This window comes from Panthera leo, chromosome A3 (assembly GCF_018350215.1).
Source record: "Panthera leo isolate Ple1 chromosome A3, P.leo_Ple1_pat1.1, whole genome shotgun sequence".
In the NCBI taxonomy this organism is placed as follows: domain Eukaryota; kingdom Metazoa; phylum Chordata; class Mammalia; order Carnivora; family Felidae; genus Panthera; species Panthera leo.
The window spans coordinates 90,411,039-90,690,274 of NC_056681.1; the positions used below are offsets into that span (position 1 = coordinate 90,411,039).

The 279,236-nt window shown below is 45.4% G+C and overlaps 16 protein-coding genes and 1 non-coding gene across 41 annotated transcripts; 7 read left to right on the plus strand and 10 right to left on the minus strand.

The window, feature by feature from the left end:
- The first annotated feature begins 357 nt into the window (after positions 1-357).
- Positions 358-11,358, plus strand: INO80B (INO80 complex subunit B). Its single transcript, XM_042932764.1, has 6 exons — positions 358-376; positions 8,570-8,649; positions 8,882-9,074; positions 9,291-9,409; positions 9,580-9,749; positions 10,738-11,358. Exons 2-6 carry the CDS (start codon positions 8,592-8,594, stop codon positions 11,266-11,268), a joined length of 1,071 nt encoding a protein of 356 aa, XP_042788698.1. The 5' UTR covers positions 358-376; positions 8,570-8,591; the 3' UTR covers positions 11,269-11,358.
- A 95-nt stretch (positions 11,359-11,453) lies between these two features.
- On the plus strand, positions 11,454-14,284 carry WBP1 (WW domain binding protein 1). Of its 2 annotated transcripts, XM_042932771.1 has the most exons (5): positions 11,454-12,088; positions 12,415-12,516; positions 13,043-13,145; positions 13,270-13,446; positions 13,620-14,284. In XM_042932771.1, exons 1-5 carry the CDS (start codon positions 12,020-12,022, stop codon positions 14,072-14,074), a joined length of 906 nt encoding a protein of 301 aa, XP_042788705.1. In that variant the 5' UTR covers positions 11,454-12,019; the 3' UTR covers positions 14,075-14,284. The 2 variants fall into 2 exon arrangements, with proteins under 2 accessions (XP_042788705.1, XP_042788706.1); XM_042932772.1 differs by lacking the exon at positions 12,415-12,516.
- Positions 14,285-14,355: 71 nt separating this feature from the next.
- MOGS (mannosyl-oligosaccharide glucosidase) lies at positions 14,356-21,425 on the minus strand. Its single transcript, XM_042932760.1, has 5 exons — positions 21,340-21,425; positions 17,728-18,346; positions 17,313-17,539; positions 16,649-16,845; positions 14,356-16,411 (listed from the first exon to the last, which is right to left on the minus strand). The coding sequence occupies exons 2-5, from the start codon at positions 18,068-18,070 to the stop codon at positions 14,668-14,670; spliced, it is 2,511 nt and encodes an 836-aa protein (XP_042788694.1). The 5' UTR covers positions 18,071-18,346; positions 21,340-21,425; the 3' UTR covers positions 14,356-14,667.
- A 73-nt stretch (positions 21,426-21,498) lies between these two features.
- On the minus strand, positions 21,499-22,208 carry MRPL53 (mitochondrial ribosomal protein L53). The gene is made up of 3 exons (XM_042932773.1): positions 22,072-22,208; positions 21,857-21,969; positions 21,499-21,749 (listed from the first exon to the last, which is right to left on the minus strand). Exons 1-3 carry the CDS (start codon positions 22,161-22,163, stop codon positions 21,616-21,618), a joined length of 339 nt encoding a protein of 112 aa, XP_042788707.1. The 5' UTR covers positions 22,164-22,208; the 3' UTR covers positions 21,499-21,615.
- A 639-nt stretch (positions 22,209-22,847) lies between these two features.
- CCDC142 (coiled-coil domain containing 142) lies at positions 22,848-30,798 on the minus strand. 3 transcript variants are annotated; one of them, XM_042932775.1, is made up of 9 exons: positions 29,263-30,798; positions 28,883-28,969; positions 28,656-28,805; positions 28,391-28,521; positions 28,205-28,318; positions 24,533-24,647; positions 24,145-24,322; positions 23,820-24,019; positions 22,848-23,663 (listed from the first exon to the last, which is right to left on the minus strand). In XM_042932775.1, the coding sequence occupies exons 1-9, from the start codon at positions 30,335-30,337 to the stop codon at positions 23,407-23,409; spliced, it is 2,307 nt and encodes a 768-aa protein (XP_042788709.1). In that variant the 5' UTR covers positions 30,338-30,798; the 3' UTR covers positions 22,848-23,406. The 3 variants fall into 3 exon arrangements, with proteins under 3 accessions (XP_042788709.1, XP_042788708.1, XP_042788710.1); XM_042932774.1 differs by having other exon boundaries at positions 28,205-28,521; XM_042932776.1 differs by lacking the exon at positions 28,883-28,969 and having other exon boundaries at positions 28,205-28,521.
- Positions 30,551-38,675, plus strand: TTC31 (tetratricopeptide repeat domain 31). 4 transcript variants are annotated; one of them, XM_042932780.1, is made up of 13 exons: positions 30,551-30,637; positions 30,795-30,883; positions 33,823-33,925; positions 34,046-34,284; positions 34,457-34,540; positions 35,263-35,319; positions 35,420-35,500; positions 35,614-35,808; positions 36,056-36,107; positions 36,197-36,287; positions 36,376-36,517; positions 36,733-36,834; positions 37,101-38,675. In XM_042932780.1, the coding sequence occupies exons 1-13, from the start codon at positions 30,598-30,600 to the stop codon at positions 37,392-37,394; spliced, it is 1,569 nt and encodes a 522-aa protein (XP_042788714.1). In that variant the 5' UTR covers positions 30,551-30,597; the 3' UTR covers positions 37,395-38,675. The 4 variants fall into 4 exon arrangements, with proteins under 4 accessions (XP_042788714.1, XP_042788715.1, XP_042788711.1 ...); XM_042932781.1 differs by having other exon boundaries at positions 37,104-38,675; XM_042932777.1 differs by having other exon boundaries at positions 33,823-34,284.
- Positions 38,676-41,843: 3,168 nt separating this feature from the next.
- LBX2 (ladybird homeobox 2) lies at positions 41,844-43,694 on the minus strand. Its single transcript, XM_042930235.1, has 2 exons — positions 43,490-43,694; positions 41,844-42,231 (listed from the first exon to the last, which is right to left on the minus strand). The coding sequence occupies exons 1-2, from the start codon at positions 43,692-43,694 to the stop codon at positions 41,855-41,857; spliced, it is 582 nt and encodes a 193-aa protein (XP_042786169.1). The 3' UTR covers positions 41,844-41,854.
- A 6,101-nt stretch (positions 43,695-49,795) lies between these two features.
- On the minus strand, positions 49,796-53,481 carry PCGF1 (polycomb group ring finger 1). 3 transcript variants are annotated; one of them, XM_042932782.1, is made up of 10 exons: positions 53,391-53,481; positions 51,979-52,056; positions 51,446-51,551; positions 51,137-51,289; positions 50,889-50,960; positions 50,661-50,766; positions 50,445-50,478; positions 50,261-50,347; positions 50,045-50,125; positions 49,796-49,941 (listed from the first exon to the last, which is right to left on the minus strand). In XM_042932782.1, exons 1-10 carry the CDS (start codon positions 53,475-53,477, stop codon positions 49,894-49,896), a joined length of 852 nt encoding a protein of 283 aa, XP_042788716.1. In that variant the 5' UTR covers positions 53,478-53,481; the 3' UTR covers positions 49,796-49,893. The 3 variants fall into 3 exon arrangements, with proteins under 3 accessions (XP_042788716.1, XP_042788718.1, XP_042788717.1); XM_042932784.1 differs by lacking the exon at positions 53,391-53,481 and adding an exon at positions 52,504-52,644; XM_042932783.1 differs by lacking the exon at positions 53,391-53,481 and having other exon boundaries at positions 51,979-52,397.
- Positions 53,482-57,702: 4,221 nt separating this feature from the next.
- On the plus strand, positions 57,703-60,451 carry TLX2 (T cell leukemia homeobox 2). Its single transcript, XM_042932789.1, has 3 exons — positions 57,703-58,404; positions 58,798-59,035; positions 59,180-60,451. The coding sequence occupies exons 1-3, from the start codon at positions 58,005-58,007 to the stop codon at positions 59,394-59,396; spliced, it is 855 nt and encodes a 284-aa protein (XP_042788723.1). The 5' UTR covers positions 57,703-58,004; the 3' UTR covers positions 59,397-60,451.
- A 500-nt stretch (positions 60,452-60,951) lies between these two features.
- Positions 60,952-67,364, minus strand: DQX1 (DEAQ-box RNA dependent ATPase 1). Of its 3 annotated transcripts, XM_042932786.1 has the most exons (11): positions 66,946-67,281; positions 66,507-66,700; positions 65,736-66,120; positions 65,167-65,400; positions 64,977-65,076; positions 64,716-64,874; positions 64,422-64,613; positions 62,685-62,804; positions 62,322-62,512; positions 61,808-61,998; positions 60,952-61,555 (listed from the first exon to the last, which is right to left on the minus strand). In XM_042932786.1, exons 1-11 carry the CDS (start codon positions 67,180-67,182, stop codon positions 61,399-61,401), a joined length of 2,160 nt encoding a protein of 719 aa, XP_042788720.1. In that variant the 5' UTR covers positions 67,183-67,281; the 3' UTR covers positions 60,952-61,398. The 3 variants fall into 3 exon arrangements, with proteins under 3 accessions (XP_042788720.1, XP_042788721.1, XP_042788719.1); XM_042932787.1 differs by having other exon boundaries at positions 64,716-65,076; positions 66,946-67,364; XM_042932785.1 differs by lacking the exon at positions 60,952-61,555 and having other exon boundaries at positions 61,863-62,512.
- Positions 67,365-68,083: 719 nt separating this feature from the next.
- On the minus strand, positions 68,084-71,143 carry AUP1 (AUP1 lipid droplet regulating VLDL assembly factor). The gene is given in 13 exon segments (XM_042932800.1): positions 68,084-68,265; positions 68,375-68,493; positions 68,679-68,794; positions 68,907-69,026; positions 69,158-69,260; positions 69,362-69,428; positions 69,682-69,755; positions 69,851-69,923; positions 70,161-70,345; positions 70,544-70,694; positions 70,774-70,911; positions 70,993-71,087; positions 71,090-71,143. Coding segments are annotated over 13 exon segments (1,317 nt in total). The 5' UTR covers positions 71,129-71,143; the 3' UTR covers positions 68,084-68,228.
- A 206-nt stretch (positions 71,144-71,349) lies between these two features.
- HTRA2 (HtrA serine peptidase 2) lies at positions 71,350-74,614 on the plus strand. The gene is given in 9 exon segments (XM_042932799.1): positions 71,350-71,921; positions 72,022-72,226; positions 72,316-72,463; positions 72,466-72,509; positions 72,750-72,782; positions 73,017-73,122; positions 73,302-73,371; positions 74,053-74,148; positions 74,256-74,614. Coding segments are annotated over 9 exon segments (1,374 nt in total). The 5' UTR covers positions 71,350-71,415; the 3' UTR covers positions 74,422-74,614.
- Positions 74,570-93,107, minus strand: LOXL3 (lysyl oxidase like 3). Of its 6 annotated transcripts, none has more exons than XM_042932790.1 (16): positions 91,283-93,107; positions 89,313-89,476; positions 88,441-88,655; positions 80,899-80,955; positions 80,207-80,266; positions 77,819-78,038; positions 77,396-77,576; positions 77,097-77,251; positions 76,688-76,855; positions 76,388-76,550; positions 75,939-76,182; positions 75,731-75,846; positions 75,515-75,651; positions 75,307-75,418; positions 75,048-75,122; positions 74,570-74,945 (listed from the first exon to the last, which is right to left on the minus strand). In XM_042932790.1, exons 1-15 carry the CDS (start codon positions 92,256-92,258, stop codon positions 75,049-75,051), a joined length of 3,042 nt encoding a protein of 1,013 aa, XP_042788724.1. In that variant the 5' UTR covers positions 92,259-93,107; the 3' UTR covers positions 74,570-74,945; position 75,048. The 6 variants fall into 6 exon arrangements, with proteins under 6 accessions (XP_042788724.1, XP_042788726.1, XP_042788725.1 ...); XM_042932792.1 differs by having other exon boundaries at positions 74,570-75,122; positions 91,283-91,607; positions 93,006-93,096; XM_042932791.1 differs by lacking the exons at positions 80,207-80,266; positions 80,899-80,955 and having other exon boundaries at positions 74,570-75,122.
- A 601-nt stretch (positions 93,108-93,708) lies between these two features.
- On the plus strand, positions 93,709-96,906 carry DOK1 (docking protein 1). 3 transcript variants are annotated; one of them, XM_042932796.1, is made up of 5 exons: positions 93,887-94,007; positions 94,369-94,668; positions 94,819-94,912; positions 95,126-95,310; positions 95,549-96,906. In XM_042932796.1, the coding sequence occupies exons 1-5, from the start codon at positions 93,948-93,950 to the stop codon at positions 96,383-96,385; spliced, it is 1,476 nt and encodes a 491-aa protein (XP_042788730.1). In that variant the 5' UTR covers positions 93,887-93,947; the 3' UTR covers positions 96,386-96,906. The 3 variants fall into 3 exon arrangements, with proteins under 3 accessions (XP_042788732.1, XP_042788730.1, XP_042788731.1); XM_042932798.1 differs by lacking the exon at positions 95,126-95,310 and having other exon boundaries at positions 93,709-94,007; positions 95,549-95,657; XM_042932797.1 differs by lacking the exons at positions 93,887-94,007; positions 95,126-95,310 and having other exon boundaries at positions 94,586-94,912.
- Positions 96,907-97,774: 868 nt separating this feature from the next.
- On the minus strand, positions 97,775-168,015 carry LOC122216240 (meiosis 1 associated protein). 5 transcript variants are annotated; one of them, XM_042932802.1, is made up of 12 exons: positions 167,788-168,015; positions 161,827-162,118; positions 151,095-151,154; positions 146,025-146,210; positions 144,119-144,287; positions 120,408-120,581; positions 116,283-116,445; positions 115,160-115,301; positions 100,491-100,697; positions 99,227-99,367; positions 98,748-98,759; positions 97,775-98,241 (listed from the first exon to the last, which is right to left on the minus strand). In XM_042932802.1, the coding sequence occupies exons 2-12, from the start codon at positions 162,064-162,066 to the stop codon at positions 98,059-98,061; spliced, it is 1,677 nt and encodes a 558-aa protein (XP_042788736.1). In that variant the 5' UTR covers positions 162,067-162,118; positions 167,788-168,015; the 3' UTR covers positions 97,775-98,058. The 5 variants fall into 5 exon arrangements, with proteins under 5 accessions (XP_042788736.1, XP_042788738.1, XP_042788737.1 ...); XM_042932804.1 differs by lacking the exon at positions 151,095-151,154; XM_042932803.1 differs by lacking the exon at positions 98,748-98,759.
- A 3,382-nt stretch (positions 168,016-171,397) lies between these two features.
- On the minus strand, positions 171,398-171,500 carry LOC122216706. Its single transcript, XR_006201060.1, has one exon. It is a non-coding gene; the product is annotated as a U6 spliceosomal RNA (small nuclear RNA).
- A 1,510-nt stretch (positions 171,501-173,010) lies between these two features.
- SEMA4F (ssemaphorin 4F) lies at positions 173,011-200,216 on the plus strand. Of its 4 annotated transcripts, XM_042932809.1 has the most exons (14): positions 173,011-173,276; positions 175,550-175,701; positions 176,363-176,422; positions 176,656-176,754; positions 181,649-181,742; positions 191,794-191,913; positions 192,009-192,160; positions 192,832-193,010; positions 193,221-193,368; positions 193,494-193,716; positions 193,855-193,964; positions 194,079-194,239; positions 197,588-197,646; positions 197,875-200,216. In XM_042932809.1, exons 1-14 carry the CDS (start codon positions 173,132-173,134, stop codon positions 198,483-198,485), a joined length of 2,313 nt encoding a protein of 770 aa, XP_042788743.1. In that variant the 5' UTR covers positions 173,011-173,131; the 3' UTR covers positions 198,486-200,216. The 4 variants fall into 4 exon arrangements, with proteins under 4 accessions (XP_042788743.1, XP_042788741.1, XP_042788744.1 ...); XM_042932807.1 differs by having other exon boundaries at positions 193,494-193,964; XM_042932810.1 differs by lacking the exon at positions 176,656-176,754.
- Positions 200,217-279,236: the final 79,020 nt, after the last annotated feature.

Below are 279,236 nucleotides of genomic sequence, written 5' to 3' on the forward strand. Positions count from 1 at the left end.
GTCTCTTCGTCCCCCTCCCGCTTTAGGTCCTCCATTCGCTACCTGCCCATCCACCCAATCTGGGGGCCATGCTTAAGCATGCTTTGGAATCCTGTTCTGTCAATTACTAACTGTGGAGCCTTGACTCAGTCTTGAACTGAGCTTCAGTTTTCTCATCTGTTCAATGGGGGTATAGTAATTATCTCCATTCCTCCGGTTGCTATGAGGATTCCATATGAGAATGGGTGTAAGATGCCCAGCATAGTGTCTGACATAAAGCAATTGCCCCAAAAGTGGAGCTATGAAGACAAAGGAGCAGGTGCAGCACTCTTGTGTCCCTGGATGGGGCACAGGTGACCTCAGCGCTCTGGACCCAGATCATAAGTGCGTTACGAGGGTGAGTTGATCATTGACCTCAATGTTGACTATTTTTCAGCTGCTTTGCTGGATGGGCAAGACAGGATTAACACTCTCAGTCTGTGCAGAAGAGGGGGCCCTCCTCACCCCACAGAGCCTAGTGAGAGAGAAAGAAATGGCAGAGTATTAGCTTGCTGACCACACTGATTAGTCTTTTGGGGATTCTAGAACTTACTGGAGAGAACTTGATAGATTAATAAAATTAAATAAATAAGTGAATAAATCTTGAGAGTAAATCTCCTTCATAGCAGATGGGCTGGAGTCGGAGAAATAGTAGCCTTTAACTTTAGAGAGGACAGAATTGCTGTGCTATGGCAAATTACTCAAATGTTTTTCTAGAAAACCTGACTTAAGATTACTTCAGCAAAAGGGGAAATTTATTGTCTTAAGGAACTAAAATATCCAGAGGCCAGGCTTTAGATGTGGCTTGACCCGGCATCCAGTGTCCCAAGGATCCTGCCTCTTCCCATCATCTACCTCTACTTTGCTCCACATTGGCTTCACCCTCCACAGCATGAGATTGTTTCCAAAAATTCTGGGTCTATAACTTTTCAGGCTTAAATTCAGGGAAAAAGACAGCATCTATTTCCTGAACATCCTACCCGTGTCTTGGATTCACTATGGGCCATCTGGGATCATTTGTCCAACCTCTGTAGCCAGAGGGGTCGACCGACCTGAACCAATCACTGTGGCTAAGGGGGGATTCTACACGCCAGTCAACCAGGCCTGGGTCAATTGCCCACTCCCAGAGACCAGTTGGAACCTATTGACCGAGGAAAGGAGGGAAGGGAGAGGTGGTTTCCCAAAGACTGTTTCAGTACTACCACCAGAAGGTGAGGGAATGGATGCTGGAGAGGAAAACAGCAAACAGCCTTGATATACAGTTACATGGAGAAGGGAATTCTTCTGGTCAGTAGGAAAGTCCGATCAAAAGATTTTATAAAATCCATGGCCTCTGAGATAAACCTCAAAGGGTGGGTGAAGAGAGGGAAGGGGAAAGGCTTTGGGTTTTTTGTTTTGTTTTTTTAGTGTTGTTATTTCATTTTTGTTTTTTTAGTAAACTCTACCCCCAATGTGGGGCTGAAACTCACGACCTCATGATTAAGAGTCACCATCATACGCTCTACTGACTGAACCAGCCAGGCACCCCAGAATTGTTTATTTCTTCAAATATCTATTGTCATTCTTTTTTTTTTAATTTTTAAATGTTTATTTATTTTTGAGAAACAGGGGAAGAGTGCCGGCAGGGGAGGCACAGAGAGAGAGGGAGACAGAGGATCGGAAGCAGGCTCTGCGCTGACAGCAGTGAGCCCAATGTGGGGCTTGAACTCATGAACAATGAGATCATAACCTGAGCTGAAGTCAGATGCTTAATAGACTGAGCCACCCAGGCGCCCCTGTATTGTCATTCTCCTTAACTGCAAGTTCCCCAGGGAGGAACAATCTGTCTTGTCAACTGCTTTATGCCCTGTGCCTGGCACAAAGGAAGTACTCTAAATCAACCATCATTGAAGTAAATGAATACAGGAAATGCCTCAAGTCAACATGCAGATTTGAGAGTACCTGACTGGGATGAGCCATGCTGTTGGACTAAAAGGGTTCATTTCAAACACTGGTTTTTGGTTTTTTTTTAGCAACAGAATGAAATCTTACCTGGAATATGTGAAATAGAAGCAAGCAGCTGCTGTGATGGAAGCAGGGCTGGAGCCTCAAGCACTGTCCTCTCCACAGGCCCTCAGCTGCCCTGTACCCCACCCCAGGGAGCTTGTGCTCTCCCTCTCTGGAAGGGTTTGAAAACCCCTGCAAGAGGTGGAGGAATGGAAGACGTCTGGAAAGGAAGTGGAGCTCACATCCTGCCTGAGAATCTGAATTCCATGTGACTGAAGATTTTATAAAAGGAGTGGGATAGCTAGAGTTGTATTTTAGAGATCATAATCCGGCAGCCTCTTTCATAAATCAGTTGGAGGAGGTTGTGACAGGTCAGGGAAGCCAGTTGACACTGTGCGTGAATAGGAGTGGAGAAACAAGGGCCAACAGTTTTGTGGATTGATTTATTTTTTAAATTAAATTCTTATTTGAAAACACACATACAGTTAGAAAAAAAAAACTAATGTACTCCTAATTTGACATTTAAAAATAATACAAAATATGGGGTGCCTGGATGTTCCAGTTGGTTAAGGGTCTGACTCTTGATCTCAGCTCAGGTCTTGATCTCATAGCCGTGAGTTGAAGCCCTGAATTAGGCTCCCCACTGGGTGTGAGGCCTACTTAAAAATAAAATAAAATAAAGTAAAATAGAATAGAATACAATAGAATAAAATATAAAATAAAAATAATATAAAGTAAAAAATAAATGAATAAAAGCATCTCAGCATCAGAGAAAAACATTGAGACATTTAGTGCCATGGCGTACTGAGGCCTCACACTAGCTCATAAGAGACAACTGCTAAATTGCCTAGAATTGTGCATTTCAGGTGTTAAACACAGCTTTGATTAAAAATTAAATCTAAAACCTCACAAATAAATTCTATTAAAGCAAAGGTGACAAATACTCAAAATTCATCACTTCCTCATTTCACTATTTTTCTATTATCTGTTGAGGTTATTTGTATCAATAATACACACACACACACACACACACACACACACACACAGTGGAAATGCTATGTCTCTTCCTAAATTCCTGTGTTCCATCATGTCACATTTGAAATTAGGCATGGTGAGAGTAGTTACACAACAGAAACAGGTGAACACCATAAATCAGGGCTGGTTTTTTTTCCTTTTCTCTCGGGGAGCTTTTGTTAAAAATTTACCAGTGTACTACTGGTTGGGTGCATAATCTTTCCAACTTTTTACTTTACTTATGTCTGTGTCTCTGTCTCTCCAACTATGAAGTAGATATCTGGAGAAGGGGTTGTCAGTCACCTGGTGTTCAAATCATCCTCCTATTTCTGCATGGTCCCCTACTGTGGACAATATTGGTAGGCTGAGGCTCTACCCTCATTATGGCATCTGGAGAAGGTTATTCATCCTCTCTCACACTTCTTCACAGCTCAGGGATAAGCGCTTGGCCTAAGCCAACCAACTGGAATGCTCCCAACTGGACTTTGAATCTTGAACAAGTGAAAACAAGACCCAGGGAGAGTTCATGATATAATCATTGCACCTGCAGCCCATGGGGAGCAGGTGGCTGTGCCAACAGGGAAATCCTCATCAGCAGGTTCCGGTGTCATTGGTGTAGCTCAGTGCCACCTCAGCCACATGTTCCTACTTCCTGGCCTCTCTTGGTTCCCACCCTTTTCAAAGGAAAGGACAAGATGAGCCCAAAACATTTTGTAGTGTTAGGAAGTAAAAAAGTGCTCAAAGAACGATGGAGACATGTCAAAAGGACCCTGAAATCATCTTAAAGAAATGCCCACTGACCAAACCTGGGACATGTTTCAGCATCAAAATGAATAATGAGGGGCGCCTGGGTGGCTCAGTCGGTTAAGTGGCCGACTTCGGCTCAGGTCATGATCTCGCAGTCTGTGAGTTCAAGCCCCACATCGGGCTCTGTGCTGACAGCTCAGAGCCTGGAGCCTGTTTCAAATTCTGTGTCTCCCTCTCTCTCTGACCCTCCCCCGTTCATGCTGTCTCTCCCTGTCTCAAAATAAATAAACGTTAAAAAAAATTGTTTAAAAAAATAAAAAATAATAAAAAAATAAAATCTTGATACTCTTAAAAAAAATGAATAATGATACTAATGGATTACAACCCACTGACTGAAACAGAAAATGATATAAATAATTCATATGTAAAGGAATGTAAGAAAAGAAAGCACCCCTTCACAGTAGCATGCTCACTAATAATACATGTAGATGCAATAATGGAAGTAGAAAGATTACGTTGGCAATTATTACAGTATTGTTGATTCATAGAGTATTTGTCAATGAATACTAAGCCTGGTAGATGGAGGTTTGATGGGGAACAGGATTATCAGAGTAGTTTCAAAGTATATCCCCAGAAAATAACTCATTAATTACAAAAGTGAACAATGGAGACTTTACAGTGGAGAACACTGACAGACACCACTGTCTGACCAGGTGATCAGACACTGTGACCAGGTGATCAAGGTTAGCGTCATCAATAGCGAGACAGGCTGATACCATGTGCCTCCTGATGCGATACACTGAGAAGAACACAGCACAGTCTTCTTTGTGTAGTATTCCGGCCAACAATTATGAATCGAGACATGAGGAAACACCAGACGCATCCAGGTTGAGGGGCATCCTAAGGAACCAAAGGCCTGTTCCCCCCTTTTTTAAAGATTTCATTTTGGGGGTGCCCGAGTGACTCAGTTGGTTAAGCATCTGACTCTTGGTTTTGGCTCAGGTCATGATCTCATGGTTTGTGGGTTCAACCCCTGCGTTAGCCTCCATACTGACAATGCCGGAGCCTCCTTGGGATTCTCTCTTTCCCTCCCCTACCTCTCTCTCTGCCCTTCCCCCACTTGCACATGCGTGCTCTCTCTTTCTCAAAAATAAATACACTTGTGGCACCTGGTGGCTCAGTTGGTTAAGCAACTAACTCTTGATTTTAGCTCAGGTCATGATCTTGTGGTTCATGAGTTTGAGCCCCACGGTGGTCTCCATGCTAATGGCACGGAGCATGCTTGGGATTTTCTCTCTCTGCCCCTCTCCTACTCTCTCTTTCTTAAAGTAAATAAATAAATAAGCATTTTTAAAAATTTTGTTTTTAAGTAATCTCTACACTCAATGTGGGGCTCAAATTTACAACCCTGAGGTCAAGAGTTGCATGCTCTACCAAATGAGCCTGAGCCAGTCAAGAGCCACCAAAGGTCTGTACTCTTTATCTATTTTTTATTTATTTAATGTTTATTTATTTTTGAGAGAGACAGAGTGCAAGCTGGGGAGGGGCAGAGAGAGGGAGACACAGAATCTGAAACAGGCTCCAGGCTCTGAGCTGTCAGCACAGAGCCTCACGTGGGGCTTGAACCCACGAACCATGAGATCATGACCTGAGCTGAAGTCGGAAGTTTACCTGACTGAGCCACCCAAGTGTCCCAGGTCTGTACTCTTTAAAATTGTCAAGGTCATGAAATATATGGAAAGAGTGCAGAAATGTTCCAGATTAAAGTAAATCAAAGAGATACAATAAGAAAATGTAATGCATGATTCCAGATTTGGATTCTGGGCTAGAAAGGAAAAGAAAACATTGGGCAGCTGGTCAAACTTGAATGCCCTCTGTGGATTGGATGGTTACGTTCTATCAATGTTAATTTCCTGATTGGGAGGGTTGCATAAAGGTTATAGAACAGAGTACTTGTTTGGTGATATATTTAAGGGGGAAATGGCATCATGTCTGCAACTTTGTCTGAGATCAGAAAACAAGTAATGATAATGAGGGGGAGGGGTAATGACAAATGTTAACAATTGCAGAATCTGATTTTAGGAAGTAAGAGAGTCCTTTGTACTCTTCCTGCAACTTTTCTGTATGTTTGCGATTATTACAAAATAAATTATATTTTTAAAATAAGGCCAAGAACTCTTTCAGAAGAACAAAGTTCTTCCTTTTAGCCTACAAACATGCTTAAATCTCTTCTGAACAAAGCAAAACCAAACCAAAACAAAATAACGAAGCTAGCAGCTACTTGCTGTTGCCACTGCTCCCTGCTGGGCATCAGGATGTTGAGGAAACACCACTGAGCCTGGTGTCAGGAAGCCTCTGTTGGAGGCTGGCTCAACACTCCCTAACTATGTGACTTTGACTAAATCATTTAACCTCTCTGAGCCTCAGTTTCTTCATGAGGTAACAATAGTAGCTCTTACAGAGCTGCCATGGAGATCAAGGGAGAGAAGGGATATGAAAGCAGGTTATAAACTATACTGTGTTTGACAAATACTAACTGTAGGTGGTCCCTCACTTTAACCCCTGGTGATACAGGACTATTGCCTTCACACCTGCTAGAATGCATCTCCTTCTAGGAGCTCAGCCTGCCCTCTGCAGGACTACACATAACTGATCACAGCCTTTGTCTGTTGAAGTATGACTTTCTTGCCCTCTTTTGACCTCTTCTTCTCAACTCTGCCTGGCCACTCTGCCTGCCTATCCAGGACAGGTGATCACTCAAATCTGTTCCTGGTCTTTTCCTCTTCATCTGCTTGTTCATTCTGGAATGTCTCATCTATTCCCATGCTTTTGGGGGCACCTCTGTTTCTATGCTGATGACACCCATACTCACACCTTTTGCACTGGCTTCTCCTGTCAGTATTCCATCTCTATCTGGGCATTCACTCAGGCATTTCAAATTCACCTTGGGCAACACTAACTGATTCTCATACTTTCTTCTCTTCCTATGTTCACTTTCTTATTTAAAACACTACGCTCCCTCTAAATACTTGGGCCAGAAATGCAGAAGTCAAGTATTGTTGTTGTCATTTGCTTATTGAATATCTACTATTTTCCAGGTACAAAGTACTTTGCATTCTTGATTCACTTTTTTTCCTTGAAAGAGCCCTCTAAAGTAAATCCTACTTCATTCCATCTTACAAAGCTGAAATCTAGGGTTCAGAAAGCTTAAATAACTTTTTAGTTCAAGATTATACAGCTAATAAATAGTGGAACTATTTTTTTTATAATAGGATAGTCTGACTCCAAAGTCCATTCTGTTAATCTTAATCATTATACATTGACTTCTTCCTGAATTCTCATATATAATTTCATTGATTCCTTTTAATTTTGTCACTGAAATGTCTCTTGAATCAGTTCTTTCTTTGTTCCCTGATGCTATCTAGTTCAGACACACATCTTGTACATACTTAAACATTTGTATATAGGTGGTACATTTTTCTATTTATAAATATGATATGTACTGGCTGTAAGAAAATTCATCACAGATCTAGGTAGTAGAAGTTCCCCAACCCCAACTTCTAAAGACAACCACAATTAAGGTGTAGTATGCATTCCTCATTTTTTTCTATGTATATAAAAGCATATTATAGTTTTTAAATGCAATCACATCATATTGAAACTCACCTTTCTTATTTCATATATCAGCACATACAGATCTACTTTGTTGTTCTTTTTAAAAACTATTTTTTATTAAAAAAAAATAATGTTTACTTATTTTTGAGAGGGGGGAGGAAGGGGCAGAGAGAGGGAGACAGAGGATCTGAAGCAGACTCTGCACTGACAGCAGAGAGCCTGATATGAGGCTCAAACTCATGAACCATACAATCATGACCTTAGTTAGCTGAAGTCTGTCGCTTAACCGACTGAGCCAGCCAGGCACCCCATGTTCTTCTTTTTTTATTAGGTAAAATAGACACATATTTTATACAAAGTTAAAAAGGCACAAAAGTGTATATTTTGAAAAATAAGTCTCCCTTCACCCTTGTTCCTCTTAGTCACCTATCAGAATTGATGTCACTAGTTTCTTGGGAGCATTCGGAGGCCTCATTCCTTTGAATAGCAGCATAGCTGTCCATTGTATGGATGTGCCAAGTCCATACACCAAATTACTTTGGTGTTTCGTTAGAGGGACACTTAGATCGTCTCCAGTGCTATTACCCATTAGGATCTAAATTCCATGTCAATGTTATCAGTTACTTATCACTCTTAACTTTTGTTGGCAATAAAGTGTTCCAGATTGTATAGGTGCACCATAATTCATTCATCATTTCTCTACTGATGAGAATGTAGGCTTAAATACAGTTTGCTCTGTTCCTAGGGTACCTGTCCTATTAAATACTTCTGCCATTTACCGGCAATATAGTTTCTTACGTATTCCTCCAGTGCGCTGTGAGCTCCTCAAAAGCAGGGGAAATTGTTCATGTTCATCTTTGTATCCTCATAGCCTAAGCCCCGAATTTGGTCCAGAGTACGCGCTTTCCACGTTTAGGTACAATAATAATTGCATCGCCCGCCCTGAGTTCTGGAACCGAGTGTGAGGAGGCGAAGCGAAGGCAAAGCCGTGCCCTTTTAAGCAGTCCCAGCCTCAGAGGTCCGGAACTTTCGTTAGAAGTTTCATTGTTTCTCAGGGAGGATTTTAGCCTCCGAGCGTGCCCCGCACAAGCATGGTTGTTACGCACCGGAAGTAGCTTGTTATTTTGCGGGAGTCAGTTCTTCCGCGGGGCGGAAAAGGCAATTAAGCATGTGTTCCTATCTTTTCCAGTCCCCTTTCCTTGCAGGACCCTATGAGCAAGCTGTGGCGGCGCGGGAGCACCTCTGGGGCTATGGAAGCCCCTGAACCGGGTAGGCGCGGGTCGGTGAAGCAAGTTAGGCGTTCTCAGAAAAGGAGTCCCTTTTTTTGCTCTTCCGAGCCTCCGGGGTACTTAGCCACAGGTGGGGAGGAGAAAGGCGGAGGTGTTGTTATGGTAACAGCGTGTACCGCGGGCAGAGTGGGCCCCTTCGGGGGTATTGGGTTCTTCAAGGCTTTCCCTGCCCGGCTGTTGTGGCCCACTGTTGACAGGCTTTCCTTACGCAGGGGAAGCACTGGAATTGAGTCTGGCGGGTGCCCACGGCCATGGAGTGCACAAGAAAAAGCACAAGAAGCACAAGAAAAAACACAAGAAGAAACACCATCAGGAAGAGGAGGCTGGGCCGACGCAGCCGTCACCTGCCAAGCCCCAGCTTAAACTCAAAATCAAGCTGGGTGGGCAGGTCCTGGGCACCAAGAGGTGAGGCCAAGAAAGCCAAGGTTTTACTTGAGGAACTTTAGGAGCAAGCAGAGGTAGAAGAAGCTCTCTGGGCTTTCCAATAGAAGAGAATGGACACTGATTTCAGGGCTGAGGTTAAGGTAGCGAGAACCCAAGAGGGTGCAGGGGAGGACTGGAAAAAGCTACCAAGCAGGAGGAGACAACTGCTCAGCTTACACAGTGGTTGCTTTTCTGCAGTGTTCCTACTTTCACTGTGATACCTGAAGGTCCTCGATCACCCTCTCCCCTTATGGTTGTGGACAATGAAGAGGAACCTATGGAAGGAGTCCCCCTTGAGCAGTACCGTGCCTGGCTGGGTGAGAAGGATCTGGAGGTGGGAAAACTGGGTTTCTCATTATACCTGATTAAAGGAGGAGGGTTGGTTCTGAGGATGGTGAGAATTTTGAGTGTCCCAGTATTAACTTGGCTAAATTAGGGTTCCCCATCTGAACAGTTTTACTTTTAGCTTTCCAACTTTGCTTTCCAGATGAAGACAGTAATCTATCCCCCTCCCCACTTCGGGACCTGTCGGGGGGCTTAGGGGGTCAAGAGGAAGAGGAGGAACAGAGGTGGCTGGATGCCCTGGAAAAGGGAGAGCTGGATGACAATGGAGATCTCAAGAAGGAGATCAACGAAAGGCTGCTCACTGCTCGACAGGTAAGTCAGTTCATTCTTTATTCACTTGGTAAACATATATTGAGAATTTCTCATGTCCCAAGAATGTTACTAGGCAGTGGGGATATCGATGGTGAAAAAAAGAAAAGGTTTCTGTTCTCATGGAGTGGTATTCGTGTGTGTGCGCGTGTGTGTGTGTGTTGGGGGGAGAGGGGTAAGTAAATAAATAATTTTGAAGAGCACGGTTTATAACAAAGATAGGGTGATGAAATAGAAAGTGGTGGAAAAGAAATGTTAGATAGTGTAGTCAGGGAAGACCTCTCTGAAGAAATTACATTTCCAATACCAGGGGAGCTTTTCAGGCAGAGACCAGCAGGTGCAAAGACCCTGAGAGTGGAACATGCCTAGTACTGGTCAAGGAGAAAAATAAGTGTGACTAAGCCATGAAAGTATTGTTTGCAGGAAAGTGATACATTTGATTTATATTTTGGTAGATTACTTTGGCTTCTTCGTGGAGGTAAGGAGTAGAAGCAACATCTGGCAGGAAGCTGTAGGAATCAGGTGAAAGATGGGGTGGTGGCTTGAACCAAGGCGAAATTGTGGAGAAGGAGGAAATCAGATAGATTCTGGATCTATTTTGGAAATAGACACCTGTTAGGAGTCAGGGAAGGGGTAGCAAAGGAGTCAAGGGTAACCCTGAGTTTTGGGCTTGAGCAGTTATCCAATTGATGCTCTCCACTGAGATGAAAAGATTTAAAACAGCAACAAAACAAAACAAAAACACCCTGGAGAGGTGGTAAACAAAGTTTGGGGCCAGGCAGGAAATACTACTAATGCTTTTCTTCTTGAGAGTCAAGGGTCGAAAGACGAAAGTCTGGGATCTGGGAGGAGGCAGTATTAAAAGGCACCTGGAGAGGTGCTCATTCCACTTCTTCTCTCAAGTCCAGCACTCCTCAAAGACCCTGCTGTCCCCTTCCTTCGTTTGTTCAGAACTCCTCTCTCTGACACCCCTCGGTCTGTCTCTCCCCAGCGAGCTCTGCTCCAGAAGGCGCGGAGTCAGCCTTCTCCGATGCTGCCACTGCCCGTGGCTGGGGGCTGCCCTGCCCCGGCACTCACCGAGGAGATGCTGCTGAAGCGCGAGGAGAGGGCGAGGAAGAGACGGCTGCAGGCGGCTCGGCGGGCGGAGGAGCACAAGAACCAGACTATTGAGCGCCTCACTAAGACTGCGGCGCCCAGCGGACGGGGAGGCCGAGGGGCAGCGAGGGGCGAGCGGCGGGGCGGGCGGGCCGTGGCCCCAGCCCCCATGGTGCGCTACAGCAGCGGGGCACAGGGTTCCACCCTTTCCTTCCCACCCGGCGTTCCCGCCCCCGCGCCAGTGTCTCAGCGGCCATCCCCATCTGGCCCTCCTCCTCGATGCTCTGTCCCGGGCTGCCCGCACCCGCGCCGTTACGCCTGCTCCCGCACGGGCCAGGCGCTCTGCAGCCTTCAGTGCTACCGTATCAACCTGCAGATGCGGCTTGGAGGGCCCGAGGGCCCCGGATCTCCCCTTTTGGCTACTTAAGGTCCTTACTTAACCCGGACTCTGCGCCCTCTCCCCTGCCCCCATTTTCATTATTTTCCCCACCCTATTAAATTTCATCCGGTGCCTCAACTTGTACAGAATTGGGGGAATGGGGTATGGGCAGGTCAATTCCCCGCACACACGATGCCCTCACGGGAGCTTGCATCAAGCCCCGGGAAACGATCACTAGGCTTAAAGAAGACTGACCGATCTGCCCCCCAAACTTGGGCGGACTTTTGGGACCCCCCCCACCCCCCCTCCGCCTCTTCCATCAGAGTTACCTGGCTTGGTCGGGCCTTCGGCGTCATCCCGAAAATAGCGCTCAAGCCAATCAGCATAAACTTTGCTTTTCTGGACGGCCGTTCATTGGTTGATAACGCAGAGCCCGTTCTGTTGTCCATATTGGCTATTGTCGCTGTCAGTCAGGGCCGTGGGTCGAACCTTACCCCACTCTTTGTCTGTGTGAGCTCTTGTTGTCTGGGAGAGTGGCAGAGGCACTGCTGTAGATTGGTCACTGGGAGAAACCTCTGGTCCGTTGCTATTGGCTCGCCCGCCGGCGGGCTTTGCTGATTGGTAGGACCGAGCAATCTGGGTTCTAGTTGGCAGCGCTCTCCCCGGATGGAAGCTCCGGCCGCGGAGTGATGGTGGCGGCAGAGAAGATGGGCCGGGCAGGGACCATGGCAGAGGTGGCAGGGGCGGGGCGCCTGGCAATAGAGGAGGCTGTGGTCTACAGGGGGCTGTAGGTGGAGGCATGGCTCAGGCCAGCAGCGGGAACGGCAGCGAGGAAGCCTGGGGGGCACTTCGGGTGCCGCAACAGCAGGTATCCCAACTGCTCCAAAAGCCTATCACGACAGCCATTTATTTCTTTTCCCTTTCCTTGTCCCTTCCTTTTGCGGGGTTGGGGAGGAACTCACGTAGCCAAAGGTACTGTGAAGTTCCTAAATATGTCCCTTCTACTCTTTGTCTAAACTTTGTAACGTAGATGCAGTTGACTTTGCCTGCAGCTTCTTAGACCCCATCCCATGGCTGCAGTGGAAGCTTGTAGTGGCTCTCCAGTGACCAGAGGCATAGTGAGGCCCAGGGAAGCTCCCTCTGTCTTGCAACAGTTATTTGTGATGTTTTTCTGTGTGCCTGTTGTCACAACAGAGTCGGGCAGCGTCTTCTCTTGAGGGACCAATTTGGAGAAGAGCTGGAACCCAGACTCACGCCCTGGATGCCATCGTTTATCATCCACAGCAGTCCCATCTGGTTGGGAGCATTGCTCTGGGTCTCATATGGCCCTTCCTATACCCTAGGAAGCCTGAGACCCAAGGGTGGAAAGACCCAGCTTGGGGGTGGGGAGGCAGGCCCCGGGAGGATAATGAAAGCATCTTAACATTGGAAATTACCTTAAACCCCTTACCTATTGTCTGAGACTTTGAGATGGCTCAGACTGCCCTCTGGCTTCTGCCCACTCTGTTAACAGAAAACACCCTGGGGAGCCAGCCTGAGTGTGAGAGGTCTCCTATATGCAGAACTGAAATTTGCCTCTTTGTATGTCCACACTGTGCATTTAGTTCTCTAGATAGATACTTGCTATTCCAAATGCCTTCACGTCGACAGCCCTTCTGACGTTTGAACACTCCTCTCTCCATCACTCTTCCCCTCCCCATAGGTCTCTCTGAGCTCAGCTTGGTTCACAGGGTGGGACTGTGTCCGTGCATGCAGCGGGGTGGGGGTGGACAGTGTCTGGGGCTGGAATCTCCCTTGGTTCTAAGTGCCTCCTTGCTCCCAGCTTCGAGAGCTGTGCCCAGGAGTGAACAACCAGCCCTACCTCTGTGAGAGTGGTCACTGCTGCGGGGAGACAGGCTGCTGCACCTACTACTATGAGCTCTGGTGTGAGTCTCCAAGGGGGCTATTCTCGGGTCCTTCTGCCCACCTGCCCTTGGGCCTCAAAATTCCAGTCTTCATGGACCTTTCTCTGCGTGGGAGGTATCTAAGACCCTCCCTCACCCCTTGCAGGGTTCTGGCTGCTCTGGACTGTCCTCATCCTCTTTAGCTGCTGTTGCGCCTTCCGTCATCGACGAGCTAAACTCCGGCTGCAGCAACAGCAGCGGCAGCGTGAGATCAACTTGTTGGCCTACCATGGGGCATGCCATGGGGCTGGCCCTGTCCCTTCCGGTTCACTGCTTGACCTTCGTGAGTGGCTTGAGGCTCTGGGCTCACTACCAGTGGCCCCTCCCAACCCAGAACCCTGAATCATCCCCACATTCCCTTTTCAGACATTTCAAAGCACACTTTACCTAATAGCAAAGATACTACTACTACCCCACTGCTGGTTGCCCCACCGACCATACCATTCTTTCCTGCAGGCCTTCTCAGCGCCTTCAAACCCCCTGCCTACGAGGATGTGGTTCACCGCCCTGGCACACCACCGCCTCCTTACACTGCAGCCTCAGGCTGCCCCTTGACTGCTTCCAGTGAACGTACCTGCTGCTCCTCTGCTTCTAGCTGCCCTACCCACAGCGAGGGAACAAATGTGGAAGGTGTTTCCTCCCACCAGAGTGCCCCCACTCATCAAGAGGATGAGCCTGGGGCAGGGGTGAGCCCCGCCCCCACGCCCCCATCCTGCCGTTATCGCCGCCTGACTGGTGACTCAGGTATTGAGCTCTGCCCTTGTCCTGACTCCAGTGAGGGCGAGCCAATCAAGGAAGCTAGGGCTAGTGCCACTCCACCAGATTTGGAGGACCCTTGTGTGTTGCCCCTTGATCCTGTACCCCAGGTCTCTCCTGTGGGACTAGCTTCCAGTGAAGGGGACATCCCATAATCAGTTTGGGGAGGGTGGGTGGATTACTTGCCCACCAGAAACAGCCCTGGCCCCAACTCCTCTGAGTTCTCCTTGGCCTTTCCCTGCCTCCTCGAATCTGCCTGAAAGGGGTGGAATCCTGAGGAGAGTGGCTGTGTTTGGGGGACTGTGCTAGCTCTACCCCCTAAAACATACACAGAAGCCTTGATCTCATTAAAGAGATGTGAACCAGCTGCTTGTGAATTTGGGTGGACTGGTGCTGAACTTCTGCATCGCACTTGACCTGACTGGATTTGAGGGGACAGGTAATAGCCACATTTCCCAACCTCCTCTGAAGTAAAGCAGGCAGCTCTAAGGTCTGGACTGAGCTAAGACCTCTTGGTGAGGCAAAATTGGCAAAAGCAATGGAGTTTGGCATGGTTTTCCAATTTATTTAGAAAAATAGACTCTGAATTCACATTCACCCCGGGGCTATGTGGGATGACAGTAAGGAGACACCTGAGATGAGCTGAGGAAAGTTTGAAGCGCTAGTATCTGAGGGCTGGGGGCAGAAGCTAGGGACCTGGTCCCTTTAGTCCAGAGTGGGGGTCTGGCTCCCCTCTCACCCTCCCCCTTCAGTAGTCTTCAGCCATGGCCAGTAGGACAAGGCTGGTCCAGCCTTGGAAAGGGCGGCAGCCCATACCCCTCCCATCCCGGTCACTATACTGCTCCCAAAGGAAACCTGTGGCCTGGTACTGCCGCCACACATTGCCTACCACATTGGCACGGAGCTCACTGTGGAGCTTGGCAGCCCGGGCCCGGTGGGGACCCTCCAGATGACCATAGTGGTAGAGAGCCCCTAAGGCTAGGTAGTTAACATTGAGCCACACAGCACCCCGCCAGTAGGGAGGATCATGCTCTGAATTGCGCTGGCCATAAAAGGGGCTGGAGGCTGCGAGGGAGCGCAAACCAAAGGGGCTCCAGAGATGGCGGCTGTCGGCTAGAACATCCAGCAGGGGCCCAAGGCGGGATGAATTGGGGTCCAGCAGCCGCAGCAGCATGGGAAAAAGACTGACGTAGCCCAAGGCATCCACATACTGTAAGCGAGGGTGGGGCCGGCCCACTACCCGCACCAGCCCCTGGGGGGGCCGAGGCTTCAGCTGCACTGCTTTTGTGTGGTTCCCAAAGTCTGCAAAGACTCCTAGCTCTGGGGCCCAGTGCAGCTCATCCAGGCTCTCCTCTGCCTCCAGTGAGGCAGCCAGTGGGCCCAGCTCTGCAGCTGCCTCAGCCTCTCCCAGCTGTTCTGCCAGCCGCACCAGCACACGGGCACCCAGTGCCACCCAGCACCGCAGGTCAAGGTGCCGCTCACTGGCTGAGGGGTGTGAAGCTCGGGGATAGTCATCCAGCCCTGAAGGCAGTGTCTTAGGGTTCAACAGGGTTGGCAAAGCAGGGTCCCGGCCCCGCCAGCGGTAAGATAGTGGCACTGGCCCTGCCTGGCTCTTGTAGAGCCAGGAGAACCAGGCATGCAGACGGGGGAAGGCCCTGCGGAGAAAGGCAAAGTCAGCAGGGTCACCACCCTCTAGCATGTGGGCTACAGGCAAAAGCAGGGTTGGGGGGTTGGCATGGGCTGCCCGTTGCACCAGGAATTCTGGGGGCACCCGGGCTCGGGCTTCATCTCCCAGTACCTGCTCTCGTCCAATCCAGCCATCAGCATTGAGCAGCCCCAACCAGTGGCCTAGGGCCTCCCGGGTAAGGCGGGGATCCCACCGCTGTATCACCAGCTGGTGAAAGCCCTCATCCCAGAGGAAACCTCGTGGGAAGAATGATCGGGAGGGCACTGCTGTGAAAAGAGGGACAGGTGGAAAGAGAGCTGGGTCCACCTTCTGCTCAGACCCCTCAACCCCCATGTCTGCCAACACCAGACCCTGTCCATAGAAGTAGCCAATTCCACCAAGGAGGCCACTGAGGGCAGCCTGACCCAAAACCTGCTCCTCAGAGCTCAGCCCCTTCTTCTTCAGCTGAAAGGTCTTCTCAAAGCGCTCTCTAAAGGCTTCAGCATGGCTCTCCAGGGCCTGGGTGAGCAGGCTGCCTGCCAACTGTGCCAGGGCTTGTCTTTCTCCTGCCCGGGCACTGCCCGATTCAAACACCAACTCCACAGAAAAGGGGACTTTCAGTGTCACCTGTTGTATCAAGAATTGCCCTTGTCCCTGTCCTTGCCCACTTGGGCCTCTGTCCTCCCACTTCAGAGATCCTGGCAAGCCGAGGTAGCGTTCAGGGGAAGCCCCTGGGGGCCGATGCTGAAACCAGCTTCTTAGGCGACTCTTCACCATCTCTGTTAGCAAGGGAAGTCCTGGGTTGGAGGACCAGAAGACATTGTAGCTTGAAGGGAAGAAGATAAATTGGAAATATTACTCAGGAGAAAATGGTGGGGATTATAAAGAAATAAGAGGTGATCAGGAGAGTCAAGATGGGAGGGTCTTGGCAATGCAGGGGACTTGGAGTCTGATGAGAAGGGAACTAACTGGTGGAAAGAAGGTAGAGTGGGGGAGATAGATATCAGGCTAAGTCAGCAACCATACCATCCCTACCATCACCCCACACTCTCTTGCCCGTTACCTGCTATACTTGGGGGCAGTATCCCCTGGATGGGTTGGTGGCATAAGTGTAAAGCGGAAGTCACCAAGTTCACTGGAGTGTCCACTGATGAACTTCAACTGCCCTTTGGCCCCAACCTCTGGTACTAGGACTTCCTTGCCATCTGTCACCACATAGAAGAACAGGGACACCAAAGGCAGGGCAGAGGTATCCGAGGCCTGTGTGACCAAGGAGGACAGAAAAACATAGCATTAGATTAGTAGTCTCTCCTGAAAATCCAGCCTTACTCAAAGGGACGCCATGCAGGAGCAACATGGTAAACATATATCTGCAGCGTTGAGGGTCAATGAGCGTAAGTACCTAGTGAGATGAGGTATAGAGATTTGCACAGGGTTCTCTGGGAAACAGTGTTTTTGTGTTGCCTACTATGCTAAGAACTCTACACATCATTTTCTTTTATTCCTACAATCCTATGAGTAAAGTGCTATTTGTATCTCCATTTTGCAGACACAGAAACCACAGATTATGGATAGTAAATAGAGATGGTCTATACAGGCAAGTGTTTAAGGTAGGCAGCCAGATTCAGAGCCCCTGCTGTTAACCTTCACAACATACTGAATTTGCTGGCAGCAAAGAAAGGGTGGAGGGAGTCTGGGCTGGGGGAAGGGTGTCCTGAGGCCCTGACCTGAGGCTCTACAGTCACTCTCCAGCTCCAGTCCCCTCCGTGCTGACCCCCAGGCCTCTTGACGAACTCAGTCGTGAGTCTTAGGGCCCCATCCTGGATGTGTTGCCGCCCGAAGGAGAGACCGTCGTGGAACTCCCAGCCATAGGGACCCACGCCGTCCCCCTGCTCACACGTGTGCCTGAGCTTAGGGGTCCCTGCGGTGGCGCCTTGCTGCGCCCACATCAGTCCTGGGGGTAGAATGGCCACGTAAGTCAAAGAGAGAGCAGGGGACCTGTCCCTCTGGGTCTCCGAGAACTTCACGATCATTCATCCTCATAACTCTTCTGAACCATCCCTCCCCACTGTTCTGGCGTGAAGCTGGGGCGCCCAGATTAAGAGTCCGCCTGCCTGCCCTCCCGCCCCGAGGCCCAGTTACCGGTGAGGAGCGGCTTCGGACTGCGAGTCTTCATGCCGAAGTAGACGTGAGGGCGGTAGGTGCCCCAGAAGAGGTCCGGGGCCACGGCGGGGCTGGAAGAGTCAGGAGGCAGTGCCGAGGGCGCGGAGTGCAGTGTGACCGCCCGCCGCACACGGTGCCACGCCAGCAGCCAGAATCCTGACAGGCCCAGGGCCAGAGACAGGACCACAACGCCCAGAGCCGCTCTCCCGACAGCGCCACGGGCCGCGCCGCCCCGTCGTGCGGGGCCGCCCCGAACCACTCTTTCAGCTATCCGCGCTCCTTCTGCCGGGGTTCCACGGCGCCGCCGCTCGCCCCGAGCCATCCTGGCACGGACGTCGGCGTCACAGTGCTCGGAGAGGCGGCAATGGAGCCCAGGTCCTGCCTTGCTTCCCTGGCTTCCGCGCTGCGCCCGGAGACCACAGACCTGTCACCCGCGCCTGCAGGTCCGCGCCTCTCGCTCCGTTTCCGTCTCCCGCCGGAAGTCCCGCCCCGCCACGTCAGATTAAGTCTCAAAGTCCGGAACCGCCGTCACCCGCGTGGCTTAGGGCTAGCTGTACCCCGGGTTAACGTTTCTTTGGCGTCCTTGCGGATTTCACAGCTAGTAGATACAAGTAATCTCACGTTGGCTTTTTTTGTTTTGTTTTTCAAATGACTATATATTAACAACCTGAGACACCACCCGAGTGGTTGACATTTAACCGCCTCCTAACCCGCCCCAGGCAGGTGGATGAAAACTGGCCTAGAAAATTCAAGTAACTTGGCCCCGGCCACAGAGCCAGGAAGTGGCTAGCGTAGAGCCGAAATGTATCTAAAACAGACTGGATCGTTTTGCCCACGCTCATGCCTTCTTTCCAACTTAAGTGGAGTGTGCTGGAGTGGACCCAAAAAGAAGCGTGAAATCTTTTTTTTTTTTTTTAATGTTTGTTTACTTTTGAGAGAGAGAGAGAGAGAGAGTGCGCGCGAGAGCATGAGAGACAAAGGGGCAGAGAGAGAGGGAGGCACAGAATCAGAAGCAGGTGTCAGGCTCTGAGCTGTCAGCACAGAGCTGGATGTGGGGCTTGAACTCCGGAACTGTGAGATCATGACCAGAGCCGAAGTGGGACACTTATCCAACTGAGGCATCCAGGGGCCCTGTTCCAGCAGTCTTCAAGCGACCTGTAACTTTAGACAAATCAGATATCCACTCAGTCCAGATTTCCTTATCTAGATGAACCCTAATAGGACCAGAATGGTGGTGCATGCATGTCGAGAATGCATTTCCCCCGCTTTTCTACAAACCAGGAAGTGAAGCAGCTTAGGAGAAGGATAGCTTATATTCAGGTCAGGAAAGGCTGTAGGAAGGAGGCAACATTTGCACCTTAGCATAAAAGGTGTTTTCATAGGGGCACCTGGGTAGCTCAGTCAGTTAAGCTCCTGACATCTGCTCAGGTCATGATCTCAGGGTTCCTGGGTTTGAGCCCTGCATCATGCTGTGCTGACAGCTCAGAGCTTGGAGCCTGCTTCCGATTCTATGTCTCTGTCTCTCTCTGACCCTCCCCTGCTCACACTCTGTCTCTCTCTCAAACACTAAAAAAACTTTTTGAAAGGTATTTTCATAAAGTGCAAGTCCCTATCATCCTTTAAAACACCCTACTCGACATCATTATGCTACTCTAGCTACTATCACACCTCCCATCCAAACTCATTATATAAAGCTAGTACTTTATGCTACATATATCCGCTTTCAATTTTGCTATAATATGGTATCTGGCCCTACCCTCCACTGGTAGACTTTTTGCTCTTTCAACAATCACCTTCTGACCAAACCTAATGGTCACTCATGTCTTTCTCTTCCTTGCTACCATTGCATCTAATTCACATGTCTACTGTAGCACTTATTACATACCTGGGTTTCATTATTCATCTTTGTATCCCAGTACTAATCACAGTTACAGTACTAATTGCACACCGTAGATGGTAAATATTTGTAAACTCGACAAATGTTAATTGCACACTATGTATCAGGCACTATGCAAAGTGCTGGGGACACAGAAAAAACAGCCCCAACCTCAAGTTCACAGTGCCAGCATTCAATCTATGTTTACAACAATGTCTGAACCATGCCCATTTTTACAGATGAGGAGAGAGGTAAAGTCTGGCCAGACAGAAGAGCCAGCTAGCCACTGAGCTGGGGAACTCAAATCTAGGCTGTCAGTATCCTTTTGGCTATAGCATAAGGCCTCTTAGATAACACATATGCTCCGGGTAATGTTTTAGGCACTTACAATAGCAACTCATTTAATCCTCTCAACAGTCCTAGAAGATAGGTACTACTATCCCAATTTTACTAATGAGGAAACAGGCACTGAGAGACTAAGTAATTTTTCCACAGTCACAGAACTACTTAGGGGCAAAGCTAAGATTTCAACCTTAGGAATTCTGGCTCTTTACTACATCATACTGCCTCCTGGTAGGTTTTTGGTTTGGTTTTTGGTAGTTTCTTTTTTAAAAGGGGAGGGGAAAAAAACAGCCCTTGAAAAGAGCACCCTTTCAAGCAGAGAAGCAGTGTAGTAATGCTATAGCAAAGTCATGGAAAATGTATTTGGCAAAGTACACAGCAGCCAGTGTCTAGAGATCCTTGATTGTCTAAGGATTCTGAAGTTCTCTAAACCAGTAGCCATCAACCATCTTTTCCTACAACCCGTGATAAGAAACAATTCTATTCTGCAACCAAGTACCTGCAGATACGCACACATAAACATACTTCATGTTTTATATATATATTCATGATTATGCTGAAAACTTAAATTTCTTAAAAGAGTACTTCCCATTCTCCATGCCATGCACTCTGATACTTTTTATTCTATTTTACTTTGTTTTTGAAAGGCTGATTTAACCCTCTAAATCGATTTCATGATCCATACTAATGAGTTGGTAACCCAGTATGAAAAACGCATTGGGCATAGTGTGAAACAAGTAGTGAGACATAAAAACAGTGATGTGCTTTGAAAGATAAAAGTAAGCAGCAGCAAAAATGGTCAGAAAAAATGGAGATTGGGTGGGAGAATACAATGATACAGGAAAGTGAATGGGAACGGAGAAAACATTTCAGAAGCTTTTGTTTAAAAAAGAATATTTTGAATTTACTAACTGGATATGCAGGGAAAGAGAGAGGGCAGAAGCAGAGATAATGCTGCGGTTTCCAGCCCAGGTGGCTGAGAAGATGAAGCAGATGAAGGAATGGAGAAGTCAGGGGGAGAGGCAAGTATACGTATATGTAAGATTATCAATTCTATTTTGGACACAGAGTTTGGTGGGGTTTGGAGGAAATCGGTAGTAGGTAACCTGACCATAGCACAGTCGTTGAGATTAGAGCCAAACAGAAATGTAGGATTTAACCCCAGAGTTCAAGTTATGACAGGATGAAATGCTCAGACATACAGAAGAAAATGAAGGATGAGAGTACAATTTTATGGTTGAAAGAAAAAAAAAAACCCATGAGGAAGAGAACTTCCACAAGGGAGTGAATTAAAAGTGGCAGATGCTACTGAGATGGAACTATGAGGACCGAGAAAAACAGCACTGGATTTGGCTAATAAGAGCAAGAGGTACCTTGAGTGAGTGGTGGGAAAAGCCATATTCAAAAGGGTTAAGCAGGGAGTGATGATAAGAAAATGAAATAAATTCAAGTTTGTGCAGATCCCTCTCCAATCATGTCTCGTTTCAGAAACGTTGGTTGGATCAGTAGTCACAGGGCTCGCTATTTTTTTCTTTGTTTTGCTCCATGGCCCTCCACATGGTGATTCGAGTGACGAAGTCTCTCAAACTCTTAGGTAAGTGTCCTAACAATCCCAAGCTAAAATCTGCTTGTTGATCTCTTCTGCACTGTCAGCGCCCGGTACCAGCGCCTGGCTTGTCCCCGCTCCCCGCCGCAGCCCTAGTCTGGATGTGGGAGGCGAAGGCTGTGAGCATTTCCTGGGCGGTGAGGTGGGTACCGCGCATAATCAGGCGATGCCCGTCTCCTGGGGAAGAAACAAACGAGTCAGGCACCGCGAGGGCGGCGAGCTCCTGACTGAGGACGCGCGGGCTGCCTGGCGCCCCTTCCGCCCGCCTCCCCACCCCAGCCCACCGAACAGCACGTCCACGCAGGGCTCGGAGCCGTCGTGCCTCACGTCCACAATCACCGAGCAGTTGAGATTGGTGGAACGGACCTTCTCGCTGCTCACCGCCTGGAGGAAGGTCCTGCGGTGGGAAAACAGCTTGAGCGTCCGGCCGAGAGGGCTAGACCCCCTAGGCCCCCAGCGGGAGGAAGGTGCGCCCCTTCCCGTCCCCACTTCCTAGTACCTCGTCGACTCCACATTCTTCTCGAAGGGGCAGAATTGAACCCGAACCTGCTTCACAGACCGGAGCCCGAGCCGAGCCAAGGACGCCGCCATGCTGACCTCCGCACCGGAAGGCCTCGTGCGGGCGGAAGTGTCCGTTACCGCCGCTCTCCCCTCCCTGCCCCCGGCTTCTTCAGGGTGCGGGTCTCTGATTCTCCAGTAGCCGAGCTAGCGTTCCGGGTGCTTGGGGCCCTGGGCTCCCCACCCCGAGAGGAGGAAGGCCAGCGGGGAGGTGGTTTCGATACAGGGTATGGAGGGCCCCAAAGTAAGCGATCAGTAAATACCTATCATTAATAGTCCTCTTATACCACGGCGAAAACAATAAATAACGCAAAAGCCTTGCACCTGGCTGCGATAACTAGTCGTCTTTTGCGGTCTTTCCCTTTCCGTATGTTGCTGTGCCAGATCTAGGTTAACACCATGTCAAGCGCTAGTCCCTTCGGTGAGGACACTGCCATGGCAGGGATTATACAGCTACCAGGGAGGTAAAGCCTCCTCAAGTAACTGAAGATCAAACACATTGAACTCTGAGTAAACAAAGTTTAAACGTGAAGGACCTTTAGCCTAATATTCAGTGACTTAAAATAGAAGGGGCCCCTGGGTGGGTCAGCACGTCTGACTTTGGCTCAGGTCATGATCTCACAGTTCGTGAGTTCGAGCCCCACGTCAGGCCCCGTGCTGACAGCTCGGAGCCTGGAGCCTGCTTCGGATTCTGTGTCTCCCTCTCTTTCTGCCCCACCCCTGCTTGCTCTCTGTTTCTCAAAACTGAATAAACATTAAAAAAATTTTTTTTTAAATAGTAACAAGACAGGGAGTATAGGGTAATACAACCCTTGGGACTGATCCAAATGTAGAAATGCCTATTCCACCTCTGTGGTTCCTGATGAATTGTGTGTTTAGCCTGGCTCCTGGGACTTAAGAGGAAGTGGCATCTAGGCTTTTTGCTTTCTATCACTTTTTCTCTTTCCCTTTCCCCAGGGATCCAACTCCATAGCCCTTCTTCTAGGGCCTAGCCCTGAGATGTCTTCACTGTTGGGCAGCTAGGCCTGAGCCTCCCAAGGATGCTGACCTCCAGGTTCCAGGCTGTGGTGGTTTGGCCCTTTACTCTGGACTCCAGGCACTGGAGTGATCTTGGATTCTTAGCTTCTAAGTCCAGGTTCTTTGTAGCTTGTGGTTCTCAGGTATCCTCTCTTTCAGGCTCCCAATGTAGGCTTCTTTAACATGCACTTCTAAATGGCTGAGCTTTTCCAGCCAGAGATGGGGAGCTCTGAATTTTTGCCTCGCCATCCCAGGTTCCTTAGGATTCGGGACTGGTCCCCAGGCATGAAAGAAAAGGCAAGTGCCAACGGGGGCGCTGGTGCTGCCTCAGGGCAAGCCAGGCCTGCTGATTTCCCACCAGGTAAGCCTCTGGGCTAGGTCCCCCTCCCCATAGTGTGCTTAGCAGCTGAGCTGTCTGGGCTGGGGGTGCTCCAGGCCGAAGAGGGGGCTCCAAGTTCTCCAAGCTGTTGAGGCTGCTGCTGGGCAATTCCATGGTCTGGACCTCATTGCATATACCTAGTAAGGCAGGAATGGAAGACAGGCAGTGGGCAGGAGGAGGGGTACCACCACTCTTGACAACTATATGAGGTCAGTGATGTGGTTGGGGGATGGAGCACATAAAGTAGCAAGGGCAGGTCAAGGAGAGCCTGGAGTTGGAGAACAGTGACTCACAGCAACAGGGAGGCCTCCTGTGGACTTCAGGCTTGGGCAGGGGCTGCTGGAATAGACACAGCAGGGCCCCATCCAGCCTCTGGAAGATGTTGAGTGTGAGCAGAGACTGGCGAAGTTCTTGCGACAGGCCCCACTGCTCCTCCTCCAGCAACTCCCGGACCACTCCAAAGTCTTGTCTGAGCTGCAGCGCCCCCTGCAGGCTGAAGGCCAAGGTACAACGTGGCCACCTGCCTCTACTGCCTCTCTAACTGCTCCGCCCCACCTATACCCCCTCGCTTTTTCCAGTTCCATCCAGCCCTCTGCCACTGCCTCCTTTTCTCCCCACCTGAACCGTATCCCGTGCCTGAGGATGTGGTCAAGCCAGGCACCCAGGATGGCTGTCAGTGCTTGGCCAAGGGCAGGGGCCTGGGCTTGGGGCGGCAATCCCTGCAATCCTTGCAGCACAGGCTCCAGTACAGTGCGAACCACCAATCCAGCATACTCACTGGGAATGCTGGGCAGTTCTGGAATGAGAGAAGAGAAAGGACAGCGTATGAGGCTATGGAGATCTGTTGAGCTCCTAAGGGAACGTTTAGGGGAAGATGGTTAGGATTTGTGGGGACATGGGAGGCAAGGACAAGGATGGAGACAGAGAAGTAGAGCCAGGATCTGGAGGAGTCAGGACACTGTTACCCCTGGGAACCCTGGAAGGGGATGCTGGGAAGAGGAGTTACCAGGAGAGAGACGATGCCGCCAGTACCGGCCCCGTGGCATGTAGAGTTCGAAGCCCTGTGTGGCTTGTTTATGACATTCTTGAAAAAAGAGACTTAGTGACTCTTCAGGCAGGAGCTGTGTAGATATGGAGAAAGTAAAAGGGGCTTCTCTGTTGGAGAACTGCCAAATTATGATGCTTTTTTGAATCTCACGTTTTTAACCTGGCTTTCATAAAGCCCCAGAACAGAATGGTATTCATAATTCTATGGGCTTGGGCAATTCTGAGGAAAGATGCCCTAGCTTTATTGGGTTTTCCTAAAGGCCTGGACCCAGAAAAGATGATAGACAATTGCCATAGGATTACCCTGCTCTTCTCAGCTTGGTTCAGAGTCTGGAAGTCCTCCAGGTTAATTTTACTCTATAGGAACATTAATAGGAAAAAAGGGGGAGATACCCTCACCACTACCAATGTTTAAAAGCAAATGCTAAAGAGAGGGGTCTGCGGATCTACAGACAGGCAGAGGCTGAAGAAAGAAAGGGGGAATTGTATGATCTTCCACCATCTATGAAAGGAAGGCAGGAACTATATGCAGACCAGGAGCAAGCACTGTAACTTTCTGAGATTCAGGACCTTTTGGAATGTCCTTAAACTGAATATTTTTTACACCCTACTTCCATTACTTTTGTAACCCATAAAGCAAAAAAGGCCCATGGGCTGGTTTGGTTTCTGTGCTTTGATAGGTTATGTTTTTGTAATGGGAGAGTGCAGAAAAAAAAAAGAAAAAAAAAAAAAAGAAAAAAAGGGAGGGGGGTTCTTGGGGCACCTGGGCAGCTCAGTCAGTTAAGCATCCGACTCTTGGTTTCAGCTCAGGTCATGATCTCACTGTTCCTGAGTTTGAGCCCTGAGTCAGGCTCCGTGCTGACAGCATGGGATTTTCTCTTGGGATTTTCTCTCTCCCTCTCTCTGCCCCTGCTCCACTTGCTCTCTCTCTCTCAAAGAAAATAAACTAAAAAAAAAAAAAAAAAAAGAGAGGTCCATACAGCCCGTTGGAGAGGAACCCCAAGAAATGGGGTATGTGGTGACAGCTCTGTAAAGAAAAGGTAACTGGATGCTTGTAAGCCTGAAGAGAGGAAGGGACCTGGGGGCTGGACTGGGGGAAGTGGAGCCCATGTGGCTTCTGGTACATATCCTGACAATAGCCTATCCTAAATCCAATTTTTTTTAATGTTTATTTATTTTTGAGAGAGAGAGACAGAGTGCGAGTGGGGAAGGGGCAGACAGAGAGGGAGACACAGAATCCGAAGCAGGGAGACACAGAATCTGATGTTTAACTGACTAAGCCGCCCAGGCGCTCCCCTAAATCCAAATTCTTGCTCTCTTCTCCTGAAAACCAAAACCCCTTACTCCTTATTTATACCAAGGAAACTACCCTATTGTCAACTGCCATTTGTTAGGAATCTCTCTGTACCCAACACTCCGAGGAAACACAAGGTCACACTATGAAATAGTCTTTCTGTCTGGGACATTACAGTCTGGGTGGGGAAAAAACTCACAATGTCTGATTCTTCTTTTCCATCCCAGTGCCATATGCAGTGGAATGCCCAGAGCAGACACCCAACAGTGCAATCACCAGGCACACGAACAAGGCATGCAGAGTCCTTTGCACAATGGTTAGTTCACACAGTAAGCACACTGTCCCTGTTCTCACCACCACCAAGAGCTGGACCCTTTTTTTTATGTCTCCTCATCTCCCAACCTGACCAGTATAGCTGGATCAGGCTCTATCACCGTCTCCACTGTTCCCCTCCTGCTCTTCCCATGGCTCTCCATCATTCATGAGACAAAGCCCAAATTTTGTGGGCTGGTGTCCAATGCCCTCCAAAATTTGATGCCAACCTGCTTTCTCTTCCACAGTCCCCCATCCATCTCTGGACAAGTGTGTATATGCCTGAATGCATGTATGCACGCACATGCACACACATGCACACACAAAGGGAGCTTCTGCTTTGGTCAGGCCACCTCCCCACTACTTCCCCAAGGAACTATGTACTGCCCACCCCCACCTCCAGTAACCCCTGCCGCTCCTCTGAGGCTGTCTAGCCACCAGCTCGAGACATAGACCCTGTATGGAGCTTCTGTAATTACATGTAATTACATGCTAGTTCCCATGGCTATCACTGTCCCAACTTCCTCATGAGGAGCCTGCTCTGGGGTATGTTGAGTTGAAGGAGGCAGCAATAAATTGAGGTGGAACAGGCAGATGTAGATGGTAGAGAAGGGCTAAACTGTTGAGGCAGGGGGGAGTGAAGCACAGCACCAAGTTACTGTGGGCAAACAGGAATGCAGAGAGAGGGGCAGTTAAGCATCTGACTTCAGCTCAAGTCATGATCTCAGAGTTCATGAGTTTCAGCCCCATACTGGGCTTTGTGCTGACAGCTCAGAGCGTGGAGCTTGCTTCAGATTCTGTGTCTCCCTCTCTGCTCCTCCCCTGCTCATGCTCTGTCGCACTTTCTCTCCCAAGAGTAAATAAACATTTAAAAAATAAATAAATACAAGGAATGCAGAGAGAAGAGGAGCAGAGGGACAAAGCCTGAACTCTGTAGCTATGCCCCTATTCAGGGCAGAATAATTCAGAGCAGAGGAGAAACTTGGGCAGGGAGAGAAAACAAAAAGACGGAGAAACATCCTCCATAGTAGGAACAGATACTGTGCAAAATGGGGAAAAATTAAAAAGAAGTATAATAATTTTATTCATAAGTTTAGAAGAAAATAAACTACTAGAAGACAAGAGTAGATAAAGGTCACCACTGTGGAACAGGAATCAGAGGTGGGGTGGGGGTAGTTAAAGTGCTATTGTTTTTTCATTAAAGCCCTTCTAAAATAATATTCTATTTCACCTTTTTAAATTTTTATTTCTTTTAATTTTGAGAGAGAGAGCGCGCGCATACGCAAGGTGGGGAGAGGAGCAAAGGGAGAGAGAGAATCTCAAGCAGGCTCCACGCTCTTGAGATTATGACCTGATCCGAAGTCAAGAGTCAGATGCTCCAACCAACTTAGCCACCGAGAGGCACCACTATTCTGTTTCACTTTTTAAACTATGGACATGTATTACTTTAATAAAAAAATATAAGTTATATATTTAGAAAAGAGAAACATCATATCAAAGCTAGTAAATAGAAGGATAGGTTCAATCATTTATCTGGCTTTTTCTCTATCAAATGTACTTCAGAATAACCAAATAATTAATGAAGGCAAATTTCACTTTATAGGAATAATTCAACTAATGAATGAGGAAGAAATGATAGACTTGGGATATCACCACTTTGCACCCTTTAATGAAATAATGGATCTAGGCAGTAATCATTGGTGGCTGTTATGAGAGCCTGACATACAGATGAAACAGAATTGACCAGGAGTTGATAGCTGTTAAAGCCTCAGTGGTAGGAATATGGGGGTCCGTTATACGCTTCTCTCTATTTTTGTATATGTTTGAAGTCTTCAATAGTAACAAGGTAAAGAAAGAGAGAACAAAAAATGAACAGAGTAAGAAAAGATAAATTCAGCAGAGACTCTAGAGATTCCAAGTCCCTGGGATGTCCCACCACCATCACCACCACCATCATCCTAACCCCAAAGCTGGGCATAGAACAGACTCTTAAACTGCCACTGCCAGCGCCCCTGCTCTTCTCACCTGGATCTGTGCGGTTAGCTTCTGGATCTCCAGGCCCAGCTGCTGCTCCACCTCCAGGGACAAACTTTCTTCTGAGGCCAGTCTAGACAGAGCTGCCGCCTCATGCAATAGAGGCTTTGGCAGAAATGGGAAGTGAGATTTCAGCCCAGCCCAGGCTCCTCTCCTGCCCACTCCCCAGCTACTCACAGGTAAGTCCTTCTGGATCAGAAGCAGGAAAGAATCTGGGGCCCACGCTGCCAGATGCTGCTGAGTTCTACCCAAAAACCAGAGCAAGGTGGTCTGCAGGGTACAGAGCCCTAAAGCAAGGGGTGCAGGATCTGGGGAGAGGAGGATGGAACATCTGAGGGGTCATAGAACCCCTCTGGGAGGAGGCAGGCTTCAGAACAGAGTGAAAGAATAAAGAGGATACCTTCAACTGTTCTGTTCCTCCATCCCTAGTACTTTGTCTCACCTGGAGGCTGACAGAGGAGCAGCCCTGACCTGGGTTGTTGAAGGGCATCCAAGAGAGGAGGGAAAAGCTGTTGCAAAAGTTCAGTGGTATGAGAGGATGAGGGACGGCTGCTCTGATCTTCACCAGCAGATCCCAAGGCCTGGCAGAAGCCTGAGGATGAGGGGTATGGTCTGATAAGGAAGGGGCAATCTGGGGCTGTGTCACTCCCAATGCCCCTTCCTTCTCACCTTGGTCCCAATTCCAGATAAGGGACTGATGAAATAGGTTGCGACACAAAGAAGCCAGCTCCTTCTCACACTCCTGAGGCAGGGATGCTAGTGGGAGAAATGACTTGGAGCCTGAAAAGAAGGCTTCCCTTTTCCAGAACCACTGCCCACTCAGTGATGGGGGAAGAGGGGAGGCTTCCACCAAGCCTCAAGACTTGAGTGGAAGATGAGACTTTGCCTTGAAAGCCCAGATACTATTGCCTGACTGGTGGGGAGGAGGGGTGGGGTGGGGGTGTTCATTCTAAAGGGACTGCTTTTGCAGTCTGGTTGGCAGGGGAGTGAGGAGGCTAGGGAAAAGAGACCCCAGTCTTCCTAAATGCCCACCCAAGCCCATCACTCACCCTGACCCAGTGCCTGACTCAGTTGTTGTGCGGCTGCCCTGTGGTCCCTCCAGGGTCCTAGACTTAGGTCCAGACTCTGAGCACAAGCTGCCCACAGCAGGGTCCAGTACTGGCTCCACAGGGCTCCAGCCCCTCCAAGCCCCAGTCCACTGCTGGCTGAATCACTCACACCCCCCAGCAGCCCCAGCAGCCCGGGCAGCAGCTCCCGCTCCTCCTGGCACCGACTTCGGAGGTGGTCCCGCAAGCCCGACCCCTTGAGCGCCTCATCTAGCTGACCAGCCACCTGGCAACCCCGCTCCCCCGTCAGGAGGTGGAGCACACGGAGGGGTGGGAAAGGGCGCGCTGCCCCCGGAATTTGGCTCAAGGCTTTTCCCATCAGCTGGTGGTAGGCGGGAAGTGCCAAGAGCACGTCAGCAAGTTGGGACGACAAGCCCGGGCTGGCAGGCTCCCGACCCAGAGCCCGAAGCTGCATCTCGATGGCAGCATCCAGGCGCTGAGCGGCCAGTCCAACGGGACGCGCCAGGAGTAGCGGCTCCGGAGTCTCCCGTAGGCCGCTTCGCAGGACAGCCCCACGGGAAGGCAGCAGCAGCAAGTCGCGGCACAGCTGAGGCAAGGGGCCGGGGCCAAGGGCCGTCGCGCTGGGACTCAGGATCCTCAGGAGGTGCACGGCCGTCTGTAGGTGGCAGGCGCAGTCCCGGGCTTGAAGGAGCTGCTCCCGCTCACGATGCAGCCGCAGCAACACGGCCCGGAGACGCTGCAGCGCGGGAGGAATGGGGCGGCCGGCTGCCGGCTCCTGCCACCAGTCTGCAGCGCCCGCCTCGCGGTGCTCTCCTGCGTCTGCTGGCGCCGGCGCAGCCCACCACGGCTGCGCTCCCCGAGCTCCGCCGGGCCGTGGGTTCAGGCAGGGAATGCTCCCGGCAACCGGCAGCCGCGGCCAGCCACGAAAGTCCCCGCCGAGAGCGCCCGCCTGCCTTCTCTCCCACTGCTCTTCCACAGCGCCTTCTGGTTGTGACCAAAACGGCGGCACGGTGGCGAGCGGAGGCAGAAAGCCACCGGAGCGAGACCCCTGCGCCATGGGACGCCGAGTCCGGAACGAACCTAACGAGTCCCACTTCCCCGCACAGCCCAACGCCCGCTGCCGCCGGGACTCCGCCCTGTCCCAGGAGCCGTCATTTCTCGCCCGGGAGCCGCCGGGACCGTCTTGGACTCTCTCGCGCTCCGTAATCGGAGGCTTCTGCCCGTAACAAAGATGGCAGTTTACTCTGTCCTACTCCGCCCTTCGGCGGGTATCAAGTACCAGATCATCTTTCACTTTCGGGTTACTGTTGTTGAGAGATGGCGCCGATTCCGAAGACTGTGGGGCGGATAAAGCTAGGTAAGCAGGTGTGACAAGACAGGAGAGGGTCCAGGAGGGTAGGGCAGCTCCACTTGGGTCTGTTTTCAGTAGGGTCTTGGGCTTCACGCGGTGGGCGTAGGGCTCCGGCCCATCCAACCTAAACACCGTGACGCGCCGTTGCTTTCCTTTACCATAGACTGTCCTCTGCGGTCTGGCTGTCCGCTGGAGGTCGCTGCTGTCCCCAAACTCTGCAAGGAATTCGGTCCTGAAGACTACGGCGCAGAGGTAAAAGGGACTCCTAGCTCTTCCTCGTCTGGTTTATCTTGGTCACGCCTCTTTCCAACCAGCTGTGCTGAGCCCCGCCTATGCCGGGCGATGCCCTGGGCTCTGAGGGCTCCGTGGAGCCTGGCGGAGCGCGTGGCAAATGGAGGGCGTGGGGCCCCGGGAACCACGCAGCCTAGATAAGTGCTGGACGTGGGCGGGATTGAGTTGACAACGGTTTCTGAGTTGAGGATTTGGGAAGTGGGTGGTAGTTCCTTAGGATAAGATATTACGAACGGAGGGAGGAGTGTGAGCAAAGACGCCGAGGCAAGGAAAAGTTTAGAGGACTTCACCGAAGTGAGACTTGAGTGGTTTGGTTGGAACCGTAAGAAATGCAGTGGGAAAGAAGGAAGAGAGAGGCTTGAAAGGCTTTGTCTGGCACAGGGGCTTGGGTGTCCTCAAGTAGGTAATAGGGTTATTGAGGGAAGGACAGGATCAGATTTAGGAGCCCTGAGAATCTGTGTTTCCAGTTGCTTCCTGGGGCTCTCCAAAACCTCAAACTCAACAAGTCTAGAAGTTAACTCATCATCTTTGCAAATTGGTTCCTTTTCCTCTAATCTTAATTTTGGTTAGCAACACGAACTGACATCCAGTTGCTTAAAGCATAAATCTGAGAATCATTGTACATAATCCTCCCTTTCCTTTACCTCACACATGAAATCACTAAAATCCAGTTTGGAAGTGTCTCTTGACTCAAGCGCATCGTTTCCATTCCTACTACCACTGCCACAGCCTTAGTTCAAGAACTCATTCTCTATGGCCTATGGCCTGCTAACTAAACATTCCACCCCTAGACTCATCTTCCCCAGTGCTGTTTCACTTGAGCACTGCACTCCCATCACTGACAAGACGAAGTCCAAACTCACTGGGTCACAAAGATTCTTCAGACCCAGCTTCTGACTGCATCTCTATTAGAATAGTCTCCTCACCAGTCTCTGCTTTTGCTCATTCGGCACACATATTGAACACCAGCTATACACCAGGCACTGTTGTAGGCACTGGAAAGACACCAGTAAACCAAACAGACAAAATTCCTTTTTTTCAATGAATTAGAAGCATCTAGTGGAGGCAACCAATCAACAAATAAACAATATAGTATGCCAAATATGAAAAGTACAAAGAAAAATAAAGAAGGACAGGGGGTGCTGAGTGGAGTTGAGAGCTTCTCTTTTTAAAGGAAGTGGTCAGAGAAGGCCTCCTGGAAAAGGTTTAAGAAGAGATCTGAAGGGGTGAGCCATTCACTGGGGAAAGAGCATTCCAGGGAGAGGAAGTAACAAGTACAAAAGCCTGAGATGAGAGCACACTTGGTGTGTTGTAGGAACTTCAGAGGAGACCACTGGCCACTGTAGGTTGAGGTAGGACAAGAAGGTAGGAGATGATTCATGGAAGACTGAGTTGCTAGATTGTGTTCAGCAATGTGAATTAAGAGAGTAGCATAGACTGTGCTTTGGGGAGAAATAGAAGATCAAGGTAATCATTTTTTGTTTTTAAAGATGGCTAGAGTGGGCCAGTTAGAAGTTGAAACAAACCCACCAGGCAATTGAGTTTGAAAATAAAATAAGTATTGCTAGAAGTGCACAGCAGCATAAATGAAGATGCTGTTAAGTCAGGACAATCTTCTGATGGAAACCCTGGCTCTAAAACTGCTTAGAAAGTTGACTATACCTCAGTGATCTAAAGTCCTTCCTATGCATTAGTTTAGCACATTGGAGTTTCATGTAACTTCTAAGTTTCTCAGTCAGTGGGCCACCACCTAGTCAGGGGTGTGCTCTGTTTAGGCCTGATTAGGCCACATAGGAACAAGATGACTCCTGTTCTCCCCTAAAGCTGACAGTAACTGGGGAAATGATTCTCATAAGAACACCAGAATATAACGGACCAGGTCTTGAAGAGTCTTCTCTCATCTTGGGAATGATGAAGCCAAGGTTCAGAGAGGTTATATGACTTGTTCACAATCAAACAACCGGGCAGTGCAGAGCCAGAACTAAGATGCAAGCAGTTTCATTTCACGACAGTGTTCTTTCCAGTTCCATGCTTCTTGCCAATTGAGAGAGCAATAAAAAGCAGTGAATAATAAGGTTCTAAATTGTATAACACAGGGCATGTGAGTATAGCTTCGTTGAGTGAAGGCAGAGATTATTGGAGATGAAGAGGTCTGGGAAGGCTTTGAGGGCAGATGGAATTTGAACTGGTCCTTGAAGGTGAGACAAGATGTGATGAGAAGCTCACAGCCAGGATCAGGGGACAGTTGGGAGGAAGATCCTGGAAGGGATATGAAAGCAGCCAAGCAGTGGAGAATTACAGAGAAGATTGGGAAGGTCAGCCAGGGAGTGTTGCAGAAGGCTCCGAATCTCAGGCTGAGGAGCTAGACTCAGTCCTGCCTATGGCCTTGACAGTGGGGAATTACTGGAAGTTAGTTGCTGAGTAGGGAAGTAACTGCTGAGAGCTTGGTTTGAGGGGAAGCAAATGAAGTGCAGGGGAGAGGCCAGCCAGGAACTGCTGCTCTCATTCAGGCATGCGGTAGCTCCCGAGTAGGTTATATGGGGTTGCTCATATTCAGGGATTTGACAAGGGACATAGCTGGAAGAGCAGGTAGGAGGGTTCCGTTTCTGGGGCCTCAGTGTGGCTGATGTGGTGGCAGGTCAAGGGGAGGAGATCTTGTATGATGGAGAAGGCTGGACTGAAAGGCCTCACAGAACCCTTGGGAAGCAGGAGAGTAATGATACCAGGAAAACCAGAGTAGTGTGTCTTAAGGTGCTGAGTGGGGAGAGGTCAGCCAATAAGGTTCTCCAGGCTGGGTGGCTGGTTTGTGGTGGCCACGGTGGAGGGGTCAACCCAGCCAAGCCCCTCGTTCTCTCCTAGAGCTCCCCCCAATACCAGCCTCCCTCCCCTCCCCCTCCCAGGACATAGTGGATTTTCTTCGACGGCTTGTGGAGAGTGATCCCCAGGGCCTGCACCGGATCCATGTGGATGGGAGCAGCGGGCGGCTGCAGCTGTGGCACCATGGTGGGGCGTGCAGGGGCCGGGCCCAGGGATCGAGGCTGGTACCCTGGGGAGGGCTGGCCCTCAGATACTCCTCTCTCTCATGTTCCTTTTTCTTTCCCTTTTCCTTATCCCTCCTGACAGATTACCTCCTGGACCATTTCTGTGATGAGGCTAAAACACCTGGACAGAGTGACAGAGACAAAGGGGCCGAGGGACTGGGCACCTACTGTGGTCTCCGAAAGTCCTTCCTGTATCCTCCCCAAGGGTCTGAGCCCTGTGAGCCCTGCCCTCATTTCCCCTCTGCCTCTGCATCTGCCTCCAGTGGCTCAGACAGCCTACTTGAGGTGGCCATGCCCCAGAAACTCCTGCTGACTGAAGAGGTGAGACAGTCAACAAGGGGTTTCACCTCCCCCAGGGCTCCTCCAACTGCCATATTCCCATATATGTATTTCCCCCTAATCTGGACCTTTCAAGGTCCTTCCATACTGCTGGCCTCCCTTTGGTTTTCTTGTTCTCTTTCTCTTTTCCCGTCACCTGCCTTTCCTTCTCCAGGAAGCCAACCACCTGGCTGAGGAGCTGGTGGCTGAGGAGGAGCGCCTGAAACAGAAAGCAGAGAAGAAACGACTCAAGAAGAAGGTGGCTGGAAGGCAGAAGGAGTGGGAACCTGGAGGGATTTGGAAGAGGGAAAGAGGGAAGCTTTGTGAGAATAGGAAAGAACCCAAGGTGGTCTGTAGTAGACCCTCTTGCCAGAGGGGGGCCAAGGAGCTCAGAGCCCAGAGGTGGAAGGTCTCGTGGAAGCCCTATGATGTGGTGGTTCTGGAGTCACACTGTACCGGCTGGGTTGGAATCTGCCTCTTTCTTACTGTGAGACCTCTGCCTGGTGACTCTCGTGTCTACTTGCTCACTTGTAAAATGAGGATGACACAAAACCTACCTCCTGGAGTTGTAGGGATTAGATGAGAGCGTATGCAAAGCTCTTAACCCAGTACATGTCATATAACCTCTTGTACACGTGAAGAATTGGTTTCAAGATACAAATTGCGTGCGTGTGTGCGTGTGTGTGTGTATTTACATAGAAGGTTCAGGGGCACCTGGGTGGCTCAGTGGGTTAAGCGTCTGACTTCAGCTCAGGTCATGATCTCACGGTTCATGAGTTCAAGCCCCGCATCCAGCTCTGTGCTGACAGCTCAGAGCCTGGAGCCTGCTTCGGATTCTGTGTCTCCCTCTCTCTCTGCCCCTTTCCTGCTCATGCTCTGTCTCTCTCTCTCTCAAAAATAAAATAGAAATTTTAAAAATTAAAAAAAAACATAGAATTTTCAAATAATACATCATCAGCTTCATCGTCATTATCATTGCAGCGTCAAAAGGATCGCAGGCGACAGGAACGCTTGGAGCAGGAGGGTGGGGAGCCCAAGGTGAGTGTCTATAGGCAGGTATGAGGAGCGCTCAGTGCTAGGAGGATGGGAGCTGAAAAGGCAGGCAGCTCAGGGTGATCCCTGTCTGCCTTCCCTCCAGCTCAAGGCCACCCCAGATAGAGATGGGAGCCCCCCATCTAGCCCCGGGAACCCTGCTCAGGGACAGTGTGGTGAGGAAGAGGTGAGAGCCCCCTTCCTTCCCTTCTTGGTCTTTGCCCACTCCCACCTATCCCTCCACCTACTCCAGGACATCCTTCATCCCCATCCCCTCCTAATTCTCTTCTCTGCTCACAGGACTTACTGGATCTATCTAGCACTTTCGTGTCTCTGGCTTTGCGCAAGGTTGGGGATTGGCCCCCCAGTGCCCGCAGAGACAAGGGACTGAGCCAGGAGCCCCGAGGCAAAAGTCTGGGCCCCCAAGAGAAGATGGGCCAGGAGGAAGGGAGCTCTCCAATAGAAGAAAGGCCCAGGCAGACCCCTAAGGCAGAGGTGAGGTGACCAGTAGAAGGGACTTCTCTGGCTCTAGAATCAAGAGACCTGGGGTCCAGCTCCATCACGGACACCCTGACCCTAGTTTCCTCTGCAGGAAGGTAGGGCTGATACCATCTTGCAGAACTGTCATAAAAATTACATAAATTGGGTGATGCTGACTGCAATATTTATTGTTTGAACAAAGGAGAAAGATTTGGGGAGGCTGAGGTCTCGAGTCCCACTTGACTTTGCTCCCCATCCTTAGGCATCTCCAGGACTACCGGCAGCTGCCTTACAGCAGAGCCAGGAGCTGGCAAGTGAGATTATCTCTCTCCTTCTTTTCCTCCTCACCCTCCCCTCTCTGGGTTAGCCCCATCTGAACCTTCCTGCCTTCTCTCCTCCCCAGAGCTGGGTACCAGCTTGGCCCAAAATGGTTTCTACCACAAGGCTGTGTTTCTTTTTACCGAGGCCTTGAAGCTCAACCCTCGGGATCATCGGTGAGTAGGGGCTTAGCCTCTGTGCTCGGAGGTCAGGATAAGGCAAAGTGTTGAGGATCCAGACTTTTGGCCACTTTGTCTTTATCAGGTTATTTGGAAACCGCTCTTTCTGCCATGAACGGCTGGGTCAACCAATGTGGGCCCTGGCTGATGCCCAGGTGGCCCTTACTCTGCAACCTGGCTGGCCCCGAGGCCTCTTCCGCCTGGGCAAGGCCTTGATGGGACTGCAGGTAATGGGTCTGAGATTGGAAGCAAAGGAGGAATTTGGGTGGGATGGGGTGGGGATTGGGTCTATACTGCATTTTCTAGGAAAGCTCCTAGTACCACAGTGTCACAGTCTTAGTGGTACAAGAGGCCTAGGCGAGTTTGAGAAAGGGGCAGTTTTAATTTCATTTACCCCCTTGATACCTAAGCTTTGCTCTTTCTAATTCCTCTGGGACCAAAGCGTTTTGAAGAGGCAGCTGCTGTGTTCCAGGAGACTCTGAGAGGCGGCTCCCAGCCTGACGCAGCCCGGGAGCTCCACTCTTGCCTTCTGCACCTCGCCCTGGTAAGGGAACCAGCCCACTGTCATGCTGAGGGGGCAGCAGGAGAAATGGCTGGCATTTCCACAGTGGGCCCTGCTCCCTTCTGCCTCAGACAGATAGTGGGGGCAGGAATGGGCGGGAATGGGCGGGAATGACCTCTCCTTTGCCCAATAGTCTCAACTCCTCCAACTGCTAGAAGATTCCCCGGGGTTTGCATTTGGGAAGTCCCTTAACACTGAAGTCCACTGAAAAGGAGTATCTACATGTGCCCCTTCCTTTCCCTTCTCAGCAGAATCAGCGAGGAGGAATCCGGGTGCCACATCTGACAACTGGGTTCCCGCAACCATTTTCCCATGCTGAGCCGGGCACCACAAGCCTCCCGTCTGTCAGTCGCCCTCCCAGCACCGCTCCAAGAGCTCCTGGCCTTCTGTCTCTACCCTTGCGTTTTCCCCCATGTCATCTGAGCCACCCCAACTGGACCCTGCCCCAAATTCAGACTAGAAGACCGCACCCTCTCCAGGACCCCTCAAAGGGCTCTGGTGTGCTAGGACTTGGGCCCCAGCATCTACCTCAGGCCAGATGACAGAGGACCTGTCCCTCATAGGACAAGGCCATGTGTGTATCCCAAAGTTCACTGCATATTTTGAGACCTTGTACTCTAAAACCATAATTAAAGACACCCCTGGTTGTCATTCCTTTTGCTACAGAGACCGGATGACAGAAAGGAGCCCCATGACCACTGAAACAACCTTTCTTTGGTTTTAAAGCAGATGGCTTCTTCTGGGAGCAGTAAGGAAAAATAAAACCCACCAAGGCTAAGGAGGGAACTGTACAAAAGTTAGGTTTTCAGACTATAACAGACCCCACAGGGAGCATATGGGGCTTGCTCTGCTTCTTGGCCCCGAGGGACTCATTCACCAACCAGAGCTCTATGCTCAGGAACAGGGCCACGATGATGAATGAGGCCTGAGTCCCACCCTTCACCTTGATGGATGCTCACATCTTCCTGAGCCCAGCTCTTACCCTGTTTCTTCTAGCCCCAGCCACTCATTCCTTGTTTTCTGTCATTTGGTGCACATTCTGACCTCTCCTTTGCCCAATAGTCTCAAGTCCTCCAACTGCTAGAAGATGCACTGGGGTTTGCATTTGGGAAGTCCCTCACCAGCTCCTGCTTGGAGTTGGCAGGGTTCATAACATCACATCTTCCCACTGCTGACTGTCCTGCTGATGGGGCGTCAGCAAGCACCCAGGGAGCTGCTACTTTGGCCATGCTCTTTTTCTGTTCCAGCACTGGGTATTGTAATGAGCCTTTCCCCATGTGAATTTATGCAGTTTTCCCACCAAGAGTTACTGCCCCCCAAAGAAGGCCATAATTGCCTACTTCTTGTGTAAGAATCAAGGTCTTTTGGTTCTCTAAGATCCTGGCAGCTGCCCCTGGCTTCTTCCTCCCTAGCCTTGCCTGGGACTCTCAGCTCATTGAAATATGGATCTGTGGGGGACTTTTAAGCCTTCCAGAATGCCTTGCCTGGGAGAACCATTTGCCAGGATAAATGATTCTTGCTGCCTTATGGTCTTGCTCAACAACATTCACACCTGTATAGGAGGTGTTGAAACACAACTCCTTTCTACAGGGCTTTCTCAAATTCTTTTTGTTTATTGAGCAGGCTCCTTGAATATATCAGAATGAAGTCTGCCATTGCTAGCTGGGTCACCTTGGGTCATCTGCCTCAGTTCCCTCATCTGTAAAATGGGGGCAGTCCCTACCTCACAGGGCTTTTGTGAGGAGTGGAAGTAAAAGTGTGAGAAAATACCTACAAAGTGCCTGGTACATAAAGGGTGTTAAATAAACTGATTTTTTAATCTGCAACTGTCCTACATAATCATGATTCCCATAGTGGGAAGAGATGAGTATGAGTACACTGCTGCTTATTTCACAAAATACAGAGTTCCTGGGACTGTGGTTCTCCCAAGTGTAATCCCTGAACCAGCAGGGACTTGTTGCAAATATACATTCTCAGGCCCCACCCTATACCTTTTCAATCAGAAAGTGCAACAGCGGGGCTCAGCAATTTGTATTTCATTAAGCCTTCCAGGTGATCGACCCTAATGCCCAAGCACTATTCTAGCACCTGGCGGAGGAGATACCATCCAGAGGCCATTTTGGTGGGAGAGATTTCAGTTTTGTTCATCCAAGGCTTGATTATGAGAGGTGGAAACACTGGGCTAGAATTTAAGAGGCCACAAGTGGAGGGGGATCACGGCTCAGAGCCAATTAACTTGACACAATCATACTTCCTAACAAGAATTATTTGCTCTGAGAATTCTTTGCTCGTACCTAGTTGGGGAGAGGTGGTTGTGTTTGCTTGAAAGGGGATTCTATTATGGTGACTTCATAAGAGGCCTGCTCATCTGGCTTTGTTCAGGGCAGCAGAGGGGTACTTTTCTGCTTTGGGGATTCCTCTAGGGTTCCTCAAAGAATGGGCAGCCACCATTGCTGTGTGGTGTCTGCTTTCAGGCTGATTTGGCTCCTTGCTCTTCCAGCCTCTCGAAGAAATATCCCCTCCCCAGTATCTCTTGACCTATCCTGGACTTGAACCGTCTCTAAGAGCCACAGGACTCCTGACACCTTATCCCCATTTTGCCCCACACTCACCCTGCTAACTGGTAGGGTTCCAACACAGCAGTCTGAGTTCTGAGTCCCTGGGGTTGGAAAGCACAGTGACCAACCATCCCGGTTTTCCTGGGACTGAAGGATTTCCTGGAGTGTGGGACTTTCAGTGTTAAAACTGGGAAAGTCCTGGGCAAATGGGAATGAGTTGGTCACTCTAAAGTCTCCAAAGAGGCAGCCTTAGGAAGGGGATGAAGGCCCTGAACAGGAACCAGGGAAGTTATGTGTGTGTGTTGCACATGTGTATTGAAAGGGCAACACAGGTGCAAAGAACACTTTTTGTACGTAATGGCTGACAAGTTCTTAGCTCCACACCAGTAGTCATTATTTCTGCCCATGATGCCATTTTTCTTCCAGTTACCCAGGTTTGTGAGGCTATCACAGATTCATGCAATCTTCGGTCATTGGGATAATCAAACAGATTCCTTTTTCATTACAGCTCCCCCCGCCACCACCACGTCTGGCCCCGAATTCTCTCAGCTCTTACCTTCTGCAGTGGCCAGAGATACGCTCCTTCTTCAGGTCCCTGCCAGTTACTGGTCCGCCCTACACTTGCAGCCAGATTAGCCTGCTCTAACATTGCTGTCACGTCTCTCCTCTCTAAAACCTTCAAGGACTATGCTTTATCTATAGTAGAATCCCAAAATTGCTACCTTTGGCCCTTTCTCCCCTGCTTTCTTTGTAAACCATTTTCTTCTTTCAGTTAGGCCCAGTCACAGTTATGGGGACAGAACATGCAGTGGTCAAAAGTATGAGCCCCTGAGTCAGACAAACAAGCAGGTTAGTGCCAGCCCTACCACTTACAAGCTCCATGACATTACTACATCTTCTTGGGCTTCTGTGATTCAGTCTCCTTACACTTAAAGTGAAATTAAAATCTGGGGCACCTGCGTGGCTCAGCTGGTTAAGCATCTGACTCCAGCTCAGGTCAGGATCTTACGGCTCGTGAGTTCAAGTCCCATGAGTCCCACGTGGGCCTCTGTGCTGACAGCTCAGAGTCTGGATCCTGCTTCAGATTCTGGGTCTCCCTCTCTCTCTGTCCCTCTCTCGAAAATAAATATTAAAAAAAAATTAATGTAATTAAAATTTCATTATCTTCTGGGATTACTGTGAAGATTAATCCATGTACATCACTTGAATTATGTTCAATAAGCAGTAGTTATTGTCCAACAGTGCCAGGTTCCCTTCTGCCTTCCAACATTGTTCAGTCTCCCTGAAATATTCTCTCCTGGGACCTCCACTTGCAACCGAGGCCCTAGCTGACTCCCCTTGAATCCTGGATGGATCATTCTCAGAACATTCTTGAGAATGAGTTGTGGCATCTGGGCAGAAGCATGGAAGGCCTGAGGAGGGAGGAAGGACAGACACGGAGAGAGGGGAGCCAGGAAAGAACCTAAGCATGGTCTTCTGAAGATCTGAAATGATGGCCCTGCATAGGCATAGGCCTCTTACCTTCTCATCGTATTGCCAGAGGGTGATTAATTACCAGTGGAATAAATTAATTTCAGAAATGTCCGCTGGTGGGGGTAGGCTATTGACTCCACCCGCCAAGGTCCCCATGCAGCTACTCCAGCCTCCACCTCCGCGGCCAGACTCAGCCTCCCCACCCTCCTGCCAAGGCCACTATCCTGGGGGGAACATTTCCTGCCCAAGTGTGGGGCAGAGGTCCCAGAAGTAGGGTTGTGCCCCTTCTCCCCACCGCTTTCACTTAGCTTGTGTTTCAGCATGGGGTTCTTTCAGCAGAAGTGAGAGAATGGTCGGAAGCCCATTAACAAATGACCTCAGGGTGGGGAAAGGGTAGGATCAGGCACAACTTAGTCACTTTGGAGCAGCCCAGAGGTTAGTTGCAAGGTCTTGGAGGAGGTGGGTCAAAGGCCTGCTGGAGTCCAGCGACTAAAGGCAGTCAGTAGGGGGTAGGTCGCCCGCAGCTACGTGTCCCATCTTCCTCCCCTCAGCTCAAAGTCTCCAGAGTGCTGTCCGGCTGACATGCACTGGCTCTGAAGGCTGGCAGGATACCTAGGTCCAAATCCTGACCTAGTGCTTCTTGCTTTGTGAAACGGGTATAATTATATCACCGAATAGACTTGCTATGAGGTTTGAAGGAGACATCGCGTTTAAAGCGCTCAGCCAAGCGCGGAATCTGCACAACAACCGGCAGATTTTGCTCTTGCTGCTCTGGGGCGCCTAGATTGAGGCGTCGAGCGACTGAGTCTCCATTTTATTCTCAACAATTGGGAAAAGTGAGTGAGTGGACTGTGAGCCAGAGGAGGCCAGATCCACACCCTCCCTCCACCCTAGTACCCAGACAGGGCGCGGAGCACGGAGGCGAGGAGTCGGGGATCCAGGTGCCCAGGGCGGCGGCGGCTTTGCCTTCATTAGTCCACCTTTATCTCCTCTTCTGACAGGTGGGGTCCGGAGTCAGGCCGGCCAGGGACGGGGCGTGGGGTGCCGTCAGGCAGCGAGAGGCGGCACTGAACTTCGGGAGACAGCGTACGCAACGAGGCCACGTCGGCGCGCATCTCCTCCACGTCGCGCTTGAGCTTGGCTCGCCGGTTCTGGAACCACGTGACAACCTGTGCGTTGGCCAAGCCGAGTCTCGCCGCCAGCCGGTCGCGCTCGGAAGGCGCCAGGTACTTCTGGAAGACGAAGCGTCGCTCCAGCTCCAGCACCTGCTGCGCAGTGAACGCCGTGCGTGACTTTCGCCGTCTGCGGCCAGCCTGGCCAGGGCCCAGAGCGCTCGGGGCGGCGCGGCCTGCGGGGATACGGCGGGGGTCAGTCTTAGCCTGCAGGAATCAGGCATCCGCTCAAAGGAGAAGCTGTGGGGGGGCTCAAGCCGGGGTGGGGGAGGCGGAGCGAGAAGGCGGACAGGAGCCTGAACCGTGGTCCCTTACCAAACGGGGGTTCAGGCCGGATTGGGAGTGGGGGGCATAAAGTGGAACGGGCCACTTGGGCATGGGAAGCAGCAGGCTGAGGGCATCTTGAGGAGGTGAGGGAGTAGGAAGAGGGCGGGACTGGCCAAAGGAGACTTGGCACGGCGTCAGGCAATCTGGGGAGGGATCTTTGAGGCCCTCCGGAGCCCCGGGATAAGTGGGCTTGTAGGTTGGGGCCGGCACCCGAGGCGGGGCGACCATGGTCAAAATAGGACAGCCGGGCGCCTGGGTGTCTAAGTCGGTTGAGCATCCGACTTCAGCTCAGGTCATGATCTCATGGTCCATGAGTTCAAGCCCCGTGTCAGGCTCTGTGCTGACAGCTCAAAGCCTGGAGCCTGCCTCCGATTCTGTGTCTCCTTCTCTCTCTGCCCCTCCCCTGCTCACACTCTGTCTCTCTCAAAAAATAAACATTAAAAAAATAATAGGGACAGCCCGGGGCAGCCCTGTGTGATGAATGTAATACGACTCTGATCATGCCCTTCTAAAGACTCTCAGGTTATGATGAGCACTCTTGTTTTACGCTTTTTTAGTGACACGGGAACCTCCTCCTCGAGCCCAAAAGGAAGTAGTGGGGGTTCAAAGTGTAAGGAGAGGCGAAGTCCGTAATCCCCGACCCTTGCCGCCCCAAAGACCTTCTGTTCCTGTCCCCTTTCCTGAAGAGAACGGCGTGGAGCGGAGCTAGGTCACCCGGAGAGACCGAGCCTCGCCTCCCAGCACTTTGTGCACCGCCCATGCCCTAGCTCAATGTTTACAGCCTCGGGCTCAGGCCTTTTGTCTCCATCTCGCCGGCCTTTCGGTGTCGCGATTGCCCCGCCTACAGCGAACGGACCAAAGGGTCACTCAGTTCTCGACAGATTGGCCCTCCCCCTCGGCGCTGGCGGCCTCCAAGGAGCGGCCGCGGAGCCTGGGAACTAACGGAGGGTAGGTGAGGATTGGGAGATGGAAGTCCCAGCACGTGGGCTGAGGACAGAGGGCAGATTAGGGTGGGGGCCATTGTGAACGAAGGGTCGAGACCGGGACCTGAAGGAGAGAGATGGGGAGAAGGCCAAGTCAAAGTGCGCGACCTTGCCTGCGCTATACCTTCAGAGGGCTCCGGAGCGTGCCAGTCAAATCCGCGGAAAGTTTTACTAGTCAGCTCCGCCAGCGCGCACAGAGGCGACGTGGGACCAGGACTCGACTCTGGAAGCTGGGACGTAGAGGGTCCTCGGGGGATCAGGCGCGGGCCTAGGATGTCGGCGATGCTGAATAATGTCCGGGGTGTCCGGGGCTCTGGTCCCGAGTTCATGGCCGACGGGGCTGTGGCGGTCCCGCCGCCGGCTGCGCTGGGCGCAGCAGCTGCCTGGGCCCCAGACCGCGGCTCCCGATCTGGGCCCCCAGCTTCGGACCCGCCCCCCGCGCTGGGCCCAAGCCCCTTGTGCCCCTCCTCCTGCGCCCCCAACCCCCATCCCGGGGCCGCGGTGGGTCTGGAGCTGGTAGATGTCCCCGCAGCTGTATTTCTAACAGGGTGGGGAGGCGCGGAGAGCAGACCAGGAACAACCTGCCATACCCGGCCGCCGAGCTGCTCCGCGCGGCAGGGCATGGCCCCGTACACGCTGTGACTGGACCCTTCCTGGACGGCCCGCAGATTGTGTGTACCGTCGACTCCCCGCCTAGCCTCTGCTCTGGCTCATAAACTAGTCATTGCTTCCCCTTGCCCCAACGGATGGGATTTGCAGAATTCCGAGGAGGGAGATCAGACCTGACCGTTCTAGGATCTCTGATCTCTCCTAAAAAGGATCTTGGTCTCCTGACCTAGCCCCCTCCTCCGCGCCCCACCCCTGCAGAACCCTCTTGAAGAGGTCCCGGCGGCTGGAAGTTATTAGAGTGGCGCGAGGGGCCTGGGGGAACTCAAGACTTGGAAGGACCTGGCCTGGCGGAATTTCTGCAACCGGGAATAATGGGGATGCGATGTGGAAGCAAAAGCAGGTGAGTGGATCCACCAGCTCTCTGGCTGGACCCAGGCTTAGAGGCCCTGAGAAAGTCAAAGCACATGGAGAAGTGGAATAGACTGGGGCCTCAGGAAAGAAGACACAGCAAATCCGGAGCTATCGCTACTGCCCCCACCCAGGGGTCTTGGCCAGGGAAGACTGGCCTCCACCGAGGCCTATCAGTCGATCTGTCTTTGCCTCCATATTAAGCTCCTGTGGTTCAAATAGGGGTTCCCCAGCCTCCAAAGCCCAGAAACCACCCTGTAGAGCAGCAATGGAAAGGGCCACTGGTCACTCCCCATAGAAAAGTGACTTGCAGGTCAGACTTCATGGACCCAACCAGATCCTGGGACAGAAACCCCTGCCAACTCAGGGACAAACCCTAAGGTCTGGGATATTCATTCCTATTTTATTTGTGTCCTTTCTTTCTTTTCTCCCACACCTATTCCAGTCCTGGGCTCACACCTGAGTGAGCGCCCTACAGCTGTCCTTTGTAGGAAGAAGGCAGCTCTGGAACAGTGGTTGCTCCACCAGTGGAGGCCCAACAAGGCAAGGGGATTCACAGCCCAGAGGCAGAGAAGCCCCACCTCTCCTGAGGAGCTCACCGTTCCTGAGGAACTTGCTTCTATGGGATTCTTCAAGTTTCTTCCCACAGTGCCAAGAAGTCTCTCCTGGGGTGTCCATTATGTCACCTTCTCTGTAGACCTCTGCACCTCCCACCATTTGTGCGAAGATCCTCTATGCCTATTCCCTGGGGCAAGTGGAGCCTGCCAGTTGAGGTGCCCTAAACAGAGCTTGAGAGACCTAAGGCCCCTGGGCCAATGATAATGGGAGTGAGGAACCCTCACCTGGCCGGAGGCACTAACCTGGCCTCCCAAAGATGGAGAAACACAGGGTCTTCTTGGTAATGAGTTCCCTCCAGCGACCCCTCCCATCCCCCAGACACACACAGACACTTGCATAGTACCCTCATGGCAGCCTGAGCAACACAGCCCAATGGCCCACTGATTGGTCTAAGAACAGAGCTAGGCCACAGCAGAACACTGAGATGCCTCAGGATCTTGTTAATTGGTTATTAATGGTAGGAGGCGGAGGGAGGCCAAGAGAGAACCTCATGGCTGGAGGCCTCAGTCCTCTGAACCATGCTGGTGGTTTGACTTAATCTGCTTTTATTTTTATGTTTATTTATTTTTGAGAGACAGAGAGACAGACATGAAAAGGGGAGGGGCAGAGAGAGAGGGAGGCACAGAATCCAAAGCAGGCTCCAGGCTCTGAGCTGTCAGCACAGAGCCTGACATGGGGCTCAAACTCACAAACTGTGAGATCATGACCTGAGCTGAAGTCTGACACTTAACTGAGCCACCCAGGTGCCCCAGACTTAATCTGCTTTTAAAGAGGGTCCCAGGAAGCTGCAGGAACTGCCTAGCTCATGTCCCAGGCCTGTCACCAAACAGACACTACAACCCTCCTCTGTGTAGCTTTTATGTCATCTCTTCCTCTGCTCTCAATTACTAGTGTGTTTGTGAGGAGTGCCCTCTCTCCTGAAGGGCATTTGCCATCCTCTCCCTTTCCATCCCTCCCACCTATCTACCCCCCCTGCAAACTGCAACCAGGCTCAGGTAGTGGGGTTCGATGACAGCGGGGTTGGGAGGTCCCCATTTGGGGGATGAAAGAGAAGGGGAGACTAGTAAAGGGAGGAGGCCGCTGACAGCAGAGCCCTAAGGCTGTCCCAACGGCCAGGGACTAGTCCAGACAAGGTGGGGGGGGGGGGGGGGGCACAGGAGGGGACTTCTCCAGCAATGCCTCTGGAACCTGAGCTGGGGAGAAACCCGATCCCCCTGTGGGGGGGAGGGTAGGAGGAGGGTGAGTGATTAATGAGGGAGATTAAGAGATTAAACTTGGGTTCTGGGCTGGATGGGAAGGGGGTGCTGCATCAGTTGTCTTGTAGCCTTCGCCCCCCATATACCCTCCACCCCCAAGGCCCAACCCTTCTTGTCCTGGACCTTCACAGAGTGATCCACAGACAGGCACCTTTCCGCAGCCCCCCTCCAACCCCCCCACCCCCCCGTTCTGATAGTTTTCCTTTCTTAGCATTCTCCAGCAACCCCTCATGTCTCCCACCTCCACGGATTCCCCTTATTGTCCTTTCAGACATTTGGGGTCCTCTGCTCCTCCTCCTTGTAGAGATCCCCACATTCCGACTTTCACTCCCTGGGGAAGGAGCCTCCATTCTCCTTTAAGGATGCTTTCTCACACCTCTGCGCATCATCTCTTTTCAGATTTCCCTTTCCTCGTCGTCCCTACCTTATCTCTCATTCTGTGACACTGCACCTCTCACCCACATTGCCCATCTCAGCCTCCCATCTAGCGGGTTCCTTTACCCAGCCCTCCACCCCCCAGATTGTTGCCTCTCTTGGCACAATCTTAGTTGTTCAATAAACAACCTTTAGTCTCCGAATTTCCCTCTCCACGCACTCCTTTGAATCCTGTGATTGGGGATCCTCCGAACAACCCCCTCAGGGCAGTGGACGGATGAGGGCCAGTCCCGGAGAGGTGCCTGCCCGCCCCTTCCCACCCTTAGGGAAGTCCATTAGTGAGAGGGGGGTGGGCGTTGAGGGAGGAAACTCGCGGGCGAGGGGCGGAGCGGCAGTCCGTCTCGCACACTTCAAGGGTTGTCTTCTCTTTCAGAAAACGTTGTTGAATGAACCGACTCAGACACTTCCACTTTAGTTTCGTTTCTTCTAGGGCCTTGCTTGGGTCCGTGAGCCCTTTCTGGCCCTTTCCGCCGGCTCATAAAGAGCTCTGGGGGCGTGCGAGCCGAGCTGGGGGAGCGGCGGGACACACACACACACACACACACACGCACAGCGAGACCCCCTGCTCCATTACCAGTGAAGTACCTTTTCCCTCCTTTCCCGCCCACCCCGGGCCGGGGACAGACTGCCCGGGCTAAGAGGGACCTGTTCTCTCCTGTGCCAAGGGCACAAATCTCGGTGCTCCCTTCCCCCAGGTGAGAGTGGACCGCGGAAACGGAAGCGGCAGGGGCAATGGCCGGCTGGGCCCTGCCCGTGAGTACTGATGCCCCCGCTCCCTCCCACCACCGGAAGCACAGCGAGGTCAAGGGCGCCCGGGAGTGGGCCGGCTGCGCGCTGGGACTGCCCTGCGGCCGCCTCTTTGAAGACAAGGAGCGCGTTCTGGGTCGCGCGGCCCAAGAGAACCCTGGGCTTGATTCTGCACCCCCACCCCTCACCCCGTGGCGCAGATCGTGACCTGAGGGGCACAGGGTCTGTGTGGCGCAGCGCCCGCAGCTGGCCTGCATCAGCCACCTCGGGAGACTCCCCACAGCTGCCTCTGCCACCACCGCTGACAGACAAAAAGAAGGTTCTGCTGGGCCCCTGGCGAGGCCGCCACTGGGCCGCCATCCCAGATCCTGTCCTGAGCACCTTCTAAGGCTCCTTGGCCTCAAACCATGCCTTGTCAAAAGCCTCATCCTGAGGCTTGGTCCCTAAATCAGCCTTATCTTCTGACTGGGCCTTTTTGACGCCAAGCTCCTGCCAAGCCCCAAGCTACTCCCCAACTCCTCCTGCAGCCACTTAGGACCTGAAAAGTCCCCAGGAAGGTTTCTACCTCCTTCTCCCCAAGTCCAAACCTCTCCCTGGTGAGTCATTCCTTGAAAATGCCTTTTCAGGGGTGGCTCAGTTGGTTTAGCCTCCGACTCTTGATTTAGGCTCAGGCCATGATCCCATAGTCGGTGAGATGAAGCCCCACTTGTGGCTCCTCGCTGTCAGCCCAGAGCCTGCTTGGGATTCTCTCTACCTCTCTCTGCCCCCTCCTCCTGTTTTGCAAGCACACTCTGTCTCTCAAAATAAACATTAAAAAAAAGAAAAGAAAATGCCCTTTCACCGACAAACTCTTTGAGAACAGCCTCAGTGTGGCTGCTTGAGTGGGCATGGAGTCCCCGGAAGAGACGGGGGGAGCCCTGAGATAGATATAATGAATCCCAAATCCCTAGATATATGTTGGTGTAGAGGCTGATGCAAAGGAATGGAAAACCCCGGGTCCTGGCAGAGAGAGGGTTTTCTGGAGGAAGTGACACTTGGACCTCGAAAAGACAGCTGAGTATGGGCATCGGGGGACAGGCATTCCAGGCATGCAGCTGGAAACACGGAGGCATGGGGAATCTTGGGAGATTCTGTCAGGGTGGCTGTTCTGCAATGTCCCCACCCTCTTGCTTGTTGCCTGCCCCTCACACCTGAGGGCTCTTGCTTTCTGCAGCCTCCCCACATTGTGCTTTTCTCATGGTCTACAAGCTTCATCTGTGTGGAGGGAAGCCCAGGTCCACCGTGCACTGGTTGCTATGCCCAGTCCCTTTAACCCCCGCCCCAGTCTCAGGCTCTCTCAGCCAGTTCAGACCTCCTTCACTGTACACCTCCTCCCAAGTCTTCTGCCACCTCATCTCTATCCCTGGGAGCTCTGTGCCTTCGGCCCTCACCAGCTAGGCACAATGACCCCTTTGAACTCACGGGAGTCAGACTTAGGCCAATGTAAGATTTAGGTTCCAACTTGAGTTCTGGCCACAATTTATGCTGCTTGCTCCCTCCCACTTGTCCCAGATTCAGCCACAGCCTGTTAGCTTCCTTCAGGAACTTGCTTTCTCCTCCATCTGTTATTGGCCCAGTCGGGCAAGTTTCTGACTACCCCACTAAGAGGTCATAGAACAGGAAGACTAGCTAAGTTTGTTTCCAGAGCCTAAGGCTCATGGCTGGGCTCCTATAAAAAAGGGATGTTTGCTGAATTAATCAAGGGAGTTAACAGCCTTGCTGCTTCCCTCTTGTTACTTGAAGCTGCCTTTGCTCTGTTGGACACTAGTTCCCTCTCCTCATCCTTGCTTCACCTAGTCTGGGTACCTGAAGGACAACCATGTCTCCAAATCAACACTCTTGTTCTCCCTGTGTCCCACCCCATAATTTTTTTTTTCGATTCCTTCCATAGTGCAATTCTTTGATTTTTTCCTTTAAAATAGCACTCTTCTTCAGTCCTTCAGTGGCCACTGTCCAACCCTAGCCCTACTCTTGAATCAAGACACCTCCACTCAAGCTTGTAGCATATGCTGCAACACTCAAGTAGAGTGACAGCTCCCCTCCAGAAAGCCTTCCCTACCTACACACACACACACACACACACACACACACACACACACACACACACACCCCACACAAGAGCTGGTATGGGTAGCCTGGTTCCACTTAGCTCACCTTCTGAATTTTACACGTATAGAGTCCTCTACCCTTCTCCTTTGGCAATTCACTGAGGGGCAAGGGACAGAGAGAGGCCCTCTTTCATGATGAAACTCAGAGGACTTCTAAGGGAAGCAGGACACAGAACAAAGCATGCATAGGTGGAAGGAAGAGAAAAGATGCTTTTTTAAAGTTTTTATTTCAAAAAATAAAGCCGCAGTTAATTTCACATAAATATCTGGGGAGGGAAAGGGACAGGGATGTGGTGGGGGCTTGGCCCCTACCTCCTCTTCTCTTTCACACTGTATTGTAAAAGCAAAGGGGATGGCTAAGGAGAAAACAAGCAGAAGAAGCAGTCAGTGGGAGCATTCTTACTCAAAAGGCCCCCTCAGCACATCCCTGCCCTGAGGACTGCCTCGGCCCTGGCTCACCTTGCCGAACCAGCGGGAGAGCCATATCTGCTTCATGGTCATGTGATCTGGGAGAACTTCATTGTCAAAAAGGAGCTGTACCTAGGAGGGAGATGGGGACAGTTTTAGAAACCCCTCTCTCATGCAGGTCAAGAACTGCCCTGGTCCACTACAGACTCTGTGAACTCCCTTTGAGCTCCTCCCTTTCCCCCCAAAACTGGCTGTGGGAATACTCACATGCTGGGGATTCAGCATTAAGCGGTGACATAGGACCCTTCGGAGATGACGAACTTCAGCTCTAACAGAACATCGAACATATTTGTTCTGGGGATAGGGAGGGAAGGCAAGAGGACAAGGTGTGTGAGGGAGGGGCAATGGGGAGGTGAGTCCTCAGAGAGGCCCTCCCCTCAGCCCCTCTCACCTGCAGGATGCTTTTATTCTTGTCCTTCCCAGAACTAGGAGGGAAACAGACACAGGTTAGGAGCCCTACCTTTCCCCCTGTACCTCACCCAGAGCCATGGTATACTCTCTTCAAGGGAAGAGACACTCCCCCTCACTGCCCACCCTCTCACCAAGCCCCTCCCAGGTTTTGGGTCACTGACATTTCACATCAGACAATTCATGACCTGACCCTTACCTCAGGCGCTCCAGGCATAGACTCAGCTGCTCATCATATCGATAGTAGTGGGCTTTAGAGTGGTCGAAGCTGCTGAAAGGGAGGCCGAGGTTGCTCAGGGCTGGCTCTAAGAAAGAGTAGTGAGGAGAGTGGCACAGATTCCATACTCCTTTTTCCCCAGAGAGCAAAACTGGGCAGGAGAAATGCTCTGGGGGGTTTACTTTACCCTCCTGCTGCCAAGGGACATACCTTCCCCACTGGGCTGGGTGACCCGGTCCAAGCCTCGGGACTGGTAAAATTCTCGAATCCGTTTCTCTTCACCTAGAATGGAGGGGGGGGGGGGTGTGGGAAGTAAATATTAGCCCTCCCTCATACTTTGTCCCTGTCCGGCTGTCAACCTCTTTACCTACATGATTCCCACCAAAGCCTTTGTCATCTCAAGCTGCCACCCAGCATCAGTCCTCCAGAGACCCCTCAAAGTGAGGTTGGTCACTCACTGTCTTGTAAGCCAGGCACTAGCTTGTACACGATGTCCTGCATGACCCGGTCCAGTTTGAGGTTGAGCAGTGGCTGTGTCTCGTGGATCTTGATGTTGCACATGGGGCAGTACTTACTGGTTTGGAGATACTTCACAATACAACTCTTGCAGACTGCAGGAAGGAAAGAGCAGACTCTTAGTCTCTCTGGGAATGGGATTCACGGGCTGGGTGGGGTGTCTGGGTGGTTGGGGCAGGCAGCCAAAAGCCTGGCAACTAGCTTGGTGGAGACTAGGGCCTGAAGGACCAGACAGAGTCCAGGGCACTCACAAGTATGAAGACACTCTGTGATGGTGGTGGCATCCACGAAGTAGCCGGCGCACAGACAGCAGACGATGTGTTCATTCAGGTCTTTGATCTTTACTCGGACCTCCTCCTGCGGACACACCGCCCGTCACCAACCATTCCCTCCAACCCCAAATCATACGCCTTCCCAGCTGCGAAAATGCCTCTTTCATCACACTCCAAGGCCAAGCCTCGCACCCTGCACGATCCGCAAGGGATTAGCTCCCGGGAGCTGACACTCCCCCTCCGCCCAGCAGGGGGCTCCGCGCACAGCGGGGGCTCCCTTCCCGTGGACTCGCCCGACCTTCCTTTCCCAGGGGAGACTACACGACGTGGGCGGCACAATGCGCAAGCGTCCTAGCTCGGAGTTTGGCAACCCGATCGCAATCGCGCAGGCGCATTGGGCACCCTGTCTCTGCGCAGGCGCACTGGGCGCCGGGCCAGCCACCGCCCGTCCTCTAGCCGGCCCCAGTTCGCACCGCTAGCCGACCACAGCAGTAACCCCGCCGCCCCTGCACCTCGTTCCGTAGCGGGTCCATCTTGTACACTGACTGGAGCTGGTTCCGAAGCCTCATCGCGATCGCAATCTGGCCCCCCTGAGGAGACGCCATCTTAAAGGCTGATCCCGGCCTGCCACTTCCGGTGCCGCCTGCGGGGCGGGACTTGTCGCCCAGCAACGAGGGCTTAGGTCTTTTCGGATTCGTTGACCCTCTGTAAGGCCCCGCCCATGTCCCTTTCTCCCCGTGTGCTCACCTGAGCCTCACTGGCCCCTCCCCCTCCTCAATCCGTAATTAGGAAGTGGGGGGGCGTGGGGAGGGGGTCCTATCTCATTGACCTCTTGTAGTAATCATCATAATAGACCCTACTCGACCGCGGGACTAACTTTTGGAGCCTGAAAAGACTATCGCCTTCTACCCCAAAGGGCCCGGCGGTCTCTGCCAGCCGCCGCTTAGGGTCGTCTATCTCCTGTGACCACGACCCCGCTAAAGAAGCCCCTCCCGGGTCCTCTCCTCATAAAGTCGCCCTCGTCGGCTGACGCGTACGCGTTACGGAGCTTCATCTGGATGGCAGGCCTTCTCCCGGCTCCCGGCGGGATTTTCTCGGGGCTTTGCGGAGTCGCGGAGAGGGTGGCGGGGAGGGAGGGACCCCCAGGGACTTGGTAGTGATCTTATTCCGTCCCCCGCCCCCCCACCATCCTCCTCTGCCGCCGGGGCTTGTGGTGGCGGCGAGTGGGGGGGGGGGGGCAGACCCTGGTTAATGATGATGATTCAATCATCGGCGCCTGCGGAGGCCTGGGACAGACTAATGCAGAGCAGATGCCGAAGGAGGAGGGGAGGAGGACTAGGACACTAGCGCACATAGACACGCTGAAGCAGCGAGCGCCTGCAGTAGCATAGGCCCAGTCCCGTACTTGGAGAGGACGCAGGAGCTCTAGACCGTGTGCACTGCCATCCTTAGGTACTTCCAGTGGGATTAAAAACCAAGGATAAGTTTACTGTGAAGTATTAGCGTCAAGTGCAGTTGGAGAATCAAGGGAGAGACCCCAATGGAGACCACCAAAGGCTTTCTGGAAGAAGTGGGACTTTGGGTGGTCACAGTTCAGAGAATGGGGGTGGAGTGCCTGGATAAGAAGTGCGGTGGAAATAGAAAAGAAAGGCAGATTCGAAGGGATTGACCAGGGAGAGGGATAGGAAAGAGGCAGAGGTGTGGATGTGGGAGTAGTGATAGAAACAGGGCCTAATGGGGCTGGGACTTTAGCCTGAGGGCAATGGGGAGCTAGCAGACCTTTTGTTTTGAAGAGAGGGAATTATTCTATGAAAGAAATATTTTGCTCATTTATCTTCTAGTAAATTGGAGTGGATAAAGCAGCAAAAAGTGATGAGATTAGTGATTTTTTAATTAACCCCTTCTCACTACGTCCACTGCTTACCTCCCTGGTCCAAGATACCATCATCTGTCCTCTGGATGATTGATTGCAGTGGCTTCTTGCCTGCTTTCCTTGCTTCCACGTTTCCATATGAATAAAAAAGGATATAAGTTAAGTTTTTGAGTTGATGGATATGTTTATTATCTGTGGTGGTTTCATGTGTGTATACATACACTTTTGTACACTTTAAATATGTGCAGTTTATTGTATGTTAGTTTTACCCTAAGAAACCTGTTAAAAATAAAACTAAAAAATCAGGTGTCTTTTCCTTAAAATTCCAATAGCTTTCTTTTTCAGAATAAAAGCCCAAGTCCTTACAATCCTTCAAGGCTTTGCATGGTCTCTCCATCACTCAGTCTCTCCAGCCATGCTGGACCCCTGTTTGTTGCACAGATAACACCAAGATATACTTGCATTATCCCCAACTTGAAATGCTCAGATGTTCAAATGGCTCCTTTCTTCCAGGTCTTTACTCTGTGAGGCCTTCTGTGATCACTTTAGATAAATCACAACCCCCACCCTTTCACTCCTCCCCTTTCTTTGCTTTTTTTTCTTCTTCTTCTTAGCATTTATTATTATTCAATATATATTGTCTTTTGTTTTACCTGCCTCCCCCATTAGAACATAAGCTTTGTTGTGGCAGGATTTTTTTTTTTTTTCTGTTATGTCTGCAGCTATATCTCCAGTGTCTGGTGCATGGTAGGTGTTCAATCGAAATTTTCTAGATTAACAAATGAATGGATATAGGTGGTGGTGATGATGGCCTAGATTAGGGTTTTATCAGTGGAAATGGAAAGGAAGGGCTGTATCTGAAATATTTCAAAAGAAAGCATTATAGGAGGAAGTGAGCGGGGAGCTTGCAAGGGGAGCATGTCCGCCAGCCTGGTGGACTTTAAGGTGGCTGCAGCAAAGGCAAGCAGAACTGGCCAGAAGGTTAGGACAGAAAGGCTGGAACACAACAAGTGTCAGAGCCAAGGATGGAGATCTCTGAGTTTTCTGGGTGGATATAATAGGTGGGACTGTTAGAATGGGTGAAACCTGAGCAGATGTACAGAGAGGGAAAGCTGAAGTCAGAGATCTGAGAATGCCCAGTCTTCAGTGGAAAAACCAAAGTCAGTGGAGAAAAAACATAAGCATTGATTATGAAAATCTAAAGAAGTAGACTAAGACAATATTACATAAACCAAAAGGGACATTTCAAGAAACAGTTGGTGAGCCAGAGAGTAAAACATGTCAGAGAAGTCCTCAATATGGACATGGGAGCTCTTTGAAAAAGAGTGTAGTGAAACCAGGTTGTGGTAAGTTAAAAGAATAAATGATGAGGGGGTGCCTGGCTGGGTCAGTTGATGGTAGAACATGTGACTCTTGATATTGGGGTTGTAAGTTTGGGCCCCACGTTGAGCACACAGATTAGTTTAAAAATAAGTAAAAAATGTTTTAAAAAGAAATGGTGAGGAAGTGGAGGCAGTGGGTATGTGGTGGGATGGACAAGGGAAAAGAAAAACAGAATCTCTCTTGGAGATAAAAATCTCTCTTGTACAGATAAAAGAGACCTAAGAGAGCAGGGGGTAGGAAGGACTAAGCTAATGACAGAAATGATGATGCAGGAGTGGGGACCATCTCCTGGGAAAGACACTGCACAAAAAGCAGAAAGGAAGGAAAGGCACAGGCTGAGAATGTGCCTCTTCCTGTGAAGCTGCAAGCTTAAAGGCCTGACAACTTGAAGAATTAGGGACCACCTGCATGCATGTAGGACATGGGGAGATGGATGCAAAGCAGTGTGTATGGGAGGTGGGAGTTCTGACCTCAGGGCCTCCATCCTAGATATAAACTCAAAGGAACCACTTTTCCCAGAGAATTGGGATCAGAGAGGTGGAGGCAAGCAGAGAAATTCCTAGGACTGTGGCTGACAGAATTGAATACCCATTGTTTCTGAAGTGAGGCAGTAATTTTTGTTTTTTTTGTAACTCCCCAGAAGATATGTATATATTACTGGGTTGGTGACCATTCCCCTGCCCAAGAATCGGTTGGGCCATCTCTGGGAGGCAGTGCCATCTGTGCTGACCTCAAAAGGCAGGATGAACAGTCAGCAGGTATACAGGTCTGCACGATGTTGCCTCTTCCTCTCTGATTGATTCATTCAAGAAGGATTTCTTCAGCTTGATTGTAGACACATTAGTGCCCACCCTTTCCTCAGAGGCCCACCCCCTAGAGTGGGTAAAGGGACTGCCAGATTCCTAACCTGCAGGCCAGTTCCTCTCAGAGTCTTTATTTACTTTGCTGGCTCCCTAGGCTCTCTGTTTTCGTTCAGGGGATCCAGCCCAAGCTGTCTCGGTGGTTTTCCCTGGACAGCAGAACTTTTATGCTCCCTAGTTGCCCCATCTCTCTACTGCTGACAAAGGGTGCTAGGGGAGGTGATAATGGCTGTCTTTTCCACTAAGATAACACAGCTGCCAAATTGGCAGGATCCTCTGCCCGCCTTTCAGAAGGGGCTGTTGGCAGGGTGGGGAAAGGACTGAAGAAACTGCATAGTGGAAGTGGACAAGAAATTGGGGGAGGATGTTACATATTATTAATGCCAACTGCCTGCCTCCCCCCATGGTCCACTCCCTTCAGAATGAGGCTTCTGAGAACACCAGGGCCTGGTGGCTTTAGTGGGGGAAAATCCACTCCCTTTTTTCTCTTCTTTATCTTCCTGCCCAGATGCCCAAATATCATTCCTAGTTCCCTGGAGAGAAAAGACCCCTCATCCTGCCTCAGGCACTGGGCTGCAGCCCATCTGCTGGGGAGAAAGGAGGGGCAGAGTCTTTTACCAGGAGATCCTGGAGAATCAACTGAAAGATCCGTACTCTCAGGGAAGCCCATTTACTAGACTTAGAAGGCATTTCGGCTTACACGGGTAACCGGCAGCCTGGAGCCTGGAGTGGAGCATCCAGAGTGGGCTGGAGTCTAGGGGCTAGGGCTGGCACAGCAGGGCGGGGTCCTTTGGCCACCACGTGTCCAAGGCAGACCAAGCGGCTCATCGGTGCCCACCCGCCTCAGAATGGTAGGAACACCCCCCTCCTTGCGCCCAGTCTCACCGGCTCGGAGGCGCCAGGGCCCCCCCGGGGCCGGGGCGGGCCGGGGAAGGTAATGTAATTCCGACCCAGCTAACCCGATTATGGCGGCCTGCACCGGGCCGGGCGGCGGCGGGGGCGGGTCTACGACGCGGGGGCCCGCCGGGCCCGGGTCCCATCCTGGGAAGGACGCAGAGTTCACACACTCCCAGTTCTTGGGTCCGCGGCCAGAGGTCATAAGGTCACCAAGCGGCTTCAGTTTTTCCCCACCTCCCTTCTCTGACACACTCCAGGCACAGTTTCTAGGGCTTGGGTGGGGTGTAGCGTCTGTGGGAAATGAGGCGGCTGATCCCCCCCCCCCCCCCCCAAGGCTTCGGTGAGGACTCATGTGTCGCCTGTGGCGATTTTGTCCTCCTGACTTTGAGGAGGGAGGGGAGAAGTGTGTGAGAATAGACTTCCTAGGCGCGTAGTGGAGGGGCAGAGTCCCGCATTGGTGGTCCCCTGTCGGGGGCTTGGGGCTCTCACCGGCCGGAGTTGGCCCAGCTTGGGCCAATGGTCCGCTCTACATCGATTTCAGAAAATCGAAATTCTAAGAAACACAGGGCACCAATTGCTGGCGCTCCCGGAAGGAGGTAGGGGCCCTATGGGAGAGGCCGGGAGGTGCACCAGGATAGCTAGCCCAGAGTGGTTGTTGCCCGCCCTAGCCCCCCAGACGCGCCCTGCCACTCCCTTCCCACACCTGTCCTCTTCCCGGGCCTCCAACTCGTCGGCGCTGTTCCCCAACCGCTTCCCATCGCAGCCAGGAAGCCACAACGAGATTTGGTCTTCGAGGGCACTTAGGCGGGGGCCACAACGAATCCGGGAGTTGGCAGGCAGGACCCATCGCGAGACGAAGAGTGGGGGCTGTGGGAGGAGGCACCTGCGAGGAAGCCGGTGAGGCCGAGGAGGCCCAAGGCGGAGGCCGGTGAGGATGGAGTTGCTGTGCGCATCTCGGCTGACTCAGCGGGCAGCGGCCCAAGCTCTGGCCCCTCCCGTGCTGAGCCTGGTTCCTAACACCCTTGCCACCTCCCCCCTTACCCCCACCATACCCGCCCGCCACTCTTCCCCGTGTTTCGCACAAACAGGCGTCTCTTTCCCTTTAACGGGTCCGGCCCCGCCCCTGCCCTACCCCCAGCCCCCACTGCCCACCCAGTGCTGATCTGTCAGTCACTGCCCCAGCCCCAGCCGGCCAACCCTCTCCACCCTGCACTTGGGCAGAGGCCCCGGCACCCTAGCGTCCATCTGAGCTTCAGAGACAGCAAGGGCACTCCTGGGGCCCCCGCCGGTCGCGCTCCCCCGGGATGCGTGTCCCTGCGCCGACGCCCGGCAGAGGCCGGCACGGGCGCGGCTACTCCCCGTGCACAGGCATGAAGATTTCCCGGGGGGCCCGGGGACCCGCCGCGGCCAGCTCCGCGGGCCCCTGAGGCCGTCGCCCCCAGCGCTCCGCGGCTGGGCTCCCAGAGTTGCCTGGGGCGCCCTCCCCAACCGCCAAACCTCCTGCGGTCCTCCTTGACCCGGACCCATGGAGCCGGCGGTCCTGGCCTCGCACAACCTCCCGCACCACGAGCCAATCAGCTTTGGCATCGACCAGATCCTGAGCTGCCCGGAACCCCCCGGGAGCAGCCTAGGCCCCGGTCGGTCGGGCCAGGGCCATGGGGAGAGTGTGGCGTTCTCGGGTGGATTTCACGGAACCTCAAGCTACGGCCCCGCGGGATCGCTGGCCCCCCTACCTGGCAGCTCCGGCATGGGCCCAGGTGGCGTGATCCGCGTCCCGGCGCATCGTCCGCTGCCAGTGCCGCCGCCTGCGGGAGGTGCCCCTGCGGTGCCTGGACCCTCTGGCTTGGGCGGAGCCGGGGGCCTAGCGGGACTCACCTTCCCTTGGATGGACAGCGGCCGCCGCTTTGCCAAGGACCGGCTCACGGGTGAGGTTGCCCGACCCTCCAGCGTCTTGCCCCACACTGACCCCCTTCCCTCATCTTTGATCGTTCTGCTCCAACTCAACTTCCCGTACGCTCCCTGCCCGGATCAACCCAGGCGATCCTTCCCCAATTTGTGTCTCGTGGTCGCGCTGCTTAAGAGAGACGATGGGGTAGGAGCTGCCGTCGATGCCCGCGCCCTCCTTTGCAGGCCACAGTGCACACTGAGGGGAGGGAAGGATGAAGTTCCGGGGGCCGTCTCTTCCTTAGCAGAGGGGGAGGGCCATTTCTTCCGAGGCTCTTTCTTGTCTGGAGGCCTTTGCTGATGCGAGGCCGAGCCTGGGGCACCTGGAAGGGCTGCCCTGAAAACCTTGCCCTGTTCTTTCTTCCTCCCTGTAGCCGCACTCTCGCCCTTCTCCGGGACGCGCCGCATAGGCCACCCCTACCAAAACCGGACCCCTCCGAAGCGGAAGAAGCCGCGCACGTCCTTCTCCCGTTCTCAGGTGCTGGAGCTGGAGCGGCGCTTCCTGCGCCAGAAGTACTTAGCCTCGGCCGAGAGGGCAGCGCTGGCCAAGGCCCTGCGCATGACCGACGCACAAGTCAAGACTTGGTTCCAGAACCGGCGCACCAAGTGGCGGTGAGGCGCGGGGCGCGCGACGGCTGGCGGGTGGCGTCAAAGTGGCGGTGAGGCGCGGGGCGGGTGAGGCACCTCGGCCCGGCGGTGACGATGAGGCGCGGGGTGAGCGAGGGCTGGCCTGACACCGCGACTCGACTTTCACAGGCGCCAGACGGCGGAGGAACGCGAGGCGGAGCGGCACCGCGCGGGCCGGCTGCTCCTGCACCTGCAGCAGGACGCCCTACCCCGGCCTCTGCGGCCGCCGCTGCCCCCCGACCCACTCTGCCTGCACAACTCGTCGCTCTTTGCGCTGCAGAACCTACAGCCCTGGGCCGAGGACAACAAGGTGGCTTCTGTGTCTGGGCTCGCCTCGGTGGTGTGAGCAACGCCTGCCCAACCCGCCGAGCGCTCTTTTCCGGACCGAGGCGCCGCGTGGAGCGCCGTGCTCAGGGCCACGGAGCGCGCGGCTGACCATGCCGTGGCTCTGTGGTAGCGGAGCTTGTGAGGAAGGGCTGGCTTTGAGGCTATCGTCTAGGGCTCCTGGGCCACTGCCGGCTCCCAGGCTAGCGTTGCACGGTAGCACCGTGCTTAGACGTGGCCTTTCCCGCCATTTCCCAGTCAACTGTGGTTGCACCCCAGCTGGAATCCGAGGAGCCGAGAAGGCGGGACCTGCAGTATGGTAGCCAATGAGGTGAGGGGAGGGGGAGGGCTGGCCAATGGGAGCTGCTCTCCTGAGGACTACGGATTCTTCCGAGGGTGGGTTAGTGCTGGGGTTCTGGACCCACAGGGCAAGCTCAAGGTGGTGCCGGGATGGGACGGCGGCAGCTCGCACGCACTGCCTGGGCCTATACCAAAGGTGTGATGGAAGGAAAGAAGACACCAATGACAGTGGTATAACGGAGGAGGTGCTGGAGGGTGAGAGTCTGACTGACTGTGACAGGAACCAGAGGGTTATCCACACTGGGCATCTCATTCTTCAACTGTAAAATAATCGCCAAGGATACCTTCCTGACTTTGAACCTCATGTTGTCGTGTGTGTTCAACCCGCTGACTCCGTCCTCCTCCTTGAGCCTCACAACGTGCCTGGGCGGCAGGCAAGACGGATGCTTATACACCCCATGAAAGACACAGTCACTAATCTGGCTCTGGTGTCCTATGGGGACAGAGAGGGGAGGGGGGGAGCAGTGGATAAAATTAATGGGCCCTGTGGAGTTAGGGTGAGCAGAATTTGGCAAATAAGTAGGGATATCTGAGAAGAATCAAAGATAATTCCAAGGTTGGAAATGTAGAGGACCAGGAGATCAATGGTGTTGTGGATAATAAAGAGGAATGAAAAGACTGGAGCACGATAACTCTGCAGGCAAAACTAAATGCCAGACCTAAAGAAAATACATTCTGGAAAAGTGCTTTTGGGAGAGGTTGGTTGACATCTAGGCAGACGTGGAGATAGAATGATGAGAACAGATAGACTCTCCAAGGGGAGGACACTCTGAGGAGAAAAAAGCAGAGTTGTAAGGATTAAATCTTTCTTTCTACCAATTTCTACAAACACATTTACAATGTGCAAGATGATGGAGGATATCAAAGTTAATAGTTCAAAGGAAGAAAAGGGAATGAGCACTCAGCTGGAAAGAAAGGAAAGCATGATGTCCCTGAAGTTGTTAGAAAGACTTTAGCTTGTGAGTGGGCTAGGGGCTGCTGGGAAGCTTATTGATGGAAAGTTAAGAGTTTGGGGATGGTTGCAACAGCCATGAGGTTTAAGAAGGAGCAGGATCTAAGTTGTATGTGGAAAAGGGAAGATTTTTGTCTGATTTCTTACAGCACTCTCATTCTTCCTCCCCTAGAGGCAGCAGTAAGACAGAGGGAAGTGAGCTTTGGGCAGAGTCAGAGACCAACTGTTGTCAAACTGCTCATGTTCTAGGGTAGTGACAGCTAGGTCAGTCACAGCACCAAGTCTTGACCACAGGAGGGAACCAGGCAAGAGGATATTGTTGGGGGGAGTTGGATGATATTGTGTCATCTCTAACTCATGGATGTTGTGTATGCTGCTGCAGAACAAAACTCAAACTTGACACATAGAAAAAGAACTTTTATAGGCCAAAATGAAGCACACAAAGATGGGTTTGGCATAAGTTGGGGGCTTGGCGGTGACATGTCAGTCACTCTCCAATAAATAGAAGAAGGCTAAGGAAAGGGTCCAACCTTATGTATACTGTGGCTTTCCCAATTCCCTCCACTCTTGGTCCACCACTTCTTGAGTCTCAGATTCCAGGATTTACGTTTGACCCTAACCTTTGGCCTTCTAAATCTGGCTGGCTGCCTTAGTGCTAGCCTGTGGGGGATCTAATGCCTTGAGATGAGCTCAGTTCCATTCCTTAGGCAAGTCACTGCAGGACACAGGCATCTCCAAACTCTTGGGTGGAGGGGGATTCACTTTCTATTGAAGAATCTGCCATTTCTTCTCTCAGCTGGTTCAAGAGGTCTCTGCTCTCACTGGGAGGCAAGTTACTAAGGAAGTATGGAGGGGCCAATTCCACCAGCCTGACAGAGAGAGTCACAATCAGAAGATGACTTCTGTATCCTCTCTTGTAATACAGATTCTTTTTTTTTTTTTTTTTTGTAATACAGATTCTTAAACTTCCCATTCTGTCCACAAACCCTGCCTCTTCAAATCATATGTCACTACAAACCACTAAGATATCCTCCTCTCCTTAAGGCTCTCTAACTCCCCAGCCATAATTTTGGCCCCTAGAAGGGGAATGGGCAACATAGGAGGGGTGTCAGGGAACTCACATCTGTGGTTGAATCTCAGAAACAATGGAAAGGCAGTTGTCTTTGGAAATGGAGAAATTGTGGTAAAGCACCCATGGTGGAGGTCTGGCTGGAGCCCGGCGGCTTCGGTAGCAGCAGTATGGGGAGAGTTGGGCCACATGCTTATGTGTTAGGAGCAGGTAATTTCCAGTCCCATCTGTGTCTCGGGCCACCTCATTAAAAAGCAAAGATAGTGAGGGAGTGAGTGGTGGGGGCGGGGGGAGAGGAGGACAATAGAAAAAAGAAAAGGGGGTTGAGAAAGAATTAGGAAGGGTGGCGAGAGTATTAAAAGTAAAGCATCATCTCTAGGTGTTAGAGTCCCTATCATATGGCATTTCCCATAGCCCCCTGTACTCCAATGCCTCAAAAATTTCTTCTGGTTCTTAAAAATCCTTTGAATGATCATCTGGACTCCAATTTCAGGACGGCATATCAATTTTTGATCCCTCTGCTTTCTGCTCCATTTATGACCTTCACCCCAACTCTTTCCCCTAACCTTAAGGAAGTATCCTGACACCAGTGCTTTCTGAAGGTTTCTGCGATTCTGCTCAGAGCCAAAGGCTGGCTGGGACAAGGGAAGTTCAATTCGTTGCATGAGTTCTAGGAGTTCACCTCGAAGTTTCCGGGCTTGGCACAATGCTGCCCAGTTTAGCCCCCGAGCCTGACACCAAGCTTTGTCTGCTCCACCTAAAAGAGGAAAGGGAACAGCTACAACTACAAAGAGAGCCCCAAGAGAACCCAGAGTTTGGTCAAAGGGCCACCTCCTCCTGGGCATAGAGATCTGCCAGCTGGTTGCATACTGCTTCCCCTCTTTGGAAAATCTGGGATTTTATAAGAAGATGCCGAGTGGGCTACTCACTCTGTATAAAGGCTTCATACACCTGGATCAAAGAACTGTGATCACCATCTGTGTGTTCCAGGGCTCGGCGCAAGGCAGCTTCTTCTGCACAGTGTGGAGGCTGGGTGAACCCAGGGGCCGCTGGAGGCAGAAACAAGGAAGGTCATTTTGGGGAATGAGAGAGGATAGCAGTACAGAAGGAAGGGTGAAAAGGTATAAAATGCCATTTTGGGAAATGTATTCAAAAGACATCGATAACTTCTAGGTGCTATAAACTTTATTAGACGGTGAACATAAATAATGAAAGAGTCTCTGCCCTCAAGTAGTTTAGAGTCTAGTGGGAGACATAAGCAAGCTTGATCAGCACAACAGGTGTGTGGGCCAATGTTTGAAGTTTTGTTAGGAATTAGCTCAGTGGCAAAGGGGCAGAGAGTCTGAACTGTGGGCATGGCAAGGCACAGACGTTAGTAATGTGGCCCGTTTGGAGAACTGCAAGCACTTAGTAAGGGTAGAGAGAATGGCATGTGTGGCACAGTGGCAGCAGATAAAGCTGGAGAGGCAGGTATGTGCCAGGTCATGAGAGGTTGGATGTGCTGTGCTGATGAGTTTATATTCTATCTGGAAGGTAAAGAGTAGCTGTTGGAGAAGAGTTTTGAAGTAAGAGAGTCCACGTGTTTGAAGAAGTTTACTTGACAAGTTAGAAGGCTAAAGGAATCCAGTCTCAGTGGGGATGAGGATCTAACACTGGCACTGATAGTGAGTTTGAAGACAAACAGATGAATTAAAACACACACACACACACACACACACACACACACACACACACACACACACTTAGGAGATAAAAATGAAAGAACCCGGAGAAATATTAGTTGGAATGATGGTAGTAGAGCTGCAGAGGGGATGGCATGCTTTTGTGGTGGTGGTGAGGGAACAGTTTAAGCAAGTGCTTGAGTTCAGCTCTGGGCTGGGATACTGTGGACAATTCTGGTAGAAATGTCCATCAGGAGTTGGATATATAAATCTAAGATTCAGAAGAACGATATTGGCAGGGAGATACAAGGTTTGGAAATTTTAAGTGTAAAGATGGCACTAAAGACCATGGGTGTGCATGAACTTGCTCGGAGAGTTCAAGGAATGAGAAGGCAAAAGGGGAAAGGATGGAACTCGGAGGTCTAATTTACCGTGGGTAAGCAGAGGACAACGAGCCCGGGAAGAGATGAAGGGAATGACCAGAGAAGTAGGATGAACACCCAGAGAAGCAGGTCACAGAGGCTTAGGGAGCGGGCAGTTTCAAGGTGGGAGTGGTCGGCATTTTCAAGTGTCAGAAGGTCATAAGGAACCAGGAAGGGCTCAGAAGTGTTTAGTGGATTCGGCCTGGGGGGTGGGGTGGGAGGTCACTGCTGAGCTGAGACTTGTCAGGGTTGCTACGGGCCTAAGGCTGGGATGCAGTGGGCAGGAACACACTAGGCAGACTGGGACAGAGGTTATTCTGTATAGCTGCTGGGGAGTAGAGTGTGGAGGGAGAGGGGTGTGGAGCTTTAGTAATAACAGGAGAGATTTAAGCATATTGGAGGCAAGAACCAGCATTGGGAAAAGGCTAACGAGACAGGAGAAGGGTAAGTGATTAAGGCTGTGTTTTTGGGCACTGTAAGGGAAGCGTAGGAGATGGGGCCGGCCTTTGGAGCACCAGAACATCAGAAAGGGCTGGGAAGGACTGAAGTGGCGTCAAGAGCCAGAGACAGAAGTGATTTATACCAGTGAGCATGGCGGCCAGGGTGAGCATCTCGTCCACACAGTCAAACTCGCAGGAGGCCAGCAGGGCTTTGGCCAGCTCAGGGGGCAGGGGGAACTCTGATAGGATGACTCCCAGGTCTGACAGGTTCCCATCATCATCCAGAGCTGCCAGATAGTCTAAGTCTTCTAGGGCCTGCATCAGTGCTTCTGGAGCTGGTGAGGAAACAGGGCTTATAGGGCAGGAAGTCTCAGAGCCTGGAGAGCCCGGAGAGCCTGGAGGTCAGGCAGTGGGACTTGGGCAGGAGGGGTGCTCACCAGGCCGGTCCAGGAAGTGACACTCCCCTGGCTCTGCAATCTGTCTCCTCTTTAGTAATAACACCAGGGGGCTCAGATTCTCCTCACATACCCTGGGTGAGGGCAGTGGGGGCGCCTCTAGTTCTAGGAAGGACTTAGGGTACAGGCAGAGGCAGGATCCTGAGGGGAGAAAAGATTTGGGACAGAAGGCCACCGTAGATTTCTCAGAGTTTGTGTGTGGTGACTTTTCATGTTTGATCTCAGAAGGGCAAAGGCTCTTACCTGGTAGGACCCCTCTTGCCCGGAGTCTTCTTGCCTCTGCCTGACATTTGCTGATTGGTCTCAACACTTGGGATTCTGCTCGGATCTGAGGATTGTACACCTGTCACCGCCCCCCAACCAAGGCCAAGACAGATCAGAGCGGGCCACTTCTATCTTTAGCCCCCTCATCCCCCTCATCTCTCTCACTCACACTTCGAAGCTCCAGTCCTGAGTCAATGACATGTCGGATGGAAGGGAGGGAGAAGGAGAAGTCAGCCAGCCAGTGAGTGACCACGACCTTTCTGGCACCCAAGTCTATGTCCTCATATGCAGCCTGAACAGCTGGGCCATGTCCTGGGTGAAGGGGCAGCACTCGTGGTGGAGGCCCTCTGAGAGCCAAGGGCCCCACCTCCCTGGACAAGGATTCACAGCACAGCAAAATTTCCTGAAGAGAAGGGTGGGGCATTAAGGCAGTTCTCACCTTTTTCGGGTGACAAACCCTTTTGAAAAACTGATGAAAGCTATGGTCTTTCACTCTGAAAAAATGCACATACTCATAAAGTTGGGGGTGTTATAATTTCAGGAATTCACTGAACCACAGTCTCTGCCTTAACAAGGATTCGAAAAGGGGGTGGTAGACCTCTTTACCCTGAAGTCCTTGAGTTTTTCCTAAGGACCCCAACATAGTAAATACTATAACTCCAATGTTCCCAACAAGCATTGCTCCCCCAGAAAGGAAGGCGGCATACATGTGAATCTCCTTCTGCAGCCCATTTTTACCTCCTCACTGGGCAGGTATACTAGCACATCTCCTGGAGTCTCCTTCGTACACAATTCAGTCACAGCTTGGCAGGCAGCTTCCACTCGATCAGTAGGGACAGTGTCCCTGTATACAGGAGTGGGACATGCACCAGGCCCTCTGGGTACCCGCACAATAGGAGGATTTCCCCAGAAGGCTTGGAGCTTAGGTTCAAGGGCAGGGTCAGTAACCACAACCACTCTTGAGTCCCCTGGAAGGTTTCCCAGGCTGGCATTTCGCAGTAGCCCCTGGAGCAAATCCGAGGCCACTGACCGCTCCTGAGCCTCATCCAGCACCAGCACGCCCCAGGCTCCTGTGCCCCGGGTTGAGGCCACCTCCTGTAGAAGCAGCCTGTCCCAGCAAAACCTGTTGACATTGGCAGTGGGAGGAGTCAGTGTGGACAGTGACCAGCTCCAAGAGTCCAGGGGAGTGACTTCCTGTTGGGGGAGGGGGCTAGGCTTTTGATTATAAGGTCAGAAAAAGACTGTGAACCTGTATTGAGACCCACAACCCCACTGATGACACTTTGTTCACAAGGTGTACTCCAGTTGGGAGAGTGGGACTCATGATGTGGGTGAGGTTGAGTGTCCGAGGTCCCTGGCTGGGGTTAAGGGCTTCATTCAGCATTGTGTCACGCATGATTTAAAGGGTGAACTGGGCTGAGGGAGTGTATGGTGAGATGTCAGAGGGCTGGGCTTGTTTCTACTGGGTGAGGGGAATTAGATTTGGGTCAGGCCTGCAAGAGGCCTCACCTGAGCAGGGTGTCCGGCCCAGTGCAGTCTTCCTGGGGAATGCTGTATCCAACCTCATGACCCAGGGTTAGGTCCATCTCATCGGCAACCCGCAGGGCCAGGCTCAGGGCTGCCAGAGGGTGGGGCTGAGTGACAGTTACTTGGCCTTCCTGGAAACCCCTGGCCAATGCAAACTCTGCACACCATTGAGGGATCTGGGGTAGGGACAGGAAGGACAACCAATCAGCAAAATGCAGGACTTCAGTCAGAAGTGCTGGGGCGCTGTGGCCACTTTCATTTGGGGAGTTCCCTGGTCTTTCACCAGCCACCCTGGGTCAGTCTAACTGGTCTCCCTTTGACCACCTCCCCAATAACCCCATGCAGCCCAACCCCCACTTTGCCTGTGGAAGGACCAGTTCTCTAGCCCCTCCCTTTTTCTACTCCCAGAATCTCCCCCAACCTGGGTGCTCTTGCCAGAGCCAGGGTCTCCAGACACCAACACCACTCCCGAGGGGCTACTCTCCAATTGCTCCATGAAGATAAAGCGAGCAGCCCAGATGGGTAAGGCCCGGCGCTGCTCAAGAAGCTCGTAGTAGCGGGAAGAGAATGGGAGCCCATCAAAGGGGTTCACAGCCAATTCAGACTCCCTGGGGCTTGGGCCAGACTCTTCTGCCAGCCCAAGAAGCCGAGAGGCCATGGTGGCTGACTGGCAGTACCTACAGAAGGCAGGGCAGTGATTAAGGCCTCGTATGAAATGACTTACACCATCTTCCCACCCTTGATCCCTAACCTGTACCCTCAGGTGATACTGCACTGGGGTCCATCCTTCCCAGCATTTCTTGCCTGCTACAAAACCGCGGAGACCGGAGTCTGAAAGTGAGGTACTATCACAAGCGGACTATTAACCTGTAGTCAGGTAGTAAAAATCCTGTGACTAACATAGGGGGCCTCCAGGGCAGCAGGAATTGTGGTATCCTGTGGGAAGGCTCCGAGAGGAAAAGGATAAAGAATAAGAAGAAGGGGACAAGAATTGAGGGGGGGGGGGGTGCGGCAACAGGGCCACAAGGATCCTGGATTCAAACCTGCTTGCAGCTCTGAGACGTGTCAGGATGGCAGCCAGTTCTGGACCCACCCAGCCAGTCACCACCAACCCAGACCAGAGTGAAGTACAAAGGTAAATTCCGGCTCCACCCTGGGGCTGGGCTTAAATGGGAACCCTAGACTGGTTTTGGGGTGGGGCCATTTGCTCCACCTTATTTAACCTGTCAGAAGCCTATAAGGAAAACAGGTTCCAGACACCACACTGAGCATGTGTACTCTACGATGTATATTGTACTTGTTAGTGAAAGGCATCTTGGGACTTGAAGTTTTGCAAGCTGTTTCTTCACAAAGCTGAGCTGAACACCCAAGCTAGGGTCCAGTGGCTGCTGGTCTTTCGTTCAGTTATACTTCCTTAATATCACTCATCTCTTGACACGAAGAGGTGATTTCAACCACCTCCCACAAACCCACAAGGAGGCTCTCACCCATGTTCTTCCCCAACCAAGGAAAAAGGAACCTGCTCAGTAGGTTTTTGAGACCCATAGAGGCAACAGATATACCTTGAGTGAAAACCCTGAATTTAATGTGGTTTTGGGGGGAGCCCCATCCCTCCCTTTTTACCACCCACCCTTCCAGCCTGTTGTAAGTTGGGTGAGGGCTGCCCCCAGTCTCCGTCCTGCGGCTCTGGGTGCCATCCTGTGCTCAGTCAGCCTCCTGGGCCTGTCTCTCTGTGAATCTCCTGTGAGACATAGAAAGAAGACATTGTGTGGGCTTTGTTATATTGGCCCTATAATTACCACTTTTCTCCAACCTGCCCCTTCCTGCCCACTGTCCTCTAAGCCCCTCACCTTCTCGCGTATTCATACAGTGCCTGCTTGCGCTCCTGTAGGCTCTCCTGCCGGGCCCAGGAGGACTTGGCAAATGTGAGGGCTGTGGGCTGAGGGGTCACCAGGCCAGAGCTGGGGAACTGAGGTGATCACAATGTCAGAGGGCTTGCGAAGTCATCATCATTAAACACGCATCGAATGCCTACTTTGCAAGAGAGGCACTGTGCTAGGGTCTCAGGATCAAAAAAGAGATATCAAGGAAAGGGAGTATGAAGACTGCCCCGACCCACCCAAGTCCTGTACCTAACCATTTCCTGGGTCTCACCTTGGGAGCGGAGGCTGTGGAAAGGGACTGGGTCCCTTCAGTGATATCTTCAGGCATGAACGCTACAGCTCCCTCAAGCAGATTAGTGATGGTCAAGTCTACACAGCCAGTCCTGGCTGGGGAGAGAGGAAGAAAGAAGGGAGTCTGTTTCCCTGCTCTACTTCTCCCCTCACCACCCACTTTTTCTCTCTGTGCCTGTCTCCTGTGTGAGGCTACCCTTTCCCATACCCAGGTCTCTCTGGATGACGCCCAGTGGCACATGGGGTAAAACCTCCTTGACTCTCTGAGCCAGAGTTGCCAGCTGCACATCAGGAGAAGGGCCAGGGGAGGGAGGGAAAGAAGACTGGGCTGCAAAAAAGAAATCCGAAACATGGTGAGTGGAGAACTGGGAGGAAGGAGAGGCTGACTAGCAAGGAATAGGAAGGAAATCACAATAGGCTGTAAAACCCCAAAAAACTTTGTGTACAGAGACCATATACCTGACTGAGGGCGCAATCTGGGGTGTCTTTGTCGTTTCATGTGTTCTGCTTTGTCTGCTGGAGTTAGTCGTGTCCCTGTCTGGCCCAATTCTTTGGCCAACAGCTAGGGAGAATTGGAAGGTTGAAAGTGTTAAGGCTGCAAGACTTTCACCTTCTAGTCTTAAGGAAAAACCCCACCTCCACCCTGCCTGTGTACCCTACCACCTGTTGTACACGGAGGGCAAACTCCTCATTCCCCTCCCCTAGCTGGCGATGAATAGGACGGAGCCATCTGCAAAAAATAAAAAAATAAAAAAATCCAGGACCATGTTGAGTGCACCTGGGGTACAGTCTGTCACCCTCTCCCCATTTTGATATTTCGTTTCATGGAACAGTTGTGATTAGGGTGGGGAGATAGTAAACACTTTGTATTGCCTCTGTGATAGAATCTTGATACTAAAAGATCTGCAAAAGGACAAGAAGAGGCAGCCTCTTCAACGAAGAGGTGAGCTTCTCCCAGCACCAAAAAAGAAGACAGTTAATACCTTACTTGATACACGGTGAAAGGGACGAAAAGTGACCACAGCAGTTCTGAGACCCAGGAGGCATCGGACACGGTCTGAAGGAAGGGCATGAAGGGAGGTCTAAGCCTCGGCCAGGAATGGGAAATTTGCCCTCCAAGCCCCAGAGATTCCCTGTCCAACACACACTCACCACAGAGACTAGGGGTCTCTGGACTCTCAGGGTAAGAGGTTGTACCACATCCTGAATAGAAAATGGCCAGGAACTAGAAGAGGGAAGAGAAAGTAGGATGGGATTCTAGCCAGCCTTACTTAGAACAGAAAACTGTCAAACTGTACAAGTAGATAAGTGAGGAATAAAGAGATAGAGGGGGAAAGAACTGAAAGTGAACAGAAAGGAAATCAACTAGGATGGAGAGGGCAGGGATGAAAACTGTGAAAACTCAAGGGCCCCCAAGCCTGACCACCTACCCAGCTGGAGACCCATACCTGTGCTCACCCACCTGAAGCGCAGCAGCCCCTCCCGGCCGTTGGTGGCCTCTTCCTCAGGGAATAGCAGCAGAGGGGTTGGGGGAAGCCTCGTGGAAGCACAGAATCTCTTGAGTGACTCCACCAACTCCCCCCGCCCATCCATCTCCATGAAGCCCCGAGACCAGCATACAAAGCTTGGGGGACTATTGAGTAGAGGCTAGAAATGGAAAAAAGAGAAAGCAAAAAAGGAATATTGAGAAGTGAGAAAAACTGACATATGGGGTAGAGAAGCGGGATTAGGGGTAAGATTCAGTATTTCGTGGTCCCCAAGGAAAACCTGGGAGGGCAAAGGGGAGCCTTGGGCTGGGCCCCAGGTAACCGACCCGTGGCACTCTCGGCTTCGCCCCCCACTCACGGTGCTACAGCTGGTGAGCAGATTGACTATGTTGTGGTCGAAAGGTGTCACGTGGTTGGAAATGAGGACCCTGACGCGGTGATCCCGGAGTCCCGAGTCCTCCTGCCGGGCTACGAGCCCCAGCACCGCACACATGGTCCGCACCACGAACCTGAGGACGCAGGCAGTGGTGACTTCACGGCCTCGGGCCGGGCCCAGCCCTGACCCTCCCGGAATCCCTGGGTTGTTACCTGCGAAGGACGCTGTCTGGCAGAGCGCAGCTGACCAGGAAGACGTGGATCCCAAGAAAGAGCCGCAGGACGAGGAGGCAGAACCCGACGGGAGCGTAGAGCAGCAGCGCGAGGAGCAGGAAGCCGTCACCCGGGAGCCTGGGGGCGAGAGGCGGGGTGATCGGGCGCCGAAGGCCGTAGTGGATGCGGGAGCCGACCTCTTCCCGCCAGGGCTCTTACCGGTGCGAGTCAAACAGCCGCTCCGGCCCCAGCGCCTGGGAAGGCTCCATCGCTGCTGCTTTAGGGCTGTTCGACCACGGCCGCCATCTTCGCGCCCCGCCGCAGGGGCTCCTGGGAAGGTGGAGTCTTCGGGCATCCGCCCAGGGTGCCGGCACCCGAAATCTTGAGGCGCCCCGGAAGGGCTAGCGGTCCCAGCATGCCTCGCGGGCCCTTGGGCCACCTCAGAACTCGCGTCCCGCGGGGACCACAATTCCCAGCATTCACGGGGCGGAGGCGGAGTCGGCCTCCCGGAATCCTGGGTCCCGGCGTGCACTTCTGAAGGACTTCAGGTACCGGCGTGCTCCGCGTCCCGCTGTCCGCCAGCTCGCGTCCAGGGCACCGCCTCTGTGTAGGGCGGGCGAAGAGGCAGCCGAGGCGGAGCTGATGGCTGCACTGAGGGCGGGGCGGGGTGCAGGCTGGAACCTCTGGGGATGGCGGGCTTTGGGGGGGGTTCCCTGGGGGAAGGGGCCCCTGTTGACCCCTGACCTCCGGGCCTTGCTGACGTCAGGAACTCCTGACCCTCGGGCCCGAGTGACTTATGGGACCCCCAGTCTCTGGGCCCGGTTGTCTGGGGGGGTCCCTGAACCACGGACGTGTCTGACGTCGGGGACTTCGGATTCCAGAGCACGGCTGACTGCAGGGTCCCCGGATCTCAAGACCCGGGAGGTCTCAGAGACTCCTGGAACCCGTCCGCGCATATGGCTGGCGGTAGCGCTGGGCGCTGGGGGGGCAGTGCTGTTGTTATTGTGGGGCGGGGGTCGGGGTCCTCCAGCGGTCCTCGCCTCGGTCCTTGGCTCACCGCCCACCTCTCCCCGGAGCCAGTACAACTTCATCGCAGACGTGGTGGAGAAGACAGCACCTGCCGTGGTTTATATCGAGATCTTGGGCCGGTAACGGTGGGGAAGGGCAGGAGGCACCCAGCCGCGGGCTAAGGAGCGGGCGAGCTAGGTGTCTGAGTCTCCTCACATCCTTGCTTTACCCCCGTCCTAGGCACCCTTTCTCCGGCCGCGAAGTCCCTATCTCGAATGGCTCAGGATTCGTGGTGGCTGCCGACGGGCTCATCGTAACGAACGCTCATGTGGTGGCTGATCGGCGCCGAGTCCGTGTGAGGCTGCTTAGCGGCGACACGTATGAGGCCATGGTCACAGCTGTGGATCCTGTGGCAGACATTGCCACGCTGAGGATTCAGACTAAGGTGGGGGTCTAGGCAGGCCGGGTCTGGTTGGGACTGTGAATTTGCTCACATATCTAGACGACAGGTCTCTTATTCCCATTCTCTCTTAGGAACCTCTCCCCACCCTACCCCTGGGACGCTCAGCCGATGTCCGGCAAGGAGAGTTTGTTGTTGCCATGGGAAGTCCCTTTGCACTGCAGAACACGATCACTTCTGGCATTGTCAGCTCTGCTCAGCGTCCAGCCAGAGACCTGGGCCTCCCCAAACCAATGTGGAATACATCCAGACTGATGCAGCTATTGATGTGCGTCCTGATATGAGAAAAATGGCAAACTAGGTTGGGGGTTGGGGGAAAGGCTGTGTGGGGCAGGAACCAACTGTGATAGATGGTGGACGAGTTTATATACAGAGGTTGGGCTGCACATATGTGGCCACTGTGGCTGGGCTGGGAAAAGAGAGAATTTGGAGAAAGTGCCTACATCCTGGTTATGCCCCCAGGCATAGAGTCCCTGGATCTCTTCCATATTTTGTCCTTGTCCTGCAGTTTGGAAACTCTGGAGGTCCTCTGGTTAACCTGGTGAGTGGGACATCCTTCTTTCCAAGAATCCCTGCTCCAGGTCAGTGTGAGAAGGGGTGTGTGTTCCCTAATTCAACGATGTTTGGTCAAGTTTCTGAGCAGTCTCCTGTTGGTTATCTCCCAAAATCCAACCAGATCTCCCCAACTCCCCAATACTTCCTGCTACTCTTGTTCAGGTATCTCCATCTCCTACTATTTATTTGGGCTAGGGAATAGTGGGCTCTATCCCTGCAGGATGGGGAGGTGATCGGAGTGAATACCATGAAGGTCACAGCTGGAATCTCCTTTGCTATCCCTTCTGATCGCCTTCGAGAGTTTCTGCATCGTGGGGAAAAGAAGAGTGAGCCTGGCTTAGGGGGAAAGGGATTCCTTTAAGTGGTGGGAAGGGCATTCATTGGGCCTTGCTGGAGAAGGGGGAGGGGTGAAGTGTGGGGAGGGGGATGGTGGGGGTCTGTTGGGAGGAAAGGGAGGGGAGGGAAGGATGTAGCCGAATGAGGCTCCTTTGTCCCTCCATCACAGATTCCTGGTTTGGAATCAGTGGGTCCCAGCGCCGCTACATTGGGGTGATGATGCTGACCCTGACTCCCAGGTATGAACTTTAAAAGTAGTGACCTGTAGGACTACCAGTGTACTCAATGGTGGGCAACTAGCATCTCTGTTGAGCTTTGTTACCAATTTTATCTTTATCTAAGATGAGTTGCCTCATACGTGGAGCTATCAGAAGAGCTGTCCTCTCTCATCATATTGACTTTCTCACTCCAATCCATTTTGCACACCTGCTACCAGATTGATTTCATCCTGCTGCTGCTTTAAAAACTTCAGTCCATTAACCTGGTGTTCAGGGGCCATTTGCCATTTGTCTCCAGTTTGGCCTTCCAGACCTGGCTTCTTCCATGAATATACTCTGTTTCAGCCAACCTGATTTCCTACTCTCATGTTTTTATTTATGTTATTCTTGCTTTATATGGTTAAATACCAGAACCATGCTTCTACACCCAAGTTAAGTTCTACTCTCTCCTTAAAGCTTCCCTTAGAATTCTAGAATGACATTAGTGTTATTTAGTAGTGTGTGTCATTTGGAATTAGTTACTTTTTACATACATGTCCTACTTCCTAACTTCGACAAGGCAGAAAGTGAATTGCCTTTGTATCTGGAGTATCTAGTGCATGCCCTTGTCTATACAATTGTCAGTGTGTTGATGAGAGATTTGAGGTGAACCCAAGGGAGAGTGCCTTGGTGTGGTTAACAGGGTGATCTATGTCCTTTCAGCATCCTTGCTGAACTACAGCTTCGAGAACCAAGCTTCCCTGATGTTCAGCATGGTGTGCTCATCCATAAAGTCATCCTGGACTCCCCTGCCCACCGGTGAGGGAGAGACTGCATTGTGAGGTGGGGATGGGTGAAGCGTGCATGTGCCCTTGAACTGGGCTGTCTAGTCCCTCCTTTCTCTCTCTGTCCATCTTTCACCATAGGGCTGGTCTACGGCCGGGTGATGTGATCTTGGCCATTGGGGAGCAGCTGGTACAAAATGCTGAAGATATTTATGAAGCTGTTCGAACCCAATCCCAGCTGGCAGTGCGCATCCGGCGGGGACCAGAAACATTGACCTTATATGTGACCCCTGAAGTCACAGAATGAGTGGGTCAGCAGGACTCTGAGGCTCCTGCTCTGATTTCCACCTTGCTTTCCTGGCCTAGGCTCTGAGGGTACCTGGACAGAGGATTAAATGAACCAGTGGGGGGCAGGTCCCTCCAACCACCAGCACCAATCCCTGGGCTCTGAGGAATCACACAAATGCTTTTTATATAAAATAAAATTATACCTAGCATCATGTTATAGTCAAAAATAAGGGCGGGGCGGGGGGGTACTGATCTTTTTCCCCATGAAGAGGCTAGAGGTAAAGCTGTATTCCCCCTGAACTGAGGAGAGATACTGGAGCTGACCATTCTGACCTCCCTATTTGAGAAAATGAGCTCCTGCTGTCTTGTTCTGGGCAGTCAATCAGGTGCTGCTCTTTGTAGTGTGCTTCACTCAGTGCTGGGCCTGGGAGCAAAAATTCCCCATGCTTGGCCACAGATCCGGCAGCTGGCGTAGGAAGGAGGGCAATAACTTCGTTTTGATGTTTCCACATCCATAGCACACACTGGATGAGCATGGCCGGCCTGCTGACATCAGGGGTTCCTTGGTAAGCTCCTGAGGTAATGGCAGCCTCACACCCCTGCCGTTAGGGGCCAGTGGTGGTTTTCAGAGGAGGGTGGCAGCACCTTAGATGACCTGGTTGCTGGTCTGGCCAGGGTAGCGCTCAAACCTCCTGTTGGCCTCTTCACTGAAGGCATCACCTGCAAGGTGAATGGGCAGTTTAGGCAGGGAAATGGACCCACTGTGGGGAAGGGTGAGTAGAAGCGGAGAGGCTGGGAGATCCAGAGGAGGGTGGGAAGATATAGAACTGACTTTGGGAGAAGAGAATGAAGGCCTTTCCTTCCCATCCCCCAGTCTCTTTGGGCTGCTCTTCCCATCAAATACCAATGTGGCAGTTGTGCACCCAGATGCGATGTCCATCATATTTGCAGTTACACTTCATTGCGTTGTTGGTGAAGTCACTTTCTGCTACTTCAAAATTGGGGTTGATGACCACCTGTGAGTGGGAGAAAGTCAATTTGACCAGTTGCAGTCTTCAAATCTTTAACAAACACTCCTCCCACTTGCCAGCTGGATCTCAGGCCCCAGGCACCTGCAGAATGTAGTTTCCTGGCTTCACATCTGTGATGTCAATCCACTGGCAGTCGATGTCATGCCGGTAAAGATCCCAGCAACCCACGGTAATGCCCTGCTCTCCAAAGTTAGCACACTCATACCTCTTGGAGACATCTGAGAGGGATTGGCATATGTCAGTGTGAGGCAAGGCTGTGGGATGGAGATACCGGAGTCTGTTCTAGGCCCAACTCACCCTCCTGACATTCGGTGTCTTCTAGACAGAAACTAGCTTTGTGGCCCTCAGCCACCTTGGTGCCATTGGGGGTCAGGATATCATAGTGAGTGAAGATGTCCATACTGTGGTAATGCCTGTGGGGACAAGGGAACCCCTGTTTTCGTCCCTGCCCCCAGCAGGCTTGCCCCATCTCCAGTGACCTTGCCCTTCTACTTGACCCTCTCACCCATGACACTCGTGCCACACCCAGGAGTGGCGCCCGGCCTTGGGCCTGAAGTCAGCTCGTCCCAGGTTGTGGATCTGGGAGGAGAACCGGAGCAGACGCCTGTGGCCATAAGGCCAGTTGGCTGAGCGGGCTGAGCGGGCCAGGCAGTTCTCTTCTGCAGCACAGTACAGCATGTGTAGGGGCCGGTCCTCGATGTAGGCGGTCTCCTGCACCAGTGCTGAGTGCAGCAGCAGGTCTGATGCAGCTGCACATGGAAGGGAGCAGAGTGTTGGAAGTCACTGCTGAGGGGTGGAGACAGATGGGGGTGCTTCTGCTTCCCTGTAGAGTGTGAGAGGCTGCTTCTTCATAGGGAAGGAGCACCCCCTCCAGATTATGGCTCTCTTTTTCCCTCAAAGGGGGTGGCCCAGAGCTTCCCTTCCCTGGCTTGCATCACCTTATCCTTCACTCACTCTCGGAACAGATGACTCCAGCAGTGAAGCGGGTTCCTGTTCTCTTGCAGGCAATGTGGGTGCCATGATGAGCACACTGGTCCAGGGACAGCTCAGACCCTGTGCAGCGCACTCCACTCATCACCACCTCTGTTATATTCCCTGAGTCCCAGTACCAGGTCTCCTGGGGACATATGTTGGTGTTTCTGTGAGACCCCCACCATCCAGCCTCTTGGTCCAAGGGACTCATTTCCATAGTCCTCTGCCCCAAACACAGGCTTTGGAGGCAATCGTGTTGATTTCCCTTTCCTTCCCACTCACCTGCAGGCCATGGTTGGCATAGCCCAGTCCAAGTTGCCTACAGGCCACCATGGCCTCCAGTGTCCCCCAGTCATCCCCACAGATGAGCCCCCAGCGAAGGGACCCAGGTCCCCCTATTTGCACCTCCACTCGCCCCTCGTGTTGGCTGCGGCCCCCACTGAGTCGGATCTGTAGTGACACAATGGAAGTTCCGGGTAAGCTTTTGGGGAGGGGTAGTGGGAGCCTGTAACAGGTATGTGGCTGAAGGGTGATTCAGAGGCACATAAAGGCTAGCAAGTGGGGGCATCAGGTGGGAGTTGTAGGATGGCAGGGGCCTGGGACAGTGGGCTGGGAAGCTGTCAGGCTGCAGATCATGACCAGGACTGGATAGGATGCGAGATTTCCGGACTAAACCGGGAAGATAACTGACCTTGGTCTCTACCCCAGTGTAGGGCAGGTTGCATCGGACTCCAGCATCTTGGCTATGGGAACAGTCTTCGGCTGTGATGTTCTTGTGGGGGCACTTCCAGAGGGAGGGTTCCTGTCCAGAGCATCGAACCTCGCTTAAGTGGATGGCACCCATGCCTAGGGTCAGAGGTCAAAGATCAGGAGGTTATAACTGGACCTTCATTGTCTGCCCAGGGGTCTCCTTCCCAAGGACCATACACCACCCCCCGGGAGAGTGTGTACCTCCTCCTTCCCTCTTCCTCCCATTTTCATCCCCCTCACCCTGCCCCATGCGGGCACCACTCAGAGCCTCTCGAGCACTCCCGAAGCCCAGCTCCCGACACACCACGCTGGCTGCCTGCAGGTCCCACTTGCGGTCACAGATTGTGCCCCATGTGCTGGCCTTCAGGACTTCTACCCGGCCCTCTCCAGGGTGGGCCCCACCCTTTAGACGCACTCGGGTCTATAGAGGAGAGAGATGTGCCCAAAGCAGTGAATGGAAACATCAGCACAGAGAGGGCTAAGTAGACCTGGGTGATAAAGGAGATTCTGGTGGGAGGGAGGGGGTGGTCTCAGGTCTGTGGCCCACCCCCTGAGAGGTTCCTCTCTGTCCTCAAAGGTCAGGGCTGTGCTAAGTCAGGGGCTGGCTAGGCTAAGGGGTTCTCCACCTGGGGTGGGGAAGGTTATAGTCACTGTCTCACACACCTCCCCCTGAGGCTTCGACTGTTGTTGCTTCCTCTGGCCACTGGATGCTGCGTAGAGAGGGCCTGGCACACAGCTCACCACCGCAGGGGCCCCCCCAGGGCACCTGGTGGTGTCATTGGCACGATAGAACTCCAAAGAGCAGAGGGAGAGGTGGGCCTCCGTGCCCACGCACGCCACCCCATGCAGACCAAAGGAGTGTTGCTGCCGCTGGGCCAGCAGCCTGGGGGGACAGGAGTGGGGTGCAGTAGGGTAAAACAATGCTCCTGCCTCTTTGCCGACAACCCTCCTCCCCTCCATGCCTCCACCATCCCCCAACCTTTCATGACCATTTTATCCCTTCTTCTTCCCTTCTTTTCTGCTGTTTCCCTCCTTAGAGACAAAGGGAATGGCAAGTTTCCAGGCTGAAAGAGCCCAGATTACCCAGATAGGAGGGTCCTTGGGGACCTGCAGCCAAAGACCACTATGGGCAGACAGTTAGTCTTGACTTGCCTGACAGAAACCTTGCTCCAAATGGCTTCAGGCTGCTGGCCCTAAGGAAGGCTGAGGCTGAGGCTGCCGTGCAAAGAGAGTGAGAAGCCAGGACTGCCCAGCTGGAAGAGATGGGCAGGAGGGAGTAGCTGACACAAACAGGAAGCCTGAAGAACCAGCGTGAGCACATCCTTCTGTTATGCTGAGGCTGAAATAACTGAATGAGTCAGGATGCAAAGGACTGAGTAAATCTTGGGTCTAAATGGCTTCTCAGAGGCTAGAGGGTCTTCCAGGCCAGAGTATGATGGGTAGTTATGAGAAGATTATACCAGAAGGTGGACATAGGGAAGGACTGGGGCTGGCACATGTGGGAATGAAGATGTACAAATGCAAGACAGACAAAAGTTAGTCCATATGACCAGAGAAGGAGAGAATATGCACAACAGAATGGTAGCGGTCTCTCCAGACCTGAGCTGGACTTTAATGAGGTAGTCCATGCTTCTGCAATTTAAACATAACAGAAAGAATGTTCTGTAGCCACCCAAGCATGGAAATGGGACTAAACTAGAGATGTTAAACCTTGGAAACCCTTCAGAGAGATGCCTTGAGAGAAGGAGGGAACTGGTGTATTCACACCAACGGAGTAAGAGATGGCAGTGAGGCGTGTGGTGAGAGCAGTGCCCAGAGAGGAGGACTGCTATTGGTGGTATGGGCCTGTGAGGCTGGCTTGGCAATGAACTAATTCAGTAATGTGCCCATCACTTGATGTCAGAGGAAGAAAGGTTATGATGACTCAAAGTCATTGCCTAGGAAGATGCAGAGCGGAGGAAACATAAGCACAACAGACACGCCTGGAGACTTTACAGAATACCTTTGGAAGCTCAGGATCAGTGGATTCTGAAGCTGAAACAGATCAGGTAGTCTCCCAAAGTCCTGTTTTGCTGAAATAAAAGTCAAAGAGGCCACCACAGGAAAAAGATCTTGCTCTTCTAAACTCCCTCCTCCCATTTCCCCACAAGGAACACAGTAAAAGCAGCACTGTGCCCTTGAATTTGGTGTTCAGGGAAGGCCAGAGCATGGCTATGTTGGGCACAGATGACCCTTAGCTAGAAGGTACTACAAGAGTACTCTCAAATTCCAAGCTCCTCTGAAGCCACCACAAGGAGGAGCTGGAGAAGGAGGGCCACCAGGGAACCACTGGGTGATCCCAGAATGTGCAGAAGAGAGGAGGGGACAGAAGAAAGGGATGAATCCTCTGTGTCTCAGCCACTGCTGAAGAAGTTATCAAGGAGACTTCTCATGTGCAAATGGCCTTTGGAAGCCTAGTGAGAGGTAATCAGTGGGGTTGGAAGCTTTCTACTCCCTTCGGTTCTGAAGGACCCCCACAAGGAAAATTATGGAACTGGGAGCCTAATTGTGTCAACTGGGCCAGAGACACAGGGGTTATAATCTGAACTCATCCCTGGCAAAGTTTCCAGAGGGGATCCTGAGTCTTACCTCCAAGCTGGTAGCACCTATTTTTAAAAAATAAAGTTAAGATGGGAACATTGATCACTTAGGCAAACTTAACTTCTTGGGGGAGAGGCAAGGATGGCATCTGAAGGAGAAAGTGCTAGAGTATCTGCTAGAATTCACTGGGAGAAGATAAACAAGCCTGTGGAACAGGAGTTCAGTGGATGAACTTCTATCAAGACTTTCAAAAATCCTGTGATAAGCATAATTCCCCAGAAACGAGGATAAGGCCCAGCATCACTTTATGTTTCAGTGACTCATCTGGAAGGTGGTTTCTAATAGCTACTGCCACCCCTCCACCTCTAGGTGGGGGCCTCTTAGACCCCTTCCTGACCACAGCTCAATTGCCCTGACTCATCATCACTCTGCACTCTCCCTCTCCTCACACCCAGCCTGAACTTCATTTACCTCTTGATTGATCCCCTGCCCACTCGGGGTTTGGGTTTGACTTTAAGCTTGGTGATTGGTCTGAAAAAAGGAGAAAGAAGTTAGTGGAGGTAGTGGTTAGGTATGTGGCCCAGGAAAGGTAGAGGGTTTTGTTTTCTGTTTTTTTTTTTTCCTGTTTCCGGGAAGGACACTTTATGCAGAGTGTGGGAAGGAGTAAAGTGAAGGGGGCCAGGTATTCCACACACTGATGGCTGCACACCACTGAACTCTACTTTAGGAACTCCTGTTGCACTCTGAATTCAACCACAGTGGTGAAAAATCTAGTCAGTCCAGGGGGTGACGGGAGAAGGGGATACAAGGTAAAAGGAGGAGAGAGAATGGGAATGTGGGTGAACTGAATTAAGGGGGGTAGGAAGCATGCAGGTGGTTGAGGCTGGAGTCCAAGCTATTTGGGGGAAGCATAAAGATGAGAAGGCTTCTCCTCAGCCATTCCTACATTATTTCCTCTTTGTGCACCCTAGGGTCAAAGCTTGCCCATCCCCATGCCTGCCTCCCCTTCCCTTCCCTACCTCCCCTGGAATGGCCATTGTGCAGTTACATCCCTAATTCATCAACTTGGGTTCCGGGATGGACATGGATAGGCTGCCTTCCATCCATCCACCTCCTGGGGCCTCAGGGGCGAGCAGGAGGTCCCGGGGCTCTTGCCCCATTACCTTCCAAGGGGCTTGGGGCGTCGGGCCGAGGCTTTGGCCGCTCGCTTCCTCAACTTTCTGTGAGGATAAGACAATAGCAGAGTCAAAATCAGTCTAGAACCAAGTGGGAAAGGCTGGTGCAGCCAGGGGCAAACTTCTTTTCCAACAGGAAAATTGGAAAGTCAACAAGATGTTATAACATCAGATACTCCCGAGGCTTTACCCTTCACAGCTGTCTGGCCTCGCGCGCACATAACCACACTGATGAACAGTAGTGAAATTCATGGACTCAGGCTGATAGAGCCCCTGTACCAGCACGCACAGAAATTACACTAGGGTAGTGAGTAATGGGGACTAGGGGCGATATCAGGGTTGATCTGAACCTCAGGGGAGGTCTATGGGGAAGTGTATAAGTAGAAGGATGTTAGGATTGTTAAGATCGCCAGACTGACCCGGCAAGGAGAGAGAACTGGTCTGGTCATAGGGAGGCTGACTGTCTTTTATTCTTGGATGCTCTTTGACTTCTGGCATTTCCATGTCTGAGGCCAGTGAATTAGGACCAAGCACCAAGGCTGGATGTCCAAGGACAGTAACTTGATTTGACTGGGGAGCATGAAGCCAGGCGCTTTAGGATGACAGCATCCTTCCTGCCCAAATTAAATCCCATATGCTTTAGTCATTTACAAACCAAGCTCAGCTCCCAAACTTACGTCCAGAGAAATAAGTTCTAAAACTTTATTTCTTTTTAATTGGCCTAAATATTTGACCTATTTTATTTTTCAAGAGGTTGGCTTAAGTCTAAGGTCTGGAAACTAGGTCTGTTTCTCCTCTCATTCTCCTTTTGATTTCAAAGACTTTTTTTGCCCCCTCTTCGTTCTGTCCAACTATGTATAGATGAATGCAGGTTTTGTCTGTCTGTTCTTCTAAGTTTATGAGACTCCCTGTTATCATCTTAGTTATTCTTTCTTTAAACACGTTCCTACTCTTGTTTCTCCTGAGGAGTCATATCTGGACATAGTATACTGTGTGCAGATGCACTGGATGTTAATAAACAGATTTGAAACAGCTCTGAAGTTGCTTGGTATTTCCTGCCCTGGCTTCTTCCTGAGGATGGATTTAGTTGGTCTTTTTGCCAAAATATCCAGTGTCCAACATTCCTTGGAAAGAGTGCACAATAAGTCTCAGGTCCCTTTCCTGAGACATTACTAAGAGTTTAGTACCTTTCATCATATAAGTATAGGGTGAAACTTTTTCTCCAAATGTCTTTTTCTCAGATATGTCTAAAATGAAATGTATTTTATGTTTTCTTTCAAGATTACCTTGATCCTCCAACTAGTACTCAGAAAAATGTAGTATTATCTAGGGATGCCTGGGTGGCTCAGTTAAGTGTCAAACTCCTGATTTTGGCTTAGGTTATGATCCCATGGTTCGTGGGATCAAGTCCCACGCTGTCAGCATGGAGTCTGCTTGAGATTTTCTCTCTCCCCCTCTCTCTCTCTCTGCCCCTCCTCCCCTCGCATACATGCTTTCATGCTCTCCCTCTCTCTCTCTCTTAAAATACATAAGCATAAAAAATGTAGTATTATCTAGATTTTAGAAGTACCTCTTCTCTATTTATAAGGTTTTATATTATACATCATATGGTACATATGATTTTACATATATATATATATATATATATATATATATATATATATATATATAAAATAAAGTACAATATAGATTATATTAAGGATCTGGTACTTATTTAATACTAGTACTGACACTTGTTTTGATTTACACTTGCACGTTCACAAATGTGCTTGTTTCCCCTTACAATTTGTTCCTTCAACCATCAAACATAAAAACCTACCCGCGTCAGCATCACCTTTTCTTATCCACCCATCTCTCGCCTCCAAGACCACTCCCCCAAAAGGTTTCTGAATTCCATCCTTTAGGATCTTTTTTCTCCTAAATTGAGAGGTCGAATACAATCTCTCCTCAACTGATTCATTTTAAACCTGTTCTGATCTCTCCGACACACACGCACATATACACACCCTCCACCCCATATCTCCCTTCCTCTTCATAGAAAAAATTGTCAAGAGTCGTCAGTGCTCCACTTCTATATCTTATCTCTTACCACTCATTCCTTAACCCACTCCTTTCTGGTTTTCCCCATCACTCTGCGAGAATAGATCCAGTAGACAGCTTCAGTTTTCATCATGTTCCCCTTTTGGTAGCATCTCACACTGCTGTTCTGTCCTTCTCTTCCTCCTTGGCTGTCCTAACACTATGAGTCTGGTTTGATTCCTCATTCCGGTTGCTCTCTCTTGGTCTTCTTTGCATGTTCCTCCTCTAGCTAGTCACTTACATTTTTGGAGCCCTAAGCCATTCTTCTCACTCCACATCCTCTCTTTATATGTTCCCATTTACACCTAACCTGGTATAGTCCATTGCCTTTTTTTTTTTTAATTTTTAAAGTTTATTTTGAGAGAAAGAGAGAGTGTCAGCAGGGTAGGGGCAGAGAGAGAGGGGAGAGAGTATCCCAAGCAGGCTCCATGCTGTCAGCACAGAGCCCAATGGGCGGCTCAAACTCACAAACCACAAGATCATGACCTGAGCTGAAACCAAGAGTCAGATGCTCAACCAACTGAGCCTCCCGGGCGCCCCTGCCTTCTTAATGTTTCTAAAATGTAATATAGGTGCAAAAAATAAACCTGTAATTCTTTCAGCAAAATCCACCCTAGAAACCTAGGAGTCAACTTGATACTTCTCGTCTTTGGTTCCCAAAGTCAGTACAGAACCAAGTCATGTCAGTATTACTTCCTAAACATCTCTTCAATCCACTCACTCTTGTTCTTCTCCACACCATTCTCAGAAATGCAGAGTGGTTTTTTGGGGGCCACAAACCTGATCATGTCCTCTTACAGCCCTGCTCATGAAAACACTTCAGTCGCTTCCCATTGCTTTTAGCATAAAGACCCAAATCCTTAGTGTAGCCTGTGAGGTCTTCCATGATCTCTCAGCACCTCTGTGTTCTCAGCACCTTGCACAGTGCTTTGCAAATAGCAGGAGTTCAGTAAATAGCTTTCAGCGCTTAAGCTCTTAGAACCTCAATTTCTTTGCCTGCAAAAGGGCAGTAAATGGTTCAATTATCTCTACATTCTTTTACTCTTCTAAAATTCTACAGCTTTCACGTGTTGTAGGGAAGAACTATAAAACCAAGCTGAAAAATGATAAACGCACCTCATTCTGATTTTCTCATTCCTTAAATCTTACTGGCTTCCTCTAAAAGCCAGCAGATGTATCTTCTTTCTCTATGGAAGGTGGAGTTCTTTATAAATGATCTTATCTATCCTTTATGATTGTACCACCCATGAGAATGCTCCCTCTGTGTGATTTGGCCGTGAAAGGAAGCCTATCTCATATCTCCATCACAGAACTCTCAGGACTCTTGCAACCTCTCTCCTCACTAAGAATGGTCTCTGTTCTTAGTATGTGTCCTTCTCCAGCCTTCATATCCTAGACTCAGTAGCAGATTCCAAGATGTACACAAATATTCCTGATCTCTGAAAATTACTTCAGGCCATGCATACCTATAGGTAATTCCTGGGTCTCAAACATCCCAAGGATGGCTCACTTCTAAAGCTAGTTCATATTAACTTGAAGCCCAGAGATGCCTGTTGGCTTGCACCATCCTTCTCTCAAGCAGCTTCAGGATCATTTCAGGTGTCTCTCCCTTCTTTTCTATTATCAGTCATCCTTCAGCTATTCATTCCTCCTTCTCTTTGTTGTCACCCTCCTAATCAGCTTCGTTTTTATAACAAGCTTCTAACTGGCCTTATGGCATCTAGAACCTCCTCCTCCAATTCACTACTATCAGGTAAACTTTAAAAACACTGGTCTTATTTTATCATTGTCCCATACAAATACTTTTATTTTTAATTTTTCCATAAGATAAAGATCAAACTCTCCAATCTGGCATCAAAAAGTTCCATTTTCTGGCTTTTATGCATTCAGATCTTCCTTCCATTATTTCTCAGCACAATTTTCTACTCTAGTCAACTGTCTTTTCAAAAATATCCTAGTCACTGTCAAATTTGTCAGGGTCAGCAATGACTCTGTTTTGCTAAATCCAGCATTTGTGTTTCAGTCCTTGTGCTTTTAGACCCACCAGCAGCACCAACTCAGGTGATGGCGCTCTTCGTCTCCTCCTTGAAGCGCTTTATTTGGCTTATAGGCCGCCATGCTCTGCCTGGTCTTCTTTCTACCTCACCTTGCTGTTTGCATTTCACTTTATCTTCCTGACATAACATTTAAGCTCTCTGTTCAGTCCTTGGACCTCTTTTTTCCTGTTTACATTCACTCCCTTGGTGATGTCCAGTTTTAGGACTTAAAATATGTTTATTCAGCAACTCTAGAGTCATATATCCAAAAATTAAACAGGTCCAAAACCAAGTTCTTGGTATACAACACCCCTCCCCCCAATCCTCACACAACACATGCTCCGCCCATTGTCTTCCTTATCAAGTAAGGCCATCTCCATACTTAGCTCAGGCTCAAAACCTTGGGGTGAACCTTAATTGCTCTCCTCTCCCACCACATTAAATCCATCAGCAAATCCTGTTGCCTCTACCTCAACCATACACAGAATTTTATAATTTTTCATCTCTTTCACTGGTCACCATCACCCTCACTTTCTGTACTTGGTTTTCAGGAGACAATAACCTCCTAACTAATTTCTCTGCCTCCTTGATTCTACTGTATCCCTCACAGTCTATTCTTTATATATATACATATATATAAAATGTTAATGTTTATTATTTTTTGAAAGAGAGAGAGAATGAACAGGGGAGGAGCAGAGAGATAGGGAGACAGAATCAGACGCAGGCTCCAGATGCAGGCTCCAGGCTCTGAGCTGTCAGCACAGAGCCCAACACAGGGCTTGAACTCACAGATGGTGAGATCATGACCTGATCTGAAGTCGGATGGTTAACTGACTGAGCCACCCAGGTGCCCTCCTCACAGTCTATTCTTAAAGCAGCCAAAATAATACTTCAAAAATGGAAGTCAGATGTCACGCCTCTGTTCAAAACCTCATCTCCCACAGAGTATACACCAGTCCTCCCAAATGGCCCTATGCAATCAGGCTTCCTATTCTTTCCCTATCCCCTCTTATATCACCTTTCCTATCATTTTCTCTCTTGTTCACTCAGCTGCAGCCCCAGTGGCCTCCAGGAGCATGACTCTTCTCCCCTCCCTCCCCCTGACCCCTAGGATCTTTTCATTTTTATCATTCCTCTTCCTGTCAACGCTTGTCTAGATTTCTACAGGTTGTGTCCTCACCTCCCTTAAATCTTTTCCCAAATGATGCCTTTTCAAAGAGGCCTTCCCTGATGGCTCTTTTTAAAATTGCAATCTCACTTTTACTTCCTAACTCCTTCCCTGCTTTATTTTTATTCATTACACTCTTTGCCATCCTTGCATTTTGAAATTTTACTATTTTCTGATTCTTCACTAGTCCATGAGATCAGGGATTTTTGTCTGTTTTGTTTACTGTTGAATCCCTAGTGTCTACAACAGTAGACAATATATAAATACTGACCAAATGAATCTCTTCACCTTTGTTCATGCTATTGTCTTCACTTGAAATCCCTGCTTTTTAAATTGTATAAATCTTTCAGAACCTGATGTTGGGGTCAGGCAAAGTAAAGAAAAAGCACAGAGAAAGAAGTATAGCTCCAAGACAGATAATAGCAAAGGAGCACAGCACACAGCTGTTTTAAAACAGTTTGAGTCTCCAGACCAGATGAAGTATATTCCTTGGGGCTGAAAGAACTTTCAGGTGTGTCTGAGAGCCAAGGCAACGAAAATCTGAGCAAGTATGGAAAAGACTAGAGGTTGGACAATGTATTTACTTTCAAAAAGAAGAAAAAGGATTCCTTAATCTAAAGAATAATATTTTAAAATAAGTTATTAAATGGAAAGTTTGTGAACAGTGGGGAAAAAATATGGAGATGCTTAGAGACCCAGAAGGATTTCAGTAAAAGTTAGCTCAAACCACCATGATTTCCTTTTTTGATAAGCTTTCTAAATTGGAAGGCTGGAAAATGGCCATGAACATAATATATCTAGATTTTAAGGAAGACTAACAAAATCTCCCACGATTTCATTATAGATAAAATGGTGAAATGCTGGCTACATCATTGTAGTGTTCAGTTTGTTCCCAATTAGTGGGGAAAAAAACATTTCACAAGTAATGAGTAAAGACTTGATGAGTAAGGAAGGGTTAGACTTTGGTTTTGAACATTTCAATAATTTTAACAGTCACTCTGATGAAGCCAGAAGACCTAGCTATCCTGTATATCTTCCAGAGGAGGCTGGGAGGGATGATAAATGGAAAATAATGTCAAGATTCAAGATAATCTCATGGGTTCACTGTGGCTTTTAAGTGGTTTTTAAATGATGTATCAAACTAACTTAATAGAATAAACTTAACATAGATTTAGGTTCAAATAGGCTTTTCTATTAGTATCAAGGATAAAGGAAGATCTGAATTGGTTTTAGATGATTACTAGTTCAATATGAACGGTGGGATGTTTCCTCAACAGAAAGGCATACAAAATCTGGGCATGCTCTACTCAAAGTTGAGCATTTCTACTGTACCCTGCTCTAATCAGACGATATCTGACGTTGTGTGCCCAGTGGAAGCTGACCTAGATGTCAAGAGGTCTTTCTGCAAAACTCAACTAAGGAAGAGCTGAGAGGAAAAAAAAAAAGTATTTCAGCCTGCAAAATAGATTAGAGTGACTGTAAAGATTTCCAAATTCCTCTAAACGACCACATATGATGCTCCAGGGTTGCGAGGCACGGTAAGCACAGAGCAGTTTACCAGTGTGATTCGTTACCCTGGTAGCCAGTGCGTACCCCAGGGCTCCAGGTGGAGAGGGTCGGGCGCCTCGGCCAAAGGATATTCTGGAAGACTTGCCTAGGAGTGCCAGGGGCTCCCGCACTCACGGACGCGCCTCGAGGATGGCCGCGACCGAGGGGCAGGCCTCACCTCTCCGGGAGCACCCCCAACCCTCAAGGTTTGGCCCTCTGGCAGGGACTCCCGCGCCCAGCCCGGCGCTGGACACACCCAAGCACCGCCTCCGCAGGGCGCGGCCGCGCGCTCCTTGAACTCGGACGTCGGGCCCCGGAGCCGCGCCCGCGCCGTAACCGTACCCGCCCGCGACACAGCCGGCCGCTGGGCGTGGCCTCGCCAGGCTCGGCGCGCGCCCCGGGGAGCCGGGACTCTGCCTGCCAACCGAGGGCGTCACGGGTGCGGACGCGCGACCGGCCGCCACTCGCCCCGCCCCGGTTGCGGACCTCAGAGAGCCGGAGCCTCGCTTGCCCCACTTCGGACCCGCCCTGAGGAGCCCTTCATAGTTCCACAGGGTTTCTCAACTCTCCAGTTTCGAAAGGGCCTCCATAGTTCCCCACTGTTCCTGAGCCCCGGACCCTCTCAGAGGTCAAGACACCGCTTCCTAGCGAGCACCCCTCCATCCCAGTCTGTTCCCTCCAGCGCCCACGCCCCTTCACCTGTAGAAGGCCGTGTTAACCCTCTTTTCGCTAGGGAAGCCCAGCATCCCGCAGACCACGTGGCTGTTATGGGCGCTCCAGCCTTTGTCACACACTTGCGACCAGCCGTCGGGAAGCCTGACTTCGACCAGTCCCTCGGTCACTGGCAGAGGCCGCCTGCCCCTCCCCACGGCGGGCCGAAGTCGCACTTCTTCCACTTGCAGGTGCTGTTCTACCTGGGGAGGGGACCACAGGCAGAGGACGGAGTCTCAGCGACTTTTATTTGTCCTGCCACCCTTAAGGAACCCTGATCAGCGTGCTTGCCATGAAGACAGTGGCTAGCAGGGGCTGACACAGGTCTGAGAGGCACTCCTGCTCTCTGTGGCGAACTGACTTTCCTGCAACCACGGGAGTGGAAGGACATGTCCTGCTCTGAGAGGCGATTAAGGGTGCGGAGCAAACTGAGGAAGGAGCAGCTAAGGCGGCCCACGAGGGAGAAGTTCACAGAGGAAGTGGCACTGAAGGAAGAAGTAGGAGAGAATAAGAAGGGAAATGTTCCAGGAGAGCAGGAACCTCTGAGGAGAGGGAGAGCAAGGGATGTCCTGGGGACCAGGGATGAAGTTGGAGAGGCGCCTGCCAGGTTTAGTGACGTGAATGCTAATGTGAAAACAACCCTGGGCTTTAATATGCCTAGGAGCATTATCATTTGTCCCCCACCCCCTCAGCCTCACACCGACCCAAATGATCCCATGGGGCATATAGGATCCCCTACCTTTTAGCATCCCCTCTAACCACATATAACCACCCCACAGCCCTCTCTGGCCATCCTGGTGTGTGTGTGTGTGTGTGTGTGTGTGTGTGTGTGTGTGTGTGTGTGTGTACAAACTGCAGACCTCAATGACATTAGAATCCGAGAAGCCGGGGAGGCGCTGGTCCTTGCAGATGACTCCAGCATCCTCATCATGGGTACAGTCACTGTTCCCCCAGCCCCGGGAGGCACACTCGGTCACACTCTGCTCAGTCCCACTGCAGCTCAGGTTGTCCAGCCAGATGCGGCCTGTGGAGGGAGAGATGAGGGAATAGAGAGGCTTGTGGAGGCAGGATGGAGGAGAAGGGTAAGTGGTGAGGATTTGGGGGAGAGCGACCATGGAGGCCTCACACCTGGCCTGATGATCCCATTTTTCTGGTTAGATAATGGGATGTGAAAGAGGAGACCCTGGAAGGGAATAGGAAAGGGAGCACAGGATTGATGGAGGGTCAGTTGTGATCGGGGGATACTCAAGAATTTGGTAGGGTGAATAAAAAACCAAGAGTCAACACTGAAATTCTGATCAGTCCTGACCTATTCAATGATAGCTACAATTAATCAAGTATGTGTTGTGTGTTAGGCACTCTGCCATGTATGTATATACATGATTATTCTTAGAACAGAGCTGCCAGAGGTGTTATCACCATTTTACATAAAGAAATTGGGGTGACCACACAGCCAATACATGGGGGCTTAAGGGTTTGAGCCATTTGTGAGACTTGGAAATCTAAGATCCTTTCCTCTCAGCTTCACTTTCTCCCATGCGTCTTCCCTGTGTTACTACATTGCCCCCTTGTTTTCCTCTCTGCCTGGACCATCCTGAAATGAGTATTGCTGACTTCTCAGAGTTGGGATGGATTCAATTCCCCCCAGAGGCCATGGGATTCCTCCCAATGTGACTGTCCCAACCAATGGCAGGGACCTATCATGCATACCCTGACAGGCCTTTCCCAGCTTCTGCTGGGATAACTACTTCCTGCCCCACCAGGCCACTGAACCATCACAAAGTCCTTGTGACTCTCTATGACTATCCCCCAAGGTCTGATTCAGTCCTTCGATGCCATCCAGGCAGCTAAATGACTGTCAGCTAAATGACTGTCCTTATATTTGGAGACAACCTTCATGCAATTGCTACCCAAAGCTTTTAGTTTCCATACCAAACATCCCTGGTTTCTTCAGCTATTCCCTCTTGAAACTTGACTTCCAGTCTTTCACATCTGGGCAGCTCTCCTCTGAAAGTATTTCCATTTTCTACTCTCTCTTTTTTTTTAAAAGTAGGCTCCATGCCCAGCATGGAGCCCAACACAGGGCTTGAACTCATGACCCTGAGAGCAAGACCTGAGCTGAGATTAAGAGTTGGGCACTTGACCAACTGAGCCACCCAAGAGCCCCTCTACTGTCGCTCTTTAAATGTGGCAACTACAAGTGACGCTTTATTCCAGAAGTGGTCCAGCCAGTAGGAAGTGGGGGATTAGCTGCAGACTGCACCAGCTTCTGTCCATCAGTCCCATTGTGGGCTCCTACAATGTAAGCATCCTCAGGTCTCAGAATTCCTCCTAAGCCCCTACTAGCCACACTCATTCTTGTCTTAAGAGTTTATACTTGTTCTTAGTTCCAGCTTGTTGGTTTCAGCTCTTGCCTATAATCTGATTTGGTCAGCTGCAGTATCTGTGATCCTTTCTGGCTTTGGGATATCCAGACATCATTTATCTGTTCTCAGCTTTTCATCAAACCAACTGTACTTTAACTGTACAGAGCTCACCTGTATCAGGGCTGTCCTTGCATGTAGCAAGGTAGAATCATACTTCTGCAGAAAAAAGGAACTTAGAGATCATGTAGTCATTTTGCACCTAGGGCCTCTGAAGTTCAGAGAAGGCACTGACCAGCTTAAGGTCACACAGTTCTGGGAAGCAACTGTGTTGATTGGTTTGTCAGCCATGGGTTTACTTGACACTGGCTGTTTTTGGTGTCCTGGGTCCCTGTGCCTGTGCCATCCTGGTGTTCCCTCTCCCTGCATTTAGACAATACCTAGGCCATGCATGGAGCATTGCTTACCTGTTCCAGGGCCATATTTGGCACTGTGGGTCCAGCCTGTGGCCTCTGTGAAGCCCAGCTCTCGGCAGAGGATGTGGGCAGCCTGAAGCGTGAAGTCGTCATCGCAGATGGTGCCCCACTCGCCAGCTCTCTGTATCTCCACTCGGCCCTCAAAGGGCTTCCTGGGGAAGCCAGCCAGCCGGAACCGCAGCCCCTGGCTCCCAGCCCTCTTCTCAGGGGCCGTGGATGGGGATGGAGATCCCAGGCATGAGCTGCACAGCAGACAGAGCAGCAGCCCCCATGGGCTCCGCTGCCAGATACTGACAGGTCGCATGGCAGGGAAGGCCTGGGTGCCCCAGAGAGAGAGTGTGTAAGAGAAATCACAGATGAAGTCAGGCCTGGGTTCCAGAGAGAGGTCGTGAGAGGAAGAGAGACACTGAATAAGGACAGAGACAGAGATGGTGGGAGAGAAAGACAGGGACCCATGGACTAAATGAGAAAGAAACAAACTAAACAAGAGCAGAAACACAGTGAGAGAGGTGAAGACTAGGGAGGGAGGCGAGAGACAGAGACCCAGAGATAGGCTCTCCCTCCCTTTTGTAAAGAGTAAAACTGTCCCCATCAGTTGTTCTGTCTCACAACGTCCTTTCCTAGTTCTGTCATTGGCACCTCCATCACCCCCACCCATTGGTCTAAGAGACCCAGAGATCAAAAGATAGTGATTAGAGACCAAGGGCAGAGAATGGTCCAGAGAAAGAGATAAGACTGAGCAAGAGGGAGACCCAGACAGGATGTAAGAGGAAGGAAGCTGTGGGAACAAAGCGGGAGCAAACAGAAAGAGACAGCAGAGAGAGACAGTGTGGAAGATGGATAGAAGGTGATTGTGAGAGAGCCAAGTACACAGAGCAATGGAGAGACATGGGCAACAGGTGAGGAGAGGGACTGGCAGGAGCCAACGAGGGGCAACAGGCGGCAGGAAGGACCCAGATGATTCCATTCAGCCATTCGGACAGAGGACAGACAGCTACTGATTGTGGAGAGAAGCAGGCAAGGGGGGTTAGGAGACCCTCAGATCTTAGTTAGGTTCCTGAATGGGAGCCAAGCCCAGAGTCCTGTCTGGGCAGATCCCAAGGCAGAGAGGGCAGAGACCAGAACACATGGAGAACCCCCTGCACACCCTACCCAGCACACAGGCTCTCACATGCCCTGCAGGTTCAAGGGGCCCAGGAGGGCCAGGCCTCAAGCTGAGAGGGGTGTGGGGTGGGGTTGTCCAGACCTCCTGCCAACACTGCCATGGCTGTCACTGGGCAACGGGAGCCCAGGGCGCCAATCGCCAATCGGCTCCTCAGCCAAGGCCTTTCCTCTGTCTGGGGCTGAGAACAGCCCCTCTCCAGCAAGAGGCCCCCCGAACATGCTTCCCCCCACTCAGACAAACAACACAACAGGAAAGCTTTGTTCTGGGGACATTCTGGCTTGGGGTCCCAGGGGTAGGGCCTCACAGAGGAGCCCCCAGCCTTAGGGCCCTCGCGGCTGCCCTATTTGGAACATCCTGCAGCCCCCCACCCGCCAAATATCTGCCTCCTCTCTCCACTCTCCTTGTGTCTCACTCTTCTTTAACAATGATAAAACCCTCAGTGGGTTGGGTTCCCCTCGACCCTAACCCGCATCACCCCTTTTCGTGGTCCCTCCACCATCCTCCCATCCGAAACGCTCCTTCCTCCCGCGGCGGCGTGACTCCCCCTACCTTGGCTGAGCGGGGACCTAGGGGCTGGGAGAAGAGTCCAGGTCCTGGAGATCAGTCCTAGGACTTCCCCAAAAAAGTGCTCGGCCAGGGGAGACTGGACCCCCCCCCTCTTTCCCCCCTCTCCTTTCGTCCCTCCCATGTCCCCTTGAGCCCTCCCACATTCCGCCCTCTCCCTCGATTCCTCCCAGGCCAGTTCCCTCCTCTTCTCCTTTTGGTCCTCCCCTCCCCCGTGGAGCTGGCCGCAGCCGCTCCACCTCCCTCCGCCCCCCACCGCCGACCCTCCCGGCCTGCTCAATGAAGCTTTCTTTTCCCGCGGGTTGGAGGCCGGGCAGCTGCGGTCAGTGAGCTAGACACGCAAAAGGCCATGGGGCCGCGGACCGGCCCGAACGGCGGCCCCTGGGGCGGCGGGAGTCCGCGGCTCAGCTCCCGGCTCCGGGAAGCCTTCCAGTCCCCAGCCCCCATCCTTCCCCCAAGTCCCGGGCTCCGCGGAGTGTAAACAGCCCGACTCCAGCCGGGCTGGGGGCGGGTCCGGTCAGGGGAACCGAGGCTATGAAAGCCCACATAGTTCCTCCGGTGCCCCAGAATGCCCACTGGCGTTTTCGGAGTGACGTCACGGCCTTCACTCTGACGTCACGTTGAGCATACGACGTCGTACACAACCCCTAAGCCCAGGCGCGCCAGAGCCCTCTGGTCGAAACCGCGAGCTTTCTTTTGGTGAAGCCACTTGTGCGCGTCCCAGGACTGTAGGCAGGGGCCTAAGAGTGGTGCACCGCCAACTTATCTGGGGACCCCCTCCCCTTTCTTCCTGCTCCTCTCCTGGCTCCCCCTGAGCGGTCCGCGAAGGCCGGGGGAGGGGCGGGAACGCCTCCGGAGGCCCGGCCCCGCCCCCGCCCCGCCCCTAGCCCGCAAGGCCAGGAAGCGCGGAAGGAACCGCCGGGGGCCATGGACGGGGCTGTGATGGAAGGGCCGCTCTTTTTGCAAAGTCAGCGTTTCGGTACCAAGGTAGTCGGGGCAGGGGTTGCCGAGCCCCATCATACCTAGGGGTGGGCTGGAGACCCCAGAGAGAGAGAGAGAGAGGGAGGGGGCGGCAGCGGGTTGGATGGAGCGCCGGCCGGGAGTAGTAGAGCCCTATGACGTTCCCGCGAAGTTGATTTCACACTGCGGAGAAGCGGCGGCCGGCCTCGGGGTACGCCCTTTCTGGTCCTAGGGAGACCGAGGGGCATCCTTCTCGGGAAACTTCGCCGTTCGTAGGGAAGATTTGGACCCGAAATCGGCCCGCGCCGGTTCTCTCCTTTCCCGTCGGGGCGCAGACAGCCGGTGCTCGCCCGCTCCCTCCCCAGCGTCTCTCGCTCTCTCTCCGCAGAGATGGAGGAAGACCTGGGCCGTGCTCTATCCTGCCAGTCCCCACGGCGTAGCGCGGCTCGAGTTCTTTGACCACAAGGGGTCGGGCGCTGGAGGGGGCCGAGGGGGCTCGCGCCGCCTGGACTGCAAGGTTATCCGTCTGGCAGAGTGTGTGAGCGTGGCCCCCGTGGCTGTGGAGAGCCCCCCTGAGCCCGGCGCTTCAGCTTTCCGCCTGGACACTGCGCAGCGCTCCCACCTGCTGGCGGCCGACGCGCCGTCCAGCGCCGCCTGGGTGCAAACGCTGTGCCGAAACGCCTTTCCGGTGAGGGGGCCGGGGCGAAATGCACCGGGGCCAAGAAGCGACGCGGGGTGGGGGCAGTTACAGCAGTAAAGGGCCTGAGCTGGCTCAGACCCTGGGAACAGCGTGGAGGGAATTGCGGGGTCCTCGATACTGTTCTTCTCTTTACTCCAGAAAGGCAGTTGGGCTCTGGCGCCTGCTGAGAACCCACCCAAGCTTTCTGCCTTGGAGATGCTGGAGAACTCGCTGTATAGCCCCACCTGGGAAGGTAGACGGCTGAGAGGCCCTGGCAGGGATGGGGAGGGGGGGAAGGAAGGGTGTCCTTGGGAAGGGAGTGATTAAATGGTCAAGGGCCCATGGGGAAGTAGGAAGCTCCTGAAACTGGTTTCCAAGTGAGTGCTTAGGCAACCTGTTCCTGCTTCCCCAGCCCCCTCACTCACCTGTGCGGCCAGGTGCCAGTCTAATTGTGTATTCCTTCCAGGATCCCAGTTCTGGGTAACCGTACAGAGGACTGAAGCCGCTGAGCGCTGTGGCCTGCATGGCTCCTATGTGCTGAGGGTGGAGGCTGAGAAGCTGACTCTCCTGACCATAGGGGCCCAGGGTCAGATACTGGAGCCACTCCTTTCCTGGCCTTATACTCTGTTGCGCCGCTATGGCCGGGACAAGGTGCGGGGTCTGTTGGGACACAATGACTTCCTAGGTGGGGCTAGCTGTGGGGTTGGTGGTGTGGGGCAGGACAGGAAGGTGGGAAGCCCTGTCCTCAGGATAAACCTTCCTTGCCTAGCCCATGACCCTCCCTCCCTCCCCAGGTAGTCTTTTCTTTGTGGATCCCCTAACTAGGTTGGGCCCTGTGACTCATCCCTCATGGCTCCTGGTAATGTGTTTCCCTCTACACTTTCTTCAGGTCATGTTCTCTTTTGAGGCTGGCCGCCGCTGCCCTTCAGGCCCTGGAACCTTCACCTTCCAGACAGCACAGGGGAATGATATCTTTCAGGCGGTTGAAACTGCTATTCACCGGCAGAAGGTCCAGGGAAAGGACGGTCAAGGGCAGGACAGTCTCAGAGCCGATTCCCATGAAGGAGAAGTGGCAGAAGGGAAGTTGGTGTCCCTCCCTGGCCCTCAGGAACTCCCGGGCACTCCTCCGGCCCTGTATGCTGAACCCTTAGACTCACTGCGCATTCCTTCAGGCCCTTCCCAGGATTCCCTATACTCAGACCCCCTGGACAGCACCCCTGCTCGGGCAGGGGAGGCGGCACAGTTAAAGAAACCTCTTTACTGGGACTTGTACCAGCATGTGCAGCAGCAGTTGCTGAAGGCCAAGCTGACGGACCCCAAAGAGGACCCCATCTATGATGAACCTGAGGGCCTGGCCCCAGCTGCTCTCCGGGGCCTTTATGATTTGCCTCAGGAGCCCAAGGATGCATGGTGGTGCCAGGCTCGAGTGAAGGAGGAGGGCTACGAGCTCCCCTATAACCCTGCCACTGATGACTATGAAGTGCCACCGCCTCCTCGGAGCACAAAGCCCCTCCTGGCTCCCAAGCCCCGGGGCCGGCCCTTCCCTGAGCCTGGAGTTGCAGCTGGTGGTGGTGGCGGTGGCGGTGGTGGTGGCAGAGGCCACAGTTCAGACACTGTCCTGTACAGCCAGGTCCAAAAGAGCGGTGGTGCCCCGGGGAGCTGGGACTGTGGGCTGTCCAGGGCAGGGGCTGAAGGGACCAAGGCCAAGGCAGAGAGCTCCACATGAGAGGGCGAAGCTGGGAACACTGTGGGAGGACCACGGGAAGGTGGCACTGGGGATCAAAGATACTTGTTAGGAGCTGCAGGAACCAGAGGGCCGGAAGGTCCTGTGTGAGCCAGCCCAGGGCACTAGGGGGACCAGGGGAGTCAAGGGGAGGACGATCAATCTCAAGAAGTCCTGAAAGTGGGACAGGTGGCAGGGGTGAGGGATAGGACTTGGGAGAGACCGGCACCCCTAAGTCATCCTCCCCAAAGGAATGGACAGCGCTGGACCAGGTCTATGAAGAGGGGTGCTTGCTCTGAGTTGGTGCAGTCAAAGGGGCCTGCATGGAGGCTACAGGGAGCTGCTGAACTGTGCCTGGATCCTGACCCCTGCATTGTTCTTTGCCAGAGACATAGATTTTAAAAAGTTTATTCTCATTAAAGTCAGTTTGGGTTTAAGAGGTCTATGTGTGTGAATAGTCACAGAGATGCCATGGTGGCAGGGGTGCTGGGTGGGTGTGGAGGGGGTCAGGAGAATCCACAGAAGGAGGGTGGGGTCGCAGGTGAGTGGAGCAGTGTGGTGGTTGAGAGCCTGGGTGGTCCAGTTGGGCCCACGTGGGCTTGAGCCTGTCTCTGTGATACTGAGCAAGTCATATAACATCTATAACCCTCAGTTTTCCTCAGTGACCCCCTGTAAAATGGGAAAACCCAATAACAGACTCTACTTCACAGGGTTGTTTGTGTGAAAGGAGTTAAATTTCTCAAGTACTTACTGCAACCTGAATCGCAGATTAAGCATTTTATAAATGGTAGTTATTCTGTAGGTGGAAAGGGCCAACAGAAAGGTGGACAGGAGTACCCGGGTGCCTCAGTCAGTTAGGCGTCCGACTCTTGGTTTCAGCTCAGGTCATGATCTCACATTCATGAGATCAAATCCTGCACCGGGCTCTGTGCTGACAGCGCTGACCCTGCTTGGGATTCTCTCTTTTTCTCTCTCTCAAGATAAAAAAGAAAAAAAAAGAAAAGAGAAAAGAAAAAGAAAAGAAAAAAAAAGAAAAAAGAAAAGTGGACAGGTTTGGGGAGAGAGAAATAGGAAGGAAACAGGCCTTTTCCACACTGTTTTCCCCTTATCTTCTCAGCTATAGGACACCTCCTGCCCCCCCACCCCCTACTCTGCCTGTAGGTATCAGTACCAACCGCTTTTCTGTCTGAGGGCTGAAGGAAACCGCAGTGTGGTGGGTGTAGCGGGAAGAATGCAGCCTTTGGAATGAGGCTTCGATTTCAATCCTACTTCTTTTCATGAGCTCTAAAAACCTTGTACTTGTCTCCTGATGTCCAGTTTCCTGAAGGTGACCTGACCTTGTCTACCTGTTTACCAGGAACTACAAGGAAAAATTTGGGCTGGGAATGCTCCTAACAATGGTAGAGACTTACTGGGTATTTAATCTGATACTGTGCTAACAGTATCAAATAATCCAAAAGAAAATGAGTTCCTGCTTGGAGAAGGAAAAAGTTCAGGTGTGTCTCTTCCAGGACTGAGCAGTGGGGCGGCAGCAGTTCTGAAGACTGAGGAGGGGAAGGCTCTGTTTCCCAGTCGCCTGGAGCTCACAGAGGCTCAGGTGGAGCGAAGGCCATTCACTGTATGAGCCTTAGTGTGGATGTGGTTGAACAGGGCCACCAGGCTCTGGTGCTGGTGACTTAGGGCCCAGAGGGATACTCCTCCCCTTTCTGCTCCTCCACTTCTTCCTCCTTGGAAGGCCAGAAGAAGACTTCTGAGGAAGGCTTGCTGGCTGCTGGCATCTTGGGGGCTCTGCCAGGGGTTGGAGTCATAGGCAGGGGGGCCACTGTGGCTCGAACTCGGTTTGTCTGCAACTGCCCAGCCTACAAAGAAAGCAGAGAGTTCTCTGAGGCCCAGACATGGCTGCTGATCTCCTGTCCTGTTCCTTGTTGGGCCTCCTGTCCTAACTCCTTCACGTGTCCCATCCCTTAAGTGACAGCCTCAAAGTCGAGGGCAGTGGAGTCCCCTGGGCTTGTCTCCACAGTGCCGGTCTCCTGGCTGAGTGTTCCTTCTCTGTTAGCTTGTCCATCAGCTAACTTGTGGTGGGCTCAGCTCCCATCTTTAGATTGACTGTAGTTTGGAAAGATCTTTCTTTTGTAACTTCAGCTAAGGCAAAGCAGGAGTTCCTAAAGGTTCTGTTACTAAGAAATTAGGAAAAGATTAAGAATTTATATTCTATACAAACACTGTAGAATATAAATTTCATAAAAAATAACTCTACCCTCAATTACTCTTCTCTCTTTAACCCTTGTTGAGAAAGCCTGGACTCCAATGTACTAAGCTTGGTCAGCCTCCTTTTCCTCATCTGTACAGTGAACATAACACTTACCTTGCAGGGATGCTGTAGGGATTAAATGAGAAAGATATTTGTGAGAGCACTGGTCACAAAACCTGGCAAATGGCTGGTGTTCAGTACGTGCTAATTTCCTTTCCTTTGGATATTTCTTTTTCCACCTTCCATTCAGCCTTTTCTTTAAACAGAACCTGTGCTCTCAGTACTGCCAATTTGCTTAGTGGGACAATGGTCTGCTACATGACTAATGGATTATCACAAGTGCACAGTGAAGATGCCTAAACATCACCATATGTAAGTGCCCAGGCAGAAAACCCTCCCTACCGGACAGGGGTTGTAATTTCCTTGGTCTAGGGCAAAGGGCTGTTCTTTTTCTCCTTCCCTGGTTGGCCTGGTTCTCCCCTCCACCAGGGGAGGGGGCTGATCCCTGGGATGGGGGGAGCCAGGGACAGGGGAGGAGGTCTCTCTTTGATTCTGGGCATAAAGAAGAGGAGGGAATAGGGAGGGAGCTGTACCTTTCTCAGGGCCCGGCTTTCCAAGCTTGGCTGGATCCGGCCCTGAAGCTTGGTCAAGGTGTTGCTCAGGTGTGAGTACAGGTGGCTCCAAGCCTGTAAGGGGTTGTAGGTGGGCTCTAGCTCCAGGCTGTCCAGCACCCTCTGTGGAAGAGAGAAGAGAAGACTCACCCAGGGAGCTTGAGGTCACAGAACACAGTAAGAGACCTTGGACTGTGAGAGACTGGAGGATGTGTGAAGACCCGGGGCTTGGCTCAAGACTGAAATAGATGAGGGTCTCCGCTGGGTGTTCCGGCCCCCAGGTCTGAGTGTCTGTGATGTAAGTGTCAGGCAAGAGTGCAACAAGTAGGTATAGCCGTGAGTGGCTAGGGACACCAAATACTCTGGCTCTGAGAAGCATGTCATGGGATTCTGAGAGGGGCTGAAGTGCTGGAAGGGTCACAAGGGATCCAGTGTGTGGGCTGTGAGAGAGGGTGTGACTGAGGCCTGGGGCTGCTCACAGTCTGCAGGGGCAGTACATGGAGTTCTTCGCCTGCTAGGTGAGCAGAGCCGGAGCCGGAGGGCACACAAGCACAGCATTCCTGAGCAGTCAGGTTTTCCGGCCACAACATCCTGTGCCAGGAACCACTGGCTCTGAAGTGAGACACTGAGCGAGCCACAGCCACTCGTGCCCACCTCTTTTTGCATCCCGGTGGCCGCCAAGGCAAGAACACAATCCCAAGCTCTGTCCTCTCTGCACGTAAGCCAGTGATCCAGCAGCGATGTGGCTCCAGTTCTCCCTGCCCAGAGCCTTTCCTCCTGCCCTCAGCCAGAGGAGGCTGGCAGAGGAAATCCAGAATCCAGATCCAAGGAAGACAGGAGAAGGGGGGAGAAGGGGGGGAAAGGGGAAGATGGGGGAGGGGAGGAGGGGGAAAATGGTGGCAGTGCAGTTCTCTCCATTGCATGGGAGTCTCATTTTGAAGCCCTTCCTATCCTGAATGCCTGCATTGACTGCCTTTTTCTCTATTCCTCAACAAACAGATACACACGCACAAAGCAGAGAAAGACACCACCACACAGACACACATCACATTATTTCCTTCCACCTGGCCTCAGTTCCTACCTTCGCTTTCTTCTCTCACCCTCCACCACCTTCTTGGAACAACCACTCCTCCCTCTGCTCCCCAGTCCTTTCTCCCACAGGCTAATTCCTCTCCCGTATCCTTTTTTCCTGCTCCCAACTCTTCTCTCCCTTCTGTCTGCCCCATGAGATCTGAGCTTCACTTGCCTCCACAGTCTTAAGGCTGACGTCAGTTGGGTCCTCAGGCAGCGGGGGGAAGGGGCTGGGCAGCAACAGTTCCCTAGTGGCCACTGCCTTCACCAGCAGAGTGGGGGAGCGTGATGGCACAATCACATAGAAAGTGCTGGCAGGCGTCCTCAGGCTGTGTCCTCCACTCAGGGGCTCCCCTTTGGCCAACAGCAGCCATTGTCTTTTCTGAAAAAAGAACATATATAAATGCTGGTTCACCTTCAGTCTTTGGCATGTTTTGAAGATCTATCTCAATCAAGGCTTCCCCAAGTTTCTCTGGGGGTGTCAGGGAGGACTGAACCATTTTTCTTTGGTCCTGGGAGACAGGGACTTCCTACCTGAGTTGCCCCAAGGGAGTGCTCTTCCTCCCTGGTTGGAGATGTATACAAAATGGTTCACAATGCAGAGACAAGAGAGGCCCTTTCTTGTTATTTTTTAAATGTTTACTTATTTTGAGACAGAGAGAGAGAGAGAGAGAGAGAGAGAGAGAGAGAGGAAGCAGGGGGAGGGGCAGAGCAAGAGGGAGAGAGAGTCCCAAGCAGGCTCTGTGCCAACACTGGGCTCAAACCCATAAACCCACAAACTGTGAGATCATGAACTGAAATCAAGAGTTAGGTGCTAAACCAACTGAGCCACCCAGGCGCCCCAAGAGATGCCCTTTAACCTGAAGTAGGTGTTCACCCTGGAGATGGCTAATGTATTACTCAATGGTAAATGTAGAATTTTAAGAATTACAATTCTTTTTTTAGGGGCGCCTGGGTGGCTTAGTTGGTTGAGTGTCCGACTTTGGGTCAGGTCATGATCTCATGGTTCGTGAGTTCGAGCTCTGCATCAGGCTCTGTGTTGACAGCTTGGAGCCTGCTTTGGATTCTGTGTCTCCCTCTCTCTCTGCCCCTCCCCTGCTAGTGCTCTGTCTTCCTGACTCTCAAAAATAAAATAAACATTAAAAAAAACTTTTTAAAAAAATATTTCTGAGAGGGAGAGGGAGAAAGAGAGAGAGCGAGAGAGAGAATGACCAGTGGAGGGGCAGAGAGAGGGGGACAGAGGATCCAAAGCGGGACTCTGCACTGACAGCAGCCAGCCCAATGCAGGGCTCAAACCCATGAACCCACGAGAGCATAACCTGAGCTGAAGTTGGATACTCAACCAACGGAGCCACTTGGGCGCGCCAAGAATTACAATTCTTAAAAACAGTCTTGAAATACAGACTTGTGTGGGCTGTTGTGAAAATTCAGGTCTTGTTTAGAGGGTGACAAAATGTGCTTCTGTTGCATGACTGAGATCAGAGTGGGCTGGTTAGGGAATATCTGTAGAATACCCAGAAAGGGCTTAAGAAGGTGATCAAAGTGACCTGCCAAAGCAAGAGGAGGAGGAGACAGCAGGGAGAGAAAAGCTTAGGTACAAAGAGGCCAGTGGGCGCAGGATCCTTGAGATCAACACAGCTAGTCACAGGACAAAAAGAAGGGTCAGAATTCCAGGGGCAGTGACTCTGAGTGAAAGGTTCTGCAGAACAGAGGGGGTGACACTTTGCTGTGTGCCATGGGTCAGGAGAAGAGACACACAGACCTATTAGCAGATTTTCTAGGTGTGCCCTTTTAAATCAGGCATGGGAATAAGGCAATTTTCTTTGGTAGTTTTTCAAGGAAAACCACAAAACTCTTAAGAAATGTGGAGTCAGACTGTTACGATCATCTGCAAATTGTGCCCTCTTGCTTGAGGTGATCAGCACTTCCACCTGGCACAAACGTAACAGCCTCTCTGCTACAGAAGATGAAAGCAAGTACATTAGCTCCACCCACTCTAACTGATGCAAAAAGTTGGAAGAATATGAGAGGAAAGGCAAACAGCGGGCAAAGATTTTAAGGGGATTGAGGAGTATCAGTGTCTTGTGGAAGACAAGTGGAAAGTGACACAGTGAAGCACAAAAAACCCTGCTGTAGCATTAGAGTTACACCCTAGGGGGAATGTGCTGGGGTGGAGGTGGTGCAGAAGTTTCCAGACACTTAAAAGCAGTGTCATCATTTTGTGCACCACAGAACTGTGAGGAGATCTGGTAGGCTGGGAAGGTGGTAGGTACCTTTAGAAGTTTATGCTTTCTTAACATTTTGCTCATATCTGGGGTGTCTGGGTGGCTCAGTCAGTTAAGCATCCAACTTCAGCTCAGGTCATGATCTCAACGGTTTGTGAGTTTGAGCCTCAAGTTGGGCTCTGTGCCGACACTCAGAGCCTGGAATCCTCTTCAGATTCTGTGTCTCCCTCTCCCTCTGCCCCTATTATTTTAATCTATTTTTTATGCTGGTTCATGCATTTGTTTGTGAACTAGTTTGTTTATTTATTAAGAATGCGTTGGGTGGCTGTTATGTCCGAAGCACTAGGCATGAATATGTAGAAATTCATTAGACATGTTTCTTGCCCTTTGAGAGTTTATATATAGTAAAGGGAAGGTTTGTAAATTAACGTTTGCCCAATACTTAGGATGACCACCTGTTCTGGTTTGCCCATTTAGCAATGAAAGCCCTACATCTCAGAAAACCCCCCAATGCTGGGCAAACTGGTGTGGTTGGTCACCCTTCCACGATTCCACAGACAACAGAGTATCTTTCCACTGTGGCAAGTCACTGGGGGCTAAAACTATGGCATTGTAACATTTCTTGAACTTTTTTTTTTTTTTTAAGGCAATGTGACATTTCTTACACCTCAGTGTTATGGGACAAATTCATGACTTTGGGATTACTGGGAAACTCTGAGGGGCACCTGTGTGGCTCAGTTGGTTGAGCATCCAACTTTGGCTCAGGTCATGATCTCATGGCTCTTGAGTTCGAGTCCCACATCGGGCTCTGTGCTGACAGCTCAGAACCTGGAGCCTGCTTCGGATTCTGTCTCTCTCTCTCTCTCCCTGTCCCTCCCCTGCTCACACTTTGTCTTTCAAAAATAAATAAACATTAAGAAATTAAACAAAAAAGGAACTTAAAAAATTTTTTTAAATGTTTTTATTTATTTTTGACAGAGAGAGAGAGACAAAGCATGAGCGGGGGAGGGACAGAGAGAGAGGGAGACACAGAATCTGAAGCAGGCTCCAGGCTCTGAGCTGTCAGCACAGAGCCCAACATGGGGCTCGAACTCACAGACCGCAAGATCATTACCTGAGCCAAAGTCAGATGCTCAACCGACTGAGCCACCCAGGCACCCCCAAAAAAGGAACTTTGAATGTTGCACACAAAAATTATGATCCTTAAAATTTGAGCCTATTGATTTTGAGACAACAGCTAAGATTCTATTATAGAACTGGTATACAGAATTGACTGAGGTCTCTCAAAAGTAACTCCTTTTTTAAAAAGTTATTTATTTTTGAGAGATAGAGCAAAAGCATGAGAGTGTCAGAGAGAGAGGGAGACAGAGAATCCCAACCAGGCTCCACGCTGTCAGTGCAGAGCCTCACATGGGGCTCAAACTCATGAACGATGAGATTATGATCTGAGCTGAAATCAAGAGTAGGACCCTTAACCAACTGAGCCGCCCAAGTGCCCCTCAAAAGTAACTCCTGATGTGTGGGCTTTCTGAGGACTAGGAAGAGATTGAGTTGAAAGGATTTTGCAGACTGCTTTAAAATTTCTGGGCTGATTTAAAGAGAGGTTAGAGTAAGGCTCTGGAAGGAAGAGAAGCAAATGCACTTACTAGAGTTTGATAAAGATATTACTTCATCTGTAATTCTCAGGAGCATTTGGGGGTAAAGTGAGAGATAGGAAAGTTGAACTTTAAGATCCTTATTTTGGACTCTGAATTTCTAACCTTTTCCTGGACAGTAGTTAATGGCAGTAGAGATCTAAAGTCTAGGACCCAAGCTTGAACATGTTACCCAGGTAATGGGTTGACTTGTAGGTACAGGCAGTTGTACCTGTGATGGAAATGGTTAACTGCCATGGCAGGTAGGCAAAGTTGAGAAAAGACAAGAGCATGTCCCAGAAGAGTAGTTTTTGGGGTCCTCAAATTGAACAATGCTTAATGACTACAGATGACAATAGGCTTTTTCTAATTCTATTTTTTTAAGATTTTATTTTTAAGTAATCTCTATACCCAACATGGGGCTCAAATTTACAACCCCAAGATCAAGAATCTCATGCTCTACCGACTGAGCCAGCCCAGTGCCCCTTTGCAAATTTCCAAAGAAAGGAGAATGAGTTAGATGGTGAATTTATCAGAAGACAGGTAAAAATGTATCTGCATTTATGATACGTTTGCTACAGAAGGTGCTAGGGAGCTTAGATTTTAGGAGGTGGGGACTGATTCTGTTTAGAACAGGTATGGACAGGGGCAGAGTGGAAGGGCATGCCATGCTCCAAGCTCATTATTCCCCACCTCTGCCCTAACTTCTAATTTCTAAGGCTGTGAAGGAAGGCATAGCCACTGCTGGTTGACTGGCCACTACTCCCTCATCCCACTCCCTTCTCCCTACACATTTTTCAGTCTTTCAGTGATTGGTCTGGGGTGACATGTGACCTTGATTTAAATAATGAGACAAGCAGAAGTTGCTGTGTGGGCCTTCTGGGAAAGCTTTCTAATATGTTGGCAGGCTTTTGCCTCTTTACCCTATTCCTTCTTTCTCCCTGGAATAGGATTGGTCTTAAGGTGTAATAGCCACATGAGGAATAGGCATAAGGATGAAGTACATTTGCCACAGATGCTGCAGTGGAAAAATGCAAAGATCCTGGTCCATGATGGTATCATTGATTAACTGTATTGGTCTCAGAATTGTCTGTCTCCATTACTTCTTGTTATATTAGAAAAATAAACTCTTAATTACTCAAGTTAGAGTTGGATTCGATTTCTGTTAGCTGCAGCCAAAGGGATCCTTTACAGATAGCAAAGGAAAGGAAGAGGATGTGGCTAACAAGGAGACAGAAGTAGAAGGGACAAGTTTAATGACACGGTTGTAGGCCTTGCCAGAAGGGCAGATGGGAATTTATTATAGCAGGTAAAAGCTTTAATTCTGCTAAACTAGCATTTCCTTGGTCTGCCATCAATATGATGTCCTGGGACCAAATTAAGCAATTAAAGTTTTTGGGAAGTCCAATGTTATACATGGATTTTTGACTGCAAGGGAACTGGGCACCCCTAACCCCCTGCATTGTTCAAGGATCAACTGTATATACCACATGGGATTTATTCCAGGAATGCAAGGTTGGTTTAATACCTAAAAATCAAACAATGTAATACACCATGTTTCTAGAATAAAGGATAAAAACTACACAATCATCTCAAAAGATGCAGAAAAAGCATTTGATAAAATCCAAAACCCTTTCAGGAACAGATTAGAAACAGAGTAGAACTTAACCTGGCAAACGGCTCTACAAAAATCCCACAACTAACATCATAAGTAGTGATGAAAGACTGGATGCTTTGTCCCTAAGGTCAGGAACAAGACAAAGGTATCTGCTCTTGCCACTTCTATTCAACATTGTATTGGAGATGTATTGAAGACCAGAGGGCCATTTCCCACATTTTCCAGACTATTAGGGCTCTGGGATTCTGAGTATAAACCAGGGAGAAGCTCATAAAGACACTGGGTGTGTCAACATTCTAGTTCTTAGGGATTAGTATTTTCTAAATTTGGTTTAGAAAAATACAATAATATGACATTTCTTACATCAGAATGCTAAGGTACAACTTCATCCCCCTTATCACTGCTGTGAAGGTCAAGATAGATGTGACAACAGGTACATGGGTGGGTAGGGGACAAAAAAGATGAGTGAGGGCAGGCTGTGGTGGGAGGCAGGAATAGCTTCCTAGTGAAGGTATTTAAGCAGAATCTGGAAAAAATGGGTAGATATTTGTCAGGTGGATAGAGGCAAAAAGAGAGAGCAGCATGAAAAAGGGTATGGGAAGTGTGGAACAGTTTAGCATATTTGGGGGAACACTTAGTAATTTATTAGTGTGGCTGGAGTAAAGGATGGAAGGGGCATGGTGAAATATGAAGCAAAAAAAAAAAAAAAATTAGACAAGGCTGGGTCATGAGAAGCCCACTGATCCCATGCTAGCCGCTGTCTGTTCTATCATCTGTTTCTCCTGTCTGTGTCCCCTCTCTAACTTCATTCTGATTTTTTTTTTAAATGGTTGCTGACCTGCTATCACCCCACTCTCAGCTTGGATTCTTGTTCTTGACTCTTTGCCTAATGTAACCAAGGACTTTCCATATCCCCACCCATTTACAGCCCAACCAGGTCATTGCCTGTGTACTTAGACTCCTGCTAGACACATCCTGGCTTGAATTCTGTCACTTCTGTGGCCAATTAGGGCAGACATGGCCTGTAAAGCTCTGGAATGTGTCTCCAGAGACTCTGACATTTTAAGTAGGAAACTGAAAGACCTAGGTGGTATTTTCATTTCTTTTTCTAGTTCATACAGACATGACTTTGTAAGAGAAATGAGGATGTGGAAAGTGAGTCATTAGCTACATAACTGGGACTACATAGTAGGATTTGGTAACTGAAATTATGTTTTCCTGGGGATGGATAGATTCATCTCATAAATATTTGGAAAAAATTAATATATATATATATATATATATATATATATATATATATATATATATTCCCTACCATATTCCACAAAGCAGTTATGCCAGTTTAGAAACATGCAACAGTACAAAAAGATAAATAAGGGATTGGGCAAAGGAAAAATAAGGGTAGGGCAATTACAGAGCCAAGATTAGGTAAGCTCAGAGAAATGCAAACCACCCACTTTTGCTAGAAGGGAGGCCCACAGCTTTTCCTGATAAAAGTGTTCGAGAAGCTATCTTAAGGATCCTTATTGAATGAGTGTATTTGACAGAACTCCTGCAGTTAATATGATAATGAATTTCATATGGCTATAGAGTGGTTGAGAGTTTGGGTCCTGGAGTCAACCTTTCTGGATTTCATCCTGGCTCTACCATTTACTAGTTGTGTAATCTTGGAAAACTACTTTAACCTCTATGGGCCTCAATTTCTTCATTTGTAAAATACAGATTATAATTCCTCAAAGGATGATTATGGAGATTATATAAATTAGTATTTGTGAAGTGTTTAGAACGGTTTCAGGCACACAGTAAGTACCAAGAAGTGTTAAATTTTTTAAGTTAAACATCTACTAAGTAGTAGATCATGTTTATTACATTTTGCTAAATTAAAAATAATTTAATAATTCTTAGATATAGATCTATAAAAGTTCCCAAGAATGAAGTACAAACACATTGCTCTCTTGTGGTGTGGACTGATCTAAGAGTGAAATTTATGGGAATTGATGCATGGCACATATCTTTCAGGAAGGGCTGGGGAATGGGTTTATCAAGAGCCTTGCTTATCTGATGAAGTGCCATTTTTTTGAGGAAAAGGAAGTAAAATACTCAAATAAAATAATCTATGAGGAGGACAGAAGGACAGAACAGTCAATTCTCCAGTAAGAAAATCAGGGGATGGAATAACACTTAAGGCTGCAGTTGACTAAGGTTTAGAGTGTGTGTAAAGTGTAATTAGAAAAGTTATACAACATTTATGATGCTGATAAGGACTGGTGGGCTGGTATTAATGACTAGAATTTAATTATGGCAGTGTGGACCTGGTTCAGAAGAACCATTCTAAAAGAAGGGGCAGTGGAAGAGACAGCATTGAATGAACTGAGCTATGCTCATGCTTGTAAGGAAACCCAGGAACCTGAAAATGAGAACTTGGTGGAGCCAGCCAACTGGCTGAGAGTAAACCAGAAAATGTATTATAAGCTGTCTAGCCAAATAAGGGATGCAAAGTGGGGGAATGAATGAACATTTAACAAATATTTCCTTCTGCATCTGAGTGGAATGGAATGGCCAGAGGCAGACTGGCTCTCCTGCCTAAAACAACTAGTAAAGCTGGAATATACAGAAGCCATTTGTATGAAGGCAGCCAGGAGGTGCTGAGACAGTGAAAACGAGTGATAGCTAAGTCTCTGGAGAGGGAAGAATCCAGAGAGAGGAGGAAATGAAAACTGCTTTTACCCTGAGGGCATAAGTTGATTCTGAGTTGGAGGGACAGCTGGTAGGAGCTGAGAATCTAGGCTTTGTACTTGCTGAGGCACTTGCAAGGGAACAGAGAAACCAGCAGATCTTTAGGTGGAGACCAGGCAGGTGTGGGGTGGGTGCTCAAACCAATTTTTCACTCATTTTTTTCACATTTACCAAATACTGGGGCTTCATGGAGCAGGAGGCAAACATATCCAAGGAGAAAGCCTTTAGAAGCAAAGCATTTTATTTATTTATTTATTTATTTATTTATTTATTTATTTTAAATTTTTTTTTTAACGTTTATTTATTTTTGAGACAGAGAGAGACAGAGCATGAACGGGGGAGGGTCAGAGAGAGAGGCAGACACAGAATCGGAAGCAGGCTCCAGGCTCTGAGCCATCGGCCCAGAGCCCGACGCGGGGCTCGAACTCACGGACTGTGAGATCGTGACCTGAGCTGAAGTCGGACGCTTAACCGACTGAGCCACCCAGGCGCCCCTAGAAGCAAAGCATTTTAACATACTCAGGATACAGTGATTAGAGTTGGGATTTTCCAAGGGAGGGGGATGCATATAATATACCAGGTTTCAGTGGAAAATCCTGGAAGGCCAGGAGCAAGCCAGGGTAGACTGAGCCTTAGCAGGAAAGCAGTCAAGCCTGGACTCAGTACAGCTCCTGAGTAGAATAGGATGTTCTGTCACCACCCTATCTGCCTAGGGCAGGTCAGGATGGACCCTCTCTATAGGAATGCCAACTGGAGCCCCTGCAACTTATTTAGACACATTGAGCATCTTTCATTAAAATATTACTGGCTGTACCAAAAGACAGAACCACATGTCCAAAAACCAAAAGAAAATAAAGAGTTGAAACAAATGGATGATCCAGGCATTGGGGTCAGCATACAAGAACTCTAAAATAACTATGATTAGTATATTCAAGAAAATAGGTGAAAAAATGGAGACTATCTGCAGAGAATTAGACACTATTAAAAAAAGAGACACAAATGTAAATCATAGAACTACTAAGCAACCACCATGTGCAAATCATTTGCCAGACATATTTAAACATGCAATATTATTCAATCACCTTAAAAACTACATGAGATATATTTTGTTGTTTCTATTTAACATGTGACAGGGACAAGATTTACTAATGTGTGTCTGTCATGCACCTTCTCCCTTTTTTCGTCCTCCCCCACTCTACTTCTACTCATGAAAGGAGAAGCCTTGTGAATTCTATCCCTGGATATTTCCAATAGGAAGAAAGAGGGGTGCTTGGCTGGCTCAGTCAGTGAAGCATATGACTCTTGATTTCGGGGTTGTGAGTTCAAGCCTCACACTGGGTGTGTAGAGATTACTTAAAAATAAAATCTTTTTAAAAAATAAGAAGACAGAGACAGGACCTGAGGAGGAGGTGGAGTATGCCAGAGGGGTAAGCCAATCTACAGAATACGTATATAGCTGAGAGAGGGAGGAAGAAGGTAGAGGAACAGGGACTGGTGATGTAGACAGAGTTTTAGTTTTTTGTAAAGTGTGTGTGTGTGTGTGTGTGTGTGTGTGTGTGTGTGTGTGTGAAAGGCTTTTGGAATAACTCCTGGTTAGATATAATTGAGGAGTGGAGGATGAAAATTTGAGAAATGTCATTGTGGGTTATGAACTATTTCCTCTTTGGTGTTCTTTGAAAGCACAAATGAATTCTAAAATTACTTTTTGGCCTCTGGATAGTGCTTCTTTGTATACTGTTTATACAGAGGCTAAACCAAATGGGGCCACTAGATTTGTTAGGGTTTCAAATAAATGAATGTACTGATACTTAGAGAGGTTAAGTATATCACCTGAATTCACTCAGTTGGGAAATAATGAAGCTGTTAGGAACCTAGGGCCATCTGATTCCAAAGTCCATGCTTTTCATGGGACAATACAAACTAAATTTTACTACAATAGATTAGAAAACTGCCTTGCCTCAACTCCCCAGAAAGAGACATAACAAAGGGAGAATTTCCACTCTGAACCTAAAATTTGACTAAGGCTGAGAAATTAGTTCATAAAATGGGAAAGTGGTAGGAATGACAGGAAAAGGCAACCATGTTATCCTGGAGTTTGGGTAGTCAGACTTATATCACAAACTTTAATCCAAATCATTAGATCATGTATTTGGAAAGCTAACAGAAACATGCTTTCCCTAAAAAAAGGAAATACAGCACACAAAGGTCTTTTGAAAAATAGAGAGATCCAGAAAGGCCTCATTGCAGAAGCACCATTTGAGCTGAGTCTTTCAGGATGGGGTAGGGTTTGAGCATATGGCAAGAGGAGAAGGGACAATATGAATAAAGGTTCAAAGGTGGGGCAATTTAAAGTTTGTATAGTAATTTGGTTGGACTCTCTGGTGCACGATAGGGAATGCTCAGAGATGGACTGGAGTCTGAATACTTGGCTAAGGAATATGGACTTTAAAGTATAATCAATAGTAAGCCACAAACTATCTTTAAGCTGAAGAGTGGCAGGGTCAGTGCTACGTTGCAAGAAGATTAATCTGGTGGCAGTGTATAAAATGAACTGGCAAGGGGAACACTAAATGGATTGAGACAAGAGATTATTGCAATATTAAAGGAAAGAGGTAAACAGCCTTCAAACGAGGATAGTGATGATAAAAATGAGAGGACAAAATACATGCAGAGATGCTATAAGGATAGAATAGACAAGTTGCTGGGTATTGGCACCACTGAAAAACATGTGATAGGAGAGTGCTTCAAGAAGATTAATCTGGTCTAACATACAGAGAAAATTACAAGAGGGAGAGATTGGAGGTAGGGAAGCTAGTTAGGAGTTTACTGAAGAAGTCCTAGTGAGAACAAGCAGTGGGAACACCAAGGCAAGGACGGTTGCAACTCACCTGATGAGAAGAACATTGATTCGACTTAGTGATGAAGTGGGTGTAAAGGGTGAGAAGGCTGGAGGGGACTGAGGTTTCAAGCCTGGGTGAGCAGACAGCGGTGGCACTGCTATTAACAGAAAGACAAAAGTCAGAATGAGAAGCTAGCTGGAGGGGAAATGTTGCAGTGAGAAACAGAAGGCAAGACTTACATGGGGAACTGAGGACATCAGATTTTAAAAGAACCTATGAAAAAGGTCTAAGAAACACCAGAAAACCAAGGAGTTAGAGAAGTGCTGAGAGCTCGTAAATACAGGGTCCAGAGAGGTTCAAGCTCTAAGTAAGGTCTTGTCACATAGTAGGTCCTGGAAAAAGATTTGTTGTTGAATGAATCAGAAGAGGCGTGTGGAGAATTCTCCCCTCTATAACACACTGCCTTTCAGGATTTTTGCTGCTTGGAGATGTCATGTGAAAAGCAAGAAGAGTCATTCAAACACTGTTTTGCTTCTGTCTTTTCCAGAAAAGGAGAGTGTTCTTTAATCTGGTGGGGTGGAACAAACAGATGGTAGAGAGAACAGTAACACAAGATGGGTGAGGAGCTAGTACAAGTAACTGGTCACTTTAAGTGAATTTAAGTTGAGAAGCATGGGGTGTTAGCTGAGGGTAGAGTCAGCCTCACTGTTGCATGCTGTGTTTATCTGGCTACATCCAGAGTAGGGAATTTAGCAAGGAAGTTAAAAGCATGGCTTTGTAGTCAAGAACTAGTTTCAAATTCTGACTTGGCCACTTTGGTAGTATGTGATCACGTTTTGGTAAGAAACTTCATCTCTTTAGACTTCAGTCTTTTACATGGGTAAAAACAGGGAAAACAATCCTTATCTCAGAGAATTATTGTGAGGATTAAATGAGGTAAAGTATGCAAAGCACTTGGTTAAGTGACTAGCACTTAGTAAGTGCCCCAAAATGTGGGTATCTGTTAGTGATGGGTCAACACATACTTGTGCATTTCCATGATAGACGAGTGATAAAGAAGTCTCTTTGGCCCCTAGAATGGTACTTGGTATATAGTGCTCAAGAAATATTTGTTGAATAAATAAATAAATATTAGATGCCCAAACACTGAATTCAGAGGCAGGAAGAGTCTGATTTATATAGGTAAGCCAGGATGGGATAAAATACTCTTCCCCATTCTCATTTTTAATGGCTACATAATATTTCATTGTTTGGTTGAATTATTGTTCCCATAACCTTTCCCTTGTTTCGATTTAACCTTTCCTCTTTTTAGGACATCTAGGTTGTTTCCAATTCTTTACCATTGTAAATAACACTGAGATAAGCATGCTGGTATATATATCTTTGTTCCCTTTTCTGATTGTTTTCCTGTGCTACATACACTCTCAGCAATAGAATTAAAGTTTTGAAGTAGCTATCACTTTCCAGAAAATTTACACTCCTTCTAGCAGTATATTAAAATGCAAATGTCTGTTTGAAAGATCACACACTGTAAGAATGTAGGGAAGCCACTTGAGGGAAATTCCTCCCCAGTGATGTAGCATCATTGAGATCCTGAGGAATGGGGTGGAGTAAAATGGTCAACCGAGCTGTTGGGCTCTGATAGTCAGGACATATCTGTTGTTTCTGCTCTGCAAAGACAGGGGATGGGTGTTCTTCAGATAGGAAACAGGAACTCTGTGGGCGGATCTAAAAGGGAGTGTGGGCTTTGAAACAGGAAAAAAGAAACCTGCTTCTGATAGTGAAAGAGACACATTGCTGTGCTGGCCTGATCACCCATACGCTACTAGGTCAAACCATTGCTCTATTTCCACTCATAGTTAGGCTTGTCCTCGATTATATTTGCAGTTGTTTTATTTTGCTTTCTAAGTGTTTCATGTGTGTGCTCTTTTATTTTATTTTTTTCCATTTCAGGGATCGGGCATCCACTTAGTTATTCAAGTCAGAAACCAAGCAGTTATGTGATACCTTCCTCTTCCTCACTCCCTACATCCAATCCTTCCCTAAGTTCTGACTCTGTCCCTAAAATATTTCTTTAATTGGTTTACTTTTCCCATCTTGCTTCCAACATTCTAGACTAAGCCTAGACTACAGCAGTGCCCTCCTACCTCATTTTCTTGTTCCCATTCTCGCTTCTGCCAGTTCATTTCCAATGTTTGGCAAGTAATCTTTTTCAAAACTCAAATAATTTCTTATGATTTCTTTCTGTACTTAAAGTCCAAGGTCCTTATAATTTGGCCTACAAAACTCTGCATGATTTGACTGCTGCTCACTTCTCCAGCCCCGCCTTTTGGCTCTCTCTCCCTTGCTTTCTTTGTTTCAGTCACAGTGGTCTTTCCATTCTTGATTCTTCTCTCAGCTCTCTTCAGCCTTTGGGTCTTTGCACATGCCTTTCCCAAGCATGTTGTTCTTGCTGCCCTTCACCTGTCTAATTCCCACCCCATAAACTGCCAGGTCTCAGTTTAAATGTCACTTTCACAGAGAGGCTTTCTTGCAGCAGCCTCTTCTTTTCCTTCATAAACGTCTCACAATTAAGTATTTATACATATATACACAGTAAAAACTTGTTTTGCAAGCATAATTCATTCTGGAAACATGCTTCTAATCCAAAGCACTTGTATATCAAAGTGAACTTCAAGAACCATTGTCTTAGTTGCGATCATGTGACATTCGGCATCACATACTGCTCATACTGCAAAACATCACTTGTTTATCAAGTTAAAATTTACTAGAAATGTTTGCTCATCTTGCGGAATACCCGCAGAACAAGTTACTCGCAATCCAAGGTTTTACTGTAATTACACTTTTATATTTATGTAACTTATATAAAGCTCTTCTAAATTATTTTTTAAATGTTTATTTATTTTGAGAGAGAAAGAGAGAGAGCACGACAGGGAAGGGGCAGGGGGAAAGTGAGAGAGAGAGTCCCAAGCAGGCTCTGTGTGTCAGCGCGTATCCCCATGCAGGCCTTGATCTCATGAAGTATGAGATCATGACCTGAGCAGAAATCAATAATTGGATGCTTATTTGACTGAGCCACCTAGGTGCCCCTAACTTCTAAATTATAATTATATATATAATTCTATCTCTTTTATTATAGAGTAAGTTTCTTGAGGCCATGGATAATGCCTATCATGTTACGATTGAGTATCTAGAGTTTAGCAAAATGTCTGGCACAGCCTAGGGGTTATTCATTTAAATAAACCATAATTTCCCGACTGGTGTTAGAAAGAGAATAGTGTTAAAACATAGTTAATTAGGGGCGCATGGGTGGTTCATTCGGTTAAGCGGCCGACTTCGGCTCAGGTCATGATTTCGTGGTCCGCTGAGTTCGAGCCCCACATCGGGCTCTGTGCTGACAGCTCAGAGCCTGGAGCCTGTTTCAGATTCTGTGTCTCCCTCTCTCTGACCCTCCCTCGTTCATGCTCTGTCTCTCTCTGTCTCAAAGATAAATAAACGTTAAAAAAAAAAAAAACAACCATAGTTAATTATATGGAAAATGCCCTGTTTCCATTTAAATTAGGGATTTTTGAGTTTAGTGTCATGTAACTGAGTTCAGGAAGTATTCTCTATATCATGAAACAAAAAAGGCAAGTCCTATTTAATCCACATTTCAGAGTATTTCTAGTTTTTTCCTGTCCTCTTGAGAACTGGGACAGGTTTGGGATCAGGTCAGGATTAAGTTAGCTACTTTTCTATGGCTGGTGCTTTAACTCTCTTTTTCTTCCTCACCTGGGAACATGGATACTCACCAGCAGGCTGTGACACAAAGCATGGAAATGCTGCTGATTTGTCTCTAGCTCATCCCAGTCCAGCTGCCAACAGCTTGTGGGTCTGAGGATGAAGGGCAGTCCATATGTCAATGACTCGCAGATCCCACTGGAATTTAGAGCCCTGGCAAGAGACAATGGCAGTGAAAGTCTCCTCAGCAGTATCTAGAACCTTGACCCCAGATCAGCTTAAACTCAGCTTATGTCTAAGACTCTGTTGTGAAATCCTTTGGGTTAGGGCCTGTGAATTATTCACCTTAGCATGGCCAGCACCTAGCAAGGTATCTGGCACATAGTAGATTCTCAAAGCCTGTTAATCAATGAGTGAAGCAACCATCATGAGGGCTGTAGACTGACGGATATTACTTCTCCTGAGCTCATTCCATTCCAAGTGACTTCTCTGGGGTCACTCCCAGAATACCCCTGCTACAATAACCCTGTAACTCAACAGTATGCTAACCATCTGCATCCCAGTTCTGGCTTTCTTGTAGCAAGGTACTGACAGAGGATGCATTTAAGAAGAGAATAAATTTAAGTAAGTTCCCCAGCAGCATCTATGGTCACAAACCCATGGATAAACTTACTCAGATACTTGTGCACAGGCATTGTGATAGGAACCAGGAAGCAGAAAAAGTGGTCTTTGCCATCATTGTTAATTCTCCCTGAGAACTGGCTCCCCTGGGAGGAATTCTAGTACTTGGAGAAGTGGCAAGGCAGGGGTTGATCCTATCTACCCTTTGTTCCTTGGAGGTCAGATCTCTGTCCTGATGCCTAAACACAGTAAGGTATTCAACAAACAGTTGCTAAATGGGTAAACACTGCTGATCTTGTTTTTCTCCACGTTCAGAGACTTTCTGGATTTCCAATCCTCATCCAGCCTTTAGAATGTCCTACTGAGGCACATCTTCCACCATCTGTCCATTTGTCTCCACATACTGAGCAACCTGACCTTGCTCTTTCACTCTCATACCTGTACTTGCTGCTTTGGAACTGACTCCCACCTGTGGGACACTTGGAGATGCCCTCTATCTCTGGACTTCCTAGTTGGAACCAGTGAGAATAAATAAGCATTTGCATGGATTGGGGAAGTTCCCTTGTCCCATACTTGATCACCCGGAGCTTGTAACAAGAGGCCGATGACTGGGAGGCCATCTGGTAAAGTGTGCTGAAGTCTCCTTTGGGGTCATCCATTCTCAAGGAGCCATCAGCTGTGCCAGGGAGCAGGGACGGGCTGAGAAGTCGCTCTTGGAGATCACATTTCAGGCACACTACAATAAAAATGGCATTGGGGGAGGGATTGTTTGTCACAAGCTACCTCAGGCTATGTGATTAAGAGACAACATCTGCTACCCATTCCACATCCACCAGGCAAGCAAAGCTTGGGAGGAGGCAGGGGAGTGGAAAGGGGAAAGTATGACTGGTTTGGAAAGGCAGAGCAGGTTTGGACCTACAGTGTTGCTCAATACAATAGTTAACTTATTTTCTGGGTCTGATATGATTTTTGCTTATTTTACTTCTGGGTTGGCTGAGCAGCTGCCTCATAGTGAGAGACCTGGCTTGTGATCCAGTCTGAGAGGAGCATGTGCCCTCTGTGGAGGAAGCAGCTAATACTACGATATGCAGACACCCTCTGCAATCACAGATGGAAATCTTGCCTCTGCTGCTTCCCTGTGGCTAAGCTTTGGCAAGACCATAGGTCAGATGAAGGAAGAGCAGGAAAGCAGAAGTCAGAGAGTCAGCTGACAGCTGCTATTTCTCTGTGGGCCTTTCTAGGGACATTCAGGGAAGGGGGAGGAATAAGTCCCTGAAATAGTTTATTTTTTAATTCCCCAAAGAAACCCAAGCATAGAACCTTTTAGAGCATCACTGTGGCAACAGACAACAGTTCTGAGGGGGCTTCATCTAGGTATAAATTATTCATCAAGGTATTACGCTCTTCTGTAGTAAGGTTCTGCTCTGGCAGGTACATTCACATGCCACAGTGTACATGTTCTGTTGCACTAGGCTCGAATCCTTGATATTACAGTTTTTCAATGAAATGTATACCAGGTTTGAATACTGTTAACAAACATGAGGTAAAAATGAAAGTATAAATAATGCATAAAAAGAAATAGGATGGCAGAATAGATGTCAGATTCAGCTGGCCCTCCTGGGCCCAGCAGTCAGATGTAGACATTAATTCTGGGTAAGACGGTCTTGGCCTGGTATGTCTCAGAGCCCAGGAAGTCAGCAGGAGGGACTTGGCCTATGACTCCCCTCATTTCCTCTGTGCCTGACTTCTCCATTGTTAGGTTTTTGGGCTTTAGGACTGGAGAGCTGTGTTCATCTGGCTAAGATTCTCAACTCTGGTTGTGATAAGAATCACCTTTTTATTAAGGAACTTTTAAAAGATACTGATGTCTGGGCCCTACCTCACACTAGTGAAATTGAGATCTTTGGAGATGGATGGAACCCAGATACCCGTATTTTTAAAAAGTCCCTCATGTGATTCTTACTGAGAATTATTGGAACTGTAGTCTCAACAGTGTTCCAAAGTTGGGAAAGCTGTCTTAGCAGGACTAGAGTCTAGAATTAGGTGTGCTTCTCATCACCCAGAACCCAGATGCAGAGGTGGCAGACTCTGAAACCCATGAAAGGAGAAAAGACACTCATGTGAAGCTGACTGTGCACTCTGTCAGAAGGCCTCTGAGAGAAGCACCTGGAGAGCGGGTATGAGAGGCCCTGGCCAGCTACAGAAGCAGGTAGAGTGGGCGAAAAACCTGGTAAGGAGTCCAAGTGAACATCTGAGGAACAGTCCTCAGAAGATTCTAGAGGAGAAGAGCTCAGGGTGTGTATTGTTTTGTTTCATTTTTATGGTGTGCCACATTTCCAAAAATCCAGTGTGGTAATGCATCAGTTTTTTAAATAATGGATAACCACACTATGGTCTTTACTGTGGTTGTATAAACTCTCAGGTAGGTCACACCCACCCTGGAGGGGGCCTACTTTTCCCAGACCTCATTCCAATTGTGCCTGGGCATCTGGGTTCCAGGCTGGGCCTCTCCAGCAGAAGAGCTACGGAGTCTGGATCTAAGTTCTGCCATGCACCCTGAAGACCTGCACATTTCCAAAAAATGACTGCAGATAGAGATAAACACTCTGGCTTTGACCCAGGTGTCGAAAGCCATGGAAAGAGGGAGGGGAAAAGTAGAGAAACTCTCAACAATACCATGGGCAAGTGCTGTGCAACAGTTGAAGAAAGGCTGGATGCAGGAGTTCCTGGCCTTGGAGGGCCCCAGCTCGCCTAATGAAAGAAGTGCCAGCATGAGGTAGCATCTTTGTTCAGAACTGCCCAGCATGAGGTGGGTTGTGTAGTAAGTGAGGGTCCTGGTTCTACAAGCAGACAGACCTGGGTTTGATGAATGTTCTCTGGGCTGACAGCCTTCTGAGCTTCCGAACTGTTGAGACAACAGTTCCAGTAATTCTCAGTAAGAATCACATGAGGGACTTTTTAAAAATACCAGTATCTGGGTTCCATCTCCAAAGATCCCAATTTCACTAGTGTGAGGTAGGGCCCAGACATCAGTATCTTTTAAAAGTTCCTTAATAAAAAGGTGATTCTTATCACAACCGGAGTTGAGAATCTTAGCCAGATGAACACAGCTCTCCAGTCCTAAAGCCCAGAGACCTAACAATGGAGAAGTCAAGCACAGAGGAAATGTGAGTAGTCAAATGCACAAAATACAGATTTCTAATCGTAGGGTTAAGAGTGGGCTCTGGAGTTGCCTAGCTACAAATTCTGGCTCTGCTATTAATTTTTTTGTGCGGTCCTGGGAAAATGTTTAATTTCTCTACGTACCAGTTTTCTCTTCTGTACAACAGGGAGATAATATTGTATTTAATTGATTGTATAACACATTCCTCCCTCCCCCCTCACATACTATGTGTTTCTTACAGTTGCCATTGGCCAGGTACGTACTCCTAATATTTACTACCCTAACTTCACAGTAAGGATAAAATAATATTTCTAAGTGACAAGAAAGGATTTATGTCATGTTTAATTGACAGTTTTTCTTTCTTAGTGGTACATAAAGTAATGGTGTATCTCATAGTTGATAGCATCTTAGATTCAATGACATATGGTAATAGTACCTGCTTTGTGGTGGTTGGTGAAGATGAAATGGGATAATGCAGGAGGAGAGGAGGTAATATAGTGTTTGGGGAAAAATATATACAAAGTGGATTCCAGAAGATGGGACAGGGAGGAATTGGCACCACCAGCTTTGGACATAAGGGGTGGAAAGGAGGTCCAGGGAAGAAGATTTATACACCAAGGAAAGACAGACTGAAATCAAGGTAAGTCATCAAAGGCATTCTAGGCTCTGGGATGAAATGGGGGTGGGAGGGTAAAGATCTGATGGCTATCCTCAGAAAGAAAGGACCACTATGTGTCTTCCCCTTTGTGGGTGGGAGGCTGTACCCATTTTTCTCAAAGAACTCCCACCTCTACTAGTTGGGCTACTAGCTGTCCTCTGTGGGGCCTGCCTCTGTAGTTGCTTTAGTTTACCTCAATTAGGTGTCTTTATCTAGCACACCTCTATTTAATTTTGGTTTAATCTTGGTTTTTTACCGGGGTGCCTGGGTGGCTCAGTTGGTTAAGCACTGGAATTTTGATTTTGGTTGGCTCAGGTCATGATGTCATGGTTTGTGGGATCAGGCCTGAGTCAGGCTTTGTGCTGACAGGGCAGAGCCTGTTTGGGATTCTCTCTCTCTCTCCCTCTCTCTCTGCCCCTCCCCAACTCATGCACATGCACTCTCTCAAAATAAATAAATAAACTTAAAAAAAAAAAAAAGAAGAAAAACTTGGTTATCTACCTTCTCATAGGCCTTGTTGATATTGTTGAGGTACCAGTATGCCTCAAATTATTATGTCAGTAATATCTACCACAATTCAAAATGAAAAACCTGAGAAAAATATATGATTCATTGTGCTTTTATATAGTTTAGGTGCTGCCCTATTATTGAGGTGTCTAATTCTTTGCTCCTAAATAACTGGCCCTTGCTATCTAGGCTTAATTAGGTTCAGTTTTCTAACTGAGGTCACTTTTTAGAAGTTCTTTTCTTATTCTTTGTGCTTACACTGAACAGCCCTAAACCTCAACTACTCGTATTCTGATGACTCACAAATCTAGTCTTAATCTGAGACTAAGATAATTATAACCTATATAATATGTCTTTTGGGGCTGTGTACTTGAATCATCTCCGGTTCTGGAAATGTTGCTGAAACACCGTGAAGGAAGAAGAAGATGGATATGTTCTTGGTCTGTTCCACTGTTATGTAGCCAGGCTTTGAAGAAAATCTCCATGCTGACAACATCATTGTCTATGGTCTGAAGGTCAATGTCAGTTCCCAGGACAGAACTCTCTGCAGAAGAAAGGGGATTAATGGGTAAAGTATTTAATTCTTTAATTGTAAAGCTTGAAAAATGCAAAATTTTAAATGTACCCATCTTTTAACACACCAATTCTACCTTTGGATATCTAGCTTAGAGCCATTCTTACTATACACAGACACATATGCAAAGATGTTCAGTCAGCGTTGTTGTAATAACAATTAATTAAAGCCTCTAAACAGGAAGCAATTCAAATACCCATCAATAGGGGAATATTTAAATAACTTATGGCACACTCAACCTTTGGAGTATTATACAGCTGTTAACAAGCAAAATAAAGTTAAATGTACTGACATGGAAAGCTAAGAGACAGTAAGTGAATAAAGAAAGTTGTAGAACAGATGTGTAGTATGAACCCACTGATATAAAAATAAAATCATTGGATTAAGTACATACGTATGAATGTAAATGCCTTTTACAAAGGTCTGGAAGGCTACCATCAAATTGTTAATGGTGAACAGGAGTGGAAACAGGGCAGAGTTCTGAAATACGTTTCCTTTGTATCATTCAAACTATACAGTTTGAATTTCATTGTATTTAGAAAACATTCTGGAATACAAAAACAGCCAAAAAAATAATACAGCAATGCAAGTTAAATACTCAGTTAACAAGGGGGGAACTTCAGAGGGCACTTGGGTGGCTCAGTCAATTAAGCATCCAACTTCAGCTCAGGCCATGATCTCACAGTCTGTGAGTTCAAGCCCTGCGGTGGGCTCTGTGCTGACAGCTCTGAGCCTGGAGCCCGCTTTGGATTCTGTGTCCCTGCCCGCCACCCCCCCCCCCCCCCCGCGCCTCCCCCACCTGTGTTCTGCCTCTTTCTCTCTCAAAAATAGATAAACATTAAAAAATTAAAAAAAAAAAACCCAGGGGACTCCAGCTTCTTCAGCTCTTGTTTCACAGTAAAAATGTATTCAGTTATTGCTTCTTCTATAAAAAGCAAATTTTTAAAAAAAGTAAAAGAAAAAAAATGATGTACTCCCGGGCTTCCCCTCTGACACGATTATACAAGTCTGTCATTGGCACGCTGTAACTCACAAGTGTGACTAGCGGCCAGGAAGACAGGAATGGTCTGGTAGAGTATGATTTGATTTCAAATCTGAGTGAAAGGAGCTAGGGATGTGGGGTGGTGAGGCTTTGCTGGTCTACTTCCTGCTTCAGGCAACACTAGCTCAGGAACTGGGGTCTGGGTCTGCAGGTAAAGGTTGTCAGTAAAAGCCAAATATAAGGTGGTAGAGGAAGCACAGAGAGAGGAAATGAGGCAAGAGCTGGAAAGAAACTGAAAAGAAACCTGATTTTTTTCGCCTCACCATGAGGGACTCTCTGAAATACTTTTACAAAGAGCCTAAGAAAATTGATGAATTAACTTCTGTGTATGACTCATAGACCCCAGGGAGAAGGCTGGTTTATTTCTAGAACGACATTCCTGAGGACAAGGAGGCAGAGGTGGCAGACTCCACAGGGAACAAAGGGCTTCAGTCCAGCGTGTTGGTACCACATGGGGAGGTGTGGGGAGACTCAGATGACTTCATGTCATACTTAACGACTTATGCTGTGGCTGAAAAGGGACTCCAAATGCATTTCTCTTTGACTAGCATGAGTAAAACTCTGCCATCTTCCATAACAGTTCTGAGGATTCACTGGCTAAGTATTTCATTCATTCCATCAAGCAGTAATTTTTATTATGTACTACGTAGAAGATGAAATATTGTGCTGAGTACAAATATTATGATACTCTTTTCCTTTAAGGAATTTATAAAACTACATTATTTTTTTAAATATATGAAATTTATTGTCAAATTGGTTTCCATACAACACCCAGTGCTCATCCCAAAAGATGCCCTCTTCAATACCCATCACCCACCCTCCCCCCCTCCCACCCCCCATCAGCCCTCAGTTTGTTCTCATTTTTTAAGAGTCTCTTATGCTTTGGCTCTCTCCCACTCTAACCTCTCTCTCTCTCTTTTTTTTTCCTTCCTCTCCTCCATGGGTTCCTGTTAAGTTTCTCAGGATCCACATAAGAGTGAAAACATAAAAAATCTACATTATTCTTGACCATTCCTCTTCACACTGTCATCTGTCACATAACGCTTTAGGTACTACAGTGATAAATATGAAGTCACTGCCTAAGAAATATTCCTTGTGAGTAAAGGGAAACTATCTTTTTAATAATGTGAATTTTATAGGGGTGCCTGGGTGGCTCAGTCGGTTAAGCATCCGACTTCAGCTCAAGTCATGATCTCAGTTTGTGGGTTTGAGCCCCGCATCGGGCTCTGTGCTGACAGCTCAGAGCCCAGAGCCTGCTTCAGATTCTGTGTCTCCCTCTCTCTCTGCTACTCCACCACTCACACACACTCTCTGTCTCTCTCTGTCTAAAATATAAATAAACATTAAAAACTAAAAAAAAAATAATGTGAATTTTATTTTGTCACAGGCAAAACAAGAAGTAATTTGATTTTTCTGAGCCTGAGGCCTGGACTTCAATTTGAGTAACAAGTATGCAAAGAACTGAATCCAGAACTTCAGTGAGGCAAAATCATTACTGAAGCATAAGAAGGCACATACAGAACTAAAGAAATGGAATTGAGCAAAGGATCTCAGAGAGTGGAGAGGAAAATATGGTTTCAAGTTAAAACAATGGAATTTTGCAGAAAAAAAATGTGTTTCTTTTCTTTTCCTCAGGGAAAAGGCAGAAGATTAGAAACTCCTACCATGGCAGTAAAAGGAAACCACAGCAAAGTTATCTCCCATCAAACATCTGGAAATAGAAAAATAGAGGAGTCTTCTCAATTGTTAAACTATAGTATCAACACAGAGTGGTGAGGTCAGTGAAAAACAGTTACCTTAGGAAAAGAGAATGGCTTACTGACCAAAGCAAGATTTGGCTATAGCCTATGGGTGGGACTGGCTTATCCAAAGAACAAATGTGTCTATTAGGAGGGGAGAGGGTTGGCCAGAAATGGAGCACAGAGAAGGAGAGCAACAGGGGCATGCACAGGCAGCACCCATCCAAGTATGGCTAGGAGGAGAGGGCATGCTGGCTCAGTGACCTGTCCCAGTGGAAGGAAGTGTTTAAGTCTCTGCTGTTCTTGGTGTTATGGTGGTTATGGTTCTCTGTCTAAAATATTCTGGCTTATACTTTGGTCTTGAGCTTTGGTCTATCTCTGAGAGGATACTGACAAAATCAACTTTCTGATCTTGTAAAACTGAAGAATGAAGCCTGAAACATGGTACCTTTATGAAGGAAAATGCCAGCCTTCCCTGCAGACACCCCATCAGTGTTACTGAAGTTTTTTCCAACTTCTTAACTACAGATCCTTGGGAGAGCCACAGAGCGGACCTTCTTCCTTTGAAAAAATCCTCATGTAAGCTTCATATTTAAGCCCACAGTTTTGCAGGCTTAGAAAGGAGCCAGCAGCTTGTCAGGGCCAGTCACATTGTCCAAGCTAAAGACTAATGTGGAAACCAGAACACACTAGAGGGGAACTTCTTTTCCATTTTCTCTGTCACTGGTTCAGGCACTCCTTTCCTTACGTCTGGATCATAGTAGTGGCCTCTTAATTGTCCTATGAACTCCATTCCTTCCCTTCAAGTACTTCTTAGGTACTACTACCAGTTAATTTTTCTAAAACATGGTTTCATCAGTTCCCTCCTTTGCTAAAGAGCACATACTGCCTTCCTTGGTCATTTTCTTGATGCTCCTCACTTACCCTAAACCATTTGCTTCTACTTATTATTCCTCACATACCTCACCCTTCCCTTCTTCTGTGATGGCTCATATGGTTCCTCCCCATCCCTACCTGTTGAGATCCTATGTGCCCATTTCCCTAACCCCTAGCGCAGTAGTTAGCTTACAGCTGAAGCTTAGCAAATGCCTGCTGTGTTAAACAATTGCTCCCCTTCCTCAGCTCTCATTACTTTTTCCTGTAACTCTTCTGCTTCAACTAAATTAGTCTCCTTACCACATGACTTCCTTCCTTCCTTAGTGCTTTTATTACTCTGTCAATCCATGGCTTGCTCCTCCCCCAGAACTCAACTGGGAACTGACTCTGTCCCGGAAGTTATCCTTAATTATATTCTCCCTTATTTGGGTTTAATCAGCACCTCTTGGGTATCTGTGGGCTCCATTTGGGCAATACTAATTACATTTGCTAATTTGTTTCTTCTGAAGGGTTTTCTTCTCTTTCCGTGAGTTTATGAAAAGTAGTGGGATGTAATGTTAAGAGCAGGGTTTGAATTGCGACTTAAAAGTTGTTAGCTATGGGGGCACCTGGGTGGCTCAGTCGGTTAAGCGGTGACTTTGGCTCAGGTCATGATCTCGTGGTTTGTGAGTTCAAGCCCTGCATTGGGCTCTGTGCTGGCAGCTCATAGCCTGGAGCCTGCTTCAGATTCTGTGTCACTCTCTCTCTCTGACCCTTCCCTGCTCACGGTCTGTCTCTCAAAAAAATAAATAAACATTGAAAAAAAAAGTTGTTAGCTAGGTGACTTTGGACAAAGTACAACCCGTTTCATAGTTATAGTGAGGCAGAAGAAGTGAGATGATTATGTGTGAATGGCATGCACAGGTCCAAGAAATGGCATTTTCTCCCCACCACTAACATAGGTAAGAACACCAACATGCAGAACTGTGTTTCTCACAAACAATGAAATGTGCTAAACCTGGGGGATGGGGAAGAGACTTCTCACTTCTCAGATGTTGAAGAGCAGCTCCCACCTTGACTGGCGAGCAGGGCACTGGGCACTGAATGAGACAGGTCCCACTGACAGTATGAAATAGGAAGGTTACAGGAGTAAGTGTGGCTCTGGGTGTTCGGGTGGTTAGGACAAGGGAGGAAGGACTGGTGCTTTGCAGCCAGCTGCAGGCAGCATTCACAGTCAGTGTTTGGACTTGCCCTGCCCTCCTGTGGCCACATGTAGTGATACCCTTTACTGAGCTCTTTGAAAGCTTTTCTGGAAGGGCCACAATAATACGAAAAACTAAGAAGGCCAAATCATTGAGAATAATGAGAATTTAGGTAATGCCTAAAGCAGTTCTTCTCAGAATTCAACCCTAAAACAGGGTTCCACAATGGAAATGTGTTTAAGGTGGGAGAATGTAACACTTTAACACACAAACAGATGTAGAATATTTAAAGTTGAGGCCCAGGAAAATGGTGATCCAGCTCAGTCCTGTAGACCCTCCGCAGGCCTATAGGACAGAATGGTTCCTTTTCAAATGGCCCTCATATGGCTTGTCCTTGGGCAGGATAGGCATTAGTGGTTCTGGAAACCCCCTGAAATTGTATACAATTCCATCTGTACATGTATAGGTGTATTCTAATAGGGTGGAGAAGGGGGATAGGCCCTTAGCTTATATCAGATTCTCAACAGTGCTGTGACCCCAAAAAGGTCAAGAACCACTGCAAAAAACTATGGAATTGTGGGGGCGCCTGGGTGGCTCAGTTGGTTAAGCATTCAACTCTTGGTTTCGGCTCAGGTCATGATCTCACGGTTCATGAGTTTGGGCCCCATGTTGGGCTCTGTGCTGACAGCATAGAGCCGGCTTGGGATTCTCTCTCCCTCTCTCTCTGCTCTAACCCCACTCGCTCTGTCTCTCTCAAAAATAAATAAACAAACATAAAAAAAAAAACTACAGAATTGTGATTTCTTAACCTCCCTGGGCCTGTTTGCAATTAGTGCTGTCTACCTTCTGAATACAGGGGTAGTACAGGATGTTAATAACTAGGGTAAGTAATCAGAGTGGACAAAGTTTGCTCAGGAACAACTATGCAGAGCCATCCAACCACTGTCTTTAAATCAACAATGACATGAGGATGATCTCCAACAGTTCACAATGTTGGGGGCAGTCTGGCTTGTCTTTGCGAACTCACGTGCCTCATTTGTGGAGGCGATCCTTGGACCCTGGGAGAAAGGAGAAGCTCCTTGACAGGAGGTGACAGGGCAGTGATGGCTACGGCGGTGCAGACTCTGCAGGGCAATGAGTGCAGGACTGACCAAGTGCTGACTATCTTCCCAGGGCTCCAATCTCCAAGAGAGGTAAAACATCACTAGAACTATAATGAGGATAGAATTTATTTCCCAGAACTGTTCTCAGGGAAAGCAGTGATGACATTCATTCATTTATCCTTTCATTTATTTAATTCATCATTCCAATAATTATTTATTTAGTGCCTTCTAGGATCTGGGCACTAATTTTGTCAACAATGAAAGAGACAAAGTCTCTGCTTTCATTGCTTATATTCTAGTGGGAACAAACAAATAAACAAACAACACACAAATGATTGAAACAGAAAACAACAGATAATGATAGACGGTATGAAAAAAAATAAAGCATGATAAGGGTATGGTGTGTGTGTGTGTGAATATTTAGTTTGGCTGGACAGGTAAGTATTCTCTAAGAAGGTGACAGTTGAACAGAGAGAGACTTGAACCAAGTGAGAGTGAGTCTTGCTATCCCTGCTATTGGAGGAATAGCAAGAAGGCTAAAGCAGAATAAGGGAGAAAGTGAGGCCTGGCTGATAAGCTGCTGGGGTGAAGGATGAGGACTCCAGAGGCACATGCGCAGGTAACAAGAGGTAGGCACTACAGTAGCTTCTAAGAAGGGTATTTTCCATTATTGTGAGGCTTAGGTTTTGCTTAGGGAAATGTGCAAGATTGGGACACAGCACAGCCAGCACTTCTTTCCTTTCTCTTTCTCTTTGTAGCCTTTGGCTCCTAAACAATTGTTGAATTAGTATTTTAGAAATATTTGTCTGCAGGTGTACAAAACTATTAGCTTGCATGGAATGCCCACATGTCTCTGCTCAGCCATCCCACACAGGCTTTCCTGTTCTGTGGTGGTAGTGAGTGGTGGTGGAAGGAGAGGAAAGGAATCTGGGAATCCCAGGAGCAGAGCTCAAGCAGAGACCCCTCAGCCTGAAGTGGACATGCCTCTTTCCCAGCCTAGTTGGCTACCCAGGAAGTTCTATGGTAGACAGTCAAGCTGATATAGCCTGAGGTGGGCTAAAAAAAGACTCAACTAAAGAATAAAATCATCATGAAATGATTTACGGTGGATGTTCTACACTGTGAGTAATAAACTCAGGAACTACGGGCCTCCCTAGCTCTGAAATAGATCCCAACCTAATTTCAAAGTAAGCAGACGAATTAGGAAAAGAAAATGTTTCCAGAGCAATTACATTGACCGGGAGATTTTAGAATCTCTTTTTCTTAGGCTTATGTATTTGTAAGGGGGGCAGAAGGCTATGACTGATGGTGAGGACTGCCCCATGGGCACTGCACCCCTAATCCCCACACCTCTGGAGCCACAGGAACAACCCTGGTTACAAGAAGCTGATGGTATTCCCTGCTAGTCATCCTGTTTTGAGTCGTGTAAGGCACCCTGCTCTGGGCAGCCCAACCCCAGAGGAGATCCTGCAGATGCAGGAAAGGAGGGTCTGGGTTAGTGAAGGGTGTGTGTATGCCTGAGGGCACCAGATTCAGCACCTTATCCACCTCGGTACCCCCAGCACTAGCACAGTGTCTGGCATACAACAGGAGCTCAATAAATGCTGCACTGCACAGGATAAACTAATTCTGGCCAGCCTGTTGCTTACTTTGTGATCTTAGACTAGTCTCTCATCACTCTAAGCTCAATTTCTCCATCTGTAAAGTGGGAATGATAGTAATACCTAGGCTTGGCATTCATTTGGATACAAAAAAAATGTTGATACCTGAAAGCACTCCGTAGACTTTAAGGCATCATGCAACTATAAGGGATGGAAGATTAAATGTTATTTCTTTATTTTGAGAGACAGTGTGCACACAAGCAGGGCAGCGGCAAAGGGGGAGAGAGAGAATCCCAAGAAGACTCCACCCTCAGCACGGAGCCCGACTCGGGGCTAAATCTCATAAGACTATGAGATCATGACTGTGAGATCATGACCTGAGCTGAAATCAAGAGTTGGCTGCTTAACTGACTGAGCCACCCCGCCGTCCCTAAGGTATGAAAGATTAGAAAACTGCCTTCTAGCTGTCTGCATGTGAACATTTTAGTCACTAAAATCCAGTACCCTTTCTTTCTCTTTCTTTCTTCCTTTTCTCTTTCTTTCTTTCTTTCTTTCTTTCTTTCTTTCTTTCTTTCTTTCTTTCTTTCTTTCTTGTGTGTGATATTTTTCTCTTCAATAAACTATACAAGTTGTAAGAAAACATATTTCATTTATGGGCCTTAATAGTTCTATTTTCATTTTACTAAAAAAAAAAAAAAAAATACAACCCACATGCAAAAGAGGTTGGTTGCTCCTGACTGAGATACCAAAGTCTAAAGCATAGTTTAACTTGGAAAATACTAGACTTAGACAGTATTTAAAGAGTCTTTTTTTCCTGCACAAACATATTTACATAGTCTATAAACAAAAAAGCCTTTAAGGTAAATTGCAACGCAAATCTGAAAACGTGACTAGGAGAAAGTGTTTTCATAGGCACTGTGGTGAGGGAGAACAGGAAAGCAGGTTATTTAAGAGGTTTGAATGGGGGCGCCTGGGTGGCTCAGTGGGTTGAGCGTCTGACTCTTGATATCGGCTCAGGTCATGATCCCACATGACCTCTCTCTCTTTCTCCCTCAGTCCCTCTCCTCTGCTCACACACACACTCTCTCTCTCCCTCTCTCTCTCTCAAATTAAAAAAAAAATAGAATAGTTAAAGAAAAGAGGTTTGAATGAAGAGGATGTGGGGCTGGGAAGGCACTAAATATATTAGCATGGCCCCAAGAACTAGCCCAAAGAGCTTTGCCTCTGTAATGCCCAATGGAGCCAAAGTAAGGATTTACTCTGAGGTGAAAACAAAAGTAAGAGGAACCAAGAAAGAATATAAAACTTACTGGAGAGCTTGGTAGAAGAAGAAACAGTTTTAAAAAGACACAGAGATCCATCTGGGTGCCTGGGTGGCTCAGTTGGTTAAGTGTCTGATTTTGGCCTAGGTCATGATTTTGCTGCTCACAAGTTCGAGCCCCGTGTCAGAGCCTGGAGCCTGTTTCAGATTCTGTGTCTCCCTCTCTCTCTCTGCCCCTCCCCCACTTGTGCTCTGTCTCTGTCTCTGTCTCTCTCTCAAAAAAAAAATAAATATTAAAAAAATTTATATGCAAAAAAAGACACAGAGACCCAAAAAATCATAAAGCATATCTAGACAGACTGTGTGACAGCTTTGCGATCCTTCATATATGTATGGATTTTTGTGCTATTGGAAGTGTACATCTTCAGGGTATTGTATTTCTAGAAATGGGAGTGGTGAGTAAATGCACATGCCCCAAAACTGAATAATCCAATTATACAGTGGGCAGAAGACATGAATAGACATTTTTACAAAGAAGACATACACATGGCCAACAGACGCATGAAAAGATACTCGACATCACTTATCATCAGGGACATGCAAATCAAACGTACAATAAGATATCATCTCACACCTGTCAGAATGGCTAAAATCAACAACACAGGAAACAATAGGTGTTGTTGAGGATGTGGGGAAAGAGGAATCTTCATGCACCATTGGTAGAAATACAAACTGGTGCAGCAACTCTGGAGAGTTGCTCTCCAGAGCAATGGAGGTTTCTCAAAGAGTTAAAAACAGAACTAAACCCTATGATCCAGCAATTGTACTACTAGGTACTTATCCAAAGAATACAAAATACTAATTCAAAGGGATATGTTCACCCTGATGTTTATAGCATCATTATCTACAATAGCCAAGTTATGGATACAGTCCAAATGTCCATCAACTGATGAACAGGTAAAGATGGGCTATATATATAAAATGGAATATTACTCAAACATCAAAAAGAATGAAATCTTGCCATTTGCAATGATGTGGATGGAGCTAGACAGTATTATGCTAAGTGAAATAAATCAGTCAGAGAAAGACAAATACCATACGATTTCACTCATATGTGTAATTTAAGAAACAAAACAAACAAGCATAGGGTAAAAAAAGAGAGAGGCAAACCAAGAAACAGACTCTAAACTATAGAGAACAAACTGATGGTTACTGGAGAGGAGATGGGTGGGGGGATGGGTTAAATAGGTGATGAGGTTTAAGGAGTGCACTTGTGATGAGCAGCGGATGATGTATGAAGTGTTGAGTCATTAAATTGTACACCTGAAACTAATATTACACTGTGTGTTAACTAACTGGAATTTAAATAAAAACTTAAAAAGAGACTAAAATTTTAAAAATTTCAATAAATGAATCCACAGCAACAAAAAAATGCAAACAAACAAAAGGTAAATGCACATATCATTTTGTTAGATATTGCCAAATACCTCTCCAAAAGGGTTGTGCCACTGTGCATTCTACCAGCAATGTATGGATGGGTAGCCTCACCAACAGAATGTGTTCTCATACTTTTTTTAAACAGGTGGGAAGTAGTATGTCAGTGTGATCTTAATTTTCATTTTTGTAACTATGAGTGATGTTGAAAATATTTTCATATGTTTAAGGGCCATTTTAAAATATCTTTTGAATTATCTGCTCATGTCTTTTGTCCATTTTTTCTGTAGGGTTTTTGTCTTTTTTTTCCCCTAAGTTTTTAAGTGTTCTTTTTATATTAGAGATATTAGTTCTTCCTCTCTACACCCCGCCCCCCCCCCCCTCCCGATTCAAATTGCAAATACTTTGACCTAGTTTTTAAGTTGTCTTTTGACTTTGCTTCTGGTGGCTTTTGCCATGCCATATTTTTATTTTGCTATATTTTTGTTTTTATACAGTTAATTTTTATGTAGTTAAAAAAATACTATACCTGGATTTTGAGTCATAGGTAGAAAAACTTTCTCTATTCTAAGATTATAAAGGAATATATCAGTGTTTCCTTTTACTACTCTTTAAATATCATTCTTTACATTTAGGTCCCTGGTCCACTTGGAATACTTTCTAGATGGTTAGCCAGTTGCCCCAGCACCACTTCTGGAACAAGTCCATTTTTGCTCTTGTAATTTGAGAGGCTACCTTTATCTTATACTATATTTACATCTGTACTTGGGTCTATTTCTGTCCCCAATCAATCCTTGTATTATGCTAACTAATGCTCCAGTGCTAGGTATATGATGGGGCCAATTTCAGGTGGGGAAGTGGCCAGATTGTCCAAGGCTGGGTGGAAATAAGAAAGGTCATTTGCCAAGTAAAGCTGGGGTAGTATGTGCATCTGTAGGTGCTAAAGGATGAGAAGGAGAAAGGAGGTGGAGAGATGAGTTGGGATTTAATCAGAAGAACTTCTTTTAAGTTATAGTCTCATAAAGACAGAGAGAAATGATGGAGCACTTGAGCTTACTGAAGTGAATGGAAGATAGAAGAGGAGGTAAAAAGAAAGAACCAAACTGATCAACAGTGAATAGGGACTTCCCGACTGGTTGGGTTCTAATACCTTACAAACTGATTTTCCTCTAAATAACAGCTATAAACTCTAGATATAGATTATATACACACACATTTTTATATACACATATATATACGTGTGTGTGTGTGTGTGTGTAGTAAAAAACTAACAGCTGAGGGCTGTGGAGATTGAACAAAAGCGTATTTCAGAGAGGAATTGAAACTTGGGAGTAAGTGACCAGCAAAGAATGGGTTCCCCTGAGGGTGACCTCAGTGTTACCTTAGCATGTAGCTAAAACCTTAATAGAAAGGCCTCTGTCTTTCACTGGCCTTACCAGGGGAAGGAGCCTGGGGCAAACAGAGACTCCAGAAAGTGAGGAAAAATCCAAGAAAGGAGGGAGCCAGAGAACCCAAAATTGTGTGTTTAAAACTCAGTCCAGGCATCTTGCTGACCCTTGCACTACACATGTATGGGGCAAACTGAAAGCAGCTCATAGTTTAGTGTTAATGCAAATGATATCTGAGTCCCTGACTACTGCAAGCCATGACAGATTACAGTTTGAATCTAACAAAGTTAATTATCTACCAAAACAATTACTTTTCAGAGTTATATAGTAGAATCCAGAGTCCCTATAACAACATTCACAAAATACAACCCAAATGTTTTTGGCATACGAAGAGTCAGAAAATGTGACCCAGTTTCAAAGGAAAATACAATCAACAGAAGCAAACACTGAGATGAGAAAGCTATCAGATTTATCAAAGACTTTAAAGCAGCATAATTATATAATTATATAATAAATTATAATTATGCTAAATGAGTGGAAAATATGTTCATAATAAATGCAAAGATAGGAAATATCAACAGGGAAATAGAAAATATAAAAAAGAATAATATAAAAATTTTAGAACTGAAAAATACAATATTGAATAAAAAAAATTCACTGCATGGGCTTAAAAGCAGAGTGGAGATAAGAGATGAGAGGCCGTGAATTTAAAGATAGGTCAATGGAGATAATCTGAAAAAGAGAAAGAAAAAAGTTTGAACAAAACAAAACCAACCACAGAGGCTTGGAAAACTGTAAAGCAATTTTAAAATGTTTAACACGTGGGTAATTGGAGTCCCAGAAAAAGAGACAAAGGGGAATGAGATGGTAAATATACCTGAAGAGATGATGGCAGAAAATTTCCCACATTGAGTCAAGGATATAAATTTATATATAGGTTGTGATACTGTAACTTATAATAAGAAAGATATATTTGGTCTTTGTCCTGTTTCTGGCACAGAGCTCCTAAACTCTTTGGAATTTCCTAAGTGATGACAGCAATAAAGGTATCTTTTGTTGTATTAATGAGGCAACTTTTGGAAAGCACCTAAGGATGGGGTCCAGTTGCCAGAGGAGTCAATCATGTGATTAAGCGGTTGGAACTTTCAGTTCCACATAGTGGCCTCTGGGGAGGGGAAAGGGACCTGGAAGTTGAATCAATTACCAATGACCAATGATTTAATCACTTGTGCCTATACAATGAATTCCCCATAAAACCCCCTAAAAGGACATGGTTCAGAGAGCTTCTGGGTTAATGAACACGAGGAGATTTGGGGAGAGTGGGGTACTGGGAGAGGGCATGGAAGCTCTGATTCTCTTTTCACACAGTTTGTTCTATGCATTTCTTTTATTGGGCTGTTCCTGAGTTCTACCCTTTTATAATAAAATGGTAATCTAGTAAGTAAAATGTTTCTCTGAGTTCTATGAGCCACTCTAGCAAATTAATCAAATCCAAGGAGGTGGTCATTGGAACCTCTGATTTATAGCTGATCAGTCAGAAGCATAGGTGACAACCTGGACTTGTAAGCGGTATCTGGTGTGTGCATGTGCATGTGTGCACATGTGTGCAGGTGCGAAATTATTGTGGGACAGAGCCCTTAATTTGTGGATCTGATGCTATCTCTGGATAGTGCTAGAGTTGAGTTAAGCTGTAGGACATCCAGCTGGTGTAGGAGAACTGCTTTTGTGGGAAATTGCCCCCACACATTGGAATTGGGCACAGAATGACTATAGATTCAAGCAGCTCAGTGAACCCTAAATAAGAAATCTGTGCCTGGTCACATCATTGTAAAACAAACATAAAGAGAAAATTCTTGAAAGCTGCCAGATAAATGATCCTTTCTATACAGAGGAAGGTGATTTAATGACTGAGACTTTTAATCAGAAACCAGGGAAGGCCAAAAGACAGTGGAATGACATTTTTAATGTGCTGAAAGAAAAAATAACCTGTCAACCCATAATTCTATATACAAGAAAATACTCTTAAAGAATAAAGGTGAAATATGCACTTTCAGATAAATAACAAACTAAGAGAATGTGTCACCATCAGAACTAGCTACAAGAAATATTAAAATTCTTTGACCTTTAGGACATGATATCCAAAGGAAACTTGGATCTTCAGGAATGAATGAAGAACACTGGAAAAGGTAACATAAAAGACTTTTTTCTCTTAGGTTCTTTAGAATACACATGATTGTTTAAAGCAAAATTTATGATACTGTCTTGTGTAATTTATAATGTATACGTAACACACATGACAACTACAACATAAAAGACAGTGTCTGTGTGTCTATATAGTTGCAAGGTTTCTATATTTTACATGAAATGGTACTATATTAATTCTAAGCAGGCTGCAGAAAAGTTAAAAAATATCCTTTAATCCCTGTAAGATTTCTACATTTTATGTAAAGTATCACAATTATTTTATTTTATTATTAAAATTTTTTTAACGTTTTATTTATTTTTGAGGGGGAGAGAGAGCATGAACAGGGGAGGGACAGAGAGAGAGGGAGACACAGCATCTGAAGACAGGCTTCAGGCTCTGAGCTAGCTGTCAGCATAGAGCCCAACGTGGGGCTCGAACTCACAAACCATGAGATCATGACCTGAGCTGAAGTCAGACACTTAACCAATTGAGCCACCCAGGTGCCCCTATTTTATTATTTTTTTAAGTGACCTCTACACCCAGCATGGGACTCAAACTCACAACCCTGAGATCAAGAGTCACATGCTCCACTGCCTGAGCCAGTCAGGCACCCCTAAAGTATTGTAATCTTGAGGCTTCTATGTTTTACGTGAAATGGTAGTATATTGACTCTGAGTAGACTGTGACAAGTTAAGGACATATAATCCCTAGAGCAGCCACTAAAAAGTAATGCACGGAAGGACAGTTAAATGACAACAGATAAAATAGAATTCTAAAAGTAATAATCTACACTTGATCTTAGCCAAAAGGCTGAGAAGCGATCTAAAAGTAATAATCTAAAAAAAGCGGGAAAGCAGGGGAAAGGTAAAGAAAACCCTGAGAAGACAAACAAAAAATAAAACAGTATACCTAAATGCAACCATATCAATACTTAGGGTAAATGTTAATGGAGTATATAGTCCAAATAAAAGGCCGAGATTAGCAGAATGGATAAAAAGCAAAACCCAATTACATACTGTCTATAAGAGATAAACTTTAAGTATAGAGACACAAATGGGTTGAAACAAATGGATGAAAAAAGATGAACCATAAGCACAGTAAGACCTAAGAAAAATAAAAACATATCCATATAAAGATTTGTTTATGGATATTTGCAACAGCTTTAGTCCCAACAGTCAAAAACTGAAACAGCAAAAATGCCCATTACCAGGTGAATGGTTAAACAAAATGCGGCATATTTGTACAATATACTACTAGTCAGCAATAAAAAGAAACTACTGGTATAAACAACAACATGGATTAGTCTCAAAATCTGAAAGAAAGAAGTCAGACATAAAAGTATGTACCGTATGATTCTATTTGTATAGAATGCAAACTAATCTATAGACAAAAAGCATATCAGTGGTATATTCTACGGAAATGAGGGAGGAAAGGAGTGTAAAGGGGCATAAGGAATCTTTTAGGCATGATAGATATGTTCTGTATTTCAATTGGGGTGATGATTTGTGGGCTTATACAACTGTCAAAACTCACTGAATTGTACACTTTGAATGGATGCAATGTACAATGTGTAAGTTATTCCTTTATGAACTTGGTGAGGAAAATTTTTTTAAATCTTTATTTTCAAACAACTTTAGATTTTCTGAACTCTAAAAAAAATTATTTAATTCAATTTAAAAAAAGGGAAGAACTGACATTTTCTGAGACCATGGCTCCCATTAATGAAATAAGCAGATGTCTCTCTGTGTTAAAAATCTTTAGGTAATAAATACAATAATGGTTCTAATTTAGTCTTAACACACAGGGAAATGACTTTAATGTGGTTATCAAAGACAGACTCGATGAAGAGCTGCATTTTCTGGTCCATTTTCCAAGATGCTGAAAGGGGAAAACAATCCATATGTGGAGTTTGACAACTGCACTGAAGCATGAAGCATAAGATAGGCTTTTTTTGTTTTTACTTTTTTTCTGGAATCCTTTAGGTAGCAATGAATCTTTATCTTCTGTTTGGGTTGTTAACATTTGGTGTTTCCTGAGAACACATATGGATAAAATACCTTTCCAAAAGAGCTGACATTGATCCCTAGCAAAGTCTAGACGAAATATTAACCAGATGGTTTGTGAGCATTTAGAAAGAGAACCTGATATCCTCGTGTACAAGGCTGAGAAATACAGGCTGGCTGACAGCATCATTAGGTTGATTTGTAACTGACTGAAAGACTAACATACCCAAGCGAGTGCACTGCTGTCAATCTGGACAGATGCCTTCTTGATGCCAAAGAGCATTGATCATACTAGCCATTTAAATTTTGGCATATTTATTACTTAGCCATTCTTTAGAAAGCTATTATAAGATTTTTACTATATGCAAATGAACATATGCAGCACATATTTAAGCTACAAGCGTAACGGCACAAGGAATACTCATGAATCCTTGTTCTACTTAAGATGTAGAACATCAACACTACTACCAAGATATCTGCATGCTTTTTTCTGATCTCCTCCAAGGGACACCTTGCCACACTGAATTTTGTTTATCATTCCTTTCCTTTTAAAAGTACTTTTATTGTTTTAAACAAATACTTTATTACTTAATTTTGATTGAGCTTTATAAAGAGGTATCATATATCTTTGTTATCTGTTTTCTCAATATTGAGAAGATTCATCCACATTGTATGTAGCTGTGGTTCATTCATTTTCATAACTGTATGATATTCCATTTTGTGAATATACCTTGCAATATTTATTCATTCCTCATTCAACGGACATTTGAGTGGCTTCTAATTTGGGGGCTTTTTGAATAATGTCAATATTCACATTCCTGTATGTGTACAAATGGTACACATTTGTAGAAATTTTTGGAGATATTCTTCTAGGAACAGAATTGCTGGATTATAGGATATTGTGAATGTTACTTTACAACAGAATGACAAGCTGTGTACCAATTTACACTCTATCAGTGTATGAGAGTTTCTACTGCTCTGCTATTGTCAACACTATAGTGAGACTTCTTAATTTTTTGCAAACTAGTGAGCACAAAATGGTATATCATTTCAATTTGTATTTTGCTGCTTACTAATGAGGGTAAGAAATTTTTTTATGTTAATTTGCCACCAACTTTTTCTTCTCTGTGAAATGCCTGTTCAGATCTTTTGCTCATTTCAAATATGGATTTTTTTTTTTTTAAAGTTCTTTATTTTGTGGCGTCTGGGTAGCTCAGTCACTTAAGCTCTGACTTCAGCTCAGGTCATGATCTCACAGCTTTGTGGGTTTGAGATCTGCACCATACTCTGTGGTAACAGCTCTGAGCCTGGAACCTGCTTCTGATTCAGTGTCTCTGTCTCTCTCTGCCCCTCCCCTGCTAACATTCTTTCTCTCTCTCTCAAAAATAAATAAACATTAAAAAAATAGTTTAAGAAGTTCTTTGTTCTGTATACCAACTCTTTATTTGTCATATGAGTTAGAAATATAATTATAATTTATCTTATCACTTAATACATGGTGTCTTTTGAGACTGGGGGGTGTTTTCTTGTTTCTTTTCCCCTCTCTCCCTCCCTCACTCTGCTCCTCCTTCCTCCTTTTTTTCCTTCCTTCTTTCACTTCTTGAAGAGTTTGTGTAAGATTTGACTGATCTGTTCCTTGAAAGCTTGATATAACTTAACTGTAAAGCTATCTAAATTGGTACATTATGGAAACCATTCCGATTTTTTATTTGTGAGTCAAATTTGTTACCTTTTTAGGAATGTGTCCATTTTTGTGTAAATGTTTGAATTCATAGTTCTATCTCCATTTATGTTCTCTTTTCTGAATCCTAACATAGTTTCTTGTGCCTCTTTCCTTCTTTCTCTTTTTCCTTTATTAGTTTCACCAGAGGATTCTCTGTTTATCAGTTTTTTCAAAGAGCCAACTTTTGAATTGTTGATTATTTCCATTGCTCTTTTCAACTAAGGCAGTAAAGAGAATGGTTTAAGTATGCGAGATTTGGAGTTGAACTGCTTAGACTTGAATCCCTGCTCTCTTAACTAAGAAACCTAGGGAAAGTTAATCTGTACAAGAAACTGTCTTAGTTTCTTCATTTATATCCATGAGGATTAATAAGATAATATGTGGAAACTATTTAGAACAGAAAGTATTTGGACAGTAAGTGCTTAATAAAATGTTGCTATTATTATGATCAAAAAGCAGAAGTTAGAGATCCATAAACAGAGTTAGGTTAAGAGAATGTGGCTTTTAGTTCATGTATCTTTTCCTTGAGGCTCAGAACTTACTTAAAAATGAGACAAGCTAGTAGCATTATTTCCTCCATTGACGGCTGTTTTATGGGATTATCTTTGGCTGTTGGAATTGGTAGGCTTTCTTAGACCCTAAATTTATGATCAAGATCCAGTATGAGGGATCTGCTCTAATGGGCAGGGTTGGCTTATATGCAAAGAGGGCATGTAAAGATAAAAAAAAGTCTGCTAGCTTCCCCTGTGAGAGGTATACCTCCTCATATCTCTATTTCATAAGTCAACACTTCTTAGTCCTCTTTTGAGAGCAAAAGAGGAACAAAATGGATAAACAGAAAAGAAAGGCAACAAAAACTGTTGGAAGTGTTTTATGATATTTTTTTACATACAAACAAAACACCACATACATGAATTGTAACAATGTAACCTAGGGGCACCTGGCTGGCTTAGTCAGCAAAGCATGTGACTCTTTACCTCAGGGCCCTGAGTTTAAGCCCCACACTGGGCTGGGCCCTGGAACCTACTTAAAAAAACAAACAAACACAAAAAAACCAATTACTGAGAAACAATGTGCAAAAATAAAATCAGTGTAATGAGGTAGTGGGATTATGAATGGTTTTAAATTTAAAAATTATTTTATGATCATATCTTCTTTTTCAATAAAATTTTTAGAGCTTGAAATATTCTCAGTAAAAAGGCATATACAAAAAGGTTCTATTACTACTATTAACATCAACAGATAATATTTATTTACTGCTCACATGTGCCAGGCACTGTTCTATGTGCTTTACATACAAGGTGTATTTAATCCTCATATAAACCCTATGAGGCAGTTATTCTTATTAGCCCTATTTTGTAAATGAAAAAATTGTGGAATAAAAAGTTTAAATAACTTGTTGAAGTCACACAGTTCTTCAGTAAAATGTAAAAATCCAATTGGATAGTTAAATAAATAGTGATGAATTTATATAGTAAAATGCCTCACAGCTATTAAAAAGAAATGTGTTAGATCTCTATGTGCCAATATGGAGAAAATTACTGGATAATTAGAGAAATGAAAAAATAAAAATGCAGACAGAATATAGGTACATTTTTAGGAAAGTATTAATAACAATAATAATGTTACATATATGTCCATGTCCATATGTGTAAGGACAATGATTCAGCAGAATGTGCCCTACATAGCTGATGGTGGTTATCTCTGGAGAGAGCAGAATTTTGGGTCATTCTGAACCATCTATATTATACTCCCGCAATGTTTAAATTTGTACAACTTGTAATAAAAAAAATGTTAAAATGACCAGATAAAAGCTACCACAAAGAGAGCTGGGCTGGATCTTCAGCTACATTTTAAAACAAAGAAAAAATGAACAAGTTAGACCAAGCAAGAAGAGCCGAAAGGAATTACCACTTATGTGGCTGCAAGAAAATATATAATAGGCTCTATAGTCTGAACATTAAAAGAACACCTTAACTGATACAAATGTGATTTAATCTTTTCCTTTTAGATTTTATTAAAAACCATTCTAAAATGTGTATCTAGGGGCGCCTAGGCGGCTCAGTCGGTTAAGTGTCCGACTTTGGCCCAAGTCATGATCTCGCTGTGCTGACAGCTCAGAGCCTGGAGCCTGCTTTGGATTCTGTGTCTCCTTCTCTCTGCCCCTCCCCCATTCCTGTGTTGTCTCTCTCTCAAAACTGAATAAACATTAAAAAAATTTTTTAATAAAGTTTTAAAATGTGAGTCTACTTTCTTCATTTCCTTTTTTTAACGTTTATTCAGTTTTGAGAGAGAGAACAAGAGAGAGAGCGCAAGTGAGCACGAGCTGGGGAGGGGTAAAGAGAGAGGGGAACAGAGGATCTGAAGCAAGTTCCACGCTGATAGCAGAGCCCAATGTGGGGCTCGAACTCATGGATCATGAGACCATGACCTGAACCGAAGTCAGACACTAGACCAACTGAGCCACCCAGACACCCCTACTTTCTTAATCTCTAAATTCATTGTTATTTTGATGATTCTGGACCTTGCAGTCTCTGAGTCATCTTTACAATTAGTTTTCACTGTGCAGGACTGCATTAAAGGAGGCAGAATTTAGACCAATTGAAGGACATATTCTCATAGTTACTTTTTTTTTTTTTTTTTTTAACGTTTATTTACTTGAGAGACAGAGCATGAACGGGGTAGGGTCAGAGAGAGAGGGAGACACAGAATCGGAAGCAGGCTCTAGGCTCTGAGCCATCAGCCCAGAGCCCGACGTGGGGCTCGATCTCACGGACCGCAAGATCATGACCTGAGCTGAAGTCGGATGCCCAACCGACTGAGCCACCCAGGCGCCCCCTCATAGTTACTTTTTAAACAAATCTGCAATATCAACATTTCTCTGTAACCTGTCTCCTTCTCCAAAAGTGGAGTATAGACACTTTTTATTTAATTGATGATCATCGTTACCAGAGTTAAAAAAATATATATAAACAGACTTAAGAAGTATTTTAATTAATTCATGATATTCATGGGCTACAAAGGGAACCTATGAGTGTTTAAGATATGAACCTAACTATTTGAGTTGATGTCAGAGAGGGTGACTATCACCTGTCCCAAATCATTTTTCCCCCAATCATTCACTTATTTTTTCAGGAAACATTTATTGAGGATCTTCTATGTGCCAGGCAGAATGATACATGGTGATATAAAGATGCATTAGACACAGTCTTATCCTCAGGTACCTTACAGTCCACTTGGGGCCTGGCCATTAAAAACAAATCTCAGAAATATTAAACCACCCATGTGCAATAATTTTCAAAAATATTAACAAGACTAGCTAACTTTTACTGAACATTTATTATACATTAAGTAATTAACACACATGATCTCATTTAATCCCCAGAACTACTGCATAGGGCAGGATTAATAACTAAGGCTTAGACACTAAGTACCTTGCCCAAAGTTGCATAGCTAGTGAGTGACAGAACTGTAATTAAGACTCAGGCAACCTTATTCCAGAGCATTCATCCTTTTGAGAATAAGAGAAGTTGCTTTTGCTAATCCCTCCATAAGGACACCAAGATGAGATAAACATCAATGGAATAAAAAGAATTAATTATGAGGAAAGTAGAGGCACACTGGGAAGATTTCAAACTATGAACCGTACATACACTTAACCCATGAAGAGGAATTACAAGTAATTTATGGAATGATGTATTATTTATAAGCAAATAGGAAGTTACTGGAAGAATCATCAGCAGTGACACAAAGCAGAAAGCGTCTTTCCTAAATGTAAAAGCTCTTCTATACAGCTCTGCTCCCTAACTATTCTAAATAAAGGCACCATGTAGAGAGTACTCTGAGCTCTGTGCCACTAGAGATACAGTAAATTCTTTCTGGATACAGTCACTGAAGAGAGAAGAGGACATAGTCCATGCCTGATATCCATGGCCAAAGAGAAAGAAAAAGAGCTTCTCTCTCAGATTCAGCTTGAAAACCTACTAGGGAGGACTCTGGTGGCCTAAGGAACTATGATGGCCTGACTTGGGTCATGGTCCTCTCTGAGACCAGGAAGGTAGAGGTGTTACTAGAGAATGGGGATTCAGCGGATGCTCAGCAGACCAAGAACCATCTCCACAGGTACCACTGTCATCAATTCATTCAACAAATACCTCCTATAATCTAGGATATGTTACACACCGGGACATAGAAATGAGTAAGACAAATTCCTAATCCCAGGGCAATTATAGTTTAATGCAAAAAGAAAAGATATGAGGTAGTTTACAGATTAGATGAGAAAACACAATTATCACACAGTAAAACAATGGTGAACAATTCTCCATGGCATATAATTAAGAGCTAAATCATTTGGTACAGACCACAAATGATGTCACTGTTCCAAGGAGAGAAAAATCCATATAGTAATCAGTAGCATGAAGTAGGACTTAAGGGAGGGGGAGGATTTGGCTGGAAGAGATTAAGGGAGGGAACTCAGGAGAGAAGAGGGAATTCAAAGGAAAAGACTACTATAAGTGGAGAGATGGAGAGGGAAACACATTCAGTGAGGAGACTGGCTTGAGAAAAGCAGAGCGTGCCAAGTAGGTGAGAGTTCGTAAACCACACAGCTAAGGCTGGTACCCTCCCTCCTGGACCAGAACAATGTCAATGGCCTCATGATGCTGGAAGGATCCACATGTGTCAGGATTTGAGGGGAAACACACCCTTAGTTACTAACTCTTTGACCTAATTAGCGGGTTATCCAAGTGTGACCAGGAAGAGATCAATGGTGTCAAAACAGTGGGCTCCTCCCATGTGCACAACCTTGGAGAAGGCCAAGGGCCAGAAAGGGCCGCTGACGGGTGAACAATAACTTGCGTATTGGTTAAATTAAAACTGGTTAAGAACCTCTTAAACTCCATAATTTGGGAATCTCTACTTGACTTTCTGACTAAAATTTTTTCATAAATTTCTGTTGTCTTAGAATGAAATCTAAATGTCTTCAAATGGCATATATGGCTTTTCTTGATCTAATCCTTGCCTACCTTTACAGACTCACTCTTGCCTCTGCCTGACAGGCTCTAGTCATAGGGAACCATGGGCACTTCCCTGAAAATTGATTTACCTTGCTTTCTCATGCCCCCAGGTCTCCTTTTTGAGTGCCCTTTTCCTTCTTCCTCTGCATGACTAATTTCTACATGTCCTTTAACACTCAGTTTGAATATTTTCTGTTCTGGGAAGTTTAGAATTATTAGTGATTTATGTAGGATTTATTGGCAGGGGCCTGGGCACCAGAGGTTGCTGGTCAGCTGGCAGGCTGGGGACACCAGGATTGGGAAGCTGGCAACTAAGAACTCTATCATGGGGAGGTGGGAAGGATGCAGGAGGCAGGGTGTGTGTGAGCTGAGACTCTAATCCCCTGGCACATCCTCCATTGTTCTATCAAACTTAACTTATAAAATATAAATCCAAAGATAAAATTATGAAGAAATTCAAGAGAGCAACCAAAGAGCATTAAATCCTAAGCATAGGGTCTTTCTGAATGCACGGCCCTGTGTGACTGTGTGCTCATAAACCTATGAAGCCAGCCCTGTGTATAAATCTGTTCATTCAGCATTGGTTATAATAGCAAAGTGTAACAAACCAAATTGTTTGTTAATAAGTGATTAAACAAACAAACTATGGTCCAACCACACAAAAAAAATCATGCAGCCAGTAAAAAATAAGACAGATCTACAGATACTAACACAGATAGCTGTCCAACACACAAAGAAGGTTATAGAATATTACATATAGCGTGATCCCATTAGAATAGTAAATACATACTTAATATATATTTAGTATGTATAGGTCTATATATACACCTGGAAACACTTGTCTGAACTGTAGTGAAGTCTGTTGGTTTCTTTTCATTGAAGAACAAAAAGACCATGGAAAATAATCTTCCTGACTACTTATTAAAATTCTTTTTACCTTTTCCTTTCATTCTTACCATCGCTGCTAGGCTCTTCAACAGGGGATACTGAGTCCATACACTCTAGGACTCCCTCTGTGATCTCAACCACCTGAAGTCTCCTGACCCTTACTAGGTCTGTATCTTTCAATCCTTCCTCCAATTGTTTGACCACCTCTTTTCCAGGCTGAGAAGTCAGAACAGTAATCTGGAAATAAATTCAAGAATCAATATATCTACTTTCCCTGATGTACAGACTGAAGGATATAATAGATCACATATGAAGGATAAACACAGCAGAAAACTTTGGCAGTGGCTATTGTCTTTAAGACAAAGAAGAGGGTTTCATGGCAACTCAAATTTCATTTACCAGATTGTGGTGGGAGAGATCTGGTGGGACAAATCCTCACAGGACCCTTCCAAACAGGTGGGACCTACCCCAGAAAGTGACCAGTGAGAAGTCATCCCTGTTTTAGTTTTTTAAAATTGCTTGAAGCACTGGCAGCATCTCTCATGCTAAAAATGCTTTAATGTTATAAGGTAACAAAGGAAAGAAAATCCTTAAATTCCAATCACTAAGTGTGTATTAAATATCAGAGAGTCTCAATGCTTCTTTCTCATGGTGGTGCTTCCACACAGACTTCTCTCCTTGTTCAACTTGGATACAGGTAAACTGTTTCTTTTGCTCTCAACTCTAAAATGTACTTACTCTAGATCAGTATAGCTAACCTGAAGGAATATTGAGGTGTTTGTGTATAATCTGAATATTTTATTCCACCTGAATGAATATACTATATGTTTTCATTAGCAGTTTTGTCTTGAATTTTAAAATCTGGAAGGCAAATATTAAATATATACAATTCTCTTTTGTACTTGGGACTTTTTTTTTTGGTGCTTAGACATTTTTAATTAAAGAAGAAGAATGCAGATAAAAGCAGCTATTTTTTAAACTCATCTGTTTGATGCTTGCTGTTTTTGGAGACTGAATGTGTTTTTAACTAACAGCACTCACCCACCCAATGGAGTATTGAGGCATGACTTACTTATATATTTTTAAGATTATCTTAGTCTGCACTATAATTTTAGCAGTCTTTAAATTTGCACATTTGCTAAGTCTAAGAAAATTTATTCAATTAGATGCCAAGATTTGACTAACAACAACTGTAAATTCTTTTTTTTTTTTTTTTTTTTTTTAAGTAGGCTTCACACCTAGCACAGAGCCCAATGCACAGCTTGAACTCATGACCCTGGGATCAAGAACTGAGCTGAGAAGAAGAGATGGACACTTAACCCACTGAGCCACCCAAGCATCCCATCAATTATAAATTCTTTTTTTTAATTTTTATTTTTATTTTTTTTTTAATTTTTTTTTTTTAACGTTTATTTATTTTTGAGACAGAGAGAGACAAAGCATGAATGGGGGAGGGTCAGAGAGAGGGAGACACAGAATCTGAAACAGGCTCCAGGCTCTGAGCTGTCAGCACAGAGCCCGACGCGGGGCTCGAACTCACGGACCGCGAGATCATGACCTGAGCCGAAGTCGGCCGCTTAACCGACTGAGCCACCCAGGCGCCCCAATTATAAATTCTTAAGGATGCCCAGTAAATATAAATATAGACACTGATCTAGCCAGTTTAGCAATTGCTTCGTAAGTTCCAAAAATCCAGAGGCAGACGGCATATTCAGATTTTATTTTGATTTCAGTTTTCATTATAATTCATGTGAGCCCATATTTTTAGCGTCCCTCTCTATGCCTAGCTCTGTATTAAGAATTGCACGGGCTAGAGGAAAAATGGAACATATCTCTGCCTGCAGGGAGATGAAAATCTAGCCTTGAAAATTACCTTCGAAGTGTATGAAACAGAGAAAAATATAAGGATGACAAATAATGAAGCATCCAGAGGGACTGAAATGGGCTTAGAGTCCTAAGGCCAGGATCTCTTACCTCCAGGGAAGTGTAGCTCAGAGCTGCACCTGTGGCCACGTGTCTGGTGTACTGTTTGAACTGCTGGAGCCCATCCTCTACTGCCAGCTGCAGAGAAGTGCTGTGTGGTCTGAAACAGCCTTCTTTCTGCAACGTGCGGAGTTCTGAGATGCAGGCCTGCAGCCTAGCAAAGTTCCCTTTCACTTGCTGCAGAGAAAAATGAATGAAAGATGCACATCTTTAGTGGCCCAGGTTCCAGATTAATTGGCAGTCTAACTTAATTACTAATTACTCCTCAGGGGTCTCTTCCCTTCCTGAAACCTGCTTATTTGACCAATATCTACTCAGTGCCTACTATGTTCCAGGCACTGCACTAAAATCTTCCATACACCAGAGAAAAGAAAATTTGTAGCCAAAGGGCTTTGATTACATGGAGTTACCAGAAACAGGAAAGGAAGTGTTGGAACTCATTCACTCACCCAAAGGAAAGTTTAGTTGTGACTGCTGAGTTTAACTTTGGGGTGGTCTGCAAACTGGAGGCCTAGCAGGGTCACTCTCAAACATTATCTTCATTTCTAGGCACTGGGAGCTTCTCTACTTCCCAGAAATGAGGATTCTGATGTGGTTGATCATTTCAGAACTGATAAGGTCCTACCCAGTCTGCTCCTCAGGATCACTTCAGTAAAGAAGAGGTGCTTGGCTCAGTCTGCAGTCAGCTCAAGGAGCCAACAGGTAAACCTCTTGGTTCTCCTCACCCCCCTTTATAAAAAGTTGCTATCAACTTTTTATATATATATAATATATATAATACATAATATAATATATATAATATACAATATTAATATAATTATATATTTATAATTATATAATATATAATATAGAATATAATTATATATTATATATTTATAATATATAATTAATATATTAATATATATTTATATTATATTATTATATTATATATAATTATATAATTATATATATTAATATATATTTATATTATATTATTATATTATATATAATTATATAATTATATATATTAATATATTAATATATTAATATATAATTATATATAATATAATAATGTATATAATAATATATATAATCTGTTACCTTTCCTAAGGATGTATATACATTTTGAATAAATGTGGAATGAAAATTTGTAACATTATTTGAATTCCAAGCATCAATAGCAGGTGGGGGTTGGGTGCAGAAAAATGATTACTTGGAATAAGGAAACCTTCCTGACAAAGAGCAGAACTGAGCAATATTTGCAAAATGCACATAAAATATATAAGCATGAGCTGCAATACTGTCAGGGTACAAAGACTGCTTAAGTCAACCCCTCCCTCACTCAATTCCACAGCTGCTTACTTTGTGAATATGCTCCTCTCCCTGAGTTTCTGGGAAAAACACAAGAAACAGGATGAAATGGTTACACAAAAAGAGCTTGCAATTTAGATGGGAAGATAAGAAACCTAGTCAAGAAAGCAATGAGAACAAATGAGACCATAGGTATAGACCAGAGGCCTTCAAGAATTTCTTTTCACGTACCCCCTAAAAGAATCTGATGAATGATTCGTTCATTCATTCATTCATTCCAAGTTTTTACTTAAATTCCAGTTAGTTAACATATAGTGTAATATTAGTTTCAAGAGTAGAACTTAATGATTCATAACTTACATATAACACCCATACTCATCACAAATACCCTCCTTAATCCCCTTCACCTGTTTAACTCCCCCAACCCCTGCCCACCTCCCGTCCAGCAAGCCTCAGTTTGTTCTCTATGGTTAAAACTGTTTTATGGTTTGCCTCTCTCTTTTTCCCCCACTATGTTCATCTGTTTCGTTTCTTATTTTCCACATATAGGTGAAATCATAGTATTTGTCTTTCTCTGACTGACTTAATTTCACTTAGCATAATAGTCTCTAGCTCCATCCACACTGTTGAAAGTGGCAAGATCTCATCCTTTTTGATGGCTGAGTAATATTCCATTATATATTATATTATATTATATTATATTATATTATATTATATTATATTATATTATATTATATACACACACACCACAAATTCTCTCTGCATTCATCAGTTGATGGACATTTGGGCTCTTTCCGTAGTTTGGCTATTATTGATAATGCTGCTATAAATGTCAGGGTGCATGCTCCCCTTTGAATCTGCATTTTTGTATCCTTGGGTAAATACCTAGTAGTGCAATTGCTGGATTGTAGTTCTATTTTTAACTTGTTGAGGAGGCTCCATAGTGTTTTCCAGAATGGATGCACCAGTTTGCATACCACCAACAGTGTAAGAGGGTTTCCCTTTCTCTGCATCCTCACCAACACTTGTTGTTTCCTGTGTCATTCATTTTAGCTATTCTCATTGGTGTGAGGTGATATATCATTGTAGTTTTGATTTGTATTTCCATGATGATGAGTGATGTTGAGCATTTTTTCATGTTCTGTAAGCCACCTGCATGTCTTCTTTGGAAAAATGTTTATTCATGTCTTCTGCCCATTGCTTAATTTTCTGCCCACTGTTTTTTGGGCGTTGAATTTGTTAATAAGTTCATTATATATTTTGGATACTAACCCTTTATCAGATATGCAATTTGCAAATATCTTCTCCCACTCCAAAGGCTACCTTTTAGTTTTGTTGATTGTTTCTTTCACTGTGCAGAAGCTTTTTATTTTGATGACATCCCAGTAGTTTAGTTTTTCTTTTGTTTCCCTTGTTTCAGGAGACACATACAGTAAGAAATTGTTACAGCCAATGTCAAAGAGGTTACTGCCTGTGTTCTCCTCCAGGATTTTGATGGTTTCCCGTCTCACATTTAGGTCTTTCATCCATTTGAATTTATTTTTGTGTATGGTATAAAAGAGTGGTCCAGTTTCATTCTTTTGCATGTTGCTGGCCAGTTTTCCCAACACCATTTGTTGAAGAGACTATCTTTTTTCCATTGGATATTCTTTCCAACTTTGTCAAAGATTAATTGTCCACATAGTTGTGGGTTCATTTCTGAGTTTTCTATTCTGTTTCATTGATCCATGTGTTTGTTTTTGTGCCAGTACCATATACTGTCTTGATCACTACAAGTTTATAATATAACTGGAAGTCTGGACTTGTAATGCCTCCAGTTTTCTTCTCTTTTTAAAGATTACTTTGGCTATTTGGGATCTTTTGTGGTTCCATACACATTTTAAGACTGTTTCTTCTAGCTCCATGAAAACTACTGGTGGTATTTTGATAGGGATTGCATTAAATATGTAGATTGCTTTGGGTAATATAGGCATTTTAAAATTTGTTTTTCCAATCCATGAGCATGGAATGTCTTTCCATTGTTTTGTGTCATCTTCAATTTCTTTCAACCATGTTTTATAGTTTTCAGAGTACAGATCTATTTATCTCTTTGGTTAGATTTATTCCTAGGTATCTTATGGTTTTTGGTGTAATTGGGATTGAGTGCACTTGGTTTCAATCAAATGGGATTGATTCCTTGATTTCTCCTTCTGTTGCTTCATTATTTGTATTGAAATGCAATAGATTTTGGTATGCTGAAATTGATATGTTTGATTTTGGTATGTTGTGTCCTGCAACTTTACAAAATTTGTGTATCAGTTCTAGCAGTTTTTTGGTGAGTATTTTGGGTTTTCTATATAAAGTATTATGTCATCTGCAAATAGTGAAAGTTTGATTTATTCCTTGTCAATTTGTATACCTTTTATTTCTTTTTGTTGTCTAAATGCTGAAGCTAGAACTTTCAGAACTATGTTAAATAACAGTGGTGAGAGTGGACATCCCTGTCTTGCTCCTGACCACAAATGAAAAGATCTGTTTTTCCCCATTGAGATTATTAGCTGTGGGCTTTTCATATATGGCCTTTATTATGTTGAGATTTGTTCCCTCTAATCTTACTTTGTTGAGGGTTTTCATCATGGATGGATGTTGTGCTTTGTCAAATGCTTTTTCTGAATCAACTGAAAGGATCATATGATTTTTATCCTTTCTTTTATTAATATGGTGCATCATGTTGATTGATTTACAAATACTGAACCACCCTTGTAGCCCAAGAATAAATCCCACTTGGTCATGGTGAATGATTCTTTAATGTACTGCTGGATTCAATTTGCTAGTTTTTTATTGAGAATTTTTGCATCAATGTTCATGAGGGATACTGGCCTGTAGTTCTCTTTAAAAAATTTTGTTTTTTGGGGGCACCTGGGTGGCTCAGTCAGTTAAGCATCTGACTTTGGCTCAGGTCATGATCTCGTGGTCCCTAAGTTTAAGCCCGTGTTGGGCTCTGTGCTGACAGCTTGGAGCCTGGAACCTGCTTCAGATTCTGTATCTCCCTCTCTCTCTACCTCTCCCCTGTTCATGCTCTCTCTGTCTCTTGAAAATAAATAAACACTTGAAAAATTTTTTTAAGTGTTTATTTTTGAGAGAGCGAGAGAGCGCACACACATGCAACAGGCGAGGGACAGAGAGAGGGAGAGAGATAACCCCTAAGCAGACTCCTTGCTGTCAGCATAGAGCCCAGTGTGGGGCTCAAACTCAGGAACCATGAGATCATGACCTGAGCCAAAATCAAGACTCAGATGCTTAACTGATTGAGCCACCCAGGCACCCCCAATTTTTTTAAAGTATATTTATCTTTGAGAGAGAGAGAGAGAGAGAGAGCAGGGGAGGGGCAGAGAGAGAGAGGGAGAGAAAGAATCCCAAGCAGCCTCTGTGGCCATGAGCGCAGAGCCGGAGGCAGTGCTCAAATCCACAAACCATGAGATTATGACCTAAACCGAAACCAAGAGTCAGGTGCTTAACGGACTGAGTCATCCAGGCACTCCTGCATTTTTATTTTGAAAACTGAAACAAAAAGCTTGTTTCCTGTAATTAAAATTTTTTTTTACTAGGATGACCTCCTGATAGTTCTGCAAGGGGGATACAATAATCTTTAGGGAAGGGAAATGATCTTCCAAAAAGTTCTGAAAATATTGCCTATTTTGTATTGGAAAATTCTGCCAAATGCAATGGTTTTGGAAATATTGGGAATTAAGCCGTTCTTTCTTACATTAACCAAATAATAGGGCCACTTACTGCTTGAGAACTCTCCTGGTTGATAACTTGCTGTAGCAGGAGGCCATGCACCCAATTTATCTAAAAGACAACATCATTTAGAAACAAGCTAAACAGAAAGTAGGCTAAAACATAACTATGCATTATATCTATATCCCTTGAAAATGGAATCTGATCTCTCAGGAACTCACTTTGATTCTGGAAGTGATTTTAAAATGCAGGTTTTGCAGAAACATTAATTGTCTAGAATGTGAAGAGCTCATATAGCTTGGTTGAGAAACAGTTTCTGTACATCAAATGTTGATAATAGACTGATGAATTCTACAGAAAGTCTCATATTCTTAGCTCTTTTTCCTCATGAATTGCCTAGGCAACATTCTATACAGCAACAGTGTAAATTGTTTTGACTTGAGTTCCAAATCCAAAAGATTAGGTCAGGGACCTATAGGGAGCTGTTAGATAAAGAGGGAGAAAATAGGTGGTAGGAAGATGAGGCCTGGTGCCTCTGAGCAAATTACCTGCAGTCTGTAATGTGAGCAGTCAAATGTCACACCTCCTCCTCCCCCTTCCTTGGATGGAAACTTTGGGATTACCATTGTGGAAGATTTAAATGTGCTTTAGGAAGTTGCTGAGTTGAAATGTGGTCCAGAGAATCAGGTACTGAAGTTGCCTACAATATTGTTTGGAGTTATTATCTATTACATCACAAACTCAAGTTCTCTGTCTTATATGTCTAGGTGGTTTCAAGGTGCAGAGTGGAGACCCTGATTCAGTTAGACGGGCTTTGCACAGAGAGGTGGACGCTGGGATAAATGGGTAAGGACTGATGGATCCTCACTGCATTTCTTTCAGCTTTGTGTAGACTAGTGGTACAAATGTGCCTAGAGGATGTTCTTTTCCTAGATCTAGTACCAGTGTGTTCTCCTTGCTCTAGGCAGTTTAGGATAACTCAGACTGATGTCTCATTGGAAGTCAGATGAAAAAATTAGAATATACTTTAAGTCAGTGATTTTCAAAAATCTTTTTATCAAGTACAACTTTTTATTAAAAATTTACATAGAATCTCTATGCATACATTGCATTTTATCAGCACAAAGATATTTTTAATATCTTAATTTAAAATTTTCTGTATATAATACATGCGCCTGGTTCAAAATTTAAGGGTTATAAAATGATATGTGGAAAAAAAATTACCTTTCCACTCTTACCCTTCAGCTAACCAGTGGTTTCTTGGAGGTAATCAACATTGCTACCTTGTTGGGTATCTTCCCAGAGATTTTTTCTTTACATGAAAGAAAATATAAAGGATAATTTTCTTCTTACCAAAATAAAAGAAACTATGATAGTCTTTTGTATCTTGATTTTGTTACATAGTATACTTGGACAATCATTTCATTCAATAGATAAAAAGTGTCTTAATTTTTATAGCTACAGAGTGTTCCATTAATGAATGGAACATAATTTTATTTAACCAATTCCCTATTGACATTAGATCACTTTCAATCTTTTGCTACTGCAAACAGTGCTGAAATGATAATACTTAAATCATTTTTTCACATATGAAAATATATCTGTAGGATAAGTTCCTAAAGCAGACTTGTTAGGTTAAAGGGTATGATACTGTCATCAAATTGCCCACCATAGAAATTGTGTTAATTTATACACCCATAAATGGCATGTAAGTGTGCCTGTTTCTTTAAAACCTCATGAATAGTAAGTTATTAACTTAAAAAATATCTCTGGAAATCATACAGGTGAAAAATAATAGCATCTCAATGTACTTTTAACTTTTCCTTTTGTTAAGTGACATTGGACATATTTTGATATGTTGAAGGGCCATCTACATTTCCTTTTCTGAAAACTATCACATATATCATTTCTCATTTTCTATTGATTATTGATTCTATTACCTTATTGATTATGTAGTACTGTTTGTTTGTTTTTTTGCCAAGCACATATTTTCCATTTTATACAGCTGAATTTTATTAATCTTTTATTTTTGGAATTTGGGGTTTTGTGTTATTGTTAGAAAAGCCTTTCTTCCTCTGATATTTTCCCCCTTGCTCTGTGAGCTAATTATCAACACGTTGCCTCTCAGATCCAATTCACCCTTCAATATACCTCTGCAATAATGGACAGAATCCCTTTAAACATTTCTCCTTACATGGACCATGATGTTAAACATTTGAGTAGAGAGCACTGGAAGAACACTGCAGGAGGAAGACACTTTCCTGCTGAAAGTGATGGGGTGTGAGTACATCTGATAGTGCTCCACACATGGGCCGGAACTTGCAGAACCCTGATGTTACAGACTGAATGTTACATTCCCTTAAAATTCATATATTCAAGCCCTAATTCCCAATGTGGTGGCATTTAAAAGTGAGGCTTTTAGGAGGTAATTAGCTTTAGATGAGGTCATGAGGATGCAGTCTCCATGATGGGATTAGTGCCCATATAAGAAGAGGAAGGACACCAGAGCTCTCTCTCTTCACATGCATGCACTGAGGAAAGGCTATCTGATCACACAGCAAGTATCTACTGTTTGTAAGGCAGAAGAGGGCTCTCACCAGAACCTGGCCATGTTAGCACCCTGATTTTGGACTTCTAGCCTCCTAGATTTTGAGAAAATAAATGTGTACTGTTTAAGCCATCTAGTCTACAGTATTTTGTTATGACAGCCTGAGCTAAGACACTGACAACCACCTAGCCGTGGCTTGGTGATCACCTTTCAGCCGTCCTCTTGGCATGGAGCCATGCTTCAGGCCTCCTGCCTGCACTAATGCCCCACTCCATCTTTCACCTCAGAGATCTGTCTCCTGTGACCCTCCCAGTGATGCTGCTCTTTCCACACGGACACTGTCTGCTCTAGGCATCCTGTCATCTCCACTCTGCACACTGTGCACCAGTCATTGATTATAGTTCACCTACACATGGAGGATTGCAGTAACCATGGACCAGCTCTGGCTTGGGAAAACCAGTGAACTTCTCTGCATCAAGTGAGCTGCAGCTATACTCACTCCAACTGGATCCGAATTCCAGCCTTGGGAAAGGAGTCCACTTTTCAAGTTTATCCTTTCTTGAGATCACTCTCTCAGGTCTAAGATACCATAAAAAGTTCTCTTGCATCTTACTGTATAATTTTTTGTTCTATATAAGCCTTTATTGTCCTAATTAGAAATGTTTGTATTTGTTTTAGTTTTTATAACTACATGTTTATATAATTCCCTTATTTCTTTAGTACTATCCATTAATGAACAATGACAAAAATCTTCATTATAAACAATGACAAACAAAATTTATATATTTCCTTTTCTTACTCTTCCCTTCCCTCTCCTGTAGCACTCAATTATAGTTTATTTTATTATCTTTACTGGAGTTTACTTTTATACTGTTTGATGTAATATATCCCTATTATTTGCCACTTTTAAATAATTTCATTTGAATGTCAGCTATAAAGAATGAGGAAATAAATGCGATAGCCAAATTAGACCCTATTTGTCCTAAAATTCCACTGTAGATCACACATGATTTAAATAATTCCTTTGTTCTAATGAAAAAATAAAAAGAATTGGTAAGATACTCACTGTAAGGGAATTTTTCTGAAATTCTGCTTTAAGAGGAGATTAATCATTTTGGTCAGATTATTTATATTAAGGGCACAATGGATATAAAAGGAATTCTAATATTTTAATTATGATTCCTCTGTCATTATTCCTTATAAAAGGTTCAGGGTTATTTGATTATACTCAGAAATTAAATATGAGGAGTATATTGAGGTATTCATCTTGGGCAAGATTTCCTACCTCTTTCACCATTATATTTTGAGCTAACTTTGCAGATAGAAAATATTAGATACTTATATAGGTTAGAGACAGAGGATTTAAGGTAACATTTTTCCTTAAACAAAGACCGGATTGTTTTATACATAAGGTAATGATGTTATTCCAGTAATTTTCTTGACCTTTTATCCAGGGTTGAATTTACTGCTTTTTTTGGCAGGGTTTTTGCCTTGCAATTTTTCTGAGTTACCAGTCAGGGGTTTTTAGAATAGAAAGGTCTGCATTTCTTAATGGAGTGATGAAAGGATCATGGGATTTATCTAGGGCTAAATGTACTGAGGAGTGCCTGAGGCATATAACACAGTCACTTGAGAAAGGGAAAAAGAATCCTTTAACCTTTGGGACATGAGCTCATCTCTCAAAAAGCCTCCTATGCTGGATATACTCCATTTGCCCTTCTAGATCACTCTCTACTTTTATCTACCCCTGTTGCTGGACAGAAGTTGGATAAAGCCAAAAGTGATCACAGGAAAGACATGCACAAGGAAAATGGCACAACAGAGCAACATACATGCCACATGGCTGTAACATCATTATCATTCTCACTGTGTCCCCAGTGTGCTAGGAGGAATATCATTACTGGATTATAGAGAATTATACATTTTGTTTATCCATTCATTAGTTAACAGACATTCTGTTCCAATTTGGGGCTATTAGGAATAATGCTGCCATGAACATTCATGTAAATGTATTTGTGTGGACATATTTTCATTTCTGTTGGGTAGATTCTAAGGTGGAACTGTTGGGTTATATAGAAGGTGTATATCTAAATTTTTTAAGACATTGACAAACTATATTTTCTAAAGTGGTTGTTATCATTTTACCTTCCTGTCAGCAATGAATGAGGGTTGTAGTTTCTCTCCATTCTCACCAACACTTGGTATTGCCTGTCAGTATTGCCTGTCTTTTTAAGGATAGACATTCTAGTGAGGATGTAAAATGATCTTTGTTTCTCTTTAGCTTTTTATTTTGAAATAATTATAGATCCACAGAAAGTTGCAAAATTGTACAGAGAGGTCCTGTGTACCCTTCCCCCAGTTTCTTCCAGTGGTTACATATTATATAACTATAGCACAATTGTAAAACCAAGAAACTGACCTTGGTATAATGTTTGAATTGAGTTTTATACCACATTATCACACCTGTAGATTCACATCTTGCTAGAGGTTTGTCAAAGTTCTTGATCATTTTGAAGAATCAGCTGTTTATTTCACCAATTTTCTGTTTTCAATTTCATTCATTTATGTTCTTTACTACTTCCTACCTTCAGCTTGCTTTGGGTTTATTTTGCTACTCCTTTTCTAAGTTTCCTGAGATGGGATCTTATGTTACTGATTTGAAATTTTTCCTTTTCTAATGTAAGCATTTAATGCTATAAATGTCCTTCTCAGCACTGCTTTAGCTGGATTTCACAAATTTTGATGTGTATTTAAATTTTCATGCAATTCAGTGTATTTTAAAATTTTCCTTTGACATTCCTTCTTTGATCCATGAGTTATCTAGAAATATGTTGATCAGTTTCCAAGTGTTTGGAGACTTTACTGGTTTCTGGTTTTTTTTTTTTTGTTTTGTTCATTTATTTTTGAGAGAGAGAGAGAGGCAGAGAGAGAAGGAGGCAGAGAATCCCAAGTAGGCTCCAGGCTGTCAGCACAGAGCTCTATGTGTGGGGCTTGAACTCACAAACCATGAGAACATGGCCTGAGCTGAAATCAAGAGTCAAATGCTTAACCGACTGAGCAACCCAGGTGCCCCTGGAGATTTTACTGTTAAGTTTTTGCTATTAATTAATTAATTCATGAGAGAGAGAGAGAGAGAGTGAGCGCATGAGTGAGGGAGAGGGGCAGAGGAACAGAGAGAGAGAATCTTAAGCAGCTTCCATGCTCAGCACAGAGCTTGAGGTGGAGCTGGGTCCCATGACAATGGGGTCATGACCTGAGCATAAATCAGTCAGACACTCAACCCACTGAACCTCCCAGGCACTCCATGTTTCTGTCTAGTTTGATTTTGTCCTGGGCAGTGAACAAACTGTGTATGACTTCAATTCTTTCAAATTTGTTGAAGTTTCTTTTATGGCCAAGGATATGGTCTATTTTGATCAAGTGTTCTGTGGGTGCTTGAAAAGAATGTGTATTCCGGTACTGTTGAGTGGAGTAGTCTATAAATGTTGATTAGATCCTATTGGTTAATATTTTTCTACATCCTCATTGACTTTCTTTCTAGTTGTTCCATCAATTGTCAAGAGAAGGACATTCAAAGTCTCCAACTATCATTGTGGATTTGTCTATTTCTTATTTCAGTTCTATCAGTTTTTGTTTCATGTATTTTATAGCTCAATTGCTTAGTGTGTACACACATGATATTGCTATGTCTTCTTCTTGGTTTGACTCTTTTATCATCATTTAATATTCCTTTCTATACCTGATATTCCTTGGTAAAGTCTACTTTATTTGATATATTAATACAGCCATTTCTGCTTTGCTCCGATTAATGTATCAGGGTATATCTTTTTTCATCCTTATACTTTCCACCTACTTAAAAAAAAATTTTTTTTTCATGTTTGCTGTTGAGAGAAAGAGAAAGAGAAAGAGAGAGACAGAGTAGAGAGAGAGGGAGACACAGAATCTGAAGCAGGCTCCAGGCTCTGAGATGTCAGCACAGAGCCTGATGCAGGGCTCGAACCCATGGACCGCGATATCATGACATGAGCTTAAGTCAGGCGCTCCACCGACTGGGCCACCCAGGTTCCACAACTTTCCACCTACTTTTATTATAATTGATGTGACTTTGTTATAAATAGGATATATAGGTGGGTCATTTTTCCCCCACTCTGGAAATCTATTTCTTTTAATTGATATATTTAGACTATTTTCATTTAATGTAATTATTGGTATGTTTTAGCCTGCCAATTTTTTTATTTCTTTGTTTCCTCAGTTTTTGTTTCTCTGTTTTATCTATCTTACTGTGGGTTACTTAAATTTTTTAAACATTTTTTTATATTCCCATTTTGATTTATCTTTAGTGCTTGAGTGTTTTTGCATAGATTTTTAAGTGGTTTCTCTGAAGTACTACATTATATACATTCTTTATGTAGAAAGTCTCTTTACTTTCCTGTTTATAATGCAATTGTTTTAAGTATTTCCTCTATATACATTAACACCATATCAGACAATATTGTAAGTTTTTCTTTAACTGTCAAATATAATTTAGAAATCTCAACAGAAAGTCTATTGTATTTATCTGTATTTTATTCTTTCTGTTGTTCTTTCTTCCTTCTGGATATTCCAAGACTCTTTCTTTTATATTTTCTGTTTCAATGACTTCCTTTAGGCATTCTGTTAAAATAGATCTGCTAATGACAAATTGTCTTAGCTTTCTTTCATCTGAGAATATTTATATTTCTGTTTCATTCCTTAAGGATATTTTCACTGGATACAGAGTTCTGGGTTAACAGTTTTCTTTTAGCATTTGAAAAATGTGACACTTCCTCTGGCCTCCTTGGTTTCTGATGAAAAAAACTACTGTTCCTTATTTTTTTCTTTATAAGTAAGATGTCAGTGCTCTTTGAAGAGTTTGCCTTTAGTTTTTATAAGTTTAAATTATGATGTATCTTAGAACAATTTATTTACATTTATCCTGTTCGGGGCTCACCAGCTTCTTGAATCTTTAGGTTTATAACTTTGGCCAAATTTGGGAAAATTTCGGTGATTATGTCTTTGAATATTTTTTTTCAGCTCCATCCTTCCCCTTTCCTCTTGAACTCTGATGGCACAAAGGTTAGATCTTTTGTTACAGTCTCACAAGTCCCTGAGGCTTTGTTCATTTTTTAAAGTCTGTTTTCTGTTACTCAGATTGGGTAATTTCTATTTATCTTCATGCTCGTTGATTCTTTTCTCTGTCCTCTCCATTCTGTTGTTGAGACCATCCACTGAAGATTTTTGTTTTTTAAATTTCAGTTACTGTATTTTTCAGTTCTAAAATGTATATTTGGTTCTTCTTCTTTTTTTAAAAGTTTATTTATTTTTGGGGGGGGAGAGGAGCAGAGAGAAAGGGACAGAGAGGGTCCTGGAGAGGTCCTAAGCAGGCTCTGCATTGTCAGCATGGAGCCTGATGCAGGGCTCAAACTCACAAACTGTGAGATCATGACCTGAGCCAAAGTTAAGAGTTGGATGCTTAACGAACTGAGCCTCTGAGGTGCCCCTATTTGGTTCTTTATTCTTCTTTTTCTTTGGTGAGACTTTCTATTTTTCCATCTGTCCGAGTACGTTCATAACTGCTTGCTGAAGCATTTTTATGACGGCTGCTTCAAAGTCTTTTTCAGCTAATTCCAACATCTGTGTCATCTCAGTGTTGGTGTCTGTTGCATCCTCATTCAAGTTGAGATTTTCCTGGTTCTTGATATAATAAGTGACTTTTTATTGTATTCTGGACATTTTGGGTATTAGAGGACTCTAGATCTTATTTAAACTTTTGCTTTAGCAGCACCCCCACCCCCCACCCTAATACTGTGCTAATGAGGAGAGTGAGGTTTCCACATAATTATTGCCAGGTGGCTTCTGATTACAGCCCAGAAGGGAGGGTGCCTTGTTACTTCTGGGTGAGAGTGGAAGTTCTGGCTTTCTACATGGCTCCCATTGACACCCTGGAATGGGGAAGCTAAATTACCGTCAGATGGGCATATAAGTCCTTGCTTTTCACTAGGTCTTCAGTGATATCACGCTGCCTTGGAAGCTAAAAGGTACCTCATGTAGAGGCCAGTTTGGGGCAACAGGCTTGAGCAATGGAATGTAGATTAAGGCAAAGGGCCCACAGTGACCCCAACCCTCTGGCTGATTACAGACCAGCCCATCAGGCAACCCACCTCGAAATGTCCATAAGCTCTAACTGACCAATAGGCTACTGAGAACCAGGCACAGTTACCAAAAAGGGGAAAATTCCATAATCCCCATACCTCCTTACCTTCCCATTTAAAAATGTTTATTCATTTTTGAAAGAGAGAGAGACAGAGCACAAGCAGGGGTGGGGCAGAGAGGGGGACACAGAATCTGAAGCAGGCTCCAGGCTCTGAGCCGTCATCATAGAGCCCGACAGGGGCTCAAACTCACGAGCTGCAAGATCATGACCTGAGCCAAAGTTGGATGCTCAACCGACTGAGCCACCCAGGCGCTCCCTTACCTTCCCATTTTAAATACAGTCTCCACCTACTGCCTATTGCAGTCTCCCCTTTACTATCCTGCTTGCTGCTCCCTTGTGGTGTATTCAATAAACTTCTATCTCCTTTGTTCTGCCTCTGGTGAATCCTTTCACCAGATTGTCACGCCACATTTGGGGGCCCCCTTCTGATTGAGAGAGACACCACACCTCACTTCTGCTCCCACATGGCCTTCAGTCTACCTCCTCAGACACCACCTCAGTAGGGAGGGGAGAGATGTCCTATTTATGTTGGGTAGGAGGGTGGGAGTCCAGGCTTTAATGTGGTTTCCATAGACCCTAGGGGGAGGAAGTCTTATTCCCTCTAGGTAGGGATAAAACTCGTGATTTTCCATTAGGCGTTCTCTGACTTTCCCAGCAGCAAGGCTACTTCAGGAAAGGGATGCACCAGAACCGCTGAAGTCTTTTACATCCCAGTGATTTATATAGGGGAGAAGGTGAAGATGTGCATTTCTTTGAGGAGGAGGAGGAGAGACAGTTGTCTGTGTATGAGAAAGCTTCATAAAAGCACTGCCCCTGGCCTAGCATTTGCCTTCTTAAATCTCAGGGGATTTTTCACTGGAGTCCTATGGGGAACTGTAGAGAAAATATTTTCATGTTTCTTCACAGTTAGGCTTTCTGAGCAAAGAAAGCTGGAACCCTGGTTAAAGAACAAGTCTTGGAAATTAAAGGGTGATTTACTATCCAGAGACTTCTGAAGACATTTAGACCTGTTTCCCTGTGTTTACATTTCAAAGGGGGATAAAAGGGGTCAGTTGCTTACATTCCAAAGGACTGTAAATCCCAAGGTTTCTCTCCCTCTCTGGAGTGGAGGAGGGCACGATGTGGCTTATTTACACTCTCAGATTAATAATTTTGGAGTTCCTCTTCTGTAGTATAAACTGTGGTTTCTCTCTCGATTGGATAGGGCCCCCCAAATGTGGGGTGGCAGTGGAGTGGAAGCCAGTGGTGCAGGAGGTGAAGGGATTCACCAGGGGCAGAAGTTTACTGCAAGGGAACAGCAGGCAAGACAGCAAAGGAGAGACTGCAATGAGGCAGTGGGTGGGGGCTGTTTTTAAAAGGGGATGGTAAGGAGGTGTGAGGATATATGGAATTTTCCCTGTTTGGTAACTGTGCCTGGTTCTTTTTTTTTTTATTTTAAAAATTAATTAATTTATTTTTGAGAGAAAGAGAGAGAGCACAAGTGGGGAAGGGGCAAAAAGAGAGGGAGACACAGAATATGAAGCAGGTTCCAGGCTCTGAGCTGTCAGCACAGAGCCCGACATGGTGCTCAAACCTGAGAACCTCATGACCTGAGCTGCAGTTGGATGCTTAACAGACTGAACCACCCAGGCACCCCATTAAAAAAATGTTTTAAAATTTATTTTTATTTTTTTCTGGTTCTAAGTAGTCCATTGATCAGTTAAGACTTATGGATATTTTGAGGTGGATTGCCTGATGGGCCTGTACACTGTATTCAGCCAGGTGGTTGTTGTGGGCTCTTCTGCCTTGATCAAATTTCCATGCTCAAACCTATTGTCTAAAAGTGGCCTCTACATAAACCCCTCATGTGCAGGATGACATCTGGCTCTCCCTGTGTTGCCTGTGGGGTACTGGGTGTGAGGAATGGGCACAGTTACTGCTTTAAGTCATAATAACTGTGATCTCTGTTCCAGAAACCTCATAGTTGTTTTCAGGATAAAATGATCAAATATAGATATACTCACCACAAAGGGAAGGATACATTCATGCTGATTTTGTACCATGTATAAGCTGAAGAGGGACATGCGGCTGGGGCCCATCAAGCTGCAGGCTAGACAGAAAAAGTTCTGCAGAGCCTCACAGAGGTTGGAGTAGATGTGAGCCCAGGACGGTAGAGCAATATGCACAATGAGAAGCCTTGGAGGTTGCTGGTAAATCTGCGTGGGAGTGGAGGGCCCTTTACCAGTACTTCGCCCATGATACATGCCAACCAGACCAGAGGTGGAACTGCAGTCACTACCTGGATGTTCTCTGTACCTATAAGGGAAGGAAAGAGAAATCACTGCCTTTCATAAAACTGAATTATATGCTTGGTTGAAATGATGAACACAGTCCTAGAGGACTAAATCCAGAAAGGAGTCAGACTGGGGATTAAGTCAAGTTTCTCTAGGCTATCCCATCTTAACTCCCAAGGGATCTAGATATTTACCTATAACGTAAGGCTGAGACTGCTTACAGATGCTGAGTGGAACTAAACAAAAAGTGACACAAAAGCCAAATTTCAGTCTTAAAGTAAGCTACCTGCCCTCATAAACTTTATTTATGTATCGGCATTTATTGTTCTATTTTTTACAATTTGTTTCTATGACTGCCTCTCCCAATACATTGTGAGATTCCCAAGGGGGAAGAACCGGACTTGCCAACTTGATCTATCAGTGTTCAGCACAGTGTTTATTTGGTATGTAGGAACTTTCTTTCTTTCTTTCTTTCTTTCTTTCTTTCTTTCTTTCTTTCTTTCCAACTTGATCTATCAGTGTTTAGCACAGTGTTTATTTGGTATGTAGGATCTTTCTTTCTTTCTCTTTCTTTCTTTCTTTCTTTCCTTCCTTCCTTCCTTCCTTCCTTTTTTTCTTATTTATTTTTGAAAGAGAGAGAGAGAGTGCAAGAGAGCAAGCACAAGCTGGGGAGGGGCAGAAAGAAAGGCAGACACAGAATCTGAAGCAGGCTCCAGTCTCTGAGCTGTCAGCAGAGAGACTGACGCGGGGCTCGAACTCAAAGCTGTGAGATCATGACATAAGCTGAAGACAGACACTTAACCAACTGAGCCACCCAGGCATGCCCAAATATCATTCTTAATGGTGATATTGAAAGCTTTCTATCTGACTAGGAGACTGCTAACACCACTTCAACACTGTAGTGAAGGCAGCAATAAGGCAAGATAAATAAATATGACACATTGCAGTGGAAGAAATAAAACTGTTATTATTTGTAAATGACAGGATTGTGTATATGGAAAATCTAAAAGAATTTATAATTTAATAGTTTCTCCCAAAAGGTCTCATCTTTTGTTAAATTTTATTCTTAGAGATCTTATTTTTTTAATGTTAACTTATATGACATCTTTTTAAATTTAATTGTTAGTTTATTGCTAATATATAGAAATAAAGTTGATTTTTGTACATTGATTTTGTATTTAACAACCCAGCTGCACTCTCTAATTACAATAATTTATTTGTAAATCCTTTTGGATTTTTCGTCCACAATCATATAATCTGTGAATAATGACAGGCACTGGGATACATGAACAAAGTCAGATCATAACAGCAAAAGGCTATTCGTGACAGTCTTATTCACAATTGGTGCAAACTGCAAACAACACAAATGTCAATCAACATTAGAATGGATAAATTCTTGTATCATCACACATGTAGCATCAAAATGAATGAAATAGTTACACACAACAGGGATGATTCCAAGAAACAAAATATAAGCAGCAAGACACAAAGAATACATATAGTACAAATCTGTCTACATAGATTTTATTTTATTTTGAGAGAGAGGCATGAGAGTACATGAAAGCAGGGGAAGGGCAGAAGGAGAGGGAGAGAGAATCTTTTTTTTTTTCTTCATCAGGAAGATTTTATTTCATTTTTTATTTAAAAATTTAAAAAAATGTTTATTTACTTTTAAGAGAGAAAGAGAGACAGAGTACAAGTGGGGAAGGGGCATAGAGAGAAGGAGACACAGAATCAGAAGCAGGCTCCAGGTTCTGAGCTGTCAGCACAGAGCCTGATGTAGGGCTCGAACTCACAGACTGAGAGATCATGACCTGAGCTGAAGTCAGAAGCTTACCTAACTGAGCCACCCAGGTGCCCCTATTTTTAAATGTTTAATTTTTTTTTCATTCACCACTGAATTCTCCCCCTGCCCCCCCCCCCTTTTTTTTAATATAAATTTTAGTCAACATACAGCGCAATATTGGTTTCAGGAGTAAAATTCAGCGATTCATCACTTACATACAACACCCAGTACTCATCACAAGTGCCCTCCTTAGTACCCATCACCATCTAGCCCATCTTTCACCCACCTCCCTCCATCAACCCATAGCTTGTTCTCTATCATTAGGAGTGCGAGACAGAATCTTAAGCAGGCTCCTTACCCAGCACAGAGCCCAGTGAGGGGCTAGATCTCACAACTGTGAGATCACAACTTGAGCTGATATCAAGAGTTAGACACTCAACCAACTGAGCCACCCAGGCACCCCTACACAGATTAAAAAAATAAGCACAAATAGCTATATTGTTTAGGGATGTGTACATAATGGCTAAATTATTCTTAAAAATCAAGGAAATGACTATCATCAAATTAGGGTAGTGATTTTCTCTAGAAAGGAAGGAGGGTATTATGATTAGAAGGGACAAAAGGGGAGGTCTGGGGCATTAGCAATGTTCTATTTCCTGACCTTTAAAAAAAAATTTACATTTATTTATTTTTGAGAGACAGAGAGACAGAGCACAAGTGGGGAGCGGCAGAGGAGGAGACAGAATCTGAAGCATGCTCTAGGCTCTGAGCTGTCAGCATAGAGCTGACATAGATCCCCCCCAACGTGGGGCTCAAACTCAGAAACCATGAGATCATAACCTCAGCTGAAGTCAGACACTCAACCAACTGAGCCACCCAGGCACCCCTATTTCCTGAACTTTATTGTGGTTACATGGGTGCTCACTTTATAATTATTAAGCTGTATTTTTCATGTTTTATGAAATGTTCTCTCTATATGTTGTATTTAATAATAAAAATATTTCAAAAAGAATATTAGGAAAATCATAAAATATTTTTTAGATTAAAAAAATATGTTCCCATCTTGGGGAGCTAAAATAATTCCATATAATTGTCTGTTAGCTAAAGAATGCAGGGAATATAAAAACTTCTTTGATGTCCCCAGGTCCAAGAGAAATATCCTATTATTTATGATAATTTTCAGAAACACTTTAGAATTTATGATCTTTAAAAATGATCTAATAGTACATAGATAAATGTGTTCCCCAAAATCAATCTGTGAATTTATTCCTCTTCAATCTTTCCTTTTTGGTTAGTGGAACTCAGCGTTTGTTCAATAATTTTTTATTGAGTTCCAATTATGTGCCGAGGACAGCTGAACAAATAAGTGAATGAATATGCTAATCTATTAAAAATAATCTTGAACTAGAAATCCAAATCAATGACTAATGTATTCAGCAAGAAAGCAAATATTGTAATATATTTTAACTGTACTTTTAAATTAAGTGCATGAAACCAACGTAATGCTGAATTTGAAACTAACACACAGATTCATATAGACAGGCACCCAGACAGAGGCCTTATTTAATGCAGAACGAGCTTCCACTCCCTCTCTCCATCCTCCTTCACATTTGAAACTCTTGTCATTTTAGAGTATGGGCAGTTCTAAGTTTGGATGGTTCTAATATATACAAATATCTTGCTAGAGTTTAGTTCATTAACACCAGTCCCTCATTAACACAGCTCAAATTTCAGTTACTGTGGAATATTAACTGTGAGTACTTACATGAAATATAAATCACAGCTAGCTCTTCAGTCAACAAATCACTACATAAATAACAGATGCTCATCATGATCAGTGATCAATTATGTCACTTCTTTCAAGGTCTGTCAGTGACTAGTCACTGCAGATCACTTATTTGGTTTAAGCGCAAACAACAAAGCGTGTAGTTGTTTTACCTCCGTGTCTGCTAGTGATAAACCCATGTAACATTCTACAAAAATGGATAACTGAAAGAGGGAATTGGCTAAAATTGGCCATTTCAAGATGAAAGTGTAGCGAAGAAACGATATGTGGTAATGCTAAAAAGTGAAAGTGGGATAGAACATAAATGGACTTCTAGAAGAAAAAGCTGACTGTAACAATGCTGACAATGCCACCATTTGATAGACTCTAGATAAGCAGCTAGAGGATCTTAGCGAAGGTGAACCTAACCTAACATAAATGGGGAAGTGGTTGTGACAAAAAGTGTGAAGACAGCCCAGAGAAAGTGCCACCAGCAAAAAACTGCATATTAAAGGATCTCTTGGAGATCCTTGGAAAGCCCAAGGGATATAATGTTGAAAGTTGATCCAAGCATAGAAAGGAGTATGACAATTAGCTAAGGCATAAAGAAGATGCGTGCTGGATCATAAGTTGTACAATGACGAGAAGACAAGCACAAGCACTGTTCAAACTATTCTTGATTAAGTTTTTTTTTTACAAAGAAATAGAAGACTCTGATATTCAAGGTTTCTAATGTTTTAAATTACAGTGTCTAAATAGGTACTAGCCTTACTATTTTTCATTTCCCACTTAGAGCTGATGGTAAAAGAGATTTTAACATTCTGACAATTTTGAGAGGTCCTGGAACAAATTTAATTTTTCCCCATTGATGATTAAGATTACTTTGAACAGTTTCAGCTTGCACGGTCATTTTTAAATCCCACACTTATGTGCAATTCCAAGACTGTCTTTTAAATGAGGTAAGAGGCAGCTCTCTTCCCTATATTCTCAAACATGATCAATGAATGCTCTGATGTATCTGGGCATAGTTGTAAGCAGGATCTGACAATTTTTGATCCTGTACTCTCCACTTTTGTCAAAACACCCACTTGTTGGGGTCTCCCTGCAAACTGGTTTAACCTGGAACTCTACTCGGCCTTGAACCACCAAAAGCATCAAGTTACTCCCTTACTAAAAACCCTTCAATGGCTTCCAATTACACTTGGAACAAAATCCCAAATCCTTATCCTGGCCCCGAAGTTCTGCATGTATCTCCTTCCCAACTCTCCATCCTCAGCCATGCCATCCCCTGTCCAACCTCCTCCCACCCTTCTCTGTCCCTGAGGCACCTTTCAGGTCCACAAACACTTGGGCCTTTCATTCCTTCAGCTGCTGAAGTTCTTTACCATCACTACCCTCCTTAACCTGACTCATTCTTTAGGTCTCAGGCTTTAGGTCTTAATAGGTTAGGGCCTCTTTACGTGCCCTCACTCACAAAAGCACCTATACCATGTCTGTAGAGCCCTTAGGACACTGTGTGTGATAAACTATTTAATGGTTCTTCCTCCCGCAGGGCTGCATTAAAAATGTCGTGGATCCTAAGCACTTTTGCCTTCGTGAGCCCCTACCTCATTAAAAAAAATTTAATAAAATAATAATAATTAATAGATTTTCGTGGGCCCTAAAATTTTCATTTTTCTTTTGTTGTAAGAAAAAAAAAAATCAAAACATTTTCTTTGAACCTGAGGGGTCGTTGTTTTCCTGACTTTCCCAAAAGTTAGAAGACCGTCGTAGCCCCCCGCCCCCAAAGCGTCTAGGGCCCTGGACACCATGCCTACAGTGTCTGGCTGACTGGCCACCCATCCCCCAGGGCCCGGGAGGGCCAGCCAAGGACACGCGGCGTCAAGGATCTCAGACACGTGCGCGGAGGGACGAGAACCCGCGGTGGTTGAGGATCGGTGGGCGTCAGTGTTGCCCAGGCCTGGTCCGCCAACACCGCCCTGAGGGCGCCCGTTCGGCCCAAGCCCACCTTGTGAGGCATTGCCGGCCGCTCTCTCTCGGGGCCATCCTCCAGCTTAGGCCCTCGGCCCTCCACCTGCCCTGAGGCGGGGAGAAAGTGCGGTATTCCCCCCTTGTTTTGGGAAGGCGAAGACCCCATTACCTGCTCCTCTAGGCTCTCGGCGTGCGCCTGCGCCGTCGAAAGCACCCGCGTCTGGCAGGCTGCGGCTGCGCAGGACTGCTCACTGAGCGCACCGCCTCAGGGGCCGTCTCAGGGTCTACCTCAGGGCCACAGTCTCCCGAGCCCCCGGGCGCCAGGGAAATGGCCCTATTTTGGCCTTGAGGTAGAGTTTTGGATCTCCCTTTGAGAGTATCATGCTAAACTTGACACTTCTTCGGTAGTTAAACCCCACCCCCAATTAAACATTCCAGTAACCCCCCCCCCCCCCCCAGCAATGAGACATTCCAGGGGGCACCGCCATTGTGTCCTTAGCTTTAACCTTTCTCTTCCACATCATTCATTCACTTATTCAGTTGGTCACTATTTTATTCAATAAATATTTGTTGAGGGCACACTACGTGCCAGGCACTGTGCTAGGATTGGGGTACACTGGACACACAATGGTCCCCTGCCCTCATGGAAGTTAGAGTTTAGTTTACCTTCAAGAAGTCCTTTCAAGTCTTCAAACCTCTACATCCCAAGAGGGTCTGCCCCTCTCTACTCATGCTCATTCTCATTTGCTTGCTGATGATTCCTATAGTCTCTTTGCCAAAATCCAGTTGAGATAGGATCATTTGGCTGATCCGGGTCTTCAACCCTGGTTGAAGGAATTCCTCTCTGAATTAGCCCACAGGAGAGGAAAAAATAATGCTAGTACCAAACCAGAAATGGACAAGCGCTTTCTCCTGTTTCCCTGTTTATTATTGTCATCTCCTTCCACCCCTCACTCAGTTCATTGCCTGCTATGCAGGTTGGGGGAGGGGAAATCAGTTTACCAATGAGTGATTCAGGACGAGTTAGAACCAATAGGAAAAGAACCACCTGCCTATGTTTTAGTCCTACAACACCAATTTTTGGTCCCCTCAACTGCTCCTCAGAGTAAAACCAGAAATACTTAATCCAGGCTCCCAGGTGTAATCTGATCAATAGACTTCCTGTGATTCAATGTAAAGTGTAGCTTCTCAACATGTCTTCTTTCTCACATACTCCAAATTAGTCTTTCCGTCTTTAATTTCCAGATTATTCTATACATTGATGCTAGAATTATCCTAGTAAAAATATATTTGATGACATCATTCTTTGGCTCAAACATAGTTTTGTTTTTGTTTTTTGTTTTGCTTTGTTTGGGTTACAAAGGCTGTTATAACTGACTCCACTTACCTTATCAGGCTCAACTCAAACAATATCCTTACACTGATTGCAAATCACATCACCTATTGCTCCCAGCTACAGTAAATTTCTCTGTTTCTCTATAAATTGTTTTATCTATCTGGAGTAGCATTTATTAGATAATGTGCCAAAGACTGTGCTAGATGTGGGGGAATATGATGTGATTTCCCCAAGATTCTACTAAACTCTGAGGGTGACAACCTGCATGAAGAAAGCAACCTGCATGTTTTAAACTACAGGGAGGGCAACTGGCCAAAGGCATCAGATACTGTCTTAGAAATCCACTGTCATATTTGTGAAGACCACAGGCTGTTCCTAGCCAATGCCTGAGTGTGGTCGGGATACTAAGGAAGACTTGATCCTGGGAGGCACAGGATGCTTCATTCCCTCTCTTCTTCACTTAGGGTTAGACTTGCAACACATCTGACTGCTCTTGAAGCCTTTCCCAGCCCTTTCCCTTTTCCCTCACAGGTGTTTCCCTGGTAAAATCCTTGTACATTTAATCTCATCTTGGTGTCTGCTTCTCAGAGGACCTAGACTAACTCATGAATATTTGAACAAGTAATTTCAGACAATAAAATAAACACGAACAAAGATAAAAAGCATTTACCAAATATTTATTGGCTGCCTACTATATACCAGACACTGTGCTAGGATCTGAGAATACAATAATCTTTGCCCTCCTGGGGCTTAAAGCCTATGAGGGACAGACAAGTACTTAGGCAATGGGCAATGTGGTGTGATATGGGCTATGGCAAGGGAAGTACAAGGTTATGGGAACATATAGGAAAAGCACAGACTTGGAGAATTGGGAATGCTTCCTAGAGAATGGGATTATCACTCTGAGCTTAATCAATAGAGTGAATAGGAGTTAGCCAAATAAGGGACATGGAGAATATTCCATGTAGAGGGAATTCTTAAGAGGCTCAACCAGTCCAGAGCACAGCATGTGGAAGAGGTAGGCAAGAGGCCAGAATATAAAAGGCCCTGTGGACTATATTAAGGATTTTGGATTTCATCCCATAGTGAAGGTATGGTGAGGAACTGGACTGATGTGTGTGTGTGTTTTTTTTAATGTTTTATTTATTTTTGAGACAGAGACAGCATGAACGGGGGAGGGGCAGAGAGAGAGAGGGAGACACAGAATCGGAAGCAGGCTCCAGGCTCTGAGCCATCAGCCCAGAGCCCGACGTGGGGCTCGAACTCACGGACCGCGAGATCGTGACCTGAGCTGAAGTCAGACGCTTAACCGACTGAGACACCCAGGCGCCCCTGGACTGATGTGTTTTAAGCAAAGGAGTGATCTGATTTGTGTACTGGAGAGAAAATTCTATCTTACCTGAAGGGAATGGATTGGGGGCTGGAGTTGGGGTGGTGGTGCCTGGTGATGGAAGCAGGACAGGAGTAAGAAGTAGACCATGCAAGAGATGATGGCAGCTTGAATAAGGGTGTTAGTAGGGGGATGCAAAGATGTGGAGGAGATATTTAGGAGTTAAAATGAATAGGTCTTCATGAGTAATTGGATTGATTAGGAGGAATCCAGAATGACAGAGCCTAGAACATAGTAGGCGTTCAGCGAATACTTATTGAAGAATGAGTGCAAATTTTCTGGCTTGGATAGCTGGAAAGATAGTGGTGCTATATATAGATATAAAAAAACATTGGTTCTACCGTCTTACCCAGTTACCCAGGCTGGTGTGGGAGTGAGGATGACAGTTCTGTTTTGGACATGTTGAAAGCAAGGTGCCTGTGGTACACTGAGTGGAGATGTTCAACAGCCAGTTAGATATATGTGTCAGAAACTGAAGAGAAAAATATGAGTTGGAGATGTAGATTTAAGGAATAGATATTGATTAAGCTAGTATGAGTCAGTCAGCTTAGAGCAGCGATTTTTCTCAAAGTGGGGATCTCAATCTATTAATAGGTAGTAAAATCAATTTAGTGGGCTGCAACCAGCATTTAAAAAAATGAAAGATAATAAAGTGCAATCCCATAGAAAATATCAGGGTTTAGCTCCTGAATTAAAGAAATATAGTGAAAGTATGACTTTGTGAAAGTTTACTTCACTACTACAAAAGTATTTAAGTATGACTAGGTTGCAATGTAAAAAAGAACTTCGTATTGTGTGTTGCTGCCACAAAAATGGAAAGAGTTCTTTGAAAACAAACAAAAGACAAAAAAAATCAATATTTAAACCATGTTCAGAGAAGGGCTAAGGTCTAGGTTAGATTATTGGGGAGCAGCTAGGGAGAGGCATATATCAGTGCCAAAGGAAGTAGCACAGAGGAGGGTCCTGTTGTGTTGAGGCTGGTGTATTAGAAAAAAAGTTTCAGAGAGAAGACTTGAAGTATCAATCTTCAGTGTCTATTTTCCCTTTTAGACTAAGCAATTTGAATCCAGGATCCATGTTTTGCATGTCACCCTTGTGCAGGGGCCATGCTAATCTCTGTATTGTTCCAATTTTAGTACATGTGCTGCCAAAGCAGGCAGCAGGAATCATATTTTAATAATCTTTATCTATGTTACTTAATAAAATGCCTAGCACATCATAGGTCCTCAATAACCACTGAATAAATAAAACAGAATTTGCACCTTAGAGAGGTTACCCTGATGATAACTTGGAAAGAGATTGGAGGCCGGTTTTTTTGTTTTTGTTTTTTTTTTAATGAAACTATTGCATAGTCTAGGTGAGCAATAGTAAAGTCCTGAATTATGATAATAATTGAAAGAAAATGACAAATTTAAGTTATTTATGATTCATAAGTGTAAGTTATCAGGACAAGATGACTGCTTACATTTGGACATGGTAGACAACCTCCAGGATGGTCCACTGAAATTCTTGTATTCCATCCTTGTGTTATCCCTCCCCACAGTGCATGAGGATTGGCCTGTGTGACCGACAGAATATGGCAGAAGTTATATTTTTACTTCTGAGGCTAGATTATAGAAGACATTGTGGCTTTCACCTTGGTTTTTGGGATTACTAGCTCTAAAGAAGTAATACTATATTGTGAGGACATCCCAGCAACCCATGGAGAGGTCCATATGGAAAAGAATTGAGACTTACTACCAATAGCCAGCATCAACTTGCCAGGCATGAAATTAAGCCATCCCAGAAGTGGATCGTCCAGCCCTAGTCAAGCATTCAGATGACTGGTGGCTTCGTCCAATATCATGACTATAAACTCATGAGAGACTGGGAGCTAGACAACCCAGCTAAACTACTCCTGAATTCCTGACACACAGAGATAATAAATGTTTATTGTTGTTTTAAGCCACTCAATTTTGATGTTAATTTGTTACATCTGGTATGCAGCCTAGATAACTAAGCAATGGGGAATATAAGAGAAGAAAGCAAAGATTACCTACAAGGCTATAAATTGGAGGACTAAGTGCTTGATGAAGGAGCAGGGAGGGTGGGATGATGGAGACAGTGAGTTATTTTCAGGCCCTGTGTTTGTCTTGTATGTAGGATTTCCTAGTGGACATATCCAGAGTCTTTGCCCCCTCACTCTCAAAGGCCTACTACCTATCCTTGAACACTCAGTTCAAATGTCATTTTGTGAAACCTTCTTGATTTTCTCAGGCAAAACCTAACTTTTATGAGCATGTATTGCACATTTTTATGCAAACATAGATCACTTTGCCTTGCAATGATCTATTTGCAGTTATTGGTTAAATGCTTGCTAAAATAATAATTTTGAGAAATTTGGTGTGCTTACCCATTTACACACATATTTTCCCTGGTAGTACACATATGGGCATTTAAGCTTTTGGAACTCACTGAGCAAACCAGCCATTGGAGGACCTGGAGCCGCACCTCCAGGCCGGTTCCGAAGTAGAACTCCCACCTAGACCTAGGTCTAGCTCCTCCTGTACCTGGGTTGGGCTTCTCCGCTCCTTAGCTCCGCCTCCACCCAATTCCGATTGGCTGGAGGAGGAAATCGGCCCGACCATTAGTCCCTTCTTGAAGAGGCGGAGCTGGGTTGCGTTCTCCTCTGGCCGACGCAGGCCGAACCGGACCGAGGAGATTCGAGTGGGGCCGAGGCCGGTGGCACCGCGGCCCAGAGCGGAGGTGGCAGGGCGCGCCCCACCCAGCGGCCAGGCGGAGCCTAAGATGCTGGCTTTTGCCAGGCGGCCCCGCCCGGGCTCCCAGCCGCCTCCGGCCTCGCCCTTTCCGCTGCTGCTGCTGGCGGTGCTGAGCGGCCCGGTATCCGGCCGCGTTCCCCGCTCGGTTCCCAGGACCTCGCTTCCTATCTCAGGTAAGGCGTGGGTGCCCTCGCCCTCAGCCATTCGCGCCGCTCCCGGGCCCCGCCTGCAGGTGCCGGCACCCACCTGCCCTTACCTACAGCCCAGGCAGGCGCTCTGGAGCCCCTCCGCGCTGCGCACCGAGTCCCGCGCCGCCCACGCCCCTCCAGGACCTAGGCGGGACCCCCACGCTGTGCTGTTCCGCAGCATCGCTTCCCGGCCTCGCGCTTCGGCTCCCATGACACGCCCAGGCTGCTCCTGCTGCCCCTTACTGGCAGGACCGCGAGAGAGTTAAGCCCCTCATCGTGCAGAAGCGGGCACTGAGGCCCAGGGAGGGGATGGAGGTTTCCCCGAGGTCGTCCATTTCGGGGAATGGACTCCCTTATTCCCCTCTGCCCAAACATACACCTGTGTCCCTCACGCCAGCTTGATGCCTATTCTGCTTCCAAACTCATTGGTCTTTCGTTCTATTCCAGCCACCCATCCTTCTGATGACCAACTCAGCATCTCCATCTGCCCACTTCTCAAATCTATTCCCTTATCATTTCTACCTCCCTGCAGGCTTTTTGCCTCGCTCGAAGCCCTCATCTCCCTAACCCACTTCCCAGGCCTCTCACAGCTCTTACACCAACTCCCATTGTCTGATACACGATCCGTGGATCCATCGTAACCCTCTTAACTCCTCAGCATTCCGTGCTTTCTCTACCCATTCCCTACATTGAATGTTGGGAAATCATTCAGTGAGTTGATTTAAAGTTCTGTTTAAATGATTTCTAAAGTCTTCAGAAGAAAAAAAAAAAAAAAGGAGGGAGGAGATTTGGTCCTTTGAAAAGATCTGGAAGAAGCCAAGGGATGCCACCAGGCTAAAAATGGTCATTGGAATGATTCACACTTTAAAGGCTCTCTGCTGAGGTGGGCATGGCCATGGACCTCGTTTTCTTCTCAGTGGGCACTGAGTGTTAGCACCTAGTGCAGACCCAGTGAAGTTGAGAGGGCAACCTGTTGGCAAAAACTCGCAACTGGGTAATAGTAATTTAGAGTCTAAACTTCGGCCTAGTGACATAGGGTTACTTTGAATCCAGAAGACAAAGTTGTGGTCAGAGCTTGGGGTTGGTTTGTGCTGGAGCAATAGCCACAAAATGGCGTTGAGGTTGATAACCAGAAATTCAGAGAAGTCTAGATAGCAAGGTGAAACAGAGTTGGGGATAAGAGTGGAGGTTGGGTGTTCCAGGGCTTATAACGAGCATGAGAGAGTAGGCAGGTCCAGCGCAGATTTGAGTATGGGTGTGGGAGGATGGGGTGGGTGGGGCTCCATACATCAGCACATCCAGGAATGAATGGCTGGTAGCCATTCTGTCAAGTCTTGAGGGTAGCTGAGCAGATGAACCAGGTAGAGCAGAGCTGTATTGGTACAAGGATAGGGGCTCCAGAGTGAGCTAAGAAGATAAATTCCTGCTAACTTATTTGTTATAATCTTTAAATGGAATTTTGAATGATGACACTGAAGTTTAGACTTGGCCCAAATGGAGCACATGCCTAAGGAAGGAAAAAAGGAACCATTTGTGAAACATGCACTATATGTCAGTTGCTTCTACATATGTCATCTCATTTAATTCTGTCAACAAGCCTGATTGGTGGTGTTTACAGATGAGGGAAGTGATGCTCAGGGCAAGTAACTTACTCAAGATCATACAGCTGGTAAGTGAAAGAGCCACATTTAAACTGGGGCTGATCCTTCTCCACAGCACATTCTCATGCCCACTTTTTCCCTCTTTGGGTGGAAATGGGGTGGGGTTGGGGAGGACAAGAGCAGTGAGAAGACAGGAGATAGTCTCCTAAAGTGTTGGTGAAGAGAGTGAATCATTTCCCTTCCAAGTAAAAACAAGTTACTAATAAGTAGTTATTTTTTTTTTTTAAAAGGAAATTTAGAGAAGAAGGTCCTTGTACTTCCTATAGGTATTTTCAAATTATGTATCATGTTGCTATGGATAGAAATTACAGACTTAGTATTTATGCTATTATTTTAATAAAGTGTTTTTTTTTTTTTTATAGAAAAAGCATACTTGGCTGCATTGTATGCTAAATATTCTGGCCTCATCAGTTATCTATCTTTGGGGAAGTTAGATGGTTGGCCTGTCAAAGCCCTGTTTTTACCCTTCATGGCTGCTAAATAAATGATACTTGGAAGAAAACAGAAATTGAGCCCTTTGGCTTTGTCTTTGTGGACCCAACCCTTATGAAGCAATGGCTGATGTCACTCTCCCCTCTCACCCTCTCTTCCTGCCAGAGGCTGACTCCTATCTCACCCGGTTCACCGTCCCTCAGACATACAATTACTCTGTCCTCCTTGTGGATCCTGCTTCCCATACACTTTATGTCGGCGCCCGGGACACCATCTTCGCTTTATCCCTGCCCTTCTCAGGGGAGAGACCCCGCAGGGTGAGAAATGAAAGTGGGGAGGACCCCAGACTCCAGAGCATGTGGTTAGATCCACAGTGTTATGAGATGGGGTGTGTGTTCATAATAACTAAATATGGAACAGTGGTGGTGGTGGCAGGGGGGAGTGTCGGTAAAAATGAATATAGGAAGAATATTGGCTTCATTATCTCAGCTAAGGGTGATGGGAGGGGGTCATGGTGACTGGGGACATTATGAGGGAGGTTAATGCTAGAGGAGGCCACAGTAACCAGGTTTCAGGTGACAGTGGGCAGAGGAATCATTAGAATCACATTTCTTTAGGGCAATAGCTTTTAAACTTTTTTTTATCATCCCTTAGTAAGAAATATATGGTACATTTTGACCCAGTACAGGAAGTGTGTATTTAAAGAACACATTCTTGAAACAGTATCTACTCTCCTGTATGTGATACATTCTGATATATTCTATGTCATTAAAATTAAAAACAATTGATTTCATTACTCATTAATGGGTGGAGACCTCCAGTTTGAAAAATGATGCTCTGACTGAAGAGGCGGGGGCTGGGGGGTGGGTTGTCTCTGAAGTTCTCAAATTGTTGGTGGTAGTGGAACTGTTTCACCTACCCTGACTTGGAAAGAGTTTGGGGAGAATCTGGGAGAAACAGTCACTCCTCCTTTCTCAGATTGACTGGATGGTGCCTGAGGCCCACAGACAGAACTGTAGGAAGAAAGGCAAGAAGGAGGTAGGTATGAATCCTGACCCTGTCCCAAGTGTCCCATTGAGACCTAGTTCCAGCCCTGGCTCTGTGTCTGTCCCCTGCAGTGCTCCCATAGCAGTGGGCCCAGGCAGGGGCTCTAACACCATGTCATCCCCTGTCATCTCTGATCCCAGAGCTGTATCTAACTGTCCTGACACTACCCTGCCTTTCCCTGTACCTGCTGCTTCTGATTCTCTCTAATCATCTCTGACCCCCAGGATGAATGCCACAATTTTGTCCAGATTCTCGCCATTGCCAATGCCTCTCACCTCCTCACTTGTGGCACCTTCGCTTTTGACCCGAAGTGCGGGGTTATTGTGAGTGACGGGTGGGAGGATGGGAAAGGTCTCCTGTGAGTGTCCATGACAGGGAGCATGCTTAAAGCAACACTTGTGCATGAAAAGCATTGGGGGTGAGGGATGTCTTTGCAGGGTGGGGGTAGGAGTGGGAGGGCGAGGCAGGTTGTCTGTAGAAGGTGAGGTACACAGAGTGAGAAGAGAGAAGAGGGATGGTGAAGGAAATTAGGAATGCTAGCTAGGCTAGGGAGAGGATAAATTCAGGAGAGACTTCCGAGGCTAGTATCTCGTGTTTCCTTTGTCCTGTGTATGCTTTGTCCCAGCAGCCTAGATCCATTTCTTAATCAGCATAATCCATGCCTGCTTCTTCCTCCCAAGGTGGGTGACTGTCTTCTTCTCCCACTGCTGACTTCATTCTGCACAGGCTGTGACCCTCTGCTCTCATGGCTTCTGAGGTCACTACCCACTAATGTAGTACTTGCTGGCCCATATTCTGGGTCTTGCCTTCAAAGTGGGCACTTTGTCAGCCATCTCTCCTTCTAGGTCCTGTTCATTGCTGCCGGAGCCCTGGGCATCTTCACCCTCATACTCAGGCAGGCTTGGTACATGTACACCCCTAATCATATCTAGCTAGTCATGGCTTCTAAAGTTACTGGGACTGGTAGCATCTCAGGAAGGTTTTAATGCTTTTGAACCCTCAGCTTTTCCCATCAGTTATCCAACAGTCAGTTACTGGTCCTCTGCCAGTATGCACTTGTGACAACAACCTGGGATGAGTCAGAAACCTCCCCTGTTCTTTGTATTCACTGGCTTCCCTTTCTGCTCCAAGGAGCAAAAGGAGGGAGTGCAATGACTCTCTCTCTTGACCCTGATCCTTAGCTGTAGATTTTGACTTGATCCTTTTGCAAACTGCAGTACTCCTTGCCACTTGGATCTTATCAGTGTGCATCTCCAAACCCCTCCTTGCTGAAGGCCATCCTCAGGTCTCTTGTTTCCAGTGTTATGACTGTATATGTTTGACTGCCCCGGTCAGTCCCTCTCGGCTGGCCCTGGGGTTAGTTGGGCTTATGTTGAGTCCTTTTCATAATGTGGACGAGAAAGACTCTCCACCCAAGGTGTGCATAGCTTCCTCATCTTGGCAAGGTTTCCAGGTCAGGGTGGTATTGAAAATCTCTATATTCCATCAAGTAATGTTGAGGGTATAGCTTCCCTACAGTTCTTACAAAGCTCAGAAAGTAGTGTGGAGCTGCCATCGCCATATTTGTCTTTTTCCAGGCTGCACACACTTGGGGAACCCAAGGGTGTGAATAGCAGCACCATGGCTTATAGACAATATGGTCACTTCAAGTTAATTTCCCAGGGCCTTCTATTCTTCCTTGGCTGTCTGAGGGGATCCTGATGGTTGTTAGATTCTAAGTATCTGGACATAAAATGTTCTGTACGTCCTGTCAGGATTGGTGTCACTTGGGCTCTTATCTACTCCTGAGAAAAATCAGTAACCAGAGTAAAGCCAGGGATCTGTGTCCTGCACTCCCATGACTTTTAGCTCCTTCTCTGAACACTCCTATCTAGCAGGCGTATGAAATGAAGGAGCATCCTTTGGTCACGGCTTGTTTGTAGGAGAATGTAGGGCACAGGCCCCCTGCCCCCCAAATCAGCTGTGTTAACACTTCAGGCCATATACTAAGACTGACCTCTAGACTTCCTGAAAGTTCTCTTCTGCCTTTACTGTCTTATCCTGCTACCTGGCACTCCCGTCTGCTTAAGGAAGTTCTTGCCTCAATCCTTAGTGCTAAACTTCTCACATCCCAGACTGATGACTTTGAGACTATGTATAACTATTATGTGAGAGCTTTGACTAGCTGATCCAGACACAATGACTCACTCAGAGTTGATTGCTCAGAGAAATGAAAGTTCTTACAAAGGAAGTTCGAGCACTGGACCTACCAGCTCTAACTAAAAGTGAAGTTCTGCCATTGAGTGACAGTTCATTGGAGGAAAACATATTTTTGAGAGAGAGAGAGAGAGAGTGAGCATGTGAGTAGGGCAGGGGCAGAGAGAGAGGGAGACAGAGGATCTGAAGCGGGCTCTGCACTGAGAGTGGAGAGCCCAATGTAGGGCTCGAACCCATGAACCATGAGATCATGATCCCAGCTGAAGTCAAATGCTTAACTGACTGAGCCACCCAGGCTCCCCTGGAGGAAAATATTTTAGTTTGCTTTGTTGAGAGAATTCCAGCAGTTAACAGAAAAATGCTAGACTTAAACAACAATAGCAGTGACAAGATTTTGCATTCAGTTGAAGATGTACTCTGTCCCAGGCTGGTGCTGGGTACTTTACATTCAAAATTGAATTTAGTTCTTATCACCACACTATGATATTTAGGTATTATTTATTTTCATTTTACAAGCAAAGAAATGGAAGTTCCAAAATGTTAGGTACCATGTCTAGTATTATATAAGTGGCAGCGGCAGAGCCAAGATTTAAATCCAGGTGTGTCTGGTTCTGCCCCACCCCCCGGTCCTTCTATTCCAGTCTGCAGCACAGATGACCTTACCTGGTTTCATTATCTTGTGACATTTGACCTGTTTCGTGTAACAGGGGCCATCTTTTCTTTTGTTTTCCCCCTAACCACCTGGGGAGGGTCCTTTATATGTCTTATACCCTTCTTGGCCAAAGCCAAAGGATGGATTCCAACCTTACAGCTTGGTGAGAACCTTCCTACCTAGCTGTGTTTCAGCTAGCGAGACTTGCCTCCACCACAACTGATGATGCAGTGAGGAATCTCAACACTCAGACAGAGACTGTGGTCGAGTGGTCTTGCCCCCTTCAGACCCTAATGAAATGTCACTTTGATAAGACAGTAAACATAACCTATCTGGTTAATAGGAGTCTCACTTGCTGAAAGATTATAAACCTAGATAACACAATGATGCCATCTGGGGAAACTGTAAGAGGAATTGTTTCATACTTCAGTAAAACATACTGGGTTTTAAAGGGGCTGATAGACCATCTCTGTGAGGAAGTCCAGCAGTCAAGTGCCAACACAAACTAGAGATTGGAAGGTATCACACTTTCAGAGAATTTGGGCAATAATTTGCATAGAAAATCTAGCTGGAAATGTAAGAATGAGTGAGGTCATTGAAATATGTGTGACAAGGACTAAGGATTGATCTTTATGATACATGGTTAGGGGCTAGAAAGGAAAATAGAAACTACCAAAGGAGATAGAGAAACAATTAGATAGGAGGAGGATGGTAGAATTCCAAGAGAATCAAGACAATATTTGAAGGAGGGAGTGAGTCAAAAATATCAAATACAGCCTAAAGATTAGGAGGGTGAGCATTGAGAAAAGGAGTCCTTGATGAAATGTAAGGGAGTAGTTTTAGGCAGAGGGATGAGAAAACACAATTTGTTTTCTAGGAATAACAAGTGACCCAGGTTTGGTTAGAAGAAAGTATTCATTTTGAGAAGTATTAGAAAGTAAGTAATTTTGACTAAAGTGTTTGTACTCTAGGCAATGGTGGGCCATTTTGTCACTCCCTTGCTCAAAAACTTATCAGGGTAGTGACTGATACTGTAGGAATATTGATCTGTGGGGGGTATGTAGAGTAAATTGGGGGCAAGGCTAGGCAGTGTGGAGAGGAGGAGGTTACTGCTGTAGTTTAGGTGAGAGGTCACAGATGGGCCACAGCAGCATGTACTAACCTTTGTCCAAAGTGCCCAGACATCTTGGTAATCTCTCACTGTCATCCATCATTTTCTCAGGCTAGGCTGCTCCCACTGCCTCACATGTGAGATGCTTGTGCCCCTGTGGGGGCAGAAGACTTTCTCATTCCAGAAGACTTTCTTGACCCAGTGTTCCCTTTTTTTGAGACCTCAGATCACATCTAATTTTAACAGGCCTTCTTCAAGGCTCTCAGTAAAGTAAAACATTGCTTGCCAACCATAGCAAATAGATGAGCAGTCAGAATGGGTCAGTAGTATACTTACACTTAGGGGATATAGATCTACGTTCCCACTCCAACTGCCATCAGTGTAGTTAGGCTCCAGCAATACCATATGCCCTCCCTAGTGAACTAGAGGTATTGTGTCTGGCTTTTCTATGCCATAACTTTGATTCCTAAGCAGCCACAGTTAACTTCTCTGCCAGTCTTAGGTTGACATCATCCCTGGTTGACATTTTTAGATGTTATCTTGAAGCGCTCTCAGTGCTGGATGCTCAGCTGAGGTAACTTCCAGTTGGCCCTGGTGGAACTCTTACATCTCTCGCCCCTGTCCAGGTCAGTCCTGCTGTAGTCCCTGGATGAAGAAGGCAGTTACTTGCCAAATCCTCAAATTCTTACCTGAGTTTCAGGTCTTTACTGACTTTACAGATTCCCTTCCCCCCTTCTATGTTTCCTTGACTCTGGTCTTGTCTTTCATCCTTGGGTAGGAGTAGGGGGAGTATGGCCCTTCTCTCTAAGCCCCTGCTTCCGGTGGTATTATATCAGCCTGAACTATTCTTTACCCTTCCTAAGAGCTCTAGCCCTCAGGAGACTTGCTTTCTTCCCTTTGTGCCCCTTGTCCAGTCACATATTCTCCAGCCAGTTGCAAACCCTAGCATTTCAGAGGAAAGATCTGCCCCCTCAGCCTCTTAGCATCTTTTAAGGCTGTCTGTGGTATTCTTTCATCAGGACATGTGGGTGTTGGAACTAGGGGAATGGAGGGAAGAGGAGCAAATGGATGAAAAGAGGGATGGCAGAGATGGGAAATGACGGGGTGGGTGGGGGAATCAGGAATAGACTGGGAGTATGGGGATGGTAGCGGATGGGGATGAATGGAAATTGAACTGTTCTTTCATCTGACCATCTTTGTAAGTCTCATCATGAACCTCCCCATGACCCTAAACCAATTGCCCCCTTCTGGTCTGTAGGATGTGTCCAGTTTCCAGCAGGTTGAAAGACTTGAGAGTGGCCGAGGGAAATGTCCTTTTGAGCCAGCTCAGCGGTCAGCAGCTGTAATGGCTGGTGAGTGGGGAGAGCCCAGAATCTGTGGCTCCTTGCTGTAATTGCCTCCTTCCCCACCCCTGCTGTTGGAATTTCTGTGTCCTTTCTTTCCTTTTCTTGCAATGTCTATTATTCCCGTGTCTCTTTCTAGCCTTTCCTGTTTTTCCCACGGTGCCTGTGTCCTCCTGCTTTTCCCCAGATTATTATTCCCCTGGGTTTTCTCTAGAGAATATGTCCTCTACACCTCTAGTATGAGTGTTTGCTCTGTTAACCTCTTTTTCTTTTCTCATGGTGTTTTACCTCTTGTTTCTAAGAGGAATCTACTACAATGCATATTGTAATAAATTTGGAAAAAGTATAAAGAAGAACATAAGAAATCTTGTAGAACAGCACTGTTCAAAAGAACTTTGTGGAACAATAGAAATGTTCTATGTCTGTGCTGTTTAAAACGATAGCTGCTAGCTACATGTGGCTCTTGAGTCCTTGAACAATGTGACTAGTTTGGCGGAACGAAGGAATCTTAAATTTTATTTAATTTTAGTTTAAACAGAAATACCACATGTGTCTAGTGTCCAGCATCTTGGCACAATTCTAGAATATCAGAAAACCACTGCTAATATTATGGGGTATTTCTTTCTAGCTTTTTAAATGTGTGTGTGCACAAGCATGTGCACTCATGCACATATATTTTGCTGGCCAGTCCTTTGTTGCTCAGAGGAACCAGTCATCAGTAATGACTGTTAATTCCTGCTGTTACTTCTTTTGACCGAGCTCTATACAGTTGTTCAAGTGTGGAATGGTTCCATCACAGTTTATGCCCAAATGTTTTCTGGAGAATGACTGCCTGATCCTTAGGCAGCCACAAAGTGAATTGTTTGTGTGCCACGTAGCCTGTATTTTAGGTCAGATTACCCCATGTACACCCTTCACATTTAGTGAGAATCCGGCCATATTCTCACAATAGTACAAAACAATAAGGTTAATAAAAATTTTATGAGCATGTGTGTATTATAAAACTTTTTAAAAAGATTATTTATATTGAGAGAGAGAGAGAGAGAGAGCAAGCATGAGCATGTGTGCAAAGGAGGGGCAGAGAGAAAGAATCCCAAGCAGGCTTCGTGCTGTCAGCACACAGCCAGACACGGGGCTTGAACCCACACACCGTGAGATCATGACCTGAGCTGAAATCAAGAGTTGGATGCTTAACCGACTGAGCCATTTTAGGTGCCCCTATTGTAAAACTTTTAAATGTCATGCTACATGGATTTAATTTTGAATTTTGTCATGTAATTTTATATCATAGTCATTTCTATACAATTTAAAATTTTTTATGAAGAAATTTAATAATATGATACTACTTATTCTTTGAGCATACCACAATTTAATTAAGCAATCCTAAATCACTTATGTAAGTTTAATTTCCAAGTTTATTTAGTTTATCTCAAAGTTTTTGCTATTACCCATAAAACTATAATGAACATACTTGTGCATAAATTTTTATCCTCATGTTAGATTATCTTGAGACTCCTGGGAATGGATTACTATATCAAAGGGTGTGAACATTTTATGGCTCATTATTTGTTGCTAATTGAGTTTTTAGAAAGAGTATACCAATTTACACCCTAAATCAGCAGGAATGAGAGTGTTTGTTTTTTCTCACATAATTTCGCTAGAATCATATTGTCATTTTGAAAATCTTTGCTAATTGAGGCTAAAAATGGCACCTTGTTTTAATTTGTATTTCTTTGAATATTAATGAGGTTAAACATTTTTCACGTTTTAGTACTTATTTTTATTTCTTCTTTGGTAAATCCTCTGCTTGTATTCTTGGGCTAATTATTAGATAGAATATATTTTCAAATCTATATTTTTTCTCTTGTGATTACATTTTTAAGTTAAATCTTTTCCCAGTTAGCAGATAAATTTTTTCTTCTTACAGGTTTCTCCCCCAAACATTTAACTCTTTGATCTATTTGGAACTTACTTTTTAAAAAAAATTTTTTTTTTAAACGTTTATTTATTTTTGAGACAGAGAGAGACAGAGCATGAACAGGGGAGGGGCAGAGAGAGAGGGAGACACAGAATCTGAAACAGGCTCCAGGCTCTGAGCTGTCAGCACAGAGCCCGACGCGGGGCTCGAACTCATGGACCGTGAGATCGTGACCTGAGCCGAAGTCGGATGCTTAACCGACCAAGCCACCCAGGCGCCCCTATTTAGAACTTACTTTGATGAATGGCATGAGATGGAGATCTAAATTAATTTTTCCCATTTAGTTGATCAGTTGACTCAGCATCATTCATTATACTGCTTTTTTTCCTCTTCACTGACTTACTTTTGCTGTGAACTTTATTGTAAAATTAATTTTTACCTATTGTTTTGGATTCCATTTTATGAAAGACAAAAATTGGGATACAAGATCTAACAGTGACATTTTTTTTCTTATGTATGACTTTATAGGAAAAGTCTTAAAAAGCTAGCTATACAGATGAAATCACTCTTAGACAGTTAATGACTTCCCTTTTCTGAAAAGTAATAAAATAACAAAAGTGTTTGAAAACGAACATCAGGTATAAACCTACTGCATACAAGATTTGTCATTTTTGTCTTTTATCTGCAATTGAAATTGACAAGATCTTGTTAATAGTTATACATGTTTGCATAAAACAGTTTACTCAATAGTTTTCCTGACTTTTTATCAAGCATCTTTGGCAAAACTCTGAGCCAGTCATTGGCTCATTAAGAAAGATTCATCAGTTTTAGAAATGATGAATATCTCTTGATTCTACATAATTTTTTATCAACAAGATGAATTCTCAATTACAACAATCTAAGGCAATTGATTAACGTACTTTCTTTGTTGCAAGCAGGAATCTTTATATCTAACCTTCTGCATGTAATTTCTCTGTGTTCTAGTCAGCAAGTGAATTCACATTAGCATGTGGTTTGACAACACAAATTTCATAAATAAGATCATTGTATGACAAAGAACATTTTCTAAAAGGAAAAACATTTTTAAAGAGGGTTTCAAGTCTTTTTTTTTTTTTTTTTTTTTTTCCAGGTAATGAAATTCAGGTTGCTTTCAGCTGATAATTGATGGTTGGAAATAGTTTTAACAGTTTAGAATGGCTAGCTTTCCCATGCCTCTTTCTGTCTTAGATCCAAATCACAGTCAATCCCAACATTATACACTGTCCTCTGAAGTTTTTGCTTTATAGGGCTATAATTTAAGTTTCTTTAAATTTGACTTAAGTGCCAATATTTGGTTGGAGTTTTCAATGTTGATCTGTTAAGCCCTGCTGTCCTTTTGTTTTGAAAATAGCGGTCTAGAAAATAGTGGCAACATTACATAAGAACTAGAACCAAATTCGCAGTTAGGGTCTATGAAAATGTCCTTAAGGATAATGGAGGTATTTTGACATAAAAAGAAGAGCTTTTAGTAATGAAAATATTAGAATATAATAGCAGGAGTATCTCTTGTTTTAAATTATAAGAATTACAGTGTGCATTATAGATAATTGAGAAAATACAGAAATATATAGAGAAGGAAGTGAAAAGTTCATTGTAATTCAATCATCACTAGGTAGCCACTGTTATTTGTATTTTCTTCGGCTGTGTCTGTGTGTATATTTGTAACATATTGGAATTATTATGCATATTTCACTTAGCATTGTATACTGAACATTTTGTCATAGTATTAATTACCCAAAACATGAGTTTTGGTGATTACGTACTCCTCTCTCACTTGAATGTAGCCCAATCTATTCCCATGTAATTATACATTCAAAATTTAAAATAAATTATTGCTTTTATAAATAATGCAGTGGAAGAAATCTTTTCGCATAAATGTTTATGTAAATCCTTTACATGATCTAATTAATTGCATATGAGTCAATCTAGAAAGTAGAATTGCTGGGCCAAAGGGTGTAAAGGCTTTTGTGATACTTGGTAGATTTGGCCAAATTGCTCTCCAGTTAGTCCCGCCAGCACTGACAAGAGGACCTCTTCCATTACACCCTTGTCAATCCCAAGTAATATAGTTTATTTATTTATTTTTATTTTTTAACTTTTTAAAATGTTTTTATTTTTGAGAGAGAGAGAAAGAGCGAGCACGAGTTGGGGAGGGGCAGAGAGAGAGGAAGACCCAGAATCCAAAGCAGGTTCCAGGCTCTGAACTGTCAGCACAGAGCCTGACGCGGAGTTCGATCTCGCAAACTGTGAGATCATGACATGAGCTGAAGTCGGAGGCTTAACCGACTGAGTCCCCCAGGCACCCCCCAAGTAATATAGTTAATAAACATACAGTGACCTCTTCCAGAGTCCAATTTTATATGTTTTTGCTTGCATTGCCATTAGTGAGGTTGAACAACTTTTCATGTGTTTATTGGTACTTGTATTTATTTAGGAAAAAGTCTCAAATCATGTTCTTCAAATGTGACATTTATTTGTATTGCGCTTAGATCAAATTAACAAAATTATCTCCGTATTTCTATTTGCACTATTCCAGTTTGGAAAAATGCAAATATTTTGACAGTAATGTTCACATTAGCCTAAGAACACTGGCATTTCCTTCTGTCTCCTTTGGGGGTCTTTGTCTTCCTCTCATCCTTTCAGTGTTGTGGTTCCTTGGACCCCCAGTCAAGGTCCTATTCTCTTCTTATTCACTGCAGTTGTGATCTCAACCAGCTGCGTGGATTCTGCCTCCACTGCATTCTGATGCCCCCCCAGACATTATCTGGAGCTACAGACTATATATCCAATTGCCTTCCAGACATCTCCACATACGTGTCCCACAGAAATCTGAAAATCAGCATGTCCCAAACTGAGCTCATCATCCTCACTCATCTCCCCCAAACCTGCTCCACCACTAGTGTCCTCTCCTCTGAGTGCATAGTGCCATTGCCTCCTCTCCCCCACCCCTGCCCCAAGTACCCAAGCTGGAGACAGCAGTCAGTTATCCTCGGTTCTCCCTGTCACATCCTATAATAAATAGGGTTTTTATCAAGAAGAGCAGAAGGAGGGAGGTTTTGTTCTTTCTCTTTCAGAATCTGCCCTGTGTTTTATCTCTGTTTAATCTCATTGCATCTTGCGATTACTGCATCTGCCAAGAAGCTTTGCAAATGTTTCAGATGCACTGCATGCTGCCAGCATTTTAGGGTCAAGCTTCCTTCTTAAATTTCAGTGTGATTGTCCCAAGACTAGCATGCACACACTGAAACAAGACACTTAGAAATCCTAGGTAACCAACAGAGGAAAACGTAGAATAAACACTGCATCTCCAACTATCTAATTATGTCCTCTTTATAGACTGTTATTTAAAAAAGAAGTGTCTAGCTGGCCTAATCCTTAGATAAGGGAATAGAGAATATTAGGATAGGAATTATGTGTCTTGCAAATTTCTGGCCATGAGAAGAAAAGGGAGTGGAGGAAGGCCAGAGCATGTTTAAAATCCTTTTTTTAAAAATCTAATGAATGATTATTCCTATTGTAAATCTTCTTTAGAAGTGGCCATTTTTTTTATATTAAATGTAATTTATTGTCAAATTGGTTTCCATACAACACCCAGTGCTCATCCCAACAGGTGCCCTCCTCAATGTCCATCACCCACTTTCCCCTTTCTCCTTTCCCCCACCCCCCATCAACCCTCAGTCTGTTCTCAGTATTTAAGAGTCTCTTATGGTTTGCCTCCCTCCCTCTCTTTAACTCCCCCTACCTTCCCCTCCCCTGTGATTCTCTGTTAAGTTTCTCAGGATCCACATATGAGTGAAAACATATGGTATCTGTCTTTCTCTGCCTGACTTATTTTACTTAGCATAATACCCTCCAGTTCCATCCACGTTGCTACACATGGCCATATTTCATTCTTTCTCATTGCCAAGTAGTATTCCGTTGTGTATATAAACCGCATCTTTATCGATTCGTCAGTTGATGGACATTTAGGCTCTTTCCATAATTTGGCTATTGTTGAAAGTGCTGCTGTAAACATTGGGGTACAAGTGTAGAAGTGGCCATTTTGATACCAGAGTGAAAATTTGAACCCCCAGGGTGTAGTGAGACACTCACTGCCATGGTGGCATTCTAGGCTGTCGGTGTTTGGTTGCTAGTACACCTGGGAGGCCGATGTCACAGGCTTTATGCTTGGGTACGTAGAGATCTATTTCCACATGAATGTGATTTTTCTTTGGCTGTGATTCTTTACTTTTTGTGGCTTTCAATCCTTTTCTCCCTCAGTATTTCTAAAATTAAAATATCTTAATTTTTTGAGTTATAAAAGATGGTAACTACAAAAAATATTTAGTGAGTACAAAAAAGTAGAAAGGAGAAAATAAAAATCACTGTAATTCCATTGATCAGAAATAAATATCATTAACACTGTATAGTTATGGCTCCTTCCAATCTTTCCTATATCTACAGGCATATATACATATATGTATATTTTTAAATAGGGTTATGTGATACCTGGTGTTTTTTTCCTAACCAGCTTGCTCACTGAATTTAGCACTATGGGAACCACTCTCTTTTGTACATCATCTGTTGCCAATAACAAATGTGTGTTTTAATGTTTACTGAATTGATTCATTCAGTACTAACTTGCCACAATTGCACTTACAGGGATATTTTATTATAGGAGCAATCCAAAAGAATATTTGAAATTGAGACTATCCTGGAGAATCGAGGGCATGTGGTGATCCTGTGTCCTCCTGTGGACCGTGATGGCCGCTGTTCCTTCTCCTCAGGGTGTGTGTGTGTGCGTGCGTGCGTGCGTGTGTGCGTGTGTGTGCGTGTGTGTGTGTAAGACTGTGTTTCAAGCCCCTTGATATTCCTGGAACACCTGGAACCCTACTACTTCCTCCCAAAGTGTCTGACCCCTCCTGCTGTCCCTTAGGTCAGTGACCTTCTGCTCTCTCTCTTTGAGTGAGTGTGCTCTTCTGCAATTCTAGGCTCCGAGTTTCTGAATGCCCCCATTAATCTCTTAGAAACTTTGGGGACCTTTTACCTCCATCCACTGCTGGGTCCCTGGAAATCATTTATGACTGTTGCTCCCCATCCCCCCCAACCCCCACACCAAATCATGCTTCTAAATGTTCGTAACTATCTCTTCCACACATCTCCCTCAATTCTCAGGGCATCCATGACACAGCTTCTGCCAGGGTTTTAAGTTTTATAGTGTTTTGTGTACAATGCTTGTAGGGAGATCTTTCATTGTAGCTCTGGCTTCTGTATCAACTTTCCCCCCCACCTTGGAAGTACAGAAGATTGGTTCGTTTGCTCCTCCATGTACTGCCAGATTATGTCCCTAACCTGGTTTTCTCCTTCCTGAAATGCTCTGGGAGGGAATGGGGTGCCATTTTGTGGTCCACATAAGGAACCACAACTCAACATGCACTGAATGCCGGCCATGTGCCAGGCCTATGTGTGGCTCTATGTTTGTGTTGCATTTAACCCTTAGTGCCGCTGAGTGGAGGGCCTTATTATCTCCATGCTGTATTTGCGGTACCTGAAGCTAATTTGCCCAAGATCATACTACTTGTAAGTATTTAGGGTCCAAAGCCAAGCCTTCTGAGCTCCAAAATGTTGGGACTTTTTCCACTGCCCTCAGAGGGTTTCTAACTCTTTTTGCTTTGTATAAAGTATTTTTGAAAATAGGGTTATTTTTCCAGTGCCTGAGACATGCAACTTTGCTCACGCATCTGTGACCCTAGGATGATTGTGCTTTCCCCAGAGTGGCCCTACTCACTACTGCTTCCTTCAAGGTGCATGAGCCCTCATAGCTCTTGTTGGGCTTTCCATGCACTGGCTTCTAAAACACCAGCCTCTCTTGCTTCTCTAGCCTCTCTCTGACTTGATTTTCCTAGTTGTCTTCATGTAGCTTCTCCCCTTAAATGGTGGTATCCCCAGGGATCTCTTCTCACTTTCTCTTTCTCCCTGGCTGTCATATTCATGGCATGGCTTCAGCCCAATTCCCAAGTTGCCTACTGGCCCTGTTGTGTAGGCCCTTCTGTTCGATTGCCTTCCAGGATCTCTGACCAGATGTCCTGAGGAGACTGCAACCTTAGCACGTTCTACATCTGAAGTTGCTTCCTCCCCAACTACCTCCTTTATGGGCCTTCTCCTATCATTACTTGCCTTTGCTCATGGTATCACCCTGTGCTGTCATTCATATAAGCTGGAGACCTTAAAGACATTATTTTGTTCCATTCTTTCACATCTCATATTCAACTGATTTTCAAATCTTGTTAATGGATTCTGCCGCAGAAATATCTCCCCAGTCAACCCTTTTATTCCCCCTCTGCTGCTACCTTAGTTCCGCCCCTCCACTCTTGCCTGGATTGTGTGAATGGCCTTTTAACTACCACTGTCTTCTTAACACCCTGGACTGATTATGTCACTCTCTTCCTCAAGAAAACCTGCAGCTGTACTCTTCCCTGTAGGATAAAGTCCACATTGCCAGGCATGGCAGAGCAGATTGTTATAATTGGGTGCCCATCTTTTCACCTGCAGCTTATCTCTGCTCACTAGTCTCACAGCCCCCTGGGCCCTGCCAGAGCTGCAGCCATGGGGAGTGCCCATATCCCTGAACATGGCTCCTCTTGTCGCCACCTGCCTGTCTTCCTCCCTGAAGTCTTTCCACCTGGCGGATTGCTCATTCCTCAGCCCCAGCTCAGATGTCACCTCTTGGATGCTGTTCCCCCCATTAGATGTGTCTGGGTTCTCCTCCATGTTCCCCTCCACATCTGTTAGTCCACGCCTCCTGGAATCTGATCACATGTTTGTCTTCTAGACTCAAACGGGAGCTCTTGGGGGCAGCAATGTGCTTAACACCTGGCACAGTGGCTTCTGTGCAGTAGGTGGTGAAGGAAAATGCCACTCTGTCCTGTCCAGAGCTCCTGTGATACTTGAAACTCCTCCAAGGGGTCATGACCTTCTTTTACCCCTGGAGCAATTTTCTCCTACTCTGTCTGAGCCTTGTCTGTGTTACAGGGTGGCTATGGTTGTCTCACATTCCGCCCACAGGGCTGCACCTCCCCTTCCTTCAGAGTGTGTGATTTCTCTCCTCTCCAGTCCTCACCATCTGTAGGGTGCCTCTGCCCTGGCACTGTACCAGGAGGGACGAGCTGATTCCTCATTGCTTCCTCTGGCTGGCCATGCAGTATTCATTAATCCCCCAGGCTGCTGTTTCCCAAAGTGAGGTTTCTCAAAGTGAAGTTACACATTAGGGTAACTCCTACTGCTTGTTTGAAACTAGTTCTTGGGCCATCCCCTAACACTAGTAAGTGAGAATTTCTAGGCACAGGGCCCAGGAATCTGTGTTTCGATCAATTCCCTAAGTGATGCTGGTATACCCTAAAGCTGTGACTTATTCCAGAGCAATGTCCACCCCCAATCAGAAAGAAGACTAGTTCCGTCAGACATTTACCAGAGTGGGAGAGCGGAAGTAAGACTGGGCATACTGCAAAGCAAACCCCCTTCCTGGAGAGTCATAGTATAATTAGTACATTATGGGATAGAAGCATACCGAAAACACTGACAACAGCAAACAAACCAACAGACAAAAAAGCCCAATTTGCACAAAGGCAGCCTTTATTTTTCCTTCCTGCACATTAACGTTCCGACAGGTTTCCCTTAACGCATGTTGCCTTTACTGCCCCAGAGCATTTTATGTCTATGTGGATTTTTTTTTTTAATTTTTTTTAACGTTTATTTATTTTTGAGACAGAGAGAGACAGAGCATGAACCGGGGAGGAGCAGAGAGAGAGGGAGACACAGAATCGGAAGCAGGCTCCAGGCTCTGGGCCATCAGCCCAGAGCCCGACGTGGGGCTCGAACTCACGGACCGTGAGATCGTGACCTGAGCTGAAGTCAGACGCTCAACCGACTGAGCCACCCAGGCGCCCCTGTCTATGTGGATTTTAAGTGAGATGTTGCCTGTCAGGTGCTTAGCAGTGCCTGCCATATCACGGGCGCTCAGCTCCTAGGGTTCCTGCCCCCTGCTTTATCCTCTGTGCTGCCTACAACCCCTTTTGCTTCCCTCAGTCATCTCTGACAGCTCATCTCCTCCCTGTCGCCCTGCAGGGGGTGTCCTGTATGCTGCCACTGTGAAAAACTACTTGGGGACGGAGCCGATTATCTCCCGGGCTGTGGGTCGCGCTGAGGACTGGATTCGGACAGAGACCTTGCCATCCTGGCTTAACGGTGGGGAGACGGGGCAGGGTGCATGGGGGACAGAGCTGGCTGAGGCCGGGTGGCCCCAGGCTGTGTCTGGTATCTGAAGCCACTGGTCTCCCCAGCCCCAGCCTTTGTTGCAGCTGTGGCCTTGAGCCCAGCCGACTGGGGAGATGAAGACGGAGATGATGAGATCTACTTCTTCTTTACGGAGACTTCCCGAGCATTTGACTCGTATGAGCGCATTAAGGTCCCACGGGTGGCCCGTGTGTGTGCGGTAAGACCACCGTCCTGACTGTCTGTCATCTTCTCTGTCTGTCCTCTTGTCTTTTCCTTTCTGGGCCCCTGTTTTTGCATTTCTCCTCTGTCTCCTTTTTTCCCTCTGCCTTGACTCCTTTTCTGGGAGTTGGGGGGCATGGGGAAAGGGCTCTGGCTTTTCACCCCCATAATTACCATTGTGACACACTGTCCCCAGGAGGTGGACTAGTGGAGAGGTAAAGGCAGGAACTGCAAATAGAGAGTCCTGGGTTCAAGTGCTAGGTCCACCAGTTCCTGCCTCTGTGACTCTAGGCAGGTTCATTAGCATCTTTGAACCTCCTTTGTAAGGTAGAGTATTAATGACCTCTAGCTATAAGGGTTGTTTTGAGGACAAAATGAAGTAACTTATGTAAAGCATGTAGGACAGTATTTCAAAAGTGCACAATGAACTTAGTCACCATCATTGTTGTTGTGACCTTTTTCACCCTGTATCTCATTATCCCATGCAGTGCTCTGTATCGTCATCCTTGCATTTCTGTGCATCTGTCTTCCCATCTGTCTGTGTCTGCCCTGAAGACAGGGGAAACCTATATTGGTGTCCACAATGTTGGCCTTCTAAGGCCACACACAATGTGGCCTTCCCACAATGTTGGCCTTCTAAGAAGAACTTCCCATGTGCTTGTCACCCAGGGGGACCTTGGGGGCCGGAAGACCCTCCAGCACAGATGGACAACATTTCTGAAGGCTGACCTGCTATGTCCAGGGCCTGAGCATGGCCGGGCCTCCAGTGTCCTGCAGGACATGGCCATTCTTCGACCTGAGCATGGATCGGGGACCCTCATCTTTTATGGCATCTTTTCCTCCCAGTGGTGAGGAGGTCCTGGTGTGGAGGAGAGCTACAGGGTGGGAGAGACGTGGGGATGGGTAGGCTCTCCCTGGAGCCCTGTTCCTTCTGCCCTGGAGCAGGATGCATGGCTCCCTGGGTCATGGCCCCTGCATTTCTCCTGGGTCATCTCCTGGGATGAGTTGCTGATTCCTAGTTCCCTCTAGATATGTGGCTCCAACCTGTGCTCTTACAGGGAGGGGGCTGCCATCTCTGCTGTCTGTGCCTTTCTACCACAAGACATTCGGACAGTGCTGAATGGTCCCTTCAGAGAGTTGAAACATGACTGCAACAGGGGACTGCCTGTCATGGACAATGATGTACCCCAGCCCAGACCTGGAGAGGTGAGGGGGCTGAGGCATCTCTTCCCTTCACACCTGAATTGCTGCATGAGAGAAAGGGCCCAAGTAAGCATCACGGAGACTTCCTGGCCCCTGGGAAACTGTCACCCATCCTGTGTTTCCTCTAGTGCATCGCCAACAACATGAAACTCCAGCAGTTTGGCTCATCACTTTCCCTGCCTGACCGTGTGCTCACCTTCATCCGGGACCACCCACTCATGGACAGGCCAGTGTTTCCCGCCGATGGTCATCCCCTGCTTGTCACTACAGATACAGCCTATCTCAGAATTGTGGCCCACAGGGTGACCAGCCTCTCAGGGAAAGAGTACGATGTGCTCTACCTGGGGACAGGTACATTTCATAGTCAAGTGAGTTGCCCATCCAGTGCACACATGCCCCTGTCACAGAGAGGGTCCCATACATATAGGTGTCAGAGTCCCAGGCACAGGTATAGCTGTCATTGTGTCTTGCCCCTTGCCTGCTTCCTAGAGGATGGACACCTCCACCGAGCAGTGCAGATTGGAGCCCAGCTCAGCGTCCTGGAGGATCTGGCCTTATTCCCTGAGCCACAGCCAATTGAGAGCATGAAATTGTATCAAGTGAGTTGTAGATTTTGGGGAGTTTGCTGGGGGGACATCTGAGCCCAGATCCAGTTGGTTACCCTGAAGTCTGAGAGATCCAGCATGTTCTTCTTCCTCACTGCTTTTCTGTAGAACTGGCTCCTGGTGGGCTCCCATACTGAGGTGACACAAGTGAATACAACCAACTGTGGCCGTCTCCAGAGCTGCTCAGAGTGCATCCTGGCCCAAGACCCTGTGTGTGCCTGGAGCTTCCGGCTGGATGCGTGTGTGGCCCATGCTGGGGAGCATGGAGGGTGAGTGTCACTGCACTGGTCTCCTGCCTGCCATTTCAGGGTACTGGCCCATCCACATGTTTATGTCTGTTTCTCATCTGTTAATGCTGCCCTATGTGTGTGTGTGTGTGTGTGTGTGTGTGTGTGTGTGTGTGTGTGTGCGTGTGCTGTTTGTGTCACTTGTGTGTCCATCTGTCAGTCCCATACTGATTCATGTGTCTGTCCATCTGATGCTGCCTCATCAATGTCCTTGCCTCTTACGCTGACCTTGATCAACCTCCAGATTGCCACACACTTCTCAGTTTTCATTTTACAAGAGCTCTCAGAAGTGTTTTCACAGTTGACTCCTCCTTCTTTCCTTCCTCGTGGCTTCTATGACTCTGCATTCTCCTGGGCTTCCTCCCTCTCCTACCAGTCTGTGTCCCTTACTGATTCCTTTTCTATCCCACTTCTGAATGTTGATATTTCTCAGGGTTCAGTCCTTCTCTTTACACTTCTGCACACTCTCTAGGTGATTTCATTCCCATTATCTTCAACACCAACTGCTGGCACTGAGTGCCAGTGACAACTACAGATGAGCCTTTAGTTGAGCTACGGAATCCCCTATCTAACCACCTACTTGATCTTCCTTTTGGATGCTTCACAAGCAACTCAAGCTTAGCAAGTTTTAGCATGCACTGTTGTTTCTTCTTTCCTTCACATGCTCCTCCCATAGTTTTCCTCATCTTGAGAATGGGATCTCCATCCTTCCAATCCCTCCAGCCAGACTTGCCTGCACTGTATTATAGTTTGCACTCTAGCTCCACCTGTGATTTCCTCAGTTCACAGCCACTTCTCTCCATCTCTGCCACTATCACCCTAGTCCAAGCCATCATCACTTCTTGACTGGGTTATTCTAATAACCCCTTAATTGGTCTCCTTTTGACCATTGGGGGACCCTACCATCTATTTTCCCCTTAGCAGATAGTTTAAAATCACATGTCACATTGAAGCAAATCCCTGGCATCATATTCATAAAATATTTCAATATGTGTCTCTACCAGATAAGGACTCTCTTAGAAACATTTTATTATTGGGAATTTCAAACATTCAAAAACAGAATAACATAATGAATTCCCATCATCTGTTGCTCAGCTGCAACAACTATCAACTCTTTGGCCAATCTTGCTTCATCAATACCCTCACTCACTCCCAGTTATTTTACAGCAAATCTCAAATATCATGTCACTTTATCCATATATCTTGCAGAGTACGTCTTTAACACAGAAGGAATTAAAAAAAATAAGTGTATTATCATTATAGTACCATAAACTTAATGTCATGAAACATCCCATCAATGTTCCAATTTCCTCAAGTGGGTAGACTTAAAAATAGTTCCTTAAGTTAGGATTCAAATAATGTCCATCAATTGCAATTGGTTGAGGTGTTTCTTTGCTTTTTTAAAAAAAATTATTTATTTATTTTTGAGAGAGAGAACGCACATGTGGCAGGGGCAGAGAGAGAGAGAGGGAGACAGAGAATCCCAAGCAGGATCCATGCTGTCAGCATAGAGCCCGACTTGGGGATGGATCCCATGAACCATGAGATCATGACCTAGGCCAAAATCAAGAGTTGGGCGCTTAACCGACTGAATCACCCAAGCGCCCTGATTGATGTGTTTCATAAGACTTTAATTTTTTTTTAATGTTTATTTATACTTTTAGAGACAGACACAACACAAGTGGGGGAGGGGGAGAGAGAGAGGGAGACACAGAATCCAAAGCAGGCTCCAGGCTCTGTGTTGTCAGCACAGAGCCTGACGGGGGGCTTGAACTCACAAACCCTGAGATCATGACCTGAGCCGAAGTCAGAGGCTTAACTGACTGAGCCACCCAGGTGCCCCAAGACTTTCAATTTTTAAGTAAGATTCCCTTTAATGAAGCATTTTTAATTGATTGCTTAGAAAGTATTTTTTCAAAACTGACTTTGAGATTTCCTATGTTGAAGCCCAGTTAATCTGCAGTATATTTGTACATATTGCTGAACTGTAAGGTTACCAGTATTTTAGAATTAAAAGTACTTGTTTTGGGGATCTGTTTTTCATTAAGAACTTTGATCTGGTAGTTTCTTTTGGTAGAACTCTTAAATGTCTAAGACAAGGCCAGTGCTTCATTGTTTTAATATCCATTAAAATAAGAACTTCATTGTTCTTGGGTATACTGTGTACTTGAGCCTCAGGGTCCTCTTAAGATATAAATGTGTGTGGGGAGTGTGGGGTATGTGTATATGCTAATATATTTCTTGGTAATACAAGAAATTACCAAGTTGGTGCCTGTATGCACTCTATGCTCCAAACCTCAATTCCTACAAGCAAGAAAGACTATGAAGTTCCTGTAGCTATAGCCCACATATGGCCTTCCCATGTTCCCCACTCTCAGCCAGACCAAGTGACCTTGGTTTTACCCAGAAGGCTGTAATGTATTCATACCAGTCTTGGAGCTCATTTCAGATGCCTTAATTCATGTTGAAGGAGTTCACACTCAAATGGAGCCTATCTTTGGTTGAGGCTTTTGGTTGATCTCCACTGACAGCTTGATAGAGGTCTCCCTCTGGGGAGTGGTGAGGTTTTCGGAGTGAGCAGTCTATCCTGCTGTCCCTCTGTCAGACACAGTCCACCCACATCCTGGAAGTGCCAGGATTGTGTTGTTTGAAATATATCCATTAGAGGCTAATAGATATCAACAGTTGTTGGAGACAGAATGGTCCTACTTAGAGATGAACAGCTTTTATGAAACAAAAAGTCACATCACCAGCCCTCACAGAATTTTTAATGTTTATTTTTGAGAGGTGGGGGAGGGGCAGAGAGAGAGGGAGACACAGAATCCTAAGCGGACTCCAGGCTCTGAGTTGCCAGCAAGGAGCCCAATGTGGGCCTTGAACTCACAAGCCATGACCCTCACAGAATTTTGATTAACTTGTATAGAAAAGAAGTTTTCTCTCTAACAGAAAAAAAGTTAACTGTAGTTTTTATGGACTTCTTTTCCCCAGAGAAATCTTGTGGTTGTGGATACCCAGATCACATTTCTTAGAAGGTTCCCATGTATTTTTTAAAAGCACCCTGCAAACACTTTTCCAGCACACCTAGTGCAAATTTAATTCCCTGTGGTCTTCTGGAAATATCTGTAGAATTGGATATGGCAAGTGTCATGAGGAGTAAAAGGGGTATCGGGGGAAATTTTATTGATGAAGAGGATGTTGACTGATAGTTTCAGGAGTGATTTATGAGATGGTGGGAGCTGTAATCTCATTATGTTACTGAATGTTCGGTGGTACTGAGGAAGGTAGAAGGGGGTGTTGACACGGATTTACCAAGTATTCTCTTCTATACAGGTTGGTCCAAGACATAGAGTCAGCGGATGTCTCATCTTTGTGTCCCAAAGAGCCCGGAGGTCTGTATGGTTTAGGGAAATGTGGGTGGAGTGGGTGAAAACGGGCTAGAATGTTGTCCATTTTGGATCCGCTTTAAAAATTGGAAGATTGGGCAGCCGGTGACCCATGGCCCTACTTTTTATCTTTGTCTCCACGACCCCTTATATCTGATATCATGCCACATTTCTCTGCATTACATCCCAGCCGGTAGCATCACCACCTTTTGTGCCTTTGCTGTCTCTCTGCAGAACGCCCAGTAGTGTTTGAAGTTCCTGTGGCTACAGCTGCGCATGTGGTCTTGCCATGTTCCCCAAGTTCAGCATGGGCGTCCTGTGTGTGGCACCGGCCCAGTGGAGTGACTGCACTTACCCCCCGGCGGGATGGGCTGGAGGTGGTGGTAACCCCAGGAGCCATGGGTGCTTATGCCTGTGAATGTCAGGAGGGTGGTGCTGCCCGTGTGGTGGCTGCTTACAGCTTGGTATGGGGCAGCCAGCGGGGCCCCTCAAGTCAGGCCCACACAGTAGGGGCGGGACTGGCTGGCTTTGTTCTGGGGGTTCTTGCAGCATCCCTGACTCTCCTTCTGATTGGTCGGCGTCAGCAGCGACGGCGACAGAGGGAACTTCTGGCCAGAGACAAGGTGGGCTTGGACCTAGGGGCCCCACCATCTGGGACCACAAGCTACAGCCAGGACCCTCCCTCTCCTTCTCCTGAAGATGAGCGGCTGCCCCTGGCCCTGGCCAAGAGGAGCAGTGGCTTTGGTGGCTTCCCTCCCCCCTTCCTGCTTGATCCTTGTCCGAGCCCAGCCCACATTCGGCTCACCGGGGCTCCTCTAGCCACATGTGATGAAACATCCATCTAGGGCAAATGACCGCTAGTGCATTGGTAGCCCCTGGAGGGGAATGACGATTAAGATGCTGGGGGTAGTGGGCCTGGAAGACGGTCATGGCCTCTGGGTTCTCTTTTGGTCTTTGTGTAATCACTTAGACTTCGTGTCTGCCTACTCTGGGCCTGGCTGGGCTCTGGCCCAAGCCTGTGCTTGATTTCCTGATTGCCATGCGAGATCAGAGCTGCCCTCTCCAGCAAATCAGGACTTTTCCCATGCCTGCCCTCTGAACCGCTGCGACCCCTTCAGCCTTGGCCCCCCATCTTGGGCCCATTAGTTTGGGGATGGGGAACAGAACATAGCTATGACTTTGCCTTCTGGTGGGCCCTGGCCGGAAGGAAGGCCCCTAGAGGTGGTGTGGGGCTAGTGTGCATTGATCTTCTTGTTCATTCTCTTTAGTTTATTGGATTCTCTGTGGGGAGTGCATGATCCCCATGTCGCAACATGAAATCTCTGCCCTGAGATGTCCCCCAACCCCGTTTTCCTTCTTCTGTAAAAGAGTGTGTGTGTATACACAGGTGTTCGTTGGAGGCCTGGCCACATGTGCATGAATGACTGGGCCAATGCTCAGGTATACTCATGAGGGGTCAGGAGGGGAAGGTGGGAATGGAGGCATTGCCTGCAGAACTTCAGACCCTGCAGGCAGTGAAGGAATGGCTTTCCTTTCTAAAAGGAAACAAGCCACCACCCCATCCCCATCACCTCCTACAACCCTTCTCTTGAGTAGAGAAAAACTCCCCAAGTGACCTTTTGGGTGGGAAGGACAGCGGTACATGTGACCCCATCTTTCTCTTTGTTTTTGCCTCCTGGCTGCCACCACTGCCACGCACAGCTGTTCTTTCTCTGGCTGGAGTACAGGCTGGACCGCCTTCTTTGGCTCCCATTTAAAAAACTTCACAACATTCTAAGTGTAAGGGACAACAAAAGGGGAATAGTCATAGGAAGTAGAAGTTGCAAAAAAATAGGTTTGTATCCGTGACTTTACTCAGGTTGACACCCTCGCCCTAAATCAGAAGTTCTCCACCTGGGGTCCATGGACTCCCTGAAATCATATGCAAAATGTTGTCTGTACCTGTGAGTCTGTGTTTTTATGGGGGTGGGGGGTTATGGCTTTCATCAGATTCTCAAGGCCTTAACAAAGTTAAAGGACCACGCCTCGAGGTCGCCACACATTGGCCAAGCTGAGGGGTGCCACACAGCGGCAGCTCTTCCTGCCCCACCATCCCTTCCCTGTGGCCCGCCCTGGACTTGCAGCTGCTGGATGCCCTCTTGTTTCTCCCATCCCTGGAAACTGGGCTCTGTGTGTATTTGAAGATACTGTCAACTCCTACCAAACATAAAGACCTCTTCCTGCTTCACAGCTCCCAGATGCTCTAGGCTTCTCCTGCTCAGTCCTGGTCTTGGCCTGTGTATGTGCCTCGTTCATCCCTGGTGGGGGACCCCCTTGAGCTCCAGTGAATGATCCAGCCCTTCTCAGTTGAAGTTTCAACTCTACTTACCTTGGCAGCAGCCTGTGAACTACTCAAAAGAGTCCCCTTGGGTTTGGGATTATCAGTGGCTTTGCCACTAATAAGTGTATGATTTTCAGCAAGTAATCTAATATAGGAACATTGGTTTACTCATCTCTAAAGTGGGGATAATAATACCTACCTCAGGGTTGCTGCAAGGATTAAATGGGGAAACATGTAAACAATAAAGCGCTATCTATTCCAGTAGATGTTGTTATTATAAAAGTTGACCTATCGTGCCGTAATCATATAGCTTAACCATATGATAACCATGACACATGCCATCACTTTAAGCTCCATTCTGTGGAAGAAGGATCATTGCCTTACACAGACATCTTGTCCTGGATCGTCTCAGGCCAGATCTTAGCTGCTGGTGTCCAGGTTTTGGGAGGCAGGACCTGTAGTTTTTATAATCAGATGTGCCTGAACTTAGTGACTTTATTAGTCCTATATGAGAATGGAAGAAGTCTTTGTGTTCTTGGGCTTATTCTCTTGAGATTATGGGTTTGTTCCATTTTTGGGGGAGGAGGAAAGGTGAGGAGATGTTAGAGGGGCCTGGGGTCTCTGTGAGGAGGTGGAGGGGACCAGATCACAGTAGCTTTGGGGCATTTGGTCCTTGGACAGTGGCTCTGGTTGAGGGGAACCAAGAGGAGAAATGTAGGAAAAAACGAAGACGAGGGAAATAGGCACGAAGGGAAAAGAGTCACCTCTTGGTGTAAAGTTCAAGCCCCAGGAATGAGTGATAGCACAGGAGTGTGGAGCCAACTCCCAAAGAAATAGTGTGAATAACTGCATGATCTTTTACCTGCGTGGGAAGGTAGAGGATCTGTCTGTGGATAAGAGGGCTCAAGAAAGATGCAGGGTTCCCTCAGGGAGAATTGTGAGGATTCTGGAAGCCAGAGACCTGCCTGGTTTCACACATTAAAGCAGCCATGGGGAGGGGGAGGGTTGGGCCTTGTGTTTGTGTTTACCTCCTGATTGCCCACTTTCTGGCCCTCACTCTTAAATTCCCCTCTGCTTTTGACTCTGTTCCCTGGTTCATAAATTGTGACTCTCATCTTGTCACCCCTACCCAGTGGTATACTGCTACCCACATGGTCTCACTGAAAGAGTCAGAGAAGGATGCTTGCTGTTGGCTCTCACAAGCCAAGTGAGCTCCAGGGCACCACTGGCCCTAACCCAGCAGCAGGCAGACTCACTTCCTTTTCCAGGGGCCCTCCTTGTCCCCAGCAGCCCCACAACTTCACTGGTGGCTCAGTGATGGCAGTAAAGGGATTCTTTTGGTATCTGCTAGGCCCTGATCCTTGTGGCTACTGTGTCCCTGTCAGAGGGGGGCAGTCATGGCTACAACTGATGTTTCTTGGTCGACTGCACACAGACTGTGTCTCAAGGGTGTGGGGATAAGACTGGCCTTTTTGGGGCACCTGGGTGGCTTAAGCTTCTGACTCTTGGTTTCGGCTCAGGTTGTGATCTCATGGTTCGTGAGCTCGAGCTCTGCATCAGGCTCTGTGCTGACAGTGGGAGGCTGCTTGAGATTGTCTCTCCTCTCTCTGCCCTTCCTGCAAGCTCTGTCTCTCTCTTCTTACAAAATAAAGAAACTTAAAAAAGGCATATATATATATATAAAGACTGGCCTTTTTGGTGTAACAAAGGCAAGGTTGGGATTTTTAAAAATCATCTTCACCAACTGAAGGAGAAACTAGCAATAAAAATAAGAAATAGTTCCACAGTTTTTACATGCAGACCCCTGGGGTGCCTGGGTGGCTCTGTTGATTAAGTGACCAACTTTGGCTCAGGTCATAATCTTGCGGTTTGTGAGTTTGAGCCCCGCGTCTAGCTCTGTGCTGTTAGCACAGAGATCCTCTTATCTCCCTCTCTTTCTGCCCTTCCCCCGCTTGTGCTCTCTCTTGCAAAAATAAATAAACGTTAAACAAAAGATTAATAAAAATAAAAAGTAATAAATGCAGACCCCTGGTGGGGTCTAGGGAGAGGCCTCTGTGTGACATGGCAATTTGTGTGGCCAGTAGATAGCAGATGTGGTTCCAGAGAGGTCCATCTGGATTGATGTAAAACACCAGGTCCTGGTTGAGGTAGGGAAGGGCAAGCAACAGAATGATCTAGCTCCCCTGGGATGTTAGATGAAGCCAGGTATGGTTGGAAGGGTACAGGTAAGAGATCAGTTTCAGGGAGCTGCTCCAGGCTGTGTGGAGAAATTAGCACAAGCCAGGAACTCTCTGCCCCTCTCTTTTTCAAAGACTCGCAGCCATGGGACTAGTTTTCCCTAGGCCTAATGGGCCTGGGGTTTAGGTGAATCCCAGGCCTGCCCACTGGGGGGTGTGATACTCCTCATTTACGTCACAGTTGGCAGCCCTCTCGTGAACTCCAAGGCTTGGCAGACCACAAGCTAAGCGCTTTCACCACCTGCAGTTGGAGCCCTGGAGCAGGAGATATCAGCAACTGGTACTGGACTCAAAGACCCATGTCCCACCCTCAAGTTCACGCAAGGACTTGGAGTTGAGGCTGGGAATAAAATCCTCTCAGGACTGGGTTCACCCCAGGAGTTCTCTGAGGGTTAAGTATTGAAGAGGAGGCTGGTTAGACCTTTCTGGTAGTGGCTGAGGTAGAGAACTCATGCCTTGGCCTTGGTGGACATACTTTGTATCTGTCAGCTCAGGGGTTCTGGTCAGTCCCACATGCATTCGTTCACTGAAATTCTCCCCTGCAAGCCCAAGAATGCAAAGACTTGGCACCCATTCCCAAGACTCCCCTTTTAAGACACATGTAATTGTGCATGATAGGTAAGCTCCTGTTCCTTCCTCTAGAAGAAGTGAGGAGGCAGAAGTGGCCCTTCCCTGAGGTGAGGATGGGGATGGCTGTTTTATTCTTTTAGTGATGTAGACCTGTACCCTGCTTCCATGCAGCTTCTCCAGGAGTGACACAAGCTCTGGAGGGATCTAATGTATGAATGTTGGAGACAGTCTTGGCCTTGAGGTTATGGGGAAGTGTCCCCATGTTTGGTGTAGAAGTTTTGTCTCTGTCAGCTCAGATTATGAGCTGCTCATCACTGAGCATAGGAACTGGAGACTCCTGCCTTTTGCTGGGAGCCACACTGAGTTCCCTGAATTCATGCTCAATTCTCGAGAGAAGGATGGCCACCCTCAAGATGGCTGAGATAGAATATTTTCCCCCAGAAGTGACAGAGAGCTGAGGACCAGTTAATTTGCTGTGTAGAAATAAAGTAATATTTTTCTCACCTGTGAGTTTATGGAGAAAAATTCATGCCTGTTGTAATGAATAGCAGCATTTTTAACCCTGGCTGAGTCCAGAGTGCCTGCATTATGAACTGGCCTAGAAAGTGAGAGAGCAGAATGGACTGTGGACAGGGTAGAGCTGAGTGAACACTAGGTGTCTGAAGTGAAGAAAGAGGGCCTTCCTCATCCTTTTGTAGGAGACAGTCCCCCTCAGATAGCCTCTCCTCATACATATCCACAAAATCAATCTTTTATCAGACTCAAAACCTATTATCTCTCAGATTTACTGGATTTAGGCAACTTATGGTTTCATCATAACACTATAGCTCATCACAAGTTGTGATCACCTTGTAATTCTTGAGTGAACATCCTCAAAAGAAGGGAACATGAACTTATGGGTCCTAGTTGAGGAACCAATGCCACCTCTACACACGTTTATGACAAACTGCCATTAGGAGCTTTGATAGATATGTTCTTATTCTTGTAGGCATTTATTGCTGTGTTGGTCAGGACAGGCTTTGTTATGATGCAGTAACAAACAGCCCTATACTCTTAGTGGCTTAAAGCAACATATTTATTTCTTACAATGCTTGAAGGAAATTGTGACACATGCTGCAAGGATAAACCTTGAGGACATGATGAGAAGGTGACCAGGGGCCGGGGGTGAGGAGAACGGGGAGCGATTGTTTAATGGGGACAGAGGTTTTACAAGGTTTTACAAAAAAAGTTTCGCAAAAGAGTTCTGGAGACAGATGGTGCTGATGGTTGCATAACAGTATGAATGTATTTAAAGGTGATTAAGATGGTAAGTTTTATGTTATGTGGATTTTATCACAATAAAAATATTGGAAAAGAAAATGATTAAGACACAGTCCCTGCCTCCTTGAAACTCCTAATTCAGTGGAGAGGCAGACTAGTGAGCAGAGAACAACACATTTTGAAAAGCACTGCTGTCAAAACAGATGAGCATAAGGGAAGGGAAAAAAAAAAATATAAAAACAGGGAGGGGGACAAAACAGAAGAGACTCATAAATATGGAGAACAAATTGAGGGTTACTGGAGGGGTTGTGGGAGGGGGGGATGGGCTAAATGGGTAAGGGGCACTAAGGAATCTACTCCTGAAATCATTGGTGCACTATATGCTAATTTGGGTGTAAATTTAAAAAAATAAAAAATAAAACAAAACAAGTTAGAAAAGAAAAGAAAAGCAAAGCACTGCTGTCAGAGTGTGTCCCAAATCTCAAGGAACCCAAAGATGCCCCTTTCTGTATATATGTCTTCTTAACTGGAAGTTTGAGAAACAGACTTGAGACATCAACAAAAGGCTTTGTGCCCCCTGACTGGACTTCCCTGAAATGACTGAGACAGTCTAGCATAGTGTAGTCTAGTGAGACCTATGTGGCTCCTTTGGTCTTTGTTATGTATCCAATTTTACACAACAAAACAAGATGTTCCCTGGGCTACAACTGACAAAGATAAAAAAAAAAAAAAAAAAAAAAAAAAAAAAAAAGGCGCCTGGATGGCGCAGTCGGTTAAGCGTCCGACTTCAGCCAGGTCACGATCTCGCGGTCCGTGAGTTCGAGCCCCGCGTCAGGCTCTGGGCTGATGGCTCGGAGCCTGGAGCCTGTTTCCGATTCTGTGTCTCCCTCTCTCTCTGCCCCTCCCCCGTTCATGCTCTGTCTCTCTCTGTCCCAAAAATAAATAAAAAACGTTGAAAAAAAAAAAAAAAGATTGATGATACTTCATGACTTGGTGCTGATAAGGGTTTGGGGTGGGAAATTGAGTATTCGCCTATCCTATTGTGGGAAGTGAAATTGGTACAAGCCCTATGGAAGGCAATCTGGTGATATCAAACACTTTAAAATGTGTACATCATTTGACCCAGTATTTACATGTCTAGAAATTTATTTAAAAAAAATTTTTTAAAGTTTATTTATTTATTTTGAGAGAGACAGAGACAGTGCAAGTGGGGAAGGGGCAGAGAGAGAGAAGGAGAGAGAGAATCTCAAGCAGGCTCTGCACTTCTAGTGCAGAGCGGGATGCAGGGCTCAGACCCACAAAACCGCGAGACTGACCTGAGCCAAAACCGAGAGTCTGACACTTAACCCACTGAGCCACCCAAGTGCCCCATCTATTAAGGAAATAACAGTATAAGTGTGCAAAGATGTATTTCTAAAGGATTTCATTTTAGTATCGTAAGCTTAAAATATTAGAAAAATCCAATCATTTAACAAGAGAAATTTGGTTAAAGAAGACTCAATGTTGACTTGGAAGAAATGTCAATTTGGAACAACATTGTTAGGTGAAAAAAAAAGAGAAAACCATGGGAGCTGGCCTGGCATTTCTGTGAGGCTGTGGAGTTGTGTTTCACAGCACAGCAACATTAGTAAGGCCACCGTGATATGATGGAGCAGATAAAAACAAGACCACTCTGTAATCATGTCTGCAAACAGACAAAACAGGAACACTGTCCAAACCACAAAAATGACCAAGCACGCACCCTTCCTGGTTAATAGTAGGGACTGCTGTTCCTATCTTTAGCCTTGCGCCTCACGTTACTTTGCCCTCCTTCTGGATGACATTTATTAAGGTACCCAATCATAGAATTGTCTTGCTGCCAGGAAACAGCCAATTCAGAGCAGAGCCCTGCTTCCTTAAACCTTCCCGTAGATTGCCGAGCTCAAACCCAAATCCTTTAAATTCTAACAGCCTCTTACTGAAATGCCTGCAGTTTCCATGGTGTGTGTTCTCCCTCACTGCAGAGTGAGAAGCTCAAGTGCAGGTGTGTTCATGGTGGTCTTTGGTTTGAATGACAACCTGTAGAGTCCATTTTGTTTGTAATAGCTATGCATTTCCATTGTCATAAAAAAATATGTGGAATAATACACACCAAGCTGTTAGCACACGGTTATCCATGATGAAGGATTTTTTTTTTTAACAATATGCATGGATTGAGAGAGAGAGAGAGAGAGAACTGGAAGAAGAAAAAAGAAAGCAGAATGAAGAGAGAATGATGTTGATGACAGTGGCAGTGGTTCTAAATGAAGTACTAAGTGTCGAGAATAATGTTATTGGATGATCTTTATTTTCTTTAAATTTTCTATAATGAATATGCATTATATTTGAATACGAAAAATAATAGAAGTTTATTTTATTTTATTATTATTGTCTTTTTGAGAGGGAAAGAATACCCACTTGAAAGGGGAAGAAGAGGGGCACCTGGGTGGCTTGGTCGGTTAGGCGTCCGACTTCGGCTCAGGTCATGATCTCACGGTCCGTGGGTTCGTGCCCCGCGTCGGGCTCTGTGCTGACCGCTCAGAGCCTGGAGTCTGTTTCGGATTCTGTGTCTCCCTCTCTCTCTGCCCCTACCCTGTTCATTCTCTGTCTCTCTCTGTCTCAAAAATAAATAAACGTTAAAAAAAATTAAAAAAAAAAAGGGGAAGAGGAGAGAGAGGGAGAGGAAGAGAGAGAGAATTATATCTATATCTATATCTATATCTATATCTATATCTATATATCTATATCATCTACATCTACATATTTTAATTTACCTCCAAGTTAGTTAGCATATAGTGCAACAATGATTTCAGGAGTAGATTCCTTAATGCCCCTTACCCATTTATCCCATTCCCCTCCCCCCATAACCCCTCCAGCAACCCTCTGTTCTCTATATTTAAGAGTCTCTTACGTTTTGTCCCCATCCCTGTTTTTATATTGTTTTGCTTCCCTTCCCTTATGTTCATCTGTTTTGTCTCTTAAAGTCCTCATATGAGTGAAGTCATATGATTTTTGTCTTTTTCTGACTGACTAATTTCACTTAGCATAATACCCTCCAGTTCTATCCACGTAGTTGCAAATGGCAAGATTTCATTCTTGATTGCTGAGTAATACTCCATTGTATGAATATACCACATCTTCTTTATCCATTCATCCATCGATGGACAATGGGCTCTTTCATACTTTGGCTATTGTTGATAGTGCTGCTATAAACATGGGGGTAAATGTGTCGCTTTGAAACAGCACACCTGTATCCCGTGGATAAATGCCTAGCAGTGCAATTGTTGGGTTGTAGGGTAGTTCTATTTTTAATTTTTTGAGGAACCTCCATACTGTTTTCCAGAGTGGCTGCACCAGTTTGCATTCCCACCAACACTGCAAAAGAGATCCTCTTTCTCCGCATCCTTGCCAACATCTGTTGTTGCCTGTTGTTAGCCATTCTGACAGGTGTAAGGGGGTATCTCATTGTGGTTTTGATTTGTATTTCCCTGATGATGAATGATGTTGAGCATCTTTTCATGTGTCGGTTGACCATCTGGATGTCTTCCTTGGAGAAGTGTCTATTCATGTCTTTCACCCATTTCTTCACTGGATTTTTGTTTTTTGGGTGTTGAGTTCGATAAGTTCTTTATAGATTTGGGATCTAACTCTTTATCTGATATGTCGTTTGCAAATACCTTCTCCCATTCTGTCGGTTGCCTTTTAGTTTTGCTGATTGTTTTCTTCCCTGTGCAGAAGCTTTTTATTTTGATGAGGTCCCAGTAGTTCATTTTTGCTTTTGTTTCCCTTGCCTCTGGAGATGTGTTGAGTAAGAAGTTGCTGCAGCCAAGGTCAAAGAGGTTTTTGCCTGATTTCCCCTTGAGGGTTTTGATGGCTTCCTGTCTTATATTTAGGTCTTTCATCCATTTTGAGTTTATTTTTGTGTATGGTGTAAGAAAGTGGTCCAGGTTCATTCTTCTGGCCATGTCTCTGTCCAGTTTTCCCAGCACCACTTGCTGAAGAGACTGTATTTATTCCATTGGATATTCTTTCCTGCTTTGTCAAAGATTAGTGGTTATACGTTTATGGGTCCATTTCTGGGCTCTCTATTCTGTTCCAATGATCTGATTGTCTGTACTTGCGCCAGTACCATACTGTCTTGATGATTACAGCTTTGTAGTATAGCTTGAAGTCCAGGATTGTGATGCCTCCTGCTTTGGTTTTCTGTTTCAAGATTGCTTGGCTATTTGGGGTCTTTTCTGGATCCATACAAATTTTAGGATTATTGGTTCTAGCTCTGTGAAGAATGTTGGTGTTATTTTGATATGGATTGCATTCAATATGTAGATTGCTTTGGGTAGTATCGACATTTTAACAATATTTGTTCTTCCTATCCAGGAGCATGGAATCTTTTTCCATTTTTTGGTGTCTTCTTCAATTTCTTTCATAAGCTTTCTATAGTTTTCAGTGTATAGAATTTTCACCTCTTTGGTTAGATTTATTCCTAGCTATTTTATGGTTTTTGGTGCAATTATAAATGGGATCGATTCCTTGATTTCTCTTTCTGTTGCTTCATTGGTGGTTTATAGAAGTGCAACCGATTTCTGTGCATTGATTTTATATCCTGCAACTTTGCTGAATTCTTGAATCGTTCTAGCAGTTTTTTGGTGGAATCTTTTGGGTTTTCCATATAGAGTATCATGTCATCTGTGAAGAGTGAAAGTTTGACTTCCTCCTGGTCGATTGGGATGCCTTTTATTTCTTTGTGTTGTCTGATTGCAGAGGCTAAGACTTCCAATACTATGTTGAATAACAGTGAGAGTGGACATCCCTGTCTTTTTCCTGACCTTAGGGGGAATGATCTTAGTTTTCCCCATTGAGGATGATATGAGTGTTGGAGTGTTCATATATGGCTTTTATGATCTCGAGGTATGATCCCTCTATTCCTACTTTCTTGAGGGTTTTGATCAAGAAAGGATGCTGTATTTTGTCAAATGCTTTCTCTGCATCTATTGAGAGGATCATATGGTTCTTGTCCTTTCTTTTATTGATGTGATGAATCACGTTAATTGTTTTGCAGATATTGAACCAGGCTTGCATCCCAGGTATAAATCCCACTTGGTCGTGGTGAATGATTTTTTTAACGTAGTGTTGGATCTGGTTGGCTAATATCTTGTTGAGGATTTTTGCATCCATGTTCATCAGGGAAATTGGTTTATAGTTCTCTTTTTTAGTGGGGTCTCTGTCTGGTTTTGGAATCCAGGTAATGCTGACTTCCTAGAAAGAGTTTGGAAGCTTTCCTTCCATTTCTATTTTGTGGAACAGCTTCAAGATTTTAGGTGTTAACTCTTCCTTCAATGTTTGGTAGAATTCCCCTGGAAAGCCATCTGGCCCTGGACTCTTGTGTTTTTGGGGGGAGATTTTTGATTACTAATTTGATTTTCTTACTGGTTATGGGTCTGTTCAAATTTTCTATTTCTTCCTGTTTCAGTTTTGGTAGTGTATATATTTCTAGGAATTTATCCATTTCTTCCAGATTGCCCATTTTATTGGCATATAACTGCTCATAATATTCTCTTATTATTGTTTTTATTTCTGCTGTGTTGGTTGTGATCTCTCCTCTTTCCTTCTTGATTTTATTTATTTGGGTCCTTTCCTTTTTCTTTTTGATCAAACTGGCTAGTGGTGTATCAATTTTGTTAATTCTTTCAAAGAACAAGCTTCTGGTTTCATTGATCTGTTCTACTGGTTTGTTTTTTTTTTGTTTGTTTGTTTGTTTTGATAGCAAGGATTTATGCCCTAATCTTTATTATTTACTATTTTCTGCTGGTTTTGGGTTTTATTTGCTGTTCTTTTTCCAGCTCTTCAAGGTGTAAGGTTGAGTTGTGTATATGAGACCTTTCTTCCTTTTTAGGAAGGCCTAGATTGCTATATACTTCCCTCTTATGACTGCCTTTGCTGTGTCCTAGAGGTTTTGAGCTGTGGTGTTATCATTTTCACTGGCTTCCATGTATGTTTTAATTTCCTCTTTAACTTCTTGGTTAAACCATTCATTCTTTAGTAGGATGGTGTTCAGTCTCCAAGTATTTGTTACCTTTCCAAATTTTTTCTTGTGGTTGATTTCGAGTTTCATAGCGTTGTGGTCTGAAAATATGCATGGTATGATCTTGATCTTTTTGTATTTACTTTGGGCTGATTTGTGTCCCAGTATATGGTCTATTCTGGAGAACGTTCCATGTGCACTGGAGAAGAATGTATATTCTGCTGCTTTAGGATGAAATGTTCTGAATATATCTGTTAAGTCCATCTGGTCCAGTGTGTCATTCAAAGCCATTGTTTCCTTGTTGATTTTTTGATCAGATGATCTGTGCATTGCTGTGAGTGGGGTATTGAAGTCTCCTACTATTATGGTATTACTATCGATGAGTTTCTTTATGTTTGTGATTAATTGATTTATATATCTGGGTTCTCACACATTTGGAGCATAAATGTTTACAATTGTTAGGTCTTCTTGGTGGATAGACCCCTTGATTATGATATAATGCCCTTCTACATCTCTTGATACAGTCTTTATTGTCAAGTCTAGATTGTCTGATGTAAGTATGGCTACTCTGGCTTTCTTTTATTGACCATTAGCATGATAGATGGTTCTCCATCCCCTTAGTTTCAATCTGAAGGTGTCTTTAGGTCTAAAGTGGGTCTCTTGTAAACAGCATATAGATGGATCTTGTTTTCTTATCCATTCTGTTACCCTATTTCTTTTGATTGGAGCATTGAGCCCATTGATGTTTAGAGTGAGTACTGAAAGATATGAATTTATTGTCATTATGATGTTTGTAGAGTTGGAGTTTCTGGTAGTGTTATCTGGTCCTTTCTAATCTTTGTTGCTTTTGATATATATATATATATATATATATATTTTTTTTTTTTTCCATCTTTTCTCCCCTCAGAGAGTCCCCCTTAAAATTTCTTGTGGGGCTGGCTTAGTGGTCACAAACTCCTTTAATTTTTTTTTTTTCTGGGACACTTTTTATCTCTCCTTCTCCTTCTATTTTGAATGACAGCCTTGCTGGATAAAGAATTCTTGGCTGCATGTTTTTTTTTTTTTATTCAGCACACTGAATATATCCTGCCACTCCTTTCTGGTCTGCCAAGTTTCTGTGGATAGGTCTGCTGAAAACCTGATCTGTCTTCCCTTGTAGGTTAGGGACTTTTTTCCCCTTGCTGCTTTCATGATTCTCTACTTGCCTGAGTATTTTGTGAATTTGAGTATGATATGCCTTGTTGATGGTCAGTTTTTGTTGAATCTAATTGGGTCCTCTGTGCTTCCTGGATTTTGATGTCTGTGTCTTTCCCAAGGTTAGGAAAGTTTTCCGCTATGATTTGCTCACATAACCCTTCTACCCCTATTTCTCTCTCTTCCTCTTCTGGGACCCCTATGATTCTGATGTTGTTCCTTTTTAATGAGTCACTGACTTCTCTAATTCTTAAATCGTGCTCTTTTGCCTTAATCTCCCTCTTTTTTTCTGCTTCATTGTTCTCTATAAGTTTGTCCTCTATATCGCTGATTCTCTGTTCTGTCTCATCCATCCTTGCCGCCGCTGCATCCATCCATGATTGCAGCTCAGTTATACTATTTTTAATTTCATTCTGGCTATTTTTTACTTCTTTTATCTCTGCAGAAAGGGATTCTAATCTATTTTCGACTCCAGCTAGTATTCTTGTTATCGTGATTCTAAATTCTGGTTCAGACATCTTGCTTGTATCTGTGTTGGTTAAATCCCTGGCTGTTGTTTCTTCATGCCCTTTCTTTTGGGGTGAATTCCTTCGTTTTTTCATTTTGAAGGGAGAAAAGGAATTAATGAGGTAGAAAAATTGAAATTAAAAAGAAATTAAAATAAAAAAATATTTAATTAAAAAAATTTAAAACACACACACACACACACACACACACACAAATCGAATAAATGATGCTAGATCCTACGTGTGTTTTGGTCTGGGTGTTGAAAGTGGTTTGACAGATTAGAGAAGAAAAAGGGGGGAGAAAAAAAATTGTTTGAGAATTTGAAAAAATGAATATACTGAAGTAGACTAAAATGAGATGATGGGAGTAAAATAGAATTTGAAAAAATATACACAAAAGTAAAGAATATAGTAGAAAAAATTAAACAAAAACATTTCTAATAAAAATTAAAAATAAATATGATTTTTTTTTCTTTTTCTGTATTCAAGAAAAAGAAAAGAAATTAAAAAGAGAAAAAAGATTAAAAAAATAAAGAAGAGGAAATTGAAAATTTGAAACAGTGAATACACTGTAGTAGACTAAAATAAAATGATGGGAGTAAAATGGAATTTGAAAAAATTTACACAAAAGTGAAAACTATAGTAATAAAAATTTAAAATGTTTTTAATACAAATTGAAAATAAAGATGAATGTTTTCTCTTTCTGTATTCAAGAAAAAGAAGTGTAAAAGAGAAAAAAAAAAGAAAGAAAATTGAATAGATGGACCTGCTAACAGATTGAAGTAGGACTGAAATTGCTTTGTTTTCCGCTAGGAGTCAGTCTATGTAGTGCTTTATAGTCCATAAACTAAGCCGGTGGTGAGACTTGTGCTCTTGGAGAGCAAAGTTGGCCCAGTTGGGCAGGGCTCAGTGTAATGACTCCGCTCTCCACTAGATGGCGCTGCTAGCCTACTGGGGTGGATTATTGCGGCGCTCGTAGGTGCATATGCGCATGCGCGCGAACGGTGACAATGCCGTACCCAGCTACCCAGTCTGTTCTCTCAGATCAGCAATCGCGCACCCGTCCTCTGTCTTCAGCTTTCCTCCACTCCCCGCTTTCTCACTCTCCGTGACCAAGCCCCAGGCAGTACCTCTCTCCCTAGTTTTGTCTCAGATGCGGCTGTTTTCCCCGACCCCTTACTTCCGGAGGACTGTGGCTTTGACCCGTTCTGCCCCTCTGCAGGAGGGTCTCACCAAGCAATGGCCAAATGAGCAATGACTGAATATTGGCTGCACCCAGGAACACCTGCTGGACCCTGTTGCTGCCGGTGCCCCGAGACTGCAGCCAGCCTGCCCCAGAAAAAGTTCACGAGATAGTGTAGCAGCAGTGTTTCAGGGATTATGGAAAATCACAACACACATCTGGCACCAGGCTTCACCCTTAACCACCTTGTTCCAGCACCAGTGAATGTAGCCGTTTTCTGGGGTCTGCTGGACCAGGTGGCTTCAACAGTCTCTACCAAATGTCCTTCCAGCAGTGGAACCACTTTTCCCCGAGTGGCCCGAGAACCTCCCGGACCCCACTCTGTTCCTGAGGATTCGCCCTTCCCACCAGAGCACCACCAGGTATCCAGCTGCGGAGTTGCAGACTCTGTGTTCCCCTTATTTACAGGCTTAATGGAATTTAAACCCTCTCCTTTCTCCTTTCTCCCTTTTTAGTTTAGTCCCTGCGGCTGTTTCCAATTTTCCACCTTCTCTCAGCTGCTTTTGGGAAGGGGTGCTTTTCCCATATTATCCCTCCGCCGCCCCCGTCTCCCTCCTCTCTCCACCCACAAAAGCCGCTCCCTGCCCCCAGCAGCTTCTCTCTCCCCAAGTTCACTCTCTGCACCGTGTACCTGCTGAATTCTGTGGTTCAGGTTGTGCAGATTGTTAATTGTGTTAATCCTCAGATCAGTTTTCTAGGTGTGCAGAGTGGTTTAGTGTTGGTCTGGCTGTATTTCATGGACGTGAGACACACAAAAAACTTCCATGCTGTTCCACCATCTTGGCTCCCCCTCCATCCTCTAGAATGCTGGTATTATTTTGATAGGGATTGCATTGAATATGTAAGATTGCTTTGGGTAGTATTGACATTTTAACAATATTTATTCTTCCTATCCAGGAGCATGGAATCTTTTTCCATTTTTTGGTGTCTTCTTCAATTTCTTTCATAAGCTTTCTATAGTTTTCAGTGTATAGATTTTTCATCTCTTTTGTTAGATTTATTCCTAGGTATTTTATGGTTTTTGGTGCAATTGTAAATGGGATCGATTCCTTGATTTCTCTTTCTGTTGCTTCATTGGTGGTTTATAGGAATGCAACTGATTTCTGTGCATTGATTTTATATCCCACAGCTGCTGAATTCATGGATCAGTTCTACCAGTTTCTTGGTGGAATCTTTTGGGTTTTCCATATAGAGTATCATGTCGTCTATGAAGGGTGAAAGTTTGACCTCCTTCTGGCCTATTTGGATGCCTTTTATTTCTTTGTGTTGTCTGATTGCAGAGGCTAAGACTTTCAATACTATATTGAATAACAATGGCAAGAGTGGACATCCCTGTCTTTTTCCTGACCTTAGGGGGAATGTTCTCAGTTTTTCCCCATTGAGGATGATATTAGCATTGGGTCATTCATATATGGCTTTTATGATCTCGAGGTATGATCCCTCTATTCCTACTTTCTTGAGGGTTTTGATCAAGAACGGATGCTGTATTTTGTCAAATGCTTTCTCTGCATCTATTGAGAGGATCATATGGTTCTTGTCCTTTCTTTTATTGATGTGATGAATCATGTTAATTGTTTTGCAGATATTGAACCAGCCCTGTATCCTAGGTATAAATCCCCTTGGTCATGGTGAATAATTTTTTTAATGTATTGTTGGAGCCAGTTGGCTAATATCTTGTTGAGGGTTTTTGCATCTATGTTAACCAGGGAAATTGGTCTATAATTCTCCTTTTTAGTGGGGTCTTTGTCTGGGTTTGGAGTCAAGGTAATGCTGGCTTCCTAGAATTCCTAGAAATTCTTAAATTGTGCTCTTTTGCTGTAGTCTCCCTCTTTTTTTCTGCTTTTTTATTCTCCATAAGTTTGGCCTCTATATCAGTGATTTGCTGGTCTGTCTCATTCACGCTTGCCGCCGTGGCATCCATTTGAGATTGCAGCTCAGTTATAGCATTTTTTATTTCATCCTGACTAGCTTTTACTTCTTTTATCTCCACAGAAAGGGATTCTAATCTGTTTTCAACCCCAGCTAGTATTCTTATTATCGTGATTCTAAATTCTGGTTCAGAATCTTGCCTGTATCTGTATTGATTAAGTCCCTGTCTGTCATTCCTTTCTACTCTTTCTTTTGGGGTGAACTCCTTTGTTTCATCATTTTGAAGGAAGAAAAGGAATTAAGGTAAACAAAATTAAAATTAGGAAATTAAAAACAACACACACAAAAAATCAAATAAATGATGCTAGATCCTAGATGTGTTTTGACCTGGTTGTTGAAGGAGGTTGATAGATTAGGGAAAGATAAGAAAAGAAAAAAAAAGGAAAAAAAAAGGAAAATGTTTGAAAATTTGATGAAATGAATACAATGAAATAGAATAAAATGAAATAATGGAAATTAAATAGAATTTGAAAATTTCCAAAAAAGTAAAAAATATAGTAGAAAAAAATTAAAGAAATATATTTTTGATGAAAATTAAAAATAAAAATAAAATTTTCTCTTTATTCAAGAATAAGAAAAGAAAAGGAAAAGAAATTGAATAGATGAACCAGCGAACAGACTGAAATATGATTGAAATTACATCAGTTTCCTGTAGAAGTCAGACTATGAAGCACTTTATAGTCTGTAAACTAAGCAGGCGGAGAGATTAGTGTTCCTGAAGAGGGAGGTTGGCCCAGTTGGGCGGGGCTTAGTGTAACGGCTCCATCCTCCATTAGATGGCGCTGCTTAGCTTACTGGGGTGGATTGTTGTGGCACATGTAGGTGTGTATGCACATGTGTGGGAGGGGTGAAAATTGTATCAGTCTCTAATATTGGAACTCTTCTTCCTGATCAGCAATCGCCCACCTGTCCTTTGTCTCTCTGGCTTCCGTCCACTCTCTGCTTTTACAGTCCGTGACTAAGCCGTCAGGTTGCCAGGCAGGACTTCCCTCCTGAGTTTTATCTCAGATGCGGCTATATTTTCTGACCCGTCACTTCTGAGGGACTGTGGCTTTGACCTGTTCTGACCTCTGGGGGAGAGTCTCACCAAGCAATGGTCTGATGCCCGCTGGCCCTCAGGAACGTTTGTGGGACCGTGCTGCTGCTGATGCCCAGAGACTGCGTCTGGGTGCCAGCCCACCCCAGAACAAGTTCACGTGATTGTGTAGCAGTGTTTCAGGCATTATGGTAAATCTCAACACACATCTGGCACCAGGCTTCCCCCTTAATGCCCTTGTTCCAGCACCAGTGAATGTGGTTGTTCTCTGGGTTCTGCTTGGGGTGGACATACAGCCTCTACCAAATGTCCTCCCAGCAGGGGAGCCACCTCTCCCCATGTGGCCCGAGTACTCCAAGGACCTTGCTCTCTGCTCCTGGGGATTCGCCCTTCCCACAGAGCACCGCCAGGTATCGAGCTGCGGAGTTTCATACTCTGCGTTCTCTCTGTTTATAGAGTCTTAATGGAATTTAAACCCTTTCCTTTCTCCTTTCTCTCTTTTTTGTTCCGTCCCTGTGGCTGTTTCCACTTTTCTACTTTCTCTCCATCTGCTTTTGGGAGGTGCTTTTTGCATACTTCTCCCCCTCCCCCCCATCTCTGTCCTCTCTCTGCAAGCAAAAACAGCTCCCTGCCCTCTGCAGCTTCTCTCTCCCCCAGTTCACCTCTCCACGCCATGTACCTGCTGAGTTCTGTGGTTCAGGTTGTGCAGATTGTTGTGTTAATCCTCAAATCTAGTTTTCTAGGTGTGTAGGATGGTTTAGTGTTGGTCTGGCTGTATTTCATGGATGAGAGATGCAAAAAAACTTTCCATAATATTCCGTCATCTTGGCCCCTCCCTGACAGAGAGAGAATCTTAAACAAGTTCCATACTCAGCAAGGAGCCAGAGGCTGGGCTTCATCCCACCATGGTAAGATCATGACCTGAGCTGAAATCAAGTCAGAGGCTTAACCAACTGAGCCACCCAGGTATCCCTAGAAGTTATTTTTAAATGAGAGAAAACTGTGAATAGGCAGTTGGTCTGCCTATAGGCAGCAAAAGTGTGAATAGGCAGACCACTATTTTTAAATGAGAGAAAACATGACTTTATTTTTAAATGAGAGAAAACTATTCAAGGAATACCATATGACTGTTTTTAATTTTATTTCTATGGTAGTATCTCACACCTGACTGAAATTGTACCCAAATCATTATTAGGTTTGAAGCCTTCTGGTTTTCCGAGTCAGTTGCAGTACAGTTAGGGTGCAGTAGGTGTCGCTCTTTCTCAGAGAATGGCACATTGCTATACTCCCGGGAAGTCTTCTGAACAGTGTCCATTTCTAAGTCAGTTGTCTGGAGATATACCTAATCTCTAACATTTGAGTACTATGTACTTGTAATTTCCCTTCCTCTTGTTTTAATCCATGACTCAATTGAGATAAGAGGAATTACTACAGTTAAACACACTCGTTATTCCTTTCACATAGCCAGCCTATCACCACAGTAATTTGAAATACTCAGGCAGCTATTGTATACTCCACTTTAAAGATGACGAAAGTGAAGCTAACCAGGAAATTAAGTCATCAACAGTTCATTGGTCCAGACTTCTTTCCTCTTTGTTGGCTAGTTCTAGAAATTAGCACATATGCAGCAAAACAACACTACTTGTGCTTTAAATGTATTAGTATATAAATGTATCAACAGTAAAAATACATTTGGATTTACTTTCTGAGAACTACCATCCAAATGATGAGAATCAACCCATGCTGTTTGTGCAGTCTGGTTGTATAAAGAGGAGCCCTCTCTACCTTTGGGCAAGGTGGGCAGCCTTCAGAGGTCTGGGAGTTCTTTGTGAACACGTAGGCATCCTTGGGGAAAATGCTGAATGTGAGCCAGGCTTGTGCATGATTTGGGGTTATTTTTCAAATTTTTAATTTATTTTTAACTAGGAGCTATGCCCAGTGCCAAGTCCAATGCGGAGCTTGAACTAAGACCCTGAGTTAAAGATCTGAACTAAGATCAAGATGCTTAACTGACTGAGCCACCCAGAACCTGGGGTTAGCATTATGAACATCATACTGTGCTCTATGGTAGTGTCACATTCATAGGGCTGTGTGCTGCTTTTTCTGAGCTCTCAAACTTTCCCAGTCCTAGCCTGTGATCATTCTCAGGCTGTCATTTCCTGATTCCCTCTGCTTTCTCCTTTCTAGTTTGCTTTTCCTCAAATGTTATGGGGTTAGAAATCAAATAACCAAACTAGATAGAAATGCATATAAAGTAAAGTTTATCAGGTTCAAAGCTAGTCTATTTGAAGCATGTGTATTTGTGCATTTACGTCCTGGTTTGTACCCGAATTATGGAACAGTGATACTGATAGGGAGCTGGGTCTGGAGAGATGAGGAATGACTATGCCAATTTCTTTTATTTATTTATTTATTTAATTTTAAAAAACTATTTATTTATTTACTTATTTATTTTAACATTTATTTATTTTTGAGAGACAGAGAGAGACAGAGCATGAGCAGGGGAGGGGGAGAGGGAGAGAGAGAGGGAGACACAGAATCCAAAGCAGGCTCCAGGCTCTGAGCTGTTTGTTAGCACAGAGCCCGATGCGGGGCTCGAATTCATGAACTACGAGATCATGACCTGAGCTGAAGTCGGACGCTCAACCTACAGAGCCACCCAGGCGCCCCTATGCCAATTTCTTTTAAAGTCCCAATATAATCAAGGCCAACCTTGATTTTGGTCTATTGAGCCACCTTGGGACTTGGTCACTCACTCCAATACTATATCAATTTGGAGAGAATGCTCCAGGCTAGGGAGAGGATGTCTAGCTTTATGGATCTGTCCTGACTGTTCTCTGATGGTGTGGTGGCTTCCGGGCCAGGAGAGAAGTTGGTAGGGTGTGAGACGAGTATGAGGCACAAGAAGCTCCAGGGAGGGCCTGCTAGATTATGACTCAAGTTGAAACAGGGAGATGGCAAATCTAGTCCTCTTCCCAGCAGGCATCGGGACCCAGTAGGAACCTTCTTAGAACCTCCAAGGTGCAGAATGGAGACTCAGTATGAGGGATGTACCACATAGAGCAGCAACCTATGCCAGGCAATGTGTGTACAATGAGGTGGGTAGTAGATGCAGGGTTCAGACACAAAACTGTGGCCAGCAGGAATGAGGTAGCAGAACGGACCCAGTCAGCTGTCTGAAGTGCAGGACTGGGGCCCCAGTGAAGGAGAATAAGTGAGAGACATTTAAGGTCTCCAAGAGACCTGGGATGAGGTTACTGGACCTGGCAAGCTCTGCTTGTGACCTTTCAGCTCAGTAGTGAGGCAGAGAGGCCTGGCATGTGGAGGCTTGAGGCTGCCAGAATGATTTCTAAATCACCCACTGGGAAGGCAAAAACTCCTGCTGGATGACTGCAAGGAAGAGCCCTCTTAACTTCTGGTATGATGGGCAGCCTGCAGAGGGCTGGGAGTCTTTGCAGACAGCTGGGATGGGCTAGGACTGGCTGTAGGTGCTGATGCCAGGGGCCATGGTCACCTGGGGAATCAGGGCCAGACTAGGCCTTTCTGGAATCCATGGGTCTGGGGCTCCCTTCAGGGAGGAAGGGACAAGGCAGAGCAGACCAATCTGTTTTTTTCTGGGAGATCAGGGTGAGTTGGGAATTGAACTAAGTCACAAACATTAACTGCTTTAGGAGAAACATAGCTCATCCTGACGACCTTGAAATGAGTTTGTATGTGCTCCCATGTACATGTATTTGTGGGCAAAAAGATTTATTGGTTTCTTTTTGGTCATATAAATATGCTTATTATGAAGCATTCAGAAAATACTGAAAAATGTAGAAATATAAGAACCACCTGGAACCCCATAAGCCAGAGATGTAATTTCTAGTATATTTTGGTGTATTTCCTTTCAGACTTTTTCTATGTATATATTCAACATAGGTATATACATATATATTTTTAAATTATAGTATGGTATAATTCTGTTGTGTAACCTGCTTCATCTATTTGGTACTCTATCTTGGAACTTCTATAATAATAAATGTGGTTCTACATTATCATCTTTGATCGCTACATAGGATTCTTTCTGACCTGGTATTTCTTATTTTAACTAGTCTTCTGTCGCTTAACACTGTATCAGCTTAAAATAGTGGTAAATTTGTTTCTCCCTTCTTTTTCTTATTTCAGCACATTGGCTAGAACTTCCAGAACAAGCCCAGACAGAACTCATTCTTGATTTGAATCTAATTTTAGTAGTGGTGACTTTAGGATTTTACTATTGTTTTTCTTGATTCCAATCGGTTTCTAATATGTTTATAGTATTAATGGAGTCTCCTTCTATATCGCAAACACTAGCAGAGCTTTATATATTTCTTTTAGGAGAATCAGGATGGATGTTGAATTTGGTCAAACAGCTTCCTAGCATCCATTAAGGTGATGGTATAGTTTTTCTCCTTTAGCCCGTTAATGTTCTGATGCTGAGTCGGCCTGTGTTAGTGATTTTGCAACCTGGGAGGGGGAAGTTGCTGCTTTTGGAAATCTTGTGGAAGAGGCAGCATGCTTCATGCCTTGTGCTCAACCTACTCTTTTTTACTGAGCACCACATCCTGAAAATTGTCCCCTACAGTTCATAGGGCATTTCTGCATTCTTTTTCACAGCTATGAAGTGTCCATGGTGTGGCTGTGCCACATTTTAGTCAACTAGTTCCCTTGTCACAGCCACCAGGGTATTTCCAATCTTTTGTCACAGTGCGTAACCTCATGAATACATGATTTCATAGATGTGTGGGTATACTTTAAAATAATTCTCAGAAATAGGACCACTGTACGTAAGAATGAATTGGGAAGTGTTCAGTCTTTTAGAGATAATAACTTAGGCACATAAACTCTGACTCAGATAACCAGAGTTCAGATAACTTGGCAATGATCTATTTCCATGTTTGATAAAGTGACCTTCGCAAAACCAGTTGGGCCTGGGACTCTTGCATGTATGTGTGTGTGCGGTGGGAGGGAAGTGATTGTTGGATCCTTTCTCGCTTTCTTCTTGATACTCATGCTTTCCCACCACCTACCATATCCTTCAGCCTTAAGGGTTTGCACTTAGATTTTCCAAGGACACGATGGAAGCAGGGAAGATGATAATTGTTTCCACAAATTGAGCACCTTCCCAGGGCCGGGCACCATGCTGAGTGCTGTGTCTTACTTCTAACCCTTATTTTAGCCACAGCAGGAGCTCTTTTATGCTATTTTTACAGATGAGGGATGCAGAACTCGGTTTGCTCAAGGACCCCAGCTGGGAAGTGGTAGATACAGAATTTGAAGTCAAATGTGTCTGCTCCACAGCCTTACCCCTGCCCATCTTTGCTGCCATTCCCATTCTACCCTGACAATAGCCTGGGAAAGACTGACTGGTGGGGATAGGTCCTGAAAGTTAAAAACAGTACCCTTCAGCTTATGGATTATTCTTTTAGACAACAGTTCTGTGTGCTTGTTTCATTCTGATGTCAAATCAGGTTGGATTAACATCTGCCATGAGGAAGGCATGAGGCTAGTTGCTGTAGGGAGTACAGAAGTGTAAATCAAGACTCATACCTGGAAAGGGGTGCTTGGGTGGTTCAACTGGTTAAGTGTCTGATGCTTGATTTCGGCTCAGGTCATGATCTCATGGTTCATGGGTTTGAGCCCTGAATTGGGCTCTGTGCTGCCAGTGTGGAGCCTGCTCAGGATTCTCTGTCTTCCTCTCCCTCTGTCCCTTCCCTGCTCAAGCTCACTCTCTCTCTTGCTCTCTCTCTCTCTCTCTCTCTCGCTCCCTCCCTCCCTCCCTCTCTCTCCCCCCCCCCCCAAAAAAATGTCTCATGCCTGGACACACTGAAGCCTAACGTTATAAAACTATGTGTAAGTTGACTGGTTGACCTAAAAATAACTACTCCCACTGTGTAATTTGCCAAGCTGACTTCCCAGAAGTGGGACTGTGTACATTATAAAATAGTTATAAAATAAATACAGTCAATCAAGACTGGTTTCTGCTCCGACCTGGGGCTCTCACACGACATGCTTAAGTAAACTCCAGGTCTATCAGCTTATTAAACATCTAAATCAAGTCATGAAAAAACTAGCAAAGAGTACTCGTTTCTGTTGTGGAGAATAACTTTATAACAACTGAAACTACAGAAAAAAATGATAAAGAAAAAGATTGACAGATAATAATGGAAAATTTCAAAAGAGAATTTAAATAAATAGGAAAACAAAAAGATTACATGTGTCAATGTGATAGATTATACAAAAATTTATAAAAGCCATTCTAAGTTTTACAGTGAACAAGCATTACTTCTTAAATAAAAATAGTGGTTACGGTAGGGGCACCTGGGTGGCTCAGTCAGTTGGGCATCCGACTTCAGCTCAGGTCATGATCTCGCAATTTGTAAGTTCGAGTCCGGTGTCAGTCTCTGTGCTGCAAGCTCAGAGCCTGGAGCCTGCTTCGGATTCTGTGTCTCCCTCTCTCTCTGCCCTCCCCTGCTCATGCTCTATCTCTCTCTGTCTCTCAATAATGAATAAACGTTAACAAAAATTAAAAAAATAGTGGTTATGGTAACTTAAACTCAAGTTTATAAAAGCTTATTCAAACACATAAGAAAACAATACCTCCACCCCAAATACTGACCAAGAGACATAGACAGATATAAACAGATAATCTGCCTGATTATATTAGTAAACTCCATGACTAGAGATAGGATAATGTCAGGAGAGGAAAAAAAGTAAGAAAGTAATGAAGATGTCCAAAATGTTCATATCCTTTAATCTAGTTATCCTCCTGCTGAGAATTTATTGTAAGGAAAAATGTTAAGAATAGGGAAGCTAAACGTACAAGGAACTCCAAGATAATAGGGAAATGGTTAACTAAACCATAGTGTATTTTTGCAATGGAATAATAAGACTTTGAGACCACAGGCTTGTAAAATAATGTTAAATGAAAAGCGCGGAAGTTTGCCTATACAATGATTCCACTTCTGGAAAAGTTAAGTTCTTAACAATCAGGGCCTGGAAGTAAAAGCTGAGAAATCAAAAGATTTATGTTTGGATGATGGTATGGATTTTTTTTTTTTAAATTCAGAAATAGTAAGTTTTTGGACAAAAATGACTTTCAAAGAAAAAAAAGAAGAAAATGGAGATGGTGGGTTCTCTGGGCATCTCAGTGTTATACCAACACTGTCTACACCAGCATCAGGCACTAGGCCAGGTGTAGCTATGCCCAGACCCAACCTTGAGTTGGTGCCTTACACTCACAGAGCTCCTCTGGCCCCCTTAGCCTTCATCCCACCCCTCTCTCATCCTCTCATGCAGGGAATCTCCCTGGACAACACTCAGCACCCAGCAGGGCCTCAGTCCTGTGTAGCATTGAAAAGCCCCAGGTGCGGTCGCTGCCCTCTCTGGCTCCTTTTGCCCTGTCCCGTAATGCAACAGAGCAACTCAGCTCATATCTGGTTCCAAATCCCATGTCCATGGGTTTCTATTACCCCTGCACCCTCATTCCCAGAACCCTTAACTGAAGTTAACCCCAAATGAATGAACAAAACAAGAACTGGACTTTGTCATATAGAGGGTGATTACCAAAGAAACAGGATGCTGTATTAAACTTTTATAATTTACCTTTTATATGACCAAATTGCTTTGTAAAATATGCATCCAAGTTAAAGTGCAAATTTAAGAGCCTTTTGAATAAAGCCTAAGAGAGATGTACAGGGGCATGGACAATTGACAAATTTAATGCAACAATGAGAAGTAACTAAATATGGATTGTAAGAGTCTGGGAATTCTCTGGAAAGTTGTGTTAAACGTGCTCAGTCAACTTGCAGTTGTCTGTACAAGTGAAAGGGCACAGAAGGTGACAGTGATGTAAAATAAGTCACAATCCGGGAAAGGCTCTATTTATAGAAGATTGGGGCTGGAAGGCGGGACTGCAGACAGGGCCAGCCCCTCTTGTCTTTCAGATGAGGAAATTCAGGGCCGCCAGAGACCCAGCCAGGACCAAATATGATCTTCTGCCGCCCAGTCCAGTCCCCTTTGCCCTTCTGGAACACATTCTAGAGGGTTTTTTTTTCTTTTATTAATTTCTTTTTTGCAAAGTTAAAATATTCAAATGATTTAAAAATAAAAACAATATGAAAAGTTGTACATTGAAAAGCCTCCCTCCTATTTCTCTTGTTAATTTCTTATGCAATCCTTCTAGGATCTCTTTGTGAAAATACAAGCAAATCTAAAAATATTAGAATGCATTTTTATTTCCCACTCTTTCTAACACAATCTATAGAGGAAATCTTTCCACATCAATACATACAAAGCTTCCGTGTTCCATTCTAAGGTATTGCATGTAAGGATGCACCACAGTATATTTAACTAGTCCCTATTTATGGACCCCTGGATGATTTCTGGGTTTTTGCCTTAATAACCCTTGCAGCCCTAACTAACCTTGTATTTATGTCATCTGTAGGAATGTAGGTGAATCTGTGGGATAAATTCCCAGAAGTGCATTTGTGAGGTCAAAGGATAACTGCACATGGAGCTTTGATAGATTGTTGCCAAATTGCCTTCTGCGAGGCTGTATCATTTTCCAATCCCATCAGCAGAGTAGAAGTGTGACCATTTCCCCACAGTTAGAGTTACTCTTTGCTGGAGATCTGTCTTTGCAGGTTATACTCTGCTTGGACTAATATTAAATTATATTTCATCTTTTGAGTAAATAAATACCAGTTGGAATCGATTGAGGGGCATTAGTTCTGAGGCAATGCTAGGTAACATGGGGAACCAGCTTAGACTTAAAAACTTGGCATATCTAGTGCATGATATATAGTCCAGAGTATCAATGTCTCTCACCCCAAATTAGCTCTTCCCTGAACTTCTCTCTGAGAGAAGAATAGCCTTGCCTCTGCTCAGAATAGCCTTGGATGTTGGGTAATCAGGTGGCCAATTCTAATTTTATCCTTGAAGTGATTCTGTGGGACCTGAGAGGTAGTTATTAGGATTTCCATTTGACAGATCTAGAAACCGAGGCACAGAGAGGTGAGATAGCACTCTCTTACTGCCCCCTCCTCTCCTGGGGTGGGACTCAGATGTAAGATTGGGGTCTTGACGACCTGGAGGGCATTTTGAGAGGGGAGAACTTTGAGCTGGGTTACCTCCTACTGGGCAGATGTGGCTCATGCATAGGGAGTAGAGAGGAGCATATTGAAGGCTGGTTCTAGGTTCCAGGCTTACAAGAGAAAAAAGAAACAATACTTAGTTCAAGTCCTACTTTAAAACCTAGTTTTCTATGTCCTTGATGTTCCTTGGGGCCAGGGACCGAAACTCCTTCCTTCATACCTTTCATCTCTAGGATTTGCAGGATCCAGAGCAAGAATACAAATGGAAGGTGCCAGCCTCCAGCCACCCCCTTTTCTTCCTTGGCTTGACTCCAACCTGAATCTCAAGGAAGACAGAAGTTGCAGGAACCCAGGGAATAAAAAGGCACAAGTACAATATATATTATGGGATGGGATGGCCCAGGGATGAGCAGAGAGGGAGCTGTCCTAGAGTTGGGGTATCTTGTCATGTGAAGATACATGGAGTTGGCTGTAAGTGGGAAACATTTTTTCCCTACAGTAATTCAAGTCTTCTGTCCTTTACTCAGAAGGCAGAGGTATCTGTAGACTCAGGCACAAAAGTCCTCCCCAGACTGGTTGTCAGGCTGTTATGTTCCATTCAGACTCAGGGCTCTGGCCTCAAATAGCACCTGGTTAGGTTTGTTGAGATAGAACTTGAACTCAAAGATGCAGTATGGGTAAAGTATGAATACCCCCAAGAAAGTCATGTTGCAGTAAGTCCTCTTTGCCTATAAGTCCTTGCCCACTTGAGCATTTATTCAATGTCTTCTGTCCCTTCAGCTATCCTAAAATGTCTCTGCTGTTATTTCCATTTCACGTGATTAGGGACTTCATCCAATAAGCCAATGCCCAGTTTGCACCAGCACCAGTATTATCAGGTTTTACTGCATTTGGTCAAATCTTCATAAGCTCAGTTTTGCTTTCCCACAGAATCCTGAACTTGGAGGGAATTTAAATTCTGGTGCTTGTATGCTCTAAGTAACCAAGGTCTCACAATGTTCTAAGGTAGCTGAGTCCATCTTTGAGCCATTCTGACTTCCAAAGGGTCTTTTTGAGGTTTGGCTGAGATCTGTCTTCTCCGCTTTCTAATCCTTGGTCTGCATTTGACCTTTTGGCATCCATACAGAATATCTCCAATTCCTTTTCCAGTTGACCACCATGGCCCAGTTTACCACATAATCCATCTGAGTTGTCTCTGTGGATCAGACACCTCTAGTGTCTTCAGCTGTTCTCCATTTTTCTCCTTAGAAGCTGTCTCCTAAACTACAGGCTGAGTTTTCAGTGTTTCAAGGGGCCTCCAAATGAAGATGCTACATGGGTTGTTGGATGGATGGATAATCTGACATTCAGAAGAGAGGCCTAAGCTGATGGATATAGAATTGAGAATCATTCGCTTGTGTAAGGGGTGATCAAAACCTTAAGGGTAGATAAGGTCTCCCAGGGAGGCTTCAAGGTGAAGGAAGGATGGAATCTGGGGGAAGACGGATTGTTCAAGGATGGGTGGATGAAGAAGGAGGAACATCCAAAGGACATGGAGAAGGAGTGGTTGGAGAGACTGGGGAGAGTGTTACTATGGAAACCCAGGGAGGAGAGAGTTTAAAATAGGGGTAGCAGTGATGTCTAATGCAGCTGAGGTGTAGGCATTTGGCAGCTGGAGACAAATGATGGTGGGGGCTAGAGAATGGAGAGTTGAGAATGCGGGGGGGGGGAATGGAGTCAGTGAGCTGGGAAGGAAAGTGCGGACCTAAGGAGGGGGAGTCTAGGAAGATCTATTTGTTTCTAGATTAGAAGAGACCTGAGCTTACTTCAGTGCTAATGAGAAGGGGCCAGGAGAAAGGGAGTAGGAGTAGAGAGAAGAGGTCAGGATGCCCTGTTTTCCCTTGACATAGTAGGTGTGGTTACCTGCTGATGACTGAATGAAGCAATGGTAGAGTCTGGGACTAAATATGAGGGTTTGGAATAGATTCCCCTGCTCCTAACAAAATGATGTGTCCCTGCCTGACTCTGAATAGCACTACAGCTTCTGCTGCCCCTCCCCCTGTCCATGAGAGTGGGTCCCTGTGGATCCCACTAATGGCCTGGATGGGAACCCAGTTTATTACCTTCAAACTTGAGGGCTAATTGCTGATTAACATTTTATTTTATTTTATTTTATTTATTAAAATTTTTTTTAACGTTTATTTATTTTTTTTGAGACAGAGAGAGACAGAGCATGAACGGGGGAGGGTCAGAGAGAGAGGGGGAGACACAGAATCCGAAACAGGCTCCAGGCTCCGAGGTGTCAGCACAGAGCCTGACACGGGGCTCGAACTCACAGACCGTGAGATCATGACCTGAGCCGAAGTCGGACGCTCAACCGACTGAGCCACCCAGGCGCCCCCTGATTAACATTTTAGTGTTCAAACTCTTGGATGAGACAGAGACTGAGGGGCCAGGGACTATTCCAAGTGCTTCAGAAGTATCAAATTATTTATTACTGAAGCAACCCCATTAGGTAGGCACTATTATAACCTCCACAAGGAAACTGAGGCACAGAGAGGGTAAGTAACTTGCTCTAGGTCATTTAGCTGGTAATGGAAGAGCAGAGCTAAGATTACAATGTCAGGTATCTGGTTCCAGAGCTCTTAAGTTTCTTCAGTAAGAGAGAATGAAGGTAACTTGTAGAACAGAGGAGAGAAGGAAGCTACAGAGAAGGTGAGGGTCCCGATGGTGTCTGAGTCCCTGGTTCTAGTCCTCAAGGTCCAAGCTTTCCTGGTTCCTGCCTTCTTGAGACTTAATTATTCAGCTATGCCTTTGATACTGTGAGATAACCCAGTGTCATTTTAATAAAAGGTGAAACTGGAGAGATTCTCCTGGATGGGCTGGATTGTTTCTGGGAAACTGAAGTTGCATTTAGCCCTGATATCTGGGGATCTCTGAGGGGCAGGGAATGGTATTGACCACAGGAGATTGTGTAGGCTTCCTGCTGTCTTGCTTGAGGAAGGAAGGTGGCTGTTGGGGTTACTGAGCCAGACATGGCATGGGGGTGTCCAGCTGCATTAGTCTCTTTTGTCCTGGGCTTGTCTTTCCTAGGTTTCCCCCATGCTCTGTTCTTGAGGTCACAGCCTGTCTAAGCTGGGACATTCTGAGTATCAGTTTTTTCTAGTTGCCTCTCATAGTCCCCTTCTCCAGCCTGGGACCCACTGGCTACATTCTCATCAATGACCTACTACTTGCTCTCCCTATGCACCTGTTGGACCATTTCCCAACCCTGAAGTGTCCCTACTATTTGTTTTCTCTGTGGGAGTTCAGCTAGAGAAAATTCCACAGCCAGGCTGACTGGTCCCAGAACAAATTTATGATTTCCAAACTCAGCTGGGTTCTCAATGTGGCCAAAATTTTTTTCTATTCCTCTATCAGTCAGTACTTTTCAGATACCCCATGTCAATAGCTCTGAGCTCTGGCCATGCTTCTTGAGCCTCCTCTCTATAATTTCCACCCTCACAGCTGGGGCAGAGATGGGATGCATATTGACTGAGTCGTTAATGAAGGTGGTACATAATATGCCTGGAATATTCAAGGAAAGGAAATCAGAGGGTCCTCAGATAACATTATGAAATTGGTGTCTATGCTTCAGATCAGAAATATGCAGTCACTGAGAAGAGACAGGTTGGATTCCAGGCCTGGATTATGGTTTTAACATATCCAAAAAGAAGAATGTGTCTGTTTATAAGTGCTTCAGTCAGGCGTGAAAGCCCAAGGAAAAGGAGTTCCAGGCCAATTTTTAGGATTCACCATTTCAGTCATTGAACAGTTGTGACTGATTGCCTTCTCTCTCTCTCTCTCTCTCTCTCACACACACACACACACACACACACACTCATTGAATCCCACTGGGACCCCAGTGAGAAGGAAAATATGGCAAATTTGAGCTTTAAAAAATTTTTTTAATGTTTATTTTTGAGGGAGAGAGACAGAGTGCAAGTGGAGGAAGGGGCAGAGAGAGAAGGAAACACAGAATCAGAAGCAGGATCCAGGCTGCAAGCTCTCAGCACAGTGCCTGATGTGGGGCTCGAACTCACAAAATGAGATCATGACCTGAGCTGAAGTCAGACTCTCAACCAACTGAGCCACCCAGACACCCCTCATATTTGAGTTTTATAATACAACAGCTGAAGCAATGCAAGGAACAATGAAATCTCTACATGATCAACCTTTCAAAAACATTTGACACAATCCTCAGGACTGGGCCTCTGACAGCTAAGAAGCATATCTGGTAGCCCTGAGGCATTTACTTTAGACAAGGTTCCATGATGTTGTTGACTCACAAATTTATATCTCTAGCCCCCTTGCTTGAACGTCAGACTTGTGTATTGTACTGTTTACATAACATCTACTCTTGAGTATTGAACAGATATCACATATTCAACAGGACCAAAACCTAACTCCTCCCTGTGCCTGAAACCTGTTTTATCTGTAGTCATTTCCATCTTGGTTCCTGTTCATGGTGCAGCTAAAATTGTCCATCAGCATCTAATGAAGAAATCTCAGTGATCAGCAACTGTTTTGTTTTGTTTTCAGTTGCTTTGCCTACCAGAAACCTACCCCACATTAGTTTCCTGGGTAGTATCTGTGTCTTTTGGTCCTTCCTGGGAAGGGCAGGCCTCTCATCCTAGGGAGGGCTAAGCTGGGCTGGTCAGGACCTGAAGATCTCAGGGAGGAAGTTCAAGGGTCATCCCGGAAGCCTGGATTCCATTAAGGCAGGAAAGCTGAGCAGTGATCAACCAGAATGGCCTAGGTTCAAGTCCTGGCTTCACTACTTACCAGCTTTGAGAACCAGACAAGTTATTTGCCTTCTAGAAGATTCAGATCCTCATTAGTAAAATCATGGTTTTAACAGTATCAGTGAGGAAGAGGAGTAGTAATTAAATGAGAATATAAACAGTTACTGGTACATAGTGAAAGCTCATTGAAGTACTGGTGGTTCTTCTTCTTCTTTTTTTTTTAAACGTTTGTTTTTATTTTTGAGACAGAGTGCGAGTGGGGAAGGAGCAGAGAGAGGGAGACACAGAATCCAAAGTAGGCTCCAGGCTCTGAGTGGTCAGCACAGTCCCATGCGGGGCTTGAACCATGAACCGTGAGATCATGACCTGAGCCAAAGTCTGATGCTTAACTGACTGAGCCACCCAGGAACCCTTTGGTGGTATTCTTTACCTTAGGATTTCCTGAGTTAGAAGTAAAGAAATGAAATTGGTTTGAGAGCCTTAAGAAATTCTTCTGAAATTCATAAAGAGCAATACATAAAATACTCACCAAAGAGTCGAAATGGAAAAAGATCATTTTCCTATAAATATTGGTGTATTACTTCATAGTTTTCACATTATTCATCCCTTAATTCATCCATTAATTCAATACACATTTATTGAATAGTCACTATATGCCAGGCACTGTTCTAAATGCTGGGAAAAAAAAATGAGTGCACAAAACAGGCAAAAATCCCTGCTTTATGGAGCTAATCTTTGAATGGGGGTCAGATATTAAACAAAATAATTTGTATTTGAGGTTGAAGGGGTAGGGGCTTTGGAGTTTTAATAGGGTGATCAGGGAAGGCACATAACACTATGTTCTGAGCTGGAGGAAGATATAAAAATATCTTAAAATACAGTGTCAGCCCTGTAGAAATGCATGAACTGGTTAAGGAGGCAAGGAGGCATTCGTATGTCAATCAGTGATGAGACAAACAAGGCATGTGAATGGCTGGTGGAGACAAACAGTGTTCTAGAAGGTCAGAGAAGCTGGAAAGCAGGGGAGGGATGCAGCCCAATGACCCACTGGCAGGAGTAGTCAGAAAGTTTCACGAAGGAAGTGGAATTTAGCTGGAAAACAGTGAAACAACTTTTCCTCTTGCCCTTGCTCCCCTCCTGTTTGCTGCTGGGAAGCAGCTGTGTTGTAATGGGTGGAAGTGAAACACGAAACTTGGCATTTCCCAGGAAGATGCTGTAATGAGAAGACACTGTAACAGGAACAGACAATTGTCACAGTGGCTTAAGTGAAACCCCACATGTCCAGTCAGACTGGGTTGGAGGGAGAACACAGCTTTCAGGTCACGGCAAGACTTTGAACTCAGTAGAAACTCAATTCCTGGAGATGTACTAACAACCCCAGCTTGCGGGTGATTCCAAATCTTTGTAGCATGAAAAAGGAGCCACCAGCAGGAGGGTCCTTCTGTGTCTTTCCTAAGTCTTTGAGCTTGCACCTGTTCTCTATAGGTGTGGCCAAGTCCCACACCTTGGATTGCAAGGGGAGACAGAGGTCAGGATGTGTGAATCAGGACACAGATTTGTTTTTTGGGCCTAAATGAGTAACATCTCCAAGGAATCAAGTACATTAAACTTACCCCTGCTTGGTGAGGCAGGCACTGCGTTGCTCTAACAAAGGAGATGGGGGAAAAACCAAATTAAACACTTAGGTAATTGGGGCTTTCGAGTACACTGAGGATGGAGGAAGGAGATTTCTTGATCAATTTTCATTCTCCATGTGGAATTGCTATTAGAGTCTTACCTTTATTTTCTAATGGCTGTTTGGTCTTCGAATTGAACTGGTATCTAATATAACTCATGTGCTTGGTAAAGTCAGTGGCCCTTGTAAAACGTGATTAAAAAGTTAAGACAAACAAACAAACCAACAAAACCCAAAAACTTAGGATTTGAAGAAAGACAGGCTTGGGTTCTCATCCTGGCTCCCTCCATTTCTAGCTCTGTTGCCTTGAACAAGTCACTACATCTCTCTGAGCCTGTGTCTTCATCTGAAAAATGGGTATGATGATTGTGCAAACCTCATGAGGCCATTGTAGGGGTCAATTTAGAAAATGCAAGCAGAGCACAACACCCAGCATGTGGAAAGTGCTCAATAGGTGGTAGTTATTACTATTACTTAGCCAACTGGAAATGAGGAAGAATGATTATTAAGGAACAAATATTGTACAAGAAGTTGACATAAGAGTAAAAACAGTTGGTCGCCTGTGTGGCTCATTTGGTTGAACATCTGACTCTAGATTTTGACTTGGGTTGTGATCCCAGTATCATGGGATTTAGCCTCATGTGGGGCTCCATGCTGAGTGTGAAGCCTGCTTAAGATTCTCTCTCTCTCTCTCTCTCTCTCTCTCTCTCTATCTCTCTCTCTCTCTCTCTCTCTCCCTCTGCCCCACCCCCATCTCTCTCTCCTTCTGCCCCTCTCCCCTGCTTGCACTCTCTTTTTCTCTCTAAAAATAAAACAAATCTTAAAAAGAGTAAAAACTGTACTGCCTTGAAACGTAACCAGACGTCTCCAACCATGCTCCCAACTGGCAGGCCCTGATTTCCTTCAGACTGCTCCCTGGGTATGTCCCTTCCCATCCTCTTTCCTTCTCCAAACCCAGCCCCACAATCGTGAGCTTTATTCCTATCTTCCTTGAAATCCAACATGAAGAACTCTCTCCCTGATTTTGGCAAGAGGCTGTGTCTCAGCCTTTCCATAGGTGTCTGTGTCTCAGTCTTGCCCCACTCCTCTTCAGTTCCTCACAATGCTGCAGATGTCCTTGTTCCCTAACCTCTTTGTCCTTCAGTGAGCTTCATCCAAATTATGATCGTTTTCTCTTTGGGGCCACACATCCTAGATGAGCAAAGCTTGCAAATATGTACACAGATTTGGTTTGAGGGTCAGGATGAAAGAAATGTTTTCAGTCACCTCAACAGCTACTAAACGCAAGTGGTATTTTTAAAAAGAAAGCTCAGGGTAGGGGCACCTGGGTGGCTCAGTCAGTTAAGCGTCCAACTTTGGCTCAGGTCATGATCTCACAGTTCGTGGGTTTGAGCCCTGCAATGGGCTCTGTGCTGACAGCTCAGAGCCTGGAGCCTGCTTCAGATTCTGTGTCTCTCTCTCTCTGCCCCTACTCCACTTGCACTCTGTCTCTATTTCAAAAATAAATAAACTTTTTTAAAAATTAAAAAAAAAAAAAAGGAAGTTCAGGGAAGCCTGGGTGGCTCAGTCAGTTAAGCATCTGATTGTTGATTTCGGTTCAGGTCATGATCTCACGGTTCATGGAATCAAGCCCCCATGTCAGGCCCTGTCCTGACAGCATGGAGCCTGCTCAGGATTCTCCCTCTCCCTCTCTCTCTGCCCCTTCCCCACTCATGTACACTCTTTCTAAATAAATAAATAAATAAATAAACAAATAAATAAATAAATAAAACTAAAAAAATACTTTATAAAAATAAATTAAAAGAAAGTTCAAATAACGATTAGACACCATTTTCTCTATGGAAAATACAAGAAAAGAATGACTGTATACCTTGAGTAGGTGAGGAATATAAATTGATATAATCTTTGCAGACAGTGAGTCAGCAACGTGTATCAAAGTGTTCATACCCTTGGGCGCCTGGGTGGCTCAGTTGGTTAAGCGTCCGACTTCGGCTCAGGTCATGATCTCATGGTTTGTGAGTTTGAGCCCTGCATTGGGCTCTGTACTGACAGCTCAGAGCCTGGATGGATCCTGCTTTGGATTCTGTGTCTCCTTCTCTCTCTGCCTTCCCTCTAATTCTCTCTCTCTCTCTGTCTCAAAAATAAGTAAACATTAAAAAAAAGTGTTCATACCCTAACATTCTCACATACTCTTCGTCTTAACAATTCCACTCATAGGAATTTAGTTGAAAATGACAGTGAAGAGTCACAGCTTGTTCATCACAACAATTGCTTAGAATCAGTGAAAAAATTGCAAATGACCTAGCTGTTCAAGAGTAGGGGATTGGCTGAGTAAGTGAAGACTGAGTAAGTGGAGACACATTCCTGTAGAGATCACTCTGTAGCCATTGTGGCTGATGTTATGTAAATCTCTTTATGGACAGTGAAAGGTGTTTGCCATCTATTATCATATAGAAAACCAGATTATAAAACACTGTGTACAGGGTGTTATAATGAATATTTATGTATTTTTAAAGGTTCAAAAGGTACAAACCAATTTATACACTAGCATCTTTGGATTTGGAAAATTACTTAAGATTTTCTATCTTCTTTTTACGTCTCTGTATTTTCCAATTGTTCTACAATGAGTGTGAGTTAATCATATAATTATAAGTTATAATTTGCATAAAATTACCGGCAACATATTTTAGGCTTTGGGGATTCAAAAATGAATAAGGGGAAGAGAACAAACATTTGTGGAAAGTTTTCAATATGCCAGATGCTGGATTGAGGTCTTTGCATAACTTATTTCGTTTAACTTTCACCATAATTGCATGAGATACTATGGTCCCAGTTTACAGATAAGGACACTGAGGCTCACAGAAGGTTAGGAACTCGCTCAAGGTCTTATATCCATTGGGATTTCAAACCGGGTCTGACTCCAGAGCACGTATCATTATTCAAATAGATTTAATTTTTTTTTCCATGACAGCACATGAGCTTTTTCCAGACAGCACATGCAGTCTGGGAGGGGCCTAGGACCCACATACCCAAAGACTTTCAGCCCAGGTGGACCCAGACTGGTGGCATAGGAACTGCATAACAGAGGGCCTGGAGATGCAGAGATACAGCCTCTGGCCACTGCAACTAGGGAGCAAGATCTGATGTGGACGCAATGTCAGATTTCAGTAATTAACAATTGGGGCTAGGGCTTTTCCAGAAGGCCAGAGTATGTGGGTGTAATGGCAAAGAGGGGCACGGGGGAGCAGACGGGGAGTCTTGGAGTCGATGTGAGGAGGCTTGTGGCACAAGCAGTATTGACTAGGGTTGCCTGGATAAGGTTTGCTGACTCCTATTTCATGACTGAGCTTTTTGCCCCTCATTTATTTTCTGGCGGGACTGCTTTGGTTTCATTGATTTTCACTCCTGGGTTTGTCTATTTGTTTGAGATCTCTTCATTTCTTTTTAATTTGTCTTTGTGCCCCGTCGAACACTTCTGAGTGTTTGGACACTCATTGAAGAGCCAAATGAAGGGGAAGACATCCTGTCTGTAGGGACCAGGTAGAGGCTCCTAGAGGCGGTGACCAGGCAGGATCCCTGGTGTGCCACTCCCTCCTCTCTACTACCTAGAGGCCTCCAGTTCACTGGAAGTGTCAGAGAAGAAGGAAAGGAGAGGAGCAGAGGGCAGAGGTAGAAGCTGGAGAAAAATGTGAACAACTAGGGATGGGCTGGACTATGTAGGTAGAATCCTAGGCCAGGCCTAGCAGGGAAAGGTTGGGGTCTCCGTTTCTCTCTTATCTAGCATTTGACCAACTAGAGATTCACTTGGGTTATATTTAAAAATATGTCTTCGAAAAATATGTACAGTTCATGATCCTGGATTGGAAAATAAAGTTTAAAAAAAATCTCTAAGAGGATTATGGGATATAAATCAGTCATATATTAATTAGTTTTCTAAGTTTTCTTATTCTGTGGGGATAAGATAGAAAAAAAGGGAGATAGGTTTTGGTTCAAGAAAGTAAAAATAATTCTAAGAAGAAGAATTAAAATGGGATGAACCGCTGTTGCATTTCCCAGACTGTGAGAGAGGCTGCCTGACTGGTCTCTGGTAATGTGAGATTTATGGGTTCTATGAAGAGCTTAACTTTTAGGTGCCTCCAGGATGTGGGATTCTGGGGGTCTCTGAATCTCTTTCTCCTCCATCTCCCCCTTCCTGTTTGTCCTCCCTTCTAAACACCTGCCTTAGGAAACCCTCCTCTCTCTCCTCTTCCTTGGGCTCTGAGTCCTCCTCCCTGGTAAGCTCTGCCTCCTGCTCCCAGGTCTTCCTGTTCCCACAAGGGGCTTTCTTCTGAGTGTCATCCACAGACCTCCTGTGTAGGAAGAGATTCTGCTGGACTCAGAAGTTCTGGGCTCCACTTCAGACCTGAGGAATCAGAATCAGGAATCTGCATTTTAACAAGCTCCCTTGCTGCTTCCTCTGCATCTGGCGGTTGAGAAGCTCTTGGTCTGTGGCCTCAGAGGTTACTCAGAACCTGTTTCCTGAATCCCCACCTCCTTTGCCTCCTTCTCTAGTTGAAGTTGCCTTTTCACAAGTATCTCATTGGCATAGAGATCCTTGGTCTTCCATTGCCTTGCACTGCAAATTATCAGTGTGGTTCCTAGGGTCTGCCACAACACCTAATGATTATTCAGAACCAGATATGACAGGAAAATGGTTTGAAATTCTAAACAACCTTTGAAACGCAAAAAAATTATTTATTTATTTATGTTTATTTTGAGAGAGAGAGAGTGAGGGAGGGGCAGAGAGAGAGAGAGAGAGAGAGAGAGAGAGAGAGAATCCCAAGCATGCTCTGTGCTGTCAATACAGAGCCCAATGCAGGGCTTGATCTCATGAACTCTGAGACGTGAGCCAAAATCAAGAGTTGGATGCTTAACCGACTGAGCCATTTAGGTGCCCCAAAACTTTTTTTTTCCCCTTGGGAACAAAAGCCATGAATGGTTTGGGATTATGTGTACGGTTATTGCTGAAATTACTGGAGTGTTGAGTGAGCATTTGGAAATCCAATTCCAGAAACGAATTGGCTGTGCCATCTGTCATAAAAGGGTCTAGTCCTGAAAGGCTTGATGGGTAGGGACACACAGGGACATGGGAAGAGAGTGGGGAGGCTTCAGGGCTGCATGAACCCAGTGGAAACGTTTGGCCTTCAGAGCCAGGAGCACGCAGGGAGCAGCTGCTCCTCGTGAACTGGGCATTCAGGACTTGCTGAGGGAGAGACAAGGTCTCAGTCTGGCTGACCATCATCGAAATCACTCATCGGAGGCATGGGTGCGGAGCTGGGAAGACAAGTGCCCATCTGTCACATAGAGGGCTTTGCTGATCTCTGACACTGGATACTCCCTCTTGCCCTGGTGCCGGGAATTAGGGAGGAGAATGCTTTGGGCCTGAGGCAGGGCCAGGAATGCCAGGCACAGACAGAGAAAGAGCCAAAGAAGATGACTCTGATATAAATTATGGCTGCTTGAGGTGGAAAATAAATCAAAGAGAGGGAATCAAGGTGGTTAGGGTAGATAGCATGCACACACTCATCTTATCCAGGCAGGCCGGGCAGAAGTTAGAGCCTTCTCAGTGTTGGACAGACCTGGGTTCAAGTCCTGCTACTTTACTTACTGGTTGTATTATGTTGGGAAGCCCAAGCTCTCTCTCAGCATACTTCTTTGTCAGTAAGATGAGAATAAGGAGAGTACCTAGTATACAGGGTTACTGCAGGACTTGAGTGAGCTCATGTGTGTAACATGCTTAGTTTAGTGCTTGCTTATGGTTGCCATTTGATAAATATTAGTTGTTGTTGTTATTGTTATTAATCAAGAAGTCATCAATGAGATATTTGGCCAAAAATTATCAACTCTATCCCTAATCTCTTTCTCTATAGATTGAGATGGATCTGTTATCAAGTATCTAAGGAGATGTCATCATTTCCTGACTCCTTTTAGTGAGAAGTGTTTCTTCTCTGTATTTCTTTCCTACAGTTAGAAAACTGACATGTTAGATACCATCTTGAGCTTCACAGAGTTCACAGTCTGTCAGGGAAGAAAGAGGAGGGAATAAGTAATTTCACTACTGTGGGGAAGGAGTTCAAAAGAAGGAGGGCTCAACTCATTGTGGTTAAGATGTTACTCCCCCAATGTCCCAAGCTGCTGCCCCTGTCTTCCCTCCCTCCCCAGAGCAACACCTAACAGGCCAGTCCACTGATAAGTCAATGAAGAAAAAGTTTATTTATTTTTTAAACAATTTTTAAAATGTTTTATTTATGTATGTATATATGCATGTATGTATGTATTTATTTATTTTTGAGAGAGAGAGAGAGAGAGAGAGAGCGAGCGCAACCGGGGGAGAGGCAGAGAGAGAGGGAGACACAGAATCCAAAGCAGGCTCCAGGCTCCTAGCTGTCAGCACAGAGCCCCATGCGGGGCTCAAACTCAGAAACAGTGAGATCATGACCTCTGCTGAAGTCAGACACTTAACTGACTGAGCCATGCAGGCGCCCTAGAAAAAGTTTATTACCAAGAAAAGGCTTTGAATGTATTTCTTTTAGTTTCTCTGAAATTTGAGAACTGTTTTTAGGAAGTTGCTGTGGCTTGAAAGATTTCATGCACAGCATAGATATCTGGCAAAGGGTTTTAAACTCGTGTGTACTCATCCCATATAGAGGAATTATAAAGACACCCATGATATGGTATAAAAACAGCCCTGGTGTTGGGGAGAGAAAAGCTGAGTGTATGCTGGTTCCATGTGCTGTATGACATTGGGCAAGTCAATAAACCACTCTGAGCCTTAGTTTCTTCATCTGCAAAATGGATGAGAACATCTAACTCCCAGGGTGATGGAAGGGTTATGTACAATTGTACTCAAGACAACTGTAAAATGATGAACAAGCAGATGGCATTATTTATCTGGGAGTCTAAAAACCAGAATCTTCCAAACAAAAGAATGCTGAAAACAACAAAAACAAGTTCAGGCTTAAAAGACTAACCTTTGAGTACTAACTATGTCTATTTCATATTTCATTTAGTTCTCATAAATAACCTGTGCAATAGATACTCTTAGCTATCATTTTATAGGTGAGAAACCCAAGGCACATAGAAGTGAAGTAACTCATCATATATCCCCTAACCTGGCAAGTGGCAAAGCCTGAACCCACCTCTGGGTGCTTTGAGCACAGCGCACACTCTCTTTCTCAGCATGCTACACTGCAGGTCCTCACGGGCATTACCTCCTTTAAAATGCACAACAATCTATGAGGGCTGTATTATCATTTCCATTTAGTAGGTGAGGAAACTCAGGCATTGAGAGAACAGTGACTTTCTCAAGGTCATGAAGTTAAAAAGTTGGAGTCAGTATTCAAACTCCAGCAGCCTGACCTCAGGGCGTATGATCCTAGCCATCACTCTAATGGAATCGTTCTAAAATTATTATTTAAATAATCAATCACTTTCAAAATCATGGTATTGGGATGCTTGAAGGAAGAGTCGCTATGGTGCAGTGTATAGGATGATGGGGTAACCCACAGGGCCATGAGTAACCCCAGGGGATGACCCCTGGGGATATCATAGGGGTCACTCTGTTGAGCAATACAGGCAGGGTAGAGCCGACTGTGATGGAGATCACAGTGACACGGAAGGGGCACTGATAACACAGAAGTGCTAACCCATATGGATCAATTTCATGCTTTGGTGGTGAACATCTACACTGAATTACATTAGTGTAAATATCTATCATCAATCCCCTTCCAAATCAGCAAAATGGAAAAACAAACTAAAGGGAGACCTCCAGAGGATGTGTGGAGGCTAGATAAAATCTTTTGTCCATTTTTATGCTCCTTAGAATTAATATATCTAAACGCCAGTATTTCCAGGGATTCAGTAATCTGAAATGCACTCTGCCCTGTCCTGACTTCTAGTCACGGGCCACCCAACCACAGTTCGCTCAGTTTCCCCTTTCACCTGCAGGCGGCAGCACGCGTGCCATTGCTGTCGCGCGAGGGCAAGAAAGAATGATTTAGAGACAGAAGAAGAGAATGGGGTTAGATACAGAAATAAGATCTCATGAACTCCACCTTCGGATAAAACACGCCATTCATTTCAACGTTTCCAGGTTAGCTGAACTTGAAACTTCCCAGGCTCAGCCCTCGCGGGCCCAGGAGAGTTGCCGTGCGGGGCAGGCCAGGGAGGCAGGTGCAGGGTCCTTTGCCAGGCTGCACCAGAGGCTTTGTGACGGCCAGTGGGGGCAGGAGCCGGAGCAATGTCCTGTTGGTTATCAGTCCCTTCAAGGTCATAATACAAACCCTATATAACTGCATCCTCTGCCACAGAGGATCCACGTGTGTTGTTCCAGGGGACAGGCGAGGTCGGCAGCTGCGTACCTCCCAGGGGGTGGGTTGCTGTGGGCTCAACCGCGCTGAGTTCCCGTTTGGTGTAGGCCCCTACAAAAGCAGAGGAATCGTTCCTGGCTCTCCAGTCTGGGGACAGGAGGCTTTTCCCTTTAGGTCAGACCGGGTGATGATTATTTTATCCCAATTTTGCTGTGCAGGGAACTGTTCATCATCTCTTTCTATGCCCTTTCTCCTCCCCTCAAATGAATGCTAATCATAGCAAACCAAAAGATCAAAGAATTAATGTGGACTTCCATGAGAGTACTTACATTTGTAAGAAGAGAATAGGATAAATACTAGGTATTTAATAATATTAAATATCTAACTTAATACCTAGTTTTTATCCAAAGGATACAAAAATGCTGATTTGAAGGGGCATATGCACCCTGATGTTTATAGCAGCACTATCAACCAAAGCTAAATTATGGAAAGAGCCCAAATGTCTATCAACTGATGAATGGATAAAGATGGTGTGTGTGTGTGTGTGTGTGCGTGTGTGTGCACGTGCGTGTGTGTGTGTATAATGGAATATTACTTGGTGATCAAAAAAATGAAATCTTGCCATTTGCAACAACATGGATGGAACTAGAGTATTATGCTAAGCAAAATAAGTCAGTCAGAGAAAGACAAATACCATATGATTTCACTCATGTGGAATTTAAGAAACAAAACAGATGAACATGGGGAAGGGAAGCAAAAATAAGATAAAAACAGAGAGGGAGTAAATCCATAAGAGACTCTTAAATACAGAGAACAAACTGAGGGTTGCTGGAGGGGAGATGTGGGGGAGATGTGGGGGAGATGGGCTAAATGGGTGATGGGCATTAGGGAGGGCACTTGGGATGATCACTGGGTGTTATATGGAAGTGATGGATCGCTAAATTCTCCTGAAATCATTATTACACTATATGTTAACTAACTTGGATTTAAATAAAAAAATAAAAATAAAAAAAGACGAGAACAGTATACAACTGTGTGATAAATAATAGTGTCATTTCATACATGTGGACAGGCTGTTGGGGGAGATCTTTTTGGGCAGTAGGTTCTTTCCAGGATTCCTTAAATTACCTCTCATAACTCACAATGGGCTCATGCCTTCTGTAAGGCCAAACATACGTGGCTGAAAGGGAAGTCTGACATTTTGGCAAACTTCCTTCTCTTAGGTGAAGCATGGAGAAGTGAATTTATTAATCTGAACAGCAATTTAGAATCTCAAAATAGAAAAATAATAAAACTCAGAAACTTCTTTAATCAAATCAGCTTTGACTACAGTTGCTTTTATTCAGCTACAGGTTTGGGAGACACCCATTCCTCACACGGACTTCTGACAGGTAAATCTTAATCCCTGGTGTTTGTAATTATGATAATTACTACATGTGAACACCAGCTGGCACCCGTTGTCATCTCTTGGTACTCCAGCACAAAGAATCACTAACTTAGTAGGTGGCAAATTCCTATTAGTTTATCTGTGCCCTTCCCCTCTTCACGAAAGCAGGTATAACCATTCTGCTGTAAAATTACTTCTCCCTCTGCTTTCTCTACCTGAATTCTTCTGCCTTTCAGGAAGCTCAGCCTTCCAGTGAAGATTTCTGCCTCTTCCCCTACCCTCCTCACCTTCTAAATTCTCCAGACTCCACCTTAACTTGACCACCCAGGAAACTGTCTAGATTATACATTATGAAATTTGATTACAGTTGATTAAACACATGATTAAATATTGCCCTGACTTGTCAGTTTTCTTTCTGAGAGTGTAATCTTCTGAACTAGGCTGTAAGTATCAAGAGGGCAAGAACCATATCCATTAATCCTAGCTTTAATAAGATGTATTAATAAGATTAATAGGATGCTTAATAAATATTTGTTTAATAGACAGGTCTTAAGATGAAACTTTATTGTTGAGAAACAGGGGAGGTCATCGACTTCATCTTTTGATGAACATTTCCCGAGTCTCAGCTCTGTGCCAAGACCCTGTGTGTGAGACTATGTCAAGGGTATTAAAGATGAGGAAGACCAAGTCCTACCCTAATTTGTAGGGGGATCAGGCATTCACACAGCTCACGAGAAGGCAGCGTAAATGTCTCAGGAGTGTTGGAAGCAGAGCCCTAAATTTCAGAGGAGCAACAAGAGAGCTTCCGTAGCTGGTGGTCAAGGAAATTTCATAGAAATAGCATCTGAACAGGGCCTCTGGGTATAGGAGGGATTTCAGAAGGTGAAGATGATGGATGAGAGTTGCAGGCAGAGGAAATGGCATAAGCCAAATTAGGGGGATGGGAAATAACTACTAAAATTTGTGGAGGAAAAACCAAGCAGCTCAGTTTGATTGCAGTAGTGTAATAAAAGTAACAATTTATGACATTTATTAAGAGCCTACTGTATGCCTGGTATGATGCTTTACGTACTTTATTTCATCCCATCCTTTAATAGCACATGAGGTAGGTGTTGCTAATACTCCCATTTTATGGATGGGGAAACAGAGGCTTAAGTAATTTACTCAAGGCCTTAGCACTACCAGGTGGGGATCTGACTCCGGAGTCATGCCATTCCCCCTCCAACATGTGTGTGGAAGGAAGTCAGAAACAAGATTGAGAAGGTGGTTTAGCAGGTGATTTTGTCTTTATTTTTATTTTTTTTCTAGGAAGAGTTTGTTTATTAAATTTACATCCTAGTTAGTTAGCATATAGCGCAATAATGATTTCAGGAGTAGAATCCAGTGATTCATTTCCTATGTATAACACCCAGTGCTCATCCCACCAAGTGTCCTCCTTAATGCCCCTTGCCCATTTAGTCCATCCCCCCACCCAGAACCCCTCCAGAAACCCTGTTTGTTCTCTATATTTAAGAGTCTCTTATGTTTTGTCCCTGTTTTCGTATTATTTTTGCTTACCTTCCCTTATGTTCATCTGTTTTGTATCTTAAATTCCATGTATGAGTGAAGTCATATGATATTTGTCTTTGACTAATTTTGCTTAGCATAATACACTCTAGTTCCATCCACGTTGTTGCAAATGGTAAGATTTGATTCTTTTTGATTGCTGAGTAATACTCCATTGTGTGTGTGTGTGTGTGTGTGTGTGTGTGTGTGTGTGTATACCACATCTTCTTTATGCATTCATCTGTCTGTGGACATTTGGGCTCTTCCATACTTTGACTATTGTTGATAGTGCTGCTATAAACATTGGGGTGCATATACCCTTCGAAATAGCACACTTATATCCTTTGGATAAATACCTAGTAGTGCAATTGCTGGGTCATAGGGTAGTCCTATTTTTAATTTTTTGAGGAACCTCCTTACTCTTTTCTAGAGTGGCTGCACCAGTTTGCATTCCAACCAGCAGTGAAAAAAGGTTCCTCTTTCTCTGCATCCTCTCCAAAATCTGTCATTGCCTGATTTGTTAAGTTTAGACATTCTGACAGGTGTGAGGTAGTATCTCATTGTGGTTTTGATTTGTATTTCCCTGATGATGAGTGATGTTGAGCATTTTTTCATGTGTCTGTTAGCCATCTGGATGTCTTCTTTGGAAAAGTATCTATTCATGTATTTTGTCAGGTGATTTTAAATTGTGCCCTGAATGTCAGAACTCAACTGGTAAGTAATGGGGGGCCACTGATGATTATTGAACAGGTAAACCACCTAATGAAAGTCAGCCTTTAGGAAAATTAATATGGGATCTGGAGGTAAGATGAAGTGGAAGGAGCAGAAACAGAGAAGGAAAGACCAAGGAGGAGGGGAATGCAAATGGGGGATTAAAAACTCAAAGTCTGAGTGGAGCAGTGAGAATGGAATGTAAAAAGTTGTTGTGGAGATGTTTTAGAAATAGATTCCGTAGGGCTTGGCGACTTAGTGAAGTGCAGGGTTAAGGAAAGACTGGACAGTGTTTCCAAGGCAACATGATGGGCTCTGAGGAAATGGTAGCAACATGGGTGGGCGCCAGGAGGCAGGCAGAGGTGGTCCAAGATGGCTCCCTTTTCTTGGTTAGTAGTGTTGGCGGAACTACACTGGACTATATTTTGGTGGTCATGTGGGGACAGACAGGGCAGATGCTGTTCTGGAACACTGGAGTGAGGTTAGGGCTGAGGATATAGATTTAGGAATCCTTCACAATGAAGCCAGGGGAAAGAGAACCCACCCAGGGAGAGAGAGGAAGGAAAGGATGAGAGAGGGCCAGGGGAGTCCAGACAAAACCTTGGGGAGGAACTGGAGAAAGACAAGTCACAGAAGACAAAAGAGGGTCTGGTTAGTGAAGAGGGAGACTGAGAGGACATCACAAAAGCCAATGTAGGAACTTTCCAAGGCAGAGGAATGGTCAGTAGCATCAAGTACTGCAGAAAGTCACAGAGGAAGAGGACTGAATTGCTTTGACAACTAGGTGGTCACTGGATCTAACGCTAGAACATGAAGGGCACATATTATGGTGTGTGTATGTGGTGGAATATTCTGCAGGCATTACAAACCAGGTTTTTTAAGAATATTTAAGGATTTGGTAATGAATAGAATGTTAACCAATATTAGGATGTTTTCTGCCAGGCGCTCCTGCTCTTTTTGAGCTGAAAAGAGTTACAGGCAGAGCTGAGAACTGGAAGGATATTTGAAAGGCTGGGCTGCTTGATATTGGAAAGGGCTTAGAGCAAGGGCATGAAATATCAGGGAAGATGAGGAAGAGGGAAGGAAGGGGCGAGAGTGACATGGGTTGAAGAAGGCAGAAGAGCCCGGGTAAGGCAGAGGGCTTGCCAGTGGGAGGGAAAACATGGCTTGAGTTGATGAGAGCTGGAGAAGACACAAAAGTCTGCTGATGTTTTCACTGATGTTTGCCATGTTTCAAACAATGCAATTCCTTATGTTGTTTACTGGAAAAATTGAGGCAAAAAATATAAATTTATTTTAATGACTTTTGGGATATTGGCTAGATGAATCCTCCTTAAAAAAATAAAAAGCATTTCATGATAGAAAATTTCCAAACATGCACAAACTAGAGAAAATAGTTTGATGCACCTAATTCACCCATTACTCAGCTTCACCAACTACTAGTACATGGCCAGTCTGTTTCACTCATGCCCCACATGCTCTTCCCACTTTATATTATCTATAAATATTTTAATAGGTATCTCTAAAATAAATATTCTTCGAACATAAACATAGTACCAATTTCACACTTAGAAACTACCAATAATTTCTTAGATTATCAAATATTCAGAGTTAACAGTTTCTCGTCTTGTAATATTTTTAAATTTTATTTAAATTGGGGTCCAAAGTCCACACATTGCAATTACTCTAGCTCATGAATTTTGTTTAAACTGCAGATTCTCCCCCTCATTTCTTCTATTGTTCCTCGAATTTCTTTTTTTTTTTTCTGAAGAAATCCACAATATGGATTTTGCTGATGGTATCCCCATCATGGTATCATTTAATGTGTTCTTCTGTCTCTTACATGTCCTGTAGATGAATAGCTTGTGTTCAGGTGGTTTTTATTTTCTTCTTTATATCTTTCCACATTTTCCAAGTTTTGTACTCATCAGTCCTTATTTTTGGCTGGTGTTTTTTTTTTTTTTTTTAAGTTTTATTTATTTAAATAATCTGTACACCCAATGTGGGGCTCGAACTTATGACACCAAGATCAAGAGTTACATGCTCTCCCAATTGAGCCAGCCAGGTGTCCCCATTACTCCTTATTTTATATTCAGAGCTTAAGAATTTAAAAAAAAATTCCTTTAAGATGGCTTTAGTAAAAAAAAAAAAACAAAACAAAACATGTCTTAAAATCATGGATTAAGAAATTAGACATTGATGAGGGGTGCCTGGGTGGCTCAGTTGGCTAAGAATTGGACTCTAGATTTCGGTTCAGGTCATAACCTCAGAGTTCGTGGGATTGAGCCTCCACATTGGGCCCTGTGCTGACAGTGTGGAGCCTGCTTGGGATACTCTCTCTCTCTCTCTCTCTCTCTCTCTCTCCTTGACCCTTTGCTGCCTGTACATGTGGCCTTTCTCTCCCTCTCTCTCTGCCCTACCCCCTATCTGCCTGCATTTGTGAGCTCTCTCTCTCTCTCAAAACAAATAAATAAATGATTAAAAAAAAGAAATTAGACATTGATGAAACATGGTGAGATTCTAATAAAGTCTGTAGAAACATTAATTTCTTGGTTTTGATAAGTATACTATAAGATGTTCTATAAGATGTTATTATTTGGGATGGCTAGGTAAAGGGTATATATAGGGACTCTTTTCCCAATTTTTGCAACTTTTTTGTAAGTCTGAATTTACTTCAAAAAAAGCTAAAAAGTTGAACGAGGAATTTGAGTAGAGTGACAGAGATTGAAGCTTCATTGTAGGGAGTTAAGAAATAAAGGGGAGACAGGAAAGAACATGTTGCAATATCTGACCATTAAAAAATGTGAAGAAGTTAGAAAGTAGCTCAAGGGAGTAGCAAGATTACAATAGTTTTTAAACATTTTGTTTTTTTTTTTTTTTAAATTTTTTTTTTAATGTTTATTTATTTTTGAGACAGAGAGAGACAGAGCATGAAGGGGGAGGGGCAGAGAGAGAGGGAGACACAGAATCTGAAGCAGGCTCCGAGCTGTCAGCACAGAGCCTGACGCGGGGCTTGAACTCACGGACCATGAGATCATGACCCGAGCCGAAGTTGGATGCTTAACCGACTGAGCCACCCAGGCGCCCCTTAAACATTTTGTTTTTAAGACTGGAGGAGACCTGAGCTTGTAGTCAGGAAAGTCAGAGGAGTTTGAAGATACAAAAGTAAGATCTTTTGTATGTGTTTAAACATTCCTGTAATAAGTTTTTTTTAAATGTTTGTTTATTTTTGAGACAGAGAAAGAGAGAGAAGCAGAGAGAGAGGGAGACTGAAAATCCCAAGCAGGCTCCATGCTGTCAGTGCAGAGGATGATGCAGGGCTCCAACCCACCAACCCTTGAACTGTGAGATCAAGACCTGAGCTGAAACCAAGAGTCAGATGCTCAACTGACTGAACCACCCAGGCACCCCTGCAATAAATTTTTTTTAAATAAATGATATAACTGATGTTATAATAGGGGATAGGAGCCACAGCAGGGATGGGTTTGCCTGGACAAGGAAATAAAAACCTTACCTCTTCCTCTGAAATAGGAGGAATCCAGGAGAAGATGGATCTGTCCAGAGAGAAGTTCTAAGGGGGAGAGAAACAGAAGTGAGGCAGACTTTTTACTTTATAGGAAAATGAAAATGAAATTCTCAGATGAAGGTGAGAGACATAGGGATGAAACTGGAGACCTGTAGATCATAGAAAATTCTTTGAAAGGACGAAAGAGAAGTAACAGGAAGCTAATTCCAGATGCATAACCATGGGAGCAGGGGGGGAGGGTGCCCAGATGAGGTTGGGGAGTGGGAATACTTAGCAGGCCCTGTGGTACAGTTGTGATACTTTCTCTAACAAAACTTGGCAGCCCTGGAGTGAGCAGATGGCGGGTGACCTAGAGTGAGGGTTGGTATTGGGAGCATTGGCAGGTAAAAGGGCCAAGGGGGCCAAGGAAGTTAGCAAGGGTAGCACTGAATGGCTGGAGGCCAAGAACTCTGTGGTAGACTTGTCCCTGGTCCCATGGGGTTACATCAATCATTATGCCATTGACCTTGATATGTAGAGTTCTTGGATATTCTTTGTTTAGCCAAGGAGGACAGTTATTTCGGCAAAGGCCAAGTCATAAAATGACAGAGCCAGGGTTTACCTCGCTTGTAGGTTGCTCCACCTCTGGCAGCTCTGTTCTCTCTGGATGAGCCACTTGCGGGATGTTCATGGTTCCACAGAGATGAGTCTTCCTTCTCCTCTGTGGTTTTACTCACAGTCTGAGATTCTTGGAGCTGATTACTTCCTCAAGTGAGGAGAATGGGCATTTCCCTCTCCAGCAATTTCCAACTAATAGAGTTGGTTCTTTGATTTCTCAGGTGGGTTCTGGGAACAAACTGAGCAATGACCCAGAAAAGCCACCCCCACTTACTCCTCAGATAGAAGAACATCCTATGGTGTTAGAAACACATGCCTTATTCTGAGACCACTGCTTCCAGCCCTCTCAGGAGGGTGGCTCTGGGGAATCATTCCTCATTAGAAAGTGAAGAAGAGATAACTCAAAATCAAGAATGTGTATACAAAAAGATGGTGTATTAGTTTGTTTGGACTGCCATAAAAGTACCACAAATTGGGTGGCTTTAATAACAGAAATTTATTGTCTCACAGTTCTGGAGGCCAGAAGTCCAAGATCAAGGTGTCAGTGGGGCTGGTTTCTTCTGAGGGCTGTGAGGGAAGGATCTGTTCCAGGCCTCTCTCCTTGGATTGTAGGTGGCTGTCTTGTCCCTCTTTTTCTTCATTATGTATATCCATGACAGGGCCCAAATTTCTTCTATTTATAAGGACACTAGTAATATTAGATTAGGACTCATCTTAATGACCTTGTCCTAACTTAAACTAATTATGTCTGCAATGACCCTATTTCCAAATAAGGTGACATTTTGAGGCACCAGAGGTTAGGACTTCAACATATGAATTTGGGGGCAGGGGAACAATTCAAACCATAACAGATGGGTTGGCACAGTCCCCTTTTAGTCTCTTCTTCCCCACTTCTGTGTAAGTGCTCACGACCCTCTCTGCCTGGGGTGGTGAAATTGCTTCACATGCAACCTTGTCTCCTGTCCCTCAACCTTGGTCCACCTTGCATGTTGTTGTCAAGTTCATCTTTCTAAAATTCCCACTTTTATCATGATTCCTGATTATATACCACCCATGGTTCATTGCCTACGGAAGTGGTCCCAAAGCTTTCCAGTTTGTTGGAATCATGTGGCAAGTGTAAAGGAATACAGGTTCCTCGGCTCTATTCTCTGACATTCTGATTTACAAGGTCTGGCAACTTTTTTTAAGCTCCCCAGATGATTTTCATCATGAGATGCACCAATTTAGAGAATAGACTCAAACTCCCCACATTCTGACTCAAGTTTACCCTTCAACATCATCGTCTTCTGGAACCTTCTGTTCTACTTATTGGACCCCAATATATGTACTCAAATTGGACCACTTGAGGAGGAATCCCCTGCCCCTCCTTCTCCAAACAGCTCCCGTTCTCAAGTTCCACCTATTGTTTGCAGTCTCCTACCACTCTGTCGCTCTGTTACCCCCTCCTCCTTGACCTCCAGTATCTTCCTGTTTGTGTTACTCACTAGGCAGAGAGCTCCACCTTGTGAAGGTTCATAGATCACACAGTGCCAGGGCTGGGAGCACCCTAGAGACGACGTGTGTCTCAAAGGCCCTCAGGTGTCAGAGGAGGAAACCGAGGCCCCTACACAATTTGCTCAGGGTCACACATTTCAGGGTGTGACTCCAAACAGGAAGACTGAATAAAACCCTTAGACTTCCTATCACTTCCCCTACCCCACACAGCCAGTCAGTTGTCCTCTGGCAGGGGGCTGGAGCAAATGTGTTCTCTGCAGAGGCTGAGTTGAAGAGGCTTTGGAGTTGAGGACTCAGGGCACAGCAGAGGGCAGAGCAGAGCACCATACTGAAAAGAGCGGAGTTAAGTGAGAGACCACACACAGAACAGGTTCTCCTCCCTTAGTACACTGTCATCAAAAATACCTGAAACAAACAAACAAATAAACAAAAAACCTGGGTCACTTCTATCTGGAGAAAATGACCAGTTTAAGAGGAAATACTGATAGAAAGGACTGATCAACAAAATGGCTAGTTTCCAACAAACCACTCATGTACACTGGGCTGTCAATCTGCCTTTAGTTTCTCACTTTCACATATGAATAGATAGTCATGATCACTACAGACCCAAACAAACAAATGAAAAGCACAGGAAATACAGGGAAGGTCCTGTAGTCCAGAGAGGAGTATAAAAAAAAAAAAAAGTAGGTTTTATGTAAACAACTGGGAGACCAAATAACATATGACTTTTTGATAGTAACTTGGAAATTAGAAGACAATAGAAGCATACTTTCTTTTTTCTTTTATTTTTTTATTAAAAAATTTTTAAAAAGTTTATTTATTTATTTTTGAGAGAGAGAGAGACAGGGAGAGAGAGAGAGAGAGAGAGAGAGAGAGAGAGAGAGCCAGCATGAGCTGGGGAGGGGCAGAGAGAGAGAGAGGAACACACACAATCAAAGTGGGCTCCAGGCTCTGAGCTGTCAGCCCAGAAGCCGGATGTGGGGCTCAAACCCACAAATCATGAGATCATGACCTGAGCCAAAGTCAGACGCTCAACTGACTGAGCCAGCCAGGCACCCCTAGAAGCATACTTTCAATATTCTATGGAAAATAGTTTTTGGCTTAGATTTCCTTACCTAGACAAACCATTCATCAAGTCTGAGAGGAGGCCAATTCAGACAGGCAAAATGCTTATCTCCTGTGTATACTTTCTCAGGAAGATAGTGCAGGATGTGAGCCTCTAAAACAATTAAGCCAAGAAAGAGGAAGCCTGGAATTGAAGAAATAGTGGATTTTACACAAAAGAGAAGACACTCAGGATGATGGAGAACAACTACTAGGCAGCAGGCTTCAAGAAGAAACAACCAGGGGCACCTGGGTGGCTCAGTCAGTTAAGCCTCTGACTCTTGATTTCAGCTCAGGACATTATCTCATAGTTTGGGGGTTCATGGGTTCAAGCCACATGTTGGGCTCTGTTCTGATGGTACAGAGCCTGCTTGGGATTCTCTCTCTCCCTCTCTCTGCCCCTCCCCTGCTTGTGTTCTCCCTTTCTCTCTCTCAAAAATAAATAGATAAACATTTAAGGGAAGAAGAAGGAGAAGGAGAAGAAGAAGAAGAAGAAGAAGAAGAAGAAGAAGAAGAAGAAGAAAGAAGAAACAACCGGCACAGAGCAGAGGGTACAGGGCTCTAGGAGGAAAGAAAATTAAAAGAACTGAGATCATTTCATACATGTGAAAATTGTATTGAAAGGCTGTGGGAGAATATGGGAATACTTACCCAAAGGAATAAAGAAACTAATGATGAGAACACAGGTAGGAGGACAGAGAGTGACATGGAAGGATGTAGCCAAGAAAAGAATTGAGCTGATAGACTCTTGATGTGCTTGGCTGTATTGAGAAGAGGTTTACAGGTCTAGGTGAGAATTTGGGAGATGAAATTGAGACAGAGAAAGATAAAGTAATGATATAATCCAGGAAAAACAGAAAGCTGTCCTAGAAAGGAAGTGTTATCGTGGCACATTATATGACTCAGCTGTGAATAATATTATATATCAATGATAACATAAACAATATATAAATATAGATTTAACCAAAAATTGAAATATAACTATATTGTAAAGATCAGTACATGATAAATGTGTGTGTGTGTGTGTGTGTGTATGTGTGTGTGAGCGAGTTATTACACTATCATGTCTCAGCTTCAAACCCACCCTTCCACACTCTGCTCTGTGATGCTGGGGTGCCACTCTGCAAACCACATTTCTCCCTTGCTGGTTCTGTGTGAGGCTCTGTCAGCAGGGGAGCTATGGTGACAGTGCAGAGCTGGAAGAGGAAAGAGTTTACACCTTATCATCTGCTTCTTTCTATCTCAGTGTTCATTCATTCATTCAGCTATTCAACAAAGATTTATTGAGTGACTGTTGTGTGCCAAGCACTGTTCCAGGTGTTTAGGACTTGTCTGATGATGTCACTGCCTCTGTAGAGCTTAGCTTCCAGTACAGAGAGATAATAAACAGTTTATATAATAAACAAATTACATAGTATTGTAAGGAAAAAGAACAAAACAATAAGAGTGGTTGGGAGTGTATGGGTGAGGAGTATTACAATATTAAATAGGGTAGTCAGGGTAGACTTCTTTGGGAAGAAAGCATTTGAGTAAAGACTTGGCCTTACAACAAGAGCAGGTCTGGCATGTTCAGAGACTGGTGCAGAGGTCAGTGGGCTGCAGGAAGAGGGGGAAAGCAATGGGAATGCTGAAAATGGCTTTGGAAGAAGGGAATGGAGGTGAGGAGAGTTTTGACAGAAGACTGCTTTTCTTTGTTAGAAGTCATACATGATCATTTCATGTTTTAAACCATGAACATGTATAACCATTTTTGAAAATAAGTTTATTTATTTATTTTGAGAGAGAGAGAGAGGCAAAGAGAGAGGGAGAGAGAGAATCCCAAGCAGGCTCCATGCTCTCAGTGCAGAGCCTAACATCGGGCTTGATCTCAAGAGCTATGAGATCATGATCTGAGCTGAAATCAAGAGTCAGACACTTAACTGACTGAGCCACCCAGATGCCCCTAAACATATATAACCTTGATAAAAATAAAAATAAAAATTTAAAATGATGAATCACAAAATGTGGTATCTTGAATTGGATCCCAGAACAGAGAAAGGACATTCATGGAAAAGCTGGTAAAATCCAAATAAAGTTACTCATAATATACTAATTTGGTATACTTAGTTTGGACAACCATACCAATTCTCTGGATGATCTTTGTAACTTTTCTGTAAATCTAAAATTATTCAGAAATAAAAAGTTTATTAAAAAAGACTTTAAAATAAACAGAAAACTGAATCAAGTGGTAAGATGCTGCCTTTTTCCTCCCCCAACTCCCAGCCCCATTCTCTTCCTTGGGTTTGAGCAGTTGGTTATCTTCCTAGTAGGAGGATGTGATTTACCTGTGGTCTTGGGCTGATCCCCAGATGGAGGGAAAAAAGCCAGCAGGGAAGATTTTGTGGCTCCCATCTGTGGAGCCTCCAGTCCACAGATCCTTGGTGGATGACATTCAGAAGCTGAGAAGCAGAAACCAGGACAGAGGCATGAAACCAGGGCAGAAAAAACATGAAAGTTCAATTCTCTTAAGCTTTTAAGAAAGCAGAGTACCAAAAATGTCTTCATAGGACTTCACTTCTTGCTTAATCCCTGTCTCTATTGAGCTGTAAAGCTGAAGGAGTGGTTTTAGAGTAGAAATAATTCCAGACCCTCGATTCAATAGCTTTTTCCTTGCTTCAAAACTTCCTAAAACTTTTTGGTGGGAGCACCTGTTTAGGTGGTGATGTGAAGTTATTGCCTTATGTCTGTGCTTTCCATGTATACTTTTATGTTCTTCAGTATATGAATTACTAGAAAGTTGCTTAAACTTTTTATAGACAATTATTTAATGTTAACAACAACAACAACAACAACAACAACAACAAAAAACTTAAGTTTTAGTGCCAATGCTCGGAGACTTGTGTCAGCCGTCTACTCAGCCCCCTGGGGAATCTTTTTCTAGTACTAAGGAAACCCTTTTCTGTTCATGCTTATTCCACATATTTTATTTTTAGCCACAATACCTTTCCTCTCTCTAGTGCTTATACCTTTGGAACTAAAAGCCAGGAAGGAAAGTGTGTTATATGCTATTTTTATTTTCTGTCCCACCACATACCATCCATAAGAGGGAGCAGGATGATCCTTAAATTGGGATGAAAGAGAAAATGAGAGGGAGGAAAAAAAAAAAGGACATTTCAACATATTTTCCAGCCACTTGTAGTCCACCCTTCTGGCATTCAGGAATCTGCCTGTTAGTTTTCTGGAATTGTGAGCAGCTAAGTGATGATGAGCAATTAGCACTCAGAAGTTTGTTTTGATTTTACATGTTTTCTTCATACCTCTTAAAAATGACATAAGAAATAAAAATTCATTGCAGAAAAACTTTCTGAAAAAGACAAAATATTGAAATAACCAAAAAAAATCACTTGGACTCTCAGAAGTAATCACTCTGTGCAACATGGCCACCAATCACTCAATGCAAGAAATAAATACACGTAGAGACAGAAACAAGATATAAAGCACAGGAAACATGTGAACCTTCAGCTCCAGAATCTCCTGAGATTCAGTGCTTGTGGCTTGGTGGTTTTATGTTTTGCCCATGGATGATCATTGCCATCACACTGACCTTCTCTATTGGAGGTTGTGGTTGTAAGTGACAGATGTGCAACTAACATTTATTTATGCAAAAGTGAATAGACACCAGATGTCTGCTCAGGTTGCATAAGTTTGACTACCGGCTCTTTCCTGGTCTTTAGCATATTACCTAAACTTTTATTTTTTTTATTTATTATTTTTTAATGTTTTATTTACTTTTGAGAGAGAGAGAGAAAATGAGAGAATGAGTGGGGGAGGGGCAGAGAGAGAGGGAGACACAGAATCTGAAGCATGCCCCAGGCTCTGAGCTGTCAGCACAGAGCCTGACGCAGGGCTAGAACCCACGAACTGTGGGTTCATGACCTGACCTGAAGTCGGACGCTTAACTGACTGAGCCACCCAGGTTCCCCTATTACCTAACCTTTTTAAAGTCTGTGTTCCCTCTTCTGGAAAATGGTACCCATCTTCTCATAAAGTTGTCACAGAGTTTGAATGAAATAAAGTGCATGCCTGATGCATAGTAACCACTCCGTAAATGACATCTGGTAACAGCAGTAATTGAATAGTATCTGGTCTCCGGAGGAGTGGGGAAGGTGTGTTGCCAGTATGTTATTACTAGAGAAAGTTGGAAGGCAGAAAACAAGGAGTGAGGCAGGATGTACACCCCCTCACGAATCCCACCCTGAGCTGCCGCACGCATTGCTGGTGTGGACAGTCATGCGGCTCACATCCTCCTCCACTGAGAGCTTCCAGGGAGTGTCCACAGTGCCCCCAGTGACTATTTCTTGACCCCCAGGCAGGCCCCTATAGACAGAGTCCAGGAAAACTCCAAACTTTATGAGTCATGAAGGGAGGTTTTGCCATAGATTCTCTGGGGAGCTGAGAGCTCTGTGGGTTGAGACAGTGGTTTTAGATGTGCTGGGGTAAAATGAACCCTGTAAGTCGCCTCTGAGAGTTCAGAGCTGCTCTTTCTACAGAGGGTACCCTTAAACATTGCATTTGTGTCCATGTCCATCTTTTTGTCTTTTTTAGTCAAATCCATTTGGCAGGTGGTATTTAGGGTCTAGCTCATAAGATATGTCATGAAAAGCCAAAATCTGGCAAAAACCTCTTCAGAAATAATTACTTCAATCTCTAGTCTACAGATCTTCAACTGTTCTTATTAAACAGCCAAAGTTTCTTAATGGGATAGTTATTGAAACACGGCCTGGGCCACTCTGGTCTGCAGGGCCGATTCATGTCAATGTCTCAACGAGAATTTGTAATCCTATCTGGCTTGCCATGTCTAGGTTGAAAATATAGCCTCGAGGGGCACCTGGGTGGCTCAGTCAGTTAAGCGTCCGACTTCAGCTCAGGTCATGATCTCTCCGCTGGTGAGTTCAAGCCCTGCGTTGGACTATGTGCTGACAGCTCAGAGCCTGGAGCCTGCTTTGGATTCTGTGTCTCCCTCTCTCTGCCCCTCCCCCGCTCGTGCTCTCTCAAAAGTAAATAAACATTTAAAAAAAAAGTAAAAAAAACGAAAAGAAAATATAGCCTCCAAAAGGATGTGCTGTTTCTCATCACGGCCTGTGTTCAGGTTGGCGAGGCCATAAGGTGATTTCTTGTCGCCCAGGTAAAGCTGACACCCGTGTGAAACGTGGGCTTGTGATCCAAGCAGACAGGTTTTTCCTAAGTATGGCTAACTGAGTCACAAACGATAGCACCCCACCCAACCCATTTGTGTTTTTTTCCTACCAAAATAAAAATCTCCATTAAAACCAAACAGCAATTAAACAATTTCTAATCTTCACCATACATACAAGGCAACCTGCAATTTAGAGCAAGATTTAAAGAGACAGACACATCTCTTAGTTCTTTTCCCACCAGTCTGCTTCAATAGCTGGGAATCTTTGTTTAATCTGACTCCAGGTCTTTCCCTGTGTCTGAGAAAAACACCTTGCATCTTCTGTGGCTTCTCCATGTCCCAGTTGCAACTTTGGGAGCCCCGATCAGTGCCATTAACGTTGTAATTTAAAGCTTTTGGGAGGCCCTGGCTCTCTCTGTGTGAGACAGTTATCAGTCCTCATTAGCAAACCACTCATTCCCCCTTTGCTGCTCGGTGTAATAGAGAAAGCAGCTTCCTGTTCCTGGTGACTTGGCAAAACTGAACAGAGAGACAGATAATAGCCATGGCAGGTGTGCACAGCAGGGTCCTTCCCAAACCTCCTGCTGTGGGGTCCTTTTACAATCAGGAGTCATTGGTTTCCCTTTTCAGAGGGGCTAGTCTGCTTTGCCTCATCACAGGGCAGAGAGTAGGTCAATGATTAAATTAGTTGGAATGCAGCAGATCTTCCTGCTCTCAAAAGTTTCCAGACCACTTCTACCACAGCCATATTAATTTCAGGAAATTAATTTTCACTTTTATCTAAGAAGCACACACATAGCATCAAAAGTTAAACAATGCCAAAAGCCTCATCAGAAAAACAGCTGTCTCCTGCCCCATTTCCTCAAACTATTTTTTAGTGTTTTTTTCTTTATAATTTTTTTCGCTATATTATTTCTGTGTACTATGCATATACTGTTGGTCTGAGTTGTGAATTTTTGATGTATCCATTGAGTTTCTCATAGTTTAAATGAGCTTTCTTGTTTTCACCTCCACTTTCCACTCTTCTTTCTGCCAGTATTGTAATTTTTGGTTAAATCCATTTTCAATATTTATGTAAATACTGTTCATTCATTGTAAAGCTAAGGATTATTTTGTAATTACACTTCCTTTCTTGTAAACTTTTTAGTATCATTAGGGTTAATAATGCCCAATCCTGTTGCTTAAATGTCTTGGTTCCAATCTTAACATGATTGTTCACATAACTAAATGTATCAGATAACTTACCAGGTAACTTCAGATAACTTTCCCACTTCTGTAGTCTTGCTCCAAGCTGACTTGTCACTCTCTGGGCCAGCTGAATAGCTGTGGCTCTGGAACTTCCTGTCATCATCCTGGAAATCCCCCTTGACTCTCACCTGTGTTTGATCCCATTTCCTGAATCCCATGTCTTTCTCTTTTTTGGTGTATTAACTCCCTCATTTTCAAGGATCACATTCTCAAATAGCTTCCTGGAAAAAAAATGCATGGGAGAGAAAAGTCTTTTGAGATTTTCAAGCCTGAATTTTTCTTTATCCTCACCTTTGGTAGTTAATTCATCTGGGTATAGAATTGTAGATTCAAAATGATTTTTTCCTTAGAATTTTGAAACATTGTTGCATGCTTTCTAGCTTCCTCTATTACAGCTGAGAAATGGCCGTTCTTATTGCAAGTTATTTTGATGTAACCTTTTTTTTTCCCTCCTTAGTAACCCCTATTTTTCCCTGGTGTTTTGAAATGTTATCATAATATGGAGTGTATTCTTTGTGCTGGCATTTCATGGGCACTTTTAATATAGAAACTCAAGTCTTTTTGTACTAAAATTTTTTCTTGAATTATTCGTTTGAATTTTGTTCCTTTCTCATTTTGTTTTCTAGTTACAGAGTTATTTTTTTTTCCTTTATAGAATTCTCATTAATTCTTATTGGACTCCCTGAATTGGTCCTTTAATTTTCCGTCATTCTTGCTCCTCTGTCCTAGTTTCCAGCTCATTCTCTCTCTCTTTGTTGTTTTGTCCTATTTACTGGAAGACTCCCTTGAATTTTTCCACTTCTCCTATTGGTTCCCCCAACCCTCCAAACTTTGATTATTGCATATTTAATTTTCAAGTACCCTTATACTTTTCCTACTTCTCCTCCCCTTTCTATAAGCTACCTCTTCTTATTATCTCTCCAAAGATTGAATACAATTTTTGCCCTTAAAGTGTTTTTCTTCTTGATCTTTTTCTCTAAGTCTTTTTTCCTGTGAATTTGTTCTGTTCTTTGTTTTTCACCTTTGGGGTCTTTTTCTTTTTCTTTTTCTTTTTTTTTTGTTAGGTTTATTTATTTATTTTGAGGGAGAGAGAGAGAGAGAGAGAGAATGTGCATGTCCCCAAGAGCTTGAGTAGTGGGGCAGGCAGGGGCAGAGAGAGGGAAAGGGAGAATCCTAAACAGGTTCCATGCTGTCAGCACAGAGCCTGACTCGGGGCCCAAACCCATGAACCATGAGATCATGACATGAACTGAAACCGAGAGTTGGATACTCAACCAACTGAGCCACCCAGGTGCCCCTTGGGGTCATTTTCATTGTGGATTCTTAGCTGCTAATTAATGTTCAAACCAATTATTAAAATGCTGGTGGGGGACTCTGAGTGCATGTTAGGGTTTTCTTCTGGTGATCTTCACTGTAGGACAGTGATTCTCAATAAGGATAGTTCCTAGGGACATTTTGGAAAGTTGTGAGGATTTTTAGTTGTCATAGTTATTGGGGGACTGTAGCATAATAAGAAATATATATGTATTTGGTCTTTTCCCCTGGTTCCTGACATAGTTCCTAGAGCTCTTGTAATTTCGTGAGTAACAGAAGTGCTAGGAGTATCTTATATAGAGTTCCTGAATGCCTTGACTTATTTCCTGGTGATAGAAACATCTTTTGTTCTAACGAGACATGTCTTGTTGGGTTCCTGGACAGAATGGGAGCTGGTCATCAGAAAGACCAAGTCATGATTAGAAGCTTGGGACTTTCAGGGGTGCCTGGGTAGCTCAGTTAAGCATCTTGACTCTGGCTTCGGCTCAGGTCATGATCTCATGGTTTCGTGGGTTTGAGCCATGCCTCAGGCTGTGGACTGGCAGCGTGGAGCTGCTTGGGATTCTCTCTCTCCCTCTCTCTCTCTGTCCCTCTCCTATCTGCACTATCTCTGTCTTACCCAAAATGAATAAATAAGCTTTGGGAAAAAAAAAAAAAAGAGAAGCTTGGGACTTTCAGCCCTACTTACTATCTTCTGGGAAGGGGTATGGGGCTAGAGATTGAGTTAATAATCAAACATGCCTACATATTGAAGCCTCCATAGAAATTCCTAAATTATAGTGTGTTGAGTGCTTCTGGGTTAGTGAGCATATTGAAGTATTGGGAGTGTCATGCACCCCAAACTGCACGGGGACAGAAGCTCCTGTGCTCAGGACCTTTTAGACCTCACTTTAGGTACCTCTTCCTCTTGTTGTTCATCTGTATTCTTTATCATATCTTTTATAATACACTGGTAAATGTAAGCAAAATTTTCTCTGAGTTTTGTAAACTATTAGAGAAAATTGTCGAACCTGAGAGGGGGGTTGTGGGAAGCCCAGTTTATAACTGGTTGGTCAAAAGTACAGGTGGACAACCTGGGACTTGTGATTGGTGTCCAAAATGGGGGCAGTGTTGTGGGATTGAGCCCTTAATCTGTGGAGTCTGTGTTAACTCTGGGTAGTTAGTATCAAAATTGAATTGTAGAATGCTCAATTGATGCATACCTGTAAAGCTAGAGAATTTGACACATTTGGTGTTAGAAGCATTGCAAGTGTAGAGGAATTAACTTTTCCTTTAAAGGTCTGCTAGTATCTCAGATGTGGGGGTGAGGCACGCTAATTGGCTTGTAGGACAGTGCCATACAACAGAGATTTCCATTGGTTAAGGATTGAATAGGACATCCAGTTAAAATCAAATTTCAGATACACAAAAATGTATTTTTTTGTATGTATGTCTCAAATCTTACTTTTTTACCTGGCACCCCTATCTGTGTTCTGTTTTACTTTTGATGTCCTCCTGGGCAGTTACATAGGTAAAAACTGTTTTTAATGATTTGATCTAGAATATATAAACATAAATATTTTTTTTGCATGGATTTAATATACCCTGAAATTTCTATAGATTTGCATTTCTAAGAATGAAACTACCATGTAAATTAAGGGGACACGGGACTTTGTTTTGTTAAAACTTAACCAAGAGCTGTTCACCATTTAGAATGATATATCATTGACAACAGCCCTGCTTGTGATCAAATATGCTGATATTAGTCTGCAAGCAGTTGCCTTACTCATGGGAATTTCAAATATTTTAATTTAGACCTTATTTCAAGATGGCAAATATAAAAAACACAACAGGGGTGGCCGGGTGGCTCAGTTGGTTAAGCATCCAACTTTGGCTCAGGTCATGATCTCACAGTTTGTGGGTTCGAGCCCCACGTCAGGTTCTGTGCTGACAGCTCAGAGCCTGGAGCCTGCTTTGGATTGCCCCTTCCCCACTCGCCCCTCTCTCTCTGCCCCTTCCCCGCTTACACTGTCTCTCTTCTCTCTCTCTCTCTCTCTCAAAAAATAAATGTTAAAAATTATAAAATTCACACCAAAATATAATGAAAGGAGTGTCAACAAAATTCAGCTGAATATTGTGTAACTTATCTTAAATTCAAACTTATTCATTGTAAAAAGATGAAAACATCTAACTATTATGTCTTCCAGGGTGCTCATGTGCTTTCACAGTGAAACACCGTTATTATATCATAAGTTACTTTCCTTCTGTTTCTTTGTAAAGGCACTATAATGGCTTTTTAAAAATTATGTGTAGGTTGATTATTTTAACTGTGAATTTCATTTCAGATTGTAAGGGGGATATTTCAAAATATTTATTTTAAAAATAAATACACCCATGGCATGGTCAAATCTCAAAATTATTATGCTTCATGAAAGAAGCCGGACAAAAAGTATATACGTATGATTCCATTTTAAGAAAATTCCCAAAAATGCAAACTAACCTATAGTAACAGAAAGAAAATCAATGATGGCCTGGGGATGGGGGGCAGTGAGACAGAGAGTGACAGGAGGGGTATTACCAAGAGGCATGAGGAAACTTTTGGGGAGATGGATATGTTCAACATCTTGATTATAGTGATGGTTTCATGAGTGGATGCATATGTCAAAACTCTCTAAATGTACACCCTAAATTTGAGCAGTTTATTGCATGTCGATTATACCTCAATTAAAAAAAAAAGGTGTTGAGTCTGATTGAGTTGAGGCCAACTGTCATAGGGTGATGAGGCAACGATGGAACTCTTACACTGAGGCATTTCCGAATGTCAGTATCTGTAGGATCTGTAGGTCTTGCTCCAAGTGTGATTCAATTCTCCTGTTCAAGATGTTTTATTTTCCTTCCTGGGGGCTATGAATCTGGCTTCCAGCCTTCTTGGAACTAAGTAGGGGAAGGGCAAGGAGGTCTCACCATTCAGTTGTAGACTTTTGTTGCATCCCTTGTTTTATTTTTTTTAACGTGTATTCATTTCTTGAGAGAGAGAGACAGAGCATGAGTAGGGAGTAGCAGAGAGAGAGGGAGACACAGAATCTGAAGCAAACTCCAGGCGCTGAACTGACAGCACAGAGCCCAACATGGGGCTTGAACTCACAAACCATGAGATCATGACCTAAGCTGAAGTCAGTTGCTTAACTGACTGAGCCACCCAGGTGCCCCTATTTCGTCCCTTGTTTTTAAGCCACCCCATCATCTCACCTTCTGCTCTGCCCGCTGTCCCCTCTTACTTCTGTCAATATTCCTCTAGAATACACACTTTAAATATGCTCAGATAAAACTATTATAAAAAAAGAAAAGGTTTTCTGGCAATCGTTTATTAGACAACTCTTGGATGAAAGAATTGATTGCTTATTAAGTGAGATCAGGACAGATGTTTGGGGCGGGGGGTGGCATTTTAACCTTTTGTGGAGGAAGCCAATAAGACAACCTGCTCTCCTACAGGCAACCCCTTGCTGCCACGACAATGCCAGGTAGGATGTGGCAATTCAGATGTCATCACACCTGGACACCAGCAACTAAAGGGCCAGGACCTAGAAAGGATTGAGGTCACACAGTGCCTACATTGCTGGTGAAACTTTGAGGTGTTCTCAGAAAGGCTCTGGACAGAGATTATCATGAGGGTTGCCGGTTTCCGGGGGTCAACCTGCAGGCAGCATTCCCTGGGTGCTCCCAGCAGGAACTCCCCATTCTTTGTGGAGGCAGTGGACCTTCTGCCGTTTAAGCTTTTTTTTTTTTTAATGTTTATTTATTTTTGAGACAGAGAGACAAGAGTGTGAGCAGGGGAGGGGCAGAGAGAGAGAGAGGGAGGCACAGAATTCAAAGCAGCTCCAGGCTCTGAGCTGTCAGCACAGAGCCTGATGTGGGGCTCAAACCCACAAACCATGAGATCATGACCTGAGCCGAAGTCAGATGCTTAACCGACTGAACCATCCAGAGGCCCTGCTTCTGCCATTAAGATAGTGGCTACCATTTGATGAGCACTTACTCTGTGCCAGGCCCTGTGCTAGGCACTTTTCATAAATTATTTCAGTGATTTCACAACAGTCCTTTTGTTTTCATCCTATTTCACAGATGAGGCAACTGAGATTCAAATAAGCTTGATAACGTGCCTAAAGTCACTGAGCTGGAGATTCCACCAGCATCCAGATACTATTTCCTCAAGAACTCCTGCTATGAGGATTTTAAGTAGAACTTGGGAAATTGAGGGAAAACTCTTTGGGTTTATTCTTACTAGGACCGTGTGAGGAGAGCAGGTGTGCACAGGCCACCACGAAGTGGGGAACCATTTGGTCCCCTGCCTGAAGTATAGGGGGACAGTATTGTTTTTTTTTAATTAAACAATTTTTAATTCCAGTGTAGTTAACAGTGTTATACTTGTTTTAGGTGTACAATATGGTGATTCAGCAGTTCTATACATTATTCACTGCTCATCATAAGTGTACTCTTAATCCTCTTTACCTTTCACCCATCCCCCACCCACCTCTCCTTTGGTATCCATCAGTTTGTTCTCTATCGGTAAGAGTCTGTTTTTGGGTTCTCTCTTTCCCTCTCTTTGTTCATTTGTTTTGTTTCTTAAATTCCACATATGAGTGAAATTATATGGTATTTGTCTTTCTCTGACTGGCTTATTTCACTTAGCATTCTACTTTCCAGGTCCATCCATGTTGTTGCAAATGGCAGGATTTCATTCTTTTTGTGGCTGAATAATATTCCGTTATATATGTAGACCACATCTGCTTTACCTACTCATCTATCCATGGACATAGGGGGGACAGTATTCTCAGTAGGTCATCATGTCTATGACATTGTGGGCATGCTGTCAGGAGACCCATGTTCAAGTCCCCACTCTGCTACTAGCTCACCTTGTGAGTTTGAGTGGTTGCTGATCTCTCACTGGACACTGAAGCTCCATGGCCTCATCTCTTAATGTGGAGGATTTGACTGGACAAGTCTAAAGTTCCACTAAGCTATAAAGTGCTGGGATTCCACCCCCAGCGGGTTTTGGTGGTGGAGGGGCCTTGGATGGTCTCCTCTGCAAATGGACTCCATGGCCTAGTGTCTCCATGATGGTTCACTGAGGCCCGACAAGGGAAGCTGGCTGAGGTTTCCACCAGCCCATAAGTGACAGCATGGCAGCCATCCTCTCCAGTGACTCACTAGTGGCTACCCATGACTATTACCCATGACGTGCCACCTAGGTTCCACTTCCAGTAAGCGCTCTTGTGGAAGTGTACAGTATCCTGGGGAAGCCATCCCTCACCACCCCCGTCTACCCAAGGCTTGCCACTGGTGGGTAAGCTTATCTTTTGGGAAGTCCACTCTCCTGTTCCTGGCTATGGTGTTGGAGTCCCCAGAATGCTCAGAATCTCTCCAGGCCTCCAGCGGCATGGCCACCTGTGACTTGGCTCTGGAAGCCATGAGGAAGAGGCCCAGTGGCTGGCATGGCAAAGCCAAGGTCCCAGTCCTGAGTGGCCACCTCCAGGCTTCAGGAGGCACTGGGCTCATCAGAGCCCCTCCCCTCCCCTTCCCTCCCTTCCCCGTAGACCAGACAGGCTCCAGCAAGCAGAAGCAGTTGGGTTCTTTGATATCAAAATAGCAAAACACCAAAAAGGAAGTTGAGAGAACCCCACTACTATCCAAGCCACACGCAAGCCTTCCTGGCAACCTGTAACCGTGTGCCTTGCACCAAGTGGACAATGAACTATAAGCAGTCAGTAATAAATAAACAAACAAACAAATAAATAAATAATAAATAAAAGCAAATAAATAAAATGCTGGGATTCCATGTGCTTTATTTCCCAGAGGTGTTTGTATGGTGGAACAAAAGGACTTGGCTATAGTCAGAGAGAGGAATTTTGCAGATCAGGGGATCTCTCCCAGTGCTCTGAACTCAATCATCTTGAGTTGCTGCCTGCCCACGGGCCACCCTCTCCAGTGCCAGGTGGCGGCAGCAGACGGGTTAAGTAGCACGCCTTGCCTTGCTCCAGAAGGAGCGGCTGTAAGGACTTAATCATGTTTCAGCTCTGCGGCAGCTGTGACTCACTGTCGATTATGTAAGCTCCCAGGAACAGGCCGCATTGCATACATGCTGGCAGCCGTGGACCTCTCCCATCCGAGTCACTATTTTTTTTTTTTTAATCCTTTTGGGTACAAGCTTCTTTGAATTCATCTTTGGAATGGAAACGGAAGCATTATTGGCGAACAGGCAGAACGGGAATTGTCCATCAATTGGGGAGAACCCAGCCCTCTGAGGGAAGCTGGGATTTGAATGTGGAATCCCTGAGCCTTGATCTTGCATTGTCAAGCCCCGAGTTACCACCGTCCTTGCCTCCCCCATCCCTTGTAGTCCACCTCCCCTCCCCAGCTGCCCCCTAGGTAGCCAGGAGCCTCAGGCAGAAAAATGAGGCCCAGAGAAGGGACTGCCCTGGGGACTTGGAGAGACTAAACGTGTGTGCTTGTATGTGTGTGTGTGTGTGGGTGGGGGGGAGGCAGGGGGTGAACAGGAATAAGTGTCAGGATTCTGCAGCTGCAGCAATGACCACAGCAATGCTTCTGCGTGGGAAATGATAGAAACCCATTTCTCCAATTCCTTCAATCAGAGGGCACACCTCCACCTCAGCTGTCACTCCAAGGGACAGCTGTAACTTAGATTTAAGCTTTCTCCCCATCTCTATTGCCTGACATCTCCACTGTCAAACATTCATTCTACTGCCAGGTTTATTTCCTCCTGTGTCCCTCCACCATCCAGAAGCTCGCCTCCCAGGCTGTGCTCCACATTATTCCCTACAAACTACAAAATGCACTGAACCCATCACTCTTCCACAGTCTTTTGTTTTGCAAATCTCCTGAATGCAAGAGTCTGTCCTTACTGCCTTCACTCCTTCATCTCCCATTCGTGTCTCACTCTACAGAGCAATGACCTGTCGGTCTGATCCCTGGTGACCTTCTCATGCCCAATCCCAGGGCCTTTTTTTAGTCCTCATCCAATTAACCTCTTAGCAACATGTGACATGCTGACCAGCTGCTCCCTCTTCTGTCTCCCCCCTTGGCTTCTGTGACCCATCTCTTTACTCCTCTGTCTACCTCTCAGAAATAATCACCTCCTTCCCAGTTTCTCTCTCACCATTTTCTCTTCCTTGGTCTAGATTCCACCTGTGTGTTGGCAAACATGCATTTGTACGTAGGCAGGTATTGATTCCCTTGCTTAACACAGCACCTGGCATATTGAAAACATTTATTAGCCATTGACTTCTAGATAGTTTACCCCCTCATAAATGGAGAAGACAATAGCCAAGAAACTGAGGCTATTTTCTTAACTGGGATCCAAGTGATGGAGTTAGAATAAGTCCCTGATTTCTCTCGCCTGTTTTATCACTGCCCATATAGTCTCTCAAATGTTGCTCATCTTCAGTCCCTGGCCATTCCTCCCTGGAAAATCCTTGCTACTCAGAATGTAGATCCTCTCAAGTTTAGGCACTAGTAGCTTGTGTAACTTTATTGACACATGTGTGAGTACAGGTGCTGCTCTTCAGTTCTAATCAATCTTGCCGAGATCATTGTCTCTGTAATTTGCTGCTAAAACAGTCTGGTCTCAATGTGCACCGGGATTGCCAAATGGATCCAGAAGTCAGGGAGAAGGTGTCTCAGTGTCAGTGGCCAGATGGGGACAAGGGCCACTAGCCTCAGCCAAGGCATTTGCTGGTCCCTGCTGCCAGGAGAACCCAAGTGACCTGAAGTCTGGTTTGTAGCTGCCAGGGCTGGGTTCCCAAAAGCTGCCTCCCCAGCAGCCCTCTGCCTGCAGCCACTCAGCAGTGCGCGCGCGCACGTGTGAGTGTGTGTGTGTGTGTGTGTGGGTGTGTGTGTGTGTGTGTATGCCTATGCCTATGTGTATCTCTGTGTGTGTAACTCTCCCTTTGGTGGGCTCAGGGACCTTGTGCCATTTCTCAAGATGTTACTTATTAGTTAAAAAACATTCCTGGACCAGAGTCAGGGGCTCTGTGTTGCAGGCATTCAACAACATGTCTTTAAGGGGCTCCTGGGTAGCTTAGTTGGTTAAGAATCCTACTTCAGCTCAGATTTTGATCTTGTGGTTTGTGAGTTCAAGCCCCGCTTTGGGCTCTGCTGACAGCTCAGAGCCTGGAGGCTGCTTTGGAGTCTGTGCCTCCCTCTCTCTCTGCCCCTCCCCCAATCACACTCTGTCTCTCAAATTAAATAAACATTAAAAGAATTAAAATAAAAAACAGAAAAAAAACATGTCTTTAGCTAGGGGCTGGGGAGATCTCATAATGATTATACCAACATTAAGTGGTAGCTAGTATCCATGCATACCCAGAGAGAGGAAATACACTTCAGGGAGGTCAAATACATCACACAAAGTTACTTGGCTCCTATGTGGTGTCTATATGAGGTCTGCCTGACCCTGAGCCTGGGTTCTTTCTTCCATGCCTGTGCCTCTTTCAGAAAAAATACAGAGACACACAAGGCCGTAGATAACACATAAGGCACCCTATACATGTGAGTTATGTAGGCTCCAGTGCTATCCTGCACAAGGGCTCCTAATGAGCATGCTTGGGTGACACGAATGGGAACGCACCCCAAGGAGGGAAATCACAGGCCCTGGGAAGCAGGAATTGCAAATCACAGCTGGGAGAGTGGGTTTAGTGAGCGCACAGGGACTGCCGTGGTGTAAGGAGGCTGGGTGCTAGCTCTGGAATCTTAAGCATGTTCCTCTCAGTTTTCCCCATCTTGATATGAGAGGTTGGGGGAGATGACTTTGAGGTTCCTTCCTTTCATAAGGGGTTTTCATGTGGTGTCAGGTTCTCCCCTGAGACAAATATTTAAAAATTACAGTGAAATGCAAATTGGTGCAGCCGCTCTGGAAAGCAGTGTGGAGGTTCCTCAGAAAATTAAAAATAGACCTACCCTATGACCCAGCAATAGCACTGCTAGGAATTTACCCAAGGGATACAGGAGTACTGATGCATAGGGGCACCTGTACCCCAATGTTTATAGCGGCACTCTCAACAATAGCCAAATTATGGAAAGAGCCTAAATGTCCATCAACTGATGAATGGATAAAGAAATTGTGGTTTATATACACAATGGAATACTACGTGGCAATGAGAAAAAATGAAATATGGCCTTTTGTAGCAACATGGATGGAACTGGAGAGTGTGATGCTAAGTGAAATAAGCCATACAGAGAAAGACAGATACCATATGGTTTCACTCTTATGTGGATCCTGAGAAACATAACAGAAACCCATGGGGGAGGGGAAGGAAAAAAAAAAAAAAAAAAAAAGAGGGTAGAGTGGGAGAGAGCCAAAGCATAAGAGACTGTTAAAAACTGAGAACAAACTGAGGGTTGATGGGGGGTGGGAGGGAGGGCAGGGTGGGTGATGGGTATTGAGGAGGGCACCTTTTGGGATGAGCACTGGGTGTTGTATGGAAACCAATTTGACAGTAAATTTCATATATTAAAAAATAAAAAAAAAATAAATAAATAAAAAAAATAAAAATAAAAAAAAAAAATAAAAATTACAGTGAACACATAGTATCTTACATATGTGTAGCGTTTCCTCAACACTTTCCATTGCATGCTTACATTCAGACGCACATCTCGGCTTATCTTGTTTATGTAGCAGAGTGTTTTTCATACTACGTGGTAATTGAGTAATGAATGACTTATGGCACCTTGCCTCTGCTGTGCTCCAGGCAGAACACCTAGTGCTTTCCCGGCAGGCATTTTACCACCTACAGACCTCAAGGAGAGGAACAAGCAGGGTGGTGTCCATCAGGGGGACAGACAAGGATGGGCCTGAAGAGAGGTGTGTGGTCAGCAGGCACTGAAGGCTCCAGAGAGTGGCAGTCAGAGAGGGTGACTTGGAGAGGTAGCATAGGCTAGTGGCCTGCAGCTGGGTCTGGTGTGGCCCACGCAGCGTTTTAAAGAAATTCAAAATAGTTGCTAAATTTGAAAATGAGGATATTGCACATAAAAAATCAGCATTTTGGGCTTCTGTTGAAACTGGGAAGATTCTGTTGAAAAGGGGGAAGGGCTGCACTGAGCCTGTGTTCCCTCTTGAGCCCCTTTGGCCAGATGGTCCTTCATACCGTCCAGCCCAGCCCAGGCCCACTCTCCCTGCTTCGCTCATCCTGTCACCTGCATTGTGGCCACCCTCCCTGAGTGTCCTGTCCACTATGTCCAGCTACATGGGGGCTACTTTGTGCTCAACAAACTTATAGGCAGTTAAATTTCCCACATGTGACACTGCAATCTGACCCAATCTTATTGTGCCTCAAATGGGCTCCCAAAGGATGTGAGATTTTAGATATATTGGTGGATCTTATTTTCCATAGTTGGCAGGAAAGCAGACTCTCTGCTGGGATCATTTGTCCCATGCCGTGCACTGTTCTGAGCATTTTAATTGCCACAACCACTGGGTACATGAAGTAGCCACTAACATCCCCATCTCGTGTGTGGAGAAACAGAGGCACAGAAAGGTGAAGCAAGTTGCTCTATGTCACACAGCCAGGAAATGGCAGGACTGGAATGGGAACCCAGGCAGTCAGCCTCCAGAACGCAGACTCCCAACTACCTGCTATGCCCCCCTGGCCACGTCAGACTTCTTGGAAGCTGTCTTTTCATTTGTAAGAGAAGTGCCAGTCACCTCTGCCTCGAAGGGAGCAAATGAGATGGTGTGTGTGAAAGCACTTGATAAATTGCAATGTGCTCCATAAATGTTAGTTGTTACTGGTAATTACTATAACCTGCAGGTCAGGATTCAAGCCAGAAGCCTGTGTCTGAGGTTACCCACCTTGTCAGTCTCTCTCTAGCTATGGCTAGGTGGCTGCTGGATGGGGAGGGGGGTTTCACTATCTCGGATTCTTGAAGTTCCAACATGGTGTGAACAAGAAATCGATTAAAGGCTACACCACAGGGTGGTAGCTGAGGTGTGGGGCTAGTTTTCCAAGGCACAAAGTCTAGTTAATTTCAATACCCCTTCCTCCACCACAGAGTTAAGCCCACCTACAGTCCGTATTTCTTTTTGGGAGGTCCAGGCTTGCCCACTGCCAGAGAGAACACAGCCTCTCCCTGAGCAGTTCCCAGGGCATGCAGTTACAGATGTGAAGTTTGTGGACTGCACACAGATACTGACCAAGAGAATAAGTGGGCATTGCAATCCAGCTCCTGCTCTGTTCACAAGTTGAGTGTCTTGGCGTGGAATGCACCTGCAGGAGGAAGCAGAATCTCTCTCTTCATACAAAGGTGCCATCTGAGTGCCTCTGGTGTATCTACTCAAATGGTCTGCTCAATGGGGGTGCCATTTTCAGTTCATATAAGGGCCCCATGTGGGTTAGTGGGGGCACTGGTTGTGCACCCTAACAAGACAGATGACAGACTCCTTTGCTGCCCAGGGACTTGACTGTTATTTCCAGCTCCCAATTTTCCTCAGCCAAGCCCACAGATCCTCTCTCTGGCAGGCTCACAGTACTCCAGCAAATCCATATTCTTCTATGACTTTGTGTCATTTATTCCTCTTCCCCTCCTCCCTCTAATTCAAGGCAAGGTGATCCAGGGCCAATACCCAAGATCCAAGGCCCGAACCCCATTTGTTTTCTTGTTGGCCTCTGTTCCTGGGTTCCTTTTCTGACAACCTCCTAAGACCCCTGCCTCTCTGCCTATACCTTTTAGTTGCCTAGCTCCAAGACTGAAGAATTCTGCTAAATCCCAGAGCTCAGCTGTAGATTCCTGGCTGTGGAAACCTGCTTGGCCAGACTTCCAAACGTTGCTCTGTTAATACTGCCTGCACTCCATCTACCTGTGAGGTTAACCCCTGCTTTGTCCAACACTATTCACTACCTGCTTCCACGAGAGCTGGTGACTGTCCATGACAGTGATACCCAGCCTCACTTGCCTGGCTGAGCATCTGGTATCAGGTTGGGCCACAGGGTCACTTCCCCAGTACCATCCCACCCCAAGGATGAAGGTAGGCTGGTTCAGACACTCCCTGCAGGACTGTCTTGTCAGTAAACAGATTGTCATGCTCAGACAAGTCCAGAGTGATGACCCACTGGAGCAAAGGTTCTTTAACTGTGTGTGTCCCAGTACCTTGAGGAACCTACACATGGCAGGAGAACACAAGAGGTGCTTAGTAAATAGTTACTGAAACTTTTTGGCTGTCAGTACTATAGCCATTCTTACCTGGAAGATGATTCAGAATTTCTGCAAGTAGGTGTGGTGGTAGTTGGAGGGAATTAAAAAAATTTCCCTTCCTTCTACGGAGAATCACATATTGCCCCCCTCCCCACCCTCAGAGGCATACCCTCTTTTTAAAAGTTTTTTTTTTAATGTTTAGTTTTGAGAGAGAGAGAGAGCAAGAGCAGGGTAGGAGCAGAGAGAAAGGGAGACACAGAATCCCAACCAGGATCCAGGCTCTGAGCTGTCAGTACAGAGCCTGACCTGGGGCTCGAACCCACGAGCCCTGTGATCAGACCTGAGCAGAAGTCCGTTGCTTACCCACTGAGCCACGTAGGCACCTCTACAGGCAAATCTTCTTGGAATCACTGCACTAGAATGTCTTTGTTGCCTTTAGCTCAGATGTGACAAGCTCTACATTTGAGGAGAAGGGATAGGTTCCTCTATTTCTAGCTTACTGGTCTTCTGTACCACCTCCAGTGATACATGTCTTTATTCCTAGCAACTTGGCTTCCTGCTTCAGAGATGGTTTTGAAGGACTGGGGTGAATGGATCCTAAACTTGCCACAGGTTTGGGCTGGCTCTGAAGTCTCCAAGATTGAGCTGACCTGGGTTGGAGACTTGGCATCCCTTATCACCCTCCCCTCACACTCAAACTGGCCGGGAATCCCAAAGTCAGTTTTCCTCAGAAAGGTGTGGCATTCTCCCCCACCAGAGGTTCTGGGAAGCCCCCCTGAGATGCCATGACCCCACTCTCTAGTCCAGGAGTGCCCTGTGCCAGTCATAGGAACACAAAGTCAAGCCTGGGGATGTCAGGGGTATTGCCTCTAACATGTCCTAGGCCCTTCCCTTACCCACAGAGGCAGACAGAATTATCCCTGCTAATTCCCTGGTCCAGGAAGTGAGAGCACATCAGAGGGCCAAGCCAGATGGGAAGCCAGAAATCTTATTGCCTGGTGCCCCTCCTCTTGAAGTCTTTGGAGCGGCCACTCTGCGGCTTCTGGAGGGAGCTGGGCTCCCTCCAGTGACCTCAGCGGTCCAGGGTTGTGCAAGGCTCCCGCCCACACCCACTCCCTACTCAGCCTGGAAGGGCTCTGACTCACTCCCACGTGATTGGGCAACCAGTTTTTGGAGACCGACCTTGGCAAGAGGAGAGGTGAGGTGGGACTCAGAGCTGACTGGGAAAGCATCCACCACGTGTCAGTGCTGGTCTCACTGAGAAGGGTGATTGCGTGAAGTGGGAGACAATGGACTATGCTGTCTTCTTCCATTTCTTCCTTCATCCCGCCCCCCCCATCCCCGAACCGAGGAACCCGGAACTGAGGGCCCACATGTTGCTGCCCCTCACTCCCCAGTGATCAGATCTTCTACCAGATGTCCCCTCCTCGAGCAATGCTGGGTGCTGAAGACCCTGTGTCCAGTTGTCCTCTCCTAGGCTCCCTCTGTAGACCCCGCTGCTGTGCGCCCCACCTCTCCGTGAGCCCCCATCCCTCGCAGATCTCACCTCTCCTCATGTCCCTCCTCTGCTGCCCTACTCTTCTGCACCCCAAACCCTCTGCGTATCTCTTGGCGCCTCTCATGCCTAGGTGAGTGAGTGCAACACCCCCTCCCACTCGGCATTCCGGATCCATATACCTCCCCCCACTTCATGATCCTTTTTTGGTGTCCTGATTTATGTGGCTCTTAGGCCCAGATAAACTACGTCACTCTACCTGGGGAAGAAAATCGTTGTATGTTGCTATCTTTTCCAGTAGCATCTGCATCCCCTAAGTTTAAAAACTGAAAAAACTCTATGGTAGGATTTCAGAATATTAATGATAGGTCAGTGGGGGAGGGGCAGGTACATTTGCTGTTAGAGAAGTCTTCCTATCCACTATGGAATCATGCTTTTCAGGGAAGGAATTACCCAGGTTGCCGTAGGAGTGGTCCTTTGTTCCCTTCCCTTGGTCACATCTCTCCAGGCTGCTCAGACCCTGAGCCCAGCAATGCATGTGTTCCGTTGGGGTCCTATGGCAATAGTGGCTCACGTGTGTTTGAGCGCTGGTAACATTTTCAGTGTTTTTCCTGTTTGTTGAAATTGGTGTATCTCCGACTCTGCCTTTTCAGTCAGATGCTCTCAGTCTGATTGGTTAACAGATTTTGGGTGAGAAAGAGAAAAGAAGGGGAAAAGCAGCACCTTTCTGTAAGCATAATAATAACATTTTAACTTGAAGTCGAGTGAGAAAGGGCTAGAAAACACCTTGTATGAATGCATGTATAAATGTCCCAGAGAATCTGGGCAAATTCTTATAAATGAATTGGATTATTCATTACTCAGTGGTGACCTGTGAATACAACACAGTGACAGACTGAAAAACTGGGAATGGTTGGTCTATGCCAACACTCTGAACACATGTGCCTGACTGCATTGTGGTAGAAACGTGGAGGGATTGCTAAAAAGTAATTTTTACAACTGCTCTGCTTCTGTTTTACTCAGGGAAAAAGTAATGGGATTTTGCCAAAGTGTGGCTGAGACTGTAGGATTCCTGAATGGGAATCCTGAATGTGGAGCTGCAGCTGGCTGGCAGGCCCCAAGGCCGAAGGAAGCCCAGCACCTGGTGCCACAGCTGCGGCCACTCCCTGCCCAGGATTTCAGCTCTGTCTGTGTAGCAGGCTGTCCGTTTGGGGATTTGCTGGCATTTATGATCTGATGCTTAGCAAAGTCAGGGAATACCATGAAAGACACACAGGAGCCTGGAGACTACCCAGCTTAAACTGCTCAGACTGCACTTGTCCAATGGCAGTGCCTGGTGCATCTTCTGGGCCATTTTTGATGTCTGCACGGGCACATTAGAGACAGTTAGCATGTGGCTAAGAGTGTGAATGTGGAGCCTTCTTGGAATCAAATTCAAGGTCTACTAGTTGCTACTTGGGCAAGTTGGGAAGGTGTTCTCATCTAGATTTCCTTACCTGTATGGTGAGGTTCTAATGCTGCTCTGAGGCTTAAAGGAATTAATGTCACTTAAAAGAGTGCTCAGCGCGTAGTGGGTACTTAATAAGCATTAACTTTTTATAACTTTTTTTTTTTTTTTTTAAGTAGGCTGCAGGCTCAGCATGGAGCTTGAACTCATATGCTCTACCAACTGAGATGGCCAGGAACCCCTATTACTTTTGTTGTTTAGAGACAGATCTCAGATAGAAATTGCATTGGACTGCTGGTAAAAGACTGTATAAATAGCTGTGGTTTAAACAAAATATGGGTTTTATTATTATTATTTTATTTTACTTTATTTATTTTTGTTTATTTATTTTGGTGGGGGGAGATGCAGAGAGAGAGGGAGAGACAGAGAGAGATGGAGAGAGAGAGAGAGAGAGAGAGAGAGAGAGAATTTTAAACAGGCTCCACACTGTCAGCATGGAGTTGAAGGTGGGGCTCGAACTCACAAACCATGAGATCATGACCTGAGCCAAAATCAAGAGCCAGATACTTAACTGACTGAGCCACCCAGACACCCTTAGATTATTAATTTTCTATTGTAAAAGAAGTCCAGAGTTATGAAGTCCAAAGCTGGCATGAGGGACCCGTACCAGTTACTCTATCCGTCTGCTCTGCCGTCTGTAGTGCATGGCTTCCATCTCTAGGTTGTTCATGGCCTCACACAGCTGCTGAAAATCCAGCCATCACATGTGTGTGTTCAGGCAGGAAACAGAAGCAAGTGGGGAAGAACAAGAAGAGAGGAGCAATCTCCAGCTGCCTTTCCCCCTCAAGGAGTTTTTCTGTGCACTACCCACCCTCCAGCAACTTCTACTCACATTTCCTTAGCTAACATAATGTCACAGGACCATGCAGTTTTAAAGAATGCTGAAAAATGTAGTTATTCCACATAAAATTGGAGTTGTCTTACTCAGGAAAAAGAAGAGAGAAGTACTGGTTGGGTAGGAAAACAGTGGTTGCTTCCTAGTTATATCCAACAAAGGAGGTTGTGCTTATAGACAGACTTGATTGGTTACTTTTATATGTTGAGGATTTGCAAGATGCTAAGTGAAGTGAAAAGTATCTAAAGATACGCAAAGGCCACTGATGAAGCTGTAATCAGGTTTAGAACTTAATATGGTACTTTATGAATATGAATACCTTTATGAATTTCTTTGATCACCAGTCTGATCTGATCTGTTTGGTAAGCTTTAAAAACAATAGCTGAGGAGAATTCTGGATGAACAGCCCTTAGTATGGCATCTCTCACTTTTTCAATAAAGTACCTATGAAGCCATGACAGGGAATCAGGGAGAGGTAAGGGGAAACTTATAACCACTCCCAAAACTAAGTCGAATGGGCAGCATAAACCAAGAATTTTAGAGGAATCTTTAACATAGATAAATGGAGGTTAAGACAAGCCTTCCCCTCATTTAGATCACGAAACAGAACATATCTGAAAAACATTAAGACACTTCAGACCTCCCCACTATTTATTTCTTGACTCAAAGACCCAACTGACATTCCACTGTGGGGTCCTGTAAGATAATCAAGGTTGACTCTCCTCCTCTTTCTTGTTATCTCTGTGCATCTATTTAATGACTGCAAATCCCCAGAAGTTAATTAGGCAGTAAGTAGTGGGATGGGGCGTGTGTGTGTACGTGCGCACACGCATGTGTGTGCACACATGCATGAGTATGTGTTGGGAAACACTGGGGTGGGGGTTGACAGTAGGACTTACATCCTGAGAGATGTAATCCCTAGAGGGGAAGAACTATTTGAGTTGGCACTGAGAGAAAGAGCTCTGTCAGAACCAGTGAGAATTGTAGCTTTTCAAGAATCACATTTGTTCGGAGTATCAGGTTCAGGGTTTAAATGAACCCACTGGAATCAGAACTGGGCTGAATGTTATGTACTCCAATCTACCCTTTAGCTGTGGGACTGAGAATGGAGTTTGACCTTCACACAAATAGAAATGGAGCCAGGGGAAATCTACACACATTATCTGTTGTCAAAATACTGAGTTTAAATAGCTTTTGCCTTTTAAAAATGATTTAAAATTTTTTTTAATGTTTATTTTTGATAGAGATAGAGCATAAGCGGGGGAGGGACAGAGAGAGAGAGAGAGAGACAGAGAGACAGACAGACAGACAGACAATATGAAGCAGGCTCCAGGCTCTGAGCTGCCAGCACAGAGCCTGACGCGGGGTCTGAACCCACAGACCGCAAGATCATGACCTGAGCCGAAATCGGTCGCCCAACTGACTGAGCCACCCAGGCCCTCCCCTTTTAAAAAATGATTTAAATATGACTGATAGGCAGTATAGCATCAGTACTATGGAGCCAGACTGTCTGAGTTCAAATCCTGACTCCACTATTAATAGCTCTGTGACCTTGGGCTAGTTACCTAACTTTGGTGTCTCAGCATTCACATATATAAGATGAAGTTAATAATTCTTTCTCCATTGTTGTTGTGAGGGTTACATGAGTCAATACATGAGAAATGCTTAGGACAGAACACCGTAAGAACTCCATAATGGTGGCTATATTATGGTGAGGACAATTATGATTAAAGAGAAAACCAATTTAATATAGAAAAGAACTTGTAAATAAATTACAGAAACTAGGGAAAGAAAATAGGCTGAAGATTCAGAGGCCAAAAGATCTTCAGAAAGAGCGCACTGCAGGCTCCATAAGAAATTTTCAGGGAACTCTTTGGTATCCTCCATGGAGTAGAAGAAGAGATAGTCTTTATGAAACAGGACAGAAACCCACCAAGAGATAAAAGAATGAGATAACAAAATTTAAAAGTGCATAGTGAGCCAACTGATAATGTAAAAATCAAACAGAGAGAAGCCTGATAGACCCTTCTCCCTTCAGACTGAGACCTCAAAGGGATGTTTCCACCCCAGGAGCAAGGTTGAACCAGAAGGGAATAGGCCCTTAGTAGGATAGTAACTCAGCTTTAATTATTCAGCCTCTGAAATTGGATTGACATGATCCCAGGTTACTAATGTTTCCAGGCATGTGGCAGAAGTAATATAAATTAACTCTGGAAAAAAGATAAAGCTTTAGCTCACTAGGAAGATATAACAATACTAAATAGGTATGAACCTAATAATATCATAAAATATTTTGAGTTTAGCAATAATAAAAATGCTATATATTCACAGTTGAGGGATGTAGATAAAGCTGTGCCTGGAGGGAAATGTATATATAAATATATAAAAATAACAGACACTAAATATATAATATGGAAACATTATATTTACATAAATGTATTATCTGTTACATAATATATACATTTAATGTGAAATTAATTAATTACATAAAATAATATGCTATCATATTTGTCTATATATAAACAAGAATAATATGGAAGAAATTAATTAGCAGTTTATCACAAGACTATAGCAATTAAGACTTGGTGGTATTGACTCAAGGATGGACGAATGCATCAATAGATTAGAATAGTGAAACAGATATATGGACTCTTGATTATGTCAAAGGTGACATGGTAGAGCAATGGATAAAGGAGCCTCTTCAGCGAATGTACTGGGATATTTGAATACCCATTTGGAAAAAGATAAATATTAATTTTTGCCTTGCACATAAGTAAAAATAAAATTCAGGTAAACTATAATTTTTTTAATGTTTATTTATTTTGAAAGATAGAGAGAGTGGTCAGGGGAGGGGCAGAGAGTGGGAGAGAGAATCCCAAGCAGGATCCACACTGTCAGCCTGACACAGGGCTCAGTCCCACAAAAAGTGAGATCATGACCTGAACCGAGATCAAGAGTTGGACACTTAACCAACTGAGCCACCCAGGTGCCCCTGGGTAAACTTTTCTTTTAAAGGAAGACAATAAAGTTCCTAGAGAATAGTATAAAAAAATATCTTCATGATCTCAGGATGAGGAATGACTTCTTAAACAACATAAAAAAACATTAACTGTAAGCAAAAGATTCATACATTTGTATATATATATATATGTGTGTGTGTGTGTGTGTGTATATATATATATATATATATACACACATTAAAATAAAAAGTTCTGTTAATGAAAAGTAACATTAAGAAAATAAAAATAAAGCCATGGAAGGGGAATATATACAATACATATGACTAATGAAGGGCTTATATATATGTAATAGAATAATATATCTATATATATTCATATATAAAGATCACACATAAAAATCCATGTATAAAGATCTAGGGATCTTAGGGTATGTATATCTTCAGTTTGGTAGATAATGATAAACATTTCCAAATGGGTTTTCCAAAATGGTTACCAAATTGTATTTTATTTTATTTATTTTTTTTTTTTAAATTTTTTTTTTTTTCAACGTTTTTAATTTATTTTTGGGACAGAGAGAGACAGAGCATGAACGGGGGAGGGGCAGAGAGAGAGGGAGACACAGAATCGGAAACAGGCTCCAGGCTCCAAGCCATCAGCCCAGAGCCTGACGCGGGGCTCGAACTCACGGACCGCGAGATCGTGACCTGGCTGAAGTCGGAGGCTTAACCGACTGCGCCACCCAGGCGCCCCACCAAATTGTATTTTAAAGTACAATAGCCAGAGCAAAAGTTGCTATTAACAGGAATACATTGCAAAAGCCAAACTTGGTTAAAAATCCTGACTTGTGTATGAATGCTCATAACAGATACAAAAATTTTACCAAATGATTCTATGCTTCATTCAAAAGAATAGATTTAAAAATGGTCAATAAGATTTTCACAGTGATAGTGGAAGAACTTTCACTGTTAGCATTTTAAACATATTTTAAAACTAATTTTTTTTTAAAAAGTATGATGCTGTTGTAGAAATAGGCAAGCAGATTAGTAGAACAAAATAGCCTGTATATGTGTGTGTATGTTTTTATATCTAATAAGTGTGACACTTAAATCAGTGGGGAAAAGTATTGACTATTTAATATATAGAGCTAGAATAAGTATTAATGCTATAGAACTGAAATTGACAAAATTTTTCTGTAAGGGGCCAGATAATAAATATTTTAGGCTTTGTGAACTATATCATCTCTGTCACAACTACTTAACTGCCATTGTAGTGTGAAAGCAGGCATGGACAATACAGAAGCAAATGAGTGTGCCTGTGTCCCAATAAAACTTATTTACAAAAATAGGCAGCTGGGGGCGCCTGGGTGGCTCAGTTGGTTAAGCATCTGACTCTTGGTTTTGGCTCAGGTCATGATCCCACGGTTCATGAGATTGAGCCCTGTGTCAGGCTCTGCACTGACAGCATGGAGCCTGCTTGGGATTCTTTTTTTTCCCTCTCTCTCTCTCTGCCCCTCCATTGCTCATTTTCTCTCTTTCTTTCTCTCTCACTCAAAATAAATAAATAAACTTAAAAGAAAAAAAGGCAGCTGCCTGGAATTAGCCTGAGGGCTGTAATTTGTTGACCTATGTCGTCAAATACAAACTTAAATAAAACCACAAACACACTAGAAGAAAATTAAATGGATAATTTCATTATCTTGGGATGAAGAAGACTATCATAAGACAAAAACAAAACCCAAAAAACAAAAAAATATTGATTAATCACTTAAAAACTAAAAATTTAACACATTAAAAAAACATTAACAAATAACAAATGAAAAACTGGAAAAATAATTGTATACAGACAGAACTTTTATGAATCAATAAGAAAAAAGTCCACCAGGGGTTCCTGGGTGGCTCAGTTGGTTAAGCATCTGACTTTGGCTCAGGTCATGACCTCATGGTTTGTGGGTTCCAGCCCCACACTGGACTCTGTACTGCCAGTGAGGAGCCTGCTTCAGATCCTCTGTCGCCCACTCTCTCTGCCCCTTCCCCACTCATAGATTCTCTCAAAAATATTTTTAAAAAAAGGTAAATAAAAGGAAAAATTTCTGCTAATTGGGTAGAAAACTGAATATAAGCATTTTACAAAAGAAAAACATAATTGACTTCAAATTCATTCTAACACCTTGAAACAATAGAACACAGAAAATTGTATGAAACATTTGAAATTAATACACTAACAAATATGGCAGCTCATTTTTATTTAACTGGCACCTGATAGTAGAATTAAGTTGAC

What these genes read in the sequence shown, in the direction of transcription:
- INO80B (XM_042932764.1), top strand. Translation starts at nt 8,592, where the DNA reads ATGAGCAAGCTGTGGCGGCGCGGGAGCACCTCTGGGGCTATGGAAGCC. An exon ending in CAGGTCCTGGGCACCAAGAG is followed by an intron (nt 9,075 to 9,290) that starts GTGAGGCCAAGA and finishes GCTTTTCTGCAG; the next exon opens with TGTTCCTACTTTCACTGTGA. An exon ending in GGCTGCTCACTGCTCGACAG is followed by an intron (nt 9,750 to 10,737) that starts GTAAGTCAGTTC and finishes GTCTCTCCCCAG; the next exon opens with CGAGCTCTGCTCCAGAAGGC.
- WBP1 (XM_042932771.1), top strand. Translation starts at nt 12,020, where the DNA reads ATGGCTCAGGCCAGCAGCGGGAACGGCAGCGAGGAAGCCTGGGGGGCA. An exon ending in CTACTACTATGAGCTCTGGT is followed by an intron (nt 13,146 to 13,269) that starts GTGAGTCTCCAA and finishes CACCCCTTGCAG; the next exon opens with GGTTCTGGCTGCTCTGGACT. An exon ending in CGGTTCACTGCTTGACCTTC is followed by an intron (nt 13,447 to 13,619) that starts GTGAGTGGCTTG and finishes TCTTTCCTGCAG; the next exon opens with GCCTTCTCAGCGCCTTCAAA.
- MOGS (XM_042932760.1), bottom strand. Translation starts at nt 18,070, where the DNA reads ATGGCTCGGGGCGAGCGGCGGCGCCGTGGAACCCCGGCAGAAGGAGCG. An exon ending in TCCGAAGCCGCTCCTCACCG is followed by an intron (nt 17,540 to 17,727) that starts GTAACTGGGCCT and finishes TTCTACCCCCAG; the next exon opens with GACTGATGTGGGCGCAGCAA. An exon ending in ACTGCCCCCAAGTATAGCAG is followed by an intron (nt 16,412 to 16,648) that starts GTAACGGGCAAG and finishes CTTCCCTTCAAG; the next exon opens with CTACAATGTCTTCTGGTCCT.
- MRPL53 (XM_042932773.1), bottom strand. Translation starts at nt 22,163, where the DNA reads ATGGCGGCGTCCTTGGCTCGGCTCGGGCTCCGGTCTGTGAAGCAGGTT. An exon ending in AAGAATGTGGAGTCGACGAG is followed by an intron (nt 21,970 to 22,071) that starts GTACTAGGAAGT and finishes TTCCCACCGCAG; the next exon opens with GACCTTCCTCCAGGCGGTGA. An exon ending in CTGCGTGGACGTGCTGTTCG is followed by an intron (nt 21,750 to 21,856) that starts GTGGGCTGGGGT and finishes TTTCTTCCCCAG; the next exon opens with GAGACGGGCATCGCCTGATT.
- CCDC142 (XM_042932774.1), bottom strand. Translation starts at nt 30,337, where the DNA reads ATGGCGCAGGGGTCTCGCTCCGGTGGCTTTCTGCCTCCGCTCGCCACC. An exon ending in TATCTGGAATTGGGACCAAG is followed by an intron (nt 28,806 to 28,882) that starts GTGAGAAGGAAG and finishes CCTCATCCTCAG; the next exon opens with GCTTCTGCCAGGCCTTGGGA. An exon ending in GCTCCTCTGTCAGCCTCCAG is followed by an intron (nt 28,522 to 28,655) that starts GTGAGACAAAGT and finishes TCCTCTCCCCAG; the next exon opens with ATCCTGCACCCCTTGCTTTA.
- TTC31 (XM_042932777.1), top strand. Translation starts at nt 30,598, where the DNA reads ATGGCGCCGATTCCGAAGACTGTGGGGCGGATAAAGCTAG. An exon ending in TGTGGGGCGGATAAAGCTAG is followed by an intron (nt 30,638 to 30,794) that starts GTAAGCAGGTGT and finishes CCTTTACCATAG; the next exon opens with ACTGTCCTCTGCGGTCTGGC. An exon ending in GCAGAGCCAGGAGCTGGCAA is followed by an intron (nt 36,108 to 36,196) that starts GTGAGATTATCT and finishes TCTCCTCCCCAG; the next exon opens with AGCTGGGTACCAGCTTGGCC.
- LBX2 (XM_042930235.1), bottom strand. Translation starts at nt 43,694, where the DNA reads ATGAACTCGGGACCAGAGCCCCGGACACCCCGGACATTATTCAGCATC. An exon ending in CGCTCCGGAGCCCTCTGAAG is followed by an intron (nt 42,232 to 43,489) that starts GTATAGCGCAGG and finishes GTATCCCCGCAG; the next exon opens with GCCGCGCCGCCCCGAGCGCT.
- PCGF1 (XM_042932782.1), bottom strand. Translation starts at nt 53,477, where the DNA reads ATGGAAACGTGGAAGCAAGGAAAGCAGGCAAGAAGCCACTGCAATCAA. An exon ending in CACAGAGTGTCTTCATACTT is followed by an intron (nt 51,290 to 51,445) that starts GTGAGTGCCCTG and finishes TCCTTCCTGCAG; the next exon opens with TCTGCAAGAGTTGTATTGTG. An exon ending in TAATGCTGAATCCCCAGCAT is followed by an intron (nt 50,126 to 50,260) that starts GTGAGTATTCCC and finishes TCTCCCTCCTAG; the next exon opens with GTACAGCTCCTTTTTGACAA.
- TLX2 (XM_042932789.1), top strand. Translation starts at nt 58,005, where the DNA reads ATGGAGCCGGCGGTCCTGGCCTCGCACAACCTCCCGCACCACGAGCCA. An exon ending in TGCCAAGGACCGGCTCACGG is followed by an intron (nt 58,405 to 58,797) that starts GTGAGGTTGCCC and finishes TCCTCCCTGTAG; the next exon opens with CCGCACTCTCGCCCTTCTCC. An exon ending in AACCGGCGCACCAAGTGGCG is followed by an intron (nt 59,036 to 59,179) that starts GTGAGGCGCGGG and finishes CGACTTTCACAG; the next exon opens with GCGCCAGACGGCGGAGGAAC.
- DQX1 (XM_042932787.1), bottom strand. Translation starts at nt 67,182, where the DNA reads ATGGCCTCTCGGCTTCTTGGGCTGGCAGAAGAGTCTGGCCCAAGCCCC. An exon ending in GGGCCGGACACCCTGCTCAG is followed by an intron (nt 66,121 to 66,506) that starts GTGAGGCCTCTT and finishes CAATGTCAACAG; the next exon opens with GTTTTGCTGGGACAGGCTGC. An exon ending in TCACTTCCTGGACCGGCCTG is followed by an intron (nt 64,614 to 64,715) that starts GTGAGCACCCCT and finishes TTTCCTCACCAG; the next exon opens with CTCCAGAAGCACTGATGCAG.
- LOXL3 (XM_042932790.1), bottom strand. Translation starts at nt 92,258, where the DNA reads ATGGAATCATCTGGGTCCTTCCTGCCGCCTGTTGCCCCTCGTTGGCTC. An exon ending in TGGAGTCATCTGTTCCGAGA is followed by an intron (nt 76,183 to 76,387) that starts GTGAGTGAAGGA and finishes TTCCATGTGCAG; the next exon opens with CTGCATCAGACCTGCTGCTG. An exon ending in AGACACCGAATGTCAGGAGG is followed by an intron (nt 75,652 to 75,730) that starts GTGAGTTGGGCC and finishes AATCCCTCTCAG; the next exon opens with ATGTCTCCAAGAGGTATGAG.
- DOK1 (XM_042932796.1), top strand. Translation starts at nt 93,948, where the DNA reads ATGGACGGGGCTGTGATGGAAGGGCCGCTCTTTTTGCAAAGTCAGCGT. An exon ending in GTATAGCCCCACCTGGGAAG is followed by an intron (nt 94,913 to 95,125) that starts GTAGACGGCTGA and finishes TATTCCTTCCAG; the next exon opens with GATCCCAGTTCTGGGTAACC. An exon ending in GCCGCTATGGCCGGGACAAG is followed by an intron (nt 95,311 to 95,548) that starts GTGCGGGGTCTG and finishes CACTTTCTTCAG; the next exon opens with GTCATGTTCTCTTTTGAGGC.
- LOC122216240 (XM_042932802.1), bottom strand. Translation starts at nt 162,066, where the DNA reads ATGTATCATGGGCGAAGTACTGGTAAAGGGCCCTCCACTCCCACGCAG. An exon ending in TGAGCTACACTTCCCTGGAG is followed by an intron (nt 144,288 to 146,024) that starts GTAAGAGATCCT and finishes ATTTATTTCCAG; the next exon opens with ATTACTGTTCTGACTTCTCA. An exon ending in CAGAACCGGAGATGATTCAA is followed by an intron (nt 116,446 to 120,407) that starts GTACACAGCCCC and finishes TTTTTATTGTAG; the next exon opens with TGTGCCTGAAATGTGATCTC.
- SEMA4F (XM_042932807.1), top strand. Translation starts at nt 173,132, where the DNA reads ATGCTGGCTTTTGCCAGGCGGCCCCGCCCGGGCTCCCAGCCGCCTCCG. An exon ending in GTCAGCAGCTGTAATGGCTG is followed by an intron (nt 181,743 to 191,793) that starts GTGAGTGGGGAG and finishes GTCGCCCTGCAG; the next exon opens with GGGGTGTCCTGTATGCTGCC. An exon ending in CCCAGCCCAGACCTGGAGAG is followed by an intron (nt 193,369 to 193,493) that starts GTGAGGGGGCTG and finishes TGTTTCCTCTAG; the next exon opens with TGCATCGCCAACAACATGAA.